Source organism: Emys orbicularis, chromosome 10 (genome assembly GCF_028017835.1).
Source record: "Emys orbicularis isolate rEmyOrb1 chromosome 10, rEmyOrb1.hap1, whole genome shotgun sequence".
NCBI classification, from domain to species: Eukaryota; Metazoa; Chordata; order Testudines; family Emydidae; genus Emys; species Emys orbicularis.
The window spans coordinates 40,603,116-40,870,585 of NC_088692.1; the positions used below are offsets into that span (position 1 = coordinate 40,603,116).

Sequence of the window (267,470 nt, forward strand, 5' to 3'; positions counted from 1 at the left end):
GGCGTGGGAGGCTGAGGCAAATTGCCTGGCCGCTGATTACGCGCAGCTAGACACCAGGGCGATTAGAAGAACACACCAGCAAGCGCTGCGCATCAGAGAAGCTTTGAAAACCAGTTTCATGACTGGCCAGGCTACGGTGTGAAAGTTCTGTTTGTTTCTCCTTGATGAAAACTCGCCCCCTTGATTGACTCATTCTCTGTAAACAACCCACTCTCCCCCTTGGATCACAGCGTGCTTTCAAAAGAAATAAAGTCACTATCGTTTAAAAATCATGTATTCTTTATTAATTGATTATAAAAAGAGGGAGAGAACTGACAAGGTAGCCCGGGTGGGGTTTGGGAGGAGGATAGGAGGGAAGGAAAAGGCCACTAAAAAAGTTCAAAATAATGACAGCCTTTTGCTTGGGCTGTCCACTGGGGTGGAGTGGGAGGGTGCACGGAGCCTCCCCCCCCCCGCGTTCTTACACGTCTGGGTGAGGAGGTTATGGAACATGGGGAGGGTGGTTATACAAGGGCTGCAGTGGCTCTCTGTGATCCTGCTGCCGTTCCTGAAGCTCCACCAGACGCCGGAGCATGTCCGTTTGCTCATGCAGCAGCAGCAGCGTTGCATCCCGCCACCTCAAGTGTCTCTCCTCTCCTCACGTTGGTCCCTCATGTCCTCACATTGGTCCCTCATGTTCACTGGCATCTTTCCTGTACTTTGATACCGTGTCCTTCCACTCATTCAGATGAGGTCTTTCATTGCGGGTCGTTTGCATGATTTCTGAGAACATGTCGTCTTGCGTCCATTTTTTTCACCACCTCATCTGAGATAGCCCTCGGGACGGAGGAGGGAGGCTTGAAAAATTTGCAGCTGCGGGAGGGAGGGGAAAAGAGGGAGAGAAGTATTTAAAAAGATACATTTTACAGAACAATGCTTATACTCTTTCACGGTGAACAACACTGTTCACATTACATAGCACATGTGATTTCAGTACAAGGTCGCATTTTGCATCTTAATACTGAGTGCCTGCGGCTTTAGTGTTCGAGATCACAGACGCAGGTCCGGGCAACAGAATTCGGCTTGCATGCGGCCATGGTAAGCCATTGTCTTTTGGCTTCTGCAACCTTCCTAAAAGCAGCACCCTCCTTTCCCACATACCAAGCAAAGCCCGTTGAGTGCTGCAGTTTTCCTGTTAATGTGCAGCAGCAGAAACCAAACTAACCCCCGCATCCAATTCTCTGGGACGATCGCTTTACCCCTCCCCCCCACACCGCGTGGCTGGTATCAGGGAAGATCCCTGCTAGCCAAACGCGAAAATCTCAGCGCCAATGATCTCTCCCCTCCCACCCCCGGCTTGGCTAACTGCAGGGAAGGATTTCTTTTCAGCCACAGTCAAACAGCCCAGTAGGAATGGCCACCTCTGTCCCCTTAATTAAATTCCCATATTTCAACCAGGTTACCATGAACGATATCACTCTCCTGAGGATAACACAGCAAGATAAGGAACGGATGTTGCTTGAATGCCAGCAAACTCCGGGACCATACGCTGCCAGGCTTTGTCATGCAATGATACCAGATTACTTGCTACTAGCATGGCGTGGTCAATGGAGGACAGAATAAGGCTGCACTGCCCAGAAACCTTCTGCAAAGGCTTTTAGACTAACTCCAGGAGAGCTTCATGGAGATGTCCCTGGAGGATTTCCGCTCCATCCCCAGACATGTTAACAGACTTTTCCAGTAGCTGTACTGGCCACAAATGCATCCCAAGTCCTCAGGGCAAATTAATCATTAAAAAAAGCTTGCTTTTAAACCGTGTTTTATATTTACAAAGGTACACTCACCAGAGGTCCCTTCCATGGCTTCATGGTCTGGGATAATGCCTTGGGAGGGTTGGGAGGGTACTTCAGTCAGGCTGAGAAAAAGATCCTGGCTGTTGGGGAGAACGGAGTGCTGTGTGCTCTCCGCAAGCTCGTTGTCCTCCTCCTCCTTCTCATCTTCCCGGTCCGCAGAATCCTCAGGCATGGCTGAGATTACCCCCTCCTCGGAATCCATGGTCAAGGGTGGGGTAGTGGTGGCGGCCCCCCTTAGAATTGCATGCAGCTCAGCGTAGAAGCAGCATGTCTGCGGCTCTGACCCGGACCTTCCGTTTGCTTCTTTGGTTTTCTGGTAGGCTTGTCTGAGCTCCTTAACTTTCACGTGGCACTGTAGTGAGTCTCTATTGTGGCTTCTCTCCATCATGCCCTTGGAGATTTTTTCAAAAGTTTTGGCATTTCGTCTTTTGGAACGTAGTTCTGCTAGCACAGAATCCTCTCCCCATATAGCGATCAGATCCAGTACCTCCCGTACGGTCCATGCTGGTGCTCTTTTTCGATTCTCGGACTGCATGGTTACCTGTGTTGATGAGCTCTGCGTGGTCACCTGTGCTCTCCACGCTGGGCAAACAGGAAATGAAATTCAAAAGTTTGCAGGGCTTTTCCTGTCTACCTGGCCAGTGCATCCGAGTTCAGATTGCTGTCCAGAGCGGTCACACTGGTGCACTGTGGGATAGGTCCCGGAGGCCAATACCGTCGAACTGTGGCCACACTAACCCTAATTCGAAATGGCAATGTCGATTTCGGCACTACTCCCCTCGTCGGGGGGGGAGTACAGAAATCGATTTTAAGAGCCCTTTCTGTCGAAGTAAATGGCTTAATTGTGAAACGGGTGCAGGGTTAATTCGATTTAACACTGCTAAATTTGAACTAAACTCATAGTGTAGACAGGGCCTTAGTAACAGCTAGTTTCTATTCCCCTTATTCTGTAATCCAGTGAATAAGAGAGAAATTTATTTTCCTCCCCACTTTTTAACAAATCCATGTGAAAGTTATATTAAGCTTATATTTACTTAAACATTTTAATTTTTGTTGCATTATCACACTGTTTTTGGTCTTAAATGTTTGCAGACCACGGACTGAGACACAGATATATGCTTCTGTGTTGGTTTTGTGTTTAGAAGCTGTATTAAAAATAATGCTTTATAAAAACAAAAAGTATTTTTGTGCACTTTGTGTTTATAAGAAGAAAAAAAGTATTATAGGGGTTTTTAGTAATAAGTTTAATGGGCATTTTTAAATGAGCAAGTTTGCTTTAAAAATCTGTTTAGTTACCATTAAACAAAAGCCAGGGCCATAAAATTAATTAAAGGAAACAGAGGTGTAGATTTCAAAGCCTCCTGGTTACATAAATGTTAATGGGCATATCACTATTTACATAGTCTTTTTATTAACTGTTTAAATAAATTTACTATATAAAATAAGAACTCTTTATAATTAAAGTTTAAAGAAGCAATATGCCTTCCTCCTTTTTTCCCAGGGAAAAAAAAAAAAAGAATGAGTAAGGGACCCCTGGTCCATTCTTATCTTAAAAAACAGGACCTTTTTTCCCCACCTTGTGACAAAAGCTGGCCAACACATAATATGAACAATTTTTAAATGCCCTTAATAAAGCTTTTGATACGGTCTCCCACAGTATTCTTGCCAGCAAGATAAAGAAGTATGGGCTGGATGAATGGACTATAAGGTGGATAGAAAGCTGGCTAGATTGTCGGGCTCAACGGGTAGAGATCAACGGCTCCATGTCTAGTTGGCAGCCGGTTTCAAGCGGAGTGCCCCAGGGTCGGTCCTGGGACCGGTTTTGTTCAATATCTTCATTAATGATCTGGAGGATGGCGCGGACTGCACTCTCAGCAAGTTTGCAGATGACACTAAACTGGGAGGAGTGGTAGATATGCTGGAGGGTAGGGATAGGATACAGAGGGACCTAGACAAATTAGAGGATTGGGCCAAAAGAAACCTGATGAGGTTCAACAAGGACAAGTGCAGAGTCCTGCACTTAGGACGGAAGAATCCCATTCACTGTTACAGACTAGGGACCGAGTGGCTAGGCAGCAGTTCTGCAGAAAAGGACCTAGGGGTTACAGTGGACGAGAAGCTGGATATGAGTCAACAGTGTGCCCTTGTTGCCAAGAAGGCTAACGACATTTTGGGCTGTATAAGTAGGGGCATTGCCAGCAGATCGAGGGATGTGATCATTCCCCTCTATTCGACATTGGTGAGGCCTCACCTGGAGTACTGTGTCCCGTTTTGGGCCCCACACTACAAGAAGGATGTGGAAAGATTGGAAAGAGTCCAGCGGAGGGCAATAAAAATGATTAGGGGGCTGGAGCACATGACTTATGAGGAGAGGCTGAGAGAACTGGGATTGTTTAGTCTGCAGAAGAGAAGAATGAGGGGGGATTTGATAGCTGCTTTCAACTACCTGGAAGGGGGTTCCAAAGAGGATGGATCTAAACTGTTCTCAGTGGTACCAGATGACAGAACAAGGAGTAATAGTCTCAAGTTGCAGTAGGGGAGGTTTAGGTTGGATATTAGGAAAACCTTTTTCACTACGAGGGTGGTGAAGCACTGGAATGGGTTACCTAGGGAGGTGGTGGAATCTCCTTCCTTAGAGGTTTTTAAGGTCAGGCTTGACAAAGCCCTGGCTGGGATGATTTGGTTGGGATTAGGTCCTGCTTTGAGCAGGGGGTTGGACTAGATGACCTCCTGAGGTCCCTTCCAACCCTGATATTCTATGATTCTAATGTGTTTTTTAAAGTAATGCCTAAAAAAACCATCTTTTTCTAACTTATTAAAAATGTAAAATAAAAAGATAGCCCAACCCTCATTGCCTGTAAATTGTGCAGAAAGCTTTAAAAGCCAAGGTCCAGTTACAATCCATCCTAACTGTGACTTTTTAAAAAAGGGTTAGAATATGAAAAATTAAAAAAAAAACCCACAATAAAACACAAAAGGCTTATGTAGTTATTTTATATATTGCTTTGATTAAAGGAAACAAAAGTGTAGGTTTTAAAAGCCACAGCAAGCTAAAAAGGTGCCTTTTTAACAATGTAAAATAAGAAGAAAAAAACATTTTAGGGCTTTTAGTAATAAGTTAAACAGGGGTTATTTTTGAATTAGCAAGCTTGTTTTAAAAAGCTGTTTAGTTACCATTAAACAAAAGTCAAGGCCATGAAATTAAATAAAGAAAACAGGTTGCAGCTTTTAAAAACTTCTGGTTTCAGAGGTATTAATGAACACTTACATTTTCTTTAACTGTTTAAATACACTTAATATATAAAATAATAACTTTTTTACAATTAAAGTTTAAAGAAGCTAAAGTATGTAGCAACATTCCCCTCTCCTTTTTTTCCTAGAAAAAATGAACCTTACACACCCTGGTTTTTGTTTGTTTGAAGAAATGCCTTTTTAAATTTTATTTTTTAGGAGTTCCCAAGCCTTTTTGTTTATTTGTTTGTTTTTGTTTCAACAGGTTTAGGCCTATAAATAGAGACAGAAAACTGGACAGTGCTGTCAAAGAAATATTGCTGATACAAGACTTCTGCTGTCATGGGGAGCAACGACATGGCAAGAAAAATTACTATTTTTGTGTGTGTGTGTGTGTGTGTGTGTGTGCCACCACAGTTTTATGCATGTGTTGGGTTTAGTTAAAAGTTTGTTTTTTTTTCTTTTAAATAGGACGATACCTTTTCCCTTGACATAACCGATTCTGCACTAGAAGTTTTAAATTTTGGTAAGCTGATTAAAGTGCTACACAATTATGGTTTATTTTTAAAAGAAATGGTTTTAAGGATTTAATTTTTTTTTTAAATTTAGAACAAGATGGAAGTCAAAATCAACAGATAGGTTTTCCTGAGATTACAGAAGATGGTATGAGCTGTTTTTTTAAATGCGTTTGAAATAACGGTTATTGGAATTAGTGTCCTCCCCCTCCCCCACTCCAGGGGTTGTGCATTAACATGTGTATTGGGGCTATGTTTGTTACTGTTAGTAAAAAAGAAGTTGCCTTTGCCCCAAAGGGTTTACTGTTTAAAAAAAAAAAAAAGAGAGAGAAGTTTTGCTGGCAATTGTTGAGAATTTTGGAGCTGTACTGCACCCATGTGGCAGAAGTGGGAATAGCATTTTTTTTTGACACGTATTTGAACACAGTTTTTCAGCACCAGTACTATAAAAAGTGTTTCAGCGTCACGGGATGGGTTATGTGTAAAAACTTTTGAAATATATATATGGGGGATATATTTGTTGCTGTTAGTAAAAAGAACATATGGGATTATGTGTTAAAAACATTTTGTTTATGTATATTGGCAGACTTATCAAATGTTATCCCACAAGAAGAAATGTTGAAAGGGATCTCGCTTAAAGGGGACAAGAAATTTCCCTCTGAGGCAGCTGCAGTTTCCAGTGTTGGAAGCAAGAGTATCAGACCCCCTGATTTTGAACAGCCCTGCACATCCAAAACCTTCATTACACAGAGCCAACCATCCTTAAAAAGGGCCAAGAAATCGTCCTCTGAAGCAGCGACAGTTTCCAGGGGTGAGAGAAAGGGGATCAGACCCCCCGATTTTGAACAGCCCTGCACCTCCAAGAAATCTATCTCCGAAGCTTCCAGGGACATTGGTAAGTGATGCAAAGGGGTCAAATCCCCTAGTTCTGAGCAACCCTATGCCATCACAGCCCAGAAGGAATCCGCTTTAAAAAGGGTAAAGGCAAACAACCCTTTAGCAGCAACAGTGTCCACGCGTGGGCTTGAGCAGGGTCAAGTGTCAGCCCCTGTAGCGGGGTGGTTACTCCGCTTCTGCCCTGAAGGGCTTAAAACAACCCTGGAAGAGGGTGGTGGCAGGGGAAAAGCTGGGCTGGTTGGCAAAGCAGCCACAGCTGTAGCCAGTGCAATCAGGGCCCAGCTGGCCCTTATAAGAGGGTGGTGGGCCAGAAGGACAAGGAGACACTCTCTAGCTCCCTAGAGAGAGAAGGACCTGGCTGCCTGGGAAGCTGAGGAGGGTACCTAGGGTGGAGCAGTGCTGGGGAAGGGCAGAGGGAGCTGGGGAGCTCCAGCCTAGCAAAGCCCCAGGCTGCAGGCCGAGTTAAGGACCCACAAAAGGGTACTAGGGCTGCAGAAGGGCAGCCCAGGAATAGGCAGAGGCAGCTGGTCCAACCCCCCCCCCCTTGCCAATGATGAGTGGTTAACAGACTGCTGTCTGCCCCAGTGAATGGGGGCTAAATGGAGACTGGCAGTAGCCACTGAGGCAAGGTGGGGATAGGGGGTTGGGGGTTCCCCCAGGAGGGGAGACCCACAGTGAGGGGGTACTGCGGTGGGCAGAACCCCTGGACAAAGGGCATCGGGGTCCAGGAGACACACGGGGGCCAGCGGCAGGCGTGACACCGGCCTGCAGAGGGCGCTCTGGGCTGTAAGGAGCTAATTCCCTGGATGACCAGCAGGAGGCGCCGCGCCGGTGAGTCCTCACCCCGCGACAGCCCCCCTGATTCTAGTCACCACAGAACCATTGCTACAAATAACAAGCTACCCGCAGGCCTTGCTGCATCAGTTGTGTTTGTAATGAGCTGTTTAGTGTTTGTACATCTCTTAAGCATTTAATAGATAAAAAGTTTTCGAAGCTAATTCTTGAGGTGTTTCAAAAGCAACATTCTCCAGAAAAAAGGGTGGTTTTAGACCAAAAGATAACAGATACACGTGCACTGTTTGAAAAGGTGGAAAGCATGTTGAAGGGGGAAGGGAGGGTGTGACTAAATATGAAACCTAAAAACATTAAGAGGGGTTGGGCGGGGGGGAAGTGGAAGAAATCTAAAAGATTGAGGAGGCTTTTGGCCTTTAAACTTTAAAAATCCAAAGCTTTTTTATGAAAACGACCCCGCCCAACCAAGAAAGGGAAATAGACATAGACCCCCTGACCTCCTCTTCTGAAAGTACAGATTCTCCCACTCCCAATACACCTCCTCAGGTGTATTACGAATATTTTAACGCTTATGAATATTTTCAAGAATTTTGTTTCACTAATTTGGACAGAGTAATGGGGTTCACAGAGGCCATGGCGGCCATTGACACCACTATTGAAAATTTGCTAGATGATACTAATAATCAGGTGGGGCCTGAAGATTTTGTACAGTTAAGCTTAGATGTCCTGGGGCAAATCACCCGCACTTTTCTCTGCAGAGGCCTTGGGAAGACTTAAACACTGTAGATTTTTTTTTTAAATAATGTCATTACGGTGTTGCAGAGTAACACAGAGATCGTGGGTTCCGGAACTCTAAGACTGGTTGTTACAATTATTAGAAACAGGGCTGGTGGAGTTGGCTGTGTAAGACCCTTAAAGACTATCACGTATAGTAGAATCATCGAGGAAAAAAAAGAAAACATTTAATTGATTTAAATAACTAGGGTAACAACCTGTGTTTTTCTGGTAGCATGCTGCGTCTCTTATCACATGAAAAACGTACAGATGCCCAACTATTAGAGGGTGCCAGACATCTCCATCAGGAGCTGGGGCTTTCGGACCAAAAAATGATTAGCTTTACAGATGTGAGCTCTTTTGAAGTGCGCTTAGGCGTGACTATTAGTCATGTATCATGAAAATGGGAATTAGCGCTTTTTTACAATGGCTGGTGTACATCACCCCAAAACTGTTTTTGTTCTGTTACATTACAAACATTATTACGGCATCCTAAATATTAATATCTTTATAGGAGCACCATATTTGTGCAACTACTGTCACGCCATGTACAGCCACAAACACCAGCTCGCCTGTAAAAAAAACCACTGCCATACGTGTAATAGCGCTGAGTACATTGAAGTGGCCATTGAAAAAAAGAGATGCCCCAGCTGTAAGCTATTTTGCAGGTCTGAGGCCCGTTTAGAAAGGCACAGCAAAGTCTGGCAAAAGACGGTAAAGTTGATTGTAAAAAACAGAAGTCTTTGTGATAAGTGTGACATCTACGAAGTTAAAAATCTCATGTGTAAAAGCAAAAAGTGTCCCCAGTGTTATCAGAAGACCGATATCATAGATGGTTATGGGTGTTATATGCATAATATCTGGTCTTCAGAAGAGGGGAAGGATTATGTGTTTTATGATTTTGAATGCATGCAGGAAATGGGGGTACACGTGCCAAATTATATTTATGCCTTGCACTTAGATAAAGAAACCGGCTGGGAATTTAAGGGGGAAGAATGCGTCAGTGAATTTGTTCAAACCTTTGTATACAAGCGATTTAAATGATACACTTTTATCGCTCATAACGCTAAAGGTTTCAATTTGTTATTTTATCCTCAGATAATTGATTAAAGAAAAAAATGGCTGTCAGCCCCATAACGCAAGGCGGAAAACTAATGTGCGTAACGGTGGTGAACTTAGACATCAGATTTATAGATTCTTTAAATTTTCTTCCCATGAAACTGAGCAAGTTACCCAAAGCTATGGGGTTTGAGGAAGTGAAGGGGTACTTTCCGCACTTTTTTAACACAGCTGAAAATCAGGACTATGTGAGGTCTATACCTGGGGTAGAGTACTTTGGAGTAGAATACATGATGCCTGAAGAAAAAAAGGAATTTCTGAACTGGTATCAACACAATCGCCAGAACGAATTTGATCTCCAGAAAGAACTGCGCTATTATTGTCAAAAAGATGTTGAAATTTTGCAAGAGGCTTGCAACTGGTTCAGAAAAGAAGTCATAAAAATGACAGAAAAGCAGATTGTTAAAAACCCAGGACCGGATGACGAGGAGGTGTATAGTGTATACTAAGTGTATAAACCCCTTTCAGTACCTTACATTAGCCTCAATTTGCATGGCCATGTACCGGTTAAATTTTTTAAAACCACGAACCATAGCCCTTCTGCCATTAGACAATTACCACAAACAGCAGAAGAGATATTTCATGCCGGCCATTCAATGGTTGTTGTATGTAGCCCACACAGAGAACATTTACATCCAACATGCTTTTCAGGGTGGGGAGTTTAAAGCGGAGTCCTATTTTTTTTGTTTGGACGGTTATACCGTCATAGCAGGTAAACCTACAGCCTTTGAATTTAAGGGTTGTTTTTTTCACGGCTGCCCCGTCTGCTATTGTGAAAATGATTACAATCCTTTGCTTAATGCGACCTACAGACAACTGTATAACCGAACCATGATTAAGGCTGAATTTCTAAAAATACAGGGGTTTGAGGTAAGGACCGTATGGGAACACGAATGGAAGGCTATGCTAGCTAACGATAACTGGGTGGGGGATTTTTTACAAGAAAAAAACCTGCCACAGCCTTTGGTTCCTAGAGGTGCCCTTTACGGAAGTAGAACGAATGCCATCTGTCTTTATTACAAACCACAGGTCAGGGAGCAGATTAATTACTACGATTTTACCAGCCTCTATCCTTTTGTTAACAAGACTAAACAATACGCTGCGGGGCACCCTGGTATCATGTATGAGGGTTTGGGGGATATCAGATGGTACTTTGGCATCGCCAAGGTTAAAGTGTACCCTCCAAGAGGCCTGTATTTCCCCATATTACCATACAGGGTTGGTGGTAAATTAATGTTCCCCCTGTGTGCACTTTGTGCAGAAACAAGACAAAAGGGCCCCTGCGCACACAGAGGAGAGGGCTTTAACAGGGACTTGGTGCACAATAGAGTTGGCAGAGGCTTCAGACAAAGGGTACAGGATCGCTGAGATTTATGAAGTCTGGCACTTTAACCGCTCTTAAGATGCCCTGTTTCCAGACTACATTAAAACACACCTGAGACAGAAACAAGAGGCCTCGGGGTTCTCTCACTGGTGTATGGACGAGTTTGGGAAAGAAAACAGTACATTAAAGAGTACTGTGAAAGAGAAGGCATGTGTCTGCGTCTAAAGAAGATTAAGGTAAACCCCACAAAAAAACAAATCTCAAAGCTGTTTTTAAATTCCTTGTGGGGAAAATTTGGTCAGCGAACAAATTTGACTAACACCAGTATAGTGACGGACCCCGACGAGCTCCTCAAGTACGTCTTTGTACCTTATTACGATGTGTCATCGTGCGAGTTTATTGACGATGACACGTCTGTGGTGTCTTGAAAGTAGGTAAAAGAACACTGCATCCATTCCAGCAACACTAATGTGTTTATAGCTTCACCACTGCTTATGCCAGGTTAGAGCACTATGTTAGATTTGTTAGATCGCTTACAGGAGCAGTGTCTTTACCACCATATGGATTCTGTGATTTTTGTTAGTAAAGAAGGGGTGTGGAACCCACCTCTAGGGGATTATTTAGGGGATCTGAGCAATGAAATACCACCAGCTGAACACATTGTGGAGTTTGTGTCTGCTGGGCTTAAAACATATGGGTACAAACTGTCCAGCTGTAAGACCTGTATGAAAGTAAAAGGGATCATGCTCAACTCAGGGAATAGCGAGAAAATTAATTTGGAAAGCTTAAAAGAACTCGTCTGGGATTACCATGCGGGAGAAGTCCCAAAAGAAATTGTGGTACAGCAGCCAGGGATCATAAGGATAAAAAAGCACTGGTTGATAGAAACAAGAACTCTGGGGGAAAAAAACCAGAAAGTCATTTATAACAAAAGAGCCCTTGAGGCGGATTTTAAAACCTTGCCGTATGGGTATTGATTATTATGAAAAGCCACATTCAGTTTGTTCACCCCTTTTCCTGTTTGCTTTGTGGTCCTTCGAATTCTGGAAAATCATTTTTTATAAAGCAATTGTTAGAAAATGAGCAATAAGCTGTTGTGCATGCCTGAAAATATTGTATGATGTTATAGCTGTTGGCAACAATTGTATAAAGAGTTGTTGCAAAAATGTCCGTGTATCACGTTTTTGGAAGGTTTACCTGATACTTTTAATGATGAACAGTTATTTCCTAGTAATAAAGTTAATATGGTTATTACAGACGATCTAATGGAGTGTGCTTCTGAAAGCGGCGAAATCAAGAAAGCAACACAGGAACCTAAGTATTATGTACATTGCGTAAAACATGTTTTGTCGGGGGGGAAAAAGCTAAACAGTTAATTTAAATACAAAGTATATGCTTCTTTTAAAAAACCCATGCAATAAACTGCGAATCACCACTCTCGCCTGACAAATGTACCCTGGTAAAACACAATTATTTTTGGAGGCTTTTGAGGATGCTACCAAAAATCTCTATGGGTACCTGCTGGTGGATTTGAATGCTTCAACACCTGAAGCCTTCAGGTAAAGAACAGGCCTTTTCCCCCCAGACTGGCCCTGTGTATACACCTTAAAAAACAAAACAAAACATAAAAAGTTATTTTTATCAAACTCCCATTTTAAAACAGAGCATCCCTCTGACAATCATGTTTAGCCGCGTGCAGAGAAACCTGGCTCTTTTAAGATTCCTCATCAAAGCCAAACCACAGCAAAGGAAGGCTATTCTCTGCTCGGCTTCTGACGACCTGGTAGCAGCCATCTCAGAAATAGCGCTCAACACTTTAAAAGGAAATGTTCCTCTAAACCCCTGACAAATAAGCATACTAAAAAGAAAATGGGGGATTCACTGCTCTACAGCCAAAATGCTTCTGAAATAAATGTAGTCAAACTTTACTAATTCTGGGTCACTGAGAACGAAAATGATGCTTAAAATTGTTGATTGGCTCTAGTTTTCAAGATATGCTATTGGGTCAGTATATATGACCCTTGACTTGGGAATGGCGGAGGATAAGTGAGTTATAAAGGGAAGGGATCTCAATTTAAACCAGAAATGACTAAAATACATCTTTGACTGGATCTATGAATAAATCTATGACTGGGTTTGGACAGTACTTGCTTTTTAGGCAAAACAATGAATGATGCAATCTGAAGCTGGTATTGCGTCATACATGATATGAAATGCATCATGTTATTCCTAGAAGTCATGGATGATGCAATCATAACGAAGCTTACATCACTCTGCTGAACAAATTGCCCTAGATCAGCTCTAGAAATCATACAGTGTCGTGCTCTCTTATTTGTCAGTGTTTGATTTTGCAAAGGGACACATTTCTGTTTAGCCAAAGTGAGCAGAGATGCCTCGTACTTGTGTGAACAGTCCAGATAACTTCTGCTATGTTTGTGGTGAAGTGACTTTTGCATCACAAAAGCGCAGTATAACCACTATGGTTAAGAAAGCCTATCACCTTTATTTTGGCTGCAAAATTGGAGATCAGGACAAGAGGTGGGCCCCACTCATATGCTGCAACACTTGTGCAACAAATCTTCGCCAGTGGTTGAACAGGAAAAGGAAATCTATGCCTTTTGCAGTGCCAATGATTTGGAGAGAGCCAACAGATCATACCAGCAATTGTTACTTCTGCATGGTGCCTCCAGTTGGGAAAGGTGTGTCAAAGAAGAAAAAGTGGACTGTGCATTATCCAAACATTCCATCAGCTATACGCCCAGTACCCCACGGAGAAGGACTGCCGGTTCCTGATGCACCAGAATCATTCTCACTTGAGTCAGACGAGGAAGAGGATGAAACTTCTGGTCCTGAACCATCAATGTCACAGGACCCACATTTTCTCCCATCCTCCTCCTCTGAACCACACCTCATAACACAAGGTGAACTGAATGACCTTGTCAGGGATTTGGAACTACCCAAGAGTAAGGCAGAGCTGTTGGGCTCCAGACTACAGCAGTGGAATCTCCTGGCAGGTGATGTTAGGGTTTCCATGTTCCGTGACCGTCAAAAGGATCTTGTCCCATTCTTCTTCATGGAAGGTGATCTTGTAGCCTGCAACAACATCGATGGTGTGATGGCAGCCCTCAACATCGTTCACGATCCAGATGAGTGGAGACTGTTCATTGATTCATCGAAGACGAGTCTTAAAGCTGTTTTACTGCATAATGGCAATGTTTTGCCATCAATTCCAGTTGGTCATGCAGTCCATATGAAGGAAACCTATGACAACATGAAACAACTTTTGAGGTGCATAAACTATGACCAACATCAGTGGCAGCTTTGTGGCAATTTGAAGGTTGTTGCTCTCTTGCTTGGTCTGCAGACTGGATACACAAAGTACTGCTGTTTTCTCTGCAAATGGGATAGTCGTACAAGAGATTCCCACTACATCAAGAAAGATTGGCCACTCCAACAGTCATTGGATCCTGGGAGGAAAAGTGTTCAGCATCCACCACTTGTTGAATCAAGGAAGATTTTGTTACCACCCTTACACATCAAGCTGGGTCTGATGAAGAACTTTGTCAAGGCCATTGACAAAACACAAGCAGCTTTCAAGTACCTCAGTGGAAAATTTCCAAGGTTAAGTGAAGCTAAGATAAAGGAAGGTGTCTTTGTTGGTCCTCAGATTTGTGAACTTCTTCGAGATGATGCATTTGACCATGCACTGCGAGGCAAGGAAAAGACGGCATGGAAAGCCTTCCAGTTAGTGGCAATAAATTTTCTCGGAAACAACAAGACAGACAACTACAGCTTGTTTGTGGAAAACCTCCTCAAGGCATACAAAAGCCTTGGTTGCAACATGTCACTAAAGATACATTTTTTGCACTCTCACCTAGATTTTTTTCCACCGAACTGCGGAGCAGTGAGCGACGAGCACGGCAAGCGATTTCACCAGGACATTGCAACAATGGAGAAACGCTATCAGGGCAAATGGAGCCCATCAATGCTTGCAGACTATTGCTGGACAGTGACAAGAGATGCTCCATTTAATGAATACAAGAGACAAGCCAAGAAATGCCGAGTAGACACTGAATAGGACTAAACTATGTACAGAATAGTTTTTTGCCTTTTGTTTCATAATAAATTTTATTTATATAACCCTTTTGCTGATTTTTAAAGTGTTACATAAACAGGACAGGTGAAATATTATCATGTAAAGCAACCATAAACACATGAAAAGACCTAGGTTTACAATTGATGATTAAAACTCTACTATCTACACAATATACATAGACATAAAATGTAAAAACTTAAATATCTTAGAAACAGTAGCCAATCAGTTGTTCTAATTGTCATATTTGAATTCAGCACATCAAAATACATAATAAATAGCACATTTTATCTCTGAAGCAGACGACTTCTCAAAAATTGTAGACCAGTGTTATTAAAAAGCTGAGCGATAAAAGACTATCCCTCAAAAGAAAAAAGCTAATTGTAAAATAGGTTGGGGGCTTTATTGTTCCTTTGTTGAGATTTGCACTGTTTCACTATCAGGCCTTTTAATTAACAGATAATGGAACATGCTGAAAAACTGTACCTCATTCCTAGCCATCAGTTAGAACAAATAAAACGCGCCTCTAGCGATGAAGAAAATATCAGAACCACACCACTCGCCAATTGGATTTAGAGATGAAAGACATTCTTCAAAGATCTAGTTTATCTTACTACAAGAAGGCTAAACTTTGAGGAGCTCCTGCAAAGATACCCAGTATTGGCCAAGCATGATGAAATGGAAAAGACTAAAATAAGCCTCATTCTCCCCAAGCAAGAGGAAATTCAACCTCCTGAAGTCAGGGGGGTTCATTGAACTTTGTTGTTCAGGAGGTAATGGAGGGGGTAAATCCTTGCCATAAGAAAAAAGCTGAAATATTGTTAAATAAACTCAGACAGCATAAAGATGTTTCTTCTTGGGTCGATAATGGAAGTTTTGTGTACCGGGGAAGCAATTGAGGGGTCTCACATGCTCAATTTAATCAGGGGCGGGGGATAACTGGCTCTTATTCTTTCACTAACAAGAGGACTCCTAAAGGGTGGAATGTTTTAATGAAAGCCTTGGCAGAACTGAACGTGCCTACTTCCGTTGTTGGGCATGATACTAATAAAGAGTTTTTAGAACATCTAAAAACAGGTCTAGAGCCTGCCAAGACCATAAGTAGCATCAACCCTTTTAAAAATGTACCTGCTAAAAAATGAAAAATCAAATGGTTAACAGTGTAAAATAAAAGACATAAACAAAATTCAATGTGTGCTTTATTGATGTGCCTCTTTAAACTCACGACAAAACAAACATGTCTGGACATGCTGAAACATGTTTGGGACAAGTCTGGGCATGCCTGCCTTTTCCCTTTTACAAACTGCACCACCAGGCAGTCATTTTCTGGTAAATCATTGGTGTACAATTTTAAAATGTGATCAAAAAATAACCCCCTACTACGTTGCTTTAAAAAAAATACAATGATAACTGCAGGTTAGAGCTAGAGGTTCCTGTAGTTGTCTCTGATGAAATACAATGTTATTTGAGTTATGGTTTAAAAAAGTCATAATAGATTTAGGAAAAAAGTTACTGTCTGGGGGAAATCCGTAGGAGTCAAAGAACTCACCAGGCCCCTGTTTTGGAAAATAGAGAGCCAGCCAGTGTTCCCCGCATAAGTCAGGGGGGTGCGTGTTAACAATAATCCCCAAAGGTCTTCTGGACACAAAACCCTTCGGGAGCAAGTCGCTAGGAAAAACATCTAAAAAAGAAGTGTCCTTTGGTAAAATACACCTTAGCTGCCTAGTGTTCATAATCACATATAGTCAAACAGGATGTTTCTTCTATGGTTCACTTCGAGCAGGTTATCAAAAACCCCATACACTATTATGTTAACCGTAGAGGGCAGTGCCGTTGCAAACTGAATCTCCACTCTCAGGTTTCCAGTTTTATTCAGAGAATAATGATTGGCGCACTCCTGGTCTGGGGTCAGATCGAAGGCATACAGCAGATAGCCCTGGGCAAATTCACCACGGTCATTCAGGAGCAATCGCTCTTTTACATATTTCCCAGTCACCTGCACAAGCTGCATGTACTCCCTCACACAGTTTCCATTCTCAGTATCGGGTTGTAGGGGTTTCACCGGCACCTGTTCACCATCCGCATACAAGGCCACAAAATTAATGTTATAATGTTTAAAGTTAAAAGGGTTTTTATGTAGCTAAACACCTTTATGCCCATCCCGTCTACTGGGTACTTAGCATTGGTGGTCATTAGAGCTTCAGCGTGCCCCAAACAGACCCCCAGGATCACTTTCACCCGTTTTACAAACAGGGACACTGAAATAATGTGAACTTTATAATTCTGGTTGGCATTCCCGCTCATGAGGCAAAAAATATCTTTGCTATGCGTCCGTTTAATTTTCAAGTCCACGCCGTTCAGCAATAGTTTTTCTTGAAAAAACAAATCACTGTGTAGAGGCCCCAACAAATCCAGCTTCCTTCTGCCGGCCATTAGTCTGTCCCTGCGCATAAACCCTTCGTTACCTGCGCCAACCAAAACAGTGCTTTTGTGGGCCCCCATCATGTCTTTATGAAACCGTCCTGTCAAAAACTGCGTAGCAAGGGTATCATGGCTGTAGTTCAGAATCAGCTCTATCAAGGCTCTGTAAGGGTAACAATTGTTGCTCTGACTGATAAGACAGTTGCCTAGAGTGACGTCCAGCTGGTTAAAAAGGGTGGCGATAGGGTAGTTTGTTACGGCAACACCGTCGTCGTCCTCAATGTCTGCCCCAGCTTCTACCACCTTGCAGTACTTGTACAGCAACGTGTTGTTAAAGTCTAAGTAATGATCCCCGTGTCCTGAAATAAAAAATTATAGAGGGGCATTCACCGTTTAAGTGGTCAAAGGAGGCACCTCTACATAAAAGCTATTCTCGATACTGGTTTGTGTTGGGGCTATTTGAAATAAATCCAGTTCTGATTTGGTGCATTTGTCAGAGCCACAATGAATAAAAGCCATTTTAAAATATATCCCTCTTACCACGGGCGACGCTCCGCTTCCCTTTCTTAGGGCGCCTTTTAGGTTTATGGCTGAGGCGTCTTCTGGCAGCTTTTTTTTAAAGGGCCTAGGAGGCCCTTTAAATGGCTGGTGCGACGCTGTTCTTTTTCTCCTCATCACCACTAAACCAGAACCTTCTTGTGGTGTGTGCACTCCTATTTTGTTTATAACGGTGCTAGACTCATGGTTCACTACGTCTCTGGTTATATTTTTTGTGGCTGTTTTCATGTGGGGTTTAATAATTTCAAAACCCCTTCACAAAAGCGGCATGGCTTTTCTAAAAAGACTGCGGAATATCCCTCCTAAACTGGCCCCGTACATGACGAGTAATCCTTGATAGCCCGGTAAGGCATAACCAGCCTGGGCCTTGTAGTAGTTCCTATACAAAAAGGGATCCCCGTAGTTTTTTATAGTCACCATTCTTCAACTTTCCTGGGGCTCAAATGTAGTTTAGCAATCACCTTCCCAAAACTAAATGAAACGTGTTTATTCTGATCCATCTTTATTTCAATAGTAATGGTACCGATGTGCTGCTTATTTACGGGGATGTAATGCACTTTGTCATACGTGATGGTAATAAATTCGTTGCTGCTACTGCGGATGGGCACGCAGCACAACAGCAGCATGTCGTAGTCCCCCACTAACTGATGTTCCACTATATCTGTGTACACGCATTAAGAGTTAAACCCTCCCATGATGACTGCAGGGTGTGGTGCTATATTACACGGATGATTCGGAATCGTTCTCAATATTGCTGCCAATTCTCCCCGTGCGGAAAAAAAGTAATTTTCATTGTTTGCTTTTAACCGAACCCTTCTAGTAACCGAGCTGTAAATTACGCTGACCTTCGGTTTTTCGGAATCTTTGTCGATGTTCTTGTTGATATTCTCTATTAAATGATGAATGCTTGAATAACAGCTGGCGTCTGTGTTGTAGGATCGAATTTATTTTTTCGACGATAACACAAACGGTGTATTGTGAAAGATTGTGTTCCATGAGTGACAATAATGTATTTCCGATAAAGCGACATCCCGGTAACCTATCAAATTTAAAGGCTTGGCCAGTTGTATTGTAAAATTGGAACTAGTATTTTGAGGAAAAGCCCCTGCAGCGGCGTTGCTAGGTAAAGTAATGTAAAACCCCATTCAGTCATTCCCCCCCCACCTTATTAGAGGTCTTGAACTTGAGATGCTTTAACCCAACTGTTAAATTTTTCAGGCCATCCTCTCCATTTCACAAAAAAATACTCATTCCTTCCCCGGCCTTTCTTCGCTAGAATCTTTTGTACCCTGCAAACGCACTCCTGGTTAGGGTTTACTTTTTGTAATTCTTCGGGGTAAAAAGAGCCCGTGACTTCCTCTTCTACGTAATCTTGTAATGCGTACACAGGCCTCTGTCCTCGTAATAAAACCCCAGATGTGATAAATATTTCATCAGTAAAGGTTTGCTGATATACCTTTTCAAAAGTACCCTTCGTTTTAGAAACCCTTATGTGATCCTCTTTCTTAAAAATCATTTGCGGCGCCTTTATTTTAAAACTGTCCCCATATGCTCAGCACGTTAGCGTGCGTCACGTCGATCGGGCATCCTCTGATAGTTCTGTGATAACTTCTGTTGTAACCATCTATGAAGGCCTGCAGCACATTGATGCATTGAAAGGTGCTACGGGCAGTAAAATACCTCCACATCTTTGATTTTAAAGTTCTGTTAAACCTCTCCACGAACCCGGCCTTGACTTCATTATTGGTACCCCATGTTACTTAAACAAAGTCTTTAAAGCTTTGTTTAAAAACTCTTTTCCTCAATCTGTTTGTAATTTTTGAGGCACGCGGCCTTGTCTAAAAATAGCTTTAAATGCCTTTGCCACCTCTTCCCCTGTCTTATTCTTTAGGGATATCGCCCAGGTGTATTTAGACAAAATATCTATCACCATTAAAATATATTTACGACCATCATTGTGGTTAGAATAGGAGGTCATGTCAACCAAATCCGCCTGCCATTGCGCGTCCACATCAGACATAACTGTTTTATTTCTTTTAAATTTAATCCTTATGTAAAGTGTAAGCATCTTGATTCGCAAGACAAGCTGCAACCTGCTTTCTGCTCAAAGTTTTACAGTGCCTTTTAGCAGCATGAAATAAGGGTTTTACACCCCAAAACTCCCAACTTCTCCAGGAGAGTACTACATTTTCTTTAGCAACCTCACCATGTCTAACCCGTCTTACTTTAAAACATATGTAGATACAAGATCCAATTTTTGCTTTTGTTTTTATTTAATACAGAAGCGGTTATACACATCTTACTTTTTAAAAGACAAGCTTTTAATGCAGAAGCAAAGTAATATACAATATGACTATACACATTTATTTAATGCAGAAGCAAAGTAATATAGGATACAGATATACACTTTTATTTAATGCAAAAGCAAAGGGAACGATTATACAGGCTTTTTTATTTTACAATGCATCTTAATCAATATTCAGGTTTATTTTTTTTTGACCTTTTAGGGTAAGGACCTGGCATGTAAAAAGTTTTAGAATCCATTTTACGAACCCTGCTACACACTGATCGGCCAATTTTGGCTGCCACCTTATTTGACAGGTCTACCAGCAATGCCACCGGGTCTGACGTCCCTGCAACCTCCCTGATCATTTTGACAACTTCAATTACAATTTCAGTGGTCATGTTAAGCTTTTTCAGTTTGTAGCCTTCGGCTATAATTATATTTAGGATCCGGGCCACATCAGTTTAGAAGAAATATGTCTAATCTGGTGAATTACTTCTGAGCAACCCCAAATGATACAAGGGTGACTAAGTGGATTGGGAGTGTCTACTGCACAGGCTGTACAGTTTTCAAAAAGCTGTTCTTTCAAGCAATGGTAAATGGTTTTTACTACAATAAATAATAATAATATTGGCCATAACGTCATCTTCGCAGCTCTGCTGGTCACCCTCCTTACTTTTTACAGTCTTTTAAAAAAAATCTTGCTTCATACAAGAACAGCAGGTGCATATCATGGTTATTCTTTTCAAAGGGCATCTCTCTTTATCCTCTGAACATGTCTGGCAAAAGCAAAGAAAAAAACATGTTTTAAATTCTTTGGTGCAATCGTTTAAAAATAAAAAAGGCAAACAATTTACTCATGCTACCTCAGTCATACCCTCATCTGATTCTGAATCATCATCATCCCCGACTGTTGCACTGTCGGGCACCTTGTCAGCTCCCTGTTATTAAACACAAACATATAGCCTTGTTTAAACCACCCCTTATATATATATTTATATTTCTTTCAAGATGCTCTAGGTTGTTTTTACCTCATTATGTTCTTTTGATTCTACATTTGATGACAGCTCGCTGCACACCCTGGCTGTATCATTTCTTTCTGAATCACCACAGATGGAGGTTCCGTCGGTAATCGTTTCAGCAACCTATTATTAAGCACAACCGTATAGTAGCATTTAACCACCACCTTACATAGATATATTTATTTTCTTTCAAATAGTTTAAGATGCTTTTACCTCATCATGCTCTTCTGGCTCTGCATCTGTCGGCCACTCGTCACACACCAGAGAGGTGATCCTGTACGTCCCTGACTTGGTTATCTGTCCAAAAAACAAAAAAAACATTTTTAAGGGCATAAATGTAATAATTTTTTTCACACCTGGTAAAGCTTTCACTTGCTTTTACCATAACAATGTTGCCATCTTTCCATGACTTGGGGTCTATCGGTTGGTTCTCTACATCACTATCCTCCAACGGTCCCTCGGTTGCCATGTCCTTGCCATTTAAAAAACAAAAATATTTAACCATAAATATTTATAAAACATTTGTAATTTTTCATCTATTTGTTATAAAAAGGGCCTTACCTCCACCTTTGAGTCTGCTTCCTCCAAAGTCGGCAACAAATTTTTTCACACGCTATCCTTTTCCTCTTTTACAGCTGGCAGTGACTCCATAAAGGCTTCCTGTTTCTTCGGTTCAATTTCAGGATGAAATGCGGGGTTCGGCAACGGGTCTTCCTCTTTAGCAAAATAAGTGTAAATGGGTCTTCTTTTCTGAACACAAGCTGGGGCACCCACAGGCAATTCTGGCTTCTTGGCATCTGTAGGCATCTTGTAAAAGGACATGGCCATTCTGTCTAGGCTACCAATTTTAAAACTGCCGGTCACAAAAACATGTGGTTTTATACACACAGTCAAATGCTCATTGGCTAGAGTTTTTCAAATAATCCGTTTCTGAAGGACTCTTGTTTTAAAATCTCGGTATGAAAAGATTGGTTCAAAAAGTGCATTCTGTAAAACAGCTACGGATTGGTCCACCGAAGGCAGGGCTAGCTCACAAGGTTCGCCGCCCAGAACAGCTATAATTTCACTACCAACAGTTGCTGGGGTAGGATGTTTTGCTCTGCATGTGTTCAGTAACACAGTCTCTCTTATTGCTTTTTTTTTTTTTGATTCTCTAAAACCTTTTTTCTTTGCCCTGTGCTTATTTTTCCTCTCTTTCTATTATTTAAAAATCATCTCTCCTTACTAAATCTAACCAAACAACCTTTCTTCTCTTTAATAACCTTTCTTTCCTTTTTCCCTCTAAACCTAACCAAAGCTTTCTTTTTAAATCTTTAAGCTCTCTCGTGCTATTCTTTCAATCCTTTTCTCTAAACAATCAACCAAATGTATCAAAGCACAAGCATGCAACATTCCCCCTATTCAAACATATTTTTTTTTTCAAAATGGCCGATGTCGCCAAACCTCAACACCAATGGAAATGGGAATGGAGGGCGGGACATAAGCCCTAAAGGGGGCATGGAAACCTGTCAAAAATAGGTGGTGATGAATACTATCACGGTATATACTACTACATGTGGGTCAAGACCAGTTTTCCTGGGCTACTTCCTACTAAAGTCTTTTTAGTTTGGGGCATGGCCCCACTAGTCCAGTTGCCCCACCGTTGGGGCTTATCTGCAGGCACCCATTGGCAGGGGAAGGCTTACTTGCTTCTAGTGGCTGTGCTGGCTGTCAGGTCACCAATCACTTTGGGCAGGCAAACAGAGAGCTCCTGCCTCCTCATTAGTCAGCTCCCAGGTGAGCCCAGCTCCCTTCTTTTCTCCCCATCTCCAGGCCTGGCATTTGCTGCAGATATAGCAGGGTAGGGCTAGCTGAACCCAAAGGTTTTCTTTAACACCTGCCATGCCAGGTGACAGTTTCTCTGCTGCCTCACACATTCCCTCTCATGACTCCATTAGGGGTCTGTCACACACACACACACACACCTGCAACTGCTCTCCACCATCCCATGAAAAGAAGTCTGCATTCAGATGAGCTCTCCTAGCCCGGAGCTGGATGCAGGAGAAGGGCTGGAGGCAAAGGGATCATCTCATGATTCGGGGGTTGTGTTTTTCATGGCATGTAGCCAACAGAGAGGGGCAAGGTCAGTGACTAGGGTGAAGTGTGCACCCAGAACGTAATAACTGAATGAGTCCATAGCCCATTTTACCGCTAAGGCTTCTTTCTCGATTACGAAGTAGGCCTTCTTCTTCGGGTACAGCTTCTGGCTAATGTATAGTATGGGGTGTTCGTTAACTCCTACTACCTGACATACAATGGCTACTAGACCCACATCTGAGGCGTTCGTCTGTAACAAGAACTCCTTGGTGAAGTCAGGGCTGTACAAGATGAGTTCCTGACAGAGCTGGGCTTTCAGAGTTTGAAAAGCCTCCTCACAGGCTCTGGTCCACTGGATCCTTTTGGGACTCTCATTCTTGAGGAGATCAGAAAGAGGAGCCACAATAGAGGAGACCCCTGGAACAAAACAGCAGTAGTACCCAGCCAGTCTTAGAAATCAGCGTACTTGTTTCTTTGAGGGGGGAGGCACAGCTGGAGGACCCGCACCTTGCTAATCAAGGGTCGGACTGTGCCCTTTCCCAATGTGTACCTGAGGTAGGTGGTCTCATCCTTACCAAGGTGACATTAAGTGGGGTTCGCTGTCAGGCCGGCCTCTTCAAGGAACTGTAGTACCGCGGTCACATGTTTCAAGTGGTTCTGCCAATCGTGACTATAAATCACTATGTTGTCTAGGTATGCAACTGAATACCAGCTATGGGGGTGGAGAACTTGGTCCATTAGTCACTGAAATGTGGCCAGGGCCCCATGCAAACCGAAGGGCATGGTCTGGAATTGGAAGAGCCCGAAGGGGGTGGAGAAAGGTGCCTTTTCGCTGGAGTTGGGTGAGAGCGGGATTGCCAATATCCTTTTGTTAAGTCTAGAGTAGTGATGTACTGTGCCTTTCCTAGCGGGTCAAGCAGCTCATCAATGCATGGCATCGGGTACGCATTGAACTTTGATACTGCATTAACCTTGCGGAAGTCAATGCAAAAGTGGGTGATTCCATCAGGTTTAGGGACCAATACCATGGGGCTTTTCCAGTCACTGAAAGACTCCTTGCTAGCATTGAGTGGAGTTCCTTTTTCATGGTCTCTCTTAGTTTCTGGGGAAGGGGCTGAGGGTCTTCCCTGACCTTAACTCCCGGTTCCGTCTGAATATGATGGGTTATCAGATGAATCTGTCCTGGTTGGGTCAAGAAAATGGAAGAGAAGGCAGTGATCAGTTGTTGAGCCTGACTTCTCTGCTCTGGGGTAAGGTTGTCCCCAACCTTGTTGTCATTGGTAATTTATGTAATATATCTTGTATATTTGTTAGAATGTGGTGAACTGAAAAGTGTAAAGTAGGTGAAAATGAACTAATTTATATCATTTTTACTTATTTACACCAAATATATTTCTCTTCTTTAAAAGGGCCATTCTGTTCTGTAACTTAATGTATAATTCCAGACCTGGAATGACTGTTTGCCTTGATATAACTTCCTTCTGATGTCCAGAACATTGATGTGCAGAACTGGGTTTGAATTTCAGCAGGGATAAAATGTGAAGACCAAAATGTGAGACTGGAGCTTCAGTAAGGCTACCTTATTCTTTAACATAAGTATTTAGTTTACCATGATAACAGGATCCCAGCATATAATACTGTTACCAGATTTGCCTGTTACTTTGTGGTATGCTAATTTATTAGGGTTACTCTTCTGGGTGGGGGAGGTCTGTAATTCTATTAATGTACTGCTTGTGTCACTTGTGTTATCATACGGAGCTCTACTTCTCCCTGCTGCAAGTTCCCTCCCAATGGAGCTATCCTGCAGGACCTAGGTTCCCCAGCCCCGGGTTCTTCCAGCCCCAGAATCAGACGAACACACGCACACATTAACAGAGCGTGTCAGAGAGGACCAGGTTAATCAGCACTCCCAAGCAGACCCCTTATATGTCCCTGGACTCAGTAGGCTGGGTGGAGCAGCATTTCCAAGCTGTCACCGTCATAGGCCCTTGGATTCAGCAGGCTGGGTCGAACAGCACCTCCAAGATGTCACCCTCATAAGCTATGGGAACCGCACTGGAATAGAGTACGCCTGAGCAGGCTGGGTCGAGCAGCATTTCCAAACTGCCACCCTCATATGTCCCAGGTTCAGCACGTCCCTATCCTCACTGTGACGTTGCACTCTATATGATTTTATGCAAGTATGCTGATGAGTATGAATATAATGTAACTAGAATATGCTTCATGCAAAAGGTCTCTTGTAAGGTATCATTACAAAGCTTATAATCTACTGAGTGTGGTCATCCTATTTGTATAAATGTACCACTCTTGTATCTAAAACTAGAAATATAAAATATAACTCTGAGGGCCTATTGTAATTATGCAAAGTGTGGGCCATTAATGGTGGTTTGGAATCTTGATGGCTCCCATTAACCAGGACAATTGTCTGTAGATGGCTCTGTTTTACTTGTGAGTCTTCCTGTATATGTGTGTGCTGGCAAGTGGGTAATGAAGTCTTACAGTGACATGTGATCATGTCACCTGAACTGGAATCCATCTTTAACCTGGTGCTTTTCCATTGAGGGGGGTGTGGTGGGAACCCAGAGGGACAAAGGATTCCCGCCTTAATCAAAAGTTATATAAGTGGGTGGAACAGAGAAAAGGGGGAGCCATCATGAGAAATCCCCTAGCTACCACCTGAGCTGGAACAAGGGCTGTACCAGGGGAAAGGATTGTGCCCAGACTAGGAATGTGTCCAGTCTGTGAAAGAAACTTATTGAAACATCTCTGAGGGTTAGATTTTACCTGTATTCAGTTTTATTACTGTATTAGGCTTAGATTTGTGTGTTTTATTTTATTTTACTTGGTAATTCACTTTGTTCTGTCTGCTATTACTTGGAACCACTTAAATCCTACTTTCTGTATTTAATAAAATCACTTTTTACTTATTAATTAACCCAGAGTATGTATTAATACCGGGGGGTGGGGGGCAAACAGCTGTGCATATCTTTCTGGCAGTGTTATAGAGGGCGAACAATTTATGAATTTACTCTGCATAAGCTTTATACAGGGTAAAATGGATTTATTTGGGGTTTAGACCCCATTGGGAGTTGGGCATCTGAGTGTTAAAGACAGGAACACTTCTGTAAGTTGCTTTCAGTTAAGTCTGCAATTTTGGGGCATGTGGTCCAGACCCTGGGTCTGTGTTGGAGTGGACTGGCATGTCTGGCTCAGCAGGATAGGGTGCTGGATTCTCAGGCTGGCAGGGAAAGCAGGGGCAGAAGTAGTCTTGGCACATCAGTTGGCAGTTCCCAAGGGGGGTTCCGTGATCGAACTGTCACACCCACTTTCACATTACTATTGTTATGATAGTGACCCACTTGATGAGCAAACCCCACAGGATTTTTGGACACTGCAGGGATCTTTAGCTTAGGTATGAAGAGCGTTGCTGCAGAGCGAATGAGGAAGCCAAAAAACACCTATGAGGGAGAGAGAGAGAAACAAGCAGCTTAACCATGAAAATTATTTATTGCCAGGTAATAACCATAGGGGAGCCAAACAAACAAAACAGTTATAATATTAAATATAACTTAAATTTGATTATAAAAGTCAAGTTTAGAAAACTATAACTGATCAACACAAGTTGGGGTCAGAAGGCTATACTGAGAGCGAGCGAGCTGGGCTCTCACCACTCCGTGAAGCTTGAATCGATTGGGGGTCCCAGGTGGTGGTGGTAGCTGAGGGCCAGGAGTGCTGGAGACAGGCAGAGCCTCCAACATGATCAGTCAGGAGAAGATGAAGTTCCAGTGGAACTGATGCAGATTTTGGATCCAGGCATCAGAACACTTACTTGAGCATGGGTAGGGTTTTTTCTAGGGAAACAACAATGGTTCCAGGGAGAACACTAGATTTGTTTATGGGTAAACAGATGGCTCAAGGGCGTATACCAAAGTTGTTTTGTTCAAGCTAGACAATAGGAACTGATCATTCCTGGCTATGGGCAGTGTTCCTTGGAGGGAGTTCAAAATGCAATTAGGGAGCTTCACTGTTTTGGATACCAATAAAGGATTTATTACTAGAATTGGTCTGATAACTACTGAGCTGGGTGTGTGCAGGCATGGGTTCATTAACATCTGGAGCAGAGATCCCCCATCATACAGTGCTTCCCTGCTTTTCTGGTCCCGGAGTTCTGTGCGGTTCTTGCATTGGAACCTCTGTTCTCCATTCTGTATGCTAATGAAGATGCCTTCCTGTCCCATCTTCGATGCAAATGAGGCTAGGGGAGTTTCCTTAATCCTGTCACCCTTGTCCCAGGGGTTTAGGTGTGTCACCCACTGCCTCTTCACTGCTTTTTGTAAGTCTTTCTTCTGATCAGTTTTGGTTCAAGCAGAGGCTGGGGGGCAGGGAAGGTCTTTCGTGAGTCAGACAGGCTGGGTACTGTGCCCTGGTTCCCCAAGAACACAGAGCTGATGTAGTTTACCCTGATAACAGGATCCCAGCGTATAAAACAGCTTTGCTATTCAGGTCAAGATGCTGCATTGGGTCCATCTCAATCAAATGGCTAGGCTGCCTTCATGGTGGGGATCTCTCATTTTGCAGCCCTTAGTCACACTTTTGCAGGAAACATGCAGCTGACTACTCCAGCTTGTGCATTTTGTGTGCAGTCCTTGAGTTTAGATAACTCTTCAATGTGCCCCTGAGGCAAGAAACCCACCAAAACTTGAATAACTAGTTTCAGGTAGGCTTCAGTGTATCCTGTGGGTTGTATTATGAGACTGGACTCTACTGGCACCTAGATACTTGAGGGGGGACTCTTTCTGCGAATGTCATAAATGTAAAGATACCGTCTGTCCAGTAGAGATTAAACTCCTCCAGTCTGCTGAGATTGGGGATAGAGACCCTGAGGGCCAGGGTTTTGCTATATGCGGTACAGTACTTAGTATACTAAATAGTAAATCCTTAAATAGAGAACCATGTATTTAATTTACTGCAATAACCTCCCCCGTCCCCGTTGAAGTTTTCTGTCTAATTAACAAACAGACCATCGGGTCCCTTTTGGTTGACTCCTTACATAGATGGGGCCCGTTTCATTAGTAAAAACTACCCCAGGATCATTGTTGTTACCAGGAATACTGCGGGTCTTCTTGCATAAAAGGGATGGAGTAGGGGGTTTTGGAGGGAGGGTGAGGACGGAACTGAGTTTACTTTTAACCCTTCGGTGTCTGATTAAGTTGCCTTCCTTACGGGTAGCCTCGACTCCCCTCCCTCGTGTGTGGGGCTGGCGCTGACGCAGCACGCGGGAGGCGGCGCTGGGAGTGCCCATTGGCGCAGGGAGGAGGAGGATGGGCAGAGCCCGGCGGCAGCCTCAGCCTCAACATCCAAGGGGAGGCGGAGGCAGGCTCGGCAGCAGCGGCAGGTGCTTCGGCGGCGGTGCTCTCCCTGGAGCCCGGCAGGCCGACGGGCGGCAGGATGCTGGAGATCCAGCTGGACGATGGCGGCGTTGGGGTGTACCCGGGGGACGATTACTGCTCGGGCTCGGTGATGTCGGAGCGGGTGTCAGGCCTGGCCAACAGCATCTACCGCGAGTTCGAGCGGCTCATCCGCTGCTACGACGAGGAGGTGGTGAAGGAGCTGATGCCGCTGGTGGTGACGGTGCTGGAGAACCTGGACTCGGTGCTCACCGACAACCAGGAGCACGAGGTGGAGCTGGAGCTGCTGCGGGAGGACAACGAGCAGCTGCTCACGCAGTACGAGCGCGAGAAGGCGCTGCGCAAGCAGGCCGAGGAGGTGAGCCTGGGCCGCTGCTTGCCCACCGCCTGCGGGCCGGGCCGCGCCGGCCACCCACTCGGAGCGGGGGAGGGCTCTGCGCCAGCAGCCGGGGGATGCCTCCAGGGATCGGGATGGGAATGGCCTGCGCCAAGACGCCACCCTAGTCAGGGAGCCCGCACAACCCTGGAGCAAACACTCCCTTATCCTCGGCACCCGGCCATCTCCGGGGGCCAGCCAGGCGCCTGCCGAGACCGCAACCAGAGTCTCTCTCATCCCCAGCGCGGACACGACCCCCTTTCCCAGGGACTCCCCCCCCCCCGCATCCTGAATTCTTCACCCCACAGCTGCGGGCTGACTCAGCCAGTTTGCTCCTCCCACCCTAGGTCTCCGTTTTCGGCCCCGGTGCAGCTGGGATGGGAGAAGAGGGGATGGGGGCCAATTACTCTTTGAGGAGCACAGTGCCATGGCGCAAAGGCATCTGGCATGTTCTGGTACCAGTAGCGGGATGTCATTGCTGCATCTAGGGTGGGAACTCTCGTTTGTAAACATTAGAAGAGGAGCCAAGAGCTCAAGTTGCTTGTTGTAGGGACAGTGCTGTGTCTGCCAACTGTAAATGGTTGGGGTGATGGAAGTGGAGCTCCGTGGATTTCATTCTTGCCTGAGCCACTCAAAGGGATTGACAGCTCTGAGGTTTGGTTTAGGGTGAGGTGACTTGATCATTTGGGTGTATTGTCAGTCTTTTAACAGTAGGCTTGTTGTTGTGTCATATCAGGTGAGTCCTACATTATAGGGGGCAGAAATGTTCTGTGCACTGGCCATAGGCAAGGCAGGGATAAATCTTTTCTCTTATATTGGCAGGCCCTGGTTCCTATCTCCCTTAAGTCAAATGTTAGACTGTCAAAGTGTCTTCATTCCAATCTCTAATAGTGATTTCCCCCCCCCCACCCATCACATTAGCATGCAATATGGACAGACTTGGGGGTGAAGGCAGGACAGGGAAAAGCAATGGTGATTGTAAGGAAGCTTGACATGCAATGGGAAGACTTAATAATTCTGAAATATCTTTCTACAAGAACACCTTGTTCTACAGCTAGGGTGCTATCAATGTGTGGCATACATGATGTATTTTTAAGTGTTGTCTCTTAGCTGTGATTAGATATATACTCCTGATTGCATTGTTCCAGAGCCATAAATGTTGACAGCTGTGACCTTACATTCCCTGCAAACATATCCTGGAGATTTTACCTTTCTTGAAGTGAGATAAGATCAATCAGAAAATGGTCTTTTTCTTTGTCCCCGAATCTAGGATTGTATTGTGTACGTAGGCAGGATCCATTGAAGATCAGTGTGAAAGTAAACGAAGTCGAGAGGTCAGCATTTGGTGAAGCTTCCCTGTTGTTAAAATAATTGTTGCCAACTTAAAAGCAAGAAAGAGGAGAATAAACTAGCAAAAAAAGTAACTGGGGTTCTGTGAATTTGACGAATTTAATTTTAAAAATGGCAACAACAAAATAAACCACTTGGAACATATGCTGCTAATATTTGTTTCTGATTAGAACAAAGAATTTTTAAAAATCAGTTTACTTTTTATACTTCACTCAATTTGGATTGACAATGGTAGTCCATGTCACTTCATTAGGCTAGTGCACGAGCAGGCTACACAGTGCTGTAATGTTTGGAAATGCTTTTAAATCTAAACAATAAGCTGTTCATTTGAAATAAAAACAACCTTCTCAAAATATTGGTCTCTAATTCTGTGAATTTATTTTTACCAGACCTACAGTTTGGGCCTTAATAACATGTCTTCTGCAACCAAAAAATGTAAGGTTTGTTGGCTGTCAGTTCCACTCTTCTCTTACTCATGTCTAGTGCAGTGCAATTAAGTTGATGGGGAACAGCCTGGAAGTGGCTCATGAGAGAGACAGTCACCTGGCTGAAAGAGGAGCAAAATTCCTTGATTATACTAAGACCCAACAGGAGCCCGGGAGGGAAAGAATAGCTCACTTCCACACCTCCCTCTTGCTGCCTATACTCCTGCCACTACTAATTCCAAGAGTGGCTTCTCAGCTTTCACAGGCTCATCCAGGCACTTCAAGGGGCTGTGGAGCCTTTTGAAACAGCAGTCTCTGAGCTGTAAGGAATGAAATCCACACAGTTGCATCAGCCCTCTTTCTCCCCCACAACAGTCAAGTGATTGTCCCTTAATTAACCCAAGATCGTGTTGATTACACTGGTCTACAATTTTTGAAGTCATCTGCTTCAGAGATAAAAGGTGCTATTTATTATGTATTTTGATGTGCTGAATTCAAATATGACAGTTAAAACAACTGATTGGCTACTGTTTCTAAGATATTTAAGTTTTTACATTTTATGTCTATGTATATTGTGTAGATAGTAGAGTTTTAATCATCAATTGTAAACCTAGGTCTTTTCATGTGTTTATGGTTGCTTTACATGATAATATTTCACCTGTCCTGTTTATGTAACACTTTAAAAATCAGCAAAAGGGTTATATAAATAAAATTTATTATGAAACAAAAGGCAAAAAACTATTCTGTACATAGTTTAGTCCTATTCAGTGTCTACTCGGCGCTTCTTGGCTTGTCTCTTGTATTCATTAAATGGAGCATCTCTTGTCACTGTCCAGCAATAGTCTGCAAACATTGATGGGCTCCATTTGCCCTGATAGCGTTTCTCCATTGTTGCAATGTCCTGGTGAAATCGCTTGCCGTGCTCGTCGCTCACTGCTCCGCAGTTCGGTGGAAAAAAATCTAGATGAGAGTGCAAAAAATGTATCTTTAGTGACATGTTGCAACCAAGGCTTTTGTATGCCTTGAGGAGGTTTTCCACCAACAACCTGTAGTTGTCTGCCTTGTTGTTTCCGAGAAAATTTATTGCCACTAACTGGAAGGCTTTCCATGCCGTCTTTTCCTTGCCACGCAGTGCATGGTCAAATGCATCATCTCGAAGAAGTTCACGAATCTGAGGACCAACAAAGACACCTTCCTTTATCTTAGCTTCACTTAACCTTGGAAATTTTCCACGGAGGTACTTGAAAGCTGCTTGTGTTTTGTCAATGGCCTTGACAAAGTTCTTCATCAGACCCAGCTTGATGTGTAAGGGTGGTAACAAAATCTTCCTTGATTCAACAAGTGGTGGATGCTGAACACTTTTCCTCCCAGGCTCCAATGACTGTCGGAGTGGCCAATCTTTCTTGATGTAGTGGGAATCTCTTGCACGACTATCCCATTCGCAGAGAAAACAGCAGTACTTTGTGTATCCAGTCTGGAGACCAAGCAAGAGAGCAACAACCTTCAAATCGCCACAAAGCTGCCACTGATGTTGGTCATAGTTTATGCACCTTAAAAGTTGTTTCATGTTGTCATAGGTTTCCTTCATATGGACTGCATGACCAACTGGAATTGATGGCAAAACATTGCCATTATGCAGTAAAACAGCTTTAGGACTCGTCTTCGATGAATCAATGAACAGTCTCCACTCATCTGGATCGTGAACAATGTTGAGGGCTGCCATCACACCATCGATGTTGTTGCAGGCTACAAGATCACCTTCCATGAAGAAGAATGGGACAAGATCCTTTTGACGGTCACGGAACATGGAAACCCTAACATCACCTGCCAGGAGATTCCACTGCTGTAGTCTGGAGCCCAACAGCTCTGCCTTACTCTTGGGTAGTTCCAAATCCCTGACAAGGTCATTCAGTTCACCTTGTGTTATGAGGTGTGGTTCAGAGGAGGAGGATGGGAGAAAATGTGGGTCCTGTGACATTGAGGGTTCAGGACCAGAAGTTTCATCCTCTTCCTCTTCCTCGTCTGACTCAAGTGAGAATGATTCTGGTGTATCAGGAACCGGCAGTCCTTCCCCGTGGGGTACTGGGCATATAGCTGATGGAATGTTTGGATAATGCACAGTCCACTTTTTCTTCTTTGACACACCTTTCCCAACTGGAGGCACCATGCAGAAGTAACAGTTGCTGGTATGATCTGTTGGCTCTCTCCAAATCATTGGCACTGCAAAAGGCATAGATTTCCTTTTCCTGTTCAACCACTGGCAAAGATTTGTTGCACAAGTGTTGCAGCATATGTGTGGGGCCCACCTCTTGTCCTGATCTCCAATTTTGCAGCCAAAATAAAGGTGATAGGCTTTCTTAACCATAGTGGTTGTACTGCGCTTTTGTGATGCAAAAGTCACTTCACCACAAACATAGCAGAAGTTATCTGCACTGTTCACACAAGTACGAGGCATCTCTGCTCACTTTGGCTAAACAGAAATGTGTCCCTTTGCAAAATCAAACACTGACAAATAAGAGAGCATGACACTGTATGATTTCTAGAGCTGATATAGGGCAAATTGTTCAGCAGAGTGATGTAAGCTTCGTTATGATTGCATCATCCATGACTTCTAGGAATAACATGATGCAATTCATATCATGTATGACGCAATACCAGCTTCAGATTGCATCATTCATTGTTTTGTCTAAAAAGCAAGTACTGTCCAAACCCAGTCATAGATTTATTCATAGATCCAGTCAAAGATATATTTTAGTCATTTTTGGTTTAAATTGAGATCCCTTCCCTTTATAACTCACTTATCCTCCGCCATTCCCAAGTCAAGGTTCGTATATACTGACCCAATAGCATATCTTGAAAACTAGAGCCAATCAACAATTTTAAGCATCATTTTCGTTCTCAGTGACCCAGAATTAGTAAAGTTTGACTACATTTATTTCAGAAGCATTTTGGCTGTAGAGCAGTGTTATTTGTTACCATTTTGTAGATTAAGAATCAAAAAAGGATTGAGAGTCATTGACCTAGAGTCTGGTTTGATAAGTTACCAACGAGAGGATATTTAATGCCTATGGTTCTTGAATTCAAGGATGATATATAGCATAGTGGAATATTTAATTAGAAATATCCTTCTTTTAGTGTTGAAAGTACACAGCTCTGATAAATCTTAAATTTGGTTTTGGAGTTGTATTTTGATGATTTCCAGACTGCATTTAAGCTCCTGAAGGTGTTCCTGGCTTTATTGATTTTGGTGCTGCCCAAAGTATGTGAATGTTTCTACATTGGTGAGAACATAATCCTCTATCCATACTGGTGATGGTGAGGCAATATTAAAGGTCATGATATCTGTCTTATTGCGGTTGATTTTCAGTCCAATTTGCTGGCTGAATGCATTGAGTCAAGTTGGGGTTTTTTTGTATTGGGTATGTGATAGGAGAGCGACATCATCTGTGAAGTCCAGGTCTTCAAGGGATGAAGTGCAGAATGCTGGGGAATGAGAAAGTATGACATGTCCAAACAGTCTTCATTCCATACAACCTGCCTCAGAAAAATCCTCCATAGCTTTTGGCCCAGAACAATCTCAAACCAAGATTTATTGACACGGATGGAAATCACCAGAGTAGCAATAAGATAAACACCTGAAGGCAAGCGAAAATGAGGCTGCCTGAAAACAACATGGCGAAGAGCGATGGAAGCTGAGCTGAAAAACCTGGGGCACAGCTGGGGAACAATTGAAAGACTTTCCAGAAACAGACAGGAGTGGAGAAGCTTCGTCACTGCCCTAAACGCCAGAGGCGTAATAGGAACATGATGATGATGATACTTCTTGTATCTGGAATGATTGTAAAGGAGGACCTCTCAAACTTGTACATGTGACTAGGAGACTCCTTGTCAAGTACTAAATTGTGCAGTCTAGAGTAAATGAATCAAAGCAATAGTCCTCTGTTTTGATAGTTTAGCTTCAATTATTTATTAATATAATTGGTTTTTATAAATGCATGTAGTGGTTGAAAAATGAGTCTGAGTAACTCGAGGCTTCGCTTTCTTATTAAATCTTTGCAAGGTGGAGAGAGAGTTTCACTCTTGATTTATAAAATGGGAAATGGTGTCCATAGATCTAATATTTTGGAATGGTTGTGACACAATCACTATTGAAAATACAGTAATTATGATCAAGCCAGATGACAGGGGAATATAGGAACTAATTTATGGTCTGATCCTCAACCACTGAAGTCAAAGTGAGTTTTGCTTTTGATTTATTGGGCATGGGAGGATCAGGTTTAGTTTATACTAAGTCCCTGCAAGCCAGTGGAATGTCAATAGCTGGTTTCCTGGCAGGAAGAATAGAGAAAGCAACCATAGCAGGATGCTTTTTTCCTAGGTTTAAAAAAAATTGCTTATGATAACGATTCTCTGTCATCCTTATGCATGACTGAATGAAAATGAAAAATTCTTTGCAGAGAGAATTGCAACAAATAGAGCAGTAGAAAACAGGTTTTTTATAAGAACAAACCAAAAGAAATCCTTCTCCCTTCCCCTAACAAATAGTTTGCATAGGGTAGACAGCCCTTCCTTACCGCTGTTTCCTTGGACCTACTTCCCAAACACTCTTTACTAGGAAGTGCAGCCAATGACTGGCTACTTGAGCTGCAGTGGTAAAGGTCAATGAGTTTTATGGAGAATTTTACTGTGATAAAGCAGGCATAGAGTATCAAAAGTAAAAATCACCTATTTTCTCATATGGCTGGCCATTACATAGCAGTGTGCACAATAACTGGAGGAAGTCAGTCCCTCATAATGTATTTAGCACAGTTTTAGATATGCCAAAAGAAAGTTTAGTGCCATCGTCTTAAATCAGAGAAAACTGAAATGTTAAGAACCATAAACATGGTGGGCAAGAACTTCCTGTTAAGGGGTTGTAACATGAATCTGCTAATGTGAGCTGCCCTGTCAGATTAAATGGCAGGGTTGTTCTCAGGGAACTGGGTTGAGTCCCAGTCTTGACTTATCTCTGCATATTAATACCAATTAAAACTGTTAAATTGTCATTGAGATTTTGGGGGTGGGAGGGATGAAGATGAGAATCTGACCTGTTAATTTTTCTATAGTCTCATGTCAAAAAACCTCTCAGTTCTAGATATTTTTGATCAGTTTATGAAGATGAAATTAACTAAAATCAAAATGGACATTATGCTGGGATACATAAATGATGCATCATGCTCCTCCTGTTAACTGTGACAGCAGTACCAACCAACCTTATTATCAGTGCTGTGGTAACATAGAAAATGATGGCACACCAACAAGACTTTCTTGGCATAATGTGTAGACAGAAGTTGTTAAACTACTTTAGGGTGAGCAGATCACTGACAGGAAATATCGGGACGCGGGGGGGAAGCAAAAAAAAAAAAAAAAGCCATTTTGCAGGTGCTGGGGGAATTAGCAGGCCCTGGCCCCGGGCACATGCGGCACGTCCCACCGCCCCGCGGGGAAGGAGCTGCTGGAGCTAGAGGCGCCGGGCTCCGGACCCCGGCAGCGGCGGGGGAGAGCGGCTCAGGGCCGTGCGAGTGGCCACGTAAAGTTTATCGGGTAGGGAGGGGGTCCCTGGCCGGCTCCTCGCCCTGCCCTGTAGGGGGGTAGCATCCCCACCCCATGCCAGCATGTTTCGCCGGCCGCCGCAGGCCAGGTAAGGAGCCGAGTCCCCCCCTCCCCCCTTGTCCTGGCTCCTCAGCTGAGCGGCATTCCTCCTCCCTCCAGGCTTGCAGCTGGAATGCCGGCACAAGCCTGGAGGGAGGGGGTGGTGGCCGGCTTCCAGTTCCTCTTGGAGCTGGTGAGTAGGGACACCGGGCGGGCAAGGGGGGCTGGCAAGGGGGCTGCTCCCCCAGGAGGGCAATGGGGGGGCTCAGCTGAGGAGCCAGGACGAGGGGGGGGTAGCGTCCTGGGGCAAGGAGCCGGCCGGGGTCCACCCCGAGCCGATAAACTTTACATGGCCACTCGTGCGGCCCCGAGCCGCTCTCCCCTGCTGGGGTCCGGAGCCCCCCCCGTCGCCCTCCTGGGGGAGCAGCCCCCTTGCCAGCCCCCCTGCCCGCCCGGTGCCCCTACTCACCAGCTCCAGGAACTGGAAGCCAGCCACCGCCCCCTCCCTCCAGGCTTGCCGCCATTACAGCAACAAGCCTGGGAGGGAGGAGGAATGCCACGTGCTTGGGTAAGAGGCAGGGCCAGGGCGGAGATTTGGGGAGGGAGCCAATGGGGGAAGGAGGGGGTGGAGTCGGGGGGGGGGGGGAAGAGCCCTCCAGGGAGGGCAAAATTGCTTGTTTGTCCAGTGTCCCGACCACACATCGGTTGGGACGCGGGACAAACAAGCAAATATCGGGACAGTCCCGATAAAATCAGGACATCTGGTCACCCTAAACTACTTTAATGTCACCTCCACTCAAGACATTAAAAAAATAGTTTTCCTTTTGTATGAGAACACTTTCATTCTCAGTCTAAGAGGATATTATGGACATGTGTTTTTAAAATATTTGCCAAAAGCTAAACAGACCTTCACTTTTTAATTGCATTACAAGGCTTTAGATATAGATTGATTCAATTTTTGTTTTACTTGTCCTGAAATGGAAGTGCAAGCTCCCCAATACATGGATAGGAAAACAGAAGCTTCAGTGAAATTAGGTAGTGTTGGCAATTCTTGTGATTTTATGGCTCAATTTACAATATTTGGTGGTTTTCTTAAAATCCTAGCTGCTGGAGTTGTGTGATTACATGGCAATCCCAGCTTATTTATTTATTTGTAAGTTAAGGCTAAGTTTCTGGAGCTCATGAGGTTGTGGAGAAAAGCTTGAACTATGTGACCTCTAGACTAGAGGCTTAAAAACCAGAAGGCAATTACAAAACCCCCACAATTTAATTATTTTAATCTCATGATTTTTTGAGGCTGACTAATGATTGTCAAATGCTTGGGGTTGACATTACCGCTGTAAGTACCTCTGCTGGACTGCCCCAGGGTATGCTAGGAAGACTCTTTTCTTCCTTCTGTTGAAGAGCACCGCTGTCCCTAAAATGCGCTACATTTGGACACTGCTCATTTCTACACTGAAATAAGTAGGATCAGTAAAGATCACATTTGGGCCTTCAATCTCATAGACTCATACTTTAAGGTCAGAAGGGACCTTTATGATCATCTAGTCTGACCTGCACAATGCAGACCACAGAATCTCACCCACCCACTCCTGTAACAAACCCCTAACCTATGTCTGAGTTATTGAAGTCCTCAAATTGTGGTTTAAAGACCTCAAGGTGCAGAGAATCCTCCAGCAAGTGACCCGTGCCCCACACTGCAGAGGAAGGCGAAAAACCTCCAGGCAGGAGTGCCGCCAGCTTTTCTGCCGCCCTAGGTGGCGGAAGGTCCCGCCCCGAAATGCCGCCTCCCACAGAGGCGGAAGGTCCCGCCGCCAAAATACCGCCGCGGTCGCCGCCCCCCAAATTGTAGTGCCCTAGCCGACCGCCTAGGTCGCCTAATGGGTTGCGCCAGCCCTGCCTCCAGGGCCTCTGCCAATCTACCCTGGAGGAAAATTCCTTCCCGACCCCAAATATGGCGATCAGTTAAACCCTGAGCATGTGGGCAAGACTCACCAGCCAGCACCCAGCAAAGAATTCTCTGTAGTAACTCAGATCCCACCCTATCTAACATCCCATCACAGACCATTGGGCATATTTACCTGCTAATAATCAAAGATCAATTAATTGCCAAAATTAGGCTATCCCATTATACCATCCCCTCCATAAACTTATCAAGCTGAGTCTTGAAGCCAGATATGTCTTTTGCCCCCACTTCTCCCCTTGGAAGGCTGTTCCAGAACTTCACTCCTCTAATGGTTAGAAACCTTCATCTAATTTTGAGTCTAAACTTCCTAATGTCCAGTTTATATCCATTTGTTCTTGTGTCCACATTGGCATTAAATAATTCCTCTCCCTCCCTGATATTTATCCCTCTGATATATTTATAGAGAGCAATCATATCTCCCCTCAGCCTTCTTTTGGTTAGGCTAAACAAGCCAAGCTCTTTGAGTCTCCTTTCATAAGACAGGTTTTTGGTATCAAAGATATGGAGTCAGTTGGTGTACATCAGTACAGCTCCATTGAGGTATGGAGCTGAGCTGATCTATCTGAGGAGCTGGCCCATTGGCCTGATGTTTATGTGAAAACTGTTTCCAGTGAATTTTAAACACTGCAGGGGAAGATTAGCCACTGCAGCATTTTATTAATTAGCAAAGTGAAACTGAAAATAAATTGGTCTCTGGGCAATGGCTATGCTGAGAGAAATGTGAAAAAACAGCATGAATCCTAAAGACATACTATTGAGACAAGCTGGGGGAGGTAATAGTTTTTATTGGACCAACTTCTGTTGGTGAGAGAGACAAGCTTTCATGCTACACAGATTTCATCCAATAAAAGTTATTACCTCATCCACCTTGTGTCTCTAATATCCTGGGACCAACATGGCTACAACACTGCATATAAAGATTTATACTAGATCATTCATGTTCTTTCACTTTTAATCTTTTTAAACTATGTCCCCCACTTAATTTTACAGTTTGGTATGAACTTTAAGTATCTCGTACTCAAGAAAAATGTGTGCATTAGTATCAAAATTATATCATCATGGAGTTACTTCATCCTGCTTTCAGAGATTTAGAGTGTTGGCCAACTTTGTTGGGTGTAAGTCTTCTCCCTAGAAAAGTGCTTGGAGCTGAGGGCTTGGAAAGCAAGAATGTTTCCTAACATGTTTAAGGAAGAGAGGGTATCATAACTCCATCTTTTCCTTACACCACTGGTTAAAGCCATTTGAACTGCATAGAATAGAACTCAGACTGGCACATATCAATGATAGATCTAACTTTCCAGTAAAAAGCTTTTATGCTCGGCTCTCTTCACTGAAGTTCAAGGTCTATAAGCAGCATCCATTGAAAAATTGCCACCAAAAAAATCCATTTTGATTTTAAATGAGCAATCTCAGCAATTGTGACTTCTTATTTCTGAACAATAAAGTTCCCTTCTTGTCTAATCAAACTTCCAAGCTGTTACATTTGAAAGGTTTTGTTTGCATTAGCTAAACAAGGATTAGTTTAATCCTTTGCTTTTAACTTTAGGAGTCAGGCTTGAAATACCTGCTGAAAACTCAGCTATTTGTATGGTGCATTACATGCCCTTTAACTCACTCCCAGAAACATGTTCTCCAAGCCAAGTTTCTTCAAGTTTCAAAGATTTCTCCTACTTTTAAAGCCCCTGTCAGATCTGACACTGGAGCTGGTGAGGACTGCTCCAGAGTGGGCCTGTGATGTGACATTTTCCCTTCTGTTAGCCCTAGAGCCTGTTAACAAGTTGATTTTAAAATATAGTAGCTTCCAGCAGGCTATCTTTGCGACCTCCTCTTGACTTCTTGTGTGTGTTTCTGTGCTCTGATCCCCTCAACCTTTTTAAGGTCTAGGATGGCGATTGATTGAGCCTTTGCAGGGGTTGCCACTAATATGTAACCCGTATGCATCTGGCCACCAATCCTTCCTAGTTCCCACAGCCAATAAAAATATTACTTTTCAGACATGTGTTGTAATTTTAGGTAGCCACCATTTAGGATTTTCCCCATCCTCCTCTTTCTTTTTAAAAAACAAAAACACTTCGACTATTGAATATTTTATTCTTATGTGATGTTTTATGATATCTCAGTTGTTTGTTTCTAAATGTTTGTGGGGAAAAATATAAATGTATAATTAAATCCTGTTGGAGACTGGCCTGTGGTTACTATAGGCCAGTTTTTCCAAGATATTTAGGTGTCTTAAGATATGAATAGGCTCTTAATGCAATTTTCAGAAGTGCCTAAACAAGTTGGCAGCTTTTGAAAATCCCACTAGGCTCCTATCAACATCTGTAGGTGCCTAAATACTTTTTGAAGTATGGCTCTACCTGCCCTGTTGAGGGACACTTTTAAACACTGTCTCCCCTATCCCCACACACTGATTTTCTTGTAAGGTGTCTAGGAGACAGTAAAAAAGTTTGTCTATCAGATTGCAGCTATGCTGTGTACTCAAGGATCTGTTTCTCTCCCTTGTGACTTTTTTCTTAATTGTCTGTTGTTGTTTTTCTGTCTCGGTGATATGAATCTCACAGTCTAGGAAAGAACTTACTCTTTTCCCACCCTGCAATCTGACCTCAGAAATAGTTGCTTGATGGAAATTTCTGCAGATTGGTGGTGATCTCATACCACAGAAGAAGAAAAACATTCTAGCAGACTCTAGATAAAAAGAGACTTCGCCCATCATACTATACTAATAACTATGTGCGGTTCCCTTTATATTCTTCAGACCCCTATTCACCTGCTCCTGATGGTTGCAGGCATTGACATGAGTGAAAATGAATAGGTGAGATGGGTGCATTGAATTTCACCCACACAATGAGCAGCACAATCTCTGTGTTTATGCTGTCTTTTGAGTTCTTTTGTTAAATGTTATTGTTTTTAATCTCTTTTCAGTCTTGAAACAGGGTAGCTACTGATCCTGGAAATTTCTAGGAAAATACTGAGAAATTTCTCTGAGACTAGATTTTTTTCCTGCTGAATGTATAAATATTAAATTTCTCAATTATGACACTTTCCATCTGACTTGTTATAGACTTCAAACGTAAGCAGATTTTGTGACCTGCCCCTTCAACTAATCAGAAATAAAACTGAGTATGACTGAGTGGCTATAATGGGATGGTAGAAAAAATTCCAAGTGTTGGTCAGGTATTTAACATAGTATCTACCTATCTGTCCCTCTTGTCAGAACTGTATTTGGTTTAGAGCTGATGATTATGTTATGATTAAAATTCAATACTGAATTCAATAAATACAATACAATAAAATTCAATAAAAAAAAAACCTAGTTCCCTGGAAATCCTGCAATTTCAAATTCAGACCTCAGTAAACATTCAGTGGAGGTAAAATGTTTCATTTTCCCCTTTCATCCGACTTATGTTGTGGGCAAGTAAGAGTAGTAACCGTTCACTTTAGCAATAACAAACATAGAATCAATAGTGTGATACCAATATCAGATTGTCTGTTGCGTTAATGTCAGTTACCTTTTGCTTTTTTTCTTCTTTATCCAGAGTAAAACAAAGCAATCAAACTATTTCCTCTTCTCCCTCAAAAGATCATAGAATCATAGAATATTAGGTTTGGAAGAGACCTCAGGAGGTCAACTAGTCCAACCCCCTGCTCAATGCAGGCCCAACGCCAACTAAATCATCCCAGCCAGGGCTTTGTCAAGCCGGGCCTTAAAAACCTGTAAGGATGGAGATTCCACCACCTCCCTAGGTAACCCACTCCAGTGCTTCACCACCCTCCTAGTGAAATAGTGTTTCCTAATATCCAACCTAGACCTCCCCCACTGCAACTTGAGACCATTGCTTCTTGTTCTGTCATCTGCCACCACTGAGAACAGCCTAGCTCCATCCTCTTTGGAACCCCCCTTCAGATGGTTGAAGGCTGCTATCAAATCCCCCCTCACTCTTCTCTTCTGCAGACTAAATAACCCCAGTTCCCTCAGCCTCTCCTCGTAAGTCATGTGCCCCAGCCCCCTGATCATTTTCATTGCCCTCTGCCAGACTCTCTCCAATTTGTCCACATCCCTTCTGTATTAGGGGGACCAAAACTGGATGCAGTACTCCAGGTGTGGCCTCACCAGTGTTGAATAGAGGGGAATAATCACTTCCCTCGATTTGCTGGCAATGCTCCTACTAATACAGCCCAATATGCCGTTGGCCTTCTTGGCAACGAGGGTACACAGCTGACTCTTATCCAGCTTCTCATCCGCTGTAATCCCCAGGTCCTTTTCTGCAGAACTGCTGCTTAGCCAGTCGGTCCCCAGCCTGTAGCGGTGCATGGGATTCTTTCTTCCTAAGTGCAGGACTCTGCACTTGTCCTTGTTGAACCTCATCAGATTTCTTTTGGCCCAATCCTCCAATTTGTCTAGGTCACTCTGGACCCTATCCCTACCCTCCAGCATATCTACCTCTCCTCCCAGCTTAATGTCATCTGCGAACTTGCTGAGGGTGCAATTAATCCCATCATCCAGATCATTAATAAAGATGTTGAACAAAATTGGCCCCAGGACCAACCCCTGGGGCACTCCGCTTGATACTGGCTGCCAACTATACATCGAGCTGTTGATCACTACCTGTTGAGCCCGATGGAGCGATGTTACTCAGCTGAAAGTAAATAAAGTAAGGTATGCTCTCCCCCCGTGAGGACAGGTGTGGGGGCAGGTTACTGGCTTAAGGATTGTCTGGAGCAGCACTGGGAGAAGCAGCTTTTTAATTGCTTCCTTTCCTTCTTTCTCTTCTGTCTTCTTGAGATGAATGGAGAGATCACCTAAAGCAGCTTGGGAGCAACATCTACCCTCTCCAACTCTCCATTATGTGTTTCAAATACCTGACTTGGTTTTATTTATATCCTTGTTTGTGCACCATCTGATCAGAGAGGACAACATTAGCAGAACTTGGATGAGGTTTATGTGTGGGACACAAATGGGGACTTTAATTGAGTTTGGCAACAGTGTAATGTCTTGTTAAACACAGGTTTGCTCTCTGGGCCTTGGTCTCCCACTGCCTGGGCTGGGTATTGATAATCTCTCAGAGGCAGAATATTCTGCCCTGGTTAGGTGGGGGGCAGAAGGGAGATGTATGCCTCCTATCAATCAGGAGCAACTCTTCTGATATACTGAGTAGACTTAGTGAGTGCCAAAGAGTTTTCTGATGGACACAACACACCTACTCAAATGTACAGACAAATACAACTAAAGCTCATATGCCAATCAGGCTATTTTCCCTACAGTCTGGGAAGAGAGAACGAATGTCTATTTTTAAGTATGTGGAAGGTTCACAAATTATGGTAATGAAGGGCCATATACATGGATCCTAAATATAAATATTTTTAAAGTCAATCTTTTTATTAGTATTTATGATTGTTTGTTACAATTATTTAAAAAAAATCTGAAGTTAGAAATTCAAATAATATGAGGAATTACTTTATTTAAAGATCAGTTCAAAATGATTGTGTTCCCAGGCATTGATAAACAAAAGCCATAGTCAAGTACCCCTCAACACACACAACTAAATATGACACACTGTAAACCCCAAATATGCTCCACTGACATCTTCTCTTGATGAAATGCAACAATCTGTACCTTAATCACTTTCTGTTCACTACTGAGTGAATTTTCCAAGGTTATCTTTGGAGCATGCCAGATGTAGGAAACAGGGACATATCATTTTTCTGGTTTGGGGAGAGGGACTAGGAAATAAGGAAAGGCCAAGAAAGCAAGCAGGCTTTCTAATTCTTTAATCTTTGTCTCATGGTACTGTTGAAAGTGAATTTGTCCAAATAAAATTTAAAAATTTATCATAAAAAATGTCTGACAGAGCATCAACTTGGATGTTGCTTTGGTGAAATTCTTCATTATTTGTATGAATCAGATTATTCTTTCTGTAGAGACAACCTATGTACGTAGTATGGGAATTCCTTAGTGGCATTCCTCTCCTATTCTAATTTTTTAAAATCAGTTCTAAAACAGTTTAATCAAACATTTGAGAAATCCTCTCTGCAAATCCATGGGGAAACATCACCATGAAAACTAGCAACTTTAAGCTGGGATTTTCAAAAGAGCCAAAGGGAGTTAGATACCCAGTTCCCACTGAAGTTCAATGAGCTTTGGCACCCAACTCCCTTTGTTTATGGTAATAAATACACCAGGGTAATGATAGTTTGCTTGGGGGAGGACTGTTTGTGGATAGTTCCTAGCACATTGTAGACATTAATGATATAATAATAATAAACAGGCTCCTTTGAAAATCCCAGGCTAAGGGATTGTGTCAAAGATGACAGGTCCATAGTGTTCCTACTATAAAGAGCGCTGGCATTGGAATTTCAGAATACTTTAATCTGCAAAAGAAAAACTGCAGCCTTGGAAAAAACCCAAACTTACCCTTCTGTTGAACCAACAGTCAAGTCCTCTGTGTTCTGGCTTTGTGATTTATTTGTCAAGCATCCAAACATGTGCTGGCTGTCCTGCAAAAACTAGTAAAGAAACAGTCCTTGCCCCAAAGATCTTACAATATAGTCAATGTGTCCCACAAAGTGAAGGTCATAAACAGACCCAGAGAGAGAGAGAGAGAGAGAGAGAGAGAGAGAGTGTGTGTGTGTGTGTGTTGGGGCAGAGGGGATGTGCAGAGGAAGGACAAAGTGAAGATCACAGATTACTCAGGAGTCATACTGCATCTTGGTGGTTCTGTTTCCTCCTCCTCCTCCTCCTCCTCCTCCTCCACTCCAGAGATGTAGGCCATGTCTACACTATGGGGACTATAGCAGCAGCATAGTTATCGTAGCTATGCCAGCATAACCCCATATTGTAGACAGTCTACTGTAATGAAAGGGATTTTTCTATCACTGTAGGAACACCACCTCCCCGAGTTTTGGGGGTCAGATGGTAGCTAGGTTCATTGACCTAGTTGCATCTACACCAGGGGTTAGGTCAGTATAGCTACAGTGCTCAGGAGTATGGATTTTTCCCACCCCTGAATGCCTAAGGCCTGGTCTACACTAGGAGTTTATGTCGAATTTAGCGCCGTTACATCGAATTAACTCTGCACCCGTCCACACCACGAAGCTATTTAGTTCGACATAGAGGTCTCTTAAATTCGACTTCTGTACTCCTCCCCAACGAGGGGAGTAGTGCTAAATTCGACATGGCCATGTCGAATTAGGCTAGGTGTGGATGGAAATCGACGCTAATAGCTCCGGGAGCTATCCCACAGTGTACCACTCTGTTGACACTCTGGACAGCAGTCCGAGCTCGGATGCTCTGACCAGCCACACAGGAAAAGCCCCGGGAAAATTTGAATTCCTTTTCCTGTCTGGGCAGTTTGAATCTCATTTCCTGTTTGGACATCGTGGCGAGCTCAGCAGCACTGGCAACGATGCAGAGCTCTCCAGCAGAGATGGCCGTGCAATCTCAGAATAGAAAGAGGGCCCCAGCATGGACTGATCGGGAAGTCTTGGATCTGATCGCTGTGTGGGGCGATGAGTCCGTGCTTTCCGAGCTGCGCTCCAAAAGACGGAATGCAAAGATCTATGGGAAGATCTCTAAAGCCATGGCAGAGAGAGGATACAGCCGGGATGCAACGCAGTGCCGCGTGAAAATCAAGGAGCTGAGACAAGGCTACCAGAAGACCAGAGAGGCAAACGGACGCTCCGGATCCCAGCCCCAGACATCCCGTTTCTACGAGGCACTGCATTCCATCCTAGGTGCGGCCGCCACCACTACCCCACCACTGACCGTGGACTCTGAGGATGGGATATTGTCGACGGCCGCTTCCTCGGACATGTTAGCGGACGGGGAAGATGAGGAAGAAGATGAGGAGGACGAGGCAGTCGACAGCGCTTACAACGCTGATTTCCCCGACAGCCAGGATCTCTTCATCACCCTTACAGAGATCCCCTACCAACCGTCCCCAGCCGTTAACCCGGACACAGAATCAGGGGAAGGATCACTCAGTAAGTGTTTAAAACATCTAAACATTTATTTTTAACAGAACAGGAATATTAACAATATTAACAATGGGTTTTGCATGATTACTTTGCCCTAGGCGCTTAACGGTTCAGTCCCTGGCAGTGCAACTACTGAAAAAAATCTAACAATGTCCGGTTTAGCATGATTGTTCTGCCCTAGGCGCTCTACTGTTTAGTCCCTGCCAGTGCAGCTACAGTAAAATCCGGTCTATATGTCCGGGGATAGAGCTGAAATCCTCCATGGACATCTCCACGAAGCTCTCCTGGAGGTAATTGGAAAGCCTTTGCATCAGGTTCCTGGGGAGAGCGGCCTTATTGGGTCCTCCGTAGTAGCAAACATTTCCGCGCCAGGAGACAAGCAAGTACTCCGGGATCATTGCCCTGCAGAGCACGGCGGCATACGGCCCTGGTCTTTGCAGGCTTTCCCGAAGCATCCTTTCTTTTTCCGTCTCTGAAATCCTCATCAGAGTGATGTCGCTCATGGTGACCTGCTTTGAATTAGGTAGGGGAATGTTAGTATTGGGACTGCTTGCCTGTTCCTTTACAGAACTGTAACCGGCGGTTTACAGCCACGCGGTGGAGGCGGGAGAGGGGCAGCATACAGGGATCTTTCCCTGGGACATCCGCGAGGGGGTGGGACAGGGGCAGAGTTCATGCTTGCCGGATTGCTGGCAGCAGGGACTTGCATTGCTTTCAATGTGAAAGGAGGCCAGTGCTACTATTAAAGTTTTAAGCAGCCACAAGTCTACGGCTTACCATGTCGGCCTGCTACACAAATTCCGGTGTCCTGCCCCGCTTCTCTGATCTGCACTGCAAGACCCCAGGCACTGAATGCGAAGGCCGAAAATTCGACCTTGTCCTGAGTGCGCATGTGATAGGTGCTGTGCATGGTCTTGTTCACAGAGAGAGACTATGTTCTTTGTTCACAACTAAATTTATCTTTCTGAGGAATTCACTCCCTTTTTCCCATTCCCACAGCTGCGACTGTCTCCCGACCTAGCCTGGCATCACACTCTCAGAGGCTAGCGCAGATTAGGCGTAGGAAGAAGAGGACACGGGAGGACATGTTCACGGAACTTATGGGCCGCTCCCGAGCCCAGGCAGCCCAGCAGACCCAGTGGAGGGATAACTTGTCCCAAATGCACCGATCACACATGGAACGGGAGGAGAGGTGGCGGCAGGAAGACCAGCAGGCGACTCAAACGCTGCTTGGACTAATGAGGGAGCAAACGGACACGCTCTGGCGCCTTGTGGATGTTCTGCAGGACTGGAGGCAGGAGGACAGAGCCCCGCTGCAGTCTATCTGTAACCGCCCTCCCCCGCCACCAAGTCCCATACCCCCCTCACCCAAAGTCCAAAGAAGGAGGGGCGGCAGAGTCCGTGAAAACTCTCACTCCACCCCTGCAGACTGCTCTAGTACTAGAAGGCTCTCATTCCCCAAAATTTGACAAGTCCTTTCCTTCCCGCCTCACCCAAGCCCCCGTCCAAGTTTCAGCCCCCAGTTTCATGTGTAGTTGCTAATAAAAAATATGTTTCTGTTAATTACTGTTTCCATCATGTTCTTTTAGAGGAGAGTCTGTCTGAAGGGGGGGAAGGGGGTTGGTAATTGGACAGGACAATCACCTTTACCAGGGTACAGAGGCGGGGGCAGGTTCAGCAGCAGGGCACACACACAGTGCAGTCACTAGTTACCCTGGTCAGTCTGGGAGGTGGTTTTCATATTCTGGGGGGGGGGGGAGGAGGTTGCTCTGTGACTTTGTGGTGGGGGAGGGCAGTTAGAGATCTTATGCAGCGGTCCTTATCCTGGATCACAGAGCCACGCAGCAGGGGATCTGTAACCGTCCTCCGCCTGCCACAAAGTCACATAGCCCCCACACACACAGAGTCCCGAACAGGAGGGGTGGCAGGCTCCATTGAAACAACCAGTCCACCACTGCGGAGCCTGTCATTCCTGGAGTTTAGAAGCGTCATTTGCATCACTACACTACACCCGCTCCCCACCACAGTCTGCGTCCCAGGTTCAACATTTTACCGAGAAAACAGTAATAAAGAAAATGGTGTTCATTAACAAAATTCAAGTGATTTTATTTTTAAACATGTGTTGGAAGGGGGGGAACGGGGTATGTAACTGGAGAGGATACTGAACATTTAGTGGGTAAAGAAACGGGGGCAGGTTCAGCTTCTCTGTACACAAACTTAAAAGTCACAGGTTACCCTGCTCACTCAGGAACCTAGCTTTCAAAGCCTCCCGGATGCACAGCGCGTCCCGCTGGGCTCTTCTAATCGCCCGGCAGTCTGGCTGGGCGTAATCAGCAGCCAGGCTATTTGCCTCAACCTCCCACCCCGCCATAAAGGTCTCCCCCTTGCTCTCACAGAGATTGTGGAGCACACAGCAAGCTGCAATAACAATGGGGATATTGGTTTCGCTGAGATCACAGCGAGTCAGTAAGCTTCTCCATCTCCCCTTGAGACGGCCAAAAGCACACTCCACCACCATTCTGCACTTGCTCAGCCGGTAGTTGAAGAGTTCTTTTTCAGTGTCCAGGGCGCCAATATAGGGCTTCATGAGCCAGGGCATTAGCGGGTAGGCTGGGTCCCCGAGGATGACTATAGGCATCTCCACATCCCCAAGAGTTACTTTGTGGTCCGGGAAGTAAATACCTTCCTGCAGCCATCTAAACAGACCTGAGTTCCTGAAAACACGAGCGTCATGAACCTTGCCCGGCCATCCGACGTTGATGTTTGTAAAACGTCCCCTATGGTCCACCAGTGCTTGCAGCACCATTGAAAAGTAGCCCTTTCGGTTAATGTACTGGCTGGCCTGGTGGTCCGGTCCCAGGATAGGAATGTGAGTTCCATCTATAGCCCCACCGGAGTTTGGGAATCCCATCACGGCGAAGCCATCTATGATGACCTGCGCGTTTCCCAGGGTCACTACCTTTGAGAGCAGTAGCTCAACGATTGCGTTGGCTACTTGCATGATAACAACCCCCACGGTAGATTTGCCCACGCCAAAGTGGTTCGCGACTGACCGGTAGCTGTCTGGCGTTGCAAGCTTCCAGAGGGCTATGGCTACTCGCTTCTGGACAGTCAGGGCTGCTCGCATCTGGGTGTCATTGCGCTTCAGGGCAGGGGACAGCAACTCACAAAGTTCCATGAAAGTCCCCTTCCGCATGCGAAAGTTTCGCAGCCACTGTGATTCATCCCAGACCTGCAGCACTATGCGGTCCCACCAGTCCGTGCTTGTTTCCCGGGCCCAGAATCGCCGTTCCACAACATCAACATGACCCATTGCCACCGTGATGTCCTCGGCGCGGGGTCCCGTGCTTTCTGACAGTGCCACTCTCAGACTTCAGGCCCTCACCGCGCTGCCGTAGCCTCCTCGCCTGATTTCCTGCCTCTGGGAAAGGTGGATGATAAGATGCGAGGTGTTGACAACGGCCATAACTGCAGCGATGGTCGCAGCGGGCTCCATGCTCGCAGTGCTGTGGCGTCCGCGCTGTCACTGACCAGAAAAGTGTGCAAACTGATTTCCCGCCGGCGCTTTCAGGGAGGGAGGGCGGTAGTGACGGACGGATGACGACAGTTACCCAAAAGCACCCTCGACACATTTTTTTACCCAGAAGGCATTGGCGGCTCGACCCAGAATTCCAATGGGCAGCGGGGACTGCGGGAACTGTGGGATAGCTGCCCACAGTGCACCGCTTCCAATGTCGACGCTTTCCCCGTTAGTGTGGACTCACAAAGTCGAATTACTGTCCTTAGTGTGGACACACACGTTCGATTTTGTAATATCGATTCCACATATTCGATTTAAGTAAAATCGAACTACTCTCGTAGTGTAGACATACCCTTAGATATGTTGACAGAAGCTTTACACGTAGACCAGGCCTCAAGATGTAGTTGAGTAGCAGAAGCTGGTTTTTAGGAGGGAGCTGAAAGAGATGGCTATGGAATGGGTTTGCAGAGGAATAGGGGTTTTTATTTTAGAACTATCTACTGTTGTGAAAAGTAGGTTTGGTCATTGCAGATAATCTATTGCAGTTGTACTTTAGGAAACTGACTAGCTTTGGTTTTAGAATATGAAAGCTAAAATGGGTCAGGGAGAAGTGTTTTTGAACTTGGTGTGTGTGTGTATGTGTGATTCAGGACATTGGGGGAGTTTGATGGAAGGGCATAGGGGGGTGTTGCCCCCCTAAACTGCAAGCCCCAGGCAGGCAGCCTGAGTATGCAATGTAATGATTTCTTCAGAGAAGACAGGAGACATGCTGCTCCAGCTTCTGCTCCTGAGGCAGGGAGTCAGAATTTTTTTTATAAACAGAGTGATTAACAAGTGATTAAGATAAGAAAGGGCTGTTAAGATGCTTCCTAAAGTTAAATGATCTGTTCCAAGCTTGGTGAACTGCAAAAATTAAGTAGCCTAAATGACAGAAAGTAATTGTAGATTTTTCTACAGTTGTTTCAATTGTTGTATTCAAGAGGTAGTAACAAAGTTACTAATATGTTTCTTTGAGAAGATAACTGATTTTTTTAGACAAAAGAAGTACAGTAGATCTAATCTATCTGGATGTCAGTAAGGCATTTGATACAGTTCCACATAAGAAATTATTAGTTAAATTGGAGAAGATGGGGATTAATATGAGAACTGGGTAAAGGGGAGACTACAACAGGTCATACTGAAAGGTGAACTGTCAGGCTATATAGCAGTGGTTCTCAGCCCGCAGTCCGCATGCAGCCCAGTTCAGCTTTGTGCTAAAGGCTGCCCACATGCCAGGTCCGCCAGGTTCCTGGCTGCCTGGTGAGGAGGGATTCGGGTTGCCGGCCCGCCCCATGTGATGTGATTCTGGGGTTGGGGCTGCCGGCCGTCCCCATGGGGTCGGGGGTCTAGGGCTCCTGGCCTGCCCCGCAAGCTCCAGGGGCTGGGGCAGCTGCATGGCGGGGATCCAGGGTGGGTGGCGGGGATCCAGGGTGGGCAGCTGGGATCCGGGGCAGCTGCGCGGCGGAGGGCGTGGTGGGGGTCCAGGGCTGGGGCGCTGCCGGACAGCCCCGTGGGGTCTGGGGTCCCAGCCCCTACGGCCCAGGGAACACATTGTGAACTACATATGCATCCCACAGTGTGTAATAAATTGAGAACTACTGGGCTAGAGGGAGGTTACTAGTGGAGTTCCTGTGGGATCAGTCTTGGGACCAGTTTTATTTTTATTACTGACCTTGGCACAAAAAGTGGGAGTGTGTAATAAAATTTGCAGATGACACAAAGTTGGGAGGTATTGCCAATATGGAGGAGGACTGGAATATCATACAAGAAGATCTGGATGACCTTTTAAATTGGAGTAATAGAAATGGGATGATATTTAATAGTGCAAAGTGCCAGGTCATGCGCTTAGGGACTAACAAGAAGAATTTTTGCTATTATCTGGGGACGTAATAGTTGGAAGTGACATAGGAGGAGAAAGAGCAGGATATATTTGTTGATTACAGGATGACTATGAGCCGTCAATGTGATTCGGCTGTGAAAAAAGACTAATGCGGTCCTGGGCTGCATCAGGTGATGTATTTCGAGTAGAGATAGGGAAGTGTTAGTACTATTATACAAGACACTGGTGAGACCTCATCTGCAGTACTGTGTGCAGTTCTGGTCTCCCATGTTTAAGAAAGATGATTTCAAACTGAAACAGGTGCAGAGAAGGGGTACGAGAATGATCTAAGGAATGGAAAACCTACCTTATGAGAGGAGACTCAACGAACTTGGCTTGTTTAGCCTAACCAAAGAAGGCTGAGAGGAGATATGATTGGTCTCGATAAATACATCAGGGGAGGGATTAATACCAGGGAGGGAGAGGAGTTATTTAAGTTAAGCACCAATGTGGACCCCAGAACAAATGGATATAAACTGGCCATAAACAAATTTTACTTGAAATTAGGTGAAAGTTTCTAACCAGCTGAGGAGTGAAGTTCTGGAGCAGCCTCTCAAGGGGAGCAGTGGGGGCAAAAAAACCTAACTGGCTTCAAGGTTGAGCTTGATAAGTTTATGGAGGAGATGGTATGACAGGACTGCCTACAATGATGTGTGGCCAATGGTGTCTTTCTGTAGCAAAAATCCCCCGGCTGGAGACAGGACACTAGATGGGGATGACTCTGAGTTACGACAGAAAATTCTTGCCCAGGTATCTGGCTGGTGGGTCTTGCCCACATCCTCAGGGTCTAACTGATCACCATATTTTGAGTCCGGCAGGAATTTTTCCCCTGGGTCAGATTGGCAGAGACCTTAGGTGTTTTTCATCTTCCTCTACAGCATGGGGCACCGGTCATTTGCTGGTTTGAACTAGAGTGAATGGTGGATTCTCTGTAACTTGAAGTCTTTAAACCATGATTTGAGCACGTCAGTAACTCAGCCAGAGGTTCGGGGTTTATTACAAGAGTCGGTGGGTGAGGTTCTGTGGCCTGCAATATGCAGGAGGTCAGACTAGATGATCATGATGGTTCCTTCTGACTTTAGTAAGAGTATCTGAGTAAGAATTTACATTACAATTTTAAACCTAACCAGTGGCCCTTAAGTGACTTGCCACAAGATGTCAGAGCATGTTAGTATTAGAGCTGAGTGGGTCTCATATTTATTTAATTTTCTTTCGTGATATAGGAACTAGATACAGTGCTCCTGTCAGAGATTTCTAAGTTATTATCTACAAAAAACCTAGAGTTTTCAGTTTTCCAAGTAGCCCCTGGAATCACAGTTAAAGTTGCCCCTCCACCCTCCAAAAAATCTGAAATGGCACCCCTGTGGGCAGGAATGGAATTTGCCCCCCCACACATGGCCCCATTGGCCTGACTGGCACTGCCCCCCAAATATAGAAGTCAAACTACGCCTAGGGTTCAGGACTAATCCTGTATGAAGTATAAATGAAAGGTTTATTAAATGCTGCGAAGAAGCTGATACATTGAGTTTTTTTCTTCTTCGCCTCTTCCATGAATCCCCATTTTTGAGGTATTTTATTTTTAACCTGATGCTGTCTATCTCCACCTTCCATTTCAGTTATATTAGCTGTTGTTAAACTTAATAGTCTCACTAAAGTCCTGTGGGGACTGTTCCTTAGTTAGTAAAATGTCCTCCACTTTCTACTAGGCATAGATGGTGGATTTTCTAATGTTTCTTGTGTTCTCTCAGTTTCAATGACCTGAATTTGGACTAAAACTCAGTTGCCTAGTTCTGGAATCGTAAGATGTTTCTCTGGAAGAGAAGGTGGATATGTCTGTAATAACAAGGCAAAGCTATGACCCTAAACCCCTGCTCTGTAAGAGCAGAAATAGATAGCTACACCTGCTGGGAATCTCAGAAGAAAAGCTCTATTGGATTTGATCAGAATACCTTTCAGTTGCCCAGTAACCTTAGGTTTCAGAGTAGCAGCCGTGTTAGTCTGTATCCGCAAAAAGAACAGGAGTACTTGTGGCACCTTAGAGACTAACAAATTTATTAGAGCATAAGCTTTCGTGGGCTACAGCCCACTTCTTCGGATGTATGCATCCGAAGAAGTGGGCTGTAGCCCACGAAAGCTTATGCTCTAATAAATTTGTTAGTCTCTAAGGTGCCACAAGTACTCCTGTTCTTTTTGCAGTAACCTTAGGGTTGTTTCTTGCAAGAGCTGTGAAATTACTGAGCTGTTTTTCTGTTGGACTTGAAATGTTAGGGCACAGTATGACAGTACATGCCACATATTTCTTATATTATAAATTCCCTTTTGCAGAAGAGGGAGATTGAGATGTTTGCTGAAAGGGGAGGAAAAAGGGATTGAGAGAAATAGATAAGGGGAGAAGAGAGTGACTGTCCCAGCAGGCCTCTTCCTATTATTCTTTTCTTGTATGAGCATTGGAACTCCTCCACTATTATAATCCATGTGGAAAATGTGTGGGTGAGTACACTAGCTTTTCACCTTTGGGGTATGTCTACAGCAATTAAACACCCATAGCTGGCCCAGGTCAGCCTGCAGGACTTGGGCTATGGGGCTGTAAAATTGTTGTGTAGATGTTAGGACTCAGGCTGGACCCCGAGCTCTGGGACCCCACGATGGGGGTGGGTCCCAGAGACTGGGCTCTAACCTGAGCTCAAACGTCTACCCAGCAATTTTTAGTCCTGCAACCCAAGCCCTGTGAGCCTGAGTCAGCTGACCTGGGCCAGTTGTGGCCATGCTACAGGTCTTTTATTCCAGTGTAGATGTACCCTTGGAGGCCCCAGGTTCATTTCTTCCTAGTGTTAAAAGTGAAATGGGCTTGGAGTAACTTTGCCCTTAATCACCATTGTCTGCCTTCAAAAAAAACCCACCACACAGCTGAACATAATTGTCACTCTTTGCTCAGGTGAACTCCAGATTGAAGTGCACTGGCAGAGCTGTGTGAGGTGTCAAGACTAGACTAGAAGGGAGCACTGCCAGTCATGATCAAAAAGACATTGGTTAAGTTGTGAGGGAAAGCTTGCCCCTCTACCCACTTACGCTATGTCTGGCTCTGGCTAGTGTGGCTGTCCCCTGGCTTTAAGCCATGACCCAGAAAAGCATGTAAGTGTGTTCTTAACTTCAAGCACATCAGCAATTCCATTGACTTCAATGGGACTACTGATATGCTTGAAATTATGTATACGATTAAGATTTGTGTTGACCCGGGGCCTTAATGAAGGCTAAATTCACCCAATATTTAAAAGTTACAATGCAGGACATTAAGGTTGCAGAACATTAAGGTTGCTATGTACAGAGGAAAGTGAAATAGATGTTCAATTATCACCTCAAGTTTTTAAAATTTACAAGATTATAAAGTTGACTGTTGACAGGGCGAATCTTAAAACCGTATCAAATTCTCCAGTTAAGAAATTGTTACCTTTTTATTCCAAGACACTCATTTAACTGACTTACTATAAGAGTTTGAAGAAGTTCAGGGTAGGTCTAATAATTCATGTAGGGTCTGAGGCTCATGTGGGAGTGAGATATGGATGGCTTAATTGCATTATAAGTAACTTTCTTTTAAGCATTTTAAATCTGCAGGAGATTTACATGCCCTGTCCTACTGCTCTTGTTTGGTAAAGCAGAAAAATGAGGGGAGCTTGCAGTTAGGTAATAGGAGTCTAGAGATCTGAGATACTTGCTCATTTAACTTTGATTTGCAATGAGAAATAACTGCAGCTAATGTGCGTCTGACCTTTTGAAGATCTTCAGAAAGGCTGCTAGTGGTTAAAAGCACAGGACTGGGAATGAAGGAGTCTGGATTATTTTTCTGGTTCTGCCACCAACTTTCTTTATGATCGTGGACAAATCAGTTAGCCACTTTGTTTTAATTTCCTAATCTGCAAAATATAGATAATGACATGGCTATTTCTCAGGAGGGTTCTGAGGTTTAATTAATTAATGTTTGTAAAAAGCTTTGAAATTCTCATATTGACAGTGCTGTAGGATCATAGAAATGTAGGGTTGGAAGGGATCTCCCCATGTGCTGAGGCAGGACCAAATATACCAAGACCATTCCTGACAGGTGTTTGTCTAACCTGTTCTTAAAAACCACCAATGATGGGGATTCCACAACCTAAGTAACCTGTTCCAGAGCTTAATTATCCTTGTGACAAGTGCCGACTTCCTGATTTCCCCGGTGGCGCTCGACCCCTGCCCCATCCCCTCTCTGCCTCTTCCCGCCCCACTCTTCCTGCCCCGTTCTGCCCACTCTCCCGAGTGCGCCCCACCCTTGCTCCACCTCTTCTTGCCCCTGCTCCTCCTCCTCCCCTCCAGCGCCTCCTGCCTGCCGCTGAACAGCTGATCAGCGGTGGGCAGAAGGCACTGGGGGGGAGGAGAAGGAGCTGATCCACAGGGCCGCCCATGGGCGGGAGGCGCTGGTGGGGGAGGAGGAGGAGCTGATCAGTGGATATTTTTTTTCCGTGGGTGCTCCAGTCCCTGAGCACCCATGGAGTCGGCATCTATGATCCTTGTAATTAGAAAGTGTATCCTAAATGTCCCTGACTACTACAGTACAGACCCGTTTACGCGCGAATCCGCTTAACGTGTGGTAGCGCCATGCCTCCCAGTGATACCTATTTAACACGTGAGACTCGTTAACATGCGGTACAGGAACTTGCTATGTAGCGCTACAGATTTGCTCACTAACTCACTGACATAGAAATCGACAGGAAGTGCAGAGCGGAAATGTGTTGTACGTCTTTACCGCCGAGACGGGGGAGGGTGGGAGAGGATAAAGGGGCAGCAATGTTAAAGCGCTACCATGGCAGTGTTTTAAGGATAGTCCTTTGCTGCGGCAGCACTTTAAGGATCCTCAAAGCGCTGCTGTGGCAAAGGACTGTCCTTAAACGTTGCTGCTCCCCCCCCGCCCCCCCCCCCGTCGGCGGCCCTGCCGGTAGGGACCCTACCATCAGGGCTGCCGATGGGGGAGGCAAAAAGGGCAGGGACATTAAAGCGCTGCCGCGGCAGCACTTTAAGGACAGTCCTTTGCCGTGGCAGCGCTAGGCCGCCGACGGGGGGGGGCAGCAACGTTAAAGCGCTGCTGTGGCAAAGGACCCTGCAGTGCTTTAAGGTCCCTGCCCCTTTTGCCCCCCCTTGGCCGCCGATGGGCGGGGGGGGGCAAAGGGAGCAGCTGCCCCGGGGCCAGTGATTTAAAAGGGCCTGGGGCTCCGGATGCCGCTACTGCAGCAGTGGCGTCTGGAGCCCTGGGCTCTTTAAATCACCACGGGAACCCCGGGCGGCGCGAACCAGGTGGCCTGGAAGAGCTGGCTGGGGGATGCTGACCCATAGCCCCTCCCCTTCCACCCACGGCCCCGCCCCTTCCGGGGGCCAGAGCCACCCCCGCCCTGTACCGGTAAGTGTTCTGAGTTACTTTCACCCCTGTGTAGTAATAATAATGTTTTTATTAGATTACACATTTGAATTTATATTCTTGCAAAGCGCCATTAACAGATAGGCCTGCAGTATTTGGGACCCTGTGAATACGTATGTAATCCTAGATAATTATACATGTGTATATATAGATATCTTAAGATATTTCAGCATGGCCCTCTTAACCCGTGGTCCATTAACACGCGGTCGTGACGGCTTGACTCCTGACAACCGTGCATAAATGGGTCTGTACTGTATTTTTCCTGCATTCGGTGGATATGGAGAACAATTGATCACTTTCCTCTTTATAACAATCTTTTGAAGACTGTTATCAGGTCCCCCCTCAGTCTTCTTCTCTCAAGACTAAACATACTTAGTTTTTTTAATCTTTCCTCATCGGTCATGTTTTCGCAACCTTTCATCATTTTTGTTTCTCTCTTCTAGACGCTCTGCAAGTTGAAGTGAAAAGTGTGATAAGATTTACCTTATTGGCTGCTCTCAGTCAGAATTTTCTTATTTTGCTTTGATTGTGGTTGGGATTGTAAAGTGATACCATCAACTTAAAAATCACACTTTGTCTGAAAATTATTTACCTACAGTTGTATGTGTTCTCTCTCTCTCTCTCTCTCTCTCACTCTCTCTCTCTCTCTCACACACACACACACACACACACACACACACACACACACACACACACGTGTGTTGTTATTGTTCTTGTGTACCCAGCCCTGCCCCCAGTTGTGGCCCCGTGCCTGGTAATCTGCTTGCATAGACAGAAGTCACAGCACTGCAGCTGCACTAGTGCTGCTGGCTCTCCCACCTGGACCCATCCCCAGCCTCGTTGCAGCTCCGCACCTGGCCAGGGGCCCGGCTACCTGCCACCACCACGGCCTGGCTGAGTCTTCGCCCCTGCCTCCAGCCTTGGCCCTGGCCAGGGCTCCATTCCTGGCCTGGGGCCGAGGCTGTGTGGGGGAGGGCCTGGCTGCTCTCGCCCCGGCCCCGCTCCTGGCCCCAGACCCACCCCCAGCTGCGGCCCCCTTACCCTGTCCACATCCCCACCCTCCCCTGCCCTGAGTCGCATCCCCGCTTCTGTGTCCCTGGCTCCATGGGCATGGACAGAGGTAAGGGGGGGCGTGACGCTCAAAAGTTTGGAGACTGCTGCGCTAACAGATCTCCTCAGCTGGTCCTTCTCATCTCGCCACAAGTGGTCACTCCACCCAGAGATGGTCAGTGTGATCTTCCAGAGGTGAGGGACTCCCCAGGTGGACCTGTTTGCGTTCAGGCAGAACAGGAAACGTCACCAGTTCTGCTGTATTTGTGGGCTTACCATAGGTTCCGTATCCGAAGCCTTCTTACTTCCGTGGATAGGGATGTGATGGTACTTCCCATAAGGCTTTATGGAAATATACTTATGAATGTATATATATATATATATATATATATAACATAACTAGAATGTGTTTTATGCTACATATGCCATGTAACATATCTCTGTAAAGGTTATGATCTAACGAATGTATTAATCCTATTTGTATGCATGTATCATTTTTTTATTCGAAGTTATGAATATTGGCTGTGTACTGGCTTGATTTCTAAATAACCTTAGTAGAGCATTTGGTCAGTTCCTGGAGAAAGGAATGTTGAAATTAAGTACTTAATCAAGAAACACTTAAAGGACAATGAATCTTGGAATGCTCCAATCCACATAAGAAGTCTACTTGAGGACGTTCAAAGTAGCATGTGACCCATGGCTGCTACCTGGTAAGAAACTGTGAGTCATGCATGGACATGTGACTTGCCCAGGTGACTCCAGAACTCCATCTTGGAGCTGGACTTTGCATAGGAGAGAGGAGGGGGTCTCCACCCACAAGAGAAAGTCTGTTTAAGCCCGTGGGAGACCCCTCCATAGTGTCTTCAGCTGGCTAAAGAGAGAGCCTCCCCACCCCCCAGGATACCTGAAAGAATCTGGAACAAAGGACCGTGACTGCAAGGGGTGTGAGTGATTGCTGGACCCAGGCTAAAAGGAGATTAGTCTGTAAAAGGGAGCATTCTGGAACTGGTGAGGATCTTATCTGTATTCAGTTTGATTAGACATAGATTTGCGTGTTTTATTTTATTTTGCTTGGTGACTTACTTTGTTCTGTCTGTTACTACTTGGAATCACTTAAATCCTACTTTCTGTATTTAATAAAATCACTTTTTATTTATTAATTAACCCAGAGTATGTATTAATACCTGGGGGGGCAAACAGCTGTGCATATCTCTCTATCAATGTTATAGAGGGCGAACAATTTATGAGTTATAACGGAGTTATTTGGGTTTAGACCCCATTGGGAGTTGGGCATGTGAGTGTTAAAGACAAGAACACTTCTGTTAGCTGCTTCCAGGTAAGCCTACAGCTGTTAGGGGATGTGATTCAGACCTGGGTCTGGGTTTGCAGCAGGCTAGCGAGTCTGGCTCAAACCAGGCAGGGCACTGAAGTCCTAAGCTGACGGGGTAGGAAGGCAGGGACAGAGGTAGTCTTGGCACATCAGTTGGCAGCTCCCAAGGGGGTTTCTGTGATCCAACCCGTCACAAGGGACACTACTATATGCCTTTCTACTGGTACCACTACTTCACAAAGTCCTCTTGAAGATCCAGCGGACAGGGCAAAGGTAATCCTGATAGCTCCGGCGTGGCCACGCCAGCACTGGTTTGGCACGCTGTTCAAGCTTTCAATTGCAACCCCATTAGAGCTTCCACTCTGGCCAGACTTACTCTCATAGAACCCTGGCCGTTAGCTGCACCGGAATCTAGTGTCCCTGCACCTGATGGTGTGGCTGCTGCAGGGCTGAATTCAGAGGAACAAGCATGCTTGGCGCAAGTTCAGCAAGTCCTGATGAGTAGCAGAAAGCCCTTCACCAGGGCGACCTACCTAGTCAAATGGAAGTGCTTCACATATTTGGTCTCGGACCGGAACCTTTTCTCCTTCCATATTGGACTACCTGCTACATCTCAAGCACCAAGACCTAGGCCTCTTGTCAATTAAAGTTCACCTGGCGGCTATCTCAGCCTTCCTTCGGTCCAGTGTAAATCAGTCTTCTCTCATGACATGACAGTCAGGTTCCTAAAAGGTCTGGACTTATCCTCAAGGTCGTGACCCTATCCCACCTTGGGACCTGAACCTGGTGCTGTCAAAGCTTCTGGGTACCCCCTTCAAGCCGTTAGCTTCTTGTTCGCTGCTGCTCCCCTCGTGGAAGGTCTCTTTCCTGATGGCAATTACTTCAGCCCGAGGAGTCTCCGAAATTAGATCCGAATCCCCCTGTACGGTGTTCTACAAGAACAAGGTCTAGCTGCAGCCCCACCCAGCCTTCTTACCATAGGTGGTGTCACAGTTCCACACTAATCAGGACATATTTCTTCTGGTGTTCTTTTCAAAATTTCACAAATCCAGCAAGGAGCGCAGGTTGCATACTCCAGATGTTAGGTGGGCCCTGGCCTTCTACACCGAAAGAACCAAACCCTTCCGTAAATTGATATAGCTCTTCGTTGCAGTGGCGGAGAGGATAAATGGTTGGCCGATTTCATCTCAGAATCTCCTGCATCAGGTTCTGCTATGAACAAGCAAAAGTGTCACTGCTGGCAATTGTAACTGCCCATTCCACCAGAGCATAGGCCTCATTAGCAGCCTTCTTCATGTAGATGCCCATTCAAGACATCTGCAGAGCCGCTACTTGGTCCTCAGTCCGTACCCTCACGTCCCATTATGCCATCACCCAGCAGGCGCAGAACACCAGCTTCAGCAGAGCAGTGTTGCAATCAGCATGTCTGTGAACTCCGAGTCCACTTCCACGGGATACTGCTTGTGAGTCACCTAGCATGGAATGGACATGAGCAAGCACTCGAAGAAGAAAAAATGGTTACCTACCTTTCGTAACTGTTGTTCTTCAAGATGTGTTGCTCACGTCCATTCCATGACCCGTCCTCCTTCCCTGCTGTCGGAGTTGACCGCAAGAAGGAACTGAAAGGGTGCAGATCCGGCAGTGCCTCATATACCGGCGCATGAGCGCGGCTCTCAAGGGGGCACCAGAGCCGGCCCTATGGATACCACTAAGGCAAAAATCTCAGGCAGCCGTGCATGTGAATGTGCACGCACCTAGCATTGAATGGACATGAGCAATACATCTTGAAGAACAACAGTTATGAAAAGTAGGTAACTGTTTTTTATGGCTATCATTAGGATAGGTGCTACCGACTGCAGTTTGAGAATTGCTGCACTAGTATATTGAGCTCGTACTCAGGTTTTCACAGTGAACATTTCCGTAGTCCTTTAAGCTGCAGGGTTTAAGAGAGATGGAAGCTTTTATTACTTGTGTGAACTATAGAGGGTTTATTTGGGTTCATTGTACACTAAGACACACAGTGGTTGCTAATGGTTACATGCATTTTAAAAGTGTTAGAGACCGAGCAAAGTTTAGCCACAGTGGCAATAAATTGACATCTTGCTGTCAACAGGTCAGGCTGGACTCAGTAAACCCCAAAGATGGAACGATCCTATTCCTTTCTGTACCTCCAGCACTTCTTCATCTGTTACTTCAGAAAAACATCACCGAGCATGAATTAAACCTGTATAGTTTGTAGCAAAGTGGTGAATACCCAATTGGGATTTGATATGTATGATTCCAGTTAATCCAAAGGTGTTTGGATTAATTGAATATTTTGTTCTCAAAGTAGTACAAATACTGTAAAGTGTGCTAGTGGTGCCAAGCTGTGCCCTCTTGTGATCCCACATGCTGGGACGTTGATGTGGATTCAGCATCCAACAGATTCTGATAGTGAATGTTTAGTTGGCAACATTCCCAGAAAAGTGGGGTGTGACACCGTGGCACCCCAGTATTCACCCCTGTCATTTAATTAGGATATGTTTTGCACAAAGTATGCCTTGTGAGGTATCATTCTAAAAGTCTTGATCTGCTAGACATTAATATCTTGTTGGATTGTATGTGCTATCGTTGTATGTGAAGTTATGAGGTTTGGCTATGTATGTGTTACTGAAACATGTTGTGAGGTTGAAAACACCCACAAGCAGCCTTTCAGGTACAACAGTAAAAAGGCCAAACAAGGTTAATGGCTTAGTGAGGAAATGCACACAAGCATGAGGATTACTCCAGGAACTGTGTACAATAGAAACCTCTCAGATAGCACTACACAATGGGAACTGTTTGACCCAGGTCACAGCAAAAGAGCTTTCCAGCAAGTGGGAAGAAGATAAAAGGGGGGAAATGACATCATGATGGGACCTCACTCTCCCTACAACAACATACCTGGAAACACCTGAGGAACAAGGACTGAACTGTGAGAAGTGATGGTACCAGGCTAGAGGGATTTCTAGCCTGTGTATGAAACCTGGTTTCTGACTTATGGTTCTGATTTCCAGTTTGTCTGCTGCTTCTAGCCTCCTGTTATTTTCACCCAGCCAACTCCTGATTACTGTCTCATGACTGCTGTCTCTGACTCCAGCTACTAGGTCTGGCTATGCATGACCTGGCCATGACACTATGTATGACGTTAATGTTGAGTGAAATAAGTACAAGTTAAGGGAATGGAACAGCCTTTCATCTTCCAAAAAAAACAACAACACCTCACTCATGTAGGTCTGATTGTGGGTTTGGGTTGGAATAGCTGATGGCAGTAGGTTGCTCCTGACTATGTTATTTATCTCTTGTTCTCTCTTTTCCCAGTTAAAGCATTGTCAGCCTAACCTCCTACAGGGCCAGCCTTATCAGCAACTGCTTGTCTAGGGCTTAGACATCATATAGTTTGAGGAGAACCAGACTGTCAGCATGAAAGCAAAGTTTTCTTCTCCTCTTCAATTAACACTTTTCATGTTGCAGTGATTTCCCTAGGAAAACCACATGGGGTATGACTTGCACTCCCTTTAGAGTTCCAAACTGACTTTATATCACGCAACAAGGGTCACTGTTAGATCTTCTCCTCTCCTCTCTTCTCCTCTCCTCTCCTCCTGAACTGCTAGTGCCACTTCCACAGTGCTTCCATCTCCCACCAGCATAACAAGAAAGAAGCAGTGACTGAGATTCATCCTCTAGTAAAAATACTATTTTTACCACCCCTGTGCCAGCCCCAGATTGAGGCTGTGTTGTAAGATTTCCCCATATATGTAACTCCAAAGACTCTACTTGATTTACTGTTGGTGTGATATGGTGGTTTATGACTGTATGTCACTATATTTAGTCAGTGTCTTTCCATGGCAGACTCCAGTAAAGGAAAGACACTGTGTAATGGAAAGATGCCAATGGACTAAGTTACGGGTGCCTTGTAACCACTTATTTTTACAGGGAAAGTTATTTTTTGCCTTAAAATGATTTAATGCCAGATATTTTTTCCCCTTTAAAGCTTCTGTTGTGTGAGTCATTGCTGATTATGGCATTTTAATCCTGGATTATTACAGGGATAGAATCCAGTAGGAAGAAATCCATATGACTAATTTTTATATGCTGCAGGGTGACCATATTTCCCAAAGAGAGAATGGGACACCCCCAGCTGCTTGCCTGAGGCCCCTCGTCCCCCACCACTAGAACCCTGAGTAGGGACCCCTCAGCAGTCTGTCACTGGAACATTGCAGGGAGCTCCCTGTCACCTGTCGCTGGAACCATTCCAGGGCCCTGCGAGCTGCCAGCTCCAGAGTCCTGCAGCCCCTGGGGCTGAAGCAGAGAATGTTACGGAGGTCTCTGGAAGTCACGGATTCCATGACTTCCATGACATAAACATAGCATTAACTATAACTCTTGTATATTCTGATGAGAAATGTCCTATAGAGCCTGTTGCATATATGTAACCTCACTTAGGGGTTGCATGAGTGCAGATGGATAAGACATGGCCCATTGTGTGTAGTGTGTTGCATTTTGAAACAAACTGTAATCTGTGGCTTGAGTGTGTGTGCATTTTTTGTGGGACCAATTTAAAATATTAATAAATAAAAATAACTTGAATAGTTCCCCGGTGTATATTTCTGCTTATATTAGGGATGCTGAAGCTTGGAAAAGGAAGTAAACAAACATGTTATGTTAGTTTCAGGTCTGTTAGAAATGCAAACACTAAAATTAAATGTTTACCATGTAGAGAAGGGCACAATTGACAGGGAACGATTACTGAAGCTTTTAAGAGAGCATGGAACAATTTTAAAGAAAATTCAGACTGGAAGAAAATGACTGGACACTGCCTGGCAGTAATATTATGTTTACAGTATGTTTTATAATTCAGACCTACGTGCTGACTTTTTTTGGTATAACAGTGTTAATCAGTCAAAAATCCTTTCTTCTAGGGAAACTGAGTTTTATTAACAAGTGCAGTTGTTGTGGAGGAAGTTTTAAAACTGAAATCCCTGTTCTCTAGAACTGTGTATAGTATTTGTTTTTCTTTTCTTTACTCTTTTTTGAACTACTTTCAAGCTTCTTTTTAATAGTTTTGTCAATGAAGAATGAATAGATTGGTTTAACCATCAGTACAATTGTTATACCTTTTATTCCCCCCCCTCATTTCTTTTCTTTTCACTTACTCTATAGCTGATAAAGCTGCAATCGGTAAAACTTGCTGAGGCTTGTGTTCTAATATGGCTGCTTATGTTGAAGTGTTAGGAAGAAACCAGATATTTGCCCCAATCCTGCTAACACTTACATACATGCTTAATTCTACTGCTGTGAGGAGCCCCATTTGAAAGCAGTAAAGTTGAGCACATGCATGTTTCTGAGATCAGGACTATTATCTTGCTTTCTAGTATTCAATTAAATGTGTATAGAGCCCTGCTTAAACAGTGTGCCTTGAACTTTTCTTTTTTTAGAAGTCTTAAAAAAATACTAAAGGTTGTTTTTTTGGCTTCCCATTAATGTTTGTAAGAGCCTTGTCAGTAAGGGAAAAACTGAGCAAGCGCCTGATCCAAAGCCTATTGACATCAGTGGATGTTGGATTAGTTCCTAAGTCCCCATTTGTGCAATTGGATCCATGTGAGTGGGCCCTTCTACTCTTATGCATGCAGCCTATGTATGCTTCATTTTCCTCTGTACTTAGCATTGCTACCCAGTGCGGCAAAAGGGTTAAGTCCGCTCTTGAAGCGGCGCAAGAGAGGTGAGGTGTGTGTGTTGGAAGTTACTTACTGCCTGGGTTGAATGAATGAGTCGTGAAAGAACGGGTTGAAACTGACCTAGTTCAGCAGAAGGTCCAGCGCGACCATGAGACCCCCAATGACTGAACAATGGACACATAAACAGCAGGAAACCCCAGCAGGTGAAACATGTGAACTCAGTTGGAGAACAAAGGAGAAGTGTGTTGAGTGGCTGGAATCAGGACTGCCCAGTGAAGAGACAGCTCATCTTTGGCTTGCAAAGGGAGAGACCCAGAGGAGGGGTGCCAATTAGGGGGATGTGTGGGGGGGTTTCATATAGGACAGGGGTGGCCAACCTGAGCCTGAGAAGGAGCCAGAATTTACCAATGTACATTGCCAAAGGGCCACAGTAATATGTCAGCAGACCTCCATCAGCCTCCCAGCGCCTCCCACCCACCAGCAGCCCCACCGATCAGCGCCTCCCCCTCCCTCCCTGCACCTTCCGATCAGCAATTTTGTGGCGTGCAGGAGGCTCTGGGGGAGAGGGGGGAGGAGCGAGGGCACAGCACGCTCAGGGGATGGGACAGGAATGGGTGGAGTGGGGGCAGGGCCTGTGGCAGAGCCAGGGGTTGAGCAGTGAGCATCCCCCGGCACATTGGAAAGTTGGCGCCTGTAGCTCCAGTTTCGGAGTCGGTGCCTATACAAGGAGCCACTGTGACGTTGTGGTTATGGTATATTGTTACGTATATGGTTTTATAAAAATATAATAAGTGAATATAATGTAACTGGGATATGCTTCATGCAAAAGGTCTCTTGTAAGGTATCATTACAAAGCTTATAATCTACTGAGTGTGATCATCCTATTTGTATAAATGTACCACTCTTGTATCTAAAACTAGAAATATAAAATATAACTCTGAGGGCCTATTGTAATTATGCAAAGTGTGAGCCATTAATGGTGGTTTGGAATCTTGATGACTCCCATTAACCAGGACCATTGTCTGCAGATGGCTGTGTTTTACCTGTGAGTCTTCCTGTATGTGTGTGTGCTGCCAAGTGGGTAATGAAGTCTTGCAGTGACATGTGATCATGTCACCTGAACTGGAATCCATCTTTAACCTGGTGCTTTTCCAGTGAGGGGGGGTGGAAACCCAGAGGGACAAAGGGTTCCCGCCTTATGCAAACGATATATAAAGGGGTGGAACAGAACAAAGGGGAGGGAGAGAAGAGCCATCATGAAGAATCCCCTAGCTACCATCTAAGCTGGAACAAGAGCTGTACCAGGGGAAAGAATTGTTCCCAGGCCTGGAAGGTGTCCAGTCTGAGGAAAAAACTTACAGATAATCTCACCCTTAGAGATGCTTCAGTATCTAGTTCGATTAGACATAGATTTGAGCATTTTATTTTATTTTGCTTGGTGACTTACTTTGTTCTGTCTGTTACTACTTGGAACCACTTAAATCCTACTTTCTGTATTTAATAAAATCACCTTTTACCTATTAATTAACTCAGAGTATGTATTAATACCTGGGGGAGCAAACAACTGTGCATATCTCTCTATCAGTGTTGTAGAGGGCCAACAATTTATGAGTTTACCCTGCATAAGCTTTATACAGGGTAAAACGGATTCATTTGGGTTTAGACCCCATTGGGAGTTGGGCATCTGAGTGCTAAAGACAAGCACACTTCTGTGAGCTGTTTTCAGATAAACCTGCAGCTTTGGGGCAAGTAATTCAGACCCTGGGTCTGTGTTGGAGCAGACGGGAGTGTCTGGCTCAGCAAGACAGGGTGCTGGAGTCCTGAGCTGGCAGGGAAAACAGGAGCAGAGGTAGTCTCGGCACATCAGTTGGCAGCTCCCAGGGGGGTTTCTGTGATCCAACCCGTCACAGCTGCATATTAACTTTTTGAAGAGCTGCATGTGGCTCCGGAGCCACAGGTTGGCCACCCCTGATATAGGAGGTGTGCGAGGTCCCAGGTGGAGCTCTTAACTATAGCACAGCATTAGTGTGAAATGTGAGGGCATGTCTTCACTAGCAATGTTAAAGCGCTGCCGTGGCAGCGCTTTAACGTGGCAGTGTAGCTGCGGCACCAGCGCTTGGAGAGAGCTCTCCCAGCGCTATAAAAAAACCACCTCCACGAGTGGAGTAGCTAAAAGCACTGTCTACACTGCTACTTTACAGCGCTGAAACTTGCAGCGCTCAGGGGTGTGTTTTTTCACACCCCTGAGTGAGATAGTTGCAGCACTGTAAAGTGGCAGTGTAGACAAGGCCTAAGTTCTGCAGAAGAGAGGTGCCCTGGGGCAGGGCGTCAGTATTTTGTTTACAAACTGAGGCAGGGAGATTAAGATAAGAAAGGGCTGGTGATTAAATTAAAGATCTGGAAGTCTAGCCTGTAAAACAGGAATCCGGGGGTGGGGAGGGAGAGGGGAAGAGTTGTTTTAGAGTGAAGGCAGGGAACTGATGCCCTGTCTACACTGGCAAGTTTCTGCGCAGTAAAGCAGCTTTCTGCGCTGTAACTCCTGAAGTGTACACACTGCCAAGCCACTTAGTGCGCAGAAACTGCGCAGTTGTAGTGCTTTAAAAAACCCACCCCAACAAGAGGCGTAGCTTTCTGCGCCAGGGCAACAGCACTGTGGTGCCAGTGTAGGCACCGTGGTGATTACAGCGCTGCGATTGGCCTCCGGGAGGTGTCCCACAATGCCTGTTCTCACCTCTCGTCATCAGTTTGAACTCTACTGCCCTGCCCTCAGGTGACCAACCATCATCCCCACCCCGTAAATTCCTTTGGAAATTTGAAAGTCTCCTTCCTGTTTGCTCGGTGATGCGTGCAGTGGTCTCAGCACATCTTTCCAGGTAACCATGCCTGCTCCACGCACCAGGTGATCCCCCACTTGGAGCAATGCCGAGCTGCTGGATCTCATCGGCATTTGGGGAGAGGAGGCTGTCCAGTCCCAGTTGCGCTCCAGCCGTAGGAATTATGATATGGACAGATTTCACGATGCAAGACAGAAAGGGGCCATGACTGGGACACACTGCAATGCAGTGTCAAACTGAAGGAGCTGTGAACTGCTTACCACAAGGCGCGGGAGGCAAACCGCTGCTCCAGTGCTGCGCCCACGAGCTTCCGGTTCTACAAAGAGCTGGATGCAATACTTGGCAGCGACCCCATCTCCACTGCGAAGACCATTGTGGATATTTTGGTGGCTTGCATAACAGTCAAGAGTGGACCAAGCCAGGAGGAGGAAATCTTGGATGAGGATGTGGAGGGGAGGGGGACCCAAAGGCAGAGGATGACTCGGAGGCCAGAGATGTATGCAGCCAGGAGCGCTTTTCTACCCCGGAGGAGGCTAGCCAGTCACAGCTGTCAGAGATTGGTGAAGCGCAAACAGGATGGGAGGCCCCTGGTAGGTGGATCTGATTTTGGGAATCGCTGAAGCGAGTTGTTGGGGGTAGGAGGGTTGCAGAAAGCAGGCTTGTCTCCTACCTCATGCCTAGTCTGAGCGGCAAAACAGGCTGTTGATTGACTCCCTCTCTTCCTGGAATCAGAGATCTGCAGGAAATTCTCATGGAGATACTGGGCAATCTGCTGCTGCAGGTTCTTTGGCAGAGCTGCTTTGTTTCTTGCCCCATTAACGGTAACTTTCCCATGCCACTGTGCCATCAGGGGGTCGGGGACATTGCTGCACACAGACAAGCTGCATAGGGGCCAGGGCGGAAGCCGCAGGCTTGAAGAAGACCCTCCCTTGATTCCCTGCTCACCCTCAGCAGTGAGATATCTTCCATAATGATCACATCCTGTGGAAAGGGTGGGGACAGGAATGATTATCAGGCCCCCCCCTACAGTGCCGGCTGTCCCCAAGAGCCACGTGTCCAATGTACAGCAGGGTCTGGGAAGAGTGATTTACCCTGCCCTTGTGGCTTCTCACCATTTTGGGGGTCTTGTGGCTCATGTGTGCTTGCCTGGGGTCAGCCAGTTAGTGACAGGTGTGTGAGTACAGGCTATGTTTTAAATCATGGAATCAGTGTTGTCTGTGTTGCAAACAATACTGCTTCTGTAAAATGTTGCGTTTAAACTTCACAGAGATGACGTTGGGAGCCCAGCCTCCCTCTTTGTTATCGGCGGCTGAACGGCTGCGCAGAATTAGAAAGCGACCAAGAAAGAACTACGGACGACTTTCTGCATGATGTTATGATGCACTCTGCCGAGAAACAGGAATTGACGGAGTGGTGGGACAGCGAGAAGAGGGACGAAAAGGAGAACATGGCACGCCAGAATGAAGCCACGGAGCGGCTCTTAAATGTTGTGGAGCACCAAACAGACACACTGCAGGTGATACTAGCTCTTCAAACCGAGCAGCTCCGCGCCCGCCCTCCCCTGTAGCCACTGTTGCAAAACTCTTTCCCATGAGCCTTCCAGACACCGCCAACACACTCTTATCAATCTCCTGGCTCCAGTCTATACCTGCAGCATTCCACTCCTGCCCCCTCACAGTCCAGCACTGTGGACTCCCAGTACCCACTGCACTCAACACCCATCCCTCTGCAGTTTGGCCCTGATGAAGTACAGTACCTGCTGCATTGTACTCCAAAGGAGAAGGTTGGATACGATCCCTGGACATACACAAATCTTTAGCCGTTCCAGGACCCCTCCTTCCCTTCTCTCACCCCCCTCCCTTCTGATGTTTTTTTTTTTTTTTTTTTGACTCTCTCCTCCGATTGTTGTCTTTCAGTAAAAGAATTGTGTTGGTTTGAAAGCAATCTTTATTCTCTTAATTGAAAGCAAAAAGAGCACTGCAAAGCAACATACAGTTATGTTAAATCCCCTTATTGCATCATGTACACCAGTCACCTCCTAGCATTACAAGCACTGCATTCCTGAGCATAGCAACAAATATTAGTGGCTTTCAACTTTAAATTGCTGCCTCAAGGCATCCCTGATCCTTAAGGACCCACACTGTGCCCCTCTAATAGCCCTGGTCTCTGGCTGTTCAAACTCCGCCTCCAGGTGCTGAGCCTCTGTGGTCCAACCCTGAGTGAAGCTTTCATCCTTTCCCTTCATAAATATTATAGAGTGTACAGCACGGAGCTATAAGCATAGGAATATTGTCAATGGCCAGCTCCAGCTTCCCACAGAGGCAGCGCCAGTGGGCTTTTAAATGGCCAAAAGCACATTCAGCAGTCATTCTGCACTTGCTCAGCCTGTTGTTGAACCGCTCCTTGCTGCTGTCAAGTTGTCCTGTGTATGGCTTCATAAGCCACAGCATTAAGGGGTAGGTGGGGTCTCCCAGGATCACAGTGGGCATTTTTACTTCCCCTACGGTGATCTTCTGGTCCAGGAAGAAAGTCCCTGCTTGCAACTTCCTGAACAGGCCAGTATTCCAAAAGATGCGTGCGTCATGCACCTTTCCGGACTAGCCTGAGTTATTGTCTGTGAAACGCCCACGGGGATCCACAAGCGCCCGGAGAACCATTGAGAAATACCCCTTGTGATTAATGTACTCTGTGGCTAGGTGGTCTGGTGCCAGAATATGCATGCCATCTATCGCCCCTCCACAGTTAGGGAAGCCCATTTGTGCAAAGCCATCTACAATGTCACGCACGTTGCCCAGAGTCACGGTCTTTCGGAGCAGGATGGCCCTGCACACTTCTGTCAACCCGAGTCCAACGGTCAACTTTCCCACTTCAAACTGGTTAGCGACCAATCGGTAGCAGTCTGGAGTAGCCAGCTTCCACAGTGCGATCACCACACGCTTCTACAACGGCAGAGCAGCTCTTGTTCTCGTGTCCTTGTGCCGCAGGGCTGGGGTGAGCGTGAGCTCATCATGAATGTGTCTTTCCTCATCTGAAAGTTCTACAGCCACTGCTCGTCATCCCAGATGTGCATGATGATGTGATCCCACCACTCAGTGCTTGTTTCCCGTGCCCAAAAGCGGCGTTCCAGTGTGGTCAGCACCTCCATGAATGCCACAAGCAATCTCGTGTCGTAGCTACTACATGTGGCGAGATCAGTGTCGCACTCCTCTTGCCTTTGTAGTTTAAGGAATAACTCCACTCCATTCTTGATGTGTTAGAGCAAGCAGTATACTGGTCAACAGTTCGGGATCCATTCGTGCAGCTCAAAGAGGCAGAGCGTGCATTACACAAACCGTTGAAAGATAGTGCCAAATACAAATGGAAATACAGGGATTTCTGGGATGTGAAGCAATGCATCACGGGTCATTGGGACAGGACCCAGGATGTCCCGTGACCCTCTCCGCCTTCCCACAACTCTTAGTGGCAGAAGAGAAAGAGGTGCTCTGTGGGATAGCTGCTCAGAGTGCACCGCTCTGAATACCGCTGCAAGTGCCGGAAGTGTGAACACGCTATTGCACAGGTAGTTGACAGTGTGAACACACAACAGCGTTTTCCGTTCAGTGCTCTCTGAGTGATGCTGTAACTGCTGGTGCTGTAACTTTGCCAGTGTAGACGTGCCCAAAGTAAAAATACAGCCAAGCCCTCTGAGCCAAGGTTACATTCAGAAAAGGGGGAGATTTGGAGGCGTAGGTGAAAAGAAGGGGTCAAAACTGGGAGAAGGACTAGCAATGGTATAGAGAAGTTCCCATTCTACATGTGGTACTTATGTGGCCCCATCACCATAGTATCTGAGCGCCTCACAAGGTCTGACCCATTTCTCCTCACAGCCCCTCGGTGAGGTAGAGCAGCACTGTTATCCCCATTGTACAGATAGGGCACTGAGGCACAGAGATACTAAAGGCCAGATTTTCAAAGGTATTTAGGCACCTAGTGGGATTTCAAAAGCACCTAGAAGAATAGGTGCTTTGTAAACCCCACTATATACTTAGCTGCATCTTTGGGTGCCTAAAAACCTTTGAAACTCTGTCCCTAAGGCACTGGCCTGAGGTCATACAGAAAGTCCATGATAGGGTGACCAGATAGCAAATGTGAAAAATCAGGGCAGGGGGAGGGGGGGTAATAGGCGCCTATATAAGAAAAAACCCTGAATATCAGGACTGTCCCTATAAAATCGGGACATCTGGTCACCCTAGTCCATTTGGGGTGGAGGGGGTGGAGAGTAGAACCCAGGTCTTTCGGGGCTAGCTCCCCATCCAGCAGACCAGCCTATCTCTCTGCTGCATGCTGCAAAAAAAGAGGACTCTGATAGATGGGAGCAAAACCAAGGCGGCCAGTTCTCGGAGACTCCAGCAAACACTCCCAGGAGGTTGGGATGGATGTCATGGTTGACAGCATGAAAAGCAGCACAGAGGTTGGGAAAGATGGAGAATGAGAGTCAGATTTATTTAGCATGTGCATAGTCGTCTAGCCAAGCGATGGCATCTTCAGTGGCGTGATGCAGTTCTTCTAGGCCACTACTGAACCTAGTCAGCAGGCATTCATCGGCAATGTGTGTCATCGTCTGTGTTGCGCCACAGCTGCCCAAAGGGCTGTCACGAAGGCCCCAGTGATACTGGTTGGCTGCACAGAGACCTTGCCTGGACCGGAACCTGTTCAACAGGGACCATGAGTCAGATGAGAGGAGATCACTTAACTCCCAAGGGGTGGCAGGTTCTGCCCCATGCTGGGTTGTAGAGCAATGGCTGCTGTGCAATTTTACATTTTAACTGAAAACCATTTTGTCATTTTTTTGTTCTAAGTCTGAGAAAAGGAAGGAATCAGAAAGTGTCGTATAAGTATCAGATATATTTATGCCTCAAATTCTTAGGGTTTCAGCTATATCCAAGCCAATTCCAGAACAAGGAACAGAAACTGCATTCACAGAGTCCATAAAGTCGAAGATTATTTTCATGATTTGTATTATTCACTGAGCATCATCTGTGGTGTTCAGCACTGTTCAAAATATGCCAGAAAACGTAGTCGCTGAGTCAATGTGTACAAAATGTGTAGCCCTGCATAAGTTGGCTCAGATATTTAAGTATGAAGTGTATAGTTATTAAGTACATGTTAATATCTATGAGGGGAGGCACTGATGGCAATAGAAGTTTTACTGGATTAAGGACAAGAATATTTGACTCTCCAACTTTCTTTCTAGAGGAAGAGCTGCCCAGAGCTCCTGTGCCTGTTTATTTTCCTTTTCTGTGTGCAGTGGCCCTGATATACCTCAGAAGTCTGGTTTTTTCCCCTCAACTTTAAAATATAGAATTTTCTTGGTGTTTGGTTTTAAATATTCTCCTGTGAGAACCACAACTCAATCACTGTAGTGTTGTGTTTAAGACCCTTCTGGAAAGTAACTAGCCTTTAAACAAAAGTAAAATCAGTGTTGCCAACTCTGATGATTTTGTCATGAGTCTCATGATAATTGTTTTCCTTAAAGCCCCAGCTCCTGGAGTCAAGTGGATATGTGATGATTTCAGCCTTCATTCTTAAAGAAAAATGAAGTTTCTAGCCCTCGTGGCTGTGGAGAAAGCTTCAAAATGTGCACCCTAAAGTCTCAAAAAGCAGAAGGCAAACTGATGATTTTAAAGCCAATCTTATGATTTTTGGTGAGCCTGATTCATGATTTTTGAACATTTGGGATTGGAAATACTGTGAAAGTGACTTGAAAGTGTCAGTTTCACTCCTGTTTAAGGTTAGTTTCTAGTCTATTATTTGTAGTGAGGTAACACACCCAGAGTCCCAAACAGGTGCAGTATAAACTCATGGGGCCTTGCCCTAGTAGGATGTTTCCAAAGTTAAAGGATCTATTCCAAGCTTGATGAACTGTAAAAGAGTGATAGAAAGTAATCTAGATTTTTCTACAATTGTTTCAATTGTTCTATTCAAGAGTTAATAAAAAAGAATATACTGTAATATTTTAAACCTAACCAGTGTCCCTTAAGTGACTTGACACAAGATGTGAGAGCATGTTAGTATTAGAGTTGAGTGGGTCTAATATTTATTTAATCCTCTTTTTTATGTATAGGAATTAGATACAGCGCTCCTGTATAATTTCTAAGTTATTATCTGCAAAAAAACCTAGAGTTTTCAGATGCCTAACATGGTTAAAGTTGCCCCCCAGTACCAAAATCTGAAATGGCACCTCTGAGCCAGAGCCAGAAATGTTCAGGCCAGGAGGGGCAATGGCTTAACCTTTGCCTATCTCTGCTAACCTAAGGACTTTCAGATTCTTTATGCCAGGTGACTAATACATTGTTACCTTGTTTTGAAAAGGCTGCCTGTTGTTGTTGCAGATACTCACTCACTGAGAGCACTGCACCCCGAAGAGTTACACTACAAGTCTCCCATGGGAGTGTGGCTTGGCTGGATTCACTGCAGGGAGCCACAGAGAGAGAGAATCACTCAGTTCTGGAGTCTTGGAGCCTCTGTGGAGTTGTGTGTACCCTTGGGGTTCAGCACACTAAAGGGGTCACTCCCAAGGGACTGGTAACAGGCAGGCGCATAGACCACACCCTGTGGATCTGTGACACCTTACAAAGCCCTATTGACATCAGAGGGCTCCTGCACAAGTATAAGGGTATGTCTACACTACGAAATTAGATCGAATTAATAGAAGCCGGTTTTATAGAAATCGGTTGTATACAGCCGATTTTGTGTGTCCTCACATAAAATGCTCTAAGTGCTCTAGTCGGCGGACCGCGTCCACAGTACCGAGGCTAGCGTCGACTTCCGGAGCATTGCACTATGGGTAGCTATCCCACAGTTCCCGCAGTCTCCGCCGCCCATTGGAATTCTGGGTTGAGATCCCAATGCCCGAATGATGCAAAACAGTGTCGCGGGGGGTTCTGGGTACATGTCGTCAGGCCCCTCCCCCTCCGTCAGAGCAACAGCAGACAATAGATTCGCGCCCTTTTACCTGGGTTACCTGTGCAGACAACATACCACGGCAAGCATGGAGCCCGCTCTGCTCAGCTCACCGTCACCATATGTCATCTGGGTGCCGGCAGACGTGGGACTGCATTGCTACACAGCAGCAGCAGCTAACTGCCTTTTGGCGGTAGACGGTGCAGCATGACTGGTAGCCTTCATTGGCGATCTGGGTGCCGGCAGCCGTGGGGCTGGCAGCCGTGGGGCTGCATTGCACCAGCCCCTTGCCTTTTGCCTTTTGGCAGTAGATGGTTTATTACGACTGGTAACCGTCCTCGTCGTACAGCAGTGGCTGTCGATCATGGGCACCTGGGCAGACATGCTCAGTCCTATGGAACTGTCTTGATGATGATCAGTCGTAGTATGCCATTTTCTGCCAAGCGCCCTGTTGGCTCATCGCACGTTAGCAGAGTCTTCCCTGAGCAGCAGATCGTGCAATAGGCCTGAAGGCTAACTGCCAAGCGCCCAGTATTTGCTGCCAAGCACCCAGAAAATGCCGAGGGCTATCAGTCATGCTGCACCGTCCTCTTAAGATGTAAAAAATAGATTTGTTCTGTATTCATTTCCTTCCCCCCTCCCTCCGTCAAATCAACAGCCTGCTAAATCCAGGCTTTTGAGTTAAATCTCTGGGGGGGGGGGCATTCTGTGTGACAGTTGTTTGTGTTTCTCCCTGATGCACAGCCACCTTTCTTGATTTTAATTCCCTGTACTTGTACGCCATGTCGTCACTCGCCCCTCCCTCCCTCCCTCCCTCCTTCCCCTGGTCCGTCAGATACTAGTTTCGCGCCTTTTTTCAGACCAGACGCCATAGCTAGCACTGGGATCATGGAGCCCGCTCAGATCACCGCGGCAATTATGAGCACTATGAACACCACGCGCATTGTCCTGGAGTATATGCAGAGCCAGGACATGCCAAAGCAAAACCAGGACCAGCAGAGGAGGAGGCGATTGCAGCGCGGCGACGAGAGTGATGAGGAAATGGACATGGACCTAGACCTCTCACAAGGCACAGGCCCCAGCAATGTGGAAATCATGGTGTTCCTGGGGCAGGTTGATGCCGTGGAACGCCGATTCTGGGCCCGGGAAACAAGCACAGACTGGTGGGACCGCATCGTGCTGCAGGTGTGGGACGATTCCCAGTGGCTGCGAAACTTTCGCATGCGTAAGGGCACTTTCATGGAACTTTGTGACTTGCTTTCCCCTGCCCTGAAGCGCCAGAATACCAGGATGAGAGCAGCCCTCACAGTTGAGAAGCGAGTGGCGATAGCCCTGTGGAAGCTTGCAACGCCAGACAGCTACCGGTCAGTCGGGAATCAATTTGGAGTGGGCAAATCTACTGTGGGGGCTGCTGTGATCCAAGTTGCCAGGGCAATGAGAGACCTGGTGATATCAAGGGTAGTGACTCTGGGAAACGTGCAGGCCATAGTGGATGGCTTTGCTGCAATGGGATTCCCAAACTGTGGTGGGGCGATAGACGGAACCCATATCCCTATCTTGGCACCGGAGCACCAAGCCACCGAGTACATAAACCGCAAGGGGTACTTTTCAATGCTGCTGCAAGCTCTGGTGGATCACAAGGGACGTTTCACCAACATCAACGTGGGCTGGCCGGGAAGGGTACATGATGCTCGCGTCTTCAGGCACTCTGTTCTGTTTCGAAAGCTGGAGGAAGGGACTTTCTTCCCGGACCAGAAAATAACCGTTGGGGATGTTGAAATGCCTATCGTGATCCTTGGGGACCCAGCCTACCCCTTAATGCCATGGCTCATGAAGCCGTACACAGGCAGCCTGGACAGGAGTCAGGACCTGTTCAACTACAGGCTGAGCAAGTGCCGAATGGTGGTAGAATGTGCATTTGGGCGTTTAAAAGCGCGCTGGCGCAGTTTACTGACTCGCTCAGACCTTAGCGAAAAGAATATCCCCATTGTTATTGCTGCTTGCTGTGCGCTCCACAATCTCTGTGAGAGTAAGGGGGAGACATTTATGGCGGGGTGGGAGGTTGAGGCAAATCGCCTGGCCGCTGATTACGCGCAGCTAGACACCAGGGCGGTTAGAGGAGCACAGCATGGCGCGGTGCGCATCAGAGAAGCTTTGAAAACGAGTTTTGTGACTGGCCAGGCTACGGTGTGAAACTTCTGTTTGTTTCTCCTTGATGAAATCTCCGCCCCCCCACCCACCCGGTTAACTCTACTTCCCTGTAAACCAACCACCCCACCCTCCCCTACCCTCCCCCCTTCAAGCACCACTTGCAGAGGCAATAAAGTCATTGTTACTTCACATTCATGCATTCTTTATTAATTCATCACACAACTAGGGGGATAATTGCAAAGGTAGCCCGGGATGGGTGGGGGAGGAGGGAAGGAAAAGGACACACTGCAGTTTAAAACTTTAAAACTTTAACACTTATTGCTTGGGAAATCATCTGGGGTGGAGTGACTGGGTGGCCGGAGGCCCCCCCACCATGTTCTTGGGCGTCTGGGTGAGGAGGCAATGGGACTTGGGGAGGAGGGCTGTTGGTTACACAGGGGCTGTAGCGGCGGTCTCTGCTCCTGCTGCCTTTCCTGCAGCTCAACCATACGCTGGAGCATATCAGTTTGATGCTCCAGCAGCCGGAGCATCGACTCTTGCCTTCTGTGTGCAAGCTGACGCCACCTCTCATCTTCAGCTCGCGATTCAGCACGCCACCTCTCCTCTCGCTCATATTGGGCTTTTCTATAATCAGTCATTGACTGCCTCCACGCATTTTGCTGTGCTCTGTCAGCGTGGGAGGCAGTCTGTAGTTCTGTAAACATTTCATCACGCGTCCTTCGCTTTCGCTTTCGAATATTCACTAGCCTCTGAGAAGGAGAAAGATTTACAGCTGGTGGAGGAGAAGGGAGAGGTGGTTAAAAAAGACACATTTTAGAGAACAATGGGTACACTCTTTCACATTAAATTTTGCTGTTCACATTACACAGCACATGTGCTTTCGTTACAAGGTCGCATTTTTCCTCTTATATTGAGGGCCTGCCGGTTTGGTGTGAGAGATAACTCACGCACTGCCAGGCCACAGATTTCAGCTTTCAGGCAGCCATGGTAAGACACAGTCTTTTGGCTTTTTTAACCTTCTTAACATGTGGGGCTGGTTTCAAACAGTACTGCTCTCATTAACCATACCAAGCACCCGTTGGGTTGGCCATTTAAAATGGGTTTGCAATGTAAAAGGAGGGGCTGCGGTTTCAGGGTTAACATGCAGCACAAACCCAACGAATTCCCCTCCCCCACACACCCAATTCTCTGGGATGATCACTTCACCCCTCCCCCCCACCGCGTGGCTAACAGCGGGGAATATTTCTGTTCAGCAGAGCAGGAAGGGGCACCTCTGAATGTCCCCTTAATAAAATCACCCCATTTCAACCAGGTGACCGTGAATGATATCGCTCTCTTGAGGATAACAAAGAGCGATAAGGAATGGATGTTGTCTGCATGCCAGCAAACACCGGGACCATACGCTGCCATGCTTTGTTATGCAATGATTCCAGACTACGTGCTACTGGCCTGGCGTGGTAAAGTGTCCTACCATGGCAGATGGGATAAGGCAGCCCTCCCCAGAAACCTTTTGCAAAGGCTTTGGGAGTACATGAAGGAGAGCTTTCTGGAGATGTCCCTGGAGGATTTCCGCTCCATCCCCATACACGTTAACAGACTTTTCCAGTAGCTGTACTGGCCGCGATTGGCAGGGCAAATTAATCATTAATCATTAAACACGCTTGCTTTTAAACCATGTGTAATATTTACAAAGGTACACTCACCAGAGGTCCCCTGTGTGCCCCCAGGGTCTTGGGTGAGTTCGGGGGTTACTGGTTCCAGGTCCAGGGTGATAAACATCCTGGCTGTTGGGGAAACCGGTTTCTCCGCTTCCTTGCTGCTGTGAGCTATTTACATTATCTTCATCATCATCTTCCTCGTACCCCGAACTTGCTTCCCTGTGTGTTTCTCCAGTGAGGGACTCATAGCACACGGTTGGGGTAGTGGTGGCTGCACCCCCTAGAATGGCATGCAGCTCCACGTAGAAGCGGCATGTTTGCGGCTCAGCCCCGGACCTTCCGTTTGCTTCTCTGGCTTTGTGGTAGGCTTGCCTTAGCTCCTTAATTTTCACGCGGCACTGCTGTGCGTCCCTGTTATGGCCTCTGTCCTTCATGGCCTTGGAGACCTTTTCTAATATTTTGCCATTTCGTTTACTGCTTCGGAGTTCGGCCAGCACTGATTCATCTCCCCATATGGCGAGCAGATCTCGTACCTCCCGTTCTGTCCATGCTGGAGCTCTTTTGCGATCCTGGGACTCCATCACGGTTACCTGTGCTGATGAGCTCTGTGTGGTCACCTGTCCTCTCCACGCTGGGCAAACAGGAAATGAAATTCAAAAGTTCGCGGGGCTTTTCCTGTCTACCTGGCCAGTGCATCTGAGTTGAGAGTGCTGTCCAGAGCGGTCACAATGAAGCACTGTGGGATAGCTCCCGGAGGCCAATAACGTCGAATTCCGTCCACACTACCCCAATTCCGACCCACTAAGGCTGATTTTATCGCTAATCCCCTCGTCGGAGGTGGAGTAAAGAAACCGGTTTAAAGGGCCCTTTAAGTCGAAAGAAAGGGCTTCGTCGTGTGAACGTGTCCAGGCTTAATTCGATTTAACACGGCTAAAGTCGACCTAAACTCGTAGTGTAGATCAGGCCTAAGTCTCTGTGTGTCTGGAGCTGATTGGTGGAGCTGGGCCTAACTGATTATAGAGAAGGAAAACTCACTGTACACAAAGTGCTGTGAAATCCATAAACAAACTGAATAAAAATAGAGAAACTTTTTCTAACTTCTTTCAACCATCTCTGTCTTGGGTGTGCAGCTACAAAATTTTCATACAGAAATGTGATTTTCAAGTTTGACAGCATCCCCTTCACATTGCATGGGTGGAATCCTGGCCCTATTGAAGTCAGTGGCAAAACTCCCATTGATTTCACTGAGGCCAGGATTTCATCACGTGTCTTGAATATAGAAAATGTTGAATGATTAGAATATTTATATTCAAGGCTCCATTTCAGTGAGTGAGACTTGGTTTTTTTTTTTTTTTTTTTTTGTAACACATGGTCTTAATACTGTGTTAATTGCTTCTAAGCCTTTGGATAATTAAAAAAAAAAGACAATATTCTGCTAAAAATCTGCTTGGGTTAATGTTAGCGGTAGGTAGCTTACCTGCAGTAGGACTTTTCCAGCTTTTGCTGTTCCCCTAGTGATTTGTATCATTTAATGTTCTTTTCCCTGTCCCCTTTTTAAGAGGCTGTTGTTCAGAGAGGAGCACAGGTGCCGGAAGTGGTTGTTCTTGGCAAACAGCTGGCACTGCCTAGTTGTACTTTGTGATCTGACTATATTGATAAGCAATGGGATTTCTATCCCGAGTGTGTCATAGATATTAACACTCTGTATCAAAAGCTGCTGCTTGATACCTCTAAAGGGAACTCACATGAACCATTACATGAGAGGATGGCGTGCTTGGTAAGCAGAAACCATAGTAAGGAATTTGCTTTACTGGAATAGGCTACAGTTGTAAACACTCTCCTCCCCCAGCCTGCTTGAGCTGCCTGTTTTTCAACCTCTCTCTGTGGACCTGGGATCTCACTCCCTCTCAGCCATTCAGGCTCCATGATGCACAGAGTGAGACATCAGGTGAGGTAGCCTCATGAGTGTCATCATCAAAAAGCTATTTCAGAACCTGGCAGAAAAAGCAGCCTTTCAGAGACTGAGTGGGCCAAATTCTGCCATCAGTTAACTGTAGCAGGACAGAGGGCAAACTTTGCATAAGGCATCCCCTATCGGGTATTAATTACAATCTTAGTCTTAAATTGAGTTGTCTCTATTCTTTCATTCCTAAATACAGCAGAAAGCTGTTAAGTACTCAGTGTACAAAGAAAAATATAAACAGTGAGTTGCCAGTTTCTTGTTTCTGTGATGCTCTGGACATGTCTGAATAAAGAGATATAGCCAAGCGCCAGCCTTTCATTAAATATTTGAAAAGTATTAGCATTTTAATCAGTCTCCCTGAATTAAACCAAAACATTGGGAATAAGCCAATCCTATTAAAGGTGACCTGCAAAATGGGAATAACATTGGTGTTGTGCCCTCTTTTGCTTCCTTGTAGAGGACCCAGAAGGCTCTGAAATACTTTAAAAAAACTCTGTTTGGTATTTTTTTTTAACATCAAAAATGTAGGTCCTGTCTAGTTATGGGAGACTCTCTGATGGCGGGAGAGCTAGTAAAATTAGGACATCTCAACAGTCAAGCGATTGACAGCTGAGCAAGTGAGAGGTGAAGGGGATTTAGTCAGACTGTCTAAAACTCTTTGTTTCTTGTTTGTCTTGTTTTAAACTATTTAATTTTGTCTAATTGACATTTTGGAGAAAAGAAGCCTTTGTTAAAAATTCAGATCCCACCATACATCCTCTGAGACACCCAGAAAGTCCTCCAGTAAAACCAGGGACAGCAGGGTTTGCATTTCTAATGTTTCTAAAGTAGAAAACCCATCATGGAAGGAAAAAAACAAAAACAAAACAGACCCAACAACAGCAGCCCAAACAAACAAACAGAACTTTTAAAAAACAATCAGTCCAAAACCTCTCAAGCTCCTTTGGACATCACAAAGTTAAGGAAAGAAAGGGGGAGGGGGGAAAGACACTAGCCTAATTTAAAAAAAATCTTTAGCAGGTCACTGAGTGCAGGAAAAAACTAGATGTGGCTAAGAAATTATATGTAAAGTTCAGTCCTATATAAAAAGTGACTCGTTACAAACTAATTAACTAGGCAATTACAGAGATGGTCTAGCATGAGAAATGGTGTGATTTATTGAGACACAATCCAGTTCACAGACATCATGGTTACAATGTTGTTGCTGATCCCCTCAAAGTAACAGGAAATGTGCAAGAGACTCTTACAGAGCATATTGCAGGGGAAGTAGATTCTACAGAATAGTGTCTATATAGCCTTGTATTAAAAAAAACAAACCCTCAAACAAGTGTAGTGCAACTGAACATTAATTTCCTGGAGTTCCCTGGAGATCCTTACCAATAGGCCTGGTTACCACTTATCACTGTTAGAATGATGATGTTAGTTCAGTGAGTCTGCTGAACTAAAAAGAAAAGGCATGCCATTCTGCATGGCAGGCCTAGAGAAGATGGATCACTTATTTTATTTTGTAGACTAGAACATTCATGGACAATTCTGTAGGGGCATGTGTGGGGATGACACTATTTGAAGTTATATGCAGTGTTGTAGCCATGTCAGTCTCAGGATATTAGAGACACAAGACAATGATAAAAGACAAAAACACCACATCACTGGTGGGTGAACACTTTTCATAAAGGTCAGATATAGAGTAATCGCTATCCATCCTTATCCTCAAAGGAAATCTGCACAACACTTTCAAAAGAAAAGCCTGGGAGCTTAAATACATAACTTTGCTAGTCACTAAAAATCATGGTCTGAATAGAGACACTGGATTTATGGCTTGTTGCAGCAAGCTGTAAACCACTAACAACCCCTCCCTCCCACCTCCCTTCCATTCCCCTCTATGATTGGAGGGGTATTAATGGGCTATGTTACCTTAAAAGGTCCCTTGAACTATGTGTAGCTACTCATGCTAAACAGTCTGTTCCACCTTGTATTTAGCTGTGACACTCTGAGTACCTTTCTCAGGCCTGAAGAAAAGCTCCATGTAAACTGGAAAGCTTGTTTCTGTCACCAACGGAAGTTGGTTCAATAAAAGATATTACCTCACCCACTTTGTCTCACTATTTGAAATTGTCAGTGCAATGTTGGTGCCATGTTGCGTATGCCAGCGTGCAGAGGAAGTGGAATGGAAAAGAAACAGCAAGGAGTAGCATACAGACTGTCAAGAGCAGGAGAAGACAGAGTGTGGGGAATACTTCCAGAGCAGTGGGCCTCACTGGTCATGTAGAGCTGGTGTAAGGGCTCTGTGCTGGTTAGGAAGTGTTTTGGGGGCAGACCCAGGGTAGGAGAAGGGAGGGAGAGGTCATGGTCAGAGCACAATGTTCTAGTTGTGTTCTCTTCTTCCCATCCTGACGCTGCTTTGTCTTCCACTGGTGGCCAGGCTGGACACCAGTTGCCCCAGAAAATGGGGAGCATACAGATGTCTTAAAGCCACCTCTGCTGTTTCCCGAGTTCTTGCTTCTCCAAATCAGAGTATGAATTCTGAAATGGAATTTAACAAACCATTAGAGCACATTCCAGACTAACCGTTCAAAACAGACAAAAGCAAACTGGAGGCTGGAAAGCTATTCTGACAGACTCTGTGTTTGGTATGGGACTTTGTCTTTGGTCTCATATACAAAGACATTTGAAGGTGTTAGTCCCTTTCCAGAGACCAATGTTCAGTTGAAACAATCCATACAAACAGTCCTGGATAGAGTGTATCAAGAATTAAGGCTAGTGTCAGCATGGATCCACTACATTTGGATGGAGATGCCATCACCTCCTGAGGTAACCCATTCCAGTGCTTCACCACCCTCCTAGTGAAATAGCTTTTCCTAATATCCAACCTAGACCTCCCCCACTGCAACTTGAGACCATTGCTCATTGTTCTGTCATCTGCCACCACTGAGAAGAACTTAGTTCCAACCTCTTTGGAACCCCCCTTCAGGTAGTTGAAGGCTGCTATCAAATCCCCGCCTTACTCTTCTCTTCTGCAGACTATATAAGCCCAGTTCCCTCAGCCTCGTCTCATCAGTCATGTGCCCCAGACCCCTAATCATCTTCGTTGCCCTCCGCTGGACTCTCTCCAGTTTGTCCACATCCTTTCTGTAGTGGGGGGGCCCAAAACTAGCCGCAATACTCCAGATGTGGTCTCACTAGTGCTGAATATTGGGGAATAATCATTTCCCTTGATCTGCTGGCAGTGCTCCTACTAATGCAGCCCAATATGCCGTTAGCCTTCTTGGCAACAAGGGCACACTGCTGACTCGTATCCAGCTTCTCGTCCACTGTAATCCTCAGGTCCTTTTCTGCAAAACTGCCCCTTAGCCAGTTGGCCCCCGGTCTGTAGCAGTGCATGGGATTCTTCCATCCTAAGTGCAGGACTCTGCACTTATCCTTGTTGAACTTCATCAGATTTCTTTTGGCCCAATCCTCCAATTTGTCTAGGTCACTCTGGACCCTATCCCTACCCTCCAACGTATCTACCTCTCCCCCCAGCTTATTGTCATCTCCAAACTTGCTGAGGGTGCAATCCATCCCATCATCCAGATCACTAATGAAGATGTTGAACAAAACCGGCCCCAGGACCGAGCCCTGGGGCACTACTGGCTGCCAACTAGACATTGAGCCATTGATCGCTACCTGTTGGGCCTGACGATCTAGCCAGCTTTCTGTCCACCTTATAGTCCATTAATCCAATCCATACTTTTTTAACTTGCTGGCAGGAATACTGTGACAGATCGTATCAAAAGCTTTGCTAAAGTCAAGATATATCATGTCCTCTGCTTTCCCCATATCCACAGAGCCAGTTATTTCATCATAGAAGGCAATCAGGTTGGTCAGGCATGACTTGTTCTTGGTGAATCCATGTTGACTGTTCCTGATCACCTTCCTCTCCTCCAAGTGCTTCAAAATGGATTCCTTGAGGACCTGCTCCATGATTTTTCCAGGGACTGAGGTGAGGCTGACCGGTGTGTAGTTCCCCGGATTCTCCTTCTACCCTTTTTTAAAGATGGGCACTATGTTTGCCTTTTTCCAATCATCTGGGACCTCCCCTGATCGCCACAAGTTTTCAAAGATAATGGCCAATGGCTCTGCAGTCACATCAGCCAACTCTCTCAGCACCCTCTGCATTGTATCCGGCCTGAACTTGTGCATGTTCAGTTTTTCTAAATAGTCCTTAACCTGTTCTTTCACCATTAAGGGCTGCTTACCTCCTCCCAATACTGTGCTGCCCAGTGCAGCAGTCTGGGAGCTGACCTTGTCTATGAAGACCAAGGCAAAAAAAGCATTGAGTACTTCTGCTTTTCCACATCATCTGTCACTAGGTTGCCTTCCCCATTCAGTAAAGGTCCTCACTTTCCCATACCACCTTCTTGTTGCTAACATACCTGTAGAAACCCTTCTTGTTACTCTTCATATCCCTTGGTAGCTGCAATGCCAATTGTGCTTTTGGTCTTCCTGATTACACCCCTGCATGCTTGAGCAATATATTTATACTCCTCCCTAGTCATCTGTCCAAGTTTCCACTTCTTGTAAGCTTTTTTTGTGTGTTTAAGCTCACCAAAGATTTCTGTGTTAAGCCAAGCTGGTCACCTGCCATATTTGCTATTCTTTCTGCACATCGGGATGGTTTGTTCCTGCGCCCTCAATAAGGCTTCTTTAAAATACAGCCAGCTCTCCTGGACTCCTTTGCCCATATTAGCCTCCCAGGGGATCCTGCCCATCACTTCCCTGAGTGAGTCAAAGTCTGCTTTTCTGAAGTCCAGGGTCCATATTCTGCTGCTCTCCTTCCTTCCTTTTGTCAGGACCTTGAACTTGACCATCTCATGGTCTCTGCTGCCTAGGTTGCCACCCACTTCTACTTCCCCTACCAATTCTTCCCTGTTTGTGAGCAGCAGGTCAAGAGGAGCACAGCCCCTACCTAATTGGTTCCTCCATCACTTGCACCAGGAAGTTGTCCCCAATACTGTCCAAAAACTTCCTGGATTGTCTGTGCACCGCTGTATTGCTCTCCCAGCAGATGTCAGAGAATCAGTACCTGTGATCTGGAAACTTCTGTTAGTTGTCCGAAGAAAGCCTTGTCTACCTCATCCTCCTGGTCTGGTGGTGTATAGCAGATGCCTACCACGACATCACCCTTGTTGCTCTTGCCTCTAAACTTAACCCAAAGACAGGGGTGAAAGTGAGCCAGTACGGGCCGGTTCTCTGTACCGGTAAGAACCTGCACCGGCCCATACCCAGCTCACATTAAAGCGCTGCTGCGGCAGCGCTTTAATGTCCCTGCCCCTTTTGCCTCCCCTGTTGGGGCCCTGCCGGTAGGGGGGTGGGAAGGGGCAGCAACTTTAAGGACGGTCCTTTGCTGCAGCAGCGCTTTAAGGATCCTCAAAGCGCTGCCGTGGCAAAGGACCGTCCTTAAAGTGCTGCCACGGCAGTGCTTTAACGTTGCTGTCCCTTCCCCCCATCAGTGGCCCTGACGGTAGGGTCCGCACCGGCAGGGCCGCTGGCGGGGGAGGCAAAGGGGGCAGGGACAGTAAAGCGCTGCCGCGGCAGCGCTTTTAGGATGCTCCTTTGCCGCGGCAGCGCTTTAATGTTGCTGCATGCCCCCCCCGTTGGCGGGGCCACCGACGGGGGTGGGTGGGTGGGTGTTGCAGCAACGTTAAAGCGCTGCTGCGGCAAAGAACCCTGCAGCGCTTTAATGTCCCTTCCCCTTTTGCCCCCCCCCCCCCCGGCCGCTGACGGGCGGAGGCAAAGGGAGCAGCTGCCCTGGGGCTGGCGATTTAAAAGTGTCCGGAGCTCTGGGCCCTTTAAATCAACACGGGAGCCCCGGGCGGCGTGGTCCAAAGGCTGTCTGGGGGATGCTGACCCCCCCAGCCCCGCCCCTTCCGCCCGAGGCGCCGTCCCTTCCAGGGGCCAGAGCCGCCACCTCCTCCCCCCCCCCCCCCATACTGGTAAGTGTCCTCAATTACTTTTACCCCGCCCAAAGACTCTCAACAGTCTTTTCTCCAGTTTCATCCTGGAGCTCTGAGCAATCATAGGGCTCTCTTACATACAGTGCAGCTCCTCCACCCTTTCTCCCCCGCCTGCCCTTCCTGAACAGTTTATACCCATCCATGTCCTTTTACCTGGGTGAAATACTGTCATCTGCAGTACTGACTCTAAAAAGTTAACCTCCTGTTTTTGATACGTACATTCTCTCTCGCTTTCCCATTTTTGTTGGAGACAGAAAGGGAGGCAAAATGGGAAACAGTGCACTGTGTGTTTGTTTCTCATCCTGGTCTGCTTCTTTGTTTCTTTGCCTGTACAGAAGTTTATAGAGTTTGAAGATGCACTGGAACAGGAGAAGAAAGACCTGCAAATCCAGGTTGAGCATCTTGAATTTCAGTCCCGGCAGCTGGAGCTGAAGGCCAAAAACTATGCAGACCAGAGTAAGTACAGTAATGCAACCAACATGCTTATATGGTTGGGCTTCCTTGGAAGCTAGGGTGTTGCTCTGAAGTTTCTTTGTTTAATGCATCGTATTCAAAACCTGGAAGTTTGACATTCCTAACTCCAATGCCAACTTTTGAGGGGCCTAAGGGGAGAAATATGTTCAACATTTAAGTTGATAGTAGCTTTATTGTTTCCATTGCACCGAGCATTATAAGAAAATATGGCCAACTGCAGCCTTTGGGGACATTATGGAGCTTCAAGAACTTTGTCTCATGCCTGTTCTGTATATCAATTATCTTGATGTCTACAGCAGCCCTTGTAATCCCATAGCTTCATACTGGAGCAAGTACTACCTGTTTTAAACAAATTTGTATATTACATGAAGTACTATTGGATGAGAAGTAGTAGATCTGTGGAATGCATTTGGCAGTAGTTTGTGGGGGTTCCTGTGTTATTTTGCTGAGTTTATTTAGAACTACCTAGACTTTAGTCCTAAATCACCCCTTGTCTGAAATCAGAGGGGTAGCCGTGTTAGTCTGAATCTGTAAAAAGCAACAGAATGCTTGCATCTGAAGAAGTGAGGTTCTTACCCACGAAAGCTTATGCTCCCAATACTTCTGTTAGTCTTAAAGGTGCCACAGGACCCTCTGTTCCTTGTCTGAAGTCACTCGAGTTACACCAGGGATTTATTTAGCCCTTTGGGACCATGATTTCAATTTCTGTAATTTACACACGCTCCCTACATCTTTCAAATTATACCTTTTTATAAAATATCAGGCAAATCCCTGTTAAAATGCAAAAAATTGTGTGGGGGATATTTCAGGTATGAGCCAAACCTAACTTCTAATACATTTCCTAGATGATGTGTGTGGCAGTGAATTTCTTTTTCCCAATAAACAGGACATTTAAAACCCTTCCTTGCTATCAAACATTTTATTGCATTAGACAGGACTTCTGATGCCATGATCTTAGATCATATTATTGAAAAGTGAGTATAGAGGAGCATGTACCAAATATACATCCTGTTTTGTTTTGGAGGAAGGAATATGGACCTCTCTTTGTCAACTGTGATTGCATCTACTTGGTAGAAAGTCCAAAGGAGCTTTAAATGCAAATCCCAGTCTTGCAGTTAACAACAATTGAGTTGGAGCTTTCAGTTAGTTTCCACGGTAAATACTTTCTGGCTGGATCAACTTTTAAAAAACAAAGCAACTCTTTTTCTCCAGTAACACATAGTGGGCCCCAAACAACATGTGATGTTATTCACTAATCAGCTCTGGCCCTTTGTAGTTGGACACAGCCAGCTGTAATGTGTTTAATATAGCGCATACCATTTATTTCCCTCTTGTCCCTGAATGGGTTCTCCGTGCCTTTTCTCATGCACCAAATATCCCGCCTCATTTTTTGTTTTTGTTCTCCTTTCCCTAATGTGTGCAGTTGTGGTGGCTTCCTCCAGAATTCAGCAATAATGTCCAACACAACTGCTCCTCAGGTAGTCAGAGGAGTCATAATGGAGCTGTGTGATCCTTGCCACTGGGGGTTGAGCCTTCAGAAGCTTTGGATCCTGTAGCAGCTCACATACAAAGGATAGAGCTAAAGCCTAACTTGGATCGGCCTTTGTGTTGGCTCATTTGTCTACTGATAGGTACTGGGCTGGGCCCTGACAGACCCACCTCTAAAATTAGCATTGCATCACTTTGTATGTTCACCTTAAGGGCATTTTGATACCCGTGAAATGAGTTTGTGAGTTATACCACGTGCCACACATACATTATTGTGTTTCTCATTTTTTAATAGGAATGAACTCATTTTTACCTATTTTCTGTAATATAAGATACTTCCTTGAGAATTATCTGGTGTTCCTTTTGGAGTCTAACACATATGCTGTCTGATGGGTGGAATACTTTCTTTTATAGTTTCACGGCTGGAGGAACGTGAATCAGAAATGAAGAAAGAGTACAATGCCCTGCACCAACGCCACACAGAGGTAGGTTATCATCTCTAAGTAAATATCATTCTCTTTGTCTACATGTAGGTCTACAAACATACTTTAGAAAAGACTATTTGAATGATTAAAAACAAGAGGTGTCTGTAGCTGCTAAGCCCCCCATGAGGTGAAATGCTCTGTTATCCCATTTCCTCTAAGCCTCAAGAGGCTACCACTGCTGTCTAGTTTCCAAGAAGCTTTTTTCATTGTTTTTCTGCATATGTTTTGTCACAGACCTTCTGCCATTGTACTGGGCTTGAGGTTTGATATCTATTTGGCCCCACTCGTTTTCATATTAGACCCAGACTCACTGCTCATTCATTATGTCATCAGCCTTAAAGAATAGCAATGACAGATATAGTTATGAAAAAAAAAGGGAGAGAGAAATGGGTGCTGGAGGAAGATCAAGCAGAAGAGGAACCTGTGTCTCCTTTTCACTTCTGTTTGGCTCATGGGTTTTTCCCTCTTCACAGATGATCCAGACCTACGTGGAACACATTGAGCGGTCCAAGATGCAGCAGGTTGGGGGAAATAGTCAAACTGAGGGCAGTCTACCTGGGAGGAGGTAGGGTCACATCCTTCCACTGAAATATATGACATTCAGGGGCTTATGGACTGTGTGCATATGTGTGTGAGAGAGCAACCAAAACAAGTTTCCCTCCCCTGCTAGATCACTGGGAATGGACTGTAGTTGAACCTTGCTATTTTGTTCTAGGCAAGTCTTCAGTGTACATGTACATGTACTGTTCATTATGTTTATTATATTACTGTTTATGTACATGTAAGTACATGTACGTATTCTGTTTATTTGCAATCCTACCTCTTGCATGGGCTTTTGAAAAATTACCCTTTTATATTTAGATGACAAGTGCAAAATATGCACACAGGATGGTCCACAGAAAAAAGAGCCATGGAGGACATGAGAAACATGCCTTCCCAGTTCAGGAGTACATTGTCACAATCTGATTTCCTCTGTTTCTTACCCAAAAAAAAAAAATCTGTAAAAAGACCATCCCATATGGACTTCTTTTTTTTGCCCAAGGTTTTGATGAACCCAAGATAGTGAGTTGTTTTTGTTCATCTTCCCACATCCAAAACAGTGAGAGTCAGAAGCCAGCAGTGTGGAATCATTGGTCCTTATTCTCTTCTCACACTAGTTTTAAAGTCGTATAATTACACTGACTTTAATGCAATAATTCATGATTTATACCAGTTAGAGGAGCATCAAATGGATTCTCTGTACTGATCTTACACTCCAATAATACTGCCTTGTTGGTGAGGAATGAAGAAAGTGAGTTCCTAAAGAATATGATTTAGTGAAGTAATAGATCACCCAGTACTGCTTGAGGGACATAACCCAAATCCACTCAAGTTGATCACTTGCATCTGAAGAAGTGAGGTTCTTACCCACGAAAGCTTATGCTCCCAATACTTCTGTTAGTCTTAAAGATGCCACAGGACCCTCTGTTGCTTTTTACAGATTCAGACTAACACGACTACCCCTCTGATACAAACTATCCAGTAACTCGGTGAGGAGAAAAGTATTCTCTATGTGATTTTACACTGTCAGACTATTTTTTATTAATCATTATATGCCAACAATATACTTAGCATTGTAAAGACATTCCCTGAAAAGTTTATAACCTAAATGGTAGAAACACATAAAACAAGATACACTGGGAGACCCAGAGGGAGTTGCTAGCTGAGTAAGCATTTCCTTCTCTCCTATAGAAGGCATTTAGAATCATAGAATATCAGGGTTGGAAGGGACCTCAGGAGGTCATCTAGTCCAACCCCCTGCTCAAAGCAGGACCAATTCCCAACTAAATCATCCCAGCCAGGGCTTTGTCAAGCCGGGCCTTAAAAACCTCCAAGGAAGGAGACTCCACCACCTCCCTAGGTAACGCATTCCAGTGCTTCACCACCCTCCTAGTGAAATAGTGTTTCCTAAGAGCCAACCTAGACCTCCCCCACTGCAACTTGAGACCATTGCTCCTTGTTCTGTCATCTGCCACCATTGAGAACAGCCGAGTTCCATCCTCTTTGGAACCCCCCTTCAGGTAGTTGAAGGCTGCTATCAAATCCCCCTCATTCTTCTCTTCTGGAGACTAAACAATCCCAGTTCCCTCAGCCTCTCCTCATAAGTCATGCGCTCCAGACCCCTAATCATTTTTGTTGCCCTCCGCTGGACTCTTTCCAATTTTTCCACATCCTTCTTGTAGTGTGGGGCCCAAAACTGGACACAGTACTCCAGATGAGGCCTCACCAATGTCGAATAAAGGGGAACGATCACGTCCCTCGATCTGCTGGCAATGCCCCTACTTATACAGCCCAAAATGCCGTTAGCCTTCTTGGCAACAAGAGCACACTGTTGACTCATATTCAGCTTCTCGTCCACTGTGACCCCTAGGTCCTTTTCTGCAGAACTGCTACCTAGCCATTCGGTCCCTAGTCTGTAGCTGTGCATGGGATTCTTCCGTCCTAAGTGCAGGACTCTGCACTTGTCCTTGTTGAACCTCATCAGGTTTCTTTTGGCCCAATCCTCTAATTTGTCTAGGTCCCTCTGTATACGATCCCTACCCTCTAGTGTATCTACCACGCCTCCTAGTTTAGTGTCATCGGCAAACTTGCTGAGAGTGCAGTCCACTCCATCCTCCAGATCATTAATAAAGATATTACCAAAACCGGCCCCAGGACTGACCCTTGGGGCACTCCGCTTGAAACTGGCTGCCAACTAGACATGGAGCCATTGATCACTACCCATTGAGCCCGACGATCTAGCCAGCTTTCTATCCACCTTACAGTCCATTCATCCAGCCCATACTGCTTTAACTTGGCAGCAAGAATACTGTGGGAGACCGTATCAAAAGCTTTGCTAAAGTCAAGGAATAACACATCCACTGCTTTCCCCTCATCCACAGAGGCAGTTATCTCATCATAGAAGGCAATTAGGTTAGTCAGGCACGACTTCCCCTTGGTGAATCCATGCTGACTGTTCCTGATCACTTTCCTCTCCTCTAAGTGTTTCATAATTGATTCCTTGAGGACCTGCTCCATGATTTTTCCAGGGACTGAGGTGAGGCTGACTGGCCTGTAGTTCCCCGGATCCTCCTTCTTCCCTTTTTTAAAGATGGGGACTACATTAGCCTTTTTCCAGTCATCCGGGACGTCCCCCGATCGCCATGAGTTTTCAAAAATAATGGCTAATGGCTCTGCAATCTCATCCACCAACTCCTTTAGCACCCTCGGATGCAGCGCATCCGGCCCCATGGACTTGTGCACGTCCAGTTTTTCTAAATAGTCCCGAACCACTTCTTTCTCCACAGAGGGCTGGTCACCTTCTCCCCATATTGTGCTGCCCAGTGCAGCAGTCTGGGAGCTGACCTTGTTTCTGAAGACAGACGCAAAAAAATCATTGAGTACATTAGCTTTTTCCACATACTTGGTCACTAGGTTGCCTCCCTCATTCAGTAAGGGGCCCAGACTTTCCTTGACTTTCTTCTTGTTGCTAACATACCTGAAGAAACCCTTCTTATTACTCTTAACGTCTCTTGCTAGCTGCAACTCCAAGTGATTTGGCCTTCCTGATTTCACTCCTGCATGCCTGAGCAATATTTTTATACTCCTCCCTGGTCATTTGTCCAATCTTCCACTTCTTGTAAGCTTCTTTTTTGCGTTTAAGATCAGCAAGGATTTCACTGTTTAGCCAAGCTGGTCGCCTGCCATATTTACTATTCTTTCTACACATCGGGATGGTTTGTTCCTGCAACCGCAATAAGGATTCTTCAAAATACAGCCAGCTCTCCTGGACCCCTTTGCCCTTCATGTTATTCTCCCAGGGGATCCTGCCCATCTGTTCCCTGAGGGAGTCAAAGTCTGCTTTTCTGAAGTCCAGGGTCCGTATTCTGCTGCTCTCCTTTCTTCCTTGTGTCAGGATCCTGAACTCGACCATCTCATGGTCACTGCCTCCCAGATTCCCATCCACTTTTGCTTCCCCTACTAATTCTTCCCTGTTTGTGAGCAGCAGGTCAAGAAAAGCTCTGCCCCTAGTTGGTTCCTCCAGCACTTGCACCAGGAAATTGTCCCCTACACTTCCTGGATTGTCTGTGCACCGCTGTATTGCTCTCCCAGCAGATATCAGGGTGATTAAAGTCTCCCATGAGAACCAGGGCCTGCGATCTAGCAACTTCTGCTAGTTGCCAGAAGAAAGCCTCGTCCACCTCATCCCCCTGGTCTGGTGGTCTATAGCAGACTCCGACCACGACATCACCCTTGTTGCTCACACTTCTCAACTTTATCCAGAGACACTCAGGTTTTTCTGCGGTTTCATACCGGAGCTCTGAGCAGTCATACTCCTCTCTTACATACAACGCAACTCCCCCACCTTTTCTGCCCTGCCTGTCCTTCCTGAACAGTTTATATCCATCCATGATAGTACTCCAGTCATGTGAGTTATCCCACCAAGTCTCTGTTATTCCAATTGCATCATAGTTCCCTGACTGTGCCAGGACTTCCAGTTCTCCCTGCTTGTTTCCCAGGCTTCTTGCATTTGTGTATAGGCACAATGATAACTCATCGATCGTCCCTCTTTCTCAGTATGAGACAGGAGTCCTCCCCTCTTGTGCTCTCCTGCTTGTGCTTCCTCCCAGGATCCCATTTCCCATTTCCCCACTTACCTCAGGGCTTTGGTCTCCTTCCCCCGGTGAACCTAGTTTAAAGCCCTCCTCACTAGGTTAGCCAGCCTGCTGGCGAAGATGCTCTTCCCTCTCTTCGTTAGGTGGAGCCCGTCCCTGCCCAGCACTCCTCCTTCTTGGAACACCATCCCATGGTCGAAGAATCCAAAGCCTTCTCTCCGACACCACCTGCGTAGCCATTCGTTGACTTCCACGATTCGACGGTCTCTACCCAGGCCTTTTCCTTGTACAGGGAGGATGGACGAGAACACCACTTGCGCCTCAATCTCCTTTATCCTTCTTCCCAGAGCCACGTAGTCTGAGTGATCCGCTCAAGGTCATTCTTGGCAGTATCATTGGTGCCCACGTGGAGAAGCAGGAAGGGGTAGCGATCCGAGGGCTTGATGAGTCTCGGCAGTCTCTCCGTCACATCGTGTATCCTAGCTCCTGGCAAGCAGCAGACCTCTCGGTTTTCCCGGTCGGGGTGGCAGATAGATGACTCAGTCCCCCTGAGGAGGGAGTCCCCGACCACCACCACCCTCCTCCTCCTCTTGGGAGTGGTGGACGTGGAATCCCCATCCCTAGGACAGTGCATCTTTTGCCTTCCAATCGGTGGAGTCTCCTTCTGCTCCCTTCCCTCAGATGGGTCATCTACTCCACTCTCCGCATTAGTACCTGTAGAGAGAACATGGAAACGATTGCTCACCTGTATCTCCATTGCTGGTACATGGACGCTCCTCTTTCTCCTTCGGGAGGTCACATGCTGCCAAGCTTCTTCATCATCCGTCTGTCCCTGCTGCGCCTGCTCTGAATCTTCAGAACATTGTGGCCGTAGAAGCATCTCCTGACGTCTGTCCAGGAAATCTTCATTTTCCCTTATGCAACGCAGAGTCGATACTCGTTTCTCCAGACCTCGAACCTTCTCTTCCAATATGGAGACCAGCTTGCACTTTGTACAGACAAAGTCGCTTCTGTCCTGTGGAAGAAAGACAAACATGGCACAACCTGTGCAGGTTACAACAGCTGATCGCTCACCTTCCATATCACCTTCCTCTTAAGAGCTTCCTCAGCTGTTGCAAGAACTACTCAGAGAAACCTGCAGATGAAAGCCTCAGTGAGCTCTCCCCAGGCAAACTCCCTCTGTTAGCCTCTGCTGTTCGCTGCTCAGATGGTTCGCTGCTGACTGCCCTTATATACCAGTCAGGCCCACTCAAGGCCCACCTGGAACAAAGCATTCCCAATTCACACTTTTCAAACAAACAAGCAAGCAATCAAGCACACGGTCAAACTGACAAACTGTCCCAGCAACAGACACTCAGATACTCACCAACACAGCCCCCCCAATGCAGCACTTAGCGTACCTCCTCTCGGACAGCTCCCAGGCAAACTCCCTCTGTTAGCCTCTGCTGTTCGCCGCTCAGCTGGTTCGCTGCTGACTGCCCTTATATACCAGTCAGGCCCACTCAAGGCCCACCTGGAACAAAGCATTCCCAATTCACACTTTTCAAACAAACAAGCAAGCAATCAAGCACACGGTCAAACTGACAAACTGTCCCAGCAACAGACACTCAGATACTCACCAACACAGCCCCCCCTAATGCAGCACTTAGCGTACCTCCTCTTGGACAGCTCCCAGGCAAACTCCCTCTGTTAGCCTCTGCTGTTCGCCGCTCCATTTGATGTGGGTTAATGTTTGTGAGCCTCAGGAAAGAAGTCTTCAGGGGAGGGATTTGACTGAGGCAAGAGTGGGGACCTAACACACTGGGGCTGGCAGATTGGACTGTGGATAGAGAAGACAGGAAAGAAGGCATGGAGATGTTGGGAGTGAGAGAAGGAAACTACAGAGGAAGCAAAGCTGGCATTGTTGGCAAAGCAAAGAAGGTGAACTGGACAAGAAATAATGGGCAAGCAGGAATCAGTGAGATAATTTAATAGGGGAGTAATGTAGTCTGATAGGGATGATGAAGGACGAGGAGAACAAAGAGGTAAATGTGGAGACAGAGGGGGAAAATGTTCTGGAATTATGGATAGGGGTCCCTTTTGAATATTTTAGAGTCTTGTAAATTGATGTACAGGCACAGCAAGTGGCAGCGAGTCTCCGACCCTGGGTCGACAGACTTAGGCTCATGCTAATGTGCTAAAAATTGCTGTATAGACTACAGATCAGGCTCTGAAATCCACTCCCTTCCTAGGCTTCAGAGCCCAAACTCCAGCCTGAGCCACAATGTCTATACAGCTATTTTTAGCACAGTAGTGCAAGTCTGTTGACCTGGGTTCGGAGGCTTGCTGCAATGGGCTGTGTAGATATACCCATTGATGCCAGAGTGCTAGTTGGCTAGAAATGCCTGACATAGATTGTTGTGCATTGTGCTAAGTGGGAGAAAAATCCCAGCTCCCAGCATAAGGGATTTAAACACCCTCTGTCTGTTATGGCTTCCTTTACTGGACTTTGAACTAATTTAAAACTGGCAGTCTGAGTACAGCCTAAGTGTCGACTGCACTTTGTAAATGAGAGCGAGAGACCCTGTGAAGGAGGCATGGTGTGGAGTGCAGCTGAGAGTAGCTCAGGGCATCTGTCAGTAGGATCTTCTGTAAATATGGCAGGACTCTTGCCAGCTCCCCTGCAGCTCTGACATTCATTTTCTATCTAACAAGTCGTTTTCTGCCAAAACTGCATGGCACAAGCGGAAGGCAAGAAACGTTCCAAGGCTGTGAAGGAATGCGCTGTGTGGCACCTAGCACCAGCTCCCAGTTCTACACTGACGGCATGACAGTGCGTGCTGGGATTGGATATGTATTGTTAATATGGATTTGTTGTAGCAAATGCAATTGGTAGTACAGCACCATTACAGTGCACAGAATATACAGCACAACTCCAATGCAGGAAGGAAGTGAGGATGCTGAAAGAAAATGGACTCACTTAATAACAAGAAAACAATTACTTGAAACTGTTCCGGGGCTGGACAAAGCCTTTTCAATCCTACTGTAATTTCCCTCCTGCCTGAAAGAGGTGAAATGTGCTACAGGAAGGAGAATATCCATGCTGACATGCACTTATATCATTCTGCTATTTATATTTCCTGGATTTGGAGCTGGTGGAGTTATGAGTCTGTTTGCAACCGTGATGCAACATGGTCTAAGGTGTGTCATGACTGCAACCTTCCATCTTATTTAGCTCCTATGAAGGGCAGCTCAGCCTAAGTGAATTTTCATAGTTCAGAGGATTTAACTATGTGGAAAGGGGAAAGAGATCAGCATTAGAGTTTTCCCCTCTCCTTCAGGCTTTCAGCTCTTGAGGCAGGCTGACTCCTACAGCATGCACATGCTGTCTCCCACAGCCTCTCTCAGCTTTGCCGTGCATTTCTGACTCATCTCTTCCAGACGGTAGGGAATTAGGCTGAGTGATTTCTGAACCAGTTCCTCTCTTGGATTTTGGACTGAAATCCCAAGGATTCAAGGTCTATACAATTGATCTTTCAAACATATTTTAATCTTCTATGGATATGACCTTCCAGTATGAAACATTTATATTTGAAACAACAATCAATGCCAGTTTCCCATTCTATCTTGAGGCAGAACATATGATACAGATTCCATCCTTTCAAAATAATGTCTTGTTACAATTTCATTTACCTCACTTAATAGCTGCAGCCACTCCTGCTGTATTGGCTAGGATTTGACTGCAGGAATAATTTGTAGCTAGAAGACCCTGGCACTTTAGGGAAAGATCCTTCCCCCATGCTGGATTATTTAGTATGATTTTTATATTCTAATTTGTAAGGCTACCAAAGGTGCTTACATCATATACATATACAAAGATAAGCCACAATTATTTCTAAGTGGATGAGGATGTTTTACCCTTTATTTGGTGGGAGTCAGTTGCTCCTTCTGGATGAAATATCTGATATGGTATATCTGTTATAGAGGAATTACAAGAGGCCACAGAGCATTTTAAATGGATTAGTTGATGTAAGGGTCACTTGTAGGTTACACTTTCTACAGAAACTTTAAATTACTCTTATGGCAGTAGAACAGGAATGAATGATCTCAGAAGATCATGTTTTGTGCTACTTGCCAATCCTCCTGGCTATTCTCTTGACCCTTGCATAGTTTGAATGCAGCATCCAAGTGGATAATCTCAAATTGTATCCGCTTCACCTGAAAAACCTGGAGCTAGAGTAGCATGACAGACGCAGTAGGGAGATGGAACAGGTAGGGTGGATGGACTTAAAATACAAGATAAAATGTAAATAATCTTTTTAAAAATAATCTTTCCTTTTTAAAGGAAGTTGTCACTGCAACTCTTGACAGATTTTATTCCCTAGAGTCATGGAGAGAGGGGGCTATTCCCAACTCTCCACAAACTTCCTAATGCCCATTCAAGTACTCATTGGAAATCTGCAAGTATTGCACGTTTAAACAGCCGGATCCCAAATCCTTTGAAGTTAATGGAAAGACTCTCATTGACTGCAGTGTGCTTTGGAACAGGACCCTAATAAGCTTCAACTCACTGTGGAGTTAAAGAACCAATAGCTCATAGACACTCCTGTGAGTGGAGGAGCAGATGCCCCTGTATAAAACTCTTCTTTACATTAGTCTGTTTTTTCTCTCTCTTTTATTTCCTGACCCATGAGAACTGGGAAAGCTTTGCAGTATACTTTCATAGCCCAATCAGATCCTTGTGTCACCAGCGTAGTGCCAGGAATTAGATACCTTTGGCTTGATTCCTCTCTCACTTATACCAAAGTAAACAGGAGAAACTCCATAGAAGTCAGTGCATTGTGAAGTGTAAAACCACTGTATGTGACAGCAGAATCAGGCCTTCTGTATTCTGACTGGTGGTTCCTGCCATTGGCATCTGCCAAAATTAGATAGGAAGTGATGTGAGCATGGCTGCATGATGCAGGTTGAATTAATTCTGCTCACATTTCCCCTTCCCAAAGTCCAAGAAACATTAGCTAAATGTGGCTTTGTGCTGTCACTGAGGAAAGGATGCATGATGGAAAGTTTCAAGAATTGTGATAACTTGTCAGTTCACTGTGGGGAGGGACAAAACTGTCAGCATGAATTTCCTGCTCTGTACTGCACAAGTAGCAATCTGAGTGCCTCTGAGTGCTGGTGTGTTGCTAGCCGCCTGGGAGGAGAAAAAAGAGACCCATCATATGTCTGTGACCTGTGGCTCCTTCTGAGTTTGTATAAACCATTAACTGAAAGAGGGCTTTTTCCTTCATTCCAAGCTTTGCATTGAGCCCTTGTGTGTGTGGCACTCTAGTACACGTTCATGTTAGCATATGTATTTATGTTGGGTGTGTTCTGCGTCATTGAACGGATGAGTATAAATGAGCACATATATTTTGTGTGCTTTGTTGCAGTAGTGTGTATTTGTGGGAACCATAAGTGTACATCTCTCATGGGTGTTTGTATGAGCTCATCTGTGTGCTTTGGTGGGTGGGTGGGTGCTGTGATGGGTTCCCCCCCAAGGGTCCCACCTGGAATTGGGGTACCACTGAAGCCTCCTGCCCCACCACCCTGGGCTCTCTCTCATACTGTACTGCTGTGACAAGATGCAAAGCCCTCCAGCCTGCACTTTCACCAGCACACATCTAGGTAGGGACACACCCAGCTGCGGTTACATGCAGGCTCTCTGACCAGCCCCTGCATAGGTAGGCTACAGTTAATACTACTTAGGGCATTCTGCGCCAAAAAATTTAAAATTCTGCACACAATATTTTTAAATTCTGCAGGTTTTATTTGTCAATAAATAAATGCAGAGGCTTCAGCATGGCAGTGGGAAGCACAGGCCACTGGCTGCACAAAGGTGGGAGATCACCCTGCAGCCCCCCCCCCCCTCCCAGGACATGGACTCAGCAGTGAGGCTGCACCTGACCCTGACACAGCACAAGGCCTGAGCCTGCCCCAGAAACATCCTGGGCCCTGCCCCTCTGCACCAGGCATTCCAGGTGTGGGGCAGGCAGGCTCAACCAGGCAAGGTTGAGGGGCTCAGTGAGGGGGGATCCAGGTGTGAGGTGAGAGGATTCTGTGTGGGGCAATCTGGGTGCAGGCAGCTCAGTGGGGGGGTGGGGGGTCTAGGTGTGTGTGGGGATCTGGATGCACAAAGGCTTATTGGGGAGGTGGTTCCAGGTGCAAGGGCAATGGGATTCTGCAGGAGCTTCCAGGTGAAGGTGGTTGGGGCTCAGCGGTGTGGGTGTGGGGGTCTCAGCAGAGGGGGCTGGGTGCAGGAGGAGTGGGGCTTGATGGGGTGGGGGTCTGGGTGCAGCTAGTTGGGAGTCAGTGGGATGGGGGTCTGGATGTGGGGGCTCAGGGTGGGACACATCAGGGTGGGGGGTTGAGTGCAGGGAGCTCAATATGGGGTGTTCTGGGTGCAGGGGTGGGGGTCTAGAGGCAGGGAGTCTGGGTGCAGGGGGCTCCAGATGCAGGGGTTGAGGTTCAGTGGGGTGGGGTTCGGGTATGGAGGGCTAGGGGGTTCTGGGTGTACGGGGTGAGGCTTGATGGGGGTGTCTGGATATAGGAGATCCAGATGCACAGGGGTTGGGTGGATGGGAGAGCAGCTCCCCATACGGGGACATCTCCCCCGCAAATGAGGAGCGATGGGGGCAGGAAGCAGGGGACGATGCTGAGCTTCTTGCAGCTGGGGGAGGTATCTGGAGCTGGGTTTGACACCGCCCCAGGCACTCCTTGCAGGGGAAGAGGAAGTCCCATCCTCTCCTGCCTCCAGCCCAGCCAGGATTAGTAGCTGATCCCAGCTCAGAGTAGGAGCCACTTGCTGGGGTGTCCCCAGCACTGAAATGATTTACCTCTCTGCCGGCTGCTCCAGGTGCCTGAAACAATGTACCTGCGCAGCTGGGGAGTGGTGCATGATTGCTTTTGCAGCTTCCCTTTGCTTCCCTGTCAGAAAGTCATTTTTCTGCAGGGAAGCAAAAAAATCTGCAGGGGACATGAATTCTGTGCACGCGCAGTGGTGCATAATTCCCCCAGGAGCAAGTTAATGCAACTCCCAGCTCCCCAGGTGTGCATGACTGGGTCCAGCACTTCCCCCAGTTCAGTCTTTGTTCCTCAGGTGTTTCCAGGAGCCTTCTTGTCTGTGGAGTGAAGAACCCCAGATGATGTCACTCCCTGCCTTATATAGCTTTTGCATATGGCAGAAACCCTTTGTTCCCAAAGCTTGGGTCCCAGACCAGTCTGTGACTGACATCCCAAGATGGAGTCCAGAGACGTGTGGTCTCATCACATGTCCTCATAGAGTCATAGCAGCCATTACTTGGAGCCTGTCTGTACCGTTCACACGAAGGCTCACCAAGTGGGAGATAAGCTTCTCCTAAGGCCTATTATTTTTTCCTAATGGCCCCTTGCCCTGAATAGGCCCTTCCCCACCCACTATCTAGACTGAATGCATCTTGTCTAGTGGGTATTACCCAGGTGTAACTACATTTGAAATACAGATACATAGTCAATATTCATAACTTGAGACATAAAAATGCTACATGCATACAAATAGGATAATCATATTAAGCAAATCGTAACTTTTCCAGTGACACTTCACCTGACTTATCTTGCATAACATACATCATAATTATGTCATAATCATAATAATATCACTGTGAAGAATATGGGGTGCAGTGTCACAGGTGCGTTATGTGTGATATGCTAGATTGGGGCATATTTGTGTGAGCCCATACATACACTTGGTATGTTTGCTTGTCACTATGACTGAAGTTTGTATAAGCACAGAATGGTGTGTACATGTATGCACAAGAGACATACGGAGAGAGAGTATGTGTTTCCACATTGTGTGATTATGAATGATTGTATGTAATGTGTCTGTTGTATGGCTACATGTTTATGAGGCTGTAAGTGTCTCCATCACTGCTCAGGTGTGTATTTGTGTGAGCACATACACATACATGTTCTTGCATGACTTTTTGCTCTCTAATGGTTGTTTTCTTGTCTCGCTTCTTGTGCGGTTGCCACTCTGTTTTGGCTGCTATGTTTGTCACTGCAGTCATCGCCAGTCATGGAGGAAAAGGTAAATCCTATTACAGCATTTTTTTTAAACTGTCACTTTGGAGATTGGGGTTGAGTAACAGCTGTCTGACTGCTGGGAGTATAATGTCCTGGCTTGTGTGCCAAGTTGGGATAGTTGGGAATTGGTCCTGCTTTGAGCAGGGGGTTGGACTAGATGACGTCCTGAGGCCCCTTCCAACCCTGATATTCTATGATTCTGTGATTAGTGGGCAGAATGCAGGTGAGGCAGCCAGAGGTGTGTGATGAATGTAGTTTATCACATGACTATGGCCATCACTAATGTGGTGAGTATGCAAAAGATACTGTATAGATAGGCAACAACTCATCTTTAACTGTACAATATTGGAAAATTGTCTCCAGAACTATAGTGTCTGCTAACATTAGAAAGTAGCAGACATTTTAGAATGACTCCTTTTGGGTAACAGTTCTAAAACAAAACCAAATCAATGTACCTATGAATCTGATATCATTTATGTGCTGTCTGTATCAGAGGATTCTTCCATCTGTTGTGAAATGTCCATTTGTGAATAATGGGAGCCACAGGCCCAGATTATAATGCAGGTTGTTTGGAAAAAAGCAGCATCCCAAAATTCTTTGCTAGGCTACTTGGGAAATGCCCTCCCAGCCCTCTGCCAATCCCAGATGGGACACAACGAGCAGCAGCTACCAACCAGCACAGTTTCCCTGCCTTATCAGAAGCTGTCATGGCAGCACAATGGACTGACAAATCAGCACAGCATGTTCTGGCTTTCATATGAGCAATGCTGAGAATGGAGCTACTGGGTGTTTTCTTTTTTTTTCTCCACAAGGAAATTAAATCTCTCTTTCCAGGCTGCCTGCTAACTCCTTAACCTATTGCGTCAGCTCCTGTGTTAGTGCATTTGCTCATGTCTCAGGGGCCTCAGGTTCCATTACAATCACTTCATGCAGGTCACAAGTGGAGCAGTTATAATGGTCTCTTGGCTGTGTCCCTGGTGAAATGTTCTCCATGTATAGGAGCAGTGTTCCACAGAATCAGCATGGAGCCTGCCTGAGAAAGGAAGCATGTCTGTATTTGATAGGAAAAGACTGACCCTTTATTCCTGCCCTGCTTTTAATGTATTAACTCCAACAAGCCTGTATGCTTGTTGTTTTTTTTCTGTTAAGTCTTAATACCAATTTGTTGATCAGTTTGTCTCCTCATCCTGCCCCTTAGACAAATAATTCTGGTAATGGGTTGACCACAGCTGGTGGTGTTTTTAAAAAGACACTTGAGGGTCCAGAATCATCAATTCTGGCATGTAGAAGGGTAAATCACACACACCTGTGCCCACTAGGCCCTAGCCCTGGGGAGGGACATGGATCCCAAGGGAGGGCAGATGGCAATATCAACACTGGCCTCCCCTTCTGGGCTCATTCTGCAATTTGCATCTGGAGCTCCATAGGAGTCATGCTAATGGAGGCTGATAAGAGCATTTGCTAAATCAGTGTATCCTCTGGCCATTCTCTGTTCCCTGGTCTTTGGGTTGCTCTGGTCATCTGCAGCCATGTGTCCCTGGCGAAAGAGAGCTTGTGGATGCTTTGTTCTGGTGCAACCTCTTCCACCTGCAACCCTTGCTATATCATAAAATCATAGAATCATAGAATACCAGGGTTGGAAGGGAACTCAGGAGGTCAACTAGTCCAACCCCCTGCTCAAAGCAGGACCAATCCCCAACTGAATCATCCCAGCCAGGCCCCCAGCGAGGACCTGCCCTGGACTTGCTGCGGCTGGGGGAGAGGAGCCCCTCCCCTGCCCCAGCCGAGGCCCACCGGAGCTCCGGGAAAGGAGCCCCTCCCTTGGCCCAGCCCAGCCCTGCTGGAGCTGCCGAGCCCGGGGAGAGGCGCCTTTCCCCCGGCCCCAAGCTGCTGTGGGGAGAGAGGGTTGGGGGGAGTCCTCTCTCCCCACTGCAGCCCCGGGGCAGCATGTACTCCAAACCCCTCATCCCTGGCCCCACCCCAGAGCCTGTACCCCCCTGCACCCCAACCCTCTGCCCCAGCCCTGAGCCGCCTCCCACACCCCGAACCCCTCATCCCCGGCCCCACTCCAGAGCCTTCACCCTAGCCGAAGCCCTCAACCCCTGAACCCAATCCTCTGCCCCAGCCCTGAGCCTCTCATCCCCGGCCCCACCCCCACCACATGAATTTTGTTATGTAACAAAATTTATTCTGCACAGGGACATAAAAAATTAGAGGGAACACTGCCAATAAGGCTCTAAAATATTTTTTTTCTGCAAAATAGGTGGTAGCACTAGAAACCTGACAGTGCAATAGAAGAGATTTTATCTGCACTCCTTTAGGATGGCTTGCATAACTTACTACCAGCTTTGCCACTCATGAGCAATGCAGCCTTCCCAAACACATGCTGATAAAGCCGTTACATCACTCTCCATTACGCAGTCTCTTGAGATTTCTGTTTGGAAGCCACAGCTTATTACATAGGGTATGTCTACACTACGAAATTAGGTCGAATTTATAGAAGTCGATTTTTTAGAAATCGATTTTATACAGTCGATTGTGTGTGTCCCCACCTAAGACCATTAAGTCGGTGGAGTGTGTCCACAGTACCGTGGCTAGCGTCGACTTTTGGAGCATTGCACTGTGGGTAGCTATCCCACAGTTCCCACAGTCTCCGCCGCCCATTGGAATTCTGGGTTGAGCTCCCAATGGCTGATGGGGCAAAAACATTGTCGCGGGTGGTTCTGGGTAAATGTTGTCAGCCCCTCCCACCCCTCTGTGAAAGCAACAGCAATAAATCGTTTCTCGCCTTTTTTCCTGGGTTACCCGTGCAGACGACATACCACGGCAAGCATGGAGCCCGCTCAGCTCACTGTCACCGTACGTCTCCTGGGTGCTGCTGGCAGATGCGGTACTGCAGTGCTACACAGCAGCAGCTCCTTGCCTTTGCAAGTTAGCAAAGACGGTTAGCAGCCCTATTGTACCATCTGCTGCTGTCTCCTCGTTCCTCCTGGCCGGCCTCAGTGAGGTCGGTCGGAGGTGCCTGGACATAAATGGGAGACGACGATGGCCAGCAATCGTACTGCATCGTCTTCTGGCAAGCAGCCAGGAGACGACGATGGCCAGCAGTTGTACTGCACCGTCTGCTGCCAGCCTAAGATGTATAAGAGAGATGGAGTGGATCAAAACAATAAAGAGACCAGATTTGTTTTGTATTCATTTGTATTCATTTGTTCCCCCCCCCCTCCATGAATAGTGGGGGGAGGGATAGCTCAGTGGTTTGAGCATTGGCCTGCTAAACCCAGGGTTTTGAGTTCAATCCTTGAGGGGGCCATTCTGTGTGACAACCCTGTAAGCCATGTCGTCAGTTGCCCCTCCCTCCGTCAGAGCAACAGCAGACAATCGTTTTGCGCCTTTTTTCAGCACAGACGCCATAGCACGGCAAGCATGGAGCCCGCTCAGATCACCGCCGCAATTATGAGCACTGTAAACATCACGCGCATTATCCTGCAGTATATGCAGAACCAGAACCTGCAAAAGCAAAACCAGGTGAGGAGGCGATGGCAGTGCGGGGACGAGAGTGATGAGGACATGGACACAGACTTCTCTCAAAGTACGGGCCCCGGCAATGTGGACATCATGGTGTTAATGGGGCAAGTTCATGCCGTGGAACGCCGATTCTGGGCCCGGGAAACAAGCACAGACTGGTGGGACCGCATCGTGTTGCATGTCTGGGACGATTCCCAGTGGCTGTGGAACTTTCGCATACGTAAGGGCACTTTCATGGAACTTTGTGACTTTGTGACTTGCTTTCCCCTGCCCTGTAGTGCAAGAATACCAAGATGAGAGCGATAGACGGAACCCATATCCCTATCTTGGCACCGAAGCACCAAGTCAGCGAGTACATAAACCGAAAGGGGTACTTTTCAATGGTGCTTCAAGCACTGGTGGATCACAAGGGACGTTTCACCAACATCAACGTGGGATGGCCGGGAAAAGTACATGACGCTCGCATCTTCAGGAACTCTGGTCTGTTTCAAAAGCTGCAGCAAGGAACTTTCTTCCCAGACCAGAAAATAACCATTGGGGATGTTGAAATGCCTATAGTTATCCTTGGGGACCCAGCCTACCCCTTGCTCCCATGGCTCATAAAGCCATACACAGGCAGCCTGGACAGTAGTCAGGAGCTGTTCAGCTATAGGCTGAGCAAGTGCAGAATGGTGGTAGAATGTGCATTTGGACATTTAAAAGTTCGCTGGCGCAGTTTACTGACTCGGATAGACCTCAGCGAAACCAATATTCCCACTGTTATTACTGCTTGCTGTGCGCTCCACAATATCTGTGAGAGTAAGGGGGAGACGTTTATAGAGGGGTGGAAGGTTGAGGCAAATCGCCTGGCCGCTGATTACGCTCAGCCAGACACCAGGGCGGTTAACACAGTACAGGAGGGCGCGGTGCGCATCAGAGAAGCTTTGAAAACCAGTTTCATGACTGGCCAGGCTACGGTGTGAAAGTTCTGTTTGTTTCTCCTTGATGAGCCCCCCCCCCCCCCTTGGTTCACTCTACTTCCCTGTAAGCTAACCACCCTCCCCTCCCCCCTTCGATCACCGCTTGCAGAGGCAATAAAGTCATTGTTGCTTCACATTCATGCATTCTTTATTAATGCATCACACAAATAGGGGGATAACTGCCAAGGTAGCCCGGGAGGGGTGGGGGAGAAGGGAAGCACCGGGTGGGGTGGGGGAGGAGGGAAGGTCAAGGCCACACTGCACTTTAAAACTTGTTGAATGTTAGCTTTCTGTTGCTTGGGCAGTCCTCTGGGGTGGAGTGGTTGGGTGCCCAGAGGCCCCCCCACCGCGTTCTTGGGCGTCTGGGTGAGGAGGCTATGGAACTTGGGGAGGAGGGCGGTTGATTACACAGGGGCTGTAGCGGCGGTCTGTGCTCAAGCTGCCTTTCCTGAACCTCAACCATACGCCGGAGCGTATCAGTTTGTTCCTCCAGTATCCTCAGCATGGCCTCTTGCCTTCTGTCACCAAGCTGACGCCACTTATTATCTTCAGCCCACCACCTGTCCTCGCGTTCATATTGTGCTTTCCTGGACTCTCACATTGTCTGCCTCCACGCATTCTGCTGGGCCCTTTCAGTGTGGGAGGACTGCATGAGCTCAGAGAACATTTCATTGCGAGTGCGGTTTTTTTGCCTTCTAATCTTCGCTAGCCTCTGGGAAGGAGAAGATAGTGTGAGCGTTGAAACATTTGCAGCTGGTGGAGGAAAAAAAAAGGGAGAGTGGTAGTTAAAGACACATTTTAGAGAACAATGGGTAGACTCTTTCACGGTAAACCTTGCTGTTAACATTACATAGCACATGTGCTTTCGGTACAAGGTCGCATTTTGCCTCTTATTGAGGGTATGCCGGTTTGGTGTGAGAGATCTTTCATGCAGGGCCGGGCAACAGAATTTGGCTTGCAGGCAGCCATGGTAAGACACAGTCTTTTGGCTTCTTTAACCTTCATAACATGTGAGAATGGTTTCAAAGAGCAGCACCCTCATTTCCCATACCAAGCAGCCGTTGGGTTGGCCATTTAAAATGGGTTGGCCATTTAAAAGGAGGAGGGGCTGCGGTTTTCAGGTTAACGTGCAGCACAAACCCAACTAACCCCCCCACACATACACACAATTCTCTGGGATGATCGCTTCACCCCTCCCCTCACCACGTGGCTAACAGAGGGGAACATTTCTGTTCAGCCACAGGCAAACAGCCCAGCAGGAACAGGCACCTCTGAATGTCCCCTTAATAAAATCACCCTATTTCAACCAGGTGACCAGGAATGATATCACTCTCCTGAGGATAACACAGAGAGATAAAGAATGGATGTTGTTTGAATGCCAGCAAACACCGGGACTATACGCTGCCATGCTTTGTTATGCAATGATTCCAGACTACGTGCTACTGGCCTGGCGTGGTAAAGTGTCCTACCATGGAGGACGGAATAAGGCTGTCCTCCCCAGAAACCTTTTGCAAAGGCTTTGGGAGTACATCCAGGAGAGCTTTATGGAGATGTCCCTGGAGGATTTCCGCTCCATTCCCAGACACGTTAGCAGACTTTTCCAGTAGCTGTATTGGCCACGAATGCCAGGGCAAATTAATCATTGAACATGCTTGCTTTTAAACCATTATAATATTTACAGAGGTACACTCACCAGAGGTCCCTTCTCCGCCTGGCGGGTCCGGGAGGCAGGCTTGGGTGGGTTCAGGGGGTACTGACTCCAGGTCCAGGGTGAGAAACAGTTCCTGGCTGTCGGGGAAAACGGTTTCTCCGCTTCCTTGCTGTGAGCTATCTTCAACCTCCTCATCATCATCTTCCTCGTCCCCAAAACCCGCATCCCTGTTGCGTGCTACTCCATTGACGGAGTCAAAGCACAGGGGTGGGGTAGTGGTGGCTGCACCACCTAGAGTGGCATGCAGCTCATCATAGAAGCGGCATGTCTGGGGCTCTGACCCGGAGCAGCTGTTTGCCTCTCTGTTTTTTTGGTAGGCTTGCCTCAGCTCCTTAAGTTTCACACGGCACTGCTGCGGGTCCCTGTTATAGCCTCTGTCCTTCATGCCCTTTGAGATTTTTTTCAAATGTTTGGGCATTTCGTCTTTTTGAACTTAGTTCTGATAGCACGGATTCGTCTCCCCATACAGCAATCAGATCCCGTACCTCCCGTTCGGTCCATGCTGGGGCTTTTTTGCGATTCTGGGACTCCATCATGGTCACCTCTGCTGATGAGATCTGCACTCACCTGCAGATCGCCATGCTGGCCAAACAGGAAATGAGATTCAAAAGTTCGTGGGCCTTTTCCTGTCTACCTGGCCAGTGCATCTGAGTTGAGAGCGCTGTCCAGAGCGGTCACAATGGAGCACTCTGGGATAGCTCCCGGAGGCTAATACCGTCGAATTGCATCCACACTACCCCAAATTCGACCCGGCAATGTCGATTTCAGTGCTAATCTCCTCATGGGGGGGAGTACAGAAATCAATTTTAACAGCTCTTTAAGTCGAAAATAGCAGCTTCGTCGTGTGGACGGGTGCAGGGTTAAATCGATCTAACGCTGCTAAATTTGACCTAAACTCGTAGTGTAGACCAGGGCATAGATAGCATTGTAAGCGTGCCCAGTACTTCACAGTAGACTATGCTAAACAAAAGAACAGAGGCCCAGATTCCCAGCTGGGGAGGAAAAGTGAACTACAAAGGAGTTTGTAGCACCTCCCCAATCCTGGGTCTGATTTTCCACCAGCCTAGTCCCCAGGGAAGTTTAAAGGTGCATCTACTCAATGAGGATCTAAATTACTTCGACTTGGAAATCAGGAGGCTCTCCCAATAAAGTTCTAAAATTTAAAAATAATAATGAAATGGTTATTTAGCTGATCAGATACATTCAGATCACAGAATTCCATTTTCCAGGCTATACTCCAAGGTAGTGAGTTGAGGTGCATTCTGGGAGGTACTGAGAATGAAACACATTATAGTGAAACCCCATATATGCGAAATTATTGGGACCAGGGCCAGATCAGATCACCAAAAATCTAGATAATCCAGAGAATGGGCTTCACCCCCAGATGGCAGGTCTCAGACTTCAGGAGATAGGGGGCTGACAGCCCAAACCCCGCTGCCCAGGGCTTGAGCTGTCAGTCCCATTTCAGTTAATACGGAGAGCCGGATAATGGAGGCTCAGATAAACAGGATTCTACTGTATATGTCCCACTCAGACAGTGTCAATGTTTTGCCAGTGTGTGGTAAGGCAGGTTTATAGGTTTGGGAGAATGCAGAAGCCCCTCAGAACAGTCTAGGACAGTAAACACAGACACTCTGATCACCTCAACATACTGGGCTCATTTGGTTTTTGGATTCAACCTCTGAATCTTCTGCTCTTGAAAACACAAGCCTCTGCCTGATGTGCTAAAGCAGCAGTTTGACTGGCTCTCTCACGTACCAATAGAAAGAACTGTCATGTACATTAACCAGTTTAATGTATATACCAGTAGGGGTGATGACACACTCGTACGTTTCATGGATTGGTGACAACTGCATGTAGTTGCCGCTTTCCTGTTTTAACACCTGAAATCATACATTTTGATTATATATAGTAAAATATCTGAGGCTGGATTGTAATTGGAGCAGACTCAGATCTGAGATGAGAAAGACAAAAGGTGAAGTGGGAGGGCCACCTCTACTGTTGCTTGTTCCTGGGACCCCATGAAGGCCACTCTGTCAGAGCTCAGTGGGGTCAAGGCTCCACTATATTTGGGGCAGGAGGAGGAAGCAGGGGACTATATTCTTTGTGACATATCTCCCTACTGCGCCTTCTGGTTCCCAAGGGGAAATGCTGCTTAAATTGGGTGGCTGTGCCCTCAGCCCCTTCTATAAACCCCAACTTTTCCAACCACAGAAGGGGTAAGTAAGTCAGCCTATGAAGTCTCCGGCCCTTCACCCCTTCTTATGGGTTCTCCACAGGAGGGCTCAATCTGATGCTAGGAAACACTCCTGAGAGGGGTGATTTATAATTGGATCGTTGGCCTGGTAGGTCAACAATTTTTGTGTGGCAACCCAACTTTGACAGTGCCTTTTAATGAAGAGATAAGATTAATGATCTGGATTATAGGATTAATTGCATCCTCAGCAAGTTCGCAGATGACACTAAGCTGGGGGGAGAGGTAGATACTCTGGAGGGTAGGGATAGGGTCTAGAGCAGGGGTCTCAAACACGCAGCCTGCGGGGTTATTTTCTGCGGCCCGCGAGCTCCTCGCGCCCCCCCCCCGCCCTCCCCCAGCGTTTACCTAGAACAGCTCCGGCCCGACGCGCACCAGGGGCAGGGCAGGCTCCCTGCCTGCCTGCCAGCCCTGCCCCCGCGCCGCTCCCGGAAACCGCTGGAACCTGGGGCTGCGGTTCCCGGCCAATGGGAGCTGCTGGGAGCGGTGCCTGAAGCAACAGCCACACACACCCCTGCGCCCCTCCTTCCCCAGGTTCTGTAGGCTTCCCGGAGCGGAGCGGCGCGGGGGCAGGGCAGGCAGGCAGGCAGGGAGCCTGCCCTGCCCCCGGTGTGCATCAGGCCGGAGCCCGCCCCCTGAACCCTTCCTGCAGCCGAACCCCCTGCCCTGAGCCCTCTGCCACACCCCGCACCCCTCCTGCACCCCGACCCCCTGCTGCACACTTCACCCCTCCTGCACCCCAACCCACTGCCCTGAGCCCCCTGCTGCACCCCTCCTGCACCCAGACCCCCTGCCCTGAGCCACCGCTGCACCCCGTACCCTGACCCCCTGCTGCACCCCGACCCCCTGCCCTGAGCCCCCTGCTGCACCCTGCACCCCAACCCCCTGCCCTGAACCCCTGCCGCACCCCGCACCCCTCCTGCACCCCAACCCCCTGCCCTGAGCCCCCTGCCGCACCCTGCACCCTGACCCCCTGCTGTACCCCGACCCCCTGCGCTCAGCCCCCTGCTGCACCCTGCACCCCGACCCCCTGCCCTGAGCCCCCTGCCGCACCCTGCACCCTGACCCCCTGCTGTACCCCAACCCCCTACCCTGAGCCCCTGCTGCACCCCGCACCCCTCCTGCACCCCAACCCCCTGCCCTGAACCCCCCGCTGCACCCCGCACCCCTGCTGCACCCTGCACCCTGACCCCCTGCCCTGAACCCCCCACTGCACCTCGCACTCCTGCTGCACCCTGCACCCCTCCTGCACCCCAATCCACTGCCCTGAGCCCCCTGCTGCACCCCTCCTGCATCCAGACCCCCTGCCCTGAGCCCCCGCTGCACCCCGCACCCTGACCCCCTGCTGCACCCCGACCCCCTGCCCTGAGCCCCCTGCTGCACCCCAACCCCCTGCCCTGAACCCCTGCCGCACCCCGCACCCCTCCTGCACCCCAACCCCCTGCCCTGAGCCCCCTGCCGCACCCTGACCCCCTGCGTTCAGCCCCCTGCTGCACCCCGACCCCCTGCCCTGAACCCCTGCTGCACCCCGCACCCCTGCTGCACCCTGCACCTGACCCCCTGCCCTGAACCCTCCGCTGCACCCCGCACCCCTGCTGCACCCTGCACCCTGACCCCCTGCCCTGAACCCCTGCCGCACCCCACACCCCTCCTGCACCCCAACCCCCTGCCCTGAGCCCCCTGCCGCACCCTGCAACCTGACCCCCTGCCCTGAACCCCCCGCACCCCTCCTGCACCCCAACCCCCTGCCCTGAGCTCCCTGCCGCACCCTACACCCTGACCCCCTGCCGCACCCCTCACCCCTCCTGCATCCCCTGGGGGCAGGGAGGGGGCGGAGTTGGGGTGGGGATTTCAGGGAAGGGGTTGGAATGGGGGCAGGGAAGGGGTGGGAAGAGGTGGGGCAGGGGCGGGGCCTCATGGAAGGGGTGGAGTGGGGGCGGGGCCGAGGGCGGCGGGGGGGAGGGGTCAGTAAATGCGGCCCTCGGGCCAATGTACTAGTCCTCATGTGGCCCTCGTGGTCATTTGAGTTTGAGACCCCTGGTCTAGAGTGACGTAGATAAATTGGAGGATTGGGCCAAAAGAAATCTGATGAGGTTCAACAAGGACAAGTGCAGAGTCCTGCACTTAGGAAGAAAGAATCCCATGCGCCGCTACAGGCTGGGGACCGACTGGCTAAGCAGCAGTTCTGCAGAAAAGGATCTAGGGGTTACAGTGGACGAGAAGCTGGATATGAGACAGCAGTGTGCTCTCGTTGCCAAGAAGGCCAACAGCATATTGGACTGTATTAGTAGGAGCATTGCCAGCAGATTGAGGGAAGTGATTATTCCCCTCTGTTCGACACTGGTGAGGCCACATCTGGAGTATTGCGTCCAGTTTTGGTCCCCCACTACAGAATGGATGTGGACAAATTGGAGAGAGTCCAGCGGAGGGCAACGAAAACGATTAGGGGGCTGGGGCACATGACTTACGAGGAGAGGCTGAGTGAGGGGGGATTTGATATCAGCCTTCAACTACCTGAAGGGGGGGTTCCAAAGAGGATGGAGCTAGGTTGTCCTCAGTGGTGGCAGATGACAGAACAAGAAGCAATGGTCTCAAGTTGCAGTGGGGGAGGTCTAGGTTGCATATTAGGAAACACTATTTCACTAGGAGGGTGGTGAAGCACTGGAATAGGTTATCTAGGGAGGTGGTGGAATCTCTATCCTTAGAGGTTTTTAAGGCCCGGCTTGACAAAGCCCTGGCTGGGATGATTTAGTTTGTGTTGGTCCTGCTTTGAGCAAGGGATTGGACTAGATGACCTCCTGAGGTCTCTTCCAACCCTAATATTCTATGATTCTATGATAAGGGTCATCTGTGTAGCCTAGCAATAGACAACCCAATTTTGAATCACAGAATCAGTTGCTTACTCATTCAGGCTGTGGGAGTTGGGAGTTAACTCAGCACTTCAGGGGTGGGAATGGGATTCAGTCCTTGTGTCATGTGAAACATGAGTCACTGTGTTGGTTGTGAACTTTCTTTACCATAAGGATCCTGTGGTTTTGCTAACAGATTGTTTCCTCTCTCTTCCTTTTTCTCTCTCTTTAGCAGGAAGGAGCGTCCTAACTCTCTGAATGTCTTCCCCCTTGCCGATGGAATGGTACGTGGGCAGATAGGGGCCAAGATCATCCCCACAGTGGACCACTGGCACTTGAGTGACCTCGGCCAGCTGCAGTCCAACTCCAGCTACAAGGTTTTATAGATTGTCATGGAACAAGGGTTTCCCACTGTCAATAGCATCCCACATCTTCATAAAGACAGAGACCACCATGTGTCCATAACCCTTTGCAGCCTCTCCCTTTTGTACATCTGATCCTTTCTTATAACAGAACCCTGGGTAGGATGGTAGACCTTCAGATGCAGATAAATTTGACATAGGGTGGAGGACTGGTTTTGACACAACTCATGTTTTTTGTCACTTTCTGATTTTTGTCAGTTCTAATTCCTGCTAGTTAGTGTTTTCTGCTGATGGAGCTTGACCTTGGTTGAGGGAAGTGTGCGTGTGTGCGTGTGTGCGTGTGTGCGTGTGTGTGTGTGTGTGTGTGTGTGTGTGTGTGTGTGTGAAGTTAAGCACCCCTCTTGCCCAGATCCAATGCTGTTTATGAATCATTTGGTGGCAGAAATGATGGAACCAGTCTTCTGCCTCGTCATTGGAACTGTGTCTCTCTGTCTCACGTGGGGCTGGGCACTGTGCTGCTGTGCCATAATCTGCCCTTTCTAGTTGATTTTGTTTTAATCTTCCTGTCTTTGGGTTCATGTACACTAGACAAAAAAGGTGCTGCCACCACCACTGATGGTAGCAACATCTAATGCCTACAGTGCATCTAAAATGCTTTGTGTCCTTATACAAGTCACTCAGCTGCTATAGAGTGATTGGCATAGCTGGTTGCATTGTGCCACTGTGGAGCAAGCCTTTATGTCACCTTCACAGTCTACACTAGTGATCTGCGTGCGTGAACAAGAAGTCACAGCACTGCAGCTGTACTAGTGCTGCTGGCCCTCCCACCGCCATTCTACAATGCTGTGCTCCTCCTTTCAATAACTGATTTGTGCAATGAGCCCCAGCAACTGTATCCCTAGCATCACCCCGAACATTATATAAAAGTGTTATGGAACACTGACCCTGGAAACCATAGGACTTGGCCAAAATGCCCAGAATACCATTCAGATCTCATGATAATTTGCAAATTTCCAAAAAGCACCTGTACTAGAGAGCTGTGCTGGGAACTGGGATAAGAGTCCCACAATGCACTGGTATGATCAAGGTTGGAGGGATGTAGAAATGGCACAAACATTTTTGTATAAACTGATTTGCATTCTGCCTGTGCTGCACCTCTGCTAGGAGACACAGTCCAGCCAACGCTTGCATGCACTGTTTATCCCCATGACAATGCATTCCCTAACACTTCCATTCAATCAATTGTGTGTATCTTTTGCAGGGGAGAGTAGGGAGAAAGATGGAGTTGCATCCATTTTAATAGACTTGATGAGGCTGCTGTTTTAACCTGTACTCTGTAGCACAGAGACTAAAAGCTTCTTACCCATAGCTGTCTGCAGTTTATCAATAACTCACTCTCTGCATTTCAGGAAAATTCAGCAGAAATTCAAATAAAACTATAGAAACCTTGAATTCTGAGTTCAGGCAGTGGAGGTTACTAACTGTATGTTTTTGTAATTTGTTAATCTTGTATCAGGCAAAGAAATCAATTTATAATGGAAAGAAAATATTGTGCCTTGCTGACAGTGCTCAGCTATGAGTGTATCCATCAGGTAACACAGATAAATGTTCAGTGCTTAGAATCATAGAATAATAGAATATCAGGGTTGGAAGGGACCTCAGGAGGTCATCCAGTCCAACCCCCTGCTCAAAGCAGGACCAATTCCCAACTAAATCATCCCAGCCAGGACTTTGTCAAGCCTGACCTTAAAAACCTCTAAGGAAGAAGATTCCACCACCTCACTAGGTAACCCATTCCAGTGCTTCACCACCCTCCTAGTGAAAAAGATTTTCCTAATATCCAACCTAAACCTCCCCCATTGCAACTTGAGACCATTGCTCCTTGTTCTGTCATCTGCTACCACTGAGAACAGTCTAGATCCATCCTCTTTGGAACCCCCTTTCAGGTAGTTGAAAGCAGCTATCAAATCCCCCCTCATTCTTCTCTTCTGCAGATTAAACAATCCCAGTTCCCTCAGCCTCTCCTCATAAGTCATGTGCTCCAGCGCCCTAATCATTTTTGTTGCCCTCCGCTGGACTCTTTCCAATTTTTCCACATCCTTCTTGTAGTGTGGGTCCCAAAACTGGACACAGTACTCCAGATGAGGCCTCACCAATGTCGAATAGAGGGGAATGATCACGTCCCTCGATCTGCTGGCAATGCCCCTACTTATACAGCCCAAAATGTCGTTAGCCTTCTTGGCAACAAGGGCACACTGTTGACTCATATCCAGCTTCTCGTCCACTGTAACCCCTAGGTCCTTTTCTGCAGAACTGCTTCCTAGCCATTCGGTCCCTAATCTGTAACAGTGAATGGGATTCTTCCGTCCTAAGTGCAGGACTCTGCACTTGTCCTTGTTGAACCTCATCAGGTTTCTTTTGGTCCAATCCTCTAATTTGTCTAGGTCCCTCTGTATCCTATCCCTACCCTCCAGCGTATCTACCACTCCTCCCAGTTTAGTGTCATCGTCAAATTTCCTGAGAGTGCAGTCCACGCCATCCTCCAGATCATTAATGAAGATACTGAACAAAACCGGCCCCAGGACCGACCCTTGGGGCACTCCGCTTGGGGCACTGCTAGTGAGTTATCCTGCCAACTAGACAGGGAGCCATTGATCACTACCCATTGAGCCCGACGATCTAGCCAGCTTTCTATCCACCTTATAGTCCATTAATCCAGCCCATACATCTTTAACTTGCTGGCAAGAATACTGTGGGAGACCGTATCAAAAGCTTTGCTAAAGTCAAGGAATAACACATCCACTGCTTTCCCCTCATCCACAGACCCAGTTATCTTCTCATAGAAGGCAATTAGGTTAGTCAGGCATGACTTGCCCTTGGTGAATCCATGCTGACTGTTCCCGATCACTTTCCTCTCCTCTAAGTGCTTCAGAATTGATTCCTTGAGGACCTTCTCCATGATTTTTCCAGGGACTGAGGTGAGGCTGAGTGGCCTGTAGTTCCCCGGATCCTCCTTTTTCCCTTTTTTAAAGATGGGGACTACATTAGCCTTTTTCTAGTCGTCCGGGACCTTCCCTGATTGCCATGAGTTTTCAAAGATAATGGCCAATGGCTCTGCAATCACATCCACCAATTCCTTTAGCACCCTCGGATGCAGCGCATCTGGTCCCATGGACTTGTGCTCGTCCAGTTTTTCTAAATAGTCCCGAACCACTTTTTTCTCCACAGAGGGCTGGTTACGTCCTCCCCATACTGTGCTGCCCAGTGCAGCAGTCTGGGAGCTGACCTTGTTTCTGAAGACAGAGGCAAAAAAAGCATTAAGTACATTAGCTTTTTCCACATCCTCTGTCACTAGGTTGCCTCTCTCATTCAGTAAGGGTCCCACACTTTCCTTGACTTTCTTCTTGTTGCTAACATCCCTGAAGAAATCCTTCTTGTTACTCTTAACATCTCTTGCTAGCTGCAACTCCAAGTGTGATTTGGCCTTCCTGATTTCACTCCTGCAGGCCTGAGCAATATTTTTATACTCCTCCCTGGTCATTTGTCCATTCTTCCACTTTTTGTAAGCTCCTTTTTACGTTTAAGATCAGCAAGGATTTCACTGTTAAGCCAAGCTGGTCGCCTGCCATATTTACTATTCTTTCTACACATCGGGATGTTTTTTCCCTGCAACCTCAATAAAGATTCTTTAAAATACAGCCAGCTCTCCTGGACTCCTTTGCCCCTCATGTTATTCTCCCAGGGGATCCTGCCCATCAGTTCCCTGAGGGAGTCAAAGTCTGCTTTTCTGAAGTCCAGGGTCCATATTCTGCTGCTCTCCTTTCTTCCTTGTGTCAGGATCCTGAACTCGACCATCTCATGGTCACTGCCTCCCAGGTTCCCATCCACTTTTGATTCTCCTACTAATTCTTCCTGGTTTGTGAGCAGCAGGTCAAGAAGAGCTCTGCCCCTAGTTGGTTCCTCCAGCACTTGCACCAGGAAATTGTCCCCTACACTTTCCAAAAACTTCCTGGATTGTCTGTGCACTGCTGTATTGCTCTCCCAGCAGATATCAGGGTGATTAAAGTCTCCCATGAGAACCAGGGCCTGCGATCTAGTAACTTCTGCTAGTTGCTGGAAGAAAGCCTCGTCCACCTCATCCCCCTGGTCTGGTGGTCTATAGCAGACTCCCACCACGACATCACCCTTGTTGCTCACACTTCTGAACTTAATCCAGAGACTCTCAGGTTTCTCTGCAGTTTCATACCGGAGCTCTGAGCAGTCATACTCCTCTCTTACATACAATGCAACTCCCCCACCTTTTCTGCCCTGGCTGTCCTTCCTGAACAGTTTATATCCATCCATGACAGTACTCCAGTCATGTGAGTTATCCCACCAAGTCTCTGTTATTCCAATCACATCATAGTTCCTTGACTGTGCCAGGGACTGCCAGTTCTCCCTGCTTGTTTCTCAGTATGGGGCACTGGGTTTAAGGAAGGTAGCCTCTGGGGGGTGGGTTAGGCTGTGGGAAATCCTGGATGCATAGGTTGTTAAGGTAGATATCCTAAAGCAGAATAAGTCATAGCTTGTGGAAGATATAGCATGAGTAAGTGTTGGGTAGTGGAGGGTACTAAGTGGGTAATGGGTTCACTGTTTGGGGTGGAGGTATCCCGCATGCAAACCTCTTAATTGCTCTCCGTTAGGCAGTACTTTCTGCTTTAAGTGTTATTTAATAAATGCTCTTGCTTGGCCGTTGAAATGCATTGCAGTGCTGCAAATACTTTATGGTGACTTTATTATGCTTTTCTTTTGTGGTGCTCTAAGTTCTCTCTGTGTTGGGAACATAGCTGATGTTCCACTGCTATCAGATGCACACTGATAGCTTACCTGCCTGGTCTTTTTTCTCCTAACTCTCTGAACTGATTTTTCATCTTCAAGAGTCTGATTATTAAATATTTTTACATTTTCATTATTATTATCATCATTATTTATTATTATTATTTTATTTATTGTTTTTTTGCTTTTTGTAACTAGATTAGGTTTTGTTTCGCCTTTTTTTTTTTTTACATTTAACATTTTATATTTTGTAGATTTAGTCCTTAATGCTTTTTGGGTTTGTTTTTATGTATTGTATTTTCAGTGTTAAATTCATAGAATTGTGACTGCTCATGGTGACACATTACTCCTATGAATTTTGGGCTTTTACAATGCATTTTGGAGGTCACGGCTACACATTTGAAATTTAGGAGGCTCACAGGTCTGAATCTAGGTAAGTGGTGGCTATGGAGAGTATCCTTTTGTATGTGAAGGATTATGGAGATCACCCCCTGAACTGTAGGATAGCTAGTGAGTGAGGGAGATTTGGTGGTAGAGAGGGGGAGAAGGAATATCTCAGCAGTGTCTAGTAGAGTTCCTGAAAGGTTAAAAGGAATATCTTGGCTGTATCCAAGGGTTTTGGAGTGGATGGTCCCAAAATGGACTGGTTGGCTGTAGAGAATATTCCATACGTAAGTGGTAGATTCGCTGGAGGGTAGGGATAGGATACAGAGGGACCTAGACAAATTAGAGGATTGGGCCAAAAGAAACCTGATGAGGTTCAACAAGGACAAGTGCAGAGTCCTGCACTTAGGATGGAAGAATCCCATTCACTGTTACAGACTAGGGACCGAATGGCTAGGAAGCAGTTCTGCAGAAAAGGACCTAGGGGTTACAGTGGACGAGAAGCTGGATATGAGTCAACAGTGTGCCCTTGTTGCCAAGAAGGCTAACGACATTTTGGGCTGTATAAGTAGGGGCATTGCCAGCAGATCGAGGGACGTGATCATTTCCCTCTATTTGACATTGGTGAGGCCTCATCTGGAGTACTGTGTCCAGTTTTGGGCCCCACACTACAAGAAGGATGTGGAAAAATTGGAAAGAGTCCAGCGGAGGGCAACAAAAATGATTAGGGGGCTGGAGCACATGACTTATAAGGAGAGGCTGAGGGAACTGGGATTGTTTAGTCTGCAGAAGAGAAGAATGAGGGGGGAATTGATAGCTGCTTTCAACTACCTGAAAGGGGGTTCCAAAGAGGATGGATCTAGACTGTTCTCAGTGGTAGCAGATGACAGAACTAGGAGTAATGGTCTCAAGTTGCAGTGGGGGAGGTTTAGGTTGGCTATTAGGAAACACTATTTCACTAGGAGGGTGGTGAAGCACTGGAATGCGTTACCTAGGGAGGTGGTGGAGTCTCCTTCCTTGGAGGTTTTTAAGGCCCGGCTTGACAAAGCCCTGTCTGGGATGATTTAGTTGGGAATTGGTCCTGCTTTGAGCAGGGGGTTGGACTGGATGACCTCCTGAGGTCCCTTCCAACCCTGATATTCTATGATTCTATGAATTAAGAAGCATAACCGATGGAGTGTGGTAGACCATGGTGGTTATCCCATGAGTGTGTTTTGAGTGGAGGATTATATAAATAAGCAGCAGTGCATGGGGCATGCTTTTGGAATAGGAGTAGCACCCATGGCATTGGTGGTTTAGTGTTTTTGACTGTGGTTTTATTTACATTTTACACTGAATAATGGTGCATTTTTAGCCCCTTTGCTTCCGAGCGTTGGGAGTGCAGTGGCAGGTGTTTGTCAAAGTAACGTAAGTCCCAATGCATTGGAGTTGTCCACGAAACCCTCTGATTTGATACTTTGCCCTTGCACATTAGAATGGAAGCACCCAGAATAGGAATTTTAAAAAGTTGTGAGAAGTCTAATGTTCAAATATAGCAGCCTAAGTAAAATGTCCATATTTCAAATTTGATGCCCAAATCAGTAAGTAGCTTCACAAATGACCATTTAATGCACCAGGATGATGATCTGAACATCCATACAGGAGAAGTGGGTGTGCTGTTTGGGCTCACAATCCAAAAAGGTCAAGCAAAAAAAGTGGATAAAATTTGATAGCAACATTGTAAAAAAATAAACAAATTCAATTTCAGTGTCTGCACCGTAAATAATCAGGAAATGGGTGTGGCACAGGACACTTGGTTTCCTTACTGCAGTATCCAGCAGGATACTGTAGGAATGAGCATGGACAGGGAGACTTCAATGTCTTTCTAATTAAAGTAGTATGTCAATAACGGGTATGGTTGTTTTTTTTTGTTTTTTTTAAGAATGCATGGCTGCCAAGGGTTACATTGCCATTTTTTCACTATCTTCATTCCCATCCCACTTGGAACTGTTTTGTTGCATCATGAAATTGTTAGGAAGAAGGACTGTAGAACACAGACTTCCAAAAAACGGAGGTGCAGACAATATCACAGTTCCAAGACTGTGAGGCCTAAAGTAGTACCTAGTTTTAAAGAGTAATTAACAAACTAAGTAGAAGCAGAAGCTTCCTAGCAACTGCACAGAAGAGAATATGCAAATAGGGATGGCAATAACTATAGTAAGGAAATTGGGGGGTGGGTATATATCAAATAGCTTTTCCACCCAACTGGAAAACATTGTAATATGTTGCTCTAGAAGTTCACTTTGCTATCCTCTTTCAGGAAATGCTTTAAGTGGCATTGGGAGGTAGTGGGGGTGAACGGTTAGAAACCCTGCCAAGAAGACTTGGGAGATCTCATTTGGGTCTGATGAGAAGGTGAACTGGCTGAGTCTGAAACAGTGCTTTCTTAATTGGCAAGCAGGGAGTGCAGCATCAAATGCTGTAGTATTCTTGAAAGCTTCCTGTATTTTTCAGGATGTGGTAGGATGAGGAATGGGGCCATAATTTATGTTGAACAGGGACTTGGTTTGAGCACATTTCAGGTTGGAAATACATCTCAAGGGGTTATTTATGACATCTTTTGATTTCTAAACTCTTGGTCCTGTCTTTCATCCAGTTGGGGAGAACCACATGTGTTGTCATCCTGGGTCCATGCCTGGCTGTCTTCTACGTGAGCTAATACAGACATGTAGCTCTCCCCTACTAGTGAAGTAAGACCATTTCAGCTTGAATACCCACTTTATTTAAGCTGCCTAGTATCAAAAATATTTACCTGTCCCTTCAAATGAAGTGGTAGCATTAGAAATCTATTAAACAAGTTCTGTGCCAATGAACTACTGTAATGATGGATCCAGAGCATCTATGAAGCCGCTTCATAGAAGGCTGTATCGCTTTCCAGAAATGATTGTGCTTTCCTTCTTGCACTGGGTATTTTGGAAGACATTGGCCTGATTTTCAGAAGTGCTGAGCACCCATAAATCCCAGTGAAGTCAAGGGAAGCTGCAGCTGTTTTTCACCTTTGAAAATCAGGTCACATTCCATTATGAGTAGACCTTATATCTCACGTAACTTCTGAAGCCCTGAAATGCCATCTGTGTTGGTAATAAAGAAAGAGGGGGATCTGTATTTATACCAGGTAGGATTTGCTTGCTGAGTTCTGTACAGGAACTTGCTGTTCATTTGCAGTGCTAAGCAGGCACAATAAGCTCTGGGTGTTCAGTTTGTGGTACTCATTTTCCATAATTTGCTACAAGGCATTCATCAGTCCAGTAAATAAGAAATTATCTGAAACATATAGATGCACTTTTTCCTTTCTGTTTTCTCCTTCTTTGTATTGTCATAGTGCCCAAATGATGAAATGTCTGAATCTGGGCAGTCTTCTGCAGCTGCCACTCCAAGCACCACTGGGACAAAGTCCAACACACCAACCTCATCTGTGCCCTCTGCTGCTGTCACACCCCTAAACGAGAGTCTGCAACCCATCAGTGACTACAGTGGAACACCCAAGAACAATAAGAGGGCACGGGAAAAGCGGAACAGCAGGAACATGGAAGTGCAGGTCACCCAGGAGATGAGGAATGTCAGCATAGGTATGGCAGGTGTATTCTTCTGTATATATTCTTTGCTAGCCAACCTGTTGCATGCCCACTTTAATAAAAGGCATACATGGGCATTGTAAAATCAAATACCAGAAGAGGTCTGGAGGGACTGAAGGAGTAACTAGCTTAGTTCAACTGAAAGACAATGCTCTCTGTTTATTAAGGGTACAGTTGGAAGTAGGGGAATAAAGGTGGGTGATATGCTCATTTATGCTTGATGGTACGACTATGCTTGCTTTTTGGACAGTGGCATGCTTTGTGGAGGGAAAAAAAAGATTCATTGACATGGAGCCAATTTCCAAGTTTATTGCAACTGACTTAGAGGAGATTTCTTCTGAAAGCTCCCAAATGAGTTCCTGACAAAGTGAAACCACAAAACAGTAGAAAAATCTTGTGCTGTAGCCTTTGACTGAGGATGCCAGTGTTGAAATCCCATTTGTAGTTATATTAGCAGCCTGCTTGCTACCAGGATCACACTCCCCTGGCTGGCAGAGGGCAATGTAGTTCCTCAAGAAGTACTTACATACTGGGTGCCTAACCAATAAATCAGTATCATTTTAATGATGTCAGTTAAGCCAGCACAGTAAATATAAGTATCAGCACTGGGAGAGAGACATAGAAGTCTCGGCTCTCTCCACTCTCCATCACTGGCCTGTATGGGTTGGCAAGAACTGTCATAGAATCATAGACTATTAGGGTGTGATGTGTTTGGTCACAGAGACCCTCTTGGGACCGTCATCTGACATGCTGGAATTACCTCTGAGCCCGTTTTCCACTGCCAGCTTGGGACTCCAGAACCCTGCCTTGTTGAGCCAGACACACTAGTCTGCTGCAACACAGACCCAGGTCTGGTCCATGCCCCCAAAGTTGCAGACTTTGACCAAAAACTGCTCAGCAAGTCACCTATCTCCAGCACCCAGACAACCAGTTCCCAATGGGATCCAAACCCCAAATAAATCTGTTTTACTCTGTATAAAGCTTATACAGGGTAAACTCATAAATTGTCTGCCCTCTATAACACTGATAGAGAGATATGCACAGCTGTTTTCTCCCCCAGGTATTAATCACTTATACTCTGGGTTTACTAATAAACAAAAGTGATTTTATTAAGTATAAAAAGTAGGATTTAAGTGGTTTCAAGTAATAACAGACAGAACAAAGTAAGTTACCAAGAAAAATAAAACAAAACACGCAAGTCTAAGGCTAATACATTTAAGAGCCTGAATTCAGGTAAATCTCACCCTCAGAGATGTTCCAATAAGCTTCTGTCACAGACTAGACTCCTTCTTAGTCTGGGCCCAATCCTTTCCCATGGTACAGTTCTTGTTAGTTCCAGCTCAGGTGGTAAGTAGGGGTTTTCTCATGACTGCCGTCACCTTTGTTCTGTTCCACCCCCTTTTATATCTTTGTCACAAGGCGGGAATTCTTTCTCTCTCTGGGTTCCTACCCTTCCTAGTTAATGGGAGCCATCAAGATCCTAAGTCACCATTAATGACCCACACTTTGCATAGTTACAATAGGACTTCAGAGTAATACTTCATATTTCTAGCTGATATGGTACATATATACATACATACATACATATAGGATGAATACACTCAGTAGATTATAAGCTTTGTAATGATACCTTACAAGAGACCTTTTGCATGAAGCATATTCCAGTTACATTATATTAACACTCATTAGCATATTTCCATAAAACATATGGAGTGCAACGTCACATAGGGTTGGAAGAGACCTTAGGTCATCTAGTCCAATCCCCTGCTCAAAGCAGGACCAACCCCAACTAAATCATCCCAGCCAGGGCTTTGTCAAGTTGGGTCTTAAAAAACCTCTAAGGATGGAGATTCCACCACCTCCCTAGATAACCCATTCCAGTGCTTCACCGCCCTCTTAGTGAAATAGTTTTTCCTAATATCCAACCTAGACCTCCCCCACTGCAACTTGAGACCATTGCTCCTTGTTCTTTCATCTGCTACCACTGTGGACAACCTAGCTCCATCCTCTTTGGAACCCCCCTTCAGGTAGTTGAAGACTACTATCAAATCCCCCCTCACTCTTCTGCAGACTAAATAAGACCACTTCCCTCAGCCTCTCCTCATAAGTCATTTGCCCCAGCCCCCTAATGATTTTTGTTGCCCTCCGCTGGACTCTCTCCAATTTGTCCACATCCTTTCTGTAGTGGGGGGCCCAAAACTGGATGCAGTATTCCAGATGTGGCCTCACCAGTGCTGGGTAGCGGGGAATAATCACGTCCCTCGATATGCTGGCAATGCTCCTACTAATGCAGCCCAATATGCCATTAGCCTTCTTGGCTACAAGGTCACACTGTTGACTCATAGCAAGAGAAAGTTGATAGCAAGAGAAAGTTAGTAGTAAACATACGAGGCCATCGCTGGTGTAATTCCAATAGTGACAATGTATTTACACTCAGGATAAATCTGTTTTGCAGCATGTCTTCCCTCTGCCCGTGCCAAATACATTGCAGTCCACTACAGGAAGCAGCAGAGGGCTGCAGCTCCAACGCACTTTAAATAATTTTCAGTATAGTCACATGTAAAATTGCTGCTAGACCTGCTGGATATTGGTTAGAAAGTTTGTACTGGGGAGTCATCATCAATGTAGCCTGGAGGAGTGTCTTCCATTTCCATGAAGGCTAATGGAATTGCATTGGATTGGATTAATTTGATCCACGTGAACTGCTTAGGAGAAAGTATCTGAATGACGGGCCAGAAAAAAAAACCCCTGAGAACGAAGATTCTTGTCAGTCCATAATGGATGTATAAAATCTGCTGCTTTTTACCATGCACAAATAGACTTTAGAATTTGGGGTAAATGGGACATGAGCTCCTAAGCTATTATAGAGGAGTGCATGCAACATCAAACCTAATTAACACTTCAGTAGATCTTCTGGGTCCAAAATCTGCCCTCAGATATGTGGGTACAACTCCATCTGAAGTCAACATGTATCTGAGGGCAGAATTTGGGGCCTGGATATTAAAGGCATATAGTTTAATACACAGAGGCTAATTCATCCCTACTATAACTCTGTTGAAGATATTAGAATCACAGAAATGAAGGACTGGAAGGAACCTCAATAGGTTATCTAGTCCAGTCCCCTGCACTGAGAGAGGGAGGAATAAGTACTATCTAGACCATCCCTGACAGGTGTTTTGATAGAGATTCCACAACCTCCTGAGGTAATTTGTTCCAATGCTTAACCACCCTGACAGGAAGTTTTTCCTAAGGTCTAACCTAAAACTCCCTTGCTGCAATTTCAGCCCATTATTTCTTGTCCTGTCCTCAGTAGATAAGAACAATTTATCACTCTCCTCTTTATAACAACCTTTTATGTACATGAACACTGATATATTTCCCTGACATGCCCCCCCCCCCCCGTCTTCTCTTTTCCAGACTGAACCAAAGAATTTTTTTCGATCTTTCGTCATAGGTCATGTTTTCTAGACCTTTAATCATTTTTGTTCCTCTTCTCTGAATTTTCTCCAATTTGTCCACATATTTCCTACACCATGGTACCCACTGGATGCAGTATTCCAGTTGAGGCCTTATCAGTGCTGAGTAGAGTAGAAGAATTACTTCTTGTGTCTTGCTTACTACTCTCCTGCTAATACATCCCTAGAGCAATTCAAGGGAACTGAACACCTTTTTATGGACCATGTTCAAGCTTGATAGCTGAAACTTTTGCCACAGCTGTTATTTCTGCCATGTCCTTAATAAATGAAACCTAGGAGCAGCACTCAGTGCTGGGGGCAAATATGGATGACTTGAAATTTCAGTATTGTGTGTTTTTTGCAGCTAGAGTTAAAATGTGGGTGATACAAGTGCATCAGAGCAGAATGGAGAAGACAGGTTTCTGAAACCGAGGTCCAGTGTTCCGAAAGGAGTGGAGAGGGGCTGGATTTTCCTTGTAAAATCATAATCATTTTCAATGTTTGGGGAAATCTTCCTCAACTTTTTTTTAAAATTAGAAACTTGAGAACCATTGGTATAAGGAGCCCTGTTCTGGCAACAGATGCACACCATGTTTTGTCTTAAAACGTGACGAATGTTGCCAAGTGTTGCACATTGACAACCTGAAGCAATGAAATGAATACTATAAAGGTATCATGGGTTTTGTATACAGTAACTCCTCGCTTAATGTTGTAGTTATGTTCCTGAAAAATGTGACTTTAAGCAAAATGATGTTAAGCGAATCCAATTTCCCCATAAGAATTAATGTAAGTGCGGGGGTTAGGTTCCAGGGAAATTTTTTTCACCAGACAAAAGACTATATTATATATATGTATACACAGTATAAGTTTTAAACAAATAATTTAATACTGTACACAGCAATGATGATTGTGAAGCTTGGTTGAGGTGGTGGAGTCAGAGGGTGGGCTATTTCCCAGGGAATGCCTTACTGCTAAATGATGAACTAGAACTCGGCTGATCCCTCAAGGGTTAACACATTGTTGTTAATGTAGCCTCATACTCTACAAGGCAGCACGAATGGAGGGAGGGGAGACAGCATGGCAGACAGAGACAGAGATACACACCCTGTGTGTGTGTGAGAGAGAGATGCGCATTGCCCCTTTAAGTACGCTGAACTTCTCTAAGTAGATTGTCTTTTTAAGTAGACCAGGAAGTTGAGACAGCAGCTGCTGCCAGCACGCTCCCTCCGTCCTGAGCCCTGTCATGTGTGTCCCCCCCGCCATGGAGATGGGGTAAGCAGGCAGGAGCAGGGGGGAGGGGGACACCCTGATATTAGCCCCCCTCTTTCCCCTCTCCCCCCCCCGCCCCGCACAGCAAGCAAGAGGCTCCCGGGAGCAGCTCCAAGGCAGAGGGCAGGAGCAGCACATGGCAGTGGGGGGAGGGACAGCTGAACTGCCGGCAATTGATAGCCTGCTGGGCGGCTGCCGCACAGGGAACTTAGGGGAGCGGGGAGCTGATGGGGGGCTGCCTGTCCACCCTGGTTCCAAGCCCCCACTAGCTACCTCCAACGGGCTGCTCTTTCTGCAAGCAGTGGACAAAGCAGGCAGCTGCCAAACAGTGTTATAAGGGAGCATTGCACAACTTTAAACGAGCATGTTCTCTAATTGATCAGCAACGTAACAACGAAACGACATTAATTGGGATGACTTTAAGTGGAGTTACTGTATTCCAACACTGAAGCTGTTTTACAGGGTCAATAAACCCCAAATCTGGTGCAGTTGAAATTCTAGTGTTGTTTATGAACTAAGGCCTGGATCCTGCAAGAATTTCTGTGTAGGCAGACCCTGTTGCTTATGTGGAGTCTGCCTGTATGGAACAACTTCAAGACTGGGTTCTAAAACAGTTTAATTTGTTGCATACTCTATAAGTCATTTGGAGCCTTATCTTTCTTCGTTCATCAAATAATGACTCCAGAACATGCATCACATTAGAAACAGATTAGGTTGCATGTATACAGTACATTGCTACTTCCACTTCACAATTTCACTATAATTAACAGTTAAATCAGATGTAAGCATGAGAATTTGTATACTCAAGTTGTTCCTATTTAAAGTGATTCAGTCATGATTTATAACACTAATAATTTTTGTTATAGAATAAATTAAATTACTGTATGTTTTTATATCTTTTATAATGTTGCAAAATGAGAGGGAGGTTTTTACTGCGAGATTAAAAGGACATTATTTGGTGTTGAATCTTTCTTAATTGACCTTAACTGTGCCCAAAAAAGATGACCTAATTTAAAACAATGTTACCGTTAGAATTCTGGAGCTATTTTAAAAGTTTAATATCCAGAAGTACTTCATTACCCCAGCCTAGTTACCCCACTGGCTGATGGTATTGCCACTGGCACGCTTCCAAGAATCCCCTATTTCTCACACCTATTCATGATGGTAGATCCCACCTCTACCTTTCCCCAGGAATTTTGAAACACGCCTTTCCTGCTGTAGTTTGTGACTCACTAGAAATCCATCTACACTCTAACTTTTTTAACACCTTGCACATGGTACCATATCAGAGGGGTAGCCGTGTTAGTCTGAATCTGTAAAAAGCAACAGAGGGTCCTGTGGCACCTTTGAGACTAACAGAAGTATTGGAGCGTAAGCTTTCGTGGATGAATGCCCACTTCATCAGACGAAAGTAATGGAAATTTCCAGAGGCAGGTATAAGTCAGTGAGGAGATAACGAGGTTAGTTCAATCAGGGAGGGTGAGGTGCTCTGCTAGCAGTTGAGGTGTGAACACCAAGGGAGGAGAAACTGCTTCTGTAGTTGGATAGCCATTCACAGTCTTTGTTTAATCCTGATCTGAGGGTGTCAAATTTGCAAATGAACTGGAGCTCAGCAGTTTCTCTTTGGAGTCTGGTCCTGAAGTTTTTTTGCTGTAAGATGGCTACCTTTACATCTGCTATTGTATGGCCAGGGAGGTTGAAGTGTTCTCCTACAGGTTTTTGTATATTGCCGTTCCTGATATCTGACTTGTGTCCATTTATCCTCTTGCGTAGTGACTGTCCAGTTTGGCCAATGTACATAGCAGAGGGGCATTGCTGGCACATGATGGCATATATAACAGGTCAGGTCAGCCATAAAAATGTTGGCATATTGTGGGGCCATGCGGGTGCCCATGGCGGTGCCACTGGTCTGGAGGTATATATTGTCACCAAATTTGAAATAATTGTGCGTGAGGATGAAGTCACAGAGCTCAGCAACAAGTTGTGCTGTGTCATCATCAGGGATACTGTTCCTGACAGCTTGTATTCCATCTGTGTGTGGGATGTTTGTGTAGAGAGCCTCTACATCCATGGTGGCTAGGATGGTGTTTTCTGGGAGGTCACCAATGCATTGTAGTTTTCTCAGGAAATCAGTGGTGTCACGGAGATAGCTGGGAGTGCTGGTGGCGTAGGGTCTGAGTAGGGAGTGAGTCCACATATCCAGACAGTCCTTCAGTGAGAGTGCCAATGCCCGAGATGATGGGGCGTCCAGGATTTCCAGGTTTGTGGATCTTGGGTAGTAGATAGAATGACCCCGGTCGAGGCTCTAAGGGTATGTTGATTTGTTCCAGTGTTAGTGTAGGGAGTGTCCTGAGTAGATGGTGCAGTTTCTTAGTGTATTCCTCAGTGGGATCTGAGGGAAGTGGCCTGTAGAATTTGGTATTGGAGAGTTGTCTGGCAGCCTCCTTCTGGTAGTCAGACCTGTTCATGATGACAACGGCACCTCCTTTATCAGCCTCTTTGATGATAATGTCAGGGTGGTTTCTGAGGCTGTGGATGGCATTGCGTTCTGCACGACTTAGGTTATGAGGCAAGTGATGTTGTTTTTCCACAATTTCTGCCTGTGCACGTCGGCGGAAGCATTCTATGTATAGGTCCAGACTGTCATTTCGACCCTCAGGAGGAGTCCATGTGGAGTTCTTCTTCCTGTGTTGTTGGTGGGAGGGTATCTGTGTATCAGTGCGCTGTTCAGTGTTATCTTGAAAGTATTCTTTCAGTCGGAGGCGGCGAAAGTAGGATTCCAGATCACCGCAGAACTGTATCATGTTCGTGGGGGTACTGGGGCAAAAAGAGAGTCCCCGAGATAGGACAGACTCTTCTGCTGGGTTGAGTGTGTAGCTGGATAAATTGACAATATTGCTGGGTGAGTTAGGGGTACCCCTGTTGTGGCCCCATGTGGCAGGTAGGATTTTAGACAGTTTACGGTCCTTTTTCCTTTGTAGAGAGGTGAAGTGTGTAATGTAGATCTCCTGTCTTAGTTTAGTAAAGTCCATTTGTGTGGAGGGTTGGTTATTTATGAAAGTCTCCAGGTTGGAGAGCTCTTCCTTGATGTTTTTCTGTTTGCTGTATAGGATGCTGATCAGGTGGTTCCTTAGTTTCTTAGGTAGTGTATGGCATAATCTCTCACTGTGGTCTGTGCAGTATGTAGATAGCAATGGATTTTTCACCTTCAGTCCATTTGGTATGATGTCCATCCGTTTGCATTTGGAAAGGAAGATGATGTCTGTCTGTATTTGTGCAAGTTTCTTCATGAGGTTGATAGATTTCCATTCCATACGGCTAAATGCAGTGCCTTGCATGTTGTTAAGTATCAGAGGGGTAGCCGTGTTAGTCTGAATCTGTAAAAAGCAACAGAGGGTCCTGTGGCACCTTTGAGACTAACAGAAGTATTGGAGCGTAAGCTTTCGTGGGTGAATGCCCACTTCATCAGACAAAAGTAATGGAAATTTCCAGAGGCAGGTATAAGTCAGTGAGGAGATAACGAGGTTAGTTCAATCAGGGAGGGTGAGGTGCTCTGCTAGCAGTTGAGGTGTGAACACCAAGGGAGGAGAAACTGCTTCTGTAGTTGGATAGCCATTCACAGTCTTTGTTTAATCCTGATCTGAGGGTGTCAAATTTGCAAATGAACTGGAGCTCAGCAGTTTCTCTTTGGAGTCTGGTCCTGAAGTTTTTTTGCTGTAAGATGGCTACCTTTACATCTGCTATTGTATGGCCAGGGAGGTTGAAGTGTTCTCCTACAGGTTTTTGTATATTGCCATTCCTGATATCTGACTTGGCCCCACAATATGCCAACATTTTTATGGCTGACCTGGAACAATGCTTCCTCAGCTCTCGTCCACTCATGCCCCTTCTCTACCTACACTACATTGATGACATCTTCATCATCTGGACCCATGGGAAGGAGACCCTGGGAGAATTCCACCATGATTTCAACAGCTTCCACCCCACCATCAACCTCAGCCTGGACCAATCTACACGGGAGGTCCACTTCCTAGACACCACAGTACAAATAAGTGATGGCCACATTAACACCACCCTATACCGAAAACCCACCGACCGCTACGCCTACCTTCATGCCTCCAGCTTCCACCCCGGACACACCACACGATCCATCGTCTACAGCCAAGCTCTGAGGTACAACCGCATCTGCTCCAATCCCTCAGACAGAGACCAACACCTACAAGATCTTCACCAAGCATTCTCTAAACTACGATACCCACACAAGGAAATAAAGAAACAAATAAACAGAGCCAGACGTGTACCTAGAAGCCTCCTGCTACAAGACAGGCCCAAAAAAGAAACCAACAGAACTCCACTGGCCATCACCTACAGTCCTCAGCTTAAACCTCTCCAACGCATCATCAGTGATCTACAACCCATCCTGGACAATGATCCCTCACTTTCACAGACCTTGGGAGGCAGGCCAGTCCTCGCCCACAGACAACCCGCCAACCTTAAGCATATTCTCACCAGCAACCACGCACCGCACCATAACAACTCTAACTCAGGAACCAACCCATGCAACAAACCTCGATGCCAACTCTGCCCACATATCTACACCAGCAACACCATCACAGGACCTAACCAGATCAGCTACAACATCACCGGCTCATTCACCTGCACGTCCACCAATGTTATATATGCCATCATGTGCCAACAATGCCCCTCTGCTATGTACATTGGCCAAACTGGACAGTCACTACGCAAGAGGATAAATGGACACAAGTCAGATATCAGGAATGGCAATATACAAAAACCTGTAGGAGAACACTTCAACCTCCCTGGCCATACAATAGCAGATGTAAAGGTAGCCATCTTACAGCAAAAAAACTTCAGGACCAGACTCCAAAGAGAAACTGCTGAGCTCCAGTTCATTTGCAAATTTGACACCCTCAGATCAGGATTAAACAAAGACTGTGAATGGCTATCCAACTACAGAAGCAGTTTCTCCTCCCTTGGTGTTCACACCTCAACTGCTAGCAGAGCACCTCACCCTCCCTGATTGAACTAACCTCGTTATCTCCTCACTGACTTATACCTGCCTCTGGAAATTTCCATTACTTTTGTCTGATGAAGTGGGCATTCACCCACGAAAGCTTACGCTCCAATACTTCTGTTAGTCTCAAAGGTGCCACAGGACCCTCTGTTGCATGGTACCATAGCAATCTTGAGAGTGCTCCCCATGATCTTTTTTGATACCCAAAGAGGCTTAAGACCAGTCAGAGAATACAGTCCCTAGAGTGGAACAACTGTTGGCCTTCTTTTCTTCTGGATCTGTCTCTTATCTGTGCATTATCTTCTGTAGGAATGGGTAGCAGTGATGAATGGTCTGATGTTCAGGATATCGTAGACTCTACGCCAGAGCTGGACATGTGCCAGGACCCCCGACTGGAGCACACTGGAAACAGGTACTTGCTTTTATCTTTTGTAAATATGCTATTTACTCTCCTTCATGTAACTTCTCGAGAAGTGAACAGAGACTCTGGGTTAAAGAGCTTGTGTAATTAAAGCTGCATAGAACTATGGTACATGTTAATGTGGTGGAGACATTGGTGTAAGAGCAATCATTGGATCCTTGCTTCCTCTGCCTAGTGCAGAATGAAGGATCTCTCAGGCACAAAACTCCCTGTTATCATGGGAAGAACACAAGCTCAAAATCTGTGTTAGAAATCTCCTCCAGATGATCCACAGTTGGACTGGTTTCAGTCAGTACAGTTTGCTGTGCTCCCATGAGAGAAGGGAAGGTGGCATGATAAAAGAGAGAGGACAGACTAAGGAGGTATGGGGCTTATGGGCTGAAGTGGTAGAAAAGAGAAAAAGCCAATTGTCTAGTAAAAGGTCGGCCCTGAATTCTGTTTCAAAATCCAGATCCTTCTCAGGTTTGCCATATATAGGTTGGCACCTGACAATGGGTGATCTTTACGGTGAAATCCTCTGTTTCTATGGTTTATGCTTGATTAGAACACCAGCTTCCCCTTAAGTGGGAGGTTGCCTGAAGGCCATTCATTTTGGTGTATCACCGCTGCCAGGCATATAATACAGGGGTCTCCAAACTTTATGAGACAAGGGCCATATTAGATTTTTGAATGGGCTTGGCGGGCCAAAGCGACTGTGAAAGAAATTAAATATATGCAAATATATGCAAAACCGTTAAAAAACAACACTATTTTACTGTCTCAGTGTTGCATTAAATTCTAAATCAGGTATAAAAGTTAATCGATGTAGGTACTGTGAAATCACACAAAATATTTGTCAATGCATTAAAAATCATTTCACATAATTTTTTTTTATTTTATTTCTAAAAACTCACACATTTGTATCATACAAATACTGTTTGGTTCTATTAGTGCTGTAGTTAAAATTTAACCATTATGAAATTGTTAATTTCCATCTTCTTTACTCCATTTATTGGAGATGTAATTAAGCATCGGCTTGTATTTTTACTCTAAGAGGCAGGGGTCCGTTACAGCAGCAACTCTCCCCTAAGTTGGCTCCCCTTTTGCGGGGACACTCACTGTCTCCCGGGGGCACTCACCCCTCCGCACAGCTCAGCTGAGCTATCCCCCCCCCACACACACACACACGCGCGCGAGCCCCTCCCCCTGCCTGCTCGGCGTGCCTACTCAGCTGCAGCCTGCCTGTTTGCTTCTCCCTGTACCTGCTCGGCCGCAGCAGCAACTCTCCCCTAAGTTGGCTCCCCTTTTGGGGGGGACACTGGCTCCCAGAGGCACTCACCCCTCTGCACAGCTCAGCTGTGCTGCAGCCTCGCATGAGCTGCTGCCGGCGGCCCCTCCCCATGCCTGCTCGGGGTGCCTACTCTGCTGTTCGCTTCTACCCTGTTGGTTGGAGGGCCGGACAAATGGAAGCCCCGGGCCGGATCCGGCCTGCAGCCGTAGTTTGGAGACCCCTGGCCTAGATGAATATATGGCAAAGAGAGGCAATAAAAGGGAAGTCTTTTATGAAACAGCACATGGTGAGTGGTCTTCATTTGGACAAGCACTGGACGGGGGAGGAGGCATGAAGAATTTGGATGATGCAGGAACGAGGAGCAAAGTTTCCTCTTAGGATGGTATGGCCAGAATGTGTGAGAGGCATGTGTAATGTTCTGAGAACAACAGCAGGAGGCACCACTGTGGCAGAGCCAGTTGTGTATGTTGTAGGCCATGAGAGTGGCTGATGAGATGAAGAATAATCAGTCTGAACATGAGTGGAGAAGAACCCCAGGGATGCAGCTACAAGGAGAGAGCCCTTTAGTCAAGGAAATCTGTGCACCAAGGAGACAGACTAGGGGCTGCCGGATAGAAGGACAATGTACATTGAGGTTACTGAGCCTTGGACTTGCTGCTTTAACATGCATAATGCTTCCTAAAGTTTCAGTTATTAAATTGGTAAATCCAGAGGTGGTCCTCTTGCTGTTTGTTGCTGCCCACTAGTGAGGGTGTGTGTCTCAGAATATGTTGGTCCACAGCATTGGTGTTTATCTCCAATTCTTCAGTGCTATCAGATGCTAGTATAGCCATGGAGATAAAAAAAACTCCACGTCATAGAACCATAGAAGATTAGGGTTGGAAGAGACCTCAGGAGATCATGTAGTCCAGTCCCCTGCTCAAAGCAGGACCAACCCCAACTAAATCATCCCAGCCAGGGCTTTGTCAAGCTGGGCCTTAAAAACCTCTAAGGGTGAAGATTCCACCACCTCTCTAGGTAACCCATTCCAGTGCTTCACCACCCTCCTAGTGAAATAGTGTTTCCTAATATCCAACCTAAACCTCCCCCACTGCAACCTGAGACCATTGCGCCTTGTTCTTCTTCGAGTCCTTGCTCATATCGATTCCAATTAGGGTTAGGTGTGCGCCGCGTGCACGATCATCGGAGAATTTTTACCCTAGCAACACCCGGTGGGTCGGCTGTGGAGCCCCCTGGAGTGGCACCTTCATGGCGCTGGATATATACCCCAGCCGGCCCAGCGCCCCCTCAGTTCCTTCTTACCACCTGTGACGGTCGTTGGAACTGTGGAGCTCGGTTTAGCCAACACTCCACTCTCCCTAGCGCTCTTATTGCTGTTTGTACACAGTTGTTACAGTGTTATAGTGTTAGTTGTCATAGTTGTAGTTTAGTCTAGTAGTTGTAGTTTTTAGGGGTGAGGGGTTTCTCTTCCCCCTCCCCCCGGAAAGGGCTGGTCCACCTCAACAGACTTTGCCTCTTCCGGATGCGCCTGCAGATCCCCGTCCCACAGCAGAAGCCAGGGAACACAGGCGGTGGCCTCGGCACCGTTGACTCCGGTACCAAGGGCGGAGCCATTGAGTCCGGTGCACCTGGACTCCCCGACTCGCAGCGTGGTCGAGGTCCAGCTTCCTTCCATGACAGATACTTTTGCGGCCGCAAGGGATCTGATTGCCATGACCGTGTCGGCATCACTTCAACAGTCTAAGGCTCCAGCACCGGTCCGCGTGGTTACCTTCATGGGGCAAACCAGCCCTTATTCATCTGCCGGCCCTGTTCCCGTTTTCAGCGCCGTTCGTTCTCCGCGGCACCGGTCATACTCGCAGCACCGTTCAGACTCCCGGCACTGGTCTGTACGCCAGTTTCCGTCCAGGAGCAGGTCCAGATCCAGACGCTGTTCCCGTCGGTGGTTGTCGTCGCAGACAAGGTCTAGACCTCGGCACTGGTCTCGGTCCCGGCACCACTCCCCAACGTCATGGCGCCGCTTTCCAGCCTTGCGGCACCGATCCACATCATGCAGTCATGAACCAGCGTAATCCCACTTAGCACCACCGTGGCCCTCTCGTTCTGCCTCTCGTTCGACGGGATCGGACGCAGGGTCCCATGTTTCGGACCGCTGCCGCTCGGACCACAGCTACCTGGACCCTGGGGCTGGTCACTGGCAGGTGCAGGGACAAGGTCCTGTTCAGGGGTCTACTCAGTGGCCCTTTTGGACGCCTTGGGCGTACCACTAGGCCCAAGGTGCTCCTTCTGGGGCATCTCGCTCAGCCCCTTCCGAGCCGCAAGTGCCAGAGGCCACTGTCAACCATCCTGCTTCTGGGGGTATGGAGGCCGCAGGGATGTCCCTCCCGCCTCCGGAACCTCTCCCAACTCCTGTGCCTGATCCGGACGCGGAGGTAGCTGGCCCCAATCCACGGGTCACAACCCAGCAAGAGGCCCCAGACGATCCTCTTCCTCCCATGGCCTCTTCCTCATCGTCACCGGATGAGGCGGTAGTGGGAATGGCCATTTCGGGTCCCCCTCCAATAGACCTCCATGCCCACCAGGACCTCTTACGTAGGGTGGCACATAACATGAACCTCCAAGCGGAGGAGGTTATAGAGGTTTGTCAACAGAGGCTCCATCCAGGGTTGCCCTACCGATCATTCGGACCATCCAGGCCACGGCCAGAACAATCTGGCAGACACCTGCGTCCATTCCTCCGATGGCTAAAGAGGTGGAGCGAAAGTACTATGTCCCCTCTAAGGGGTATGACTATTTGTTCAAACACTCACAGCCCTGTTCACTGGTGGTGGCCTCAGTGAACGAAAAGGAGTGTCACGGACAACAGGCTCCTGCACCCAAATCGAAGGAGGCCAAACGCCTTGATCTATTCGGGCGCAAGGTCTACTCCGTGGGCGGACTTCAGCTCAGGATCGCAAACCAGCAGGCGCTCCTGAGCCGTTATAACTATAATTCGTGGAACTCCATGCAGAAGTTCGAAGAGCTGGTTCCATCGGAGTCCAGTGAGGAGTTTGGGGCCCTAGTGGAAGAGGGCAAAACGGTGGCATGGACCTCCTTGCAGGCCTCGTTAGACCCGCAGACTCCGCTGCTTGCACCCTTTCCTCAGGGATTGCAATGCGGCATATCACCTGGCTGCAAGCGTCTGTTTTTCCGCCGGAGCTTCATCAGACATTACAGGACCTTCCATTCGAGGGCGAAGGCCTGTTCTCACAGAAGACAGACTGAAGGCTCCAAAAATCTCTCAGACTCAAGGGTCATAATGAAATTGCTGGGCATGCACAGGCCGGCTACCCAACGAAAACCCTTTAAGCCCCAGCTTCAACGATCCTATCCCCCTCCTCGGCCGAGGCAGGATTTTTACAGGAGGCGGGGCTGTGGTGGCAGGAGGAAACCCTCTAACCACCAGTCAAGGCAGAGCCAGGGCCCGTCCAAACCCTCGGCAGGCCCTAAGCAAAACTTTTGAAGGGATGCCCGAGGACAGTGTACTGGACCTCATTCTGGATCCTTCCCCACCCTTCCTGAATCGTTTATCCCGTTTCCACCATGCTTGGTCGCTCATAACTATGGATCGTTGGGTCCTTCGCACGGTGGAAAGGGGATACTCTCTCCAATTTTCTTTTTCCCCACTATCCCATCCTTCCTCCCCATCCCTCTTCAGGGACCCTTCTCATGAGCAACTCCTCATCCAGGAGGTGTGGATGGTCCTTGCCATGGGAGCGATCGAGGAGGTTCCAAGGGAGCTAAGGGGCAGGGGGTTTTACTCTCGTTACTTCCTAATCCCCAAGGCAAAGGGCAGGCTGGGGCCTATCCTGGACCTGCGCGGACTCAACAAATTCATGGTAAAGTTGAAGTTCCGCATGGTCACCTTGGGCACCATCATACCTTCCCCAGATCCTGGAGACTGGTACGCCGCCCTCGACATGAAGGACATGTATTTCCACATCACGATTCATCCGGCACACAGACGTTTCCTGCGCTTTGTTGTCAACCACAAACACTATCAGTTCGTGGTCCTTCCCTTCGGTCTCTCCACGGCCCCTCGGGTGTTCACCAAATGTATGGCGGTTGTGGCAGACTTCCTCCATCGACGACGTGTATAGGTATACCCGTATCTTGACGACTGGCTTATCCGAGGACGTACCAAGGATCAAGTACAGTCTCACCTCCAACTCGTCATGCTCACGTTCCGTCAGTTAGGCCTCCTCCTCAACATGGAGAAGTCGACGCTAGAACCGACTCAGAGAATAAAACTTATTGGGGTGGTCCTGGACTCGGGGTGCGCACAAGCCCTCCTACCAGATGCTCGCTTCCAAACTTTGTCGAGTCTCATCGTGAGCCTTCAAAACTTCCCAACCTCGACAGCAAGAACGTGCCTGAGTCTTCTGGGCCATATGGCTTCCTGCACATACGTAACCAGGTATGCCAGGCTATGGCTCTGCCCTCTTCAGGCATGGCTGGCATCTGTCTATCGCCCAGGCCGAGACAACCTGAACCTTGTGGTCACCGTCCCAGAGAGTCCTGGCCTCCCTCCAATGGTGGCTGGACCCATGGCTGGTGTGCGAAGGAGTTCCATTCCACACCCCTCAGTCCTCCTTATCCCTTGTCACAGACGCGTCAGCCCTGGAATGGGGTGCCCATCTCGGGGACACCCAGACACAATGTCTCTGGACCCAGTCAGATCTCTCTTCGAGAGTTGTTGGCTGTTCAAGCTTTCCAGGAGCAGCTGCATGGTCATTGTGTAGCAGTCCTCACAGACAATACCACGGCCATGTTCTACATCAACAAACAAGGTGGCCCTCGGTCCTCCCCCCTTTGTCAGGAGGCCATTCGACTGTGGGAATTCTGCATAGCCCACTCCATTCACCTGGTGGCATCTTTCCTCCTAGAGGTCCAGAACACATTGGCGGACTGCCTCAGCAGATCCTTCCAATCCCACGAGTGGTCAATATGCCCAGATGTGATCCATACCATCTTCCTGAAGTGGGGGTTTCCCCAGGTCGATCTGTTTGCCTCACGTGGCAATCAGAAATGCCTGGCATTCTGTTCCCTTCAAGGTCGCTCTCTGGGCTCCCTCACAGACGCCTTCCTGCTTCTGTGGACAAGCTGGCTGTTTTACGCCTTCCCGCCGTTTCCCCTGGTATACAAGGTCTTGCTCAAGGTGCGCAGGGACAAGACATGTCTGATCCTGGTCGCCCCGGTGTGGCCCAGGCAGCATCGGTACACCACGCTGTTGGAGATCTCCGTGGATGCCCCAGTCCCGCTGCCCCTCTTTCCAGATCTGATCACTCAGGATCACGGCTGCCTCTGTCACCCTGACCTTCGGTCCCTCCACATCACGGCGTGGATGCTGCATGGCTGAGCCACTCAGAGCTCCTCTGCTCTCGTTTGGTGCAGGAAACCTTCCACTCGGGCCACATATATGGCTAAATGGAAGTGATTCTCTTGCTGGTGTTCTCTCCATGAGACGCCCCCCATCCAAGCGTCTGTACCTCTCATCCTGGGCTATCTACTGAGCCTGAAATGGTAGGGCCTGGCGATATCTTCTATCAGAGTTCATCTGGCAGCCGTCTCAGCCTTCCACCTGGGAGTGAATGGCCGTTCTGTCTTCGCCAACCCCATGGTTGGTAGGTTCCTCAAGGGACTAGACTGCCTCTACCCAGAGGTTCGACAGCCAGTACCCACGTGGGACCTTAACCTGCTCCTTTCCAGGCTTACGGGGGCCACTTTTGAACCGTTGGCCACATGTTCCCTCTTATACCTCTCTTGGAAGACAGCTTTCCTCGTTGCTATCACTTCGGCGAGGCGTGTCTCCGAGCTCAGGGCTCTTACCTCGGAACCACCTTACACGATCTTCCATAAGGACAAGGTGCAGCTACGACCTCATCCTGCCTTCCTTCCCAAGGTGGTGTCGTCTTTTCATATCGACCAAGACATCTTCCTCCCGGTTTTCTACCTGAAACTGCATGCCAGTAGTCGGGAACAGCAGCTGCACTCCCTCGATGTTCGTAGGGCTCTCGCCTTCTACATTGAGCGTACAAAGTCTTTCCGGAAAACAACGCAGCTCTTCGTCGTGGTAGCGGACCAGATGAAGGGCCTCCTGGTGTCCTCCCAGCGGATCTCTTCATGGATCACGTCTTGTATTCGTGCTTGCTATGATTTAGCGGAGGTCCCGATCCCTTCTATCACAGTTCACTCCACGAGGGCTCAAGCCTCGTCGGCAGCATTCCTGGCCCATATACCAGTTCAGGAGATCTGCAGAGCCGCCACTTGGTTGTCAGTACTTACATTTGCCTCGCACTATGCCATCATTAGGCAGGCCAGAGACGATGCGGCGTTCGGTAGAGCAGTCCTACAATCCACAGTACTTCATTCCGACCCCACCGCCTAGGTAAGGCTTGGGAGTCATCTAATTGGAATCGATATGAGCAAGCACTCGAAGAAAAGACGGTTACTCACCTTTGTAACTGTTTGTAGTGAGGCGGCCTGGCTCCCAGCCACCCCAGAGAGGGACGAGCCCCTCCGGATGCCAAAGTGGGCGGAGCCACTGGAGCCTGCGCCCGCCCCCCGAAGGTCAAAGCGCAGGACAGGAAGTATAAAAGCCCCACCCCAGGGCTCAGAAGCTGCCTGGCCGCCGGAGAAGCCAGACGCTGGGGGCCTAGCTCCCGCTGGGGAGACTCCTGCAGCCTGTGACCGACCCGAGGACTGGCCATACCAGTCAAGGCCTGATGACGACCAGACCCCGGAGAAGCTGTTAAGCCTACCGGTGAGAAGCGACCCAGAGGAGCTGCCAAGCCTACCGCTCGCCGAGTACCCTGAGGAGCCCATGGTGCTTGATTCCGTGGAGGACACCAACTAGACGCAGGTACTGCTAGAGGGAGAGGTAGGAAGTAGCCCGGGGGCAGCCGACCCTAGTCTGGCTGAGGCACACCCAGAGCCGATGTCAGTGTGTTGCGGCCAGGATCCCCACTGACACAGCAGCAGGCTGCCTGCCGCTGTTAGGGCCCCGGGCTGGGACGCAGTGGCAGGGCCGGCTCCAGGGTTTTGGCCGCCCCAAGCAGCCAAAAAAAAAAAAAAAGCCACGATTGCGATCTGCCGTGGCAATTCGGCGGGAGGTCCTTCGCTCCGAGCGGGAGTGAGGGACCGGCCGCCGAACAGCAGGACGTGCCGCCCCTCTCCGAAGTGGCTGCCCCAAGCACCTGCTTGGTAAGCTGGTGCCTGGAGCCGGCCCTGCGCAGTGGAGTGGGCGGGCCTGCATCCCCCCTGCCACGCCACTCACGGGTGGCAGTCTCCCCCTCTTCCCAGACGCTCAGAACCAGGATCCTGGGCTTGTTATTGAACTATTGGCTCAGCCCTGCCTGAGGGTCTGAGCTCCAGACAGTTTGTTTGCTGCCCCGCCCTGACCCAGGGCCTGGGCTCGTTCCTGAACTCTTTTGCTCAGCCCCTGCCTGAGGGCCTGAGCTCCTGACTGTGTGTGTGGTCCCGCCCTGAACCAGGGCCTGGGCCTGATACTGAACTATTTTGCTCAGCCCCTGCCTGAGGGCCTGAGCTCCAGACTGTGTGTTGCCCCGCCCTGGCCCAGGGCCTGGGCCTGATATTGAACTATTTGCTCACCCCCTGCCTGGGGCCTGAGCTCTAGACTGTTTGTTTGCCGCCCCGCCCTGACCCAGGGCCTGGGCTTGTTCCGGAACTATTTGCTCAGCCCCTGCTTGAGGGCCTGAGCTCCCGACCGGGTGCTTGCTGCCCGCCCTGACCCAGGTCCGGGCCTGTCACTGAACTATTTGCTCAGCCCCTGCCTGAGGGCCTGAGCCCTTGATTGTTTCCTGCCTCACTCGGCTAATTCCCCGACTCACGGGACCTAAGTAGTGAGGCGGCCTGGCTCCCAGCCACCCCAGAGAGGGGCGACCCCAACCGAACCCTTCTACACTGTTGTTCTTCGAGATGTGTTGCTCATATCCATTCCAAACCCGCCCTCCTTCCCCTCTGTCGGAGTTGCCGGCAAGAAGAAACTGAGGGGGCACCTGGCCGGCTGGGGTATATATCCAGCGCCATGAAGGCGCCACTCCAGGGAGCTCTACAGCCGACTCACCAGGTGTTGCTAAGGTAAAAATTCTCTGATGATTGTGCACGCAGCACGCGCACACCTAATTGGAATAGATATGAGCAACACATCTCGAAGAACAACAGTTACAAAGGTGAGTAACCGTCTTTTCTGTCATCTGCCACCACTGAGAACAGCCTAGCTCCATCCTCTTTGGAACCCCCCTTCAGGTAGTTGAAGGCTGCTATCAAATCCCCCCTCACTCTTCTTTTCTGCAGACTATATAAGCCCAGTTCCCTCAGCCTCTCCTTGTAAATCATGTGCCCCAGACCCCTAATAATTTTTGTTGCCCTCCACTGGACTCTCTCCAATTTGTCGACATCCTTTCTGTAGTGGGGGCCCAAAACTGGATGCAATACTCCAGATGTGGCCTCACCAGTGCCGAATTGAAGGGAATAATCACTATCTGCTGGCAGTGCTCCTACTAATGCAGCCCAATATGCCGTTAGCCTTCTTGGCAACAAGGGCACACTGTTGACGAGAAGTTGGATGAGAGTCCACTGTAATTCCCAGGTCCTTTTCTGCAGAACTGCTTAGCCAGTTGGTCCTCAGCCTCTAGCAGTGCATAGGAGTCTTCCATCCTAAGTGCAGGACTCTGCACTTGTCCTTGTTGAACCTCATCAGATTTATTTTGGCCCAATCCTCCAATTTGTCTAGGTCACTCTGGACCCTATCCCTACCCTCCAGCGTATCTACCTCTCCCCCCAGCTTATTGTCATCCACAAACTTGCTGAGGGTGCAATCCATCCCATCATCCAGATCATTAATGAAGATGTTGAACAAAACTGGCCCCAGGACACACCCCTGGGGCACTCTGCTTGATACCGGCTGCCAACTAGATATGGAGCCATTGATCACTACCCGTTGAGCCTGATGATCTAGCCAGCTTTCTATCCACCTTATAGTCCATTCATCCAATCCATACTTTTTTAACTTGCTGGCACGAATGCTGTGGGAGACCGTATCAAAATCTTTGCTAAAATCAAGATATATCATGTCCACCGCTTTCCCCAAAGCCACAGAGCCAATTATTTCATCATAGAAGGCAATCAGGTTGGTCAGGCATGACTTGCAAATGGCCAGCAGTGTGTGCCTCATCTTGTGAGTCACAGCTGACCACAGTGCCCTATGGATTCACGACCTCCAGGCTAGATTACTGAAATGTAGTATATCTAGGAATGAAGCTACAAAACCTGAGATAAGTTCCAGTGGTACTGAACATTATCATCTGTCTGCTTAGCAGAAAGCTGTGAACATATCATCCAGCTGCTCCACTTTCTGCACTGATTCCCAGTACAGTAGAATGCAGTTCAAGGTGTTTATTCCAGTATTCAAACCAGTCCATGGGATTGGCTCTGGTTACCTGAGAGGTTGCCTCTCCCTCAATGATCATGACCTCCCACAACACCTGTGTTTCATTGGAGCCATGAAACTGTCAACAAATAGGAGGAGGCTCATGTGTGCAGGAAACGGAACTTTCACAGGAATCAGACCAAGAATCTGGAACTTGCTCCCAACTGAGGATAAAAAAGATCCCAGACCTTGCTGTTTCCAATACTAAATGTAAGGTTTATCTCTTTGATTTACCTTTTCCTAAATAAGTCCTTCATACACTCACACATATATAGCCATGCACACATGCTCACTAAAAGAATAAACAAATCCCTACAGGCTAATTTCTCCCTCACAGTCTGTAGGAGAAATTACGTTGTTGTTGTTGTTGTTTTCAATTTTTAAATAATTATCTGGCCCCACCATTGTAGTGGGTGCCTGCCATGTATCTGAACTGATGGAATTGTGGGATTGAATGGTCTCCAAGATCTACGGTAAAACAAATGAATACTAATAATCAGAGTTAGGAGCTCCAGTTAGTAGGAAACATTCTGGTTTTTATATAATAAATATAAAACAATATGATTTTTAAAGGAGTTTCACATTAATCTGTTGATCTGAGCTAGGCCTGCTATGCTGATCTAATGGACACTGGAGGTACATCTTTCATATTAGGAACCTGAAGGATACTTGTCCTTGATATGAGGAGTAAGATATATTTATCCCTTACATAGTAAGTGCACGGTCTCAGCCCTATAGTGAATGAATGGAAAGATATCTGTATTTTGATTGCAGTGATCTACTTTGTTCCGAAGAAGTGGGTTGTAGCCCACGAAAGCTTATGCTCTAATAAATTTGTTAGTCTCTAAGGTGCCACAAGTACTCCTGTTATTTCTACTTTGTTCGATAATTCAGGAGAGGAATCTTCTATCTAAAATTTTTCCAAGTAACAAGATTCCTTCTTTTTATTTCCTCCAACAACAGCCCAACACAGGGGATTGTCAACAAAGCTTTTGGCATCAACACAGACTCTCTGTATCATGAACTTTCCACAGCGGGGTCGGAGGTCATCGGGGATGTGGATGAAGGAGCAGATCTGCTAGGTAAAAGATATTTATAACAACTGTGTTCACTCCACTGTAGTTAGGGCTGAGTGACAGCTTTAGAAATGGCCAATTTTCTTTCTTCCTTTCAGAATTGTGGCTCCTTGTCAATAAAAACAATTTGGGATGGAATTTGGGACAATCTAGCAATGAAATATGTAATAATCATAATATAACTAACAAAAAGTCATTTTAATAGCGTTAGGACTTGTTTTGTTAGGACTGTCTTTGTCTGTGTGCGTAGGTTAATTTTTGTGTGTGATTCTCCTGCACAAACTCCGTGGAAGAACATTTGTGCTTCCTTCCCTTTCACCACCCAAAGATAATTTTGCAGACACTTGCAATTGAATATGGAGTGATGGTTTTTTTGGAGTGATATAGATTTGAAAACAGACCACTGTTCTGCAAGACAGTAATCACTTTTCATAATTTTATAAAAACGTCAAAAAAATTTCTTTTTATACAGAAATATTATAGCCTATATTGTATGTTTTACTCTGCTGTAGAGAGTATAAAAAAGAATGCCGTACACCTTTTAGGGCAATCTTGGAAGGGGCTTATTATGTCTTGAAACCTGGGCACATCACCTGAGGTTCCTGACCAGGACTTTGGAACAGCCAAAGAAGGGAAGCTATCCCAGGTTATAGACTCAGCCCAGTGCTTCCTGGGGTAGAACTTTGGGTGTCTAGATCCCGTTCATGAGAGCCCTTAAGCACATGATTAAGTCCCATAGAAGTTAATACAGTGCAGATATGATCGACAAAGCCTATAGTTATGTACATCACTCTCAAGTCTCAATGTCTTGATTTGAGGAGTTCTCCAGTAACTTGAGACATAAGAGGGCTCTCACAGAATGCCTTCTGTGCTCCGAGTACAAGCAAGAGATGTATTTGAAAGCATTAAGTGTGTAGGGTAAATATATTTTCTTGCTGGTTGTCTCTTGAGCTTGCTGAAATGGCAAAGGCTCACGGCCTATCTCATCATTGATTCTGAAAATACAGTATTCACCAAAGTACTTTTGGATGTAGATTCAGCCAAGTCAGTTCGTGATCTTGTTGCAAAATTGCAATGGACCATCTCTGTAAAAAATAAAAAGATATCTAAATCACTTTTGACAAGAACAGACTATGAGCCCTGTATCTAAACCCTCTAAGGCCTCAATGGTGTGTTGCTGCATAGGTGATTGTTTATAGCCTATTTATTGCAGTACCTTTGCAGCATTTAGAACAGCTGCATTGTGCAGTAGCAGCAGATCACAAAAATGCTGGCCAGTGCCTGAGTCCTAAGGCATTTATTGTTTAGATTCTGATGCAGGACTGATGAATAATTTTGGAGAAGAGCCCAGTTGAAAACAACTCATTGTTACTGAGGCACTTGGCTTGTATATGACGGGAGGCAGCACCTTTGCAGACATTTATTATAATTGTGTTTACCAGCTCTTATGGAAGAATACGTCTGATCAAGCGTGAAGCACGAGTACTGACAGAGACAGGGATATTATGAACCATCATAAGGTCTGACACTGCCACTCAGATTGAAGGAGACTTTAGTAGAAACTGTACATGGATGTTAGATCTTCATCTGTCTACTGTAGCATGAATTTTGGTTACCCATCTCAGCATACATTGTTGGCTGCTCTCTTCCCAAAAGAGTCAGATTGCTATAGCTACTGAAAATCTAGCTGCTGCCCATCTGTTTTATCCTTCTCCCCTTGTGCTTTTCCTGTCTGTAAGAGCACTGTCTGGCAATCTGTCAGCAATCATATTCTCTGTTCGTGTCAACTGCTGCTTGATGTTGTTTGCTTTCTACTTGTCAGGAAACATCAGGTTCTGAAATGTTTGTCATTCAGGAGAATGACAACCTCAGCTTAAAAACTACTTGGAACAGTACATTCCCAGTTCATTGGGTCTTGTCTACCTGGAATTCACTCGCAAGAACCTTGGGATTCAGACCCTGTAGTCTGAAGGGGCCTGGCCCAGCACAGTCTCTGACAAACTTAGGCCCAGAGTTTCAAGTGGTCACACATTTTGTTTGACCAGCTTGAGAGACTTTGAAGCTGCTTTTCAGTGGTGCTAAGCACCTACAAATTAATGAACTCAAAGATTACTTCACCTCTAAGCACTAAGGACTTCTGACAATCAGGCCTAAGGTTCTCAAATTGGGCACCTGAAATAATAGAATCATAGAACCATAGAAGTGTAGGACTGGAAGGGACCACGAGAGATGATCTAGTCCTGTCCCCTGCACTCAACACAGTACTACATAATAACTAGGCCATTCCTGACAAGTGTTGGTCTAACCTGTTCTTAAAAACATCCGGTGACGGAGATTCCAGAACCTCCCTAGTCAATTTATTCCAGTGCTTAACTACCCTGACAGGAAGTTTTTCCTAATGTCCAACCTAAACCTCCCTTGCTGCAATTTAAGCCCATTGCTTCTTGTCCTATCCTCAGAGGTTCACGAGAACAATTTTTCTCCCTCCTCTTTGTAATAACATTTTATGTACATGAAAACTGTTGCCATGTCCCCTCTCAGTCTTTTCTTCTTCAGACTAAACGTAAGTGCCTTGGGCTGCCTCTTTGTTCAGATGCATGCAAAAGACTGTTTCCTTTTTCTCCTTGCTGCACACTGAGATGGAAAGAAGAGAGTTTCTTTAAACTTCAGTTTGCTCCTGTTTGGAACTGAGGCTTCTATTTTGCCCTCTTCTTGATGTTTAAAAGCAAACTATTTTTTGCTGTCTACCCCATATTGGGAGTGTTACTGTTTGTGGGCACTGTCTTCACCTGTCTTGTTATTTGTAGGTTCCTCTTTCTATGAGTGGGTCTTGTAGTAAACCTTCACAGTAACTGAATCTGGGGTTGTTCTCTTCACTCTTCATTTATTAAATATGCTGTAGAAGCAGCAACATACTCTAGGCGATGAAATACCTAAAAATGCTCCACAAAAGCAAAACCCATTGTAATAAAAGCACTAAGAGCCCAATTAAAAGGAAATCCTTAGGGCTTAAATATATTAGCGAAAGGAAGTACTTAATAGTTTATATTCACAGAACTCCTCTCTTTTCTAAGAAGTCCTACCTTATACCATGTCAAATGAAGTGCCATCCTAAACAAGACTCTTGCTTTATGTTTTCCCAGTCCTGAATGACTACTCTTTCTATGGAAAGGTTTGTCCTTCCTAGAGATCAACCAGGAAAATGAACCTGTCACCAAGGAAGAATTTCGAAGACCTCCAGGATCACTCTGAAAGCTTCTGATTTTTCATCCTACATACCCAAGTTGTTACACCAAGAAACATATTAAAGCATGCCCTCACCTGCCGTCCTACTGAGGATCATAGGATAGGATTTTTCAGTCACCAGCTTTTTTGTGATTCTGCCCTAGACAATTTTCTGGTTTTGATTAGAGCAACAGAACTCCATACAATCATCAGGAGGCCTCTGTGGCTCATCACTGAGGGTGGATACAGCTTACAGTCTCAAAGCTGTTGTAATGACTCTGGCCATCTAGGTGGGGAGGCTTTTATGGATTCCCTTACAAGCCTGGGAAATGGGATGAAGTGAGGCCTATCAGTTTCCTGGAAATTATGTTAATCTATTTAGGCCTTTTGTTGGGTTCTGGTCACCTAATCTAAGGGAAGTTTTGATTTGGATGATATGAAGCACACATTGCTAGGACGGGGTGAGGGAAGGGAGGCAGGTCGAAGATTTTAAATGTTATATTTAATCCATCATAAGTTTTAGAAGGCTCTGGCTATAAATGCTTTCTCAAACTCACAGACAAAAAGGCTAATTTAGTTTATTGTTCCTTCTGCCCTCACACACTCAAAGTTCTAAAGATCTTTGATAAAGCTGCAGTTTAGCCAAAAAAAAGCTAGGGCTTTATCGTAGTGAATCTGTTGGTTTTTCTGCTCTTTTCCGACAAGTTGTTATCTCTGGGGCACTTCTTTTTCCTTCATCCCGACTACAGCCTGAAGAATCACAGAGAAAATTGCATGAAGTAGACATGGTACAAACAGTGGAGAGAGAGCTCAACAGGATCCAGAAATTAAGAAGCGCTCTTTCTATTTTTGGACCAGATTCTGAACTCTCACCGTGTAAATCAATGGAAGCCAATGGAGTTATTTCAGGCTGTCACCAGTGTAAATGAGACAGTCTAGCCTTGATTCTCATCTTGGAGACCCAAAAATGGGTGCAAAGTCTTCCAAATATATTTTTCCCAGGTGGATTAAGATTCTTAATGTCTGAAGAATGTCATTTGTGATGCCTTTTAAACAATAGATGTCTACAGAAGTTATTCTTGTACAATCCTCAGGAAGCATATCTATCTCCTGGTTGGAGGGATTTTAGTCTGCCTTTCTGGATGTTTGCAAAGCTAGCTTTGGACTATCATTTCTTGGCACTCTTTTTTGCAGCTTTGGAGAGAATGGTCTAAATTCATTGGTTAAATCCAGATTTCCCATTGCTTTGTTATAGCTTCATATACATTTGTTCATGTAAGGACGTAGTTGAGAGAGTGGTGTGGAATATAAACAATTATTTACTAGTAATAATTGTTAATTGAATTCCCCTCTTTCCAACTACAACCCTATGAACATTCTTTCTCATTTACTCCTGCATGTTCATTTTTTACTTGCATAATCTCACTGTATTTACTGTAGATACAGTATGTGTGTCTCTCTCACACACACACAAACACCCTTCCAGTTTTCACTGCCCATAAAAATCTGGAACTGAAGGGTGAGGGGCAAAATGGATACTGTTTATGGCTATGGGAGGGTCCTTCTTTTCACTGCTAGGTGACCTGGCCATGTTTACTTTGGCGACCTTGCTTTTCATAAAAGAGGTTTTGTGATGAAGAGAGAGATTCAGCTAATATACTAGTGGTAAGTTATATATTATTTCATCACAGAAGTTGAAGCCAAATAACAAAGCCAGTCCCAGGGTTGGGGTATAAAGACTGTTTTAAATACTAATGGCTGTATTTGCAGGTTAAGGCATCCTTTGACTACATCATTGGTACTATGAGATATGGTTGGGAAAGACAAATATATCATTCACTTAGGTGAGGAGGAGGAAGGGGCGGGATGTGGGAACTAGCCTTTGGCCAGCAGTTTTAAATAGAACATATCATAGGAAAACAAAGGTTCATCTAGCATAGGAAGACACGGCCTCGTCAGATTCTTGTCTGCAAAACTGACAACCAAGGCATATGGTTCCAAGTTCATTGTGGGTTACCTTCCCTTGATTTTTTTTATGTCCTGTATGTAGAGTCATGCCATCTGCAGTCATGGCAGGTCCTGTCCTTACTATTTCATGCGTTTTGACATTGAAATGGCTGAATCATTGTTAATTTTTTTAACAAAATTTTGATTTTGTTGGTTTCAGTCACTGATTGATCCTTTTTTCACTTCCTTTTCCCCCCTGTCTCTCTGTGCTTCGCTGGACATGGCCCTTAGGGGAGTTCTCAGGTGTGTATCTCTCCTCTGTTCAGTTTCCTTGTTTCTCTTTATCCTTGTTGAGTTTAGATTGAATGATGTGGTATACACATGATACTCCCCTGCTGCTGTCCAATCACAGTTGGTTTTGCAGCCTTTGTTCTGCCTTTTCCTTGTTTGATTGGCTTGCACTGATAAGTCCTGATATAATAGAACATCTCTGCTTTATGCTCACATGCCTGCTATGTCTTAATAAGCCTTTTTTTTTTTGGGTGGCTTTCTGTAGGTTCGCTCCACGCTCTTAATAGGACCATGGGGAAACCCTACTATGTCTTTCCCTCTAGTCTGGGGTGGAAAGTTCCTTTTTGTCAGGGCAGGAGCTGTACCCCAAGCCCAATCCAGGTGGGCACAGAAATCTAGCTTAGGTTCTTCTCCTTACTCCAAATGAATAAAGATTGAGATGGACTTGAAAGTGGCAAAACTTCTGCTCTTTGTTGAAGCCTTGTCCTCCTGGTTAAACATTTTGCAGATGCTGTCTCTGTGCCTTCCTATTACGCTGTTTTTGTAAAGGAAACTCACTGCTTTAGGGCCACATTCTGCCATCAGAAGAAGTCCCTGGGAGCCCTACATTTGGAGAATTTGCTCCTTCTCTTACAGTGCACTTAGGGCCTGATCCAGTTCCCAAGTTGGATTGGGCCTTTATTGCCTATCCAAGGCAGTTGACGTGCAGATACAAATGTCTTTGGGGGCAGTGCAGACGTGCTGAGTGACTTCATGTCCCATTGACTCCCTGGGAGTTGAGAAAGCCAGTGCCTCTCAGGGTTGGGCCTACAGAGCACTGAGAGAGCTTTGCCAAGGAAAGGGAAAGCAGCATGCATCTTCCTTTCTTTTGGTCTGGATTTTCTTTATCATTCTCCCATGAAAGACCAAAGCCTAAGATATTTCCCTGGGAAAAGCCCCACTGAAGTGAGTGGGCATGTGGAATGTTCCTGTATAAGGAGAAATGGGCTTGACCCTATGTAAAGAGAGGAAGGGCACCCTGGATATAAACTATGATTTCCCCCCATTTTAATTTCCCTCTCCCGCTGTCTTTCCCATGCCCTGTCCATGCTGTCTGGTTAGTTACCTTTGTTGTGTGGGTGGGAGATGATTAAGATGGAAATGGAACAGGAAATCCTGTGGAGCATATTCTGATATCTCAGGCTTTAAATCCCTGTTAGGCCAAGCTCTAGTGAGCAGGATATAGACTTGCCCCTACTGAGCATCACAATGTACACCATGCACACATACATGAGTATGTATCACTGTATCACACACGTCATAGTATGTGCCACGCACACATATTCATACACACTGATGAGCTGCTCTATTTGCTGTTTACAGATTGGTACTTAATGGCTGCTTTTTTCTCTTCCTTTCTTTCTCCCCTCTCCCTTTGTCCCCATCTCTTTCTGTTTCCCCTTCTCGTATGGAATGGCTCTCATAGTGCGGGATGATTTCTTTGGTAAGGCGAAGGCCATTTTTAAAATATGTTTTTTCTTAACTCCTTTTGTCCACCCAACATCTCTTCATGCTTCTTGAGTTCTCTTGGTTTTGTTTTTTGTGGTGGTGGTGTCATCTCTTAGACACAGGAGACAATAGCTCAGTTTCTGTGGATTTGGGCTTCTCTTTTGTTTCTGGATGTAGTTGATCATCCACTTTGATGCTTCAGACTGTGACTGTCTGTCTGGATATGGAAGATCTATAGTATGGGATGACTCTGTAAAATATGTCTCTCTCTTCCCAGGTTTTTCCTCACTTTGGTTGCATGCAGGGGTACATGAAAAGATCTCCTTTTAATTCCACCCCAGAGTTCTCTTCATATAGATTGGGTTGTCCCTCTGCTAACTTCTCAGAGTTTCCCCACTCTGTGCACTAAGATCAGGTTGTCTTGGAATACCATGCTGCTGCTCTGGGGAAGATTGTCTCCTGTCCTCTATTTCTATAAATAGCCCTCTGTACCATTCCTGGGGTAAGGTGTCCTGTAGTTTCCACTGTGCCGTTTTTGGGAAGATATCTGTGGCTTGGACAGTGTGGAGCTTCTAGTTCTGGGGTGATTGGCTGATCCTCTCCATCACAGCTCCTTTCTGTACTGGAGATGCACCAGTACCCAATAAGTAGCAAGGGAATCAAAATGCAGAAAGGAGTAATCCAAAGAAGGTCCTACACATGAACTCCCATTACCCATTCCTCCCTTCTGCTTCTGGAACATCATTATGCCATTTCTGAAAATGCTATTAGATATACATTTAATTTAGTTTATTGCTAAAAGCCAGTAGGAGGGGGTGGGAATGTCACTTTTAGGGATGTAAGTAGAGTTTAAAAATAGTAACTGTTTAACCTATTAAAATTCTATCGGTTAAACAGTTAGCCATTAAGGAGTTCTGCCCCGCTATGCCCAGGACTCCGCTGCTGGCTGGTGCGCGGGGCTCTACTGCCTCCTCGCTCCCAGGCACAGGGCGGCAGGGGAGTTTAATTGTTAACTGAAATCAATAAGACTGATGCTTATTGGTTAACCGGTTAAACTTTTACATCCCTAGTCACTTTATAACCAGAGTCCCATGCCCATAATCGCTGAGCTTAGCGGATAGCTCCATACCACATATGTGATCTTCTGTAGGAGGAAAGAAAGGGGGCATTTCTCATTCCTCTTCCCCCACAACAGAAATACATTTTTAGTAGGTTAACACCCAACTTGGAGTTTTTGTCTCCCACTTCTGAGGTGTTTGTAGTGTTCCCCACCCCCAGCACCCTGAGAACACGTAGCCTGAAACATCAAAGTGATTCATTTCCTGTCTATTCAGTATTTTTTAAATTTTACTTTTTAAAATGCTGCTTCTTGTCCATCCTGGCTGGGAATTTGCTTTTGCCATCATTAACCCATCCCATCTAATTGTGGGAAGAGGATCTGTGTGTCGAAGTGTTGTTTCTCTAACTTCCATTTACTTCAAGTGTGAGTCATTTATTATTTTCCTGTAAAAGTGAGTTTACACCTTGAATAATTTCTATATCTGTTATAAAAGAAGGAATTTTTGTACAGCAAGGTAATATGATGGACAACTTCCACGCAAACCATGGCAGTTGTGTGAGCTCTTTGTACTTCATCATCTGTAGTGAGAGAATGCTATCTAAGCATCAGTGTCATGTCATGAGGGGAGAGGGGTTGTCTTTATGCTTCTACCCCCTAGAATTGTCTTTGGCCCTCATTAGGGAGGGGACTGTCTCTATAGCTGTAACCCAAAGAGTCCATTTGAGCAGGAAACTGTCCTGGATGGGTCGGTCCCCTTTCAGCTTCACTTAAAAGTAATGAACTCAGCCCTCGCTCTTAGGCTCAGATCTTTAAAAATGTGCATGCAAAAGTGCAACCTCCTAGCCCTGTGTGTCAGCTGCATTTGTGCCACAGCGGCACACCTTTTACGATTAGGGCCTGCAGTATTGTGGCTCTGAATTAATCTTAATATCTTTAGAGATGCCTAAATAAAACTAAAGAAACAAGAGGGCACCCTATGTAAAACCCTGCTAAGATTGCAGTAGTAGGACAAGGATGGTGCCATGGAGCCTTCATGTGCATGGAGCTGGCTACAAGAATTCTGAAAATGGGTATATTTAAGGACTGGGGATTTGGCTTCTATACTAAGAAAAGCAAAAATCTTGTGACACCCGCTGATGGGTTGTAAATTGGACAACACTCTGCATTGCTATAAATCTGTGGACACTAAGAACCCCTGAACTCCTAGCTTCCCTCCATAGCAGTCACTATAAGGAGCAGTTGTAGTATGTCAGGGTTGGAGTGGGAGTCTTAGACCCAGCTTCTCCTAACCAGCTTTAGTGCAACCATCTCCTTGGCCCATCCCCTCAAGGAAGCTTGTGTGTATTTAGGTAAGTGGTAAAAAAAAATTGTATTCTTTACAGAAAAGACACACGGACACATTTGCTGCTGTTACGTATTATTTCAGCAGGAGGCACTCTGCAGCAGGACACACAGCTGTAAGGCTGCCTAGCAAAAGCTATTTCTCTTCCTAAGCATGAGTCAATTAGCCCAGAATAAGGCTCTGTCTTTCTGGAGGTGCAGATCAAAACTTCCGGGCCTCTTTTTTCAGGAATGGGCAAAGAAGTGGGGAATCTGCTGTTGGAGAACTCGCAACTTCTGGAGACCAAGTAAGAAATCGTTGCATGTTCTGAGCTGCTTATCTATTTTTATATGCTTCCTGTCATCTTGGAATAGATCTGCATCAGAACTCCTGCCTCATCGAGACATGTTGGCTTCTGGTTTGGCAACCTTTCTTTGATGGTTTTGGCTCCTTGGAGTTCCTCTTCCTCAAGCCATGTTTGAGGGGCTTTCCTATGCATATTTCTTTTGTACAGTCACTTGACTGAACATTCCACACATATGCTTGTAGGGCCATACCCCTCTTGAAGTCAATGGCAGGCTTTTCATTAACTTCATTGGCAGCTGGAGCAGTCCAGAATGGGCACAGGTGACCGTTAGGAAATTATAATGTTCTGAACTCTTCACTGCAATATTTGCCTTCTGCAAAGGAAAATCACGACTCACAAATGTCTTAGAATTCTTTGAACATATCAGCAAAGTGGTAGATAAAAGAGAACTAGTTGAAATAATTTATTTAGACTTCAAAAAGCCTGCCAACAAGGTCCTGCACAGCAGGCTACTAAAAAAGTTAAGTCATCATGGGGTAAGAGGCAAAGTATTGTCATGGATCAAAAACTGGCTAGAAGACAGGAAACAAATAGTAGGATATTATCATGGCAAAAAGTTAATACCTGGGTACCTCAGGGTTCCATACTATGTTCTTTGTTGTTTAGTATATGTATATAGTATATAGTACATGTGATCTGGAAATGGGGATGAGTAGTGAGATAGCAAATTTTGCAGATGTTTAGGTTAGTCGGACCAGAGAGGACTGTGAGGAATTTCAAAGAGACGTGAACAAGCTAGGTGAATGGGCAGTATGATGACAAACAAATTCAGGGTTGATAAATGCAAAGTAACATGCATTGGAGGGAAAAATTTAAGTTATTCACATACCTGTCAGAGTTCTAAATTAATTGTATCAACACAAGAAGGGGACTTGGCCATCATTGTAGACTGGTCAATGACGACTTCTGCTCAGTGTGCAGCTGTAGTCAGAAAAGCTAACCAAATGTTAGAATGAATAAGAAATGGGCTGTAGAATAATACAGAAAAAATATAATGCCATTACATAAGTTGGTGGGACATCCTTATATAGACTATTGTGTGCTGTACTGGTCATCCCATCTCAAAATGAATATTACAGGATTAAAGGGGGTTCAGAGAAGGGGATTGGGAATGACAAAGAGCCTGGAAAATCTCTCATATAAAGAGAGATTGAAAATATTGGGATTGTTACCTTAAAAGGAGACAAATTAGAGGGGACATGATAAAAATATATAAAGTCATGAATGCTATCAAGAAGGTAGATTAGAAACTTCTGTTCTTTCTGTCTCATAATACCAGAACAAAGACAGTCAAAGAAACTGAAAGGAGGAAAATTGGGAGCCAATAAAAGGAAATACTTTTTTAAACAACACACAATTAGACTGTGGAACTCATTGCCACATTAAAATTGTTGAGGCTAAAAACGTAACAATATTCAAAAAAGGGATGTGATGGCTATCAAGAATATCCACAGCTGAATGATAACAAAAAATAATAGAAAGGATATTAAACCTCATGCTGTGGAGCTTAAGCCAAACTTTATTAGTGATCAAGATGCGACCTAACATGGGGGGCAGATTACACTATGTCTGCCTTTTGTGGTGTGCTCACATGTTCCCCTGAAGCAACTGGTGCTGGCCAATCGAGACAGGATTCCAGACTAGATAGTCTGATGCAGTCTGGCAATTCGTGTGTTCCTATCTACTCCCTCCCACCAACCCCACCACTTTTCTGTGAGTTCCCGCTACATTGAATGCTTTTGTGGCATGTGTGATTTTTTTTTCTCAGCTGCCTGTAGGAGGCAGTTTCTGTTCTCAGTGCATCTCTCTTTACTGTTCCTTTCCCTGCCTTAAAGAAATGCTTTGAATGTTGTGAAGAATGATTTGATTGCTAAGGTGGACCAGCTATCTGGGGAGCAGGAGGTGCTGAAGGGAGAGCTTGAAGCAACAAAGCAGGCCAAAGCCAAGATGGAGAACAGAGTCAAGGAACTGGAGGAGGAGCTTAAAAGGTGAGTGCTGCACCCACTGCCCCAAACAGCTTCCTGATATTTGATTGGTGGAAAGAATTCTGAAGCACTTAGAGGAGAGGAAAGTGATCAGGAGCAGTCAGGATGGATTCACCAAGGGCAAGTCATGCCTGACTAACCTAATTGCCTTCTATGACGAGATAACTGGCTCTGTGGATGAGGGGAAAGCAGTGGACGTGTTATTCCTTGACTTTAGCAAAGCTTTTGATACAGTCTCCCACAGTATTCTTGCCGGCAAGTTAAAGTAGTATGGGCTGGATGAATGGACTATAAAATGGATAGAAAGCTGGCTAGATTGTTGGGCTCAACGGGTAGTGATCAATGGCTCCATATCTAGTTGGCAGCCGGTATCAAGCGGAGTGCCCCAAAGGTCGGTCCTGGGGCCAGTTTTGTTCAATATCTTCATTAATGATCTGGAGGATGGTGTGGACTGCATCCTCAGCAAGTTTGCAGATGACACTAAACTGTGAGGAGTGGTAGATACGCTGGAGGGTAGGGATAGGCTACAGAGGGACCTAGACAAATTAGAGGATTGGGCCAAAAGAAATCTGATGAGGTTCAACAAGGACAAGTGCAGAGTCCTGCACTTAGGACGGAAGAATCCCATGCACTGCTACAGACTAGGGACCGAATGGCTAGGCAGCAGTTCTGCAGAAAAGGACCTAGGGGTTACAGTGGACGAGAAGCTGGATATGAGTCAACATTGTGCCCTTGTTGCCAAGAAGGCTAACGTCATTTTGGGCTGTATAAGTAGGAGCTTGCCAGCAGATTGAGGGACGTGATCATTCCCCTCTATTCAACATTGGTGAGGCCTCATCTGGAGTACTGTGTCCAAGTTTGGGCCCCACACTACAAGAAAGATGTGGAAAAATTGGAAAGATTCCAGTGGAGGGCAACAAAAATGATTAGGGGGCTGGGGCACATGACTTATGAGGAGAGGCTGAGGGAACTGGGGTTGTTTAGTCTGCAGAAGAGAAGAGTGAGGGGGGATTTGATAGCTGCTTTCAACTACCTGAAAGGGGGTTCCAAAGAGGATGGATCTAGACTGTTCTCAGTGGTAGCAGATGACAGAACAAGGAGCAATGGTCTCAAGTTGCAGTGGGGGAGGTTTAGGTTGGATATTAGGAAAAACTTTTTCACTAGGAGGGTGGTGAAGCACTGGAATGATTTACCTAGTGAGGTGGTGGAATCTCCTTCCTTAGAGGTTTTTAAGGTCAGGCTTGACAAAGCCCTGTCTGGGATGATTTAGTTGGGGATTGGTCCTGCTTTGAGCAGGGGGTTGGACTAGATGACCTCCTGAGGTCCCTTCCAACCCTGATATTCTATGATTCTATGAAAGGCCACAAAAAAACCCTAGCTAATTCATACACCTCTGCTGTCAGCTTAAATCTTTTCCCTCGTGGAATTTATGATTGGAATTCCAGGGTACCTCCTGGCTTAGATATGAAAATTGATTTTCTTCCTTTTTAAGTAAAAAAAAAATTTATTCATTTTTTTTTTTTAGTTGCATGAGAACTTTTTTTGTTAGATTTTAACATTTCCCAGCAGTGATTAAAACTAGTTATTCCAGGGCTTGGACACAACTGGCACATGCCCTTATGTTGTGCAGCACCTTTTTGAAGCTGCTGTCTTGTTCTCCAGAATCTCAGCTTTCACTTTCAAAGAATCTCTAGCAGTTATGGTTCAGAAGAAAACTTCAGAAATGTGACCAGAATGCAACCACAGCAGAGATGTCTATATGAGAATGCCAAGAGTCTGGAACAATAGCTCTCAGAGGGCTGAACTGCCCCATTCATTTCATTAGAGGGTTATCTCAGATGCCGAGTAATGATATTTAAATGTCAATATTGTTAACTATTTACTCCCTCCTGCTCAGAATGAGGTGGAGAGTCACAGATCTGCACAGTTGACTGAGAGTGACATCTCATTTTGGTGCCATAAGTGGGTGGCATTTGGGAGATACCACCATTTATTATTTCCCCCTAATCAAGTGGGAGCCAACCCCCGGGAACCTAGCAGAGCCTATCATCATACTGCAACCCCTCTGAGGGGAGTCAAGCACAAGGAGTCCAATGGAGCTCAGAGCTGCACGTTCATATTTTGAACATCTGCACAATCTACTGTGAATGGCATCTCATTTTGAGTGGAGCTTATTTTGTGGGCAGAGCCTGAAAGAGCACCTCCTTTTTTCCCCGCCAGTCTAAGTACGAGAACCAGATTAGTAACAAAAACGATACAGACTAGTTTCTTTTTATTGTCCAAGATGACTGAAATTCAAAAAGGAACCATTGTCTTCTTTGAGTAAGGTGTCATGTAATTCAAGTAGACATAAACTTCACTGTAGGGCTTATAGATACTTTAAACTAAAGCTCTCCTAAAAATACATTAAACATTTTATTAAAATCTTTTCAGTCTTCCTTCCCCCACTATTGTTGTAGTGGAATGATCTTGTGTATTAAAATCTTTTTCACTGCGTCAAGGCACCCTCTGTTTAAAATGGGAAGGCCAGGAACATGGTATGATCGGTTAAACATTTGTTGGTGTTCTGTTGGGCAGTGAATTTTTTATCAACAGTCCAATATATTTTTCCTGGTTAAGAACAGTTCACGTTTGTATATAAACTGTTTCTCTGTGGAATGGAAATTGACTGGTCCGCTATTATAGCTCAGGAATGACTGAAATCTTGGAGCCTGTGGACTGAAAGTTACATCAGGGCCCTGGGAACATCAGAGGTTGCAGAGAAATGAATCTCACTGAGAAAAAAGTCACTGGTACCCTTAGAGATAGGAACGTACTCTCAGTAGCCTGAAATTATAGTAGCCCTACTTTACTGCCATATCAGTGCACTGCCAGTATTACTAATATGGGATAATCATGTTAACTTCATCCAAAGTTATTTGCTATGAATATCAAGAGGGAAGTTTTCTTTTAAGAAAAACCCTGGGGCTGTATATTGGGCTATGTTTCCTATTTAATGGTTGCACAGTGGCTGATTAGGTAAATCCCAATTGTATTGTGATTTCTCAGGGCATACTGCAGACCTCATTGCTTCTCTCAGATGGGAATTGGTTACCAAATACAGAATGTAGACTTGCTTATGCTTATATCTTGTGGAGAGTACATTGTTTTAAAGGGATACTGTAAGGTTAAATAAACTTGTTACCATGTCTTACTAGGAATCCTTTAGGTTACCTAAACTTCAGTACTTTAAAAAAATCTGATGTATTCTTTGCTATTTATACTGGATTTTTGCTTTTTTTCACGTCAATTGGCTTGTGCAATGACATTGGACTAGTTAGTTTCATACTTCTTTTGGTCAGTTTCACTTTGGCCCAGCACTTCAGTGTTGGGGTTGCAAACCCAGCAGAGGAATGTTTCTTTTTAAATGATTTATCATTGAAATAAAAAATGAAAACATTGCTATTCATATGATGTTTTATAAAACCCCTTTAAAACCAAATCCTAAATGTTATGTCTAAACTACTGGACAGTGTCCCTTTGAGGTAAGTATATTACAATTGGTGTGAGATGTTCACAAAGTGCATTGGAGTAATGCCCAGTTGCACAAACATCACACATGACACTCCTGGTCATAACTTATACATATCTTAGGAGGAAGCAGGAATGGATCCTGCAGAAGTCAAAAGGTCCCTTGCTCCGCAAGTAGACCCATTGATTTCAGTGAAACTATTCACAGAGTAAGGTACTACTTAGCATGAGTAAGACTGTCAGAATCAGGCCCATGGTGGCTTGTTTGTACAGGTCACAGTGGGAAAGAGGCTTGGTAAATATATTCTATACTTTCATACTCTTTTATGTATAGTTCTCCAAAGGGTGACTTAGAATCTGTCCAGCAACAGCTGCCAACATATTACTTTCTGGTTTGTTTGATTTCTTCTTGTTTTCTAGAGTGAAATCTGAAGTGATCGTTGCCCGACGAGAACCCAAAGAAGAGGTGGAGGATGTAAGCAGCTATCTCTGTACAGAATTGGTATATTACATTATTAAAATGCCTGTGGGGGAAGGGGTTAATATTCTTGTTCTGTATTACTTTATCTGAATTTTAGCTCAAAGTCACTGAGCTACAGATCGCTCTGCCCTTGTTGATGGTGAGGGCAAAGCTGGCCAACCCAAGGTTGTTACTGCTGAAAATTTTTTTTAAATGGAGATATCCTATCTCCTAGAACTGGAAGGGACCCTGAAAGCTCATTGAGTCCAGCCCCCTGCCTTCACTAGCAGGACCAAGTACTGATTTTGCCTCAGATCCCTAAGTGGCCTCCTCAAGGATTGAACTCACAACCCTGGGTTTAGCAGGCCAATGCTCAAACCACTGAGCTATCCCTCCCCCCGGAGGGTGGTGAAGCACTGGAATGGGTTACCTAGGGAGGTGGTGGAATCTCCTTCCTTAGAGGTTTTTAAGGTCAGGCTTGACAAAGCCCTGGCTGGGATGATTTAGTTGGGAATTGGTCCTGCTTTGAGCAGGGGGTTGGACTAGATGACCTCCTGAGGTCCCTTCCAACCCTGATATTCTATGATTCTATGAACATTGCCAGCAACTGGGTCCAGCATGTGATTTCCTCTGTATATGCCTGTTTATGTCAAATCATAGGCTGGCAGGGAGAATCGCTTCTCAGTGACTAAGCTCATCGTGTCCTCAGGGTGCCTGCTGTTCAAAGAGGTGGTTTCAGAGTATATCAGTACTCTGTTCAGCATTGCTAGAATAATGTCCTCTTCAGTGTGTTCCTCCCATAGCATCTAATTTTCCTCTTTATTCAAATTGCAATCAGTTTAACTGGACAATCTGTGCTGGAGTCCATTATCATATTGCTTACACAGATGAGCTTGTCTGATGATGTTAGTTATGTTGTAGCCTGAAAGGATTTTATGCAGTGTCTCTTGCACTGATCTGAAAACTCTAGCCAGTTCCATAGCAATAACCATTTTAACCTAATGGCTTTACAGTCTCCCAGTTTTGAGACAGAAAACTTTTTTTACACTCCTTTTTTTCATAATTTTTTTGAACTATCTAGCATTGGCCACTGCCAGATGCAGGATGCCAGAGGAGGGGGACCAGCGATCTACTCCATTCTGTCCAGTCCAATGGTTCTGTGGTCATTTCTTTGGGTGTTTTTTGCTAAGGTTAAGAATTTCCAGTTTTTCAACCTAGCCCAGCTGTAGCCAAAAACCAGACAAACTAGGGAATGATAGAAATACCACCTGGAAATATCACCTCCTATGTGACAGGAAATCTGATACACCTCCTCTCTCCACGCTAGCACACAGAAAAGACATTCTGCTCTTATTGGCTGAAAAGTATTGGGCCAAATTAATCACTAGTGTAATTCCATTGACTTAACTGGAGTTACACCAGAGATGAATTTAGCCTATTGAAAGCTTTGAGTTCATGGCAAGTTTGCAAATCACTCCTGTGAATGCTGGATGAAGGGTTCTTTTTTGAGCTGAGCTGTGCTAATAGTCCTGTGTTTAAAAAAAATAAAATAAAATGCAACTCCCACTAGCTTTTTAATAGTAATTTCCTCTTCAGTTACATACTTCCTCTGTCTGCCACTCAGATGAGTGAATTTCAAGGAGAAGAAGGCAGGGCTTTAGCTTGCTAGTTTCCACTAGCCTATTTTGGTGTAGTGCTGCACCATCCAAAAGAGCTACATCAGCCTTTTGGGATGAAATGGGGATATCAACAATTATAGACAAAACCCAGTGCTGCTTCCTGGTAGCATGATTCCAACATATTTAAGGTTTCCTGTAGGCAGCCTTTTTCCCCAGCTGTCATGGAGGTCTTTGCTACTTATCATGCATTGCTCTCATTTCCCTTCCCCTGAGGGGAGTGTAGCATGTAAGATCTTTTTCCCTTTTCTGGTCCATATGCAGATACACCAGCCCACAACAGCCATACTTGCCTCTACTAAAAGAAGGCCTACTTATGTTATCCTCCTCAGGGAATCAGACGGAAAGTTGTTGGCAGGGAGCGGGGGCCTTGGCCATTTTACAAATGGAGACATTGAGATTCTTCTTTGAGTAGATGCAGATGTGTATTCCATTTAGGTATGTGCGCCCAGCAAGCTGAAGCTGGAGCCGGAGACCTTTGCCTAGCATTACCCTTAGAGTACAGTAACTCCTCACTTTACGTCCTCCCGCTTAACGTTGTTTCAAAGTTACGTCGCTGCTCCATTAGGGAACATGCTTGTTTAAAGTTGTGCAATGCTCCCTTATAACGTCGTTTGGCTGCCTGCTCTGTCCACTGCTTGTAAGATTCTGTGGAAGAGCAGCGACTTTACAAGGGAGCTGTCAAGGCTGTATCCCTACTTTGAACTTTAGGGTACAAATGTAGGGGCCTGCATGAAAACTGCTAAGCTTATCTACCAGCTTAGCTCTGGTCCCGCTGCCACCATTCTCGATGGATTCCCTCCCTGGGAAGCCTTGAGAAACCTTTCACCAATTCCCTGGTGAATACAGATCCAAACTGCTTGGATCTTAAACAAGGAGAGATTGACCCTTCCCCCCTCCTTCCTTTCACCAACTCCTGGTGAATACAGATCCAAACCCCCTTTGGATCTTAAAACAAGGAGAAATCAATCAGGTTCTTAAAAAGAAGGCTTTTAATTAAAGAAAAAGGTAAAAATCATCTCTGCAAAATCAGTATGGAAAATAACTTTACAGGGTAATCAAACTTAAAGAGCTCAGAGGAATCCCCTCTGTCTTAGGTTCAAAGTATAGCAAACAAGATAAGCACTCTAGTAAAAGGTACATTTACAAGCTGAGAAAACAAAGTAAATCTAAGACGCCTTGCCTGGCTTTTACTTACAATTTTGAAATAAGAGAGACTTGTTTAGAAAGATGGGGAGAACCTGGATTGATGTCTGGTCCCTCTCAGTCCCAAGAGCGAACAACCCCTTAAACAAAGGACACACACAAAAACCTTTCCCCCCCCCAAGATTTGAAAGTATCTTGTCCCCTTATTGGTCCTCTGGGTCAGGTGTCAGCCAGGTTACCCGAGCTTCTTAACCCTTTACAGGTAAAAGGATTTTGGAGTCTCTGACCAGGAGGGATTTTAGTACTGTACACAGAGAGCTGTTACCCTTCCTTTTATAGTTATGACACGCCCCCCAAATCACAGATGGTGTTGGACGTTTGGTTCCACACTGGCTGTGATTTCTTTCCTGGAGCTCTAGGAGAAAACAGAGTTAATAAGACACACGTACCTTTAGACATACTACTGATTATATAAAAACTAACAATATGTTTCATTCCAAAAACAATTGTTAACCAGTTAACTCTGGGAAACTTTCCCGGGAGAGTGCATCAGCCACTTTGTTAGAAGCTCCCGAAATGTGTTGTATTTCAAAATCAAAATCTTGGAGAGCTAAACTCCACCGAAGAAGTTTTTTGTTATTTCCCTTGGCGGTATGAAGCCACTGTAGCGCAGCATGGTCTGTTTGTAGTTGGAAACGCCGTCCCCAAACATATGGGCGTAGCTTTTCTAGCGCGTACACAATGGCGTAGCATTCCTTTTCGCTGATTGACCAGTGGCTTTCCCTCTCAGACAGTTTCTTGCTGAGAAACACGACAGGATGGAATTCTTGATCTGGTCCTTCCTGCATTAAAACTGCTCCCACGCCTCGCTCGGAAGCATCTGTGGTTACTAGGAACGGTTTGTCAAAGTCTGGGGCCCTTAGCACAGGGTCAGACATGAGTGTTGCCTTAAGCTGGTTAAAGGCCTTTTGACACTTATCAGTCCACTGAACTGCATTTGGCTGTTTCTTTCTGGTTAGGTCTGTCAGCGGGGCGGCGATTTGGCTGTAGTGTGGTACAAATCGCCTATAATATCCGGCCAAGCCTAAGAAGGATTGGACCTGTTTCTTTGACTTTGGAACCGGCCACTTTTGGATAGCATCCACTTTGGCCTGTAGGGGATTTATAGTTCCTTGACCCACCTGGTGCCCCAGGTACGTCACTCTGTTTTGGCCTATTTGACACTTTTTAGCCTTAACAGTTAGTCCTGCCTGCCGGATGCGCTCGAAGACTTTTTTCAGGTGCTCCAGGTGTTCTGTCCATGAATCAGAAAAAATGGCCACATCATCGAGGTAGGCAACTGCAGATTCTCCCAATCCTGCTAGGAGACCATCTACAAGTCTTTGGAAGGTGGCGGGTGCATTTCGCAACCCGAAAGGGAGTACATTGAATTCATACACCCCTGCCTGGGTGACGAAGGCTGACCTTTCCTTAGCGGGTTCATCTAGTGGTACTTGCCAGTACCCTTTGGTTAAGTCTAAAGTAGAGATGAATTGGGCATGTCCCAATTTTTCCAATAGCTCATCTGTGCGTGGCATTGGATAGTTGTCAGGACGAGTTACAGCATTTAGCTTACGGTAGTCCACGCAAAAGCGTATTTCCCCATCTGGTTTGGGAACTAGAACCACTGGAGATGCCCATGCACTGGTAGAGGGGCGGATTATACCCATCTGTAGCATGTCCTGGATCTCCCTTTGTATAGCCGCTTGGGCATGAGGTGACTCCCGGTAGGGTGGGGTCCTAATTGGGTGAGCATTACCTGTGTCAATGGAGTGGTATGCCCGTTCGGTCCGCCCTGGAGTGGCTGAGAAAATCGGTGCAAAGCTTGTGCACAGCTCCTTTATCTGCTGTCGCTGCAGACGTCCCAGGGTCGTGGAGAGGTTCACCTCTTCCACGCCACCATTCCTTTTTCCTTCATAGTAGACACCTGCAGGCCACTCCGCGTCATCAGTTTCCTGGGCTGTAAACTGGCAAACGTTTAATTCTCTAGAATAAAAGGGCTTAAGAGAATTAACATGGTATACCTTAGGCTTTATGTTGGAGGTGGGGGAGGCTATGAGATAGTTAACAGCTCCTAGGCGCTCCTGGACCGTGAATGGTCCTTCCCACGACGCTTCCATTTTATGGGCCTGGAGCGCCTTTAAGACCATGACTTGGTCTCCTACTTTGAAGGACCGTTCTCTGGAATGTTTATCATACCAGGCCTTTTGCTCTTCCTGAGCATCCTTTAGGTTTTCTTTAGCAAGGGCTAAAGAGTGTCGGAGGGTGTTTTGTAGGTTGCTTACAAAGTCTAGAATGTTAGTTCCTGGAGAAGGCGTAAACCCCTCCCATTGCTGCTTCACCAACTGTAATGGCCCCTTAACCTCGCGGCCATACACAAGTTCAAATGGTGAAAACCCTAAACTGGGATGTGGTACAGCCCTGTAGGCAAAAAGCAACTGCTGCAACACTAGGTCCCAATCATTGGAGTGTTCATTTACGAATTTACGTATCATGGCCCCCAAAGTTCCATTAAACCTCTCCACCAGACCATTGGTTTGATGGTGATGAGGGGTGGCAACCAAGTGATTCACCCCATGAGCTTTCCACAGGTTTTTCATGTTCCCTGCCAGGAAATTAGTTCCCGAATCTGTAAGTATGTCGGAGGGCCACCCTACCCTGGCAAAAATGTCTGCTAATGCCTGGCACACACTTTTAGTCTTGGTGTTGCTTAAGGGTACAGCTTCCGGCCATCGGGTAGCAAAATCCATGAAAGTCAGTACGTACTGCTTTCCTCTGGGTGTCTTCTTTGGGAAAGGACCCAGAATATCCACAGCTACTCGCTGAAATGGGACCTCAATTATGGGTAGTGGCTGGAGAGGGGCTTTAACCTGGTCTTGGGGCTTTCCCACTCGTTGGCACACCTCACAAGACCGGACATAATTAGCAACGTCCTTGCCCATTCCCTCCCAGTGGAAGGACTTCCCCAACCGGTCTTTGGTTCTGTTCACCCCAGAATGGCCACTGGGATGATCATGGGCTAAGCTCAAGAGTTTTACCCGATACTTAGTGGGAACTACCAGCTGTCTTTGAGGATGCCAGTCTTCCTGGTGCCCACCAGAAAGAGTCTCCTTGTATAAAAGTCCTTTTTCTACAACAAACCGGGATCGGTTAGAAGAGCTGAGAGGCGGTGGGGTGCTCCGTGCCGCTGCCCAAGCTTTTTGAAGGCTGTCATCTGCTTCCTGCTCGGCCTGGAACTGTTCCCTTGATGCTGGAGACATCAGTTCCTCCTTGGACTGTGGACTGGGGCTTGGTCCCTCTGGAAGCGATGCAGGTGCTGGGGCTTTTTCCATTGACTGTGAACCACTGTCCGCTGGTGCACTATGTGGTATTTCAGGCTCTGGCTGAGCCTCTTGGGTAGGGTTATCTGCTGCTTCCGCCAGTTTAGGCTCGCTGGTGCCCTCTGGCATTGGAGTTGTAGACGGGGTTGCAAGCGCTGGACTCAGTGCTGGCAATGGTTCTGGTGCTGGTTGCGTTGCCAGTTCCGGTTCTGGGACTGGCTTTGGCTGGGTCTCTGGGATTGGATCCACTACGGCTGTTGCAGTCGTTGGCAGGGGATCCGGTTCCACCACCTGGTTTTGGGTCTCCGGTAACACAGACGGGGCCCTGGTGAACGGCTCAGGAACAGGGATGGGGGTGAAAGCTTGCTTAGCCTGGCTGCGGGTGACTATTCCCACCCTCTTGGCTAGCTTCACATGGTTGGCCAAGTCTTCCCCCAGCAGCATGGGAATGGGATAATTGTCATAGACTGCAAAAGTCCACATTCCTGACCAGCCCTTGTACTGGACATGCAACTGGGCTGTAGGCAAGGTTACAGACTGTGACACGAAGGGTTGAATTGTCACTGTAGCCTCAGGGTTGATGAGTTTGGGGTCCACTAGGGATTGGTGGATAGTTGACACTTGTGCCCCAGTGTCCCTCCAAGCGATAACCTTCTTTCCGCCCACTCTCAAGGTTTCCCTTCGCTCCGAGGGTATGAGAGAGGCATCTGGGTCTGGGGTTCTTTGGTGTGATTGGGGTGTAATGAACTGTAATCGGTTGGGGTTCTTGGGGCAGTGAGCCTTTATGTGCCCCAGTTCATTACATTTAAAACATCGCCCTGCTAAGGTATCACCGGGGCGATGTTGGTTGCTGGAGACTGGTGTGGTGGGGTGAGAAGGCGTCTGGGGTTTCCCTTGGGATGTGGGTGGGGTCTTGGGTTGTCCCCGGTGATAAGGTTTTGTTTCGGCTTGCCCCTTCTGATATTCGCTCCAACTGCTACTAGCTTTTTTCTTTTCTGTCACCTCCACCCATTTGGCTCCAATCTCCCCCGCCTCGGTTACAGTTTTGGGCTTCCCATCTAGGATGTACCTTTCTATTTCCTCAGGAACACCCTCTAAAAACTGCTCCATTTTTACTAGGGAAAGCAGATCTTCCAAAGATTTAACATTTGCTCCTGATACCCAGGCATCACAATTTTTGTCAATGTGATAGGCATGCCGGGTAAATGACACATCTGGTTTCCACCTTAGGGCTCGGAACCGCCGACGGGCATGCTCGGGTGTTAGCCCCATTCTGAGTCTGGCCTTGTTTTTAAAAAGTTCATAACTGTTCATGTGTTCCTTAGGCATTTCAGCCGCCACTTCTGCTAAGGGTCCACTGAGCTGCGGCCTCAGCTCTACCATGTACTGGGTTGGAGGGATGTCGTATCCAAGGCAGGCCCTTTCAAAATTTTCTAAGAAGGCCTCAGTATCATCGCCTGCCTTGTAGGTGGGGAATTTCCTGGGATGGGAAGTGGTACCTGGAGAGGAGTTGTTAGGATGGTCTGATGCACCCTGCCTAGTCCTTGCGGCTTCCAGTTCCATCTCTTTTTCTTTCAGCTCCATCTCTCTTTTATGGGCCTCCTGTTTGGCTTTTTCTTCTCTTTCTCTCAGCTCCATCTCTCTTTTATGGGCCTCCTCTTGGGCTTTCTCTTCTTTGTCTCTCAGCTCTATCTCCTTTTCTTTCAGCTCCATAGCTCTCTTGTGGGCCTCCTCTTTAGCTTTTTCTTCTTTGGTAGTCATTTTCCTGGTTTTCTTGTGCTGGGTCACACCCCTCTGCAGTTGACTGAAACTGGGATGTACTTAGCTCAGGCTCCTGCTGAGTGCTGCTGAGTTAACAGAGACTTTCTAACAAGCTACTCCCGAGGATGTAAAAAGAAAAAAAACACAATTCAGATTGTAAATTACCTTTACCAGATCAAAGTTTGCTCACTGATTGAACCGTTCTCTTAACAAAGGACCTTGTTAAAAAAAACTTAACACCTCTGCCTTCAGGCAAGGAGAGATAAGATATGCATCTACCTTCAGCTCTGCTCTCCAAGCAGCTAGAAGGAAAAAAAAAAATCTCTTACTGGCTTTTGGGTTTAAAACGATCCCACCGCTGTGCCACCATGTCAAGGCTGTATCCCTACTTTGAACTTTAGGGTACAAATGTAGGGGCCTGCATGAAAACTGCTAAGCTTATCTACCAGCTTAGCTCTGGTCCCGCTGCCACCATTCTCGATGGATTCCCTCCCTGGGAAGCCTTGAGAAACCTTTCACCAATTCCCTGGTGAATACAGATCCAAACTGCTTGGATCTTAAACAAGGAGAGATTGACCCTTCCCCCCTCCTTCCTTTCACCAACTCCTGGTGAATACAGATCCAAACCCCCTTTGGATCTTAAAACAAGGAGAAATCAATCAGGTTCTTAAAAAGAAGGCTTTTAATTAAAGAAAAAGGTAAAAATCATCTCTGCAAAATCAGTATGGAAAATAACTTTACAGGGTAATCAAACTTAAAGAGCTCAGAGGAATCCCCTCTGTCTTAGGTTCAAAGTATAGCAAACAAGATAAGCACTCTAGTAAAAGGTACATTTACAAGCTGAGAAAACAAAGTAAATCTAAGACGCCTTGCCTGGCTTTTACTTACAATTTTGAAATAAGAGAGACTTGTTTAGAAAGATGGGGAGAACCTGGATTGATGTCTGGTCCCTCTCAGTCCCAAGAGCGAACAACCCCTTAAACAAAGGACACACACAAAAACCTTTCCCCCCCCCAAGATTTGAAAGTATCTTGTCCCCTTATTGGTCCTCTGGGTCAGGTGTCAGCCAGGTTACCCGAGCTTCTTAACCCTTTACAGGTAAAAGGATTTTGGAGTCTCTGACCAGGAGGGATTTTAGTACTGTACACAGAGAGCTGTTACCCTTCCTTTTATAGTTATGACCGGAGCATTGCACAAATTCCTCTTATCTGCCTACTCCCCTTCCCTCCCAGCACTTCCCCCGCCATCAAACAGCTGTTTGGCAGCGCTTAGGACTTTCTGGGAGGGCGGGGGGAGAGTGGGGATGTGGGGTGCTCCAGAGAGGAAGTGGAGTGGGGGTGGGAAGAGGTGAGCCTGGAGTGGAGTGGAGCCTGGAGTGGAGTGGGGCCTGGAGCATCCCCCAGCAAAGTTGGTGCCTGTTCTTCTGGGGGAAGCTGCCGTTGCTGCTGTGCAAGGTGCTTCCTAGTGGCCTTGCCTAAGCCGGGGCACCGCCCAACCACAGTACAGTACTGTACAGTATATAATGCCTTTTGTCTGCCCCAATAAAATTTCCTTGGAACCTAACCCCCTGCATTTACATTAAATCTTATGGGAAAATTGGATTAGTTTAACATCGTTTCACTTTAAGTTACATTTTTCAGGAGCATAACTACAACATTAAGTGAGGAGTTACTGTACTCATGGTCCCTCTCCTGGCTATGTGAGGCAGTGCTGCCCCGATCCCCTTCAGTTCCTTCTCACCGCCCGTGGCTGAAGTCAGAGCTCTGTGTGGTTGTAGACTCCCAACCTCGCATTTAATCTTAGCCTAGTTTATTGTATATAGTTAGTTAGTTAGTGGTAGTTAATAGATAGTGTCACCTGGTGATGCGCTCACTGGGGTTTAAACACTGTCCTTTGTGTGGAGGGACAATTTCCAACAGCGACCTCACACACAGTGCCTGCTTTGTCTCGGCAAGCCCCACCTTAAAGAGCGTTGTTTGATTTGTAAATTGTTCAAGAACTGGACTCAGGTGGCACGGGACCTTTGCGTCAAGCAGCTCCTGCTTGAACAGGCCATGCAGCCTGATCCAGTACCAAGGCCTCCTTGGACTGAACATCACCCTCGGGCTCAGAGAGCACTGCTGCCTCTCCCAAGAGATGGAGGAGCTGTTCTCTGTCATCAGTGCTAAGGAAGAGGTCTCATAAGACCAATCGGGATTGCTCCAGGTCGTGGGGTGACTCCTCTGCCTCCCCCAGGAAAAGTGTGGACTGGCGCCGGCTCACAGGATGGTGGGGGTATCTCTGATCCTTCCCTGGTACCAAGTGGGAAGGGCAGAAACCTGATACCATTGACTCCGGTTCCAGCCTCTGGGCATCTGTTTAGTCTGGTACCAATGAGGGCGATGCCGGTACCGATTAGCCACTGTGTCGACGTATCAGGCCGCAGCAGACCTGCTCTGCCTTTCCATTTCGTCCTCACTGTTGGTCCAGGACTTTCCAAGGCTCCCTCCTTCAGCAGTCCCTCCAGTGGAGCATGCAGCTGAACCTTCATGCCCCTCAGGACCATACCTAGAGGATCTCCTCCCCATAATGGGCATGGAGCTTGTACCGGAATCAGTGCGGGGGACGTTGACACCGGGACCCTCTTCGGTCCTGCTGCACTCGATGCCGCAAGTGTTCTCATGGCACCTCTCACTGCCCTCAACATTGACGCATTTGAGTACTCCGATACAGCTGTTTGTGCTGGGACCAACACTGCCTGTGGCACCGGCATGCTGCATAACAACAGTACTGCCTTCATTGGAGGTGTTGATTCCCTCCTCGTTCTGGGCAACAGATGAATTGGACTGCCTATTGGCTTCCTTGGGCATCGCTCCGCCCATGTTGCTGAGATCCCAGGGCTCTGATTCAGAGTCGGAGTCATCATCCTCACACTCTGCATCACCCGATGAATTCCAGGGGCCACCAATGGACCAGTATGGCTTCCAGGATTGGCATGTGCCTCGTGGCCAGGATGGAGGTCCCTCACCTGGCTCCTACTGGCCTCCAATGCCCTATCCATATCAGTGGCCTTGGACTCAGTGGGACACTCCTCGTTCTTGGAGATCCTGCTCTTCGTCAAGTTCAAAGCCAAAGTCACCCGCCAGGTCGATGGTGGTGGCTTTGGATGAGCGACAGGCCCAGGCAGCAGTGGTCTTCCTCCCTGCGAAGCTTCCAGAGTCCTCCATCCCGGGTACATCTTCCTGGGAGCGAGAGCCGGTTTTGGCTCAGCTGAGACCTTTGTCCTCGTTGCCGGATGATGCTGTGCTGACAGGTTCATCCTCCCCTTCTATTCTGGAGGACTTTAAGGTGTACCAGGACCTTTTACTTCGTGTAGCCACATCCCTGGGCATCCAGGTGGAGTTTCTCCAAGAGAACACGCACAAACTGGTGGACATTTTAAGCCTGCCATCCCCAGGAGAGTGGCCCTCCTGATCAATGATGTGCTCCTTGAGCTGAGGAGAGCCCTGTGGAGTATACCGGCCTCAGTACGGCTGGTGGCTAAATGAATGGAAAAGCGCTACTTGGTTCCCATGCAGAGGTTTGAGGAGTTTTATTCCCACGCAGCCCCAAATTCCCTGGTTGTAATGGGTAAACGACAGGGCCCAGCAGGGTAGGTTCAAGTTTACCCCCAAGGACAGAGACTCCAAGCTGAGTATCTTCTGGGCAGGAAGATCTGTACCTCATTGTTCCTACAGATAAGGATCGCCAATCAACAGGTTTTGCTGGGCAAGTCTGATTTCGTCAATTGGTCAGCCATGGCTAAATTCAAGGACTAGTTGCCTGAGGCCTCGTGTGAGAAGTTCCGGGCATTCATTGTGGAAGGCTGTTTGGTGGCCAGAATGTCCCTGCAGTCTGCCCTTGATGGTGTAGACACCTTGGCCAGGGTCATGGCCTTGGCAGTAACTATGAGAGAAGACTTCCTGTCTGCAAAACCTGGGACCGCTCTGGACGTCCAGCAAGCCATCGAGGACTTACCCTTTGACTGCCACTTCTTGTTCTCAGACAAGACTGATGACACTTTGCACTCCTTCAAGGATTCCATGGCTGCTTTGAGGTCCTTGGGAGTGTACATGCCGTCTGCGCAAAGATGCCACTATAGGGTGCAACAGTATCATCCACAGCACTTCTTTCCCTCTGAAACAGCAGGACTACCCTAGAAAGAGGGATAGAGCCCACAAGAGGAAGCAGTTGGGCTCAGGCTTCAGACAGTCCACATGTCCTCCCTCAGTACAGGCTTTTGATTCCTTAGTCCAGAGCATTGGTCCAGTCACTACCCCACCCTTTCCATCCCCTTTTACAATGCTTGGGACTTGATTACCTCCAACAGCTGGGTCCTAGACAGTATCGGATCAGGCTATGCAATCCAGTTCACCTCCATGTCCCCTTCCCACATCCCTTCCCCGTCCTCTGCAGGGCCCTCTCTCACCTCCTCATCAAACAGGTCAGCTCTCTGTTGAAGACGGGAGTGGTGGAGGAGGTTCTGCCGGAACACCGGGGGCACAGTTTTTACTTCCAGTACTTCCTGATACTGAAATTCAAGGCAAGATTCTCAACCTCTGTGGCCTCAACAAATTCATCAAGTACATGAGATTCTGCATGGTCATTCTATCGGCTGTCCTCCCCGCACTGTCTCAGAACAACCGGTTCACTGCTCTGGACCTTCAGGGCACTTACTTTCATATGGCAATTCTACTGAACCACAAGAAATTTCTGCGTTTTGTGATAGGAAAATGTCACTTTCACTATATGGTTCTCCCATTCAGGCTCTCTTCTGGCCCCTGAGTCTTTACCAAATGCATGATGATGGTCATGCATATCTCAGGAGGAAGGGAGTTCCCATACCTTGATGACTGAGAGAGGAGGTTTTTGCCCACATTGACACCACATTGCGTTTGTTCAACCATCTGGGACTCATTTTAAACACTGCAAAGTCAACCTTGGCTCCCACTCAAAAAATCAAGTTCATCAGGGCCCTGTTAGATTCCACGAGGATGAGGGCGTTCTTGCCGACCAACCGAGGCAATTCAACGGCTCTGCCTCAGTGTGCAATCTCAGCCTTCCATGATAGTCCACGTATGTCTGAGCATGTTGGGCCATATGTCCGCTTGCATGCAAGTGGTCCAGTTCACCAGGCTGTGCCTTCACCCTCTTCAGATGTGGCTCAGGATGGTCTACTGCCCTGCCTTGCATTCTCTGGACAGGTTGCTTCACCTTCCTCCACCAGTCCTGGATTCCTTGCACTGGTGGAATTACCCTCACAACATGTGCCAAGGAGTCCCCTTTGTGAGGCCGTCCCCGACCAAGTCTGTTACTGACACTTCCCTTCTGGGTTGGGGGACATATCTGGACTCATTGAGGGTGCTGGGCCTGCGGTTGGAACAGGAAGCCTCACTCCATATCAATGTGTTGGAACTTTGGGCCATCCACAATGCATGTTGTACCTTCTGAGACCACATCAGACACACAGTGGTTCACATACTCCCCAGCAATACCACTGCAATGTACTATGTGAACAAGCATGGGGGGGCACATTCCAAGTTACTCTGCCTGGAGGCGATCAACCTGTGGCAATTTTGCATTTTAGGAGACATCACTCCAGTAGCAACCCATTTGCCTGGGGAGCATAATCGTCTTAATGGACCATCTCAGCAGGGTTTTCTCCCTGAGCCATGAGTGATCTCTGAAGGAGAGCGTTCTCTGGGTTGTCTTTGCAACATGGGGTATCCCCAGGATCAACCATTTTTTGACGAGGAAAAACAGGAAGTGTTGGCTATTCTGCTCTCGACGTGGCCTCCACCCAGGCTCCCTCCGACATCTTCCACTGCAGCTGGTGATTGACTCTTCTGTATGCTTTCCACCTATTCCAGTCATTCCTCAGGTCATCCTCAAGCTCAAAGCAGTGTGGGCCAAGCTCATCCTCGTTGCTCCAGCATGGCTGACACAGTGCTGGTTCTCAGATCTCCTCGCTCTGTCAATTCAACCTCCTATATCACTTCCTCTCCATCCCGACCTGCTTGCTCAGAACCACAGCTGCACCCTCCATCCTGCGATCAGCTCCCTGCATGTCATGGCTAAATGAATAGGAAGAACAGTGCTTGGATGCTGTCCAAGTCCTACTCAACAGAAGGAAATCCTCCAATAGGACGACCTACTTAGCAAAATGGAAATGGTTCTTGTTGGGGTTCTTGGCCCATGGGATCCAACCAGCAGAGGCTTCCATCCAGGACATCTTGGAGTACCTGTTACATTTTCAGAAATCGGGCCTGCGCTCAGTTCACTGAGAGTGCATTTGGCAGCAATATCAGCATTCCGTCCCCTGATTCAAGGGAAGTCAGTTTTTTCCAATGCCATGGTGATACTCCATTCTCCAAGGATAAGGTAACGCTGTGACCACAGCCAAAGTTTTTATCCAAGGTGGTCTCTCTTTCATCTGAATCAGGTGGTGTTTTCCCTAAGCCGCACTTTTCCCTGGAAGAACGGCGCCTTCATACTCTGGAGGTCAGGCAATGTCTAGACTTTTATCTAGACAGGACTAAAAGGTTTTGTGTTTTGCCTCGTCTGTTTGTGTCATATGCGGACTGCAAGTAGGGGCAAGCAGTCTCTGCAAAGACCATCTCTAGATGGATAAAATCTTGTATTAGGGCTGCATGTGAGAGAACTTCAGCTGCACCTCCTCAGCGGATATGGGCTCATCCAGGAGAGTGCAAGCGACACTGATAGTGTTCCTCAGTGACATTTCCATACTGGACATTTGCTGGGCCGCCATGTGGTCATCCATACATGCATTTATGGACCACTGTGCTATTACCGCATCTTCCAGAGCAGGCACAAGCCTCAGAAGGGCAATCCTGTGATCTTTATTTCAGTAGACTCGGAGCCCTGCCTCCGGATTGGGGTGCTGCTCATGAGTCACTTAAGCAGAATACATGTCTGCATCTACTCGAAGAAGAAATGGTTACTTACTGTAATTGTGGTGCTTCAAGGTGTGATGCAGACGTGTGTTCCATGACCCACCCTCCATCCCCTCTGCATCGGAGTCTCCTCTCATGGGATTTTGGTGCGAAGGAATTGAGGGAGGTCAGGGCAGTGCTGCCTCATATAGCCGGGGCCCCAGGAGCCACAGCCACGAGCACCACCCCTCTACGGGTACTGCTAGGCAAGAGGCTCTGGCTTTGGTGTGCTGGGTGTCAGTGGAATACACATCTGCATCACATCTTGAAGAACCAGTTACAATCAGTAACCTTTTCTTACTGGGAGTTGGCAGAGAGGAACTAACCAGCTTGAGTCCGGCGCTTGTGACTTGCTGGACATCTTACCTGAACAATCTCCATATGGCAGGAAATTCTGCTGAGCCCCACAGAAATTCTCTTGTTTTTCAGATGTCAGTAATTACATGCGCCTTGCATTTTCAGTGACTCATTTTTTCTAACTTGACAGGTAACCACTAAGAACATTGGAATTTTATATTTTGAGGGTTGAGCCACTAGAACCACTTAGTATATTTCAGTCTGTAAAAGCCTAGTGCTAGGGAGCTCTTTGAATGCAAGGACTATGTGCCCATGTTTCTCCCAGGTCTGTGTCTAGTGAATCATGCGCAACGTTCTATCCTCCCCTTACAAATGCCTTTTCCTTCCCGGTCCTGGTAGCTGAGCACCCGTTCTAACCCAAGATGCTTGTTGTGCTCCATCCTAACTTTTAGCCTTTAGCACTGGTTAGCTGGGGAATTACTGCACGTGGGAATTTTGACCATGTCCTTTTCCTCATGCTGCACAGTGGTTAGTGGGAGGAAGTGCCTCCTTGGTATCCTCCCCAGAGAATCAGCCAGACTCTGAGAGAGGGAGCAGGTGAGTGCAGTCATGCCAGGTGATCAGTTGCAGCAGTTCCCCCTGCCCTACCATTTTCTCTTCTTATTGAAAACGAGCAGGATGCCTCCCATCTTTTCCCCACCTTATGAACAAATGCTGTTACATGGTGCTCCCTGATTTTTGTCCCCAAACTGCTGTTGAAGCCATTTGGCTACAGTTAGAGCCTCAGGTGGGAGGGGAAACATTAAACAAGATAGGCAGACAACTGACAATTGTGTCTTTCATCTCCTGACTTCCTCGTTACTAACCTCAACCCCCTTCCATTTCTTGTTGGCTGAAGCAGTGCTCCTCCCCCCTGCAGGACAACATTCCCATAGCCCAGCGCCGCCGCTTTACCCGTGTAGAGATGGCCCGTGTCCTGATGGAGCGCAACCAGTACAAAGAGAGGCTAATGGAGCTACAGGAAGCTGTCAGGTGGACAGAGATGATCAGGTGAGGCTGGGAATTCCTGTACAATAGGAGGGGGGGCACAATCTGGTCACACGTTTGGCCTGTAGGTTGGACCTTACAATTTGTGGGGCCCAAATAAAGAAATTAGGTTGTGAGTTGCTGAAAGTTCTCAGAACATAGCGGGGTCTCTGATGCTTAAAACCTGCTCTTCTGGTTCCTGTAGCTGGGGCTGGGGTTGAGAATGAGGGTGTGAGTTGTCAAAGTTACATGGAGGCCCTGAGTGGTTGTGTTTAGGGTTGGTCCTGCTGGCTAAGGTGAATTTTGCAGAGTTCCCTGTATGTGCCTTATAACATGGGAAAGTAACATGTAACATGAAAGTAACATGGGAAAGTATAACATGAGGAGTAAAGATGGCCCCTGATTAATGAATCTCTGTGGCTGCAGCTAAAAATGAAAACAATGTCTGAGCCCCCAATTACCGAGGGCTGACTGTGGCCCTGGTAGTGATTTGAGCTGATACCACTGATACCACTTTAAATTGACAGCATTTGTTTCCACATCATACACACATAGAGACACAATCTACTCCAGTCTCTTTCATTACTGGAGATGGCTGTACCTCAGCTCCTTTTGTTCATGTCATCATTTGAATCATGTTGCCAGAATAAATTCTTGAATGGAGGACTCCAAGGCCTGGTCTACACTACGAGTTTAGGTCGAATTTAGCAGCATTAAATCGAATTAAGCCTGGACACGTCCACACGACGAAGCCCTTTTTTTTACTTAAAGGACCCTTTAAACCGGTTTCTTTACTCCACCTCCGACGAGGGGATTAGCGCTAAAATCGGCCTTTGCGGGTCGGATTTGGGGTAGTGTGGACGGAATTCGACGTTATTGGCCTCCGGGAGCTATCCCACAGTGCTTCATTGTGACCGCTCTGGACAGCACTCTCAACTCAGATGCACTGACCAGGTAGACAGGAAAAGCCCCGCGAACTTTTGAATTTCATTTCCTGTTTGCCCAGCGTGGAGAGCACAGGTGACCACGCAGAGCTCATCAGCACAGGTAACCATGATGGAGTCCCAGGATCGCAAAAGAGCTCCAGCATGGACCGAATGGGAGGTACGGGATCTGCTCGCCATATGGGGAGATGAATCAGTGCTAGCTGAACTCCGTAGCAGTAAACGAAATGGCAAAATATTAGAAAAAGTTTCGAAGGCCATGAAGGACAGAGGCCATAACAGGGACACACAGCAGTGCCGCGTGAAAATTAAGGAGCTAAGGCAAGCCTACCACAAAGCCAGAGAGGCAAACGGAAGGTCCAGGGCAGAGCTGCAAACATGCCGCTTCTACGCGGAGCTGCATGCCATGCTAGGGGGTGCAGCCACCACTACCCCAACCGTGTGCTTTGACTCCATCAATGGAGAATCACGCAACAGAGAAGCGGGTTCGGGGTACGAGGAAGATGATGATGAAGACAATGAAGATAGCTCACAGCAAGGAAGCGGAGAAACCGGTTTCCCCAACAGCCAGGATATGTTTATCACCCTGGACCTGGAACCAGTAACCCCCAAACTCACCCAAGGCATGCTCCCAGACCCTGAGGGCACACAAGGGACCTCTGGTGAGTGTACCTTTGTAAATATTACACATGGTTTAAAAGCAAGCGTGTTTAATGATTAATGATTAATTTGCCCTGGCAATCGCGGCCAGTATAGCTACTGGAAAAGTCTGTTAACGTGTATGGGGATGGAGCGGAAATCCTCCAGGGACATCTCCAGAAAGCTCTCCTTCATGTACTCCCAAAGCCTTTGCAAAAGGTTTCTGGGGAGGGCTGCCTTATCCCGTCCGCCATGGTAGGACACTTTACCACGCCAGGCCAGTAGCACGTAGTCTGGAATCATTGCATAACAAAGCATGGCAGCGTATGGTCCCGGTGTTTGCTGGCATGCAGACAACATCCATTCCTTATCTCCCTTTGTTATCCTCAGGAGAGTGATATCATTCACGGTCACCTGGTTGAAATGGGGTGATTTTATTAAGGGGACATTCAGAGGTGCCCGTTCCTGCTCGGCTGAACAGAAATGTTCCCTGCTGTTAGCCACGCGGTGGGGGGAGGGGTGAAGTGATCATCCCAGAGAATTGGGTGTGGGGAGGGGTAGTTGGGTTTGTGCTGCATGTTAACCCTGAAACCACAGCCCCTCCTTTTACATTGCAAACCCATTTTAAATGGCCAACCCAACGGGTGCTTGGTATGGGAAATGAGGGCACTACTGTTTGAAACCATTCCCACATGTTAAGAAGGTTAAAAAAGCCAAAAGACTGTGGCTTACCATGGCTGCCTGCAAGCTGAAATCTGTTGCCTGGCACTGCGTGAGTGATCTCTCACACCAAACCGGCAGGCCCTCAATATATGAGGAAAAATGCGACCTTGTAACGAAAGCACATGTGCTGTGTAATGTGAACAGCAAAATTTAACGTGAAAGAGTGTACCCATTGTTCTCTAAAATGTGTCTTTTTTAACCACCTCTCCCTTCTCTTCCACCAGCTGCAAATGTTTCTCCTTCACAGAGGCTAGTGAAGATTAGAAGAAGAAAACAGCGGACTCGGGATGATATGTTCTTGGAGCTCCAGATGTCCTCCCACGCTGACAGAGCACAGCAGAATGCGTGGAGGCAGTCAATGTCAGAGTGCAAAAAAGCACAATATGAACGAGAGGAGAGGTGGTGGGCTGAAGAGAGCAAGTGGCGGGCTGAAGAGGATAGGTGGCGTCAGCTTGCTGACAGAAGGCAAGAGTCGATGCTCCGGCTGCTGGAGCATCGAACTGATATGCTCCAGCATATGGTTGAGCTGCAGGAAAGGCAGCAGGAGCAGAGACCGCCGCTACAGCCCCTGTGTAACCAACAGCCCTCCTCCCCAAGTTCCATAGCCTCCTCACCCAGATGCCCAAGAACGCGGTGGGGGGGCCTCCGGCCACCCAGTCACTCCACCCCAGATGATTGCCCGAGCATCAGAAGGCTGGCCTTCAATAAGTTTTAAAGTTTTAAACTGCAGTGTGTCCTTTTCCTTCCCTCCTCCCTCACCCCTCCCGGGCTACCTTGGCAGTTATCCCCCTATTTGTGTGATGAATTAATAAAGAATGCATGAATGTGAAGTAACAATGACTTTATTGCCTCTGCAAGCGGTGCTCGAAGGGGGGAGGGGAGGGTGGTTAGTTTACAGGGAAGTAGAGTGAACCGGGGGGGTGGGGGGGCGGAGGGTTCATCAAGGAGAAACGAACAGAAGTTTCACACCGTAGCCTGGCCAGTCACAAAACTCGTTTTCAAAGCTTCTCTGATGCGCACCACGCCCTGCTGTACTCTTCTAACCGCCCTGGTGTCTGGCTGCGCGTATAATCAGCGGCCAGGCGATTTGCCTCAACCTCCCACCCCGCCATAAATGTCTCCCCCTTACTCTCTCAGGGTATGTCTACACTACGAGAGTAGTTTGATTTTAGTTAAATCGAATATGTGGAATCGATATTACAAAGTCGAACGTGTGTGTCCACACTAAGGACAGTAATTCGACTTTGTGAGACTTTGTGAGTCCACACTAACGGGGCAAGCGTCGACATTGGAAGCGGTGCACTGTGGGCAGCTATCCCACAGTTCCCGCAGTCCCCGCTGCCCATTGGAATTCTGGGTCGAGCCCCAAATGCCTTCTGGGTAAAAAAATGTGTCGAGAGTGCTTTTGGGTGCCTGTCGTCATCCGTCCGTCACTCCCGCCCTCCCTCCCTCCCTCCCTGAAAGCACCGGCGGGAAATCAGTTCGCGCACTTTTCTGATCAGTGACAGCGCGGACGCCACAGCAGTGCGAGCATGGATCCCGCTACGACCATCGCTGCAGTTGTGGCAGTTCTCAACGCCTCGCAGCTTCTCATCCACCTTTACCAGAGGCAGCTGCAGAGAAATCAGGAGAGGAGGCTACGGCACCACCGTGAGGGCATGAAGTCGGAGAGTAGCTCAGAGCTCTCAGAAACCACGAGACCCTGCGCCCAGGACATCTCGGTGTCACTGGGTCTTGTGGATACTGTGGAATGGCGATTCTGGGCCCTGGAAACAAGCACGGACTGGTGGGACCGCATAGTGCTGCAGGTCTGGGATGAATCCCAGTGGCTGCGAAACTTTCGCATGCGGAAGGGGACTTTCCTCGAACTGTGTGAGTTGCTGTCCCCTGCCCTGAAGCGAAAGGACACCCGGATGCGAGCAGCCCTGACTGTCCAGAAGCGAGTGGCCATAGCCCTCTGGAAGCTTGCAACGCCAGACAGCTACCGGTCAGTCGCGAACCACTTTGGTGTGGGCAAGTCTACCGTGGGGGTTGCTGTCATGCAAGTAGCCAAGGCAATCGTCAAGGTACTGCTATCAAAGGTAGTGACCCTGGGAAACGTGGAGCTCATCATAGATGACTTTGCCGAGATGGGATTCCCAAACTGCGGTGGGGCTATAGATGGGACTCACATCCCTATCCTGGGACCGGACCACCAGGCCAGCCAGTACATTAACAGAAAGGGCTACTTTTCTATGGTGCTGCAAGCACTGGTGGACCACAGGGGACGTTTTACAAACATCAACGTCGGATGGCCGGGCAAGGTTCATGACGCTCGTGTTTTCAGGAACTCAGGTCTGTTTAGACGGCTGCAGGAAGGTCTTTACTTCCCGGAGCACAAAATAAGTCTTGGGGATGTGGAGATGCCTACAGTGATCCTCGGGGACCCTGCATACCCGCTAATGCCCTGGCTCATGAAGCCCTATACTGGCGCCCTGGACTCAGAAAAAGAACTTTTCAACTACCGTTTGAGCAAGTGCAGAATGGTGGTGGAGTGTGCCTTTGGCCGTCTCAAGGGGAGATGGAGAAGCTTACTCACTCGCTGTGATCTCAGCGAAACCAATATCCCCATTGTGATAGCTGCTTGCTGTGTGCTCCACAATCTGTGTGAGAGCAAGGGGGAGACCTTTATGGCGGGGTGGGAGGTTGAGGCAAGTAGCCTGGGTGCTGATTACGCCCAGCCAGACAGCCGGGCGATTAGAAGATCCCAGCAGGACGCGCTGTGCATCAGGGAGGCTTTGAAAGCTAGGTTCCTGACTGAGCAGGGTCTCCAGTGACTGTTTAGTTTGTGGACACAGATGCTGAACCTGCCCCCGTTTCTTTACCCAGTTACTGTTGACTATCCTTCCAAGTTACATACCCCCTTCACCACCTTCCCAACAAATAAAATCTGTTCCGTTTTGTTAATGAACAACGTTCTCTTTCTTACTGTTTTCGCGGGAATGTTTTAAACCGGGGACGCAGACTGTGGCGGGGGGCGGGTTTAGTGTTCTGATGCAAATGATGCTTCTAAACTCCGGGAATGACAGGCTCCGCAGTGGTGGATTGGTTGTTTCAACGGAGCCTGCCAGCAGTCCTGGGCGGGACTGCGTGTATGTGTCGGCCAAGTGACTTTCTGGCAGGGGGCGGAGGGTTACAGACCCCCTGCTGCGTGGCTCTGTGATCCAGGATAAGGACCGCGGCATAAGTTCTCTAACTGCCCTCCCCCGCCACAAAGTCACAGATCAACCCCCCCGCCCCCCAGAACATGAAAACCACCTCCCAGACTCACCAGGGTAACTGGTGACTGCACTGTGTATGTGTCCTGATGCTGGACCTGCCCCCGCCTCTGTAGCCTCCTTAAGGTGACTGTCCTGTCCAATTACCAAACCCCTTCCCCCCCTTCAGACACAATCTCCTCTAAAAGAAAATCTTGGAAACAGTACTTAACAGAAACAAATATTTTATTATGAACCGCACATGAAAAGGGGGGGGAGAAAACTTGGACGGGGGCTTGTGTGAGATGGGTAGGAAAGGACTTTTCAAACTTTGTGGAACGAGAGCCTTCTAGTGCAACAGCAGTCTGCAGGGGTTGACTGAAAGTTTTAACGGCCCTTGCCGCCCCTCCTTCTTTGGACTTTTGGTGAGGGGGGTGTGGGACTTTGTGGTGGGGGAGGGCGGTTAGAGATAGACTGCAGCGGGGCTCTGTCCTCCTGCCTCCGGTCTTGCAGAACATCCACAAGGCGCCGGAGCGTGTCCGTTTGCTCCCTCATTAGTCCAAGCAGGGTTTGAGTAGCCTGCTGGTCTTTCTGGCGCCACCTCTCCTCCCGTTCCATGACTGCTCGGTGCATTTCTGACAAGTTCTCCCTCCACTGTGTCGTCTGGGCTGCCTGCGCTCGTGAGCAGTCCATAAGTTCATAGAACATGTCCTCACGCGTCTTTTTCTTCCTCCTCCTAATCTGCGCTAGCCTCTGGGAGTGTGATGCCAGGCTGGGTTGGGAGACAGTCGCAGATGTGTCTGTGGGAATGGGAAAAAGGGAGTGAATTCCTGAGACAGATAAATGAAGTTGCTAACAAAGAACATAGTCTTTCTCTGTGAACAACACCATGCACTGCACCTTTCACATGCTCACTCAGGACAAGGTTGAATTTTCGGCCCTCGCATTCAGTGCCTGGGGTCTTGCAGTTGCGATCTGAGAAGCGTGGCAGGACACCTCAACTTTTGTAGCAGGAAAACATGGTAAGCCGTAGACTTGTGGCAGCTTAAAACTTTAATAGTAGCACTGGGCTCCTTTCGCACTGAAAGCAATGCCACTCTCTGCTGGCAGCAATCAGGGAAGCATGAGCTCTGCCCCTGTCCCACCACCTCGCGGCTGTCCCAGGGAAAGATCCCTGTATGCTGCCCCTCTGCCGCCTCCACCGCGTGGCTGTAAAGCAGTCCCAATACTAACATTCCCCTCCCTAATTCAAAGCAGGGCGTCATGTGCGACATCACGCTGATGAGGATCTCGGAGAGCGACAGGGGACGGATACTTCGGGAGAGCATGCAGAAGCCAGGGCCGTATGCCGCCATGCTCTGCCGTGCTATGATCCCGGACTACTTGATAGAGTCATGGCGTGGGAACGTGTCCTACCACGGTGGACCTAACAAGATCGCCCTGCCAAGGAACCTGATGCGCAGGCTTGAGCAGTACCTCCAGGAGAGCTATACTGAGCTCTCCCAGGAGGACTTTGTGTCAATTCCCGGACATATAGACCGTATTTTGGTGTAACTGCACTGGAAGGGACTACAGAGTGGAGCGTCCTGTGGTTGCCTAATCATGAAAATCCGGACATTATTTGATTTTTTTTACATAGTTGGGACTAAATAGTTGCCTAAGGCAAAGAAATCATGAACACCCAATTGCTGATATTATTAATATTCCTGTTGTCTTATAAATAAAAGTTTCTATGTTTAAATGAGTGAATGAAAACCCCATTGTTAACAATATAAATATTCCAGTTATGTTAAAAATAAATGTTTAGATGCTTAAAGCACTCACTGCTTGATCCTTCCCCTGATTCGGTGTCCGGGGTAACGGATGGGGACGGTTGGTAGGGGATCTCGGTAAGGGTGATGAAGAGCTCCTGGCTGTCGGGGAAATCAGCGGTGCAAGCGCTGTCGACTGCCTCGTCCTCCTCATCTCCTTCCTCATCTTCCCCGTCCGCTAACATTTCCAACGAGGAACCGGCCGTGGACGGTCAGTGGTGGGGTAGTGGTGGCGGCCGCACCTAGGATGGAATGCAGTGCCTCGTAGAAACGGGATGTGTGGGGCTGGGATCCGGAGCGTCCGTTTGCCTCTTTGGTTTTTTGGTAGCCTTGTCTCAGCTCCTTGATTTTCACGCGGCACTGCGTTGCATCCCGGCTGTATCCTCTCTCTGCCATGGCTTTAGAGATCTTCTCGTAGATCTTTGCATTCCTTCTTTTGGAGCGCAGCTCTGAAAGCACGGACTCATCGCCCCACACAGCGATGAGATCCAAGACTTCCCGATCAGTCCATGCTGGGGCCCTCTTTCTATTAGATTGCACGGCCATCTCTGCTGGAGAGCTCTGCATCGTTGCCAGTGCTGCTGAGCTCGCCACGCTGTCCAAACAGAAAATGAGATTCAAACTGCCCAGACAGGAAAAGGAATTCAAATTTTCCCGGGGCTTTTCCTGTGTGGCTGGTCAGAGCATCCGAGCTCGAACTGCTGTCCAGAGCGTCAACAGAGTGGTGCACTGTGGGATAGCTCCCGGAGCTATTACCGTCGATTTCCATCCACACCTAGCCTAATTCGATATTGCCATTTCGAATTTAGCGCTACTCCTCTCGTTTTCGAGGAGTACATAAGTCTAATTTAAGAGAGCTCTATGTCGAACTAAATAGCTTCGTGGTGTGGACGGGTGCAGGGTTAATTCGATGTAACGGCGCTAAATTCGACATAAACTCCTAGTGTAGACCAGGCCTCAGATATTGTGGAGCGCACAGCAAGCAGCAATAACAATTGGAATATTGGCTTCGCTGAGGTCTATCCGAGTCAGTAAACTGCACCAGCGTGCTTTTAAACGTCCAAATGCACATTCCACCACCATTCGGCACTTGCTCAGCCTATAGTTGAACAGGTCCTGACTACTGTCCAGGCTGCCTGTGTACAGCTTCATGAGCCATGGCATTAAGGGGTAGGCTGGGTCCCCAAGGATAACGATAGGCATTTCAACATCCCCAACGGTTATTTTCTGATCCGGGAAGAAAGTCCCTTCCTCCAGCTTTTGAAACAGACCAGAGTTCCTGAAGACGCGAGCATCATGTACCTTTCCCGGCCATCCCACGTTGATGTTGGTGAAATGGCCCTTGTGATCCACCAGGGCTTGCAGCAGCATTGAAAAGTACCCCTTGCTGTTTATGTACTCGGTGGCTTGGTGCTCCGGTGACAAAATAGGGATATGGGTTCCGTCTATCGCCCCACCACAGTTTGGGAATCCCATTGCAGCAAAGCCATCCACTATGACCTGCACGTTTCCCAGAGTCACTACCCTTGATATCAGCAGGTCTTTGATTGCGTTGGCTACTTGGATCACAGCAGCCCCCACAGTAGATTTGCCCACTCCAAATTGATTCCCGACTGACCGGTAGCTGTCTGGCATTGCAAGCTTCCACAGGGCTATCGCCACTCGCTTCTCAACTGTGAGGGCTGCTCTCATCCTGGTATTCTGGTGCTTCAGAGCAGGGAAAGTTCCATGAAAGTGCCCTTACGCATGCAAAAGTTTCACAGCCACTGGGAATCGTCCCACACCTGCAACACGATGTGGTCCCACCAGTCTGTGCTTGTTTCCCGGGCCCAGAATCGGCGTTCCACGCCATGAACCTGCCCCAGTAAAACCATGATTTGCACATTGCTGGGGCCTGTACTTTGTGAGAGGTCTATGTCCATGTCAATTTCCTCATCACTCTCATCGCCGCGCTGCAATCGCCTCCTCGCCTGGTTTTGCTTTGGCATGTTCTGGCTCTGCATATACTCCAGGACAATGCGCGTGGTGTTCATAGTGCTCATAATTGCCGCGGTGATCTGAGCGGGCTCCATGATCCCAGTGCTATGGCATCTGGGATGAAAAAAGGCGCAAAACTATTGTCTGACGGAGGGAGGGAGGGAGGGGCGAGTGACGACATGGCTTACAGGGAATTAAAATCAACAAAGGTGGCTGTGCATCAGGGAGAAACACAAACAACTGTCACACAGAATGGCCCCCCCAAAAATTGAACTCAAAACCCTGGGTTTAGCAGGCCGTTGATTTCACGGAGGGAGGGGGAAGCAAATGAATACAGAACAAATCTGGTCCATCTATTTTTTACATCTTAAGCTGGCAGCAGACGGTGCAGCATGACTGATAGCCATCGGCATCTTCTGGGTGCTTGGCAGAAAATGCTGTATTACGACTGCTAGCCATCATGGTCAAGACGGTTCAATAGGACTGCCGGCAGGACTGAGTCTCCAGGAGACAAAACATGTCTGCCCAGGTGCTTCTGACCGAACTCACTGAGGAGTACGACGACGACGGATACCAGTTGTAATACACCATCCACTGCCAAAAGGCAAGGAGCTGCTGCTGTGTAGCAATGCAGCCCCACGTCTGCCAGCACCCAGATAGCCGATGACGGCTACCAGTCATACTGCACCGTCTACTGCCAAAAGGCAATTAGCTGCTGCTGTGTAGCAATGCAGTACCACGTCTGCCGGCACCCAGATGACATATGGTGACAGTGAGCTGAGCTGAGCGGGCTCCATGCTTGCCGTGGTATGTTGTCTGCACAGGTAACCCAGGTAAAAAGGCGCGAATCGATTGTCTGCTGTTGCTCTGACGGAGGGGGAGGGGCCTGACGACATGTACCCAGAACACCCCGCGACACTGTTTTTGCATCATCAGGCATTGGGATCTCAACCCAGAATTCCAATGTGCGGCGAAGACTGCGGGAACTGTGGGATAGCTACCCACAGTGCAACGCTCCGGAAGTCGACGCTAGCCTCGGTACTGTGGACACGGTCCGCCGACTTAATGCACTTAGAGCATTTTATGTGGGGACACACACAATCGACTGTATAAAACCGATTTCTATATAACCGGCTTCTATAAATTCAACCTAATTTCGTAGTGTAGACATACCCCAAGTCTGCCCCCTCCCCTCTTTGCAGCTGGAGCCAACCAGCTGCCCTGAAGCTGGGTAAAAAGGGAAACATCTCCTTGGTCTGATGCTGAAATTAATGGTTGTCTGAAACATTTGTCCTCAGAGCTTCCCGGGAGCACCCATCTGTCCAGGAGAAGAAGAAGTCCACCATTTGGCAATTGTAAGTTACTGGATGGTCTGTGCAGACTAAAAAGAGGATAGTGTTGCTGTTACTATTTTAGGCACCAGCCTGTAAGCACGAGAAGCAGAATCTAAGTAGAGATGAGCCAAAAATGTAAGCTGTTATCTTACCACTCTATCCCAAAAACATCATTGGTCCAGGCAAAATGGAAATCAGATCTAAACTACACATAGCTTTTGTTTTACAGATCCTGTGGAGATTACTTACATCTGAGACTGGAGAGGTGGAATGGACTCTCTCACATGTACTCAGAATCAGTTTACAGCAAGGGACAGTAATCGTAATATAACTAATTCAGAACAGGGTAGCCTCCACTGGTGAAACCAAACACAGACATAAGCCCATCTCTAGTGCTAAGGATCACTGCACTCAGACCTGGGCAATTCCATGGAAGGATTTTCAGGACTCCTGTTCTTGTGCTTGTTTCTTCCGTATTTTGAATCTGTGTTGCAGATTGTCCTTCTGCTCTTCTCTTTCCTTATTTGTTGGCTTCTCTCCATTCCCAGCTTTAGTCGCCTGTTCAGCTCTTCCTCCAGTCCCCCGCCTGCGAAGAGGAACTACCCATCAGTGAACATCCACTATAAGTCTCCAACAGCAGCTGGGTTCAGCCAACGCCGCAGTCATACCATGTGCCAGATCTCTTCTGGCAGCCGCACCCTCGAATTCTTCCCTGAAGAGTGAGTCACCTGCTATGTTCAAAGCCAGATCCCTCTGCGGATCAGCCAAGTGGCAACCAAATTGTTTTAAAATGGGCTTTTTTTTAGAGGACTGTGGCTTATATGTGACATTAATCAGTTTCATGAAGAAGGTGGATCCTCTGCCTGTGTTACTTGTTAAAGATGGTGTTTAACTCTATACTTAGCTGTGGAATTTCGCCAGGCTCTTGTGTATATCCACCTGACCTTTCACCTCTCACTTCTCCCAGGGGCAGGCTCAGCAGATTAGCTGTACACTCTCTATCTTCCTAAATGTGAGATCTCTGGTTTTATCTTGTGCTCCGTAGGCCATGATGAGATTTCACCTAGATGAGCCAGGAGCAAAGTGGCCCTGTTGTGATTCAGTTGCCCACAAGGTCTGGATCAAGTCCTGAACACTGTTGTCTGCACTGGCTATGTGGGAGGATGAGGAAGGGTTTTGGTAGAGATACTGAGGACTCCACCAGCAGCCTCTTTCCTCTGTCCCCTCCAGGGCTCAACTGGAGACTCCTGGGTGCTTTCTCAGCAGCACTGCCCAGGCTACAGTATTTGATTTTAACACTTACAGTGCTGGAAGAGGGCCACTCAACTGTTGCTGCTGCAGAATTGCGCCCTCTGCTACAATGGACTTTTAATTCTTTGTTTATATTGCATGTGGTCTGTGATTATCAGCTTTTGGTTTTTGAGTTGTGTTTTGTGGAAGGAGTTTGGATTATGTGACAGTAGAGTGCTGTTCCCTGTGCAGCTTTACAAGGGATTTGTTGGAAGTTCACTGGATCAGGAATGGTAGGTTCTTTCTAGACTGTGAAGCTCTATGTCAGCGGTTCTCATACTGTGGACCCCAAAGTGGGTCACGACCCCATTTTAATGGGATCGCCAGGGCCAGCATTAGACTTGTTGGAACCTGGGGCTGAAGCTGAAGCCCGAGCTTCACTCCCATCCGGGATGGCGGGGCTCAGGCTATGGCCCCCTCTCCCGCCATCCAGGATGGCGGGGCTTGGGCTGTGCCCCCCCCACACACCCCCGGTCATATAGTGACTTTGTTGTCAGAAGGGGGTAGCGATGCAATGAAGTTTGAGAACCCCTTCTCTAGGTTATAGATACCTGTTAGTTTCATGCTGTCCAGAGTGTTCTTTTGCTGCTCTTGTTTGTACGTTGGAATGATAAAAACAACCCACTGGGAGTTGGAACTGATGTTCAAATAGCCTTTGTTATTAGTAAAATATAGCCAAAGGCCAAATTTTGCCCTGTTGTGCCAGTGTAAATCAGGAGTAACTCCACTGGAGTCAATGGAATTTCTCAGATTTACATCTGTGTGATTAAAATCACAATTTGGGCTTTAGTAAACAGCGTGATGTGCTGTCTCAGGGGAGACCCATATGAGAGGGTGACCGCCAGGGTGGATTTGATTTAAATCACTAGTCAGGAAGACTTGATTTAATCATGGATTTCTACATAAAAGTGCATTCTTGTTGGTTGTTATAACCTTAACACATATTCTTCACAACTCAGAGATAGATGTAGGTTTCATTTTTAGAAGGTACACACTATACATTTTTAAGTGATTTATTTTGAAAACTTTTCAGATTAGTTTTACAGCTATATCAGAAAACGAATGATTGTTTGGTTATTTCATTTACCAAAGGTAATTGAAGCAGATATTTATGAAATTATTGGGAGGTGAACTATCTCCAATTCAACAGATTAATCATTAATATTTGGAGGATTTTCTTGCCATGCTGTATTAGGAGGAGAACATCACCAGACAGACATTTAAATTGTTTTATTTAACTAAAACAACAACGTTATGTATTCTGGATTTTTTTTCTTCAACAGCAAACATATAATATTTTAACAAAACAAGCATATGAATTTTTGAACTTAAACATTCAAGTTTTTTAAAATCAGGTTTGTTTTTGTTAAAATTGTTTTTAACTAAAATAGTTAAATGAAATATTAAAAAAAAAATTAAATAGACTATGTCAGCCAGGTCAACATGAGAAACTTAAAATGTTGGCTTCTGCAGCTAACTCAGTCGTCTTCACCTTCATTTTCCTGTTTGTTCATAATCTGGAAAAAAAAACAAGCTTTCCTGCTTTTTCAGGTCCCAAACGATTTCTCAATTTGGAATGAATTAGTCCAAAGGAAGAAAATGTTCTTTCTACATTGGCAGAAGAAGCTACTGCTGTTAAAAGTGAGATTATCACTTCCAACAGTCTCTGAATCCAAGTGCTTAAGTGACTTCCACCAGTTCACTGGTGTGACTTTCTTTAAAACATCATCAGCAAACATATATTTCTTGAATGGTTCACCCTTAGCTCTGAAGTTTATTATAGTTGGCATTATGGAGGGATGATTGCTGGATGTCCATGTCATAGCCTACTCCTCTTCTTCAGCAGTTAAGGTTTGACCCTGGTACCGAGTATTGAGAATATTTGCAAGAAAATGAGCTGGAGATGGTGTTTGTCCCATTCGTTTTTTTTAATGCTTGTAATTTAACCCTGTTATTGCATATTTCTCTTTTTAAGATCTCACTGAGTTCCTTCCAAATTTCAACAGCATGAGCAATAAAACAGCTATTTCCGTGCATTTTGTTCAAGGCTACAGAAATAGGCTTCAGGGTACGCCGCATGTGTTCAACTTTCTCTTAAGCCCAATGTTGAGAACTTTGGCTGCAACGGTGCCATCTATTTTTTCACGATTTTGTTCACAAACTCTCATCAGATTAGGCTAGTTCTTGATATAGTGCTCAAAACAGTCCACTACTGAGTTCCATTGCACGTCTTGTGGGAGAGTTAGCTTGGTTCCTTCCACTTTTTTCAGAGCAGCTGCTGCAAAGTAGTTGTTACGGAAGTATTTTGCAATTTCAACAACATTAGCCTTTATTTCTGGAACACTGAAGTCTTTGGCTAGGAGGTGCGTCAAATGAGAACTGCAACCGTATGTTATTAGCTTAGGTCTCTCTTTGCTCTCTTCTAAATAATTTCTTCTCATCTTGGATACATTTGCAGCATTGTCTGTGACCAAGCTGCGTACTAAACATTTGAATTTTTTTTCACAGTTTGTTATAGCTTTTACTGCTACTTCTTGTATTTTTTTTTACTGCTACTTCTTGTATTCTGTTGTGTGTGCATTTCCTGATGTATCAATTGTTTCTGTAAGGAAAACATTCCCTTCTTCTGTTGTCAGACAAACACATACAACAGGATCATTGTAGACATTGCTCCACCCATCAAGACTCAGATTAAAAATTTTATCCTCCAGACCTTTTTGCACACTGCTCAATTTCTCTTTCATACACTTTATCCAGCAGTTTGCCTGCGACATCTGCTCTGTTGGGTGGACTGTATCCTGGTCTTAATGACTGAACCATGTTAATGAAGTGTGGGTTCTCAATCATATGGAAAGGAGATTTTGTTGCATAAACAAACTGGGCAATTTTTTCATCAATTACCTCTTTTTTTAATCTGCTGGTTCTTATCACAAACTTATCTATGGTTGTTTCTGGATGATGGAGATTTTTTTTGCTACAGGTGATATACTGAGACTGTGTGACATACATGATGTGACTGAAACACTATCACTGGCAGATAACTCTGAAACTATAGAAAATGATGGTGATCTTGAAGGTGGATAGTCATCAGACAAAATAAGTAAATGCAGTTATTTAATTATTATTACAATACTGCTCATTTAGTATTACTCATTGCATTCACTGACACTCAGTACTACTTTAAAGATGAAATTGTAAAAGGAAGATCTGCCTATTTTAGCTATTTATTTTTTATCACAACTGCATCTAAAATGAGTACCATAGAGTAACAATTATAATTTTTGCTCCAACATGAGAATTCAAGAACAGTCCAGAAGGAAGACAGGCAGTCCTTAAGAAAGAAGCATGAAATAAAAAAGTTTACCAACCTGAAGATCCTACATGTTCAGACATGTACTTTTCATCATCTTCAATGCAGCTTCCTCCTGAGAAGGAACACTTCTCATGATGTTGTTTCATTCGGGCAACCAGGCCTTGCATTTCTTTGTTGCACTGTTTGCATTTTGTACACATGCCTGGCTTACCCACAGGTAGAGGAACTTCATTAAAATATTCCCAAACTGGGTCTCTTTTACGCCCTGCTGCCATTATAGGTTTTCCCTTCTAGTGAGAGAATGGTATGGTAGATCTCAAATCAATGAAGGCTACACTCAGAAAGACTTCAAGCCTTCTGGAATATGCTGCTCAAACAGTTTCACTTTTGGTTCTACTGCCTGTCCTCCCCTTCTCACATTTATCTCCAGACTTCTTGTCCAGATCTATTCAGCCCCCAACAATCTTCTATGCATTGAACTTTTTGAAACTTTGCACTTTTAGAGAGAGGTAAGGGATTGACTCTCTGTACACAAATTTGCAGAGGAACAATAGCGTTGAGGTCTGTTATTTCTCACCTCTGTATGTTATTTATTTATTTAAAAACATTTTTGATTTTAACAAGCATGTTATCTCTGGAGACACAAATCCACAGTTTGAGAACTGCAAAACTAAGCATCTCTGATGGTATCTTCTAGACTGAGCACTGAATCCCATTGGGTAGATAGAAAGATTAACCTAAATAATCTATACAGAAGCCCCTGGAATCCCATAAGATTGGGTCCCTAATCCATGAACTATTGGAACTCATTTACAAAACTTTTCTTAAACATTACATGAATATATTGTCTAATACTATAGAATTAGAATTTATAATCCCTATTTCATGATGAGATATCTTTGAGCTATAATGTATCTTAATTAAAACTATCGTTAGATAGGTTTTTTCCCCAAAAAGCATTTTATCAAAAAAATCCGATTTAAATTTTAAAAAATCCGATTTTTTTTTTTAAAATAATTGATTTTTATCCACCCTGGTGACCGCCACAACCTGTTTCCTCACCTCAGCTGGGACTGGGAGCATCATGGAGGTGATGTTCTTGGCTTCTGAACTGGAGATGAAGACATGTCACTTCTGCACGCAGGGCCAGATTTACACCTTACGCGCCCCTAGGCACAGCATCTTCAGAGCCCACCCCCTGCCTACAGCTTCCCTTCGTGTTTTCCATAAGAAATTAAACAAAAAGAAATATAAACATAGCCTCTCCAGGAAGGCATGAGATCCTCCAGCACGCATGATGCTCCCAGCCCGAGGCAGGGAGCAGCCCATCCGCCCCAGGCGAGGTGCAAGTGTGGGACTGTACCTCTTCCCACGGCTCTGCCCTTGCAAGTGAATGGGGCGCTGGCCCCACCCCTCCCTTTCCCTTCCCAGCATGGGGCGGAGGCAGTGGAGCGGCCGAGATTGGGAAGGGACTGGGACGTTCCCAGCACCTTCAGCAGCCGCCCCGCTCAGCTGCGGCTCAGCTCCCCCAGGCGGACTGACTCGGACACTCACCTGCTCCAGCCCCACAGGCTGGGCAGCCACCAACCCATGCCAGGAGCCTGGCTGCCCACAGGGGAGCTGTATGTATTAAATTTTTTAACTATTAACCCACTTTTGACATTTAGGTGCCCCTAGAACGCCAGCGCCCCTAAGCATGTGCCTACTGTGCCTAATTGGAAATTCGGCCCTGCTTGCACCCCCTACTTGCTGGCCACTTGTTCTGCAGTTTCAAAGGAATTGCTCACCTTCTCAGCAAGCCAACAGAGAGGGTTTCAAAATGTGGAAAAGATTAAACAGTTGATTGGAATGAAAGAAGGAGAGACTTGGAATATCTTCCAGCTGAGGTCATGGGGTCAGTAAAATGCAAAGGAACCTAAGCTGATAATCATAGGGTCTCCCATGAATGTTTGTCTCCTAGAAAGCTGATTCTCCATCTCTGAAGGGTTCTAGGAGTGTTCCCAAGGACCTATCCTACCACAGTGGGTGAGATGGAAGGGAGCTAGAAATTAGGGCTTCCCTGGGTCCACCTTTCTTGTTTCCTGCTCCTCCTTTTCTCTTGTCAAAGACACTTTTATTTCCTGCTTTGTATTCTTTGACCTCTGACTGCTTTTCTTCCGCCTGCCATGGCAACGCTTCCTTGACCCTCTGCCTCTGTTTTTAACCATAGATTGAGAAGTAACACTGTTGCTTCTCTCCTCAGTGACTGTACGTCATCCACACGTCGTGAACAGAAGCGCGAGCAGTACCGCCAGGTCCGAGAGCACGTGCGGAATGATGACGGTCGATTACAGGCCTGTGGGTGGAGCCTTCCCGCCAAGTACAAGCAGGTAGGAACCATTTGCTGCAAGGCTGAGGGGGAAGAACAGGGGATTACAATCTCAAATGAAACCAGTAGAGACCTAACTCCCCCTATTGGTAAATATACTTTTTATTGGTACAGCATTTGAATTAAAGATACTGTAGACACATGCTGTCTGCCTGGTGAGCTTGGGTCAAATTCATCCTTTCTATATGCCCTCTGCAGTCATTGGAGGGGGAGTTCTCTTGCATGGAAGTTTCTGAAAGAACTCAGTCTGGAAGCAGCAATAATTCTTCCTCCACTAGAGCCCATTCTTATTTTTATTTACTTTATTTTTTCAATTTAGTCCATACACAGGCTCTGAGTGCCCTGCCAATTATTTAAAATTACAAACCCAGATACAACACAGTCAGCTCTCTGGTCTGCCCAGAAGCAAGATCAAATACCATCACCCCAATATGTTGGCCTACACCTCAATCCACCTGCCTCTCATCAAAGGTCAGGTGACGGAAATGGGCCCTGCAATGGGCCCTGAACATTGACAAATCCCCAGGCTGCTTTGGAGCTGGGTGGGAGGGCATTCCAGTGTCCTGGGGCCCTTACAGAATGCTCTGCCAGCCACCTGCTCTCATTAGATCAAGGGAGAATATACCAGTAATGTCTGTGCTGACCATATGTCACGTTCTGGGGGGCAATCTAGACCAGTGAGGGGTTGTGTCATTGCCTGCCCTGTAACTCCCCAAGTGCTTCAAAAGGTTCTGCTGTGTGGTGCTCTTGTCTGGATTTTTCCAGCCAGCAGACAAGCCCGCACTGAGTGTCTGTGGGTTAAGCAGCTCTGATTCCAGCAGCCACGCTCTGGTTACACCTGGCAAGGTGACCGCAACACACTCACAATCCCAATTTTTTCCAAAACCGTGTGCTCTGCAATGTCCAGCCCTCTCTTGGACCATTTAGAGAGATTTAAGGTTTGTTTGTTCCTTTAAAGATACAATATCCCAACAGCTTGCCACATTAACTAGAGTTCACGTTCACTTTAAATCAAACACAGCACTGGGTTGGGTTAGATTAAAAGTAAAGCAAGTTTATTAACAATATGAGATTGGATTTTAAGTGAGTTCAAGTATAAAGGGTAGAGTTAGAAATGGTTACAAGCAAATACCAGTGAAAAATGCTTTCTAGCAGCTAAGGCTTAACAAAACAATCTAAAGCCTTTATTCTTATCATCTTCCAGCAAGATGGCTGACCACTCCTATGGTCAGGATCTCCTACAAAGTTCAAAGTACTCATAGAATCATAGAATATCAGGGTTGGAAGGGACCTCAGGAGGTCATCTAGTCCAACCCCCTGCTCAAAGCAGGACCAATCCCCAGACAGATTTTTACCCCAGTTCCCTAAATGGCCCCCTCAAGGGTTGAACTCACAACCCTGGGTTTAGCAGGCCAATGCTCAAACCACTGAGCTATCCCTTCCCCCCCTCAATTCCTTAGTCATCTCAGGTGAAAGATAACTGGGGGTTCTTTTTCCTTTTATAACCTAGTGAATTTTTCTGAAGGTTACTCACCAAAGTGAAGTTCATTAAGCTATTAGGAAGGCAACATGGAGTCTGGTGGTGGAGGAAGCACCATGCTGGTTTCTTCCCTCCCATCCCCCGGTGTTTGCTACAGTGCAAATTACTCTGTTTCCTGCAATCTCTTTCCTTGCTGTCTTGATGGTCCTGTTTATCTTCTATGTTGTTTGCACTCCCATTATCTCTTAATGTACATTGAATGTCATTCAGCCACCTGGAAGGCATCTCCCTTTGTCTAGAGTGGAATAACTTTAGCCCTGCCTGTCAGGACACACAATTTCTAATATGTTTGTAATTTTGAATTTGTGTTCCGTACTTACACCAAACAGTAATATTAATGATCAGTGATTTCTATTGATAGCTTATATGACACTTTTTGGATACAAGTTATGACCTTAGTGAGTTGGAGTACACTGAACTGGTCATGCCAGCTGTAACTCACTGACTCACTACCAGATAAAGTGAGCCCTTGGCCCTCTTGCATTGGGATGCTCTTAGAGTCATACTATAATTCTGGCAGTGTATCATGGTGAGAGAGGTGGTCTCTCAGGTATACTGGTTCCAGGCCATTTGAGGCGTCATTCCATACAAGGTGTGTGATGAAGCATACACAGGCACTGGCAGTGAGTAACTGCAAGGTCCTTCTAAGGCTAATTTTTTTGTTACACCTTTATGGCTATAGCTCTATTGTTATAGCTCGCTTGTAATCATATCACACCCTTGTACTGTCTTTCTCTGTCTCCTCTTCCCCCACAGCTGAGTCCCAATGGTGGCCAGGAAGACACCCGCATGAAAAATGTCCCTGTGCCTGTGTACTGTCGCCCTCTAGTGGAGAAGGACCCCACCATGAAGGTAAACATTCAGCTATAGACTGTTCTACATACCATTGTGACTGTGAGTGGTGCACATCCCTGGGTATGGATTATGGTCAGATTACTGGTGCAATTTTTAGCTTGTTTGAAATTTTTGACATGGCCCAATTGTTCCAAATTTCTGTTAAATCTGAAGACTTCTACTCCTGCTTTGCCTTTGGAATGACTTATTTCTAATGCATGTAGGACAACAATACATACTGCAGAGTCATGCCCTAACAGCCCTGTTTCCAACTGGGGACTCCGTTAGTGCTGCCTGTTCTATGGTTATTGACGTGTAAAGAAAACATTCTGCTTCTCCACCTAGGAGAGTCTGGGGACCCTTTTCACTGGAATGCTGTGGACCTTTCACCAGCCTGATTTTAGGTCACACACGCAGTTTATTATTTTCTTTCTCTTTTAATATCTGCTAATCATATTTGCTAAATTGTCTCTGTGGAAATGTAGTGGCTTCTACTAGACAGCAGATTTCCTCTTTCCTTCCTCCCCTAAATTTTTTTAAGTGTTGGGTATGTACATAGAATGCTCTGCAGAGGTACTTGAATTGAGTAAGGTTCTGGTCACCAAATAGTTCTTAGTCCATTAAGATTTCTGCTTTGATCATTTAGTTGTGGTGCGCAGCTGGAGTCAACCTGATGGGGTGGAAGCCTTTGGAACAGGATTCTGGGAGTGGACAGAAGTCAGATCCTGGACGTGATCCTCTCACCTGTGACCGGGAGGTGGAAGGAGAGAACACCAAGAGTAACCACACATCTCCAGAAAAGAAAAAGGTCAGAAAAGGGACCCTCTGATTCTCTCCCCTCCTCTTTCTGTCCTCACCTGCCCCCCTTATATGGCACACCCATCATCATAGTATTAGAACTACAGTAACTCCTCACTTAATGTTGTAGTTACATTCCTGAAAAATGCAACTTTAAGTGAAACGATGTAAACGAATCCAATTTTCCCATAAGATTTCATGTAAATGCAGGGGGTTAGGTTCCAAGGAAATTTTTTTTGGGCAGACAAAAGGCATTATATACTGTACAGTACTGTACTGTATTGTGGTTGGGAAGTGTCCCTGGCTTACCCCACACAGGCACAGCCCGCTGCAGGCAAGGACACTAGGAAGCACCTTCGCAGCAGTAGCGGCAGCTTCCCCGGATAAGAACAGGCACCAACTTTGCCAGGGGATGCTCCAGGACCGCCACTTCCTGTCCCCGCTCCACTCCAGGCCCACCTCTTCCCACCCCCACTCCACCTCCTCTCCGGAGCAGCCGCATCCCCGCCCTTCCCCCCACCCCCAAAGTCCTAAGCGCCGCCAAACAGCTGTTTAGCGGCGCTTAGGACTTTCTGGGAGGGAGAGGGAGGAGTGGAGACGTGGCGCTTCCCCGCTCCTCCCCCTCCCTCCCAGAAAGTCCTAAGCGCCGCGAAACGTTGTTTAGTGGTGGGGGAAGCTCTGGGAGGGAGGGGGAGGACGCGGAGAAGAGGAACTTGTGCAATGCTCCCTGTAAAGTCGCTGCTCTTCCACAGAATCTTACAAGCAGTGGACAGAGCAGGCAGCCAAACGACGTTATAAGGGAGCATTGCACAACTTTAAACGAGCATGTTCCCTAATTAAGCAGCAACGTAACTTTGAAACAACGTTAAGCGGGAGGACGTTAAGTGAGGAGTTACTGTATGTCTCATATGTACTGGCTGTTTGCATAGTCTTTCCTCCTGTTACCATTGGTTTAATATCTATGCAGCATTGTCCAGTGATAAGAGCAGGTGCTATTCCCAGCTCCACCAATGACTCTGATCTTGGATAAGTCATATACCCTGGCCAAACCTCCATTTTCCCCTTTGTAAAGTGCTTGGAGATCTACAGATACAAGGTGCTTTATTAGAATAAAAGGATCGTTTGATGCCAAATGACAATGCAGTCTTTCATAAATAGTATCAGGATTCAGGCAGGAACAGGATGTGTTGAGAATCATGGTATTGGAGCTTGGGTGCAAGATGGCTAATGCTGATTCTGTAATACAGAAGCGTTGCTGTCCGGCTATCAAGCAGACAGACGCAGTAATGGCAGGCAACTCAATGGCTCATTTAATTCAGCTTTCCAAATGGCGAAATGTTAGCAGCTATGAGGATGGAAAGGGATAGAGCCAGTGATGACTGACTTGTAACTGATAACTAATGAAAGTGCAGTAGAGCTGTAGGTTGCTCTGTAAATCTTTGCAAGGTTGTGGCTACTCTTGGCTTCCATGTCTTCCCACAGTAGGGTGGCTGCTAATCCTCTGGGAAGGAGGATAATACAGCAATAGATTTCTAATAACCGGTGGGTTTCACCCTCAAGCCCATCTGCCTCCCAGTTGTATTTTGAGCTAAGAAGTGGGTTTATTGCTAGGTGTGTTGGTGAGCTCATTCCTTGCCCTGTTTTACCATTGCAAGAGAGGTTTTAATGGAACGAGCCGCTGCTTCTGAACTTCCCATTCTAGAAAGCAACTTTTTTCACTGAACCCAGTGAAACCCAGTGAGATACTGAACCCAATGTTACAACAGTTTGAAGCCACCTAGAGGGAATGTATGGCTGTTCTGTGATTATGTCTGGGGAACTGTGATTAATTTTAAAAATGGATTGGTTGTGCTAATAGTAGACGGAACCTTCCTTGCTTAGGTTGATAGTTCAAGTGCAGCCCAGGTTATAGTAACTAAATGTTGTTACTATCTGACTGCTGTTTGGTGGCCTCTATGAAATGAGTTCCCAGTGTCACTAATTGTAAGTCTCAGCAGCGAGGCTAAGGACCAAACTCACCACTCGCCCCATAGGTGGTCTCTGCGGGCTTGGTCTGAGGTATGCTGGGGCTGCAGCATGGCGGAAGTTTGCATTGTGACTGCCTATTTTTGTGTATCTTCAGAGGCTAACAAGAGGTGTTCACTCTCCAGAGCTGGCAGGCTGGTCTCTTCAATACTAATGTTGTCAAAGATTGATTGATTAGCTGGAGTCTCAGGAGGGCTGATTCTCTCCCTGCATTTTTATCTCCTGCAGGCAAAGGAGCTGCATGAGATGGATGCCACATCCAGCCGAGTCTGGATCCTCACAAGTACCCTCTCTACAAGTAAAGTCGTGATCATTGATGCCAACCAGCCTGGCACAGTGGTGGATCAGTTTACTGTCTGTAATGCCCACGTACTCTGCATTTCCAGCATCCCTGGTAAGTGAGAAAAGGCACCTTTCAAGCTTGAACAGATTCATCAACTCCTCAGATTTGTCGCAAATGATTCTTAGTTGTTCTGTAGCTAACAAGTGGGAGCTGCTGTCACCAGTTCAGCAACTGTGTCCATGGATGGTCACCCATATCCCGCCTTCATGTAGAACCAGACTGTGGAGACTTTACCTATGTGATGAGCACTTATTCATGTAAGTAGTTCCTTTGACTTCCAGAAGTCTACTCATGTGAGCAAGTGCTCACCAGGGTGAGTAAGGGCTCCACAAACCTGGCCCTGATATGGAGGCTGGGCAGGGCACTCTCCAAGGGGCTGTGGTGTCTTCATGAGACTGATAAACTCACCATCAGAATGTTATATCTCCATGGATATCTCAGGAATACTGCTAAGCCAAAATAGGGTAGAGTGGCTATTATACTTATGAAAGAGTCTCTTCCTTTCCCTTCAGCGGCTAGTGACAGTGACTATCCTCCAGGCGAGATCTTTCTGGAGGGAGACGTGAATCCAGAAGAGTCATCTGGAACAGATGGAGTCCTTGCAGGAATCACTCTGGTGGGTTGTGCAACCCGGTGCAACGTGCCACGCAGTAACTGTTCTTCCCGTGGAGACACCCCCGTGCTGGATAAGGGACAGAGTGAGTCTCAGGACTAAGGTCTCATGATGATCTGGTTTTCACCCTGTGCCTATAACAAGGCATATGTAGCCACATCCTTCTTCATCTGAGTACTCCCCTTCCTGGCCTGAAGTCCTTGGGGATCTCCAAGAAGTCTTGCAGTCTGGTCTAAGTCATAAACATCTTGGCCATCCCCATTGTTTATACCTTTGAGACCTTCTATTTAGAATCCAGAGTGTTCCTTTCCTCTTCCCTATGAATGATCCAGATTACGCTGTACAGTACTGGGGTTAACAGAGTGGAATATTTTACACAGATGACATGTCCTTGATCTATCACTTTTGGGGCTATTCTTAGCATTTTCCTTTACCAACCCATGTCTCTCTATAAACTCACTAATTCATTGAGGTGAGCAAAGAAGTCAGTATGGGAAGGGGAGTAAAAATACTCTGATCAGATCCTCAGTGGAACGGGCGGCCATAGAGAGTTTCTGACACCCTATCAGACATAGACCACACCTCACCTTAAAATACTCTCAGACTCCTCTCCTTCAGAGCAGAGATCTCTCTTTAGTACTCCCCCATCTATACACAGGCTTGGGGAATCTATAATAGCAGACACAAAAGCTGTCTGACTTGCAAGAATAATCATAAAACCAGAAACTTATATATATATATATATATATATATATATATATATATATATATATATATATATATATATATATATATATATATATATATATATATATATATAAATAGTTCCCTCCTTCTTGTTTCCCATCCACCTTACAACATGTTCCCCTTCCCTAGGTGAGGTGGCTGCAGTCAGCAATGGGAAGATCAATCAGTCCCAGTCCACGGAGGAGGCAACAGAAGCTACAGAGGTACCAGAGAGTGGTGCAATTGAAACAGAACCAGCTCAAGTCCGGCCTGGTCCACTTACAGAGCATATCTTTACAGATCCAGCTCCAGCTCAGGCATCTGTTAGACAGAACAGGTAGGCTGGCTGCATGGAGTATGCTCTCTTGTCTTATGCTTAGATATAAGCTCCTTGGGGCAGGAACCATATTTTTGTCTTGTTGTAGCAGGGCGGTTACCCAGCTTCGGCCCTGAAGGGGTTAAAACAGCCCTGGGAAAGGGCTGCTCTGGAGAGCCAATAAGGTAGGCTGATTGGGGAAGCAGCCACAGCTGGGGCCACGCCCTAATCAGGCCACGTCTGGCCCTATAAAAGGGCTGTGAGGCAGCTACTGAAAGAGTCTCCAGCAGTGGAGAGAGAAGGACCTAGCTGCCTGGGAGCAGGGTACCAGAGGTAGAGCAGTGCTGGGGAAAGGCAAGAGGAGCTGGGGAGCTCCAGCCTGGCAACTCCCCAGGCTGCAGGCCCTTGTGCAAGGCCTAAAGAATGTACTGGGGCTGCAGAGGTGCAGCCTGGGGTTAGGCAGAGGCAGCTGGTCCAAACCCCCTTGCCGATGATGAGTGGCCATGACAGACTGCAGTTTGCCCCAGTGAAAGGGGGCTCGATGACGATGGGCAGTAGCCACTGAGGCAAGGTGGGATAGAGGGTTGGGGGTTCCCCTGGGAGGGGAGACCCAGAGACCTTGGGGGTACTGTAGAGGGCAGAACCCTGAAGGAAGGGGCACTGGGGTCCGGGAGGGACACGGGGGCCTGAGCAAGCGGGACATTGGCCAGCAGAGGGTGCTCCGGAGCTGGAGAGCTAATTCCCAGGATGACCAGCAGGAGGCGCCGCGCCAGTTAGTCCTTGCATCTCTACAAGGTGGTAGAGAATGCGGGCATGATACAAGGGGACTGTGAGGACTAGGCAAAGTGTGCCGAGCTACGGAAAAGGGATGATGGAACCCGGGTACACTGGGGTTTTCTTGGCAGAGGCCCCAGGTGCTACCCCTTGTTGGGGACAGGCGTCAGTGCCCTGGTGAAAGGGGGCTGACAACCTACAGAGACTATGGGAGGTGCAGTGGGCCCTCCATGAACAGTTGCTCCAGCTGGCGGAGGAGCAGCAGGCCCTGGTAAAGCTCCTCCAGAGGGAACGTAGGGCGTGTTATGCCTGTACAAGGCAGGGACATTTAAAAAGAAATTGTCCCTATTGGGGTGTGGTCAGGGCACCTCATCCCGAGCAGGGACAGGGACAAGTCCCTAAGACAGTCCGCTGGGTGAGGGAACCCAGGTGGTTGTGGATATGTTGGGCCTGTGGGCAGCGAGGGCACCTTTGGAGGGAGTGCCCAAGCCCAGGGAACACGGCCCAGAGTAGCCCAGAGAGGGCTAGGCCCACAAAGGAGCGGAAAAGACCAAAAGCAGCAAAGAGGCGGGAAGCCTTCTGGGGCTGCCAGAAGCTGGGCCACGTTAGGAGGCACTGCCCCCTTAATGAAACTGAGTGGCAGCTGAAGGAGGTGCCTGGGGGCCTGGAAGGGGCAACATTGGACCCGGTGGAGGTGGCAGGGATAATGGCTAACCAGCCATCGGGCCACCCACGAGAGAGGGCGGAGGCAGCGATGGAGATGGCGAGGATGCAGCAGGAGGTTGGGACCCAGACCATTGCTGAGCCAGTCGCCAATGGGGAAACCCAGACTGAGTGGGGCCTGCAAGAGGCCGGTACCCAGGTGGTCGTGGGACAGACCATCAAGTGGACACAGACCCTCAGGGTGGAGAGTCCGGGAGATATGGACCTGAGGACACGGCTGGAGGATGCGGAGCAGGCCCGCCCGCTTCATCTCTGAAGTCTCCCACGGGAGATCGCCAGAGCCTGGGAGACTTCAGAGATGAAGCGGGCGGGCCTGGAAGGGCAACCCTGGAGGGGCAGCCTCAGGGAGCCCAGGCCAAGAGTCCCCTTTACCCCCAGGGGTGGGGATTTTGAGGGAGGGGATATGTAGCGGGGCGGTTACCCCGCTCTGGCCCTGAAGGGGTTAAAAAAGCCCTGGGAAAAGGCTGCTCCAGGGAAGCAATAAGATAGGCTGATTGGGGAAGCAGCCACAGCTGGGGCCACGCCCTAATCAGGCCACAGCTGGCCCTATAACAGGGCTGTGAGGCAGCTGCTGAAATAGTCTCTCTCCAGCAGTGGAGAGAGAAGGACTTAGCTGCCTGGGAGCAGGGTACCAGAGGTAGAGCAAGAAGAGCTGGGGAGCTCCAGCCTGGCAACTCCCCAGGCTGCAGGCTTTGTGCAAGGCCTAAAGAATGTACTGGGGCTGCAGAGGTGCAGCCTGAGGTTAGGCAGAGGCAGCTGGTCCATACCCCCTTGCCAATGATGAGTGGCCATGACAGACTGCAGTCTGCCCCAGTGAAAGGGGGCTCGATGACGATGGGCAGTAGCCACTGAGGCAAGGTGGGATAGAGGGTTGGGGGTTCCCCTGGGAGGGGAGACCCAGAGACCTTGGGGGTACTGTAGAGGGCAGAACCCCGAGGGAAGGGGCACCGGGGTCCGGGAGGGACACGGGGGCCTGAGGCAAGCGGGACATCAGCCAGCAGAGGGTGCTCCGGAGCTTGAGAGCTAATTCCCAGGACGACCAGCAGGAGGCACCACGCCGGTGAGTCCTCGCATCGCTACATCTGTGTTTGTACAGCGCCTACCAAAGTGGGGTTCTGATCCATGATAAGGAGTCCTCGGTGCGATGGTAATACAAAAAATAAATAATAATAACAATAATACAGTTTGCCATCAATCTTTGCCTGCATCAGCTGTTTGTGATGAGTAAAATGAGGTGGCCAGCCTGTTTTTTTGTGGCAGATTCAAACTCTCGTCACTTTCATGCCAAATCAATATCACAGATGGGATAACTGGGTAGAGAAGAAATAAAATGAAACAAACATGGTTCAGCCAACAGCCATGGTTCGTCCACCCGCTGCTCCCTGCCGGCCTGACTCCTCACCCGCCTGCCGCTCGCCTCCCTGTTCACCTCCTCACCCCACTTGCCCTCCGGCCTCCTGCCTCACCTCCCCGCCCGCCTACTCAAGTTTACAAGAAGTGGAAATTTGGACAGATGACTAGGGAGGAGTATAAAATAGTGCTAGAGCATGCAGGGGTGTAATCAGGAAATCCAAGGCACAACTGGAGTTGCAGCTAGCAAGGGATGTGAAGGGTTACAAAAAGGGTTTCTACAGGTATGTTAGCAACAAGAAGGTCAGGAAAAGTGTGGGACCCTTACTGAATGAGGGAGGCAACATAGTGACAGATGATGTGGAAAAAGCTGAAGTACTCGATGCTTTTTTTCCCTCGGTCTTCACAGACAAGGTCAGCTCCCAGACTGCTGCACTGGGCAACATGGTATGGGGAGGAGGTGAGCAGTGGTGAAAGAACAGGTTAAGGACTATTTAGAAAAGCTGGACATGCACAAGTCCACGGGTCCATATCTAATGCATCCAAGGGTGCTGAGGAAGTTGGCTGATGTGATTGCAGAGCCATTGGCCATTATCTTTGAAAATTTGTGGCGATCGGGGGAGGTCCCGGATGGTTGGGAAAAGGCAAATACAGTGCCCATATTTAAAAAAAGGAAGAAAGAGAACCCGGGGAACTACAGACCGGTCAGCTTCACTTCAGTCCCTGGCAAAATCATGGAGCAGGTCCTCAAGGAATCCATTTTGAAGCACTTGGAGGAGAGGAAGGTGATCAGGAACAGTCAACATGGATTCACCAAGGGCAAGTCATGCCTGACCAATCTGCCTTCTGTGATGAGATAACTGGCTCTGTGGATATGGGGAAAGCGGTGGATGTGATATATCTTGACTTTAGCAAAGCTTTTGATACGGTCTCCCACAGTATTCTTGCCAAGAAGTTAAAAAAGTACGGATTGGATGAATGGACTATAAGGTGGATAGAAAGCTGACTAGATTGTCGGGCTCAACGGGTAGTGATCAATGGCTCGATGTCTAGTTGGCAGTCGGTATCAAGCGTAGTGCCCCAGGGGTCGGTCCTGGGGCCAGTTTTGTTCAACATCTTTGTTAATGATCTGGATGATGGGATGAATTGCACCCGCAGCAAGTTCGCAGATGACACTAAACTTGGGGGAGAGGTAGATATGCTGGAGGGCAGGGATAGGGTCCAGAGTGACCTAGACAAATTGGAGTGTTGGGCCAAAAGAAATCTGATGAGGTTCAACAAGGACAAGTGCAGAGTCCTGCCCTTAGGAAGGAAGAATCCCATGCACCGCTACAGGCTGGGGACCGACTGGCTAAGCAGCAGTTCTGCAGAAAAGGACCTGGGGATTACAGTGGATGAGAAGCCGGATATGAGTCAGCAGTGTGCTTTATTAGTAGGAGCATTGCCAGCAGATTGAGGGAAGTGATTATTCCCCTCTATTCGACACTGGTGAGGCCACACCTGGAGTATTGCGTCCAGTTTTGGTCCCCGCACTACAGAAGGGATGTGGACAAATTGGAGAGAGTCCAGCGGAGGGCAACAAAAATGATTAGGGGGCTGAGGCACATGGCTTACGAGGAGAGGCTGAGGGGACTGGGGTTATTTAGTCTGCAGAAGAGAAGAGTGAAGGGGGATTTGATAGCAGCCTTCAACTACCTGAAAGGGGGTTCCAAAGAGGATGGAGCTAGGCTGTTCTCAGTGGTGGCAGATGACAGAACAAGAAGTAATGGTCTCAAGTTGCAGTGGGGGAGGTCTAGGTTGATATTAGGAAACACTGTTTCACTAGGAGGGTGGTGAAGCACTGGAATGGGTTACCTAAGGAGGTGGTAGAATCTCCATCCTTAGAGGTTTTTAAGGCCTGGCTTGACAAAACCTTGGCTGGGATGATTTAGTTTGTGTTGGTCCTGCTTTGCCAGGGGATTGGACTAGATGACCTCCTGAGGTCTCTTCCACCCTAATATTCTATGATTCTATGATTTTATCACAGCCTGGGGTGGTCGACCCAATTCGCCATATGCAAGGGATGGCTCTGGCCCCAGATATGACCTATAATGAACTTGTGAGGTTTGTTTTGTCTCTGCAGTGAGAACGGGCAGCAAAAGACAGAGTCAAACACAATGCTGCCAGAGCAGGAAGTGAACGGTGATGCTGCTGGAACAGGCACCAGTGCCGCACCCACAATGTGGCTTGGAGCACAGAATGGCTGGTAGGTTCACTGCTAGCTTACGGAACCCTATATGTCACCCACATTCATAAAACCCCATAGATCTAGATACCATTGCCTTTAAAGAGTGCATCCTTGCTGCACTAGATGTTCTGAGTCCCCAGTTGATCTTAGGCAGAGCAACTCACCCATACTTCGCAAATTCCTTTGGTGCTAGAGTAAAAGACTCAAACCCTACCTCACAATTCAGCCTTTGTAGGTTTATGGACCTTCCTGCTAACCATCATTGTCTGCTCCCTTCTCCCAGGCTGTATGTGCACTCGGCCGTGTCCAACTGGAAGAAGTGTCTGCATTCGATAAAGCTGAAGGATTCTGTGCTGAGCCTGGTGTAAGTTGGTGTACTGAGTTGGGGACTCTAAACCAGGGAATTTGTTACTTTTCTTGTCATTGATCGGTTCTTTGCCTGGCCATCTTTTCCTCACCCTGGTAGAGTTGTGTAAATCAGTAAAGGTCTTTGGGGAAGGGGTCTCAACCCGTCCCTGCTCACTGATCCATTTAAGCTTCAGAGGGTATTTCTACACTGCACACTAAGCCCAGGTCTTAGGGACCCAGGCTTACAGATTCTGCGTTTCCAAGCCCATGCTTGAGCATCCACACTGCATTTTAAATATGGGTTTACAGTTGCTGGATCTGGTTCTCTCAGCTGTGCTAATGCATCCATACTGTACTACACAGACCTTCTGATTTGGGTCTGTGGCTAGACCTGCATCCACACTGAAAAATGACAGGGCTTGGACCTGAGTCATGCAGGACTTAGGTTCTGACCCACACCCAGAGCAGGGTCCTAGAAACCGGGTCCTGAGTGCTTGCTAACCTGAGTCAGGCTGATTTGTGTGTAGATGGAAGTGGGGCTTGGGCTCAAACCTGAGTTAGAGCCCAGGCTTAGTGAGCAGTGTAGCCATACCCATACTGAGCTACCTTCTTTCCCAGTTCCAGGCTTGTACTGAATATTGGAAATAAGTAAGTGGGGGTGGGAGGGTGCGACAACAGCTTGATTCTCCTCTCACTCACTCTAGTGTAAATTAGAAATCAGTGGAGTTACACTATTGTAAAGCCAGTGAAAAGAAGAGGGGAAACTCAGCAGGGCATTGGTGAGCCCCCGGCCAGTTTAATAATGACGTCAGTAGTGCTACCAATAGAATAAAGAAGCTATGTGTGTGACTCTTCAGACACATGCTGAATGTTGCCTGCAAGTGCTGGATTTAGCAGGAATAGTGGCATGACCATATGTGTGATTTGTCTAGATACAGGAAATGATTTGTAACCAAGAGAGTGGGAGAAGGAATCTCTCATTCCCCAAACCAAGCAGACCATTAAAACATCTGAATCCAGCAGCATTTCCTGTTGTTGCCACTTTTTCATAAGCACTTTCTTCTCTATTATTTCAGGCATGTGAAAGGACGGGTTCTTGTTGCCCTGGCAGATGGAACACTAGCCATATTCCACCGAGGAGAAGGTAAGAATCAAAGCAGCAAAGATGAACTAGCCAGCTTCAAAACAGAAGCAGAATCTCTGGAAATGAATTAAGCATGTCAGTGCTTCCTTCTGATTCAAGATGGCAGGGTGCCAGATTGCTGGGGAATTAATATTTTCTTAAAATATATGGCTACTATAAAAGTATTACCCTCATCCTAAATCATTACAGCTCCTCTTACTTCTGGGCTGTAATTCTTTATCCTGCTAGCTGCAGGCTAATTTTGCATCCCTAGAGATCATCTCTGTTACACTGCAGCTCCCAGCTGCATTCACACCTGCGAACTCCAGTTGTGACCGAAGTTCCCAGAGCAAGACTTCTTACTCAGTTACTCCTTGAATTCTCTGAGTGTAATCAGAGCAGTGGGGTCAGTACAACACACTAAAATGGACAGGCTGCTCTCTGTGTGGAAACCAATTTTGATTCAACCTCTGCCTAACCAACCATAACAATGTGAACTTGGAGTTCAGGTCTGATCATTCATACATTCAGAACATACATTTTAAACATACAATAATCCTTCCTGACCTAGAAGTCATATGTCTTCAGAAGAAGCCTGATTGCTCTAGTAGTTGGAGCATAGGTCTAGGGGGTGAGAGATCTGGGTTCTGTCCCTGGCTGTGAGTCATTTTGGGCAAATCATTTAACTATGCTTCAGCTTCTCTGTTTATAAAATGGGGAGAATAATGCCCCTTACAGAGAAGACTAATTCATCCGAACAAGCTTTGAGATAGTCCCATTGGATTTGCTTTCTTTTCCCCCCGCTGTTTTTGCTGTAGCTCATTAAAAAGTTTAGGGGAGTCTATTCACCTTCACACAATCATAGAATCATAGAATATCAGGGTTGGAAGGGACCTCAGGAGGTCATCTAGTCCAACCCCCTGCTCAAAGCAGGACCAATTCCCAACTAAGTCATCCCAGCCAGGGCTTTGTCAAGCCTGACCTTAAAAACCTCTAAGGAAGGAGATTCCACCACCTCCCTCGGTAACCCATTCCAGTGCTTCACCACCCTCCTAGTGAAAAAGTTTTTCCTAATATCCAACCTAAACCTCCCCCACTGCAACTTGAGACCATTACTCCTTGTTCTGTCATCAGGTATCACTGAGAACAGTCTAGATCCATCCTCTTTGGAACCCCCTTTCAGGTAGTTGAAAGCAGCTATCAAATCCCCCCTCATTCTTCTCTTCTGCAGACTAAACAATCCCAGTTCCCTCAGCTTCTCCTCATAAGTCATGTGCTCTAGCCCCCTAATCATTTTTATTGCCCTCCGCTGGACTCTTTCCAATTTTTCCACAATAAGAACGGAGGCTTTAATCTGCCAGATTTTGGGAGTTTTAGCTCCCAACCCCACATGCACTGCCATGTGGTTAGTGGGCACGAGGCTCTGACCCCAAGTAATAGTATTAATCTATGGCCTATTAACCGATCTAAGGAAAATGATCTTTGGTGTGTGTGTCCTATAATCCATGACCCTCCACTGCCAGTCTAGCAGGAGTTCACACACAATTATTTATACATTCAGAATCTCCACATTCTATTTTAATATAATAAACAACCTGTCATTCGTTGTGTTGCTTATTATGTGTGTTTTCCTGCAGAAATTGTTTTCACTTTTGGCAGCACAAAGATTTCTGTAGTCTTCAGGTTATGATAGTTATGTATCAGGACTTCTCTCCTGTGTTTTATCTTGTTCTGTTGGTATGAATTGTATTTCTGAATAATTTATTCTTGAGGGTTCTTGGCCAGTCTTGTGCTCCTCTATGAATACTCAGAAAACTAAGAGTATTGATTACTTATGGCTGCATTTTAAATAACTAACACAGCTTTCATGTACAGGAAAGTATGAGACAGTCCCAGAATTAAATGGAAAAGAAAATGAGTGTTGTGCATAACATCTGATGAAGTATACAACACCCCTTCTAATGTCTTTGCTTCTCCCTAGATGGTCAGTGGGATCTCAGCAACTATCACCTGATGGACCTGGGTCACACCCACCATTCCATCCGCTGCATGGCTGTTGTGTATGATAGAGTCTGGTGCGGCTATAAGAACAAAGTCCATGTCATCCAGCCCAAGACAATGCAGATTGAGGTGAGGAGACTGTGTGTGCGTGTGTGTGTGCATGTGCGTGCGTATGTGTGGTGAGAGGACTGTGTGTGTGCATGTGCGTGCACATGTGTGTATGTGAAAGTGAGAGTAAAGATCGGTTGCTGGCTTCTGGTGTATTTGTTTTTCTAGCTGCTCTTTTGCAGGGGAGTGAGGGAATGCAGAGCCTTTGTATCCTCGTTGCTGACTCCATGTTGGTAGGGCAAGAACTGCAATTGGAGGTCATGTTACTCTGGAAATCTGCCAGAATAGCACTCCTGACACACTCCCTCATTCCTCCCCGTATGGAATCTTCAGATCACATCTCAATTTAGCACTTCCTCTCATTTAACTGATGAGGCTGGACTGGGCGTCTGTACCTGGCCCTAGTATGTATCACTTGGTAGGAAATCAGACTCGTGCTTGGCCGCAGGCAGTATATGACTGCAGAATGGGCAGGTGCGGGTAGCAAGCTGTGGGGGTTCCACTTAATTGAGGAGCAAGATGCTAGTTTAAAACCCATCTTGTTGAAATTGTGATTTGTTATAATGTAACAGGAGTAACAATGCCTGTAGGCTGCAATTGGTATAAAAGGGGGAGGAATATAAACAGTAAATCCACAACCAGTAAATTCACCTCACTCACCCCCAGCAAGATCCTCATCCTTGTGCTTTTAAAAACTTGACTGAGAAGTGCTGGGAGATTCCTGTTGCATTGTTTGGAAAGTACCCTGAGTAAGGCAAAATAGTTTCATTTCATTTCATTTCACTCTTTGGCATGAGCCATTTCATTAATGTCCCAGTTCCAAAGCAGTCTATTAGAATATCTAAGACTGTAACAATTCTCTCTAGGGAGAGGAAACCAGAGGAGCAGGCTGACAAATCACACAGTTGATCTGAGGAGCTTCTGCATACTGTAGTGGAGGTTTCAGAGCTTTCTCCTTAGTTTATGCTTCTGACCCAGGAGTCTTGAAAGCCAATGAGTGCCCCCAGCCCAGGAATGAACTCACGCTGCTCCCCCTATGTGGCCTTTCAGAAATCCTTTGATGCCCACCCACGCCGGGAGAGTCAGGTCCGGCAGCTGGCATGGATTGGAGATGGGGTGTGGGTTTCCATCCGCCTGGACTCCACACTGAGGCTGTATCATGCCCACACCCATCAGCACCTCCAGGATGTGGACATAGAGCCGTATGTCAGCAAGATGCTAGGTGAGAAGGCAGTGCCAGTCAGGAAATAGCCTGTTTGTTATTCTTGTGGGCACGGAGCATCAGTGTTTGTTAGGCGGCATTGTTCCAAGTGATACTGTCTTCACTGATTCTGCAATTCTCACTCATGCTTGGCAGGCACTGGAAAGCTGGGCTTCTCATTTGTGCGAATCACAGCCCTGCTTATCGCCGGCAACCGCCTCTGGGTTGGGACAGGGAATGGTGTCGTCATCTCCATCCCACTGACTGAGAGTAGGTGATGTTCATCAGACATTCTTCTGTGTTTCCTTGATGTTTGCAATGCCTTTATTTGCTAATTGTGCTAGGAAGGAGTGGCTCTGGCAGACTAATGTATCTCCACCCTGATCCTGTGCATCTTGGTGCCACAACTGGAATTCTGGTCATAGCAGTGTTCAGGGAGAAGGGAGGAGAATGGCAATGAAGATAGCTTAGTTTGGTTTTGCACCATGTTACGGAAATGCATGCCTCAGTCTAGAGCATTCTAGGACATCGTTATGGACAGCTCAGTGAAGACCTCATCTCAATGTGCTGCTGCGGTCAAAAAAGCTAACAAGATGTTAGAATGCATAAGGAACAAGCTGTAGAATAATGCAGAAAAATGTACAACGCCATTATATAAATCGGTGGGACATCCTCACCTAGAATATTATGTGCATTACTGATCATCCTATCTCAAAATGGATATTACAGAATTAGAGAGGGTTCAGAGATGGGCGACAGGAATGATAAAGAATAATATGGTGAATAATATGGAGGATATTATAATACTTTTATATAAATCAATGGTGCAACCTTGTCTGGAAAACTGTGTGCAGTCCTGGTCACCCCATCTCAAAAAGTATATTGCAGAACTAGAGGGGGCTCAGAGAAGGGCAACAGGAATGATCAAGGGCTGGAAAAACTCTCCTATGAAAAGAGATTGAAAAAATTGGGATTGTTACCTTAGGAAGGAGCTGAATAAGAGGGGGCATGATAGAAGTATATAAAATAATGAAGGGTGTAGAGAAATCTGTTCCTCCCTGTCTCGTAGCACATGCACAAGGGACAGTCAATGAAATTGAAAGGAGGGAAATTCAAAACCAATACAAGATTTTTTCACAATTTGTAAATAAACTGTTGAACTTACTGCCACAGGATATTGTTGAGGCTAAGGATTTAACAAAATTCTAAAAGGGGCTGGACACTTATCTGGGTATTTGGAGTATCTAGAGTTACCACAATTAATGCAAAAGAGTTTTGGAAGGGGTGTAAATGCTCATGCTTCAGGGTTTAAGCCAATATCTAACCAGTAGGGATTAGTATGAACTCTTCATGGCGACAAAATTATTCTGCATGTGCCTGATGTTGTGGCAGTTTCTTGCATCTCCCTCTGAAACATCTAATGCTGGTCACTGTTTGGACTAGTCTGAGCCCATTTGGCAATTCCTGTGTTCTAGAGTGGCTTGGTTTGTGGATTGATCTTTCTATTGAGGTAACCTCCATTCTGCTGGGAAGGACTGAGAGAAATAGGCAAACCCCATAGAATTAGGGAAATTCTGAAATGTCATCTGCAGTGTTCACTTGTAGTGATGTTGTTTGAGGTTCCTCATTTTGCCTAATCTGATTGGGGAGCCCTGGATCAGGTCTGACATCACCCTAGTTATGGAATTAAGAATTCACTAGAAGTTAATTTGCCCCATGTAAAGATCAAATGGACATTTTGTTGCTGGCCCTTGCAGTCCAGTTGAAGCTGTTTCCTCCTCTGAGGAGCAGATGTTGGCTCCATCTATACAAAGGCTGCTGTTGAGCATGACTTTAATGTGTCTGGCAACTGTTGACTGATTCTGAAAACATTGAGAGCATCACAGGGAATGCATCAGTGGAAGATGCAGCCTGTTTTTGGAAGGGGGCTACAGAAAAAGAAAACTTCTGAGAGATCATTTCAGTAGGCATTTCATGATGCTGTAGATAGCTGAACTTCGCCCACTACAGCATCTCCCAAGGCTGAGGATGCGGAAGGTTCATTAAATCAAATCGGAGACTTAGTCCAGTAAAAATCAGTATCTTAAGCCAACTCTATCCAGTAAAATGAGGAGACCCAGCAAGTGCTAACAGGCAAAACTCTAGAGCTGGGGAGGAGGAGGCACTAGTTTTAAACATTCAGTAATGCTACTCTTTACCTGCCAATCCACTTTCCATTGTGGAAAGTTTGCTCCTAAGTGGACTTGAATGTACCGGAATTTGCAGTCAGAATAGCACTGCTCCCTCTTCTTCCCATGGTGCTGGCAGATAAAGGAATGCTGGATAGAGCATGTCTGTTTTATAGAGGGAGCAGCAAATTCACGTAGTCCTCCTGGACTGGAATTGTCCACTCCTGCTGCTATTGACACCAGTAGCACTGACACTAGTCGTCAATGAATCAGTCATTAAATCCAACTCTCTGTGTATCATAACCTCAGAATCCCAGTTCTGAGCCCATATCGTAAGGCCTGTCCCTTCTTGGGGACAGACTGTGCTGTCATAACTGTGAGTTCGAGTCAATTCACATTGTAAGCAAATTCCACTAGTCTCTGATACTTGTGGAGAAATGTGATTTTGAAAATGCATTAAGATTTCACTATGAAGCTGAATTTTTCTGTCCCCTCCCTGATGCTGCAGCGTGTACTTTTCAGTTAAGAAAGAGGAGAGCAAGAGCAGTGTTTTCTTACAAAGTAACTCTGAATCTATAGCATCCATTGGTGCTTTCTCTAGATTTAACAGTTCTCTAGATTCTCCTTCCTGCAGTTTCTCCCAATAATTGCCTTTTTCTTCTCTCCTCACCTGCCTGTTTGTTCCCATGTCCCTCTGTTTTTCCACTTCTTGCCTGTGCCTAGCCGTAGTCCTCCACCGAGGCCAACTCCTTGGGCTCCGGGGTAAGTCCAACACTGCCTTCCTTTGTTTGTTTAGTTTGGAGAAGAGAAGACTGGGGTGGGGGGGGGACATGAGAACAGTCTTCAAGCACAGAAAAAGTTGTTATAAAGAGAAGGGTGATAAATTCTTCTCTTTAACCACTGACAACAGGACAAGAAGCTTAAGTTGCAGCAAGGGCGTGTAACCGTGCCTACGTGGGTCACAATTGAGAATACCAAATTCAGGACAAGCTGCTGAGAAATAGGGCAGGCACACCCCAAAACTGCTGGTTATTCTCCCATAGGATATAGCAAACCACCAACAAACGTAAACTTCTGTTTCATCACACTGGCTAACAAGAAGTCAGAAAAGCAGTCTCCTTAGGCATGTCAATCCTTGTATCACCACCAAAAACACTAGACTTAATGATGAGTGGTTATTTAAAACCAATTTCATCAAACAAAAAGGTTCTTCTGATCCCAAAGCACCAGCCACATACCCATGTCAATATACAACTGAGATCCTACCCAATAATCAGGCTGTTGTCCTTTAGTAACTAAAATATAAAGGTTTATTTATAAAAAGAAAGAAAGGTGTCATGGAGTCTCTGGGCGATGCTCTGGAACTACTACATTTGAGGCCAGTCAGGACTCTGGTGTAGCATGCCTCCTCTCTCTGAGCACACTGTCACCAGGGCAAGAAGCTTACACAGCTTCATCCTTCCTGGGTCTCATCTCAGAGCATTCAGCATCCCTTCCCACACCATGCGCTTCCCGCAGCGAGTCCGCCCATCTGGGGAAGCCAGAGGGCCCTGTACCCCAACTCTGCAGTCAGACGTGACTCTCAGCCAGCGTAAAACAGAAGGTTTATTAGTCAACAGGAACACAGCGTAGAACAGAACTTGTTATCACAGAAATCAGTGACTTTCAGCCAAGTACATCTTGGGGGAATCCTGGGCCAGATGCCCTGGACTCCCCTCTTCCAGTCCCCCACAGCAGACTTCCCAGCTTCCAGTGACCCGACCTCCAACATACCCGTTGCTTCTCCTCCTGGTCTGTCCTGCTTCCCGGGCAAAAGGTGTCACCTGGTCACATTCCCCTCCTGGTTCAGTCATCGCCTACGTGCAGACAGTTGGGCAGCCTCAACTGCCCCGAGGGCCTCAGCGAAAATCTCACACCCAATTCCCATCACCTAAGCATTGGTGCAGTACACAGGGAAACTGAGGCATGCACAATATTAGTATAGGACAGTAAGACTCACATGCAACATAAGATGAATAAACCCCACTTTGTCACAAAAGGTGAGAGTTAAAATTGGTTAAAGGAATCAAATCAATAATTGCAAAGTTCTTGGATCAGTCTTGTAGCAGTGATGGAATAAACTGCTGGCTTGTTAAGTCTCTGGTTGCTTCCAAATCATTGGAAGGTCCTCAGTCTCTTAACTAGAATGCTCCCATTAGTATAAGTTCATAGTCCAGAGGTTTGAACAGGAAAGAGGCAAAATGGAGATGTTTCCAGGGCCTTTTATATTTTCTGCCAATTGAAGGGAAACCCATTGTTCTCACTGTGGAAAATTACATGTAACAAGATGGTGTTTTGGAGTCACATAGGCAAGCCACATGGTCCATGCATGCTTTGCTTAGTCACAGCAGAAGCCATTACTTATACTCTAGATAGAATGGTCACAGGAAAGTCCATTAAATGTAGATAGGTGTCTCCCATGGTCCATTGTGAGTTAAGTGCCCCTTGATGAGCCATTTAACTCGAATAGTCCCTTCACAAGGTGCTGGTTAAACACCTTGTTGGTGTTTCCACATGAGCAAACATTTAAAATAGAGGTGCATAGTTAATATTTATAACTTCAGATACAAAAATGATACATGCATACACAGCATAATCATATTCAGTAAATCATCCCTTTCTGTTGACACCTTACTTGACACACTTTGTATAAGATTTGTTGCAATTATATAACAGTGGTAGCAACAATGATCTACATGGACATATTTTAACCAGATAACATCACAGGGAGATTTAGATTAGACATTTGGAAAAACTGCCTAACTGTCAGGGTGGTTAAGCACTGGAATAAATTGCCTAGGGAGGTTGTGGAGTCTCCGTCATTGGAGATGTTAGACAAGAGCAGGTTAGACAAACGCCTGTCAGCGGTGGTCTAGATAATACTTAGTCCTGCGTCAAAGCAGCGAACTGAACTAGATAACGTATTGTGGTCCCTTCCGGTCCTGTATTTCAATAATTTCTACTGGCCTGGGTGTGCATGCGGGGGAAGGAGTCTCCCTCCTTGAGTACTGAGTTCTAGTCTGTTTTCAGTGGTGAAAGGTGGTGTTCACTTCTTCAGAGCCTGATCCTGCAAGCTGCTGAACATCCTTACCTCCCATTGAAGTCCATGGGAGCTGAGGATGGTCAGAATCTCTGAGGAGTTCTTGAGTGGCCAGATAGTTGAACTCATGGTATGAGGGCTTAGGCTGGTGGCAGAATTCTCCTTGAATTAGGAAAGGAACTCTGCTCCATTTGACTCGATGAGCCCAAATTCTATTGGGATCGAGAGTGCCTTCCCTAACGCTGTGGAGGCTGTATTGCCAGCCTGAACACTGACAGATTAGCATGAGTCCTTGACTTGACTTTGAAACTGAGCAACTTCACCAACCTGGGAAACAGCCACTACTTTCCAGGTGCATGAAGGCCAAGAATCCTAACCCTTTCATCAGGACAGCAAACTGTACCATCTAAGTACCATGATAGGTCACTGGGGCAGAAGGCTCTTGCTCTGACTCTGCAGACACTGACTCAGCCAGCCTGAGTTCGGAAGAATGGATATTGTAACTCTAGAAGGCCTTTACTGAGATTCCTTGGACATCCTCATTCCAGCATGTGTAGGGCTGGGATTACTCTTCCAACCAACCCCCAGGGAGGAGCATTTCCCTATTATCTAAGTACCCCTTTTATGAGAAGCACAGCTTATTAGCGACAGTGGATGTGACTGTGCCTTTTCTGCCAGTAGAGAGAGGGCCTAGATAATCTAGTAGGGTCTCCTCCATGATGCACGGGATGATGGCATTAAACAGGACCTTTCATGGGCATCTGCACCTTTAAAGCTTTTCCTACGTGACTCGTGGTTTGTGTTTTTCTTACATACTTCTCACTCTGACTGATGGTATATAAATGGGAACAAAGCTACTACTTGGGGTTTTTCTTCTCCCTGTCTTCAGCCAATAAGACCTCCCCAACATCAGGAGAGGGGAATCGCCCTGGCGGAATCATTCACGTGTACGGTGATGACAGCAGTGACAAATCTGCCAGCAGTTTCATCCCCTACTGCTCCATGGCTCAGGCACAGCTCTGTTTCCATGGCCACCGTGATGCAGTCAAGTTCTTTGTCTCTGTTCCTGGTAAGGTGACCAAGGCACCTCCTCATGAGGATTCTTGAGTTTACATTCTTCTATTTGGCCATCTTATCCCCTAAGACATATGTGGGCTTTGCCACAGCAGGGGAGGCCTGAGCTGTCCTCTGTAGAATGCTGTGGATGACACTGCACCTTTTCTAGTTCTGTAGGGATCAGTTACCCCTTTTAAGGTCCTTTGGTTTGTGTGTCTGAATTAGAATAAAATCCAGTTTCCCAGCAGCAGGGACTGGATTGGCAGGGCAATCACCTACATTTGTGTCCTTTAGCTGAGCATTCTGGGAGTATGGCAGAGGTGCTGATAGGAGGCCCTGTGCTCTTTCAGGTAACGTTCTCGCAACCCTGAATGGGAGCGTGTTGGACAGCCCCTCTGAGAACCCCAGCACAGCAGCCACTGAGACCGAGGGGCAAAAGCTGAAGAATGTCCTGGTGCTGAGTGGAGGAGAAGGGTACATCGATTTCCGGATTGGTGAGCTCCTACTTTGGGGAAGGGGTGAGGTGGGAAGGGTTGTGGGTAAAACATGGGCCAATGGGATTAGAGATGAAACTGTGTTGCAACATAGCGAGTTCAGAAAATGATTTCCACTTGTCATGTCTCCTGCTTTAGAGGAAGCACTTGGGCATTTTCCTCTACTGTTAGCCACCCTTTTCCAGAACACATGGTTGGCCTGACCCCATCTGTCCCAACTGGCTGTCTCTACCCTCATCCCCAGATCAATCCCCATAGACAGTCCTTATCAGAAAAATACTACAGCATTCTTTAGAATCATAGAATATTAGGGTTGGAAGAGACCTCAGGAGATCATCTAGTCCAATCCCCTGCTCAAAGCAGGACCAATCCCCAACTAAATCATCCCAGCCAGGGCTTTGTCAAGCTGGGCCTTAAAAACCTCTAAGGATGGAGATTCCACCACCTCCCTAGGTAACCCATTCCAGTACTTCACCACCCTCATAGTGAAATAGTGTTTCCTAATATCCAACCTAAACCTCCCCCACTGCAACTTGAGACCATTGCTTCTTGTTCTGTCATCTGCCACCACTGAAAACAGCCTAGCTCCGTCCTCTTTGGAACCCCCCTTCAGGTAGTTGAAGGCTGCTATCAAAACCCCCCTCACTCTTCTCTTCTGCAGACTAAATAACACGAGTTCCCTCAGCCTCTCCTCATAAGTCATGTGCCCCAGCCCCCAAATCATTTTTGTTGCCCTCCGCTGAACTCTCTCCAATTTGTCCACATCCCTTCTGTAGTGGGAGGACCAAAACTGGACGCAGTACTCCAGGTGTGGCTTCACCAGTGCCGAATAGAGGGAAATAATCACTTCCCTCGATCTGCTGGCAATGCTACTAATACAGCCCAATATGCTGTTGGCCTTCTTGGCAACAAGGGCACACTGCTGACTCATATCCAGCTTCTCGTCCACCGTAATTCCCAGGTCCTTTTCTGCAGAACTGCTGCTTAGCCAGTCAGTCCCAGCCTGTAGCAGTGCATGGGATTCTTCCTTCCTAAGTGCAGGATTCTGCACTTGTCCTTGTTGAACCTCATCAGATTTCTTTTGGCCCAATCCTCCTATTTGTCTAGGTAACTCTGGACCCTATTCCTACTATTCCTACTCTGCAGCGTAGGGGAGGGATAGCTCAGTGGTTTGAGCATTGGCCTGCTAAACCTAGGGTTGTGAGTTCAATCCTTGAGGGGGCCATTTAGGGATCTGGGGCAAAAATCTGTCTGGGGATTGGTCCTGCTTTGAGCAGGGGGTTGGACTAGATGACCTCCTGAAGTCTCTTCCAACCCTGATATTCTATGATTCTCTGATACCTCTCCCTCCAGCTTAGTGTCATCTGTGAACTTGCTGAGGGTGCAATTCATCCCATCATCCAGATCATTAATAAAGATGTTGAACAAAACTAGCCCCAGGACTGACCCCGGGGCACTCTGCTTGATACTGGCTGCCAACTAGACATGGAGCCATTGATCACTATCCATTGAGCCCGATGATCTAGCCAGCTTTCTATCCACCTTATAGTCCATTCATCCAATTCATACTTCTTTAACTTGCTGGCAAGAATACTGTGGGAGACCATATCAAAAGCTTTGCTAAAGTCAAGATATATCACATCCACCGCTTTCCCCATATCCACAGAGCCAGTTATCTCATCATAGAAGGCAATCAGGTTGGTCAGGCATGACTTGCCCTTGATAAATCCATGTTGACTGTTCCTGATCACCTTCCTCTCCTCCAAGTGCTTTAAAATGGATTTCTTGAGGACCTGCTCCATGATTTTGCCGGGGACTGAAGTGAGGTCTGTAGTTCCCCGGGTTCTCTTTCTTCCCTTTTTTAAATATGGGCACTATATTTGCCGTTTTCCAATCGTCTGGGAGCTCCCCCAATCACCACAAATTTTCAAAGATAATGGCCAATGGCTCTGCAATCACATCAGCCAACTCCCTCAGCACCCTTCAATGCATTAGATCTGGACCCATGGACTTGTGCATGTCCAGCTTTTCTAAATAGTCCTTAGCCTATTCTTTCACCACTGAGGGCTGCTCACCTCCTCCCCATACTGTGTTGCCCAGTGCAGCAGTCTGGGAGCTGACCTTGTCTGTGAAGACCGAGGCAAAAAAAGCATTGAGTACTTCAGCTTTTTCCACATCATCTATCACTAGGTTGCCTCCCCCATTCAGCAAGGGTCCCACACTTTCCCTGACCACCTTCTTGTTGCTAACATACCCGTAGAAACCCTTCTTGTTACCCTTCACATCCCTTGCTAGCTGCAACTCCAATTGTGCCTTGGCCTTCCTGATTACACCCCTGCATGCACTAGCAATATTTTTATACTCCTCCCTAGTCATCTGTCCAAATTTCCACTTCTTGTAAGCTTCCTTTTTGAGTTTAAGCTCACCGAAAATTTCACTGTTAAGCCAAGCTGGTCGCCTGCCATATTTGCTATTCTTTCTGCACATCGGGATAGTTTGTTCTTGCGCCCTCAATAAGGCTTCTTTAAAATACAGCCAGCTCTCCTGGACTCCTTTCCCCTTCATATTAGCCTCCCAGGGGATCCTGCCCATCAGTTCCCTGAGGGAGTCAAAGTCTGCTTTTCTGAAGTCCAGGGTCTATATTTTGCTATTCTCCTTTCTCCCTTTTGTGAGGATCCTGAACTCAACCATCTCATGGTCACTGCTGCCTAGGTTGCCACCCACTTCTACTTCCCCTACCAATTCTTCCCTGTTTGTAAGCAGCAGGTCAAGAGGAGCACGGCCCCTAGTTGGTTCCTCTACTAATAGCCCAAGTGCTGCAGCCTTTGAACTGTTGTGTTTTGAAGCATACCTGTTGTTATAAGGATGGGCTCCTCCATAGGGGTGTAGGGACGGGTCAATACATGAAATCAGGGATATTGGAGGGCCATGTTCTTGTCTCTTTATGAAGATCTGTTTTTCCCCCTCCTAACCAGTCTTGCTGTATACAAGTGTCCGATCATTACACCTGCCCTTCGGGCATGAAAGAGCTCAGTTAGTGATGCCCATGATACTTGTTAAGTGACATGAGCCTTTTGTGAGGGGCAGTAATGCTTTGGATCTCCCTTCCCCCTCCTCTTTACTGTTTGTATTCTCTCTGCAGGGGATGGAGAAGATGATGAGACAGAGGAGAATGCTGAAGATACCACCCAAGTGAAGCCAGTGCTTTCCAAGGCTGAGAGGAGCCATATTATCGTCTGGCAAGTCTCATACATCCCTGAGTGAAATTCTCTCCTTTCCTGCCAACATATCTCTCCCTCCTCCCACCTGAATGCCAAGATGTACATACAGAACTCCTGAATTACACCTACTGCTGGCAACTGAACCCCAGACAACTGCAACAGCTCCTGCATCGGATGGTGACCCCCATTCTAACCTCTGAACTTGCAGCTTTCATTTTGGGCCCCATGTGCTTTGAGTGGTGGGATTACTGTTCTCCTTCTGAAGCAGGTGCCTACAAGGGGGAAAAAAAGGCAGAGAATCTTCAGAGTGAAGCTGAGAGTTGGGAATTGTGCAAATACCTCTCTCCAAGAAGCATGAGACAGAAGCATGTCTTGGAAGGGTTGGCCCAGGTTGTCAGAAAGGTTACCTCACTGCCACCTGCATGAGAAGCAGTGCATCACCCTCATGTCCTCCAGTGAAACGAGGCTAATGAATCACAACAGCCCAAAGAAAATCTTTATCCAGTTCACCGGATGGAATTCTCATCCCATCCCCTCTGCATAGATTGTCCCCAAGCACTGATCTTATCCCAGGATCTGAGAGCAGGCAGCACCAGGTTAAACCAGAAGTCTGCAGAGAAGAGAACACAGAGGTTTCAGGAAGCACTTCAGCTATTTGGCCATAGAGGGCCAACAGGCTTATGACAAGGGGTAGAGTGTGGAACACATGCTATATACTGAAAGCCCTCCCTACTCCGCTACTATTTTTTGGTCAGTTGGTAACATTAAATAGTGCTGTGTGAGCGTGAAATCAGGGAGGACTGTTTGCTTGGTAGAGTCAGAGGCAAAAAAGGTGTTTGGTGTCAGGCCAGAGAGTGCTTGGACACTGCTGCCGTGAAAGTTTGCTGGGATCTGGTTGATTTGTCCATGTGGTATTTTTGGAAGGGGAGGTAAAAAATGCTTGGTTTCATTATTTTTACAAGCCTTAAAAATTTCAAGAGACAAGCTGTTGTTTAGTGATAGTTGGTTTTAAAGTGTAGCCGGTGACATGGCTTCTGTGTTAACCCAGCGAGGTTTTATTGACTCATGAAGATGCATTCCCATCCTGGTGCTGATTTTCTGCAGGGAGAAATGCTCTGCTCTCAAAACAGAAGAGTGCTGGGGAAAAGAAAAGGCAGGATGTTGATTTTGTCACACTTTCTCCCAGTACATAACAGCAACCCAGTGAGAATGCAAGTTCAGGCGTGTGTATCCCAAGCCATGGCACTCAGACAAGAGGGCGCTTTGGGATTAGCACATCGCTATGGCAGGATATGTTTCATGGCTGTTCTCCTGCAGCTAAATCAGTCTATAAAAAGCTGGAAAGGGGATCTTAGCTCCATCCTGTGCACATATCTCAAGTTTTTTTTACCTCACTCCTACTTCTGACCCATTGGTTAAAAGCCCTGATGCCACAGTTTGCCTCCTGGCTCCTCACTGTTCTTGGCCTTTTAAATCTTTGAGCACATGTGCACTGCCTCACTAGCTGGTTTCCTGGCTCAGTCAGTGTCTTTGTACTCTAGGATCCCAGATGACCTAGTGTACCCATGTCTATCTGCAGAACTTATCTCCCCCCCATTACTGTAATATGCCTCACAATGTGTAATGGATTTATCCCTCACATCAACCCTGTGAGGGAGGGAAGGGTTTTGCAGGTAGTGATCTGAAGAACAGAAAGACTGACTTGCTCAAGGTCACACAGGAAGTCTGTGGCAGAGCTGGTCTCCTGAATCCCTAGCTAGTGTCAACTCCCCTGGGCGGATGCGGCTGGTATGAACTAAAGGGTTCCTAGTTGCATTAATGTAATCCTGTTTGAGGAGTACTGCGTTAACATGAACTTTTACTTCATATCTGCAGCATCCACCCAGGGGAGTTAGTGCACTACTATTCATACCCCCATAGTCCAAAATGCAGGGCAGTGAAGAAAGACCCCTACTTTCTCTTTAGCAGTAGCAATGCTGCCATTGCTGTCGGGGTTTGGATTATGCATGCACAGCTGAGAGATAAATACTAGCCACACATCAGAGCGCTGGGAAGGCAGCAGCACGTATCTAGAGAACAGAGGCCCCAACAGCCTATTTAGGGGGAGACAGAGGCTTGGCGGTGCGTTGCATTGCCTATGATCAGTGTTATATTACATAGGCACTTGTACTACTCTCTGGAGACAGAGGTCAGGAGAGGATTTGAATCGAGTCCTCCAGCTGTGTACCTGTGTAAAGGGATTCCAGAGAGGCCTGTTTGACCATGTGACATTTCTGAATGAGTCAGGCTTTCATTCTGCTGTGGCATATTCCAGAAATGCTTTCTGGTAGGATAAGTCACTTAGGGCTTTAGACAGCAAATAATTCACAACTTTTGTTAATTAGTGTCAATTAAATTTCAGTATTTGAGCTGATTTTTTTAAAATGTAATTGACCCCAGTTATTTAGTTTCATGGAATATGCCATGTGATAATTATGAAACATGGTGTGAGATTTTTACCTGTTACAGTTTATGTTCTATATCTGTTTTATCAAAGTGACAGTACTTGGTCCTCTGTCTCCCACTGAAATTTCATGGCTACTTAAGAAAATAGGTTCCAGACCTCCTTATCTCAGCAGGCTCGTTTGCAGTTTGAAGCAGATTTTCTTTCAAGAGAAGCACACTTTCAAAAAGGGGCCAGTGACAGCTAAGTGAGGAGCCACTGCTTTCATGTTCCTATCATCCTCATTCGGTGGCTACAGAGCAGCAAGGTGAAAGCTGATTGGCTTAAATACACTTCCCTATCATATCTCCACTGTGATGTATGTAAAGTACCTTGTATGTTATAAAAGGATTTTAAAAAGTGTCTTAAGGCCTGTAAACTCCACAGTTTGGTCTGAAGATGGCATTCTGTAAAGAGACTGCTGTATGAATACTTTCCCATGCTTTGACCCTTATGCTATCAAACAAGTGAACCAAATCTGTTCTGTATGTAATAAATGTGTTAACATCAGCAATGGAAACGTGTATTCATTGCGTGTACAGACACTGGGATTTCTGACCAGTCTGTGACAATGGGTTGATTATTGTAACAGTTGCTCAGGCAGTATCTCAAATTCTCAAGCTTTAACATTTTACTGCATGTCATTCACTGAGTCAGATTGCAGGATGCTAGTTTTGCAATCCCCACAACTTCAGAGCTAGTGCTCTGCAGCAGTAGCTTCCTTGCAATTTCATAAGTGATGTGCCAAAGGTGTGGAACACTCAGCTGTTATGGTGCAAGTGTCAGCAGATATAGTGATTCAAGCCACAAATGTTGTCATGAGGACACACAGTGGCAGAGGGGGCTGACACTTAACAATTGTTTAAATGGACTACATGTTAATGGGGTTCTCTTTCAATATGGGAAGTCTTGGCAAAAATCAACTGTCTATGCAGCCACTCTTCCATGAAGCTGGGTGCATCGTGCTTGCTTGTTCAGTTGTTTGAAAAGACACTTACTTGTCTAAGTTAATAGCTCTATCCTGAAATCTGAGGGACTTGGGTGCCCTAATGGAGAAAAAGGCAATAAACTAACTAAAAGTCCTGTGAACAAGGCTACAAATTCATGGTTTGCCAACTATACCGTATCAGCCATTAAAATTAATGGCATCAAATGCTCCCTTGTAATTAGCCCCCTAAATGACTCTAGTGTCTTTACAAATGGTGGCTACTTCATTATAAGCAGTATTGCATGGGTCTTGTGACAAAATGGCCAATGTTGGTGGGGGGGGAGGGCTAGGACTCCACCCCTTGCCCCTGTTCTTGGGGGCTCGAGGGCCCCACTAGTGGCCCGGGAAGGTGGTAGAGGAGGGAAGCGGTCTGGATTTGCGGCTCACTCTGAGCTCCAGCCCCTCTCAACCCCTGTGGGTTTCCTACTCTCTTCCCCCTTGGGTAGGGTTAACCTCGGTCCTTGATGCTGGGGGAGGGAGTCTCCCTGCTCTGCTGGGGCAGGGTCTCCCTCTGTTTCTCTGGTCTTTCGATTCTCAGCAACACACTTCCAAACTCCAGTCCTCTCTCCACACTGTCTGCCTGAAGCTGGGGTTTTTTATTAGGTTCCTGACAGGGCCTTAATTAGCCTAGGGTTTATAGATCTCCACGCTCCCACTTCTCCCTGGCCCTGCTGTATCACAGTCTCTAGAGCATCAAAGCAACATACCAACTGGCAGCACATGTCAGTGTCACGGTGTAACGGTCCTCACTCGGGGTCTGGTTGGGGAGTATGGCCTAGAGGTCATGGCCACAACCCCTGAGCGCCAAAGGGATTGTGGGGAGGGGAGCCCGGGCCCTCCCACTCCACCGAGCTCCCACCCAGGGCCCTTTGGGCTACCAATAGTCTGGCAACCAAGGCTGCTTAAGGCTGTCCTCCCTGGGCCTCTTCCTCTCATTCCCACCCTGCGGTCAGCTTAATCCAAGGGTTTCCCCTGGTGGGGAAGTCCAAATCAAAATTAATCAGAGGGGGTTTCCAAGGTCCACAGGATCCTTCCCTCTGGTTGTCTCTGGGGTGGATCCTCCCTTCCCTTAGGGAGGGCCCCTTTGGGCAGCTGTGTTAGGCTTCCCTCTGCTCTGTGCTGCTGGAGCTGTAGGCCTGTTCACCTCCAGCTCTGCCCCCAAATGAGCTAATTGCCTGCCTTTTAATTCCTCCCTAATGGAGCATTTGCTAGAGGTGTGGCGAGGTGGGGCTGGCTGAGCCCAAAATAATCCCTTAACCCCTTGTTGCCCAGTGTGGGGTTTGTCCACCCCATCACATGCGAGAAAATGTAAGACACTCAGCACATGGAGCTTTAAGATTGAGTTAAGTATAACAATTAAATCAGTTCCCTGAACTCCCCCCATTCTGAGCTTAACCTCCATCACCGCAGCAGCTTGAATAAGCTCCCTAGACAGCCAGAGTCCTCCCAGTCTTATACTGCTTTGTCCCTGTGGTGAAATAACTAAGGAAAGGGCAGGATATTTTCAAAGTTTATTACAAAAAAGCAAATGGACAACCATTATAAAAGTCAGTTATATATTTATAGATGTAAAAAATGAGAGTTGCAGCTGAAGGAGTTGGAGATAAGCAGCATGCTTGAACGCAGCCATATAGGTGCTGTGGAAAGGATCTTTGTTCACCAGTCAGTGCTTCAAAACAGCTTTGTTTATTTTAAAATGATCATTGGTAATATGCCCTCATACAACCCTTTTGCACTGGCATTGCAGCCAGCATGCCAGCTAAAGAGACTGGTTGAGTTTATTGCCTCCACTCACATGGTGTGGGACGCATTCCCAACAGCTATGGAATTAACAGCTGGCTGAATACACAGGTTTTTATGAATAGAGGAAAACAAATTAAAAGAAAGAGCACATCCCATCAGCCTCCACCTAGATCCACTTATATCTTTTTATATAACAAGCTTCTGGGCACTTGATCATATTCCAAGGGACGGCAGTAGCAATATGGAATGGGGACTCAAAGGCCAAAAGCTGATGTGCTTGCACTCAAAGGGCTGCCAAGCCTGTCTCAAAAGATGGGGCCGTGATATACACACTTTGCCCACCCCAGACAGCAACAATTTGCACGAGGAAATGAAAGGGTGATTGGCAGTGACTGAAAGATGGTTTGAAACTAGGTCTCAATCATAGTTTGCACTATCTGCTGCCTAGTTTAGCAGAAGTTTGTGAGGTACTGGCCCCATTGTCAAGTAGTGTTTTCATTTCATTGAGTGCTGAAAGCCAAGGCCAGAATTGGCAAGGAAACAGTCTCCCCCCAAGTCTATCCCTTGCATTGTCAAAGCACATTCAAGTCAGTAAGTTTCTCATCCCCAATGGCTGCCCTTGTCTTTAACATGGTGAAGAGGACCTCTTCCAGCTTGCAGTGCTGCAGCTTGAATGCTCTCACCATCTCACCTCAGAATTAAAACACAGAAAGGAAGTGCTGTCAGCTGCCTCTTTTGCCAATGGAATGTGGCCTGCAGCCTCCTGCCAGCACAGCTCTCTGGATGGTAAAGTTTAAGCACCTCTGCCAAAATTAAGCAGGTTACAGCTTTGACTAGGTTTGCCATGGGGTTATTGCTACTGTCCAGCTGCAGCTCTGGAATAGATGGGAACACAAGATTAAAGGTGACCTGCAAATAATTTTTATAACATGGGGCTTGTGCCCCTTTTTTGCGCCGGATAAAGAAGGCTTGAAAGGGGTTTGGGTTCTTTTTTTTTTTTAAGGTAGTTTTCTGCTTGTGTTTTGCTTTAGAAGAGTCCACTCTGGTGTCCCCTAAATTTGCTAGAAGACTTATCAGATATCTATTGTGAATTCCTACATCCTAATTGAAGGCATGGAAGTATTTGGATCTTTAACAAAGATTTTCCTTCTCTAAAATGTTATTCATTTGAATTAAATAAGTATTAACAAAAATGTTTGATTCTTACTAAAAATCACTATAGCGCTATAATCTAACATATTACGTGCATTAAAAACTGGCTAATTGATAGAGTTCAAAGTAACTGTTAAAAGAGAATGGCTGTTTCTCATAAGGTCCCACAGGGATCTAGTCTTGGCCCAATACTATTCAATCGCTGCAGACTGTCCTTCAGATCATAGATAAAATCATTGCTGGAAAAGTTTGCAAGAGACAGATTGTGAAGAGGTACACAATAAGGGCAGGTCATTTATATAGAATGATCTAGATTGCTTGGTAAACTAGGCTCATTCAATACAGTAACATGCAAGGTCATACATTTAGAAACAAAATTTAGGTCACTTACAGAATGGGGGACTGCGGGCCAGATTTTTAAAGGTATTTAGGCACCATGTGGTATTTTCAAAAGCGCCTACATAACTAACACCTCTGGGAATTAATGCGCTTTTGAAAATCCCAGTAGGTGCCCCTCTGCACCTTTAGACACCCTAACTAGCTTTTAAAATCTGGCCCTGTATCCTGGAAAGCAGCGACTCTGAAAAGACTTGGGAGTCATGGTACATGAGCTCCCTGTGCAATGCTGTGGCTAAGAGAGTTCTTACATTACTAAACTACTCTTACAGTTAATTTAGAACCCTGTAATGTGTATCAACCCAAGAAAGGGACCTGGGCACCATAATGGGACAGCTCAGTGAAAACCTCTGCTCAATGCGTAGCTCAACACTACTATAATGCCTTTATATAAATCAGTGGTGCAACCTCAGCTGGAAAACTGTGCAGTACTGGTCACCCCATCTCAAAAAGGCTAGAGAGGGCTCAGAGAAGGGCAGCGAGAATGATGAAGGGCCTGGAGAAACTAAGCGGAAGAGTGATTGAAAAGATTAGGATTGTTACCTTAGAAAGGAGCTGAATAAGAGGGGGGGGGGCATGATAAAAATATATCAGATAATGAACAGAATCAAGGAGGTAGAGTAGAAACTTCTGTTCTTCCTGTCTCATAACAAGAACCAGCGACAGTCAATGAAACAAACCCAATAAAAGGAAATACTTTTTGTAACCATCTGTAAATAAAACTGCAGAACTCCCTGCCACATGTGTTGCTGAGGCCAAGAACTTAAGATCCAAAAATGAGATGACTATATGGATATCAAGACTATCCAGTTGCCATAATTAATTACTATAAAATTTTGTGGAAGTGATATTAAACCATGTGCTTCAAGGCTTAAGCCAAACTCTATTAGAGATCAGGATGTCTAGCTGGCAGCCCCAGGGGTCAGTCCTGGGGCTGGTTTTGTTCAATATCTTTATTAATGATCTGGATGATGGGATAGATTGCACCCTCAGCAAGTTTGCAGATGACACTAAGCTGGGGGGGGGGAGAGGTAGATACACTGGAGGGTAGGGATAGGGTCCAGAGTGACCTAGACAAATTGGAGAATTAACCCAAAAGAAATCTGATGAAGTTCAACAAGGATAAGTGCAGAATCCTGCACATAGGACAGAAGAATCCCACGTACTGCTACAGGCTGGGGATCGACTGGCTAAGTACGAGTTCTGCAGAAAAGGACTTGGGGATTACAGTGGACGAGAAGCTGGATATGAGTCAGCAGTGTGCCCTTGTTGCCAAGAAGGCTAACGGCATATTGGGCTGTATTAGTAGGAGCATTGCCAGCAGATCGAGGGAAGTGATTATTCCCCTCTATTTGGCACTGGTGAGGCCACATCTGGAGTACTGCATCCAGTTTTGGGCTCCCCACTACAGAAAGGATGTGGACAAATTGGAGAGAGTCCGGTGGAGGGCAATGAAAATGATCAGGGGGCTGGGGCACATGACTTATGAGGAGAGGCTGAGGGAACTGGGCTTGTTTAGTCTGCAGAGGAGAACAGTGAGAGGGGATTTGATAGCAGTCTCCAACTACCTGAAGTGGGGTTCCAAAGAGGATGGAGCTTGGCTGTTCTCAGTGGTGGCAGATGACAGAAAAAGGAGCAATGGTCTCAAGTTGCAGTTGGGGAGGTCTAGGTTGGATATTAGGAAACACTATTTCACTAGGAGGGTGGTGAAGCACTGGAATGGGTTATCTAGGGAGGTGGTGGAATCTCCATCCTTAGAGGTTTTTAAGGCCTGGCTTGACAAAGCCCTGGCTGGGATGATTTAGTTGGTGTTGGTCCTGCTTTGAGCAGGGGGTTGGACTAGATGACCTCCTGAGGTCTCTTCCAACCCTAATCTTCTATGATTCTATGACACAATGTGGGGGCATATTATCCCACATCTGCCTACGGAAGGGTTCTTACACCATCCTCTAAAGCAACTTGTTTTGGCCCCTGTTAGAGATAGGATACTAGAGTAGATGGACCAGTCGTTGATCCAGTCTGCAGTTCCTATGAGCTAGAATGCTCCCTGGCTGTATAAATGGGACTATTTACTAGGAAGGTAATATTCCCTCTGTATGTGGGATTAGTAAGACCACTACTAGAATACTGTGTCCAATTCTGGTGCCACAACTCATGAAGGATGTTGGAAAATTGGAAAGGGTTTGGAAGAGTGCAACAAGACAGATTTGAGGGCTTGAAAACCCACCTTACAGTGAAAGACTGAAGAAGCACAATCTATTTCACTTATGAAGAGGTGACTTGATCACCACCACTAAGTACCTGCCCAGAGATATTTCTGATAGTAGAGCAGTCTTATCTCACAGGCATAACAAGATCCAGTGTAGGTACACAATTTGAGACTGAAAATAAGGTATGCATTTTTAACAGCAAGAGTAATTAACCATTGGAACAATGGTCTTTAAATCAAGATTGGATATGCTCCAGCTCAACCAAAAATTATGGGCTTGATGCAAGAATTACTGGGTGAGGTTTCCTGGTCCGTGTTATGCAGAAGGTCAGACAAGATCATCCAATGGGTTCCTTCTAATCAAAATCTTCAAATTGCTCAACTTTCACTCTCTTACTGCTTGTGATGTCATCATATCAATAGTTCTCCAATCACCAGAGAGTCTTCAATAGTAGACAGGACCTAAAATTCTAATGTAATTTTCAGGTCTTTTCTATACATTATAAAGATGCCAAAGGCACAAGCCCATTTTTCTTTCCTTTGCAGGTCACCTTGAACCCCTTGGGATTTTAGGATGCTGCAGAGCAGCGACAGAACCAGACCAGCAGCACCAAGTAGCTACTATCCCAGAGAGCTGCGATTTGGTCAGTTACCAGTGCACAAAAGACTTCCCACTACCCCTCCACCCACCTCTAGATAGAAACACCCTATGAAAAAACCACACTATGACAGAGTCCAGTGTGACTCCAGAGAAGGAGAAATGGAAATGGATGGGTTTGTACTGTGCCTGAGCGTCAGCAAGATACCCTTCCCCCAGACCATTCTTATTACTTATAGATCCAGTGCTCAGTGCTGTCCTCCCAGCAGGTCAGCTTGTCTGTGTGGAACCAGAGCGAAATCTCCCGCCGGGCACTCTCGATTGAGTCGCTGCCATGAATCACATTCCTGTGGGGAAGGAGAATGAGTACTGTCCAAGTCAGACACAACAGGGAACTAGAGCCAGAAGTAATTTCATCTTGGCTAAAATAATAAAGTTTGCTGAACAAGTGTCATCTTGTTGCATTCCTACCTGAACAATCCTTATGTTCCTTCCCACTCCTCAGAGCCCTACCCCAGAGCCATGCATCTTCTGGCTGTGGGCAGGACATGACAGTTATTCTGTGGCATGCAGGGCTGATGAGAGGGGAGGGAAGCCGGTACAAATTACCGGGGCCCGGCGGTCCAGAAGGGGGCCCGGGGCCCGGCTTCCCCCCCCTCTCATTGGCCCTGTTTAGCCGGTCCGCCCTTGCTGGGGGCCCTGAAAAAATTCCAGGCCCGGCTTCCCCACCCCTCTCGTCGGCACTGTTTAGCCAGTCCGCCCTTGCTGGGGGGGCCCGAAAATTTTTTTTCACCGGGGCCCGAACCCGCTCTCGGCGGCCCTGGTGGCATGTGGGAGCTGCCAGTTCCCACCAGTCCCCTCCCCTAAATCATGTCACCAAAGCAACAACAGTGCCTACAGCTAACCCATCTTCTGATTTTCTTAGAGTACTCCATATTTTTTGTACAGTATAATCTCTTCTAATCTACAGTAACAGCTGCTGCTCTGGCTTCATGAAGGGCTGAAAGTGCCTTTTTTATATGTAGTGCTGCTTGTTTTTACATTCGAAATTCAAGTCTTCTGACCCCTGTTTTTCCCCTGGAAGACTCTATGGAGAACTGGTAAGTTTGACATCAGATGCCAAGGAAATGAAACCTATATAAGGAGGGATGTGAGCTTCATTTAGGCGTTGACTACAATGAGAATTAGCCCTGATTTCAGCCAATTGGTGTAGCTTCATTGATGGAAACCCCTAGTGTAGCCAGAGCCTCAGACTATTCAGGACTCTTGCTTGTCTTTTAACACCTAACTAACTCATATGCCTGACTAAGGGCTAGAAGACAGCTCATCTATTACACTGAGCACTACCACCACTTCAGTTAATGGCTGGGAGTGCTCCCCACCATGGCTCTGGGGGCTTCAAGAAGCTATATGATAGTTATATGGTAAAAGCCAAGCAGAACACCCCTCACTTTTTTGTTTTAATAGAAAAAAGCATAAACCAGCAAGAAAGAGCATAAACTCTGCTCTTCTCCACGGCTCATCCTGAGACCAAAGAGGCAGTTTAAGCATAGTGCTCTTCATGGCCAAATGTACTATGCAAACTATTATGCCACCGGAGTTGGGCATGGTCTGAGCACAGGACTGGGAGCCAGATACTCCCAACATCTAATCCTGGCTCTGACACAGATTCCCTTTGTGGCCTTGGGCAGGTCCATGCACTCTCCCTGCCTCAGTGTCCCCACATGTAAAAAGGAGATTATCCTTCTCTCCCTCAGTAGGGTGTTGTGAGGATCAGTTGAGTGCCCGTACAGCATACTTAAGATAAAAATTGCTATGGAAGTGTGAAGTGGCAGATCCTTGTCTCAGTCAAGAAGGGGTTAAAGAGCTCCCTGGGGGACAATCAGCCCCACCCCAATGCACCACACCAGTGAGGCTTGTCAAGCCTGGAGAGAGGCAGGGTCCCTGTTCAGTTTGGGTGGCACTCAGAAAGAAGGGCTGGAACTCAGAGCTCCCCAGGCTGAGGAAGCAGGAGTTGCTGCCGAGGCCCTCTTCTCCTTTTGCTTTCGGAAGGCTCTGGACTCTGTCTTTTGTGAGATGCGGCAGCATCCTGACTTGTTTATTTTATAGAATCATAGAATATCAGGGTTGGAAGGGACCTCAGGAGGTCACTTAGTCCAACTCCCTGCTCAAAGCAGGACCTAAACCCAACTAAATCATCACAGCCAGGGCTTTGTCAAGCCTGACCTTAAAAACCTCGAAGGAAGGAGATTCCACCACCTCCCTAGGTAACCCATTCCAGTGCTTCACCACACTCCTAGTGAAAAAGTTTTTCCTAATATCCAACCTAAACCTCCTCCACTGCAACTTGAGACCATTATGCCTTGTTCTATCATCTGGTACCACTGAGAATAGTCTAGATCCATCCTCTTTGGAACCCACTTTCAGGTAGTTGAAACAGCTATCAAATCCTCCCGCATTTTTCTCTTCTGCAGACTAAATAATCCCAGTTCCCTCAGCCTCTCCTCATAAGTCATGTGCTCCAGCCCCTAATCATTTTTGTTGCCTTCCGCTGGACTCTTTCCAATTTTTCCACATCCTTCTTGTAGTGTGGGGCCCAAAACTGAACAGAGTACTCCAGATGAGGCCTCACCAATGCTGAATAGAGGGGAATGATCATGTCCCTCGATCTGCTGGCAATACTCCTATTTATACAGCCCAAAATACCGTTAGCCTTCTTGGCAACAAGGGCACACTGTTGACTCATATCCAGCTTCTCGTCCACTGTAACCCCTAGATCCACTGCTGCCTAGCCACATGGTCCCCAGTCTGTAGCAGTGCATGGGATTCTTCCGTCCTAAGTGCAGGACTCTGCCTTGTCCTTCTTGAACCTCATCAGATTTCTTTTGGCCCAATCCTCCAATTTGTCTAGGTCCTTCTGCATCCTATCCCTACCCTCCAGCGTATCTACCACTCCTCCCAGTTTCGTGTCATCTGCAAACTTGCTGAGGGTGCAATCCATGCCATCCTCCAGATCATTAATGAAGATATTGAACAAAACCGGTCCCAGGACCGACCCTTGGGGCACTCCACTTGATATCAGCTGCCAACTAGACATGGAGCCATTGATCACCACCCGTTGAGCCTGACAATCTATCCAGCTTTCTATCCACCCTATAGTCCATTAATCCAGCCCATACTTTTTTAACTTGTTGGCAAGAATACTGTGGGAGACTGTATCAAAAGCTTTGCTAAAGTCAAGGAATAACACATCCACTGCTTTCCCCTCATCCACAGAGCCAGTTATCTCATCATAGAAAGCAATTAGGTTAGTGAGGCATGACTTGTCCTTGGTGAATCCATGCTGACTGTTCCTGATCACTTTCCTCTCCTCGAAGTGCTTCAAAATTGATTCCTTGAGGACCTGCTCCATGCTTTTTCCAGGGACTGAAGTGAGGCTACTTTATGTAGCCTCCCAACCACCCCACTCCTAAACAGCACAGTCAGAGGACTTTACTCTGGGATGACCCCACAGCAATGCTGTGGTCCAGGGAGGGACTGCTGAGATGAGTGGTGCCTACCCTCTCCTCAAGGGGGCACCAGAAAGTTCTGGTTCAACATGGTGTTATTAGTTTTGGCCCCAAACAAGGAGATCTCAGGTTTAACTCCAAACTGACCATACCATTAGGGTAAAAATCCCTAAAATGCTGCACAAATTTGGCTACTTTACACAAGATGGAGAACCCTACCCTGCCACAGACCATCTGGTGTGCTCATCGCTCACAAGTGATCCTTTGACAGGAGCATTGAGAGCTGACTCCAAAGGCACTCCCGCATCTTCCCCCTCAGTCAGGGGGAGAGTAACTGGGACATGGAGCAGAATGCAGAAGAAGCCTCCTCCCACCTGCAACAGGGACACAGAGGATTCCCCAGCAAAAACAAACCCAAGGCTCTCACTTGCTGACTTCAATGCAGAAGTCCCCTTGGATGGTGCCGGGTCTGGAATCAGCAGGGTTAGTTTCTCCAATCATTGCACGAGCCGTCTTTACCACATCCAGCCCCTGCTAGACCTACAAGACAGCACAGCAAGAGTCAGCTTCCGCAGCTTGCTGAGCAGCAAGGCCAAATCCTGCCGTAAGCACCCTCTAGCTAACTCCACCACCTCGTATGAGTACGCCTGGAGGTAAGTCAGGGCAGAATCTGCCTCAAGAAAGCCTATGATTATCTGTTTGAATAAAATAAAGATGTGCACAGGTTTCACTTTTACGTGCAACAATGTAACACTTCAGCCAGAGGATCTGGCAGAAGGGTATGAAGGGAAGATCGAATGGCCACAAGTTCAATGCTAATTGCACTTGCATTTGATATCGGTTTCAGGGCATGAAAGGGGCCCCTGGCCAGTACTCACCATGGCTACAATAGGACCCGATCTCATGTACTCCACCAGGTGGCTGTAGAAGGGGCGATCACAGAGGGCTATATAATGCTCCTTCAGCAAGTCTTCCGAGGCCTGGGCACAAACACAGCACATGATCTAGTTTGCTTTTATAGAATGGGACTGTCCTAAAATGGCTTATAATGGCTGTTCTGGTGGACAGAAGAGTCCACATTGGAAGTGGCGTTTAGGGACCCTTCCCTGCTCTGAGGGCTGGATTCCTGAATTCTGCAGTGCAGCTGGGAGGAGGAAATCAAGCTCATCAGGAAGGAACAACTGCCAGGTGAAACTGGATCAGTGTTCATTCCTCATCTGGGGAATCCCATTTTCTTCCTTCAGTTCAGTTCTCACTCGCTTTCTGTGTATAGCCTCACAGTAACTTTCGGGATTCAGGTAATCAACAGGGGCTGAATTTGGGCTCTGTTCAGAACAGGCTATCTGCAATACAGCCCTTTAGATAACAGCAAGTGTCTATTACACTGACGATGAAAAAATAAGTTTCCATTACAGGTCCATTTTCATAGGTCCATAACAAATGCTGCAAAACAGAGTTACAATGGAACAGCCTATACGACAGTCCATTGCATAAAACAGATTGGGGCAGGGTACTCAAAAAAAAAAGAAAAAAAAAAAGAAAGAAAGACAGTAAATTCTCAAAGGTGACTAAATGATTTTAGATCCCAAGTGCTTCAAGTTGCTTTTGGAAATGAGACTTAGGAGCTCAACTCCCATTGACTGTCAATGAGATTTAGGTGCCTAAATCACTTTTGAAAATAAGACTAAAGTGCTTTGGAAAACTTGACCCTGAATGGTGGTGGCCAGAAAAAGATCCAAATTAAATCCCCCTAGCTGGGCTGGCTACCTGCACAGAGACAGAACTAGGGAGCTTTCCTTTCATTTCCTGTCTCCAGCTAGTGGTAGGAGGATATATCACTACGGTGAGCTCCCATGGGAGGGATGCTGGAGAAATGGCCTCAGCCAGAGACTTTGCAGCAGCTCTGATACCAGGCGTTTCTGAACTTTGTTATTCGTGGCCTAGTGGATAGAGCAATAGAGTGTGACTCAGGTGGCAGGCATACTTAATCCTGCCCCAGAGCAGGGGGCTAAACCTCTTGAGGTCTCTTCCAGCCCCACATTTCTATGCTTCTATGGATTCTATTGCCAGCACTGCCTCTGGCTGGATGGGTGACCTTAGGCCAGCGGTTCTCAACCCGCAGCCCAATTAGCACACAGCTGCGTCCCAGCTCAGCTGTGTGCTAAGGGCTGGCCCGCGTGCAGGGGTCTGCCAGGTTCCCGGCCCGCCCCGCATGGTGGGAGTCCAGGGTTGGGACTGCCGGCCAGCCCCGCAGGGTCGGGCTCCAGGGGTCCAGGGCAGCCGCGCAGCACGGGTCCGGGGCAGCTGGCCCACCCCACAGGGTCCGGGGCTGCCAGCATGCCCTCCAAGCTCTGGGGTGGGCAGCCGGTGGGCCACACGTGGCAGGGGTGCGGGGCGGACGGCTGCTGCCCTGCCACCCAGCCCCTGTAGCCCAGGTAACACATTGTGGGCCGCATATGCAGCCCACAATGTGTAATAAGTTGAGAACCACTGCCTTTGGCAAGTAACTTCCCCTCTCTGTGCTTCAGTTTCCTCATATGTAAAATGGGGATCAGGATACTGACCTATGCAAGATTTGAGATTTACTGATAAAAAATGCTATATAAAAACTAGGTATTATTTACAAAGCACCATCAGCAAGCAGGGTGCAAGCAGGTCCCTGCTGCAAAGGTCTAAAGCCCCAAGACAGAGCATACACAGAGTGAGGCATGGACTGGACCTTTAAAGGGTGCCAGGACAGCCCTTGCTCTGCCAGCTCCTCTCACCTGCATGAGTTTCATCCCCACCAGTTTGAAGCCCTTCTTTTCAAAGCACCTGATGATTTCCCCTATGAGATGCCGCTGCACCCCATCTGGCTTGATGGCTAGGAAGGTGCGCTCATTTACTCCAGTGCAAGCTGAAAGCAGATGAGGAGGAGGAGGAACACTTAGGGCTAGAGCAAACCTCAGCATGCGTTCAGGGTCAGAGGGGTCACTACAACCAGGATCAAGGAATTAAAAAATAAAACCAGAGATAAGGGAAGAGGCAGATGCTGCTAAGGTAGGGACTCAAATAGGAATGGGGCATAGCTTACCATCAGTTTGGATTGTAAAACTGGTTTCATATATGGCAAAGGTTGGAGGAGACAAAAGTCAGAGGTTTGCAGACAGCCCCTTTCCCACTGTGAGATAGAGAGAGTCCAATACTGGAATGAGACAGGAGTGCTCTGGGGGTTAGTGGCACACATACAGTAGGGACTCTGGAAGTTAGAGCAATGGAGAGAACCTCTTTCCCCATGGCAAAGACAGGGAACTCTGGGAAGGAGTTGTTTCCAACCATGTAATCCTTTGCAAGGGGTAGCAGGCAGTCTGGTGGGTAGCGGGGGTGGAGCTGAGGGATAGAGAGGACATCCTCCTGAGATGGACTGGGAAAGCCCTGGTGGCTACAGAGAGCAATATCCAACCACAGACTTGCATTAGATTTTAGTTCCTTTGCTCCTATAGAATCTGGGTCCACTTGTCCTGATACCCAGCAGTGAGCTTTCCTGCTCCAGTTCCAGTCCTTCTTGGACTGAACACAGAGAAGATGAAGAGTCAGCACCTGTTACATTTATCAGCATTTATTGCATCCTAATCAAGTCCCATATATTTTAATAAATCCACTCCCCTTAATTAAAGAAACAAAAATAAAAGCCACTGAATGCATGGCCTTTTAAATTCAGGAAATCCACCATCACAGACAGACTTGCTCTGGGTTTCAAAATCTGGACAAAACATTATGCTATGTAATCTGAGTGAGCATGTAATAAGTCTGGGAATTTTCCAGCCCTAATATTGCCTTTGAATTTGAAATCAAGCTACCATAGGCCTCCTCAAGCGATTTGAATTTGAATCTAAACTAAAAGGCTTGTGAAAATAATCAGGGGATCTGACTGAATGATTTTTTTAAACCACTCTAGAGAGCTGATTTCACCTATTTGGCTGCCCAACAGTCTACATTGGTTTGTTAGACTGGGGATATGTTTTCTTTTACAACCCTTTAAGTATGTGGAAAAGGCAGTCAGGGATATTCTTTTACACAGAACATGCAAGCTGATAGTTGGGACCTAAGCTTGCAGAGCATGGATCAGGGGTGGCAAAAGTGTGGCTCGTGAGCTACATGCAGGTCTTTTACCGTTAAAAGTGCGGCTCACGGAGCACCCCACATTTCCCCCCCTTTTCCACCTACCAGATTGGGGGTGGGGGGGAAGAGCTCGGGACCTCTGCCTTGCAGTGTGATGGTGGGATAGGGGCTTCTGCCCAATGGGGTGGGGAGGGGAGTCTCAGGGCTTCAGCCCCACAGGGCACACTGGCAGGGCCTCATGGCTTCAGCAGGAGCAGGGCTAAAGCCCTGAGCCACAACAGGTGCCTCCCATGGAGCTAAAGACCAGAGCCCTGTCAGGCTCTTGTACTTCTGAAGATTTTGTATGCAGCTAGGAGGATCAGTAAGTTTGGCCACTCCTGTCATAGATCACAGAGGCAGGCACTGTGTGGGCTCAGTTAGAGAAAGGAGTCAAGAGGGACAGACTCTATTTCCAGCCTTGCTAAGGGATGACTATGGGACCTTGGGAGACTCCCGTCCCTTCTCCGTACCTCAGTTTCCCCACTTGTAAAATAAACTCCTTTGGGGCCTCTTTGTTCCCTCCCTGAGCCTGATTACAAGCTTTATTCAGAGTGAACCAGTTGCACTGAAATTCACTGCCACAAAGCAGGGTTGGGTACCACTCTGCTCTCAGTAGTGTCTCATCAGCAGAGCAGGCACCTTGCCCCAAACAGCCACCTCTGTGCCAAGCCCTCCCCCCGTCCCACTCCGTGGGAGTAAATGGGAGAAGAGCTGTGAAAGTGGAAGGAGCTGAGTCAGGGGAGGCAAAGGGTGAGGAAGGGAGGTATCAGTGCCCCCCGTCTGTGTCCTCTCCCTGCCTGAGGGGGCATCCTCTCAACAATCCTCCTCCCCCTGCTGGTGAAGGATATCCCCTGACCCCCCATTCCCCTTACCTGCTGGAGGACAACCCCCGAACTGCCACCCTTCTCCTCCTCCCGCCCCAGGAGGGGGCATTCCCCAGACAGCTCCCCACCCCGGGAGGGGGCACTCACTGCTCTGGAAGATGTTGGCGAACACGGTAAGCACCAAGCAGATCATGGTGGCAGCCAGTGGAGGGAGGGGGCGCGCGCTGACAGGGCTAGGGCCGGGCGCGTGGGCGATACCGCCTGCACAGGGAACGCACATGGGCCGTGGGACTGGGGGGAATGAGGATGCACACGCTGCTCCTCACGTTGGCTTCTGCGTGCTCCCGCCTCCCCATCCCCCCAACCAGAGCGGACTCTGCGGTGGCGCCCCCATCCAAATGCCCCTCAGCCAAGGCAGTGCCAAACCCCATAGGGGCCTGCAAGAAACTGGCGGGCTGATTTTGAGTCAGGGTTCTTGTGTTTTTTGAGCACTACCTTCCCTCCGTCCCCCAGCACCGTGCCAAACAAAGCCCAAGAGCAAACCCAGTTTATTGTACACTACACTCCCTTTATTCCATTGTCAGCCCAGATCTTAGAGGGCCAGGTCTGTTAAACGCTCCAGCCACCAGGCCACAGCTAGGGCTGCCAATTTTCTAATAGCACACATCCGAACACCGTGCCCCACCCCTTCACTGAGGCCCCACTCCCTCCGTCCCTCCCAAGCTCCCCCACCCTCACTCACTTTCACTGGGCTGGGGCAGGGGGTTGGGGTTGGGGTGTGGGAGGGCTCCAGTTGGGGGTGTGGGCTCTGGGGTGGGGCCAGAAATGAGGAGTTCAGGGTGCAGGAGGGGGTTCCAGGCTGGGGCAGGGAGTTGGGGTGTGGGAGGAGGGGCAGGGACGAGTGGTTTGGGGTGTTGCTGGCACAGAGTGCCCGAGGAAAGCAACAGCGGGGTTCGTTGCCCAGTGTGCTTCGCGCCAATGAACACACCAGGGTGGAGAAGCAATCAAAGTTTATTTGAGATCTCAAAGTGGTGCTAGGAGACTGGCACGTCTCAGATCAAGCACACCATCATAAGCAACTTTTCTCTTTTTATAGATTTTTGCAGCTAAGCCTCACGCCCCCTTCTCCTCCTTCCCCCCCCCCATTCCTCCCTCCACCCCTCCCTTCCCTGGTAATAGTTACTAAGCAAATAGCAATTACATTTAAACAGTTACGTCATCTTGGCGGCTATAAATCCAGCTTGTTAGTAACTCCTTTAAACCGTTATCTTGTCCTTTCCCCTTTGATTTGTTATTTTGCCTTTCAGCCAGAAGTATGCAGGCCTCATTATTACCACTTGGTACCGGTGTGAGCGGGGGGGGGTGGCGTTGCAAGTGATAACTGGCTGCTTACACATTCCAATCTCTGCACCTGGTTTGTGAGGTCGATTAGAGTTTAAACATGGAAGAAGTTTGGTTCATTTAGGCCTAGTGCAGGAAGGCTTCATTGACACTTGTGGTTTTCCACCCTCCCCAGTTACCTAGGGTTATGCCTAGTGACACCAACAACTCCCTCCTTTGAGAATACTCAACAAGCCTTTGGTTGAGTTTTCTCATATTCTGTGGACAAGATATGATTGAGTGCTATGAAGCTGGGGTTTTCAATGAGAGGGTATGCCGGGATTTTTGGGGAACAGGGGGCACAAAGCTTACGGAGGAGCATTTTAAAACAAGCAATCAGGAGGAGGGTGACCAGGCACAGTACCACACCGGTGAGGAGGGTGACCAGGCACAGTACCACACCGGTGAGGAGGAGACGCACAAGGCCACCCCCCAGTCCTCCTAGGTCGGGCAACCAACTCCAAAGGGAATCGAAAACCGTGGGTTCCCTTTCCTGGGCCTTCCACTGCTCGAAAGCCTGTTCGGCTGACAGGACGTGCTTGTTAATGTCCTGTGAGTTTTCCGGGACATAAGTACAACATTCACTCCCAATAAGGGCACACGCCCCTCCCTGGGAGGCTAAAACATAATTATACATAATTATAATCTAAGGCCTGTCTGTTTTGCAGGGACAGCAACCGGAGCTGGTAAAGCTCTGAGTTAAGGCTTTTCTCTATGGCCAAGGTTTCATTGGCGAACTTGGTGAGAAACACAGAGAGCCTACGATAAAATTGAGCCAGCCGTCCCACCCCATAGGATGGGAGGAGGATCATACCCAACCTGTCTCCTTCCGTAATGGGCTCTGGGGTGGCATACAAAGATCTACACTGTCTGGGGCGGCCAGGGGGCAGTTTAGGGAGGACACGAAGGGGAGGGGCAAGATATCCTAGATAGCAGCTTCCATACCACCGATGTAGGCAGAGGTACCGCAAATGTAAAAGGAGTGGCCATTCCCTACCAAGCCATTATAACCACTACTCCACCTATTTGTTTGGGTGTCACTAAACGTTCCGAACTGGGCAGTAGAGTCAGATTTGCCGTTAACAGAGACAGGGATGGAAGCGTTACTGTCAGGGGATAAATAATACTGACAGGTGCTATTTCCAGCGGGCCAGGTGTGATTGCTGGACTTGAACTGTTGATAGCACACCAACCCGGGGGCCACTGACCGCAGCCTAATAGGGGAAGGGAGATGCGTTGAGTTGGCCTGCGGCTTCCAGGGGTCATCCCTTAATGCATACTGGGATTCAATGGTACAGTTTTGCGACAAGGGGGTACCCGAGGTATTTCTTCCCCTACTGAACCATCCCCAACAGATATCTGACCAATTTTGAGGGACCACCCTCCAGGGTAACCCTGCTGCGTGGTGCGGGATTTGGGAGCATACCCAGCAGTTAGAGAGGTTAAACTCTTGGGCAAAGCAAACCTTCAGGGACTCATATGTATTGGTTTCTAAAATTTTAGGGATTCCTCTCCATCCCGCATGTGCCTGGGGGGAAACGGGAGGTAACGAGAGGAGTGTCCCTATGGCAAAGAGTACCACTGTGGCAGACCCTGGACCTGAACTCATGCTGGGCAGGTGACCCTAGGGCCTAACAATTACAATTCCCCAAATACCCACAAAATAACAATTACCAATAGCAGGCAGATTAAAAACAAAAGGGACCAGGCCACCAGATTAGGCCGGCCCTGTGAAAATAAACACAACCAATGCTCAGAGTTCTCACAGGGAGTGCGCTGCGACTGTCCAAAGAGGTCACAGGGTATTCCCAGTAGACCTTATTGTCTTTTGAATAACAGTTTAAGTCCCAGGTCGTTGCTGGCAGTCTTCTCTGCAGGCTGGACGGTCCACCGTTCAGGAGCGGGCACTGCTTTCAGACGAGAGTGATGGATCAAGTTTTTGTGTCCCTCAACCTTTGCTGCTGTATGGGAAACCAGCAGGACGGTGTGGGGTCCCTTCCACTTCGCTTGGGGTACGTCTATACTTACCTCCGGGTCCGGCGGTAAGCAATCGATCTTCTGGGATCGATTCCGGAAGTACTCACCGTCGACGCCGGTACTCCTGCTCTGCGAGAGGAGTATGTGCAGTCGACGGGGGAGCCTGCCTGCCGCGTCTGGACCCACGGTAAGTTCGAACTAAGGTACTTCGACTTCAGCTATGTTATTCACGTAGCTGAAGTTGCGTATCTTAGTTCGAAGTGGGGGGTTAGTGTGGACCAGCCCTTGGAGAGGCTCGTCCTTCCAGGTCCGAACGAGTACAGAATCGCCTGGCTGCAAGGAGTGGATCGGGGCATCCAGCGGGAGAGGCTGCAAATCTTCGGTATACCTGTGGAGAGAACAGAGAACAGCAGACAGAGAGCACATATACTGAGATAAAAAGCCACAGCCTACCTCCCACTCCCCTGCCAGAACCGGTGTACCGTTCATAGGCCATGCCCTTCCAAACATAATCTCGAAGGGACTAAGCCCTAATCTGCCCTTTGGGAGAGCGTGAACTCAGAGCAAAACAAGGGGTAAGGCATCAGGCCACTTAAGGAAAGCCTCTTGGCAGACCTTTGAGAGGTGCCGCTTAAGTGTCTGATTTGTACGCTCCACTACTCCACTGGCCTGCGGTCGCCATGGAGTGTGGAGCTTCCAGGGGATTTGCAGGGCATCCGATATCTTTTGAACGACTTGGGATGTGAAGTGTGTTCCGTTGTCAGATTCCATCCACCTGGGGGAGTCCGAAGCGGGGAATGATCTCCTTGACAAATTTGAGGGCCACCGTTTTGGCAGTGTTGTTACGGCATGGGAAGGCTTCGGGCCATCCGCTGAATCCATCCACCAAGACGAGGAGGTATCTGAATCCTTGGGTCCGGGGGAACTCAGTAAAGTCTATTTGCCAAACCAGTCCCGGGCCTGGGGTAGGTTCCAGAGTGGCTGGTGGCACTGACACTCCCGGTCGAGGGTTATTCTTTTGGCAGACTAGACATTCAGCCTGTACCTGGGAGGCCAGCGGTCTAAGTCCAGAGGTTAGAAAATATTTATTCATAAGCTGGGTAAGAGCCGCCCTCCCTGCGTGAGTGGTCTGGTGTAGTTTCTGTAGTACTGACCTTATTAGATTCTTTGGCAGGAGGATTTTTCCTTCCGTGGAGTGGAGCCATCCCTCTTTTTCCTGGAGCCTAAGTGTGTCAGCTAGGTTCCTCTCTTCGTGAGAGTACTGAGGGGTCGGGAGCTCCCCCACTGATGGGATGAGGGCATGCATATGGGCATCCTCAGCTTCCAGTGGTTCCAGGGTAGCAGCTCACTTGGCCTCTCTATCCGCCCTGGCATTACCCCTAGCCACATCTTGATCTTCCCTTTGATGAGCCTTGCAGTGCACCACTGCTACTGCTGAGGGGAGCTGTACCGCTTCTAAAAGCCGGAGAATTTGAAGCCCATGCTTGACCGGAGAGCCTTAGGCTGTCAACATTCCTCTTTGTTTCCACAGACCGGCATGAGCGTGAACACTCCAAAAGCATATCTGGAATCAGTAAAAATGTTAACTCTTTTTCCTTTTGACAGTTCAAGTGCACGGGTTAAGGCTATCAATTCAGCCAGCTGGGCTGATGTCCCAGCAGGTAAACCCTCTGCTTCCACGGTTTCGTGGAGAGATACAACAGCATAGCCTGCCCTCCTTTGCCCGTTTACAACTGTACTACTGCCGTCGGTATACCACTCATAATCAGCATTCGGGAGGGGTTGATCTTTTAAGTCCGGGCGGCTGGAGTATTGGGCATCTATGACCTCCAAACAGTCGTGTTCCTGCTCCTCTGTCTCTGGTAGCAGGGTGGCTGGGTTAAGGGAGGGACAGGTCTGTAGGGTAACTTCAGGATTTTCTACAAGTTTAGCCTGATATCGAGCTACCCGAGCCTGTGTAAGCCAGAGACCACCCTTAGTATCCAGCAGGGCTTGGACCATGTGGGGAGTATACACTTGCACAATTCCCCCCAGTGTCAATTTCTCAGCTTCCCCAAGCACTAGGGCAGTTGCTGCGACCGCCCGTAAACATGCCGGCCATCCCTTGGCAACTTGATCCAGTTGTTTAGAGAAATATGCCACGGGACGTTTCCAGGTGCCTAATAACTGAGTAAGCACTCCCAGGGCCACCCCTTTCCTTTCATGCACATACAGTTGGAACGGCTTAGTGAGGTCCGGCAGACCCAGGGCTGGGGCTTCCATCAGTTTTCTTTTTAAAACCTTAAATGCCTTGTCAGCTTCTGAGGACCAGTGAAAGGGGTCGTGATCCGCTCCCTTAACGCATTCGTACAAGGGTTTAGCCCACAGTCCAAACTCTGGGATCCATATTCTGCAGAAGCCTGCCATGCCCAGAAACGCCCTGAGCCGTTTACGATTGCTTGGGATAGGAATTTGGCAGATAGCTTCCTTTCTTTCGTTTGAAAGCTGGCGCTCTCCCTGCCTTATGTGAAACCCTAAGTATTGTACTTCTGTGAGGGCAATCTGAGCCTTACTCTGTGCTACCCGATTATCCTCGGAGTCCAACAAAGTTCAGGAGGCTCACAGTGGCTTTAAGGCAAGAGATTAGACCCACAGCGGCAATTAACAAGTCATCCACATATTGCAGGAGGAGGACCCTGTCCTCATTGTCCCACTCCTCCAAGTCTCTGGCCAGGGCCTGGCCGAAAAGGGTGGGGGAATTTTTAAATCCCTGGGCCAGCACTGTCCAGCAAAGCTGCTTTTTAACCCTTCTCTTGTCCTCCCACTCGAAGGAGAAAATCTCCTGAGATTGGGTGTCGACCGGAATCGTGAAGAAAGCGTCCTTTAAATCTAGGACCGAAAAATGGGTGTACTGCCCCCCTATAGAGGCCAACAGTGTATACGGGTTTGGAACAAGGGGGTGCAGAGTCTTAACCCGCTCATTAACCGCCCTCAGGTTCTGGACCAGCCGATATGTGCCATTGGGCTTTCGTACAGGCAAGATGGGGGTGTTCCAAGCTGACTGGCATTCTCGAAGTACCCCGTACTTTAGGAACTGATCTATAGTCTCCTGCAGTCCCTCTCTGGCTTCCCTTTTGATCGGATACTGCTTGATTCGCACCGGACCTTTTCCTGGCAAGAGCTGGACATTAACAGGGGTTTGATGGGCTGCTTTTCCTGGAACCCCGGACGCCCATACCAGAGGATATACCCGCTCCTCCCACTGGCTCCATTCTGGGGCTTGCATGGCTGAGGGCTCAGTTGCAAGGGTCATTATCCAGGCATTCTCTGGGGGTAAGGTGAGGGTTATTTCATCTTGGGTGAAATGCAGGGTGGCACCTAAGCGACAAAGCAGGTCCCGTCCTAGTAGTGGCGTTGGACAATTGGGGAGGTAAACCAGTTTGTGAGATAGAGTTCTGTTTCCCAAAGCACATTCCGCTGGGGCATACACTGGGCACTTGGTTCCTTTCCCTATGGCACCCACCACAGTGAGGGAGTCTGCCATGTGCAGCTGAAGGGGTTGGTTTACGGCGGTTCGTGCAGCTCCAGAGTCTATTAAAAAGTCTATGTTCGAATCTCCCACCCGCATTTTTACTCGGGGTTCCGGGGGCAGGATTGTCCGTCTCCCCTGACACCCCTATTCCTGATTCTCCGCTGCCATCATAGGGGTACCTTCCCTTTCGGGGCACTCATTTTTCCAATGTCCCTCCTTCCGGCATATGGCACACTGGTTGCGACCCAGACGCCTTTCCTGTGAGCCAGGGCGCCCACATCCACGTCCTCTCATTCCCCGGCCCCTTCCGCCTTCCTGGAATTTTCCTCTGCCACCAGCCTGTACTGCTGCGACCATCATTTTCGCTTGCCTCTTTTCCTTTTCTCCCTCCCTAAGGCTGTAAGCCCTGTTTGCAGTTTCCAGGATCTGTGCCATGGACATGCCCATCAAATCCTCCTTTTTCTGTAGTTTCCTTTTAATATCAGTGGCTGCACAGCTGGTAAAAATGCCCTTTATAATTGCCTCAGTTGCCTGCTCATCGGGGTTTGCATTAGTAGTTTGCTTGATGGTATCCCGAATACGCTGCAGAAAAGCAACCGGACTCTCTTTTGGCTCCTGTACTAGCTCATAAGGCTTAGCCCAATTGTTATGTCGGACAGCCGAGTGTCGGAGACCATGTAAAAGCAATTCTTTATACGTATTGAGGCGGGTCTGATCCTGAGGCTCATTAGGATCCCACCTTGGATCTGCTATGGGGACCATATCAGCAGGAATGGGGACATTCTGGATATCCAGGTCATGTCTCCGCTGTGCCTCCTCCCTTGCTTTAGACACAACCTGATTACGCTCCACCTCAGACAGCAGGGTCCGCATAAGGACATTACAATCATCCCAGTCAGGCTTATGGCTAGACAGACACCCCTCAAAGACCGAGATAAACTTGCTTGGGTTCGTGGAGAATTCCCCTGCCTGTGCCTTAAAGGCTGCTAGGTCGACTGGGTTAAAAGGCACATGTGTATAGACCTGCATAGTAGTGGCCGGGCGGTTGTCTGTTCCAGGACGGGCTATCCGAGTCTCAGTAATCAATGGATAGAATCCCACCGAGGGGGCAATCTCTGGGACCTGAAGCACCCTGTCTTTATATGGTGGGGGTGTTGGAGCCGAAGGGGACACTGACTCTGCCATCACAACCGGGGGAGGGTTCTGGGGACTAACAGTAGTTACTACCAAACCTGTCGGAGTCAAATTACACCTTTGCAAAAGATCTGACCTATCTCTTAACAACATAAACAACTGTACATACATATGTTCATTCCATTTACCCGTACGCTGACAAAACAGAAGCAACTGAAGGATCGTATTATAATTAAGTGATCCTTCCGGTGGCTACCTTTCCTGGTCCTCTAGCTGATATTGAGGCCAGTCTACTGTACAGAACCTTTTCAGTTTACTTTTAATCAACGGATCCGATCCAAACACTTTCCAGTTCACCAGAATGCATTCTAAGGGCATACACCTTGCCCTGCCTAGAGTACTCTGTCCCTGCCCCATTCCCTAGGGAGACACTGGGCGTCCCCAGGTCAAAACAGGTAAAGTCCCCACTGGACTGTTCCTACCTTATCCAAGGGTCCGGTTTCACACCGTCGCCCTATCCACGGGACCGGTTCCTCACCGTCGCCTGCAGCCGCTTCTCCACTGTACGAGCACGTTGCACCGTTGTGCCCTCTGGGGTCAACCAGACCGCGTCTTTGCCGAGGCCCCCAATGAAGTCACCGGTGCGCGCTGGGCGTCAGTCGTCGCCGCAATCCGTCGACCTCCGAGAGGGGTCCGGGCAAGGCTAGATTTCAGCCTCGAGCCCCATGTTGGGCGCCAAAACTGTTGCTGGCACACAGTGCCCGAGGAAAGCAACAGCGGGGTTCGTTGCCCGGTGTGCTTCGCGCCAATGAACACACCAGGGTGGAGAAGCAATCAAAGTTTATTTGAGATCTCAAAGTGGTGCTAGGAGACTGGCACGTCTCAGATCAAGCACACCATCATAAGCAACTTTTCTCTTTTTATACATTTTTGCAGCTAAGCCTCACCCCCCCCTTCTCCCCCTTCTCCCCCCCCCATTCCTCCCTCCACCCCTCCCTTCCCTGGTAATAGTTACTAAGCAAATAGCAATTACATTTAAGCAGTTACGTCATCTTGGCGGTTATAAGTCCAGCTTGTTAGTAACTCCTTTAAACCGTTATCTTGTCCTTTCCCCTTTGATTTGTTATTTTGCCTTTCAGCCAGAAGTATGCAGGCCTCATTATTACCGCTTGGTACCGGTGTGAGCGGTGGGGGGGGCGTTGCAAGTGATAACTGGCTGCTTACACATTCCAATCTCTGCACCTGGTTTGTGAGGTCGATTAGAGTTTAAACATGGAAGAAGTTTAGTTCATTTAGGCCTAGTGCAGGAAGGCTTCATTGACACTTGTGGTTTTCCACCCTCCCCAGTTACCTAGGGTTATGCCTAGTGACACCAACAGGGGTGTAGGAGCGGGCTCCAGGCTGGGGGTTGGGATGTGGGAGGGGGCTCAGGGCTGGGGTGAAGACTCTGGGAGGGAGTTAGGGTGCAGGAGGGGGTTCCAACCTGGGGTAGGGTTTGGGGTGTGGGAGGGGGTGAGGGCTCCAGCTGGGGGGGTGGGGCCAGGAATGAAGGATTTGGGGTGGTGGAGGGGGCTCAGGGCTGAGGCAGGGGGTTGGGATGCAGGAGGGGGTGCAGGCTGGGGGATTGGGGTGCACACTCTGGGAGGGAGTTAGGGTGAGGGAGGGGGTTTCAACCTGGGGCAGGGGATTGGGTGGGGGTACAGGTTCCGGCCCAGAAGCACTTACCTTAGGATGCTTTTAGTAGGCGGCGCAGTGGGGCTAAGGCAGGTTCCCTGTATGCCCTCGCTCTGTGCGGCTCCCAGAAGCAGCCGCCATGTCTGTCCCCTAGGGGGCACTGTCCGCGCCCGCAGCTTCCCTGATCACCCCTCTGCCTAGGGGCTGCAGGGACATGCCAGCCACTTCCAGGAGCTGCACAGAGCCAGGGAGTCTGGCAGAGAGTCTGCCTTAGCCCCGATGACTGGACTTTTAATGGCCCAGTCAGCAGTGCTGATCAGAGCCGCCAGGGTCTCTTTTCAACCGGGCGTTCCGGTTGAAAACTGGACATCTAGCAACCCCAGCCACTGTCCACTATAGCACCGGCTGCTTGCTGTTACCTTTAAAGCTCACATTTGCAACCCCGCTTCCCCAGTGGGAGTTGTGCATGCATCCCGGAAAGGGTCAGTGCATCTAAAACACCTTCTTACTTCAGAACACTTGGGTGCTCTGCAAGCTTTGCCACTGGTTAAAACACAAGAAAAATGTGTCAAAGATTTACCCCCTCCTTCCATGTGATAGCCACTGTGGAGGAAAAATGGTCTAAGGCCTAAAACTTTGGTCAAGTAAACTGTATGTAGGGTCAGGTAAACTGTATGTATAACCTGGAGGGAAGGGGGAAGGTAAAAGGAAAAGGGTAAACAAAAACTAAAAAAACAAAAACAACAAGGAGTCTGGTGGCACCTTAAAGACTAACAGATTTATTTGGGCATAAGCTTTCGTGGGTAAAAACCTCACTTCTTCGGATGCATAGAGTGAAAGTTACAGATGCAGGCATTATATACTGACACACGGAGAGCAGGGAGTTACTTCGCAAGTGGAGAACCAGTGTTGACAAAAGTAACAGTTTGTAATTAATAGCTGTCCGGGGGCAAAGCAAGAAACCGCAAAGGGCAAAACTATTAAAAAACAGAAAAAGCTTGCTTCGCTTTATCCCTTATATAAATGTAAAATGTTAAGAAAGTATATGTAATTTTGTGGTTTTATCCTATATAGGCTCTTGTATTTTATCCATCGGGGGGGTTCGGCTGCCTTGGCTAACTCCCCCATGCATGCATGTTTAATTAATCAATAAAAAAGCCTCAGACTGTCTAATCCAAAATCAACCGTGTGGTCAATTTTCCACAACAATTTGGGGGCTCGTCTGGGATTCACAAAAAACATCCCCAGACCGTAAAACTGCGGGCAATCTCCCACCAAACCCAGGGCCCATCTAAAAGGTAAAAGACCTTTTAAATCTCTATCATGGGTTTCTGGTGAAGAATTTGTCCGTAGGCTCAGGGTTGGGTAAGTTGCACGCTGAATCTAAACCTTTTGCTGACAGACACGCCTAACACCCTTTTGTTTTGTCTTGTTCTGGTTGTTTTGTGTCTGTCATAGGTTCGGGGCTGAAACCCCCTGAGGTAGGGGCCACTATAAATCCCGGGGAAGTAAGTAAGGTCAATTACTCTGGTGCCCCCGGAGTGGCCCTCAGGTTGGCCAGCAAAAGTTCCCGCCAGCGGTAGGTTGGCGGTAAATGCCGTAAAACTAGCCGTAGGGGCTAAAAGCCAAAAAGGGCTGCTAGCCGCCAGTAGGTGGGGGCTAGGGCCCAGCTAGGGTTGTGTGCCGGTGTTTATAGTAAGTGTGGGTCCCTTTTCCTTGTTTCCCCCCCGGAGCCTTAAGCTCCCTCCCCCGCTCGGAGAGAGGGGGAGCCCCGAAAAACCGCCCACCATCCCAGACAAGGGTAGGCAACGCCGTTCTCTTAAAAATGGGCCAGTGCACTTTGTCGGAAGGGGGTGTGCGGGGACCTCACCTTTATGTCCTACCGTTCTGGTGTAAATGCTAAAATAATTAAAAGTTACGCCCCGACTAATGGTAACAGGGGGCAAAAGGGCACACGGTAAATGTGGTGTGTTTTGTTGTACGTTTTGTCCACTGTGCTAGCCTGTCTGTTAAGTGTTTTATATTTAGCCCTTTAAGGATGCCTGTCAGCTGGGTTGTAATTGTCTGCCAGGTATCCATAATGGGGGCAGGGGGAATCTAAGCAGATTCCCATGCCAAAAAAGGGCACTCCTGCCGCGTACATGTACTCAAATTATGGTCCCTCAACCTGTAAATTTTTAAACAGGTGAAACTGGTACACTAAAAATAATCCTAGCCTGCAGTTCTGCCCAAACAAAACTAGACCCCACCGGCTCCAAGGGCAAAAAATGTCAAAAGCCCTTACATGTATCCCTCAAACAGTGTTTCCCCGTACTAAAAATATGTTCCCCTTGCGCCAATTCCCGGGCATTGGCTCTTCGGGTCAGGAAACCTTGGTGTCTGTGCATGCACCTTGGTCTCCCACGAAATTGTATAATTTAATTAAAATTTTTCCAAAAATAAAAAAAGACCCTGTTAAATTCCAAAAAAAAAAAAAAAAAACTGTCATGCACTGTTATAACCCTACCTGGGCAGACTTAAACCAACTCTTAAAGAAAGTACTGCCCAGAAAAACATTAAATCGCCTTTATCAGGCAGCCCGGTGGCCCATAAAAAACCCAGACCACAACCAAAACACAATAAATAGAATTAAAAACAGGCTGTAAAAAGCAGTTCTTACAGTCTGCCCAAAAAAAGCAAATTGGGCCAAAATTAGCACCTGTAAACAAAGTAAAAATAAAAATTTAAATAAAACCCAACACTATCACCGCCACATTAAAACTAAGTTAATAACCCTCTAGCTCCAAAACATGCAGGAACCCCGCAATAGCCGCCCATTGCGGCGAAAAGGAAAAAGGCCAAACCAAGGTCCCCACCATCCACCTTCCCGGGGACCCAGTAATGGCGCGTGTCACTATTGCAAACAAATGGGCCATTAAAAAAAAATGTCCCTATTGCCCTGGCCGCTCCACAAGTGGTGGGGTGGGCAACGTTCTTGTGCCCCACCCCGTCTCTTTATCTCTAACCATTTCTGTCAGTCCTCTATTTAACTATTTATGTTTTCCCCCTCGGTCCTTGTTTACCGGTTAACCTTTTAAAAAAAAACTTGCTGTGTAAATTAAATTGTATAATCTGCTGTACCCCAAATGGTGTGTATCTAAACATGCCTAATCCCGCTCACAATAAGGTCCTGGTAGTTTTGCAAAAAAACACTCTAAAAAATAAAACCAACCCCAGCCCTTCCTCGTTGCAACAGAAACTGCTGGCTAAGGTTCTCTTCCACCCCCTTATTGTGGGCTAATCATGCCAACCTGGTTGGGCACATTGAATCTGCCCAACCAGCTAAAATTCACTTAAACCCAGCAAAACCCCTTCCCAAAGTGCAGTAAAACCCTCTCTCAAACTAGACCAAAAAAAAATTTAACCTGTAATTACCTCCTTAATTCAACAAAAAGTGATTATTCCTACAGTCAGTAAGTGTAACTTCCCCATTTTACCGTGCTGTTCAGGCTGTTGTTCTTCCTTCCTTTCCCGTTGTCCCTAGCCCTGCTATTATCCTTTCTTATAATGCACCGGTGCTAAGGGGTTGTTACCGCCTAAAAAAAAAATGGTATTAAGTCCGAACATAAAAAATTAAGGTTATTATTAAATAAAATGCATCTAAATGTAATGTGTGTATGTAAATAGGTGTGTATAAATAAATAAAAAGGGGGGTTAGTCAAAAAGCCCACCCTCCTTGCTAAATTGGTAGTAAAACCTGTACCCATAAAAAAAAATAATGCAACCAACAACAAAAAAAAAAAAATCAGGCCCAGACAAGCAGGCAACCGCAGTTAAAAAAGTTTTATTAAAAAAAAGTAAAAAGTTAACTCTGTAGTTAAGCAGTAAAACTATGTACAAATGTTAAAAATAAATAAATAAATAAATATTCTTGGTTTCTTTGCAGCCATTCCTTTGGGAATGTCTGTAAATAATCCAGGCAAAAGGCTATACAAGTAAAATCATTTGACTATAAAAAAGTTAGTCAAATTTGCTAAAAAACACTCCTGGTGTGTACAATCTTTGTTTTATAAGTTTAAAATAAATTAATGTTGTTTTGGGGTTATAAAACCAAAAAATATTTTTGCCAAACAAAAAAAACTAGTGTTGTTTAATTTTGGTATTTAGCATTTAATCCTTAAGGTAACTTAATGTGTTACAAAATTTAAATTGTTGTTTTTTAATAAAAAAACAAAGTTGTGGCTGCAGCAGGGCAAAGCCAAAAAAAAAAAAAAAATTAAATCTGTTTTGGTAACAAATAGCAAATAAAAGCTGTAATCAGTGCCCCACACTAAGCCTTAAGGTGGCTCTAAGTAATCAACGGTCACTTTGCCAAAGGGGAGCCAAAGTAAATTGTGTTTTCCTTTTCAAATCAACGTGTGTTTAAAAGCAAAAGTTAAAAGTTAAAAGTGTCCTTTTAAAACAAAGCCTCTAAGCGGCTAATAACTTTAAATCCAAAAGCAAGTCAAAAATGTCTGTGTTAATGTGAACCCGCACCTAAATAAAAATAAAAGCCATTAAAACCTAACCTGCCTATAAAACAAATATAAAAAGTAATTTAAGTAATTTCTCAGTTTTGTCTGTAATCAGCAAGGGTATTTGTAAAAAAAAATAAAAAAAAAAATTTAAGCAATAATCTGTCAACCCCAAAAAAATAAAAATATGCTGTCTTTCAAAAAAAAAAGCTAATAACTAAAAAGTCGCAAATTGTTCTTTAAGTGTTGCTGGGTACACCTTACACCTTAATCACCTTTGGCGCTCCCCAAACGGTTGCGCCTCAGGTGCTCTGGCCCTATTTGCTCGCGTGCATCACTTAATAACACGCGTAAGCAAAGGGGGGGTTAATTGCTGCAGTTAAATAAAACTTTTCCTCTGTGGCCCAGCACTACTGCCAGCAACATAATGTTAGGCAGACAGCACTTTCCCCTCTCTAAAAACCTTTTCTAAATATTCAAATTAATTGTATTCAAATGTTTAAATATTATAATCGTAAGTATGTGTTAGTTTTAGTAATGTATTTCCTTGTAAAAAGGCAAATGCCAAAACTGTTGTAAAACTTTTGCTTAATAATTTTGTATCACAAGCTGGCATATCTAAACTAATTATAAAAAAGTTATGTGCAGCTTCACAAATCCAGTATGGCCAAATGCCCTTTAAAGGCCACTCCCAATCAAAAAACCAAACTCAGCCCTCATAAAATTTCTACCAGGGCGCCCAATGCAACCACCAGCAGTGCCCTACTGGCCCTGGCTCAAATAAACATTCATTTAATAAATAACACAATGCTTAATTATTATCGCCAGGCACTAATAAAATGTATTAGATCTTTTTCTATATAGCAGCCCTGCCACTCGCTAAAACCAAAAAACTGGTCTACATAAAGGTCCATCAGTAAAAAAACGCCCTGGCCCCCTGCTAAAAAACCCTTATCAAGTCCTGTTAATTATCAACACCGCTGTAAAGTGCTAAAAATTAACTACCTGCCCATGTTTCTCACTGTAATGGCTCTCCAACTAATAATCGGTCTACCTTTCCTTCTGGCGTTGTTGTTCCTTCTAAACAGCAAAAGTAAAAAACAAAATAAAAAGCTGGTAACCTCTCCTTTGTCCGCTAACAAACCCACTGTGCCTTTAAATCTTGCTAAAAAAACAACCTCTCCACCTAAAAACATAATAAAGCCTCCCTCCAACCAAGCAAGGTAATTGTGCTAGTAACCTCTCCCTTGCTGCCTCACTGCCAAGCAGCTAAGTAAACTAAAACTACAAAATCTCAAAAAATAGCTTGCAAAAGCTAGCCAAAACTACCTAAAAATAAAACTTTTAATATTCCTTAGCCTGTCCTTCTTAACAAACTTAGGGTAAAAGTAAAAAAGTAATATTTTTTTAAATCTTAGCCTCTAATTTAGCCTGTACCATATTGTAATATACCCCTATTTATATCATTAATATTAATGCCTTTCTGCTCTTTGTAAAGGTGTTTAACCAACAAATATAATACTTCACCAAAAAAAAAAGTGTTAAAACATCAGTAAACTATAATTAATGCCACACTAAAAACCATTATGTTCACGCTGTTCTTATCCAGTTTTCAAATTCTTTACGTATCCAAATTGCTCTAAAAAAGCTGCCATTTGGCTAGCACAGCAAAAAACCTGGGCTTCTCCCCCCCAAAAAAATTAACTAAACACCTGTAAAATGGGGGCAATAGCGCAGCTTCAATTTAAGATATTCACAAAAGCCAACAGCATAAAAAAAAATTAGATCAACTAAAAAAAGCCACTGGTCTTATTACTAAAACACAGCTAATGCAGGTTCAGGCTAAAGTTAATAAATTATATGTTATTTCCGCCCTTAGTTCTATAACCTAAAAGTTGCTAACAAAAATGGTATTAAATATCACTGGTGCTAAAAAGGCATTGCAGTAAAACTTGGCATGCTCAAAAGTTCAAAATTTTCTAAATAACCAGCTAATGGCCAAAGTAATCTCAAGCACCAGGCCTGGCCCACTGCCCTTACAAACACCTCAAAAGTACCATCTAATCTGTGGCCATAAAGGCATACTTAAAGGTTTTCTGGGTAAAGGTGTAAACAGTCACAGTGCTCCTTCCAAGCCTATAAACCGGTTAAAAAAATGTGGGCTCCCACATACCAAATCCTGCTGGGTCCATAAAAAAAATGCATGTAAAATTGGGTTATTCACCAAAACATTTAAAAAATCAAGCCACCTGGTATGCCTAGCCAATTTATAATTAGTGTTCCTAAAATAACACCCAATATTTAAATTAAAATAAAAAACCAATAAACACTTTGGCCATTAAAACCCCCACAGCTCCAATGCATACGTAAATTAACGCCAAAAAAAGTTGTCACTGTCCATAACAATGTTTGTTAAATAAATAAAAAAATAAAAACCCTCCTAACAAAAAACATAATCTTCCAGGCTAATAACAGCTGTGTATTTGTTAAGGCCCATATTGTACACAACGCCCATTTTAACCTCACTACAACTGCAGGCAAACATGTTTTTTTTTATTGGCCTGCAAATAAAAATTTGCAATCAACTCTCAAGTATAAAATGCCCTTTAACTAAACAACCCTGGTGCCCGACCGTTTCCAAAATCTGCTTTCATTATTACCAAAGGTCCAAAAAATTTCTAACTTACAAGGGCAAATTCATATCCTTAAAAATGTATATCAGGTAAAAAAAGGTGCCTTTTAAACAGCCTATAAACTGTCTTCTTTGTGTACTAGTTAAAATTTGTTGTGTGCGGTAACCAAAATTGTGCATAAACCCCATCGTACCGTTACCATAAGTAAACTAACACTTATAGTGGTGTTGGTTGATTTAAAATTGTGCCTTTATTATTGCTGTTGCAAAAAACATTGCTGTACATATAATTTTTCTGCTAGGTCCAGTGCAAAAAAACAAGTAACATTAATAATTGTTAATAAAAGTTAAAATAAAAAATAAAAAAATCAATGGGCTCATAAATGTAAAAGTTTAGGCCAAAGGTGGCGCCAAAAAGGGGCCAAAGGGGGAAATTGTAAAAAGAAAAAAATGGTCTAAGGCCTAAAACTTTGGTCAAGTAAACTGTATGTAGGGTCAGGTAAACTGTATGTGTAACCTGGAGGAAAGGGGAAAGGAAAAAAAAAAAAAAGGGTATACAAAAACTAAAAAAGCAAAAGTAACAGTTTGTAATTAATAGCTGTCCGGGGGCAAAGCAAAAAACCGCAAAGGGCAAAACTATTAAAAAACAAAAAAAGCTTGCTTCGCTTTATCCCTTATATAAATGTAAAATTTTAAAAAAGTGTATGTAATTTTGTGGTTTTATCCTATATAGGCTCTTGTATTGTATCCATCGGGGGGGGGGGGGGGGGGGGGGTTGGCTGCTTGGCTAACTCCCCCATGCATGCATGTTTAATTAATCAATAAAAAAGCCTCAGGCTGTCTAATCCAAAATCAACCATGTGGTCAATTTTCCACACCACCACCAATAACCACCACCAATTAAAACACTGCTATTTCCAAATGGGTGGAGAGCCAGGGTCAAATTTCAGTGTCTTCTCTACTGGGTTGGGAGCATGGAAAGGACAGTATTGCTCATGCCAAGGGTGGGAAAGGGCAAAGAATAACTCTCAAAATATAATTATCCTGTGACACCCTGGCACCCCAATATTCACCACTGTCATGTAATTAGAATATGTTTTGTACAAAGTATGCCTTGTGAGGTATCATTCGAAAAGTCTTGATCTGCTAGACGTTAATAACTCATTGGATTGTATGTGCTATCATTGTATGTGAAGTTATTAAGTTTGGCTATGTATGTGTTACTGAAACATGTTCTGAGGTTGAAATCACCCACAAGCAACCTTTCAGGTACAACAGTAAAAAGGCTTATTGGGGAAATGCACACAAACACAAGGATTACCCCAGGAACTGTGTACAATAGAAACCTTTCAAAGATAGCATTACACAATGGGAACGGTTTGATCCAGGTCACAGCAAAAGAGCTTTCCAGCAAGTGGGAAGTAGATATAAAGGGGAGAGGGTGGGGAGAATGCCATCATGGGGGGCTCACTCTCCCTACACCACACCTGGAAACACCTGAGGAAAAAAAACTGAACTGTGGGAAATGATGGTCCCAGGCTAGACGGATTTCTAACCTGTGTATGAAAACTTGGAAAACCCAAGCTGCAGAGCCAAGGCAGCTTGTGCCTTAAGAATCTTCCAGCCTGTTTATCACTCAGGGTGATTAGTATGTTAAGCTCAGTTGGCTGTTTTGTTTATTTACTAGGTAATTTGCTTTGATCTGTTTGCTATCATTTATAATCTATCCTTTTGTAGTTAATACACTTATTATATGTTTTAATCCAAACCAGTGTGCGTTCGACTAAGGTGTCTGGGGAAAATCGCAGCTTGGTTACCACAAGTGTGCATGGTCCTCTTCACATTGAGGGAGAGGTGGATCAGTTGTTAAACCCATATACTGGCCAGATTTAACCAGGACAGGACGGTACTGCTCTAGGGTCCCAGGCTGGGAAGCTGATAGTTAGAGAGCCTGTGTGTAAATGCAGCTGGGTGTGTCCCTACCTGTACAAATGCTAGTGAAAGCACAGGCTGGGAGACTTTGCAGCTTGTCATAGCAGTACAGGGAAGGAGTCCAGGCAGGTGGGTCAGGGGGCTCAGTGGTACCTGAGTTCGGCACCCTGGGGGGAACCCATCACATACCCCTTTTTGGAGTGAAGAGAAATGTTACTGACATTTCTTTATTGTATCACCAATACCACATAAGCTCACAGAAAAAGATTGTAAAAATCTAATATATTTATTATCATTTATGTTATTGGTTTAAATGTATCCACTTTGCTCTTCTTGATTGGTTTCTAGCAAGTTTTATGGCTGAAGTCTGATGGCCTAGCATACTGCAAAGACTGCAGGGGGAGGGTCTAAGAGTAGTTTTGTTCTTATAAGTGACTCCAAAAATAGGATTGGGGCATTCCATGTTTATTGTCTCTGTGACTTCCATGGGAAAGTGCTCCCATTGAAGCAAATGGTAGCTTGCCACTGACTTCAAAAGGAGTCGGAACTTGTACTCACTTTACAAGAAAAAAAGATGGGTTCTTCTTTACCACTGCTAACTTGACAAACAACGTGGGATCGGAAAGTCAAGGTGGGTTCTTTCCATTTTGCCCATGAACTTCACAATCCTGGCTGAAGTGAGTGGTATTTATAGGCTTGGTTTGGGTGTAGTTGAGGTGATGCCTCTATGTGTCAAGGCAAAGGATTCTAAAATTGGAATTTAATTAAAACTTCTGCTGATGGTCCACAAGACAGACTAGAATCCAACTCATGTCCTTGCAACTGTGCTAGAGGGATAACAGAAGTAAAAAAGAAATAAACATGTATTTACTGAAGTCATTAGATGGGTAGCAAGGTCTATAGATGAAGATGGTGCCATTTTTAAAGTCATTCTTCTGACCATTATTGTGCTTTAAATTAATTATGGGGCTAAACTAAACTAAAAGAGTCTCATTTGTGGTCTTCCTGCACAGAGGGTAGCTGTCATTGGGACCAGGACACCAGGAGACATACATCAGGAGAAAAGGCAGGGAATCAAAAGGGAGGACCCTCTGCAAACAAAAGATCGCTAAAAATCCTGAGTGTCTCTATATCTTTCTGAATATATATGAGAAAGTCACACACCTGCATGTGCACAGTACTGAGAGGCCAAGGTATTAAATTTCGGTACATTGAACCAGAAGTGGGCATGTGGCTTATGGTCCTATTCTTCATTAAGGAGACTGTATGAGCTGTCAACACGCAGAGTATTAGAGAGCGTTTCAGAAGCTCCATCACACTCAGCTCTAGACCTTCACACTGGTGTCCCCTTAGCTTTTTTCTGATTTTGAAAGTAGTCCTTTGTGGAGGAGATGATTTTCTCCAGATCAATCAGTGGTTCCTCTGTGTTAAGTTTTCCTTCCTTCTGCCTTTGCGCAAGGATCATGGCTCGGAGCAGAGGGGGGTATGGCACACACTGAATGGTTTCCACTGACACTGGAGTAAATTTCTTGAAGGCCTCCTCTTCATGTTTGGGCACCATCCTCCAGTCATGATACATGACCTTGTCAATCTCTTTCACTTCATTATATGTCTTGCCTAAGGAAAGATGATGATTAATAGGTAAACAATGCTATGAACAACAAACTCCATATTGGTGACTATGCCAGTGCAGTGTCTCCAATGCTTCAGCTGGGCATAGCACTGGATATTTTATGGTAGTTACACTATCTGCTACACTACACAATCCCACTACAGGTTGTATAGCAGATAACACAGGCAATTGACTGACAGAACATCTGGATTTAGTCCTGACTTTGCTGTTGACCACTTCTGTTAGCTTGAGCAAGATATTTCACCTCTCTCTGATTTAGTTTCCATATCTATAAAATAAAGATAATTCTTTCCTGCTTTATAGGGATGTTGGGAAGTTGAATTCATTAATGTTTATAAAACACTTTGAGATCCTTGAATTAAAGATACTAGAAGTGTAAAATTTTATTAAATAAATTATAAACTTCATACATGGTGTAAAATAGCTTTCAGAACATGGGGAATTTCCCCTGTTTGTCTCAATGAAAGTACTGATTCTGAACCCTAATGATGGCAACTTAAATGACAACATTGCTATTTTATTATTGATTTTAGCAGGAACATTCAGCTAGCGTGTTTATCCACTGTTTTTAGCTATTACAGAAGTCAGAGATGGAAGAGACCCGATTTGTCATAGACTCCATTTCTTTGCCAACACAAATTGTTCACTGTGGTATAGTCTCCAGGGATTTCTTCAAGCTAGTTTTAAATGACAAAGGGGACTTCTACCATTTTCCTTGTGAAATTTATTCCACGGTGGACTAGATCGAACTGTTAGGAAGTTTTCCTTTTCTTAATTTCATCCTATTATAGATGAGTGGAAAGAGAGAGCTACCAGTGGAGGAGGACTGCTGAGTGGCAAGAAAGCCACCACCTTTTTCCTCCCATGTCAGTCCCTGTCCCTATCCATTTACTTTTTTCTCTAATCCTGTTTGAGAGACATACACCAAGCTCTACTTACCTCTGAATGTCAGGTATCCCCAGGCTTTCCCATGATCCAAAGTCTGCAAAGAAAACAAACAAAAATTTGCTCTGATCAATTAAAGAACCATTCCCATTCACAAAAAGGACAAACTCATTTTATAGTCTTATTACTCATGATCTACAAAAAGTGAGTCCTACACCTGGGAACTGAATAACTGCTAATCGTGGCCACTACTATCCTTCTAGAATACTAAGCAAATGCCATTAGACAATCCCTGCAATGAATTTTGTGATGAAGAATGCTGCATAATGTGTCTCAATACTATATACTGCCTGCTATCAGCCCTGTAATGACTCCATACAACTACATGTGCGACCATTAAGGTCCTGATCCTTATGTTCACGCATAATCTGTAGTACAAATACTAATTAGTGTTCTGATCTCTGAAGCACAGTCAGGGCCGGGGCTAGCGATTTTGCCGCCCCAAGCAGCAAAAGCAAAAAAAAAAAAAAAAAAAAAAAGCCGCGATCGGCAGCAGCTCTAGCGCTGCTTCATTCTACGGCGGCAATTCGGCGGCAGGTCCGTCGCTCCCAGAGGGAGTGACGGTACCGCCGCCGAATTGCCGCCAGACGTGCCGCCCCCCTCTTCATTGGCCGCCCCAGGCACCTTCTTGTTATGCTGGTGCCTGGAGCCAGCCCTGAACATAGTGGCTCAGACTGATACCCTTGTTTCCACAGTGCTCGGGTACTATCATACCCTCCCTCAGGCTTTCCTAAATTGTAGATTTTCATTACATGGTGCCTCCTCTGAATCCATGACCTGGTGCTTCTTGAGGCACACATGAGGAGAGGAGATTCAAGTGTTTTAATATGGAGTTGTGATATAAGAGAGGCTGTGAATACTATAGAAATAGTTTAACAGGGTTGCACAATGGTGATTTGGGAGCCAGCTTTGGAGAGGGCAGGTCTCACTGGAAGTCCTCATTTCCACCAGCCTTGTCTCTATCTATGGTGCTTGTTACCATAGTATCTGAGTGCCTTCAAACCCCAAGGCCAACAGTCAAGCGCTCTCACCTCAGCTGTGTAGTCCACCCTGACCTTGGTAACGACCCAGTAGCAGGGCTCGTCATACTGACAGAGCCAATACTTGCGGGTGACCATGCGGCCGATGCCAAAGAGCCGCAGCTGGCAGAGCAGCGTGAAGAGGCGGTTCTCGTTCCTCACATCCTCCCAGGCCAGCACAGGTAGGCGTTTGTTCGTGAAGGGTCGGATCATGGTCTCGTAATCCAGGGCGAAGCGCTGGGAGTCTCGGGGACGGTTCTTCAGTGCCCGGTACTCACGGATCTTCTTGGCCATGGCGGCGATTGGGCGGTACAGCTTCTTACGAGCCATGGCAAAGGCAGCTCACGGGCCAGCCGGGCAGGTTCAGCACAGATGGCACCAGAGAGATGCTGATGCTACTGCTCCCCCGGACTCCTCTTCCCTTTCTCTTCTTCCTTTCCTCCCCTCAGGCACCAAGCTTCCCAGCCCGGGATAGTTCCCAACGCACGAGCCCTCTCACGGACCTCTGCCGCCCTACGGCGGTGCATCATCCTAACCCGGCCGGCCGGAACTTCCCGTAGCAACGGAAACGCACCAGCCGTCAGCTCCCCCGGAAGCGATCGGCTAGTCAGCGAGGGGCGCGCTCGCTGGACTGGGGCAGAGCTTGGCTGCTGTACGGAGCGGAACGTTCCTGCTGCACTGGGGCAGCGGGGGACTGGTTAGAGCAGCGCGCTGCACTTGGTGCCTAGGTCTGCCCGAGTGGGGAAGCGCAGTCCGGGGAGGTGGGGGGGGATCTCTCTCCTGGGGGCTGGTGGGGTTCCCCATGGGGATGTATGTCAGGGCGGGGGGAGGCTCTGTGTATATCGGTGACATGATGGGTCTCCCACCCAGCCCCCCGGCTGCCCGAGGACTCTGGGAGGAGCTGCCGAGCAGTGGGCTCCCTTCCGAGCTAGAAGAAGACTGGGAGTCTGGGAAGAAGACTGGGAGTTCTCCGGACTCCCAGTCTCCTTGCGGTCACTGCCCCCGAGGCTCTGCGTAGTCCTGCGCGTCTCAGAGCAGACACGACTCAGATATGCCCCAGATCTGTATCTGGCTCTTATTGGCAGCACTTCAGGCTATTTACAGTCGTAATTCTAGTGTCTAAAAATGATTTTTCCCTTGAATATTGTAATGTGAATTGAGCACTTGTAACAGATGCCTAATGCCAGGCCTGTACGCTGAAGCAGTATTGCCCGTGATTTTATTGCAGTTTCACAATATTTGGTGTTTTTCTTAAAGCTCTAGAACCTGGGGTTCTGGGAGAATATCAACTTCCCTTTTATTTAAAAAAAGAAATGTCTTGCCCTTGTGATTACAGATAAAAACTTTGAAACATGACCTGAGTGCATTCTGTATGATCAAAAACCACAAAGAAAAGGTGTCACCATCCCTAGCATGTACAAAAGTTTTTTTCCAAAAATTAGGTATGTGACATCTTCAAAGGAACAGAGTCCTGTGGCACCTTTAAGACTAACAGATGTATTGGAGCATAATCATAGATCATAGAATCATAGAATATCAGGGTTGGAAGGGACCTCAGGAGGTCATCTAGTCCAACCCCCTGCTCAAAGCAGGACCAATTCCCAACTAAATCATCCCAGCCAGGGCTTTGTCAAGCCGGGCCTTAAAAACCTCCAAGGAAGGAGACTCCACCACCTCCCTAGGTAACGCATTCCAGTGCTTCACCACCCTCCTAGTGAAATAGTGTTTCCTAATAGCCAACCTAGACCACCCCACTGCAACTTGAGACCATTGCTCCTTGTTCTGTCATCTGCCACCATTGAGAACAGCCGAGTTCCATCCTCTTTGGAACCCCCCTTCAGGTAGTTGAAGGCTGCTATCAAATCCCCCCTCATTCTTCTCTTCTGGAAACTAAACAATCCCAGTTCCCTCAGCCTCTCCTCATAAGTCATGCGCTCCAGACCCCTAATCATTTTTGTTGCCCTCCGCTGGACTCTTTCCAATTTTTCCACATCCTTCTTGTAGTGTGGGGCCCAAAACTGGACACAGTACTCCAGATGAGGCCTCACCAATGTCGAATAAATGAATGTCGATCTGCTGGCAATGCCCCTACTTATACAGCCCAAAATGCCGTTAGCCTTCTTGGCAACAAGAGCACACTGTTGACTCATATCCAGCTTCTCGTCCACTGTGACCCCTAGGTCCTTTTCTGCAGAACTGCTACCTAGCCATTCGGTCCCTAGTCTGTAGCTGTGCATGGGATTCTTCCATCCTAAGTGCAGGACTCTGCACTTGTCCTTGTTGAACCTCATCAGGTTTCTTTTGGCCCAATCCTCTAATTTGTCTAGGTCCCTCTGTATCCGATCCCTGCCCTCTAGTGTATCTACCACGCCTCCTAGTTTAGTGTCATCGGCAAACTTGCTGAGAGTGCAGTCCACTCCATCCTCCAGATCATTAATAAAGATATTAAACAAAACCGGCCCCAGGACCGACCCTTGGGGCACTCTGCTTGAAACTGGCTGCCAACTAGACATGGAGCCATTGATCACTACCCGTTGAGCCCGACGATCTAGCCAGCTTTCTATCCACCTTACAGTCCATTCATCCAGCCCATACTTCTTTAACTTGGCAGCAAGAATACTGTGGGAGACCGTATCAAAAGCTTTGCTAAAGTCAAGGAATAACACATCCACTGCTTTCCCCTCATCCACAGAGCCAGTTATCTCATCATAGAAGGCAATTAGGTTAGTCAGGCACGACTTCCCCTTGGTGAATCCATGCTGACTGTTCCTGATCACTTTCCTCTCCTCTAAGTGTTTCATAATTGATTCCTTGAGGACCTGCTCCATGATTTTTCCAGGGACTGAGGTGAGGCTGACTGGCCTGTAGTTCCCCGGATCCTCCTCCTTCCCTTTTTAAAAGATGGGCACTACATTAGCCTTTTTCCAGTCATCTGGGACCTCCCCCGATCGCCATGAGTTTTCAAAAATAACACTGGTCTACAATTTTTGAGAAGTCGTCTGCTTCAGAGATAAAATGTGCAATTTATTATGTATTTTGATGTGCTGAATTCAAATATGACAATTAAAACAACTGATTGGCTACTGTTTCTAAGATATTTAAGTTTTTACATTTTATGTCTATGTATATTGTGTAGATAGTAGAGTTTTAATCATAAATTGTAAACCTAGGTCTTTTCATGTGTTTATGGCTGCTTTGCATGATAATATTTCACCTGTCCTGTTTATGTAACACTTTAAAAATCAGCAAAAGGGTTATATAAATAAAATTTATTACGAAACAAAAGGCAAAAAACTGTTATGTACATAGTTTAGTCCTATTCAGTGTCTACTCGGCGCTTCTTGGCTTGTCTCTTGTATTCATTAAATGGAGCATCTCTTGTCACTGTCCAGCAATAGTCTGCAAGCATTGATGGGCACCATTTGCCCTGATAGCGTTTCTCCATTGTTGCAATGTCCTGGTGAAATCGCTCGCCGTGCTCGTCGCTCACTGCTCTGCAGTTCGGTGGAAAAAAATCTAGATGAGAGTGCAAAAAATGTATCTTTAGTGACATGTTGCAACCAAGGCTTTTGTATGCCTTGAGGAGGTTTTCCACCAACAACCTGTAGTTGTCTGCCTTGTTGTTTCCGAGAAAATTTATTGCCACTAACTGGAAGGCTTTCCATGCCGTCTTTTCCTTGCCACGCAGTGCATGGTCAAATGCATCATCTCGAAGAAGTTCACGAATCTGAGGACCAACAAAGACACCTTCCTTTATCTTAGCTTCACTTAACCTTGGAAATTTTCCAATGAGGTACTTGAAAGCTGCTTGTGTTTTGTCAATGGCCTTGACAAAGTTCTTCATCAGACCCAGCTTGATGTGTAAGGGTGGTAACAAAATCTTCCTTGATTCAACAAGTGGTGGATGCTGAACACTTTTCCTCCCAGGCTCCAATGACTGTCGGAGTGGCCAATCTTTCTTGATGTAGTGGGAATCTCTTGCACGACTACCCATTCGCAGAGAAAACAGCAGTACTTTGTGTATCCAGTCTGCAAACCAAGCAAGAGAGCAACAACCTTCAAATCACCACAAAGCTGCCACTGATGTTGGTCATAGTTTATGCACCTCAAAAGTTGTTTCATGTTGTCATAGGTTTCCTTCATATGGACTGCATGACCAACTGGAATTGATGGCAAAACATTGCCATTATGCAGTAAAACAGCTTTAAGACTCGTCTTCGATGAATCAATGAACAGTCTCCACTCATCTGGATCGTGAATGATGTTGAGGGCTGCCATCACACCATCGATGTTGTTACAGGCTACAAGATCACCTTCCATGAAGAAGAATGGGACAAGATCCTTTTGACGGTCACGGAACATGGAAACCCTAACATCACCTGCCAGGAGATTCCACTGCTGTAGTCTGGAGCCCAACAGCTCTGCCTTACGCTTGGGTAGTTCCAAATCCCTGACAAGGTCATTCAGTTCACCTTGTGTTATGAGGTGTGGTTCAGAGGAGGAGGATGGGAGAAAATGTGGGTCCTGTGACATTGATGGTTCAGGACCAGAAGTTTCATCCTCTTCCTCTTCCTCGTCTGACTCAAGTGAGAATGATTCTGGTGCATCAGGAACCGGCAGTCCTTCTCCGTGGGGTACTGGGCGTTTAGCTGATGGAATGTTTGGATAATGCACAGTCCACTTTTTCTTCTTTGACACACCTTTCCCAACTGGAGGCACCATGCAGAAGTAACAATTGCTGGTATGATCTGTTGGCTCTCTCCAAATCATTGGCACTGCAAAAGGCATAGATTTCCTTTTCCTGTTCAACCACTGGTGAAGATTTGTTGCACAAGTGTTGCAGCATATGTGTGGGGCCCACCTCTTGTCCTGATCTCCAATTTTGCAGCCAAAATAAAGGTGATAGGCTTTCTTAACCATAGTGGTTATACTGCGCTTTTGTGATGCAAAAGTCACTTCACCACAAACATAGCAGAAGTTATCTGGACTGTTCACACAAGTACGAGGCATCTCTGCTCACTTTGGCTAAACAGAAATGTGTCCCTTTGCAAAATCAAACACTGACAAATAAGAGGGCACGACACTGTATGATTTCTAGAGCTGATATAGGGCAATTTGTTCAGCAGAGTGATGTAAGCTTCGTTATGATTGCATCATCCATGACTTCTAGGAATAACATGATGCAATTCATATCATGTATGACGCAATACCAGCTTCAGATTGCATCATTCATTGTTTTGCCTAAAAAGCAAGTACTGTCCAAACCCAGTCATAGATTTATTCATAGATCCAGTCAAAGATGTATTTTAGTCATTTCTGGTTTAAATTGAGATCCCTTCCCTTTATAACTCTCACTTATCCTCCGCCATTCCCAAGTCAAGGGTCGTATATACTGACCCAATAGCATATCTTGAAAACTAGAGCCAATCAACAATTTTAAGCATCATTTTCGTTCTCAGTGACCCAGAATTAGTAAAGTTTGACTACATTTATTTCAGAAGCATTTTGGCTGTAGAGCAGTGTAATGGCTAATGGCTCTGCAATCTCATCCGCCAACTCCTTTAGCACCCTCGGATGCAGCGCATCCGGCCCCATGGACTTGTGCACGTCCAGTTTTTCTAAATAGTCCTGAACCACTTCTTTCTCCACAGAGGGCTGGTCACCTTCTCCCCATATTGTGCTGCCCAGTGCAGCAGTCTGGGAGCTGACCTTGTTCATGAAGACAGAGGCAAAAAAAGCATTGAGTACATTAGCTTTTTCCACATCCTCGGTCACTAGGTTGCCTCCCTCATTCAGTAAGGGGCCCACACTTTCCTTGACTTTCTTCTTGTTGCTAACATACCTGAAGATACCCTTCTTGTTACTCTTAACATCTCTTGCTAGCTGCAACTCCAAGTGTGATTTGGCCTTCCTGATTTCACTCCTGCATGCCTGAGCAATATTTTTATACTCCTCCCTGGTCATTTGTCCAATCTTCCACTTCTTGTAAGCTTCTTTTTTGCGTTTAAGATCAGCAAGGATTTCACTGTTTAGCTAAGCTGGTCGCTTGCCATATTTACTATTCTTTCTACACATCGGGATGGTTTGTTTCTGCAACCGCAATAAGGATTCTTTAAAATACAGCCAGCTCTCCTGGACCCCTTTGCCCTTCATGTTATTCTCCCAGGGGATCCTGCCCATCAGTTCCCTGAGGGAGTCAAAGTCTGCTTTTCTGAAGTCCAGGGTCCGTATTCTGCTGCTCTCCTTTCTTCCTTGTGTCAGGATCTTGAACTCGACCATCTCATG

At 46.6% G+C, this 267,470-nt stretch overlaps 3 protein-coding genes across 5 annotated transcripts; 1 reads left to right on the top strand and 2 right to left on the bottom strand.

The window, feature by feature from the left end:
• The first annotated feature begins 28,386 nt into the window (after nt 1–28,386).
• On the top strand, nt 28,387–220,857 carry MAPK8IP3 (mitogen-activated protein kinase 8 interacting protein 3). Of its 3 annotated transcripts, none has more exons than XM_065411505.1 (33): nt 28,387–28,704; nt 86,905–87,025; nt 88,946–89,016; nt 89,490–89,581; nt 113,263–113,407; nt 121,953–122,199; nt 132,274–132,376; nt 144,109–144,227; nt 149,685–149,696; nt 151,150–151,167; nt 153,803–153,860; nt 155,756–155,908; nt 159,836–159,917; nt 176,005–176,135; nt 186,740–186,796; nt 187,324–187,494; nt 193,621–193,747; nt 196,043–196,138; nt 196,767–196,928; nt 199,172–199,337; nt 199,799–199,984; nt 200,776–200,948; nt 203,381–203,416; nt 205,930–206,033; nt 206,299–206,379; nt 207,440–207,507; nt 209,468–209,616; nt 210,646–210,817; nt 210,953–211,066; nt 213,688–213,726; nt 216,933–217,112; nt 217,450–217,593; nt 220,736–220,857. In XM_065411505.1, exons 1-33 carry the CDS (start codon nt 28,387–28,389, stop codon nt 220,855–220,857), a joined length of 4,017 nt encoding a protein of 1,338 aa, XP_065267577.1. The 3 variants fall into 3 exon arrangements, with proteins under 3 accessions (XP_065267577.1, XP_065267579.1, XP_065267578.1); XM_065411507.1 differs by having other exon boundaries at nt 113,266–113,407; XM_065411506.1 differs by lacking the exon at nt 151,150–151,167 and having other exon boundaries at nt 113,266–113,407.
• A 9,754-nt stretch (nt 220,858–230,611) lies between these two features.
• NME3 (NME/NM23 nucleoside diphosphate kinase 3) lies at nt 230,612–239,051 on the bottom strand. The gene is given in 5 exon segments (XM_065412234.1): nt 230,612–230,729; nt 234,319–234,431; nt 234,770–234,871; nt 236,657–236,787; nt 239,003–239,051. Coding segments are annotated over 5 exon segments (510 nt in total). The 5' UTR covers nt 239,049–239,051.
• Nucleotides 239,052–257,859: 18,808 nt separating this feature from the next.
• Nucleotides 257,860–261,726, bottom strand: MRPS34 (mitochondrial ribosomal protein S34). Its single transcript, XM_065411691.1, has 3 exons — nt 261,198–261,726; nt 260,161–260,203; nt 257,860–259,205 (listed from the first exon to the last, which is right to left on the bottom strand). The coding sequence occupies exons 1-3, from the start codon at nt 261,513–261,515 to the stop codon at nt 258,922–258,924; spliced, it is 645 nt and encodes a 214-aa protein (XP_065267763.1). The 5' UTR covers nt 261,516–261,726; the 3' UTR covers nt 257,860–258,921.
• Between the last annotated feature and the right edge of the window lie 5,744 nt (nt 261,727–267,470).

Excerpts from the sequence above, each read along its gene's own strand:
- MAPK8IP3 (XM_065411505.1), top strand. The coding sequence starts at position 28,387 with ATGCTGGAGATCCAGCTGGACGATGGCGGCGTTGGGGTGTACCCGGGG. Across the intron at positions 155,909-159,835 it reads CTGGAGGAGGAGCTTAAAAG|AGTGAAATCTGAAGTGATCG; the intron begins GTGAGTGCTGCA and ends CTTGTTTTCTAG. Across the intron at positions 217,594-220,735 it reads GTACATCGATTTCCGGATTG|GGGATGGAGAAGATGATGAG; the intron begins GTGAGCTCCTAC and ends TTCTCTCTGCAG.
- MRPS34 (XM_065411691.1), bottom strand. The coding sequence starts at position 261,515 with ATGGCTCGTAAGAAGCTGTACCGCCCAATCGCCGCCATGGCCAAGAAG. Across the intron at positions 260,204-261,197 it reads GGGTGGACTACACAGCTGAG|ACTTTGGATCATGGGAAAGC; the intron begins GTGAGAGCGCTT and ends TTTTCTTTGCAG. Across the intron at positions 259,206-260,160 it reads GGGATACCTGACATTCAGAG|GCAAGACATATAATGAAGTG; the intron begins GTAAGTAGAGCT and ends ATCTTTCCTTAG.